General features: G+C 31.3%; 1 protein-coding gene and 1 non-coding gene across 2 annotated transcripts; both read left to right on the plus strand.

The window, feature by feature from the left end:
* The first annotated feature begins 20984 nt into the window (after positions 1–20984).
* Positions 20985–239957, plus strand: LOC124367440 (guanylate cyclase 32E). The gene is made up of 22 exons (XM_046824252.1): positions 20985–21186; positions 167580–167937; positions 176848–176970; positions 184050–184239; positions 194908–194985; positions 195968–196212; positions 197073–197218; positions 200651–200786; positions 201954–202047; positions 216093–216277; positions 218039–218218; positions 219458–219562; positions 220642–220713; positions 221967–222168; positions 224695–224899; positions 229113–229247; positions 229923–230035; positions 233906–234057; positions 234373–234471; positions 235556–235700; positions 235904–236002; positions 236725–239957. Exons 2-22 carry the CDS (start codon positions 167584–167586, stop codon positions 237453–237455), a joined length of 3789 nt encoding a protein of 1262 aa, XP_046680208.1. The 5' UTR covers positions 20985–21186; positions 167580–167583; the 3' UTR covers positions 237456–239957.
* Positions 164133–164206, plus strand: Trnan-guu. The gene has a single exon. It is a non-coding gene; the product is annotated as a tRNA-Asn (tRNA).
* Positions 239958–288358: the final 48401 nt, after the last annotated feature.

Here is a 288358-nt window from a genome sequence, read left to right on the forward strand (position 1 = left end):
ATTATATTGCAAAACTATCAGATTAAAGATTACTAATAAGCCACTTCTGCAGTGAACGTGAGTTGAAGAAAAATATTTCATTTTTTATTTACTATCCGGAATTATATTATAACATTTTATATGTATAACATCATACACGATACGGTTATATTATTTGTATAAAGAGATTATACAAAACCATAAATACAAATTTGTTATTTACAATGTAAGAACACTAGAAAGTCACTTAGAAACACTTTCGTTCTATAGTAAAAACTATATCATCCACGGTTTCTTGATGTAGAAATAAAAATTATACACATAAGATGGTTTAGTTGTACCATTTATAAGAACGGCTGTACCGATTATAATGATATCTTATTTGCTCGAATAATCTCCGCTTCGAATAGCAGAATAACTGTTAAGATTTCACGAAAAAGTAAGGTAAGTAGAAAAAAAGGGTAGGTTACGATAAGCGGATCCGGTTTATTATATCGAAGAATGTAGTCAATAATAATTAATACTCGCATCTCAAATCCTAGACTATCAATTTATATAAAATTACCTATAGTCCTCAATAACAGTCATATGTTTTAAATTAACATATGAATTTAATATTTACAGTGATAAAACAAATTATTATAACCAAAATTAGGAAAACTGAAGAGACCATATTTGCTCCTCTCACAGGGACAGTTGTTTCTTTCCCACAAATTTCACATTATGGGGTTTTCGGTACGATTCCAACATGTTAAATCCACGAAAAATACGTCTTATCAACTATCAAAGTAGTATCGTGTAGTTTTCCAAAATTGACTGCCATTTTTTATAATCAAAATTACTCATGTAAAATTGAAATATTACCCTACGTGTATTATTTTAAAGGGTTTACAGCTGTTGATATAGATTATTTCAGTTAATAGTTGAAAATAATTAATCAGTATCGATTGATTATATCGATGCTTATGAATAAGCAATATCGTTTGCCAATTTCGATATAAAAAACCAGGTCCGCTTATCGTACCCTAACCGAAAAAGATTTTATGCCATAGCATAGATTAAAAGATCCTGTGCAATGTAATCAAAACTTCTGTATAAACATGTTATATGGAGTACAGTCATATACTTAATTAATTTAACCACTATTTAAATGTTCTCACATATATAGTGTTGAAGGAATATAGTTATTTTGAAAGTAAGAACACTTCTTACTAAAACTTTTCCTTCAATTACTGTTTAGCACAGAGTTAAAATATTCAGATAAGAACCTTAAAGCTTCAGTAAAAATATACTTTTAAATGTACTTGAGTGTACATTATAGCAAATCATAATTATTATGCAATGCATGGTCAGTACCGTAATGGAAATATAAAAGACAAAGATGCTATCTAACATATGTTTTGAATCACCTCTTAGTTGTCTTTTGATACAAGTACAAAATGTGTATGTGTATTTATTTCCTTGATTGTGGAAGTAAGTCAAAATAAACTATGGTACAATATATATATATATGAATATCGGATTAAATTGTACGTATCATAAATGTAGATTTATTGACACATTTCCTGGATCGTGGCAACAAGGTAAACTCGAATTTGCATTGGAAATATCACTGAAACGCACTCAAACCACTGAAAGCTTAGAAAATCGCAAAACCAACGAGAACTTTGAGTTTTCAGTAGAGACGAGCTAAGGGGTGCATTTTTATTATGTGTTGTAACGAATTTTCTAAAGGAACGATCGGTTGACTCTTTTACATATACCGGGTGTCTTAAAAGCCTCACCCTTCCGCCATCAATTAACACTTCCTTATGAATAGAGATGGAGTGATTGACTGTGGGAGATGTTTATATGATCAAATGAGGATTTTTTAAAGTATAACACAGTAACTGGACTGAATGAATTAATGAATGAATATTTATTTCCTCATAGAAACACAGATCATACATATACAAATACAGGAAATGAGCCTCACATGGGTGTAGCCTGTGTGTGGAGAAAGAGACGCAATCATCAGCATGAACAAATACTAATAAAAATACTTTGTACAGTAAAACCTTCGCTAACGCTCAGCCATATCCAATCATTTATTCAGCGTTATATAACAAAAAGTTCTCTAAATGGGGATGATGCCTTATGCATTTCAAGTCTATAGGTCAGTTATCATTCAAAAAAATAGTGCAGGCAGAATGATACACAGAAAGAATTTTTTTCATTCTCGATTTATAGACTGCGCTATAACGTTCAGTAAAGGAATATATTAAATGTCGCAAGACAGTACAGAGTATAGAATAGAATATAGAATATACTTTATTCCAGAAAATATAATTAACACAAATTTACATAAGTACTGGTAGGAATTACTAGCCACTGTGTCCAGTAAGCGTGGCTAGCTCAACTGAAAGCTGTACTTAATTGTATAATTTTCAGTCGAATCTTAACAAGTAAACCATGCGGTTAATCCGCAGTGTACACACCCCACAATTAACAGTTATTTTAAACATAACATTTCTTAGATATAAATAAAAAAAAAACACTTTATTATTAAACTAAAATTTAAAAAGTTATAAATATTAATAAAATTTTAAAGCCAACTTTTCAATTTATTCTCAAACTTGTTTCTGTTTTTACAATTTTTTATTTGAAAAGGTAAAAGATTAAAAACATTTGACCCAAAATAGAAAAACTTGTTTTGAAAATTGACTTATTTACCTTCGGTCTTATGAACAGCCCCAGTATGTCACCTCTTATTCTTTGGGAAACTCTGTCTTTCCTGTTTCCACTTTTCTCATAGGAACTTTTAAATTCTTTGAATAAAAAGAAATATTTAATTTGTATTTAATAAATATTCTTATATATTTATAAATAGGTAATAATATTCTGGAAACTTGCACCGTTATTGAGTTTAGTGCTTCTTTAGACCTACTTTCTTCTTTTTACGTGTACTAGGAGAGATTTTTAAAAATTAACTTTTCACTTTGGAATGTCAAAGAAGGTAAATAATATTGCAAGTAATCAAATTTTTATACTGTTGTAGAATTGGAATCTTTGATGTGATAAATTTTTTTTCAGTATTTAAATTTCTATGAATAGTTTCCCACAAAGCGATATATATTCCCCATAATTATTGCAGTTGATTGTTATTAGAAACGGCTTAATATGCAGCAGTTGAAACTTATGAAAACTAAAGTTCACTTTGTTGATTTTGACCAATTGTGATGTTTAGGAAGTGGTTAAGGACCTTTTTTTTAATATGCTGTTTAAATTTGTATATTTTACTTCACAGAAAGTGCACGTAAAGAATAATCCTTTGTTTGAAATAAAAAAGCTCAAAGAACATAATTCCATTATGGCCAACACTCAATCAAAGTAAAATTTTAGTAAAACGTATTAATGGAATAAGGATTATAACTGAATGCGATTGAACGAACTACTAAAGATTATTGCGACAAAAATGGGTGAATTGTGACCTAACTGAAAACGTAATATTTCTTCTTTTAAATATTTGTTATTTCCTACTTTTTAAGGATTTTTAAAATCAATATAAATAACTATGTACATAAACCATGTATGTCTTGAAATAGTTGAAACCCAATATAAAAACTATAGCGACCACAACGACGTTCTAAAGGTACTTCTATACAATACTGGCAACGTCAAAACTGCAAATTACAAATGACATTCTGTACATTATTGTGGAATAATGTTTTTGTACTATATCTTCTTTTATACCAGACGCCTTCTAAAAAGCTTTTTAAACAATATAAACATCCACGTTTCCTCAACATTTTCATATTATCATAAAATGACAAGTGGACTTGCAGCCATAATAAGATAATGTGTTGAAAAACCCGTTTCCCAATTTAGGTAATACCTTGCTTACATGTACCCGGATTATAGCAGTGCAGAGTCTGGATAACAGTTCCATCGTGCATTTTGCAATACTATTGTGGTCAGTTACACTCTAGCGCGTCGGATAAACAATGCGCTTGTGGTTTAATAGTACGAATCCAATCAGTGCCTCTTGGATTTATGAATGAGGTCATTAAATTCGAGTGAGATTAATGAATTGGTGTTTCCGCCAAAACGTGTCATCTGATATTAAAGCTATCTCATTTATTACCCTTAATATATTTTATAATTAAAAGTGAAATTTATATGTGAATATAAATTTTACAATTATTTCAATTCATTACGTAGACTACAATAAAGGCACATAAGTTTTTACACAGAGTAAAATAGTAATACTTATTTTTAATAAATATAACTGTACTGATAACATTTTTAAATGTCTGCGCCAAATTTAATGAAACAAAAATTAAGTTCTTCTAAATTCAATAAATTTATACTTATAAACTGAACCATTTCATACATTTTTCCTTAAAGGCAAGCGAAATATTATGTCGGATTAATAAGGATTATTTAAAAGAAATATTTTATGAATTTATATTTTGTTCATATTTTAGATAGTCAATACTATGTCAGGTGTAGACGAGCCATTTTGTGAATAACCTAGACTCTAATGTTCCTTGAAACTCGATACAAATCAAATTAAATAACTAAAACTCTTCATTAATTTAATAAATTTAATTTTAGTAAAATGCATATTAAAATTATAAAATCCAAATATAATTATTAACAATTATAACACCCACAGTTGAAAACGATACTTTACATATAATTACCGTAAAATATATTTGTCCCAATATATTATATTAAATGTATATATAATAAACAATTTCGATTTAAATATTTTTACATATTCTGTTAACATCTAATAAAAACCATGACGAAGTAAGAAGAATTCTTACGAAACGCACAAAGCCCCATCTACCTTTTGTTAAACAATATCCTTTTTCAGGATCACTCATGCATCCTTTGTTCAGGTGATTGCCAGCTGCAGATTCATCGACGTGTATTGTTCTCATTACACTCTTTTATCAACCATTGTCTACTGAACAGAATAGGAAACTACTAGAAGCATTTTAGCCATTGTTACTCGTCCTATAGCTTTCAGTGTAGAATAGCTCATGCCGGTGGATTTTAGAATGAAGTAATGCCCATTGGGCGAACGATGGCACCCTCTTGAATTAGTTGAAGAGATGCGTTCCCGAGAGGGTTTCCAATGCCTGGAACGGTAGGTTTTTAGTGGGTGAAAGTCCCACACACCAGAGCGAACATCTGTCCCTGACGGTGCATAATGCATTTTCCTATCGTAAAAAAAATAAATAGCTTTCAGTGTATCACTAAATGCATATATGATTGAAATAATAATTTTACAGGTATTGTTTAAATCATGTTTTAATAACAAAATGATATGAGGCTTTTTATTTCTTTTACTTTAAAAAGTATAAAAAGTGGTTAATAAAATTAGTACTGTGCAGTAATTTCACTCTTTTATGCATTTTTGGGGAAATTTCTTCAAGGCGAGATCCAATTTTTATTCATATTTATCCAATATTTATTATCCATTTAAATTTCTCTCTGTTAAAATCAACAGGTGTATTTCTCACAAGAATCATTTTTAACTTCCATCACGAAAATTTTGTAGGGGTCTTAATGGAAAGGTGTAAACAAAGATAAAAAATAATTATACACGAAAATTAAATTACTCTTGGATTTACGCTCTTAAAATCGATAGACAAACACGTAAATAGAGATTGAATTAGCTTAATCTAGCCATGAACCTATTAACGAGTGCTAGAGAGAGGTTAGGTTAAGTTAAGCGTGTCTAGCTAAGGCAACATACTTGACTGTTCCTTTATCCTTTTAGCAAACTTCCTCCAACGATTTCAGAAAAAAATCAGATGGGTGTCTATACATCACAAATTAGCTCTGATCTCTGGGACTAGCCACTTAGACGATATGTAAAACTCAATTATCTTTAGATTATTCACGATTTCAATTTGTAATTTTTATATCCTCAATAAAAGTAAAACGACTAAGGACTCGTATTTGTAAAACAACTATTACAGTTTACACTATTTTGTTACTGATTACAGTGACGATAAGATATTGGAGATTCTATTTGCTGGAAGTAACCTTATCTCACAGGTTGACTAGTCTCAACTAATTAAAGTAAAGGAGACAATCACATGTGTGTTGATTATATAACAACGATACTTTGAAACGGATATTCCTGTGCTTATTTTTTATCTTTAACTGTATTATTATGTTGTGGTTTTTAGAAGATGAAACTAGATTCTTAGTAATCACAATAGGTAATCGTTACTGACAAAAAGCCCTATGTTTACAATTTAATTCTGTCGTTTTCATTCAAGCGTTTAAATTTAGGATCACGGAACGAAATTTAACTCTCTGTGCTTCCTCTTGCTGCTATTTAATGGATTGTATTTAATTACTGCAGCTTCTTCTTAATAAGATTTGATTGTTTGTTAGATTTTGAATAATTGTATTATGTTAGCATTGCAGAGCATGAGGAAGGAGGGTGAGGCGATTAATACATTTATTTGTGCAGACTACACATAAGTAATTATTTTACAGTTTTTATTTCATAAGTTAAATTTTTAGTTCAACTCTACTATTATAAAAACGTGACTGTATATAAGTGTTTGTTATCAGTCACGTAAAAACTACGGGACAATTGCAATGAAATTTTACATGTCCATTCTTAAGGTCCAGGTTAGCATATACGCCTACTCTTAATTTAAAAATACCTCCGGGCTACGCCCCAATGATCTTTAAATATCAGTAAAAAAACAAATATTATTATTTGAAACAGCTCGTTAATTTCAATCAACCGTTCTATGAAAATATTGTTTTCTTATTGGATAAAAATGTTTAGTTAATTTTAAAAATATTTTGAAATAATTGTACAGAATATTGTATTCCATATTATTTATGTTAATTTCAACTCGATCAAGATAAATCAAAGTAGGTCAGTGCACTCTTTAAAGAAGTTAAAATATAATATATATTATTTCCATATCCTGAATACTAAAATTAAAACCTTGTTTGAAATGTGTTGTTGACGATGGAAGGATTGTGAAGGAAACATGATTTTTTCCCAGACATTTGCCATCGTTTAGTGATAAAAACACAGTAACACTACGTTTTGAGATCTGCAATCTGATCTCTTCTTCAGGTACATAACTAACCTAATACATACTTAAAAAGTAGGCTAAAATAAAAGAAACCGTACCTGAGCGTTTTTACACGCATAAGTCGTTCATTAAAGTTCTTCTTCTTTTACTTCACATGTTACATTAAATTACTTGAATTACGAAGCTGTAATTAATAAATAATTGTTCTTAATGTCCTTATGCAGTACTTTATTTCACAATTACAAGTTTCACACAGCTATTAAAAATTAATCCACTGATCAATTAACAAGTAGACGTCATTGTTACATAAGTGGTTGTCTGTGAAAGCTAACGTTATTTAATCGCCAAAATCAGTAATCCAGAGGCGGGTAGAATATGGCAGCGAGCCACGAGATTATTTCTGGCAACGATGGTGTCAGCGGGACATCCAGGCCAATCGTCACCAGCTGTCACCAGTCATGTGACATGTGTCGGTGTGATATGTGACAGAATGGTTCGTAAGAGAGAAAATTGGGTTTATAGAGGAATACAACTAAATACGTAGGCCTATTACATTGCAAAGCCTTAAAGTATAATGTAATACTTAAAGTAATGTAATGTAAACAGGAATTAACTGTATCGCATTAGCTGGGGGACTGGGGAATATTCAGGTTCAAGGTCACTTTAATACCTGCCTCAAATAAATATAATTTCAGACGTTTATTTTCAAACTGAACTCAGGTTTATGTCGTACATTAAGATGTTCTTAAATATATTAAATATGGACGGCGCAACTTGTTTAGATAATAATATACTTAATATTGGTGACATTGCGCAATAATATATAAGCATTTAAGAGATCTCTTTTACTATGAAATATTAGAAACTGAAAAAGGTCATTTGGCTTGAAAGGATAACAGGCGAGTCACTTCCCGTTCTATGATTTAGTACTAGACCTTAATGTAAAGGACCTTTACCTTTCTCCTCCTGACTATCACCCTCGTGTCCCATTGTTTCAATGGTGCCGAAGAAATTTAGCATCACAAACCAAGAATACTATGTTTCAAGTTCCGTAATGTGATCTATTCATCAGGTGGATAACTAACATAAGATATAACTACAATCCAGGTAAAATAAACATATTTCGCCCTAACGTTGTGGCACGCTTGGCCAGAAATCGTAGCAAACGTTTTATGTGTCAATGTTTTGCACAGTATTTATAAAACATTCACCTAATATAGTATGAAATATATTAAGTACGTATACTTTGTTAAAAACTTTTAAGAAGGGAAAATATAGAATAATTATTAATACTAATCTAATAATAGCAATAGTTTCCGCTTTTCACATTTGGGTGCTCTTAAATATTTATAAATCCAGTGCAAACACATTGGGGTCGAGATTGGGTTTAAATCCTTACGAGACATATATTTTTACTTTTACAACTATCTGATGTCCTAAAAACAAGTAATGTGACGCACATTAATTTGCCTCGCTACTTAAATAGAGAGACAAAAGCTTTTTAATAAAGGTCCATATGGATTTCAAATAGGTTCCAGCCTCTTTATTTGTCTACAACTTCTGCATGTCCTTGAACGATGGAATATTTACACTACGGGTGTATTTACTTAGGTAAAAAACACATAAATTAACGTTAAAAACCCATGCATGTGCTTTTAGTTGTTAAAAAAGCGATTTTTATAATGAAAATGTCCGTAGTCAAAATGCGATGTACATTGAATTTATTTTTGACAAATTAATCAATCTGGACTTTATATTGGGTCTTCCATACTTTATGCACGCAAACTGAGAGATATAGCAAAGATTAAATGGACACAGACGTGCGTAATACTATGACCAAGAAATCAATGTGGTTAGTTTAATTCTATATAGCATCGTCCACTCGCTGCGCTAAATAAATTGTAGTTGGTCCAGATTTTCTCACCGCCACAGTTCTGTTATTAGTACCTATTATGGAACTTTTTCCAAGAAATCTGTTCTAGTTATCCAATATTACAATGGAACATTTTGCAAGATAATCAAAGTTGCAGGTGTTTGACTGAACTGTGATAAAAGCAACGAATTACTTTTTACTTAATATAATAAACTTTACTCACTAAAGCACAAATGTGTTATACTCTCCTTGTAGGTAAAAAAAGAAAAAAACAGTTTTTATTATACTACTTGGATGGTTAATAAATCTGACTAATGTTTAACTGCACTTACTGTTGGAATCAGTTAATTAGAGAAACATTATTTGACAAGTCCAGTTTAATGGCTGTTACCAACAATTTCGTGACTTGCGACTTTTGTGAATAGCCCAATGTTATTAATATTATGAAAAAAGAACAAAAAATATTTTACAATAAGAATCAAAAGTCATTTATTTCGGTAATAAGAATATGTTATAATAAAGATCACATACTAATGTAATATCAATCAGATAAGCTCACAAAGAACGCCTAATGCAATTTAGATATTGTTAAAATCTTACAGGGATTTTTCTATCTTATGGACCTTTTAAATTTTCCATTTCTTTATAAATTATCTTTGCTTCATTTTTTCCATAATTGTAATCCAAATTGCAATATTGGATAATGTCTTTTCAGAAGATCAATATTGTAAATTGTAAAGGTGGCAAGCACAGAAAGTGTTAAAGCCTTGAATATTTTCTTTTATTGAATTGTTAACTTTTAATTTAGCGATACAGTTGTATTAAGGAATTTTGGGCTACAGACCACGGCAAAATTCTGTTACGTCTCCAGTTCCAAAATAGTTTTCGAAAGGTAAATGCTCGACTGCATTTCCATATCACTATATTGTAGCAAAGGTTGGATTCTTATTATGGTTTAGTGATTGAGCACCCTCTACCGAACGATGGGTTATCTCGCTTTTATTATGATTATCGTTACCAAAAATTATATCATCCCCTAAAATCATTCCTTTTGATTAATTAAAAGTCGGAAACTTTTCTAAGATAAGGTCTAAAGGAAATGGGGTGGCAGTTTTTCTCCTGATTAAATTATTTATTTTAAAGTCAAAACTCTTTTAAGAGAACTTGACTCAGGGAAAATGTTTAATTATTGCAGTTTGCGTTGAAACTTTATATGATCTGAAAATACCCTAATGACAAATTAATTTTAATTGTACTGGTAGCTATGAAATATTTAGCAGTTAAGCTTTACGATTCCTAATATGAGACATAGGTACATTCGCATTCAAAATTTAAAGAGTGTAAAAAATGTATCATCGTGTTATAGATTAGTTATTGTAAAAGGTATAAAAACATAAAATTTTTAGTCCATAAAATTTTTTCATTAAATCCCTATATAAAATATTATTTGAAATCAAACTTTTGCACAACTAGAAACAGCCACCAGCTTTAAAAATCTTATTGGTTAGTTACCAAATAAGAAACTAATGCAAGCTATGTGTAAATTATGTATTTCTATGACATCTACATGAAACCTGATCGTAAATTGGGGATAAGTATAAATATTAGGGATATATGAAAATGGATTTTCCTATAATATCCCTTTCATTTATACGTATAACGAAGGAAAAAATTCACGATAAGTGAAAACATCGTAGTTAGAGTACCATATATTCTGTGACTTCTTATACAATTTTTATTCCCTGCAGTTTGTTATAAAATTATCGATTATATTCGGAAAAACTCAATTTTACAATTTCTCTGTCCCACAAGCCTACTAGGTTCTATATTTGGTTATTCCTTATTTCCTACTGTCTATTGAATGCTCTTCCCAATGCGATCAGAAATCTTAGCATGGGTTTTTTGTTTAAGGCCTGGGTCGAGGAGATGTTGCGTGGGCGGAGCGTGTGATACGGTATGAGTCACCAGTTGCATACTTTGGGGCTGAATGTGTCAATTACTTGAATGGATGACCTAATTAATTGTGTGTTTTAAGTTACGTTGTCAATAAGGTAAGTATACTTATGGCATTCTGTTGATTTATCATGTTCTTGTCAATTTTCTATGCAATAACTGAGGTTTAATAGAAGATAGAACTTTATAGTTCCAGCTACGCTTCTAATAAACTTGAGATTAATTTTTTATTTAATTCCGTAAACTTTATGGGTGAAACTGACCAGCGCTGTGAGTATCGTTCAATTGTATACATGATGTTTATTTAAATTGAAACCCTACAAAATTTCAATTTACCTGACTAAAAATTAAAACATGGTTGAATAACTATTGCGAAATCAGTGTTAGATGACAAACGAGGGGCAAATTATCGAAATGAAGGAAGCCCGAGAGTCACGTACACGCTAATGGGACTGATGCATCACGTTTCACAGTGGCACGTCCGGCATGTTATTCGAAAACTGTTGTAAATCAACAAGGCTGTACGCGTCGTCTGTCAAATCAAACCCAGTTTTTCATTCCCACCAGAGATAAAACACGCCTAGCAGCATTTTGTTAGCGCTCTACATTCTTTAGTTATTGTCTTCAATAACTTTCGCTTTTCGAGTATTAATGCCTAAAGTTTGTAAAGAAACTATCCTTCAAATTATTATGCTTATGTGTACATTAGATTAAAATATGTTATTGGATTCTGGGGGTCGTCTAGTGGAATCTTAAGAGTATTTATTTTACAAAAGAGGATTGCTCGAATTATGTCAGGATCTGCTAATCGTGCTCACTGTAAGAACTGTTTCATCAACTGAATCTTTTCACTCTTCCAAGTATTTACAGAGCAGCTTTCTTTAAAAATAACCCCTATCTTTTTACAGACTCTGCCTTTGATAATCATTACAATATCCGCCACAAGGGTCTGCCCGATCTCTAGATTGACACTTGTTGAAAAGGGTATGTACTATTTAAATCTGCGGCTCTATGACGCGCTGCTTCGACACCCGAAAAACCTATCCAACTAAAAAATTATAAAACGTTTAAATAATTTGCGTCTATCCTGTTTACTCAGTGTAAATGCGATTTCCCATTTCAATTCCATGATACGCGTGTGTTAATATCCCTCAGGCCTTCTTCCATTATAGTATTCTGCCGCATGCATTACAATATACACCTGCGGCTGCGTTGTTTTAATTGTTTAGCTTTAACAAGGAAAACACAGCAGCATCTCAGACAAAATACCATAGTTGTCTTTCAGTATGACCAAACACTTATAATATATAAATATATATTTATATTTATAAAGAGTTTAAATAATATGAATAGCTCTGTAAGCTCTTCTAAGCTCTGTAGAAACAACTGAACATTCATGAAATATTAACACAAGTACATGGGTACTTAAATATTCTGTAGGAAGGAACTGGACTACCACTTCCGTACACTTCACTTTGAAATATGTTTCCTTTGGACTTATTTAAAAGTAACAAAAATTAAGTGGTTATCAGTTTCAAATTAATAGTTAGTAATTAGATCTAATGGAGAATATACATCCAAAATTATGTTTAACTTTCGCATAGAACATAAGTGAAGTACGCTAACAGAAATAAACAAGTCACCGTTACAACTTTCATTATTTAAGAACACAACGAATATTTTAACAGATCCATAGAGGAATTTTTCATGATAAGCAACTTTTGTCAAGTGCGTAAGTATTCATGGGAGTTAGATTCTGTGCATGGGTTTAAATTCCAAAACAAAGAGTTTCTGATTGTCTTGTATCTCTCAGTTAACTCAATAAACCAACAGTCAGAAATGCAATTGATGAAAACTATATAGAAAGTATAAAAGTGTGAATTTAGGAGTTATTGGTTGACGTTGTTTAAATTATTACTTACATATCTGATGATTTTTGTGTATAAATCTCAAATACCAACTGTAAAAAATTAAAATTTTTCATAATTTAGTAACTTCACATTCCCACCCCAAGCAAATCTAGATTGCCTATCAACAACTCTTTTCTCATGGGAAATTATTCTATCGATTTGAAAAAAAAAAACTAGATTGTGTTTTTATACAATGCAATTTGACATCACTCCGATATTAGCGTATAACCTATTTCATTGCAACTGAATTTCATGGCGGTCTTGGATTCATATATCTAATTTTATTATTTTTGCCTTATCTCTGCAGTTTTAGTAAGATTGAATGGCATGTTTGGTACCTTTGGAGACCATTGTAATAAATTACATAAATCCGTAAGGTTATTGTAACTCGCGCAAAAATAGCACAATGAGATTTAAGGCAATGTTGCAGTATTGATGGTAACAACCGTATACGTTGTATGTAAAGTCTATAATATTGCAAAATGTATATAAATGGTATTTTCAAAAGCGTATCAAAAACTTCTGCTCATAGTAAACATCATTTAAAGCAAAACAATATCCTATAAATATAGGTCAAGAAATGTGTATATTAGCAGCTTGTAGCCATTTTGTATTTTTTTTTTTTTTTTTTTTTTTTTAATTAAACCTCTACAAATAGTACAGCTACAATACCAAATTTCGCAAATAGGTACTACTAATAAGTAAGAAAAATCTTTAAACACATATTGGTCTGATTTTCTTTAAGATTTACAAAATGGTGAGTGATGAAATTTTTAAAGTCAAATATCAAAACCTCGTACTGGTATAACAGATTTATAAGTTGGTAATTTGTACAACGGTACTTTTTCAATGAAATCCGTCAATGCATAAGAGACCATGATCGTTTTAAACGTATGATTCCACAAGACAGAAGGAATAAAAATTTTATCAGTTACAAGGTATAAGCTGTTTTGCATTAGTTACAAACATTTTAAACAGGCGAAATATTTTCAAACGATATTTATAACAGTACTTTTTACAATGAAATCTGTCAAGGCACAACCGAGCACAACCACTTGAATGGTACGCTTGCACAAGCATGGAGCAACAATCAGTTGATACCTTTCAACTGTAATTAATTTTTTGCTCCTGGCTGTATAAATGTTTTGTTTCGATAGTTGTAAAACAGGCAACAGTTTTGGGTGTGGGATGTAAAGCGGGTATTCATGCTTACCAACCACCATCGGAGTATTTTCGTGTGGGCAACTGTAGTTATTTTATTATCTACAGTCTTACTACTCAATCAGATCCGATGTTCCTCAATAGATACTCATATACAATATAAAAGCTCAAACAAACTTCTTAAATACCTCCAGCCAACAGAATAAAATACATTAAAGTCACTCGTATTCTGAAACAAATTGCAACTGTACAAAGTAAAAAGTGGGGTGACAGCTATTGGATAAAGGTGTGAGCTAGATGCGCTTTAATGTCAGTTACCATTTTGATGAAAGGAAACAAACTAAAACTCTTTGTTTTAAAGATGTGAAGTAACGACTAATAAATCATACTCTGCTCTAATCAAGTAATATAAAAATATATGCGTCATTTATTAAAACAGTGGTTATTACTGTTATTAACACTTTTTTAATTTAAGTTTACCTTTTGACTCTGTTCATAATGATGCAAATTATACAGGGATTTCGTATACCTGACTTATAACAATAACACGTTACGTACATTTGTAAAGTAATTCAAGAAATAATCATTATAAACAAAATATACCTATGCGTCAGAAAATTCAGAAAGATCCACAGCATGTAGAAGAAACTAAACTCAGTGGGTGAAACACCTACAGTCTGTATAAAATGCTGTTCGACCCAGTTTTTGCTCTAATTAATCTTTAATCTTTGGGCTCGGGAATTTCTAGTTTCCTGGAACTTTACATAGTCTCTGTGAACTGCTGATTTCTAAAAGTTGTACTTTTGACGCTAATTTGGAATACAAACATGAAGACAAATCTCCATTTTTGAGAATATTCTGTCTCATAAATCTCATGGTCTAAGTCAGTAATGTCTCAAAAGGCTTCTTATCCTCCAGTTAGGCCCTAGGAAATCCTGACCTTTGTATGATTTCTGACTATATGAGTATTTTGTACGTTGGTTTTGGAACCTCTTTTACCTTTATTATAATACAATCTTCAGAGTACAGCCTTTTCAGCTGGTCAATTATCCTACTACTGCCTCATGAAATATGAGAGTATTTGAACTATGAACAATCTCTACACTCAATAGGACCTAAGCGATAATTTCTTTTCTACTTTGGTCCTTTCCGGTTTCTGGAAGTCCCAGGCTTCGGCACATATTATCCTAATGGGTGACTGTAACTGGTATCTGTACTTTAGAGTTACTGAACCATCTGAATCCCAAAAGATTCTCCAATTTCGTATCATCTAAATTTCAAGACAATAATCAATCTGGAAATATAAGCCTCTGAATTATCAATCCATCCTTGGTACTGATTCCATCTCGTGAAAACAATTAACGTGTTTTATAATTTTTCTGCAGTCCTTGCCCACCAGAACAACTTGGTCAGCAAGGAGGAAAGATAATTACGAATATAGGAAGTACAAGCCCCTACGAGTTCCCATTTATTGGGCTTCATAGTTTATCCTGAGTTTATATATAATAAACAGATGAAGTTTTGGAACTGCTGAGGTTCAGAACTACCAAACTATTCGATATGTTGTACTTAATACAATATCAAGAATTAAATTCACATGCAGCCAGAAACACGACTGTAAGTTATATAACCATCCCCACTTCTCCCAGAACAGAGGCTGCATCAAAGCAATCATCCATGTGTCTCCGATAGTCTGAGACTGACATTAAATATATATTCTCCCTGGAGTAAGGCAAATATTTACCATGCCTATAATGTATACAGTCATTGAGGTGTGGGTACTTCTTTAGTCTTTTTTCTAATTTCATTTCTCATAATACGGTGGAACATAATTAGAAAATGTTATATAGATATTAAAAGTTATTAACTGTTTTTAAAAGGACATTTGCATAAAACTGCGGAGTTTTTATGTATACACGTTTGACTTGAGAATGTAAAATATCAGTTCAGAATTCATTAAAGAATTGTTCTTAAATTATTCTTTCTTTTTTTTCTAAATTAAATTAGTGGGACACGTTTCTTTAATTGAAGAAAAGTGTTATAAATGGAACATATAAAAGGAACTTTTAGTTTTAATTTTAATTAAATAAAAAGTATTTTCTCATTTGCATTATGTTTTATTACTGTTAGTTAATGAAAAGTGTAGTTTAAATAAATTTTGAAAATTTCATATGATAAGTTTTATATGATACATGAAAGTTTAAGGTTTAAAATCCCCGTATAAGATATAAAAAGTATTGGTAATTGTAAAAAATTTAAAATGTGCCATCAAAATATATTGATAGGATATATATTTGCAAAAGTTAAAGTTACACTTTTGGATGCCAAATTGGATTTCATGTTGACTTAATTTCCAAATCTACTTTATAGACGAAACGAACGAATAATTCACGCCAATCTGCCTATTGGAATAACAGTCAGCAGTATTCTAATCATAACAGTACCACTGAAGTTGAAATGGCTCTGTATCTGCCTTACCATATACAGATATGTCTTAAATTGCATTAAAATGAATTCTCCATTATTAAAAGTAACTATTGCTATAAGCTCGTAATAAAATTTAAGATAGGGAGCGTAAAGTTGTACAAATTGCCGTCCGTATTATTTTTTGGAGTGTTTTTTTTTCATATCTATTTTCACGAATTTCTTAACATTTGGCACAATCTAGTCTTGTGTCTTTGTGGGGTGTAAAGTAAATACTAACCAACCACTTTTTGGGGGTATTTCTTTGGTTTTAAAAGTATTTTACATGTACTTAAACTATGAAATCAACAGATTTAAACTATTTAGGTTTTCTAGGCTTGAAATATTCTAAAAAATTAATTATCGTTTATAGCCAGTAAAGGTAGGATGTTTTCTAACCTATAAAACTTTTAGGCGTTCCTTTTATTAGACTCAACATGAGCAACACAGTTAGGTTGATAACTAATTTTATTTTATTGCCATTTTATAGCTCGTCCTACATTATAGTCTAAAAGTTACATCATCAATACCAGTCATTCTTGTACATATATTACGTTATTTCATACAACATTTTAAAACTAAAGTGATCTAAAACCTATAAAATGCAAAACTAATATTACAAAATAATAGGGAAGAATTTCATTCTTTAAAAATGGATGCATGGGTTTAATTCATATTTATAAATGGAAAATACATTCAAGTTCTGGGAATCTGATGGTATTCACAAGGGCATAAAATAGCCGGAACTATGAAACTAGTTATTCCAGCTGAGTTAATGCTGCAGAGTATAAACACAGGTTGATTATTTAATAGTTGTCGAACCCTTTGTTTGGAACTGCTTGGAATTCTTTCGTTTTTTAGACGCTTTTATATAGCGGAGAGTTTGGAACAAAACATATTTTTTATTAAAAACTGACTGTGCATTTACAGAATTCAGTTAACAATTTTTACATTTTTAGTTAGTACGTATTAAATAGTATTTTCGAACAATATTAGCTACGTAGTCCAAGTATTACGTGCAATCAAACAATAAAAAATATTGTCGTATATAATAAAAACAATGAATATTTTTATTTAAGAACTAACTATTGTACGTTCATATTTAAATAAAAAAATCTGTTGCTCAATCTCTGGATTTTCTTACATATTTCTTCAATCTAAACACCTATGTATATTATATAGATTTACCATTAATATTACTAATTTATCTACAAACTGTCTATAACATATATTTAATAGGTTTTAAAATATATTATCTTGATAATATTATTGAGACTACTCAACTATTTAAATTTTTAGTTTCTTATGTTTGCAGCTGGCTTCATTGAAATGCTACGATTTAATTTACTGGAGTATATTTTGGAATTACTGTATAAAACCTTTAAAGATTCCTTAAATTTTTCTTTTATTTAATTTATATGTAAAATGTACTATAAATAAAAGAGAATAATACTATAATGGATGATGTTTTTTATATAAGTCCGCCTTGCAATGACTAATATCTATAATTTATAATGATTTGTTTAGTATTTTACATACGCAGTAAATGTTATCAAAGTAAACTTCATGTCAGAATTCGTATTCTTATGTCAATCCCTGGCTTGTAAAACCATCCACTAAAGATAAATCTGTTACAATTCTTTTAGAAAAGCATTTAAATAATGATGGAAACACTTTAAAGTTACACACTGGATGAACCAGACATGAAGTTATGAATGGTGTTGACGATGAGAGATTACTACATGCCTTTGACTCTGGCTCACGAAGCTTTTACAACGTTTATATTTTATCTTTAAAGCTTTTCCGCTCGTAATATATTGATAGTGATTTGCCATTTTCTTTGTCATAACTGCAGTAAAACTAAAATAGTGATCAATATCATAAAATAAATGTTTTTAGATTGAGTTGATTGAACCAGTGTATTCTGTAGAATTAAAAAGCTTTCAAGTACATATAGTTCATTGATAAATTGTATACTAGCCAATACACAATACCCCCTTAAAATGTAGATTTTAAAAGACATAATATTTGATTTAATATTTCTCAAACAATCTTTAAAAAAAAAACACTAATATAAACCTAGTGGTAGTTCCTTTTGTTACTGAAGTATTTCGTTGAAAGCAGATTCTAGAAGGAACGTGTCAAGTAAAGCTTTGGTTGTTCCTCAGAAGCTTACGATACTAGTATAAGTATTTTTATGTAATATTGCTAAGTAAAATCGTATTTTTTTATAAGTGCTAGTTTTCAATTGTTAGTCAGAGTGAAATCAAATACCCTTTTAAATTATTAAATATAAAATAATAATGTTTGTGATGAAACCTTAGCTCGATTTAGGACATCCTTTTACAGGGAGTAATTTATAATAGAGTGACTGTTAAGATTCAGTTAATTAGGACTGTAATGGAAAGGTTGCAAAAATCTTCAACATGGATTTCCTCGGGGTTCGATATTAGCTCCAATCTTTGTTTTGATATTGCGATAGTTCCTGACACACGCATATAATAACATCTATCTAGCCCAATGATAATGATATTGAAAACAAAAAGATACCCATGTAAAGTCTGCCTTCAAGTTTGTACCTACTGTAAAAAAACTCAATTTCTTTAAATAGAATCGCTATTTAATGTGATGGCCAAACAGATCAACTATAAATTTAACACATGATTTCTTTTAATTTTAATTTAGACACAATCGGATGAGTCTTTCCACCAGTCCAAAAACCGGAGATTTATATATATTTTTTTTTTCAAATATTTACTCCAAAACAATTTAAAATCAAACGTCGTTCTTCAGTAAAGAATACCTGGTATCTGATTTCTAGAACAACCAGTCAACTTTTTAAGTATTCTTTCATATTTTCGTCAAATCCTTTAAAAATCTTGAACTTTGCTTACATTTTAATATTTGTATAAAACTTATTGTGAACCATCTTCCTCTGGATTTTGATATCTATTATACAACGTTATATACGAATTTGGTACAATATAAATTTTGAAAGGTTATATTTCCCAACTTGAGCAAGGAAAAGAATATAAATCGTCTACAACAGGAACTTTACTGTAAATTTTAGAAACTGTAACCAGCATTAGTTATCTGTAGATGCTTAAAAAATGTAGATGTTCAAGTTTATTAACGATATAAGTTGCGTTATAAGTAATAGTTCAAAAAATATTGAACTGTTGCAGAACTCTATGAATGTTTTATATTTTATAAGATTGCGAATGTACGTATTCTCAATGTTTTATATATAATTTAGTTTTATTGGCTGAGTGGTAGCGAAGCATATCTCTCAAAAGTCTGGAAAACATTCAATTTATTTCTTTTTGTCTGCTTTGTCAATATCCTTGAAAACAAGTTGACATGTAGATTTGAAATTTTGCATAACATTAGTTTGCATATAGACATAGTGCATATAACGCCTTGGAATTTGGATGAGAATTAGTGTGGTATTATGGTTGCAACAAGAAAATCGCAGAATATCTACATTTTTAATAAATCAGTACATTCATTGGGCATTTTTATCGATGACAAAGTAACATCCGTAGTTACGGACTATGGAAATTTTGAATGCAACCTCATCGATGTATGTTATGCGACACATAGTATAGTGTACTCCTATCTTATGTTTAACCGAAAACCGGGAGAATTAAATTGAGAAAAAGAAATACTTGTCAGTGTGAATGTCCTTGCGTGTACATGTCTGTAGCAAGGCGATGATCGTATCTGGAGACGACTGCAACGGACACGCAAACTGATGTTATCAGAGAGCGAGAGCCAATTTGTGGTTTCCAAGAAGACAAGCTAATTTATTGTAAAATCCATAAGTCACTCTTAAAGAAGAAAGCTAGGTTACTAACGCTAGCTTTGGTCAAAATTGAGATGTGTAAGTAGTAAAACTTTTATAATTTCCAAATTTGAAATTAAACAACTTGACACAGTTTTGAGAAACTATTTAATCATTTTACATTGTTTTCCATTTATACTACCGAACAAAACCATTAGATATTACATTTTGATCATATATCCTACAAAACCGTGGTCAACCAATAAATCCTATGTCAATTTTATAAGAACATTCCTTAAAACTATTGTGGATGTGTACATGTGGTACACAAGTTTTTATAGTATTTAACAATGTTTTGTGAGTTATGTTATATACTTGTAATTTATAACTTTAAAGAGACTGTTATAAATGTCCAATCTTTTATTTGGGCATGTTGAGTATACGATATTAGAAAAAATTCAAATAATAAAATAATTTTACTGAAAACATTACACGAATGGACCACTCCTAAATAGGGAAAAAGAGCTGAGAACGTTAAATTACTAAGCTCGTCTGAGGCAGAAGAAAGTCCTATTGAAAAAGTGGCGGTCCTTTAGGGTTTGTTTGAGACAAACAAAGACCGAGCGTCTTATTCATTAGAAGTAAATAAATTCCGGGTAAGCCGATCCGGTCCAGGAAGACTCAGAAGGATTGGGGGGAGGGGGATTCATTAAAAACAGCCGATGCTGTAAATCAGGTGACGCGAGGAGGTTGTCTTGGCAACGTAGTGGAGCAGCTGTGATGAGTTGCCATGGCAACGCAACAATGTCTCCTGCCCGACAGCAGCGTCAGTGTGGGTCGCGCGACACCACGGAGCGGTCGGTCTTGTGTTGACCTCGAGCCTGCAGTGTACGCGATGTTCTGAGCCCACATGTTCGCATAACCTCATTACAGTCGGTCGGTGTCGAGCGTGTCCTGTGTTTTAGTGTTCGGTTCACTCCTACAGTACACTGCGTACCGGTGAGTTAACTGCTGGTAACATTTTCTCAAGTAACAGAAGTGGGTAAAGTTATGTGCCCAGAGGTGTACCTTTATGTTATATTATATCAATAGGTTACTTATTCTCAAAACACAGTCGTATTTATTGAGTTTCAACTTGCCTTTTTTATTTTTTTATTTGCAATTACAGATGCAAACATTAGTGATTACATTTTAGCAAGTACCTCGTACGAAAAGCAATTTCGAGTTTGTAAATTTTTCTCATATTGTTTCTTATTTGTCAATTATAACAGTACAAATGTTCTTGTTCATACTTCATCTTCCATTGTTGTTCTAAGACACATATTATTCGGACCATGAACGAATAAACTATTTAGTAGTTATTTACTTCACTATGACAAAACTGTAATTAAATGTAGTTATCCTCCTCACGCACCTAATGAATAAATGTTTGTAATTGCGACATTATTTTTGTTTTCAATGTTCATTGTCTTCATTACTGTCAAAGGTTTCAAATACCATAAATGTGTCACATTTCATTTATATGAAACATTTGTTTTACTTAAGGCTCGTTGAGTACAGTAAATGAAAATGCAATTGAATAAAAAATCTCTTTGATATTTAATCAATTATTTCAGTAATAATCATCTTATATAGTTCAGCGTAACAAAGAGAGTCGCTTTAAATCCAGAATTATAATTAAAAGTGTGCTGTGAGGAAAGATAAAACTAATTGGAAAAGAGAATTGTCGGAGATGTGCGATCTAGACGGCGTAGCTGCGTGAAATCTAAAACCTTTTCTTTAGTTTTTTAACTAAATTCTACTTTAATTTCCTCAAACTTAATTATGCAAACTTGTAATTGAAAAGCATTAAATGGGTTACTGTTTAAGATTGTGCGTTTCCTCAGTTTAGTGCGTTACCACGACACAAATAGAAATATGGCTCAATATGTTTGTTTTTCACGCGCGTACTAGATTTTCTTGTAAACAAGGAATTTTAATTTCATAATCTAATATTAAAAATAGTAATTAATTTCCTTTTATGTGAGAGACTTTGTTTTTCACAAAAAAAGAAAAGTTCACAATTATATATTGAGTACGTTACTTGGCCATACTGCGTTTTTGTAGGCTTTTACAAATAGTAAAAACATTATATTTACTAATAATAGATCTTATATGAAAATTGAAACAGTAAGTAATGAGTAAACCACGTTAAAATTCTTTCTTTGTTAGCCTTTTTTAAGAAAATAATTTATTTGTACTAAAAGTATATCTATGCAAGAGTAACTTAAGACTTATTAGGTTACAATGTTTATATTTACGGAATTATAGGACATATCACATTTCTTATTTATAAATAATTATTATTTATTATTAAATTTTATGCTACCAGAATTTAAAAAGAAACAAAATTCAAATATTCGTATGGCATGATACTGATAGTTGAATTTTTGACCAAAAACTTATCTCATCTTTAAGAAATTGTTATATAGGTGTAATTTATAATATTTTATGGATATTATACTAGGAAACTCTAAGTAAAAAGAATCTGTAATGGTTTAAAAACAAATTTGTTTTGTCAAAAATGTTGAATTTTGTTACAGACAAATCTGTAAACTTAAAAATCTATTTCATCTATACACAATGCACATGCCAAAATTTGAAAAATATTACAAACTAAATATAAAAGGCTACACATTTTACTTAAAAGAATCATAAACTTTATATCTTACTTATAACATTGTAATCTGCAGTACGTCTTAATTCAAGATAATTCAAGACTTAGGTTGGACTTAGTGTAAAATTATTAGGAACTATGTTATTTATTATTTCAGAACACTTATTATTTTAATTTGTATAAGGTAGGAAAGCTTTTAATTTTTATTCCAAAAATTCCATAGTCATTGTCTAGAGACTAGTACAGTACACAAACATGAATTGTCTCTTCGGTGTCGATAATAGTTTTCGATTTCTCGATAGCCGTCATTACATTAAAGTGGATATTAGAGAAGGAAACATAAATGTGTCATTATATTCAATGTTGGAATACATCAATAATCGACGAAGTCGTTGTACCGCAACTCGACAAGGAACGTGTGTATGAAATTTTTTCTCGTGTCAGTGTTTTGGCCATTTATATAATGGTGTTATTTTATAAACTCTGTCTTCAATTTAGTTACCAATTCAAATCTAAAATATCCTTTGTGACTTAGAAAATGTTCATCTACAATCTGCCTAGTGTGAACTTTTATCAATAGTTGTGTTTTATAAACCGTGATATTAGTAGCTATAAAAACTTTAATTTTATCGATTTGCAAAAAACAAATTCCAATTCTATTAAGTACTTCAAAACTTTTTTTGGGTATTTTCCAATTCATTACATGTGTTTCAGAGATAGTCTATGAATACATAAATTTTTATTTCATTTTTATGTCAATGTGCTCTAAATATAGAAATAATATTTCCGAACACTATAATTGTAATGTTTACAAATAAATGTCAATTTAAAGTAAACATAGAGCCTTTAAACTAAATTACTAATATAAAAACGTATCATTGCATTTATATAATACTAAGAAATAAAACAATGTCCTAATGAATTATAACTACAATATGGATGTTTAAACTGGTGGGAGTATAAATTTCTCTGCAATTGAAATACTTTGTTATAAATTAATACGCCTTTAGGAACGTTACAGTTGCATTTATGCTTTACGTACTACCTTCTTAACCACCATTATAATGATTTTTCTTTTAAATGTGCTGTAACAGCTTTGCTAATTCGGAAAAAAACAGCAAAGTACCAAAGGGTTAATGTTTTGGTTAAATTGTGGAGAACCCGATCTCAAAATTTTGTTATATGAAATTGGCCTTGAACATATTCACATACTCAAATACACACATACGTAGAGTATCAAAAGAGTTCACACATTCATAATTATTACGGAATAACTCTTGCCACAGAAATTGGAGGAATATGGTGTTAGTCCCAAGTTTTATCACGATCTAAACTTTCCATATACCGATGGAGCACGAAAAAACTATATGTTGATCCATGCTGCAAAACACCGGCTTTACACAATGCTGGTTGCACTATTTTCCGAAAACACTTAGTTATAAAATTCATTAGCTGCATCGATATGCTGCGTAAATAGTGCATATACGAATATTTTGCACGTTTTAAGCGATAAGGTTTGCTTTCGTTACTTTGATGCCAGTTGCACGTATCCACTGCCTTTCGATCAGTTTGGAGATAACTGCAGGAGCGATGATTGCGGCAATTGAATGTTGGCCTCATCAATTAATTAATTGAATCAGACCAATTATTGATACAGACTCCATATCTCTTTGTGTCTCTTGCTAATAATTTATACAGCACTGACTTCCTCAGGATATTCGTTTTAGATCTAGACTACACAGAGCATTCACAGTGGTTCCATAATATTATATACTTCTATCTTGTCAGAAGGGTTGGAAACTTTCCACCTTCCCACAATCCCACCGACTCTCCATGTATTGAATGGTAAGGGTAATCGGAATATTGAGATATCTGAACTTGAACTTGGAATTGAGGCTAATACTACTCCAAAACACAATATTGAAGACTGTAGGATCTTGTGGGCGTGCTGTCCTATAGTACGGAGTTTTCAACACAAAAAAATAAAAAGTAATTGCTACTGCTGTCAAAATCATTTGATCTAACCACTGATTTATTTAAATAAATTGTGAAAAACAAAATGTAATATTGTAAATACGTATTCATAACTCAAACTATCGTCAATAAAGAGATAAAACGTAACATACTTACTAAATATCAAATTGTAAATCCACCTTCTTTCTTTTCACAACAATATAAACAGGATTTTTGTATTGAGTTGATTAAAATTTGATTTTTTTATTATTGTATTGTTGCATTTAAGTACAGAACAATCTTTCTCAATAACACTGCTTTCGTAATAGATTGTCCGAATTAACTCAATTGACTCACTCACTTACGCTAGAATTATTAAAAAAGAGCTAATTGACGCTAGTACAGTTTTATCCCAAACACATTAAATCCAATAGTAATTTACATTACTTGAATTATCAGATATGCTTAGAAATTCTAAGGATACATCAGTATCGACTAAATGGATCTAATTTCACTGCAGTGCATCTAATTTCTGACAATGTATTCCGCATTTTATATGACGCATTTCAACTGTCACCTTATTAGTCTGATAGAACAAAGTTCGTTAATTTGTTAGCGAAGTAAGGGCTTCTTAATAAGGACATGTCCTCTTATCTATTTGTATGAGGCTACCGGACAGCAGGCATACTAGGGACAACCAGTTCCGATTATTATATCGGAAAAATGGGATTCGAACAAATTTAGTGGGCAAATTATCAAAGTTTCTTTACTTATAAATTTACTTTAAAAAATGTAAGCTTATTTCAACCGGGTAAGGAAATTATGTTATGTATATGTTTCAATATTGATGCAGCGAGATGGTTGAATTAATTCTTAGAGTTCATCCACTAATCAATCATCATCGATTCTGGAAAGGATAGGTTTCTGTTCTCTCTTACAAGCCCTAAAACCATGTTTTTGAGGCTCCAATCTTAGAGACGATACGGTACGCTATTTGAGATAGGATATCCCTAGCTACTAAAATATTACCCTGGGGTTTAATATATTTAACTATTCAGATAAAGATTTCTGAACTTACACGTTAGATAAACAAGTATGCCTTACCACAATACGAGCTTCGCTGAGATGGCATGCACGATTTAAAGTCTGTAGGTCATTTCGTTACGTTTTCAACGTACTGAGTTTATTCACTGATTTATTAATCCAGCATCTTTCTCACTTCCATCATGGTCATAAGTCCAATGTAAAAATGTTCGATAAAAATAGAAAAGTCACAGCCTAGATGTAAATAAATTTTCAAAAATATTTAGCTTATATACGATAGTTGTTTGCGACATAATTGTCAAAACTACACGTGCATGACAGACGTACATTTGGTTTTCAAACCTCTAGAGTGATAGGTGTCGATAACGCTTAGTCAATAAGTACGGTAAATTAAAGGTGGTATTTAAGCCATTTAAAGGTATCTAAAGCTCTCTTTGTAATTCAAAAAATATTTGTATACTTACCCAATGTATAACGTTCTCCATGCATAACATTTTTTAAAAATTACTAAATTTTTACGCGATGTAAAAGTAACATATATTCAACCAGTTTATTATTATTTGGTTACTCTAATATTACGGTATAATCATTATACGGTTTAATGTTTTAAATATGATTATAGTTGATGTTTTATTTAATATTTTGATACTGTTTGTAATAAATGTACAGACCACTGTGCAATGTGAATGTGAATAAAACAACATGTTCTGGCTTTGAAACTGAATATGACTTGCTAGGCTACAAAAAGAAAGAGATTGAAATTGTTTTAAAATTGAATTCTTTTCATATTTCTTCCTTTGTTCCTGAAGAGACATTTCCATCTACCCTTGTTAACAATGCCTGTGTTCTTTGCAATTTTATTTCATATTAAACACATTAAACATATAATTTAATAAGTATCACATATCTTCAGTTTCAGTATTAAAATAACTAACTATAGCATGTAACTAAAAATTACATAACAAATCTTTTATGAGCACTTAAGCGCAATAACCTAAGAAATAAATATTGAACTTATAATTATGAAAAACATTTATACCAGATTTATTATATTCATTCATAATGACTATTATTATACTCATAATGATGTACTAACAAATAATAATAAGGATTATTACACTCATAATGATCATTGTTGTACTCATAATAATTACAATTGTGCGTTTTAAAATTCAGATTTACAGATAATTAATTGCGGATTTAAAAAACGTGTTTAAGTAGAAACATGATGTCTACTATTAATAAAATATTTTAAAAAATAAATTGTTTAGACGTTCTGAAGAACTAATTTAAACAGTTTAATGTAACAAAGTACGCATAAAAACTATACCAGACTAGAACTATATTCAAATTCTAATTATTTATGTTGGTTATTTTACTGTTATTTTATTAATTTGAGTAAAATACTTTGTTTGTGATAATTAACAAAATTTACAATAATTATATCCATAATTCATTTGCTGCTAGACAAATTTATAATGAAACAATCACGTTCGCATAGTACTTTTTTATCCACACACAAGTATGATCACCATTATTAACGTAGGTATAACCAATTCTCATGGAAATCGGCACAGACGTTATACATATAAATGAGAAAGTCAAGTCAATTTACCTTGGTGTTAGTAGAATGGGATGTGTCGCATGTGTGCTTCCTCACAAATTGTACGTTAAAAGTTAATATGGATTACAAATTAAATTGACATGTGCTATGTTATACGTAGCAAAATTGCATCAAAGAAAGTTATATATGGCGTATAAAAGAAAAATAAACACAGCCTCAAGGTACTAAGATACCGCTATAAAACTAATACGGCATCTAACACCTAAGGATGTAAATATCATTTCTCACAACCGAGTGTCAGCTGGTAATTTAATATTTGTTTTGATATTTTTTGTTTTAATGGAAGAATTGTAAAGAAAACGTAAAATTGTCAGACCTTTGTCGTTGTACAGTATTCAACATTAGTTACACCATGTTTCAGGATCTGCAATCTGATCTCTTATTCCGATGAATAACTAAACCAAAATATAACTACAATACATGTTAAAAAAAACAAATCATTCCAGAATGTTGCGACATGCATGTAAGAAATCACATTAACAATGCCTCGAGTCAACTTCATGTACCTTAACTGTAAACTAAGCACTTAAAAATAATAATAAAACACTAATTATTAAAACTTAACTACAGAATACAGGTCATAAAAGGTCTGCACTTAACGACCAACCGCATAGAACTGTAAACGTATTGTTCAGTTATATGGAGGACTGGAGTTTTCAAATATTTATATAATAATGTTTAAGATAAATTGAGTGTTATTCTATTAAACAGTCTATAGAAGTATCATATGAAAAAAGAAGAACATTTTGATCTTTCATTAATTAGTTTCACAACTGCTAGTACGTATAAAATAAATGTTACCTTATTAATTTCAGCTGTTAATATAAGAAAACTATAATTTAAATGGTAAATGTTTTGGAGTGGAATTTTTTTATGTAAAAGAATAACTACTGTTATTAATTTTTGGGCTTAAAAATTGCTGGATCATTTAAATTCCCGTCATTTCTGTTCTGATGAGGTGTTTCGATGACTAAAACCTACCTTGAAACTACTTTACAAATTGAGAAATATTATATATTGATTTAAATTTAATTTTTTGATTTTGTTCAATTATTTAACGGTTAATATGGGTTTAAAACATTCTTTAAGAATAATAATGCAAGTAAAGTTAGTATTACGTCTAATAGTCATGATTCATTTCATACATGATTAATTAGTTCTAATAAAATTTTCAAAATTAAAGAAACCATTAATAAATCATTCATTATGAACACTAGTCCAACATTTTGGGAATAGTTTCACGGATATAAACCATCTGTAATAGTGCAATTAATAATTGCACTTATTAAGAGCGGACAGAGAAAGTAAGAACGAGTGAAGCTGAAAGAATGAACAATATATGGTTGGTAGCCGCGAGGTTGGAATTTTAATGACGCAATTGGACGACTCCCAGAAAGGCTCTGGAGTGTAGTGAGGCGAGGCCTAGAATCATAAACTTGATAGACAAACCTAACTGAGACTGACTCTACACGTAGAACGAACTACGTAAAAAATTGTGTAGACTAAATATTTACAAGTCTTGAACGTAGCTGGATTCGTATAGTCGTAGAGATTTTGACAGAGATGAGACTAAATTTCTATTATATGAAATACAACGTACTTTCCATTAAATATATACAAGAGCTGTTAATAGGTAGGAATAAATTATTATCCGGTCTAATCTTGATGATTATAAATTTCAGAATGGGGTATTATTAATTGTTGAGCGTTAGCGAAGCCCACGATTCGACGGGCGATAGAAGTATCATTTCTGTCTCTTTGTCTGTTTTCTCACAATAAACTACAGATATAAAGTTTAGCATGAGCCTTTATTTTATATATTTGAATCATCGAGTTTGTTAGTGGTGAATTTCACTCCACTGGATGTGGCTGAGCGCTAGGAAAGATTAGCATTCAGCCTCGACGATGTTTGTTTGTTACACTCATGTGAAGTACTCCTTAATACTTTGTAAATACCTAAAGTCTAACTTAATATTTTATGATTCTTTCTATTTACATTGACACAAATAATAATCAACCACGTGAATAACAATTAAATTAGCACCAGTGAATGTGATAAAGGAACCGAAAATATTTATTTTCAGCGTCTTTTATGGCTTAAGATAGTTGTTACATTTATTGGATTGTATGTAAAATTAATTGAGAGATTAAATAAAACTTTTCTCAGATCTGTAAGACCGCCCATTTTCAGGATATCTAACAAAATATGCAAAGTTCGGTATCGATAAACATGCTTTATTTAGATTTGAAGCACATTAACTTCATTAAATGGGCAATAACAATGCAAAATGTTTAAGCAAAAATTTAACCAATTAAATTCCGAAGAGAATAATTTAAAATAGGCCAATAATAAATAAACACAAAATTTAAAACGTAATGTTTAATTACATCAACACATACTACAAATTAGGACATAAAATGCACAATGTGTGTATTAAACGAACATTCTTCGTGAATAGACAAAGTTTTAATTGCTGATCATTTGCTAATCTTATATTCTAATGTCTGTACTTTATAAAATGGTGTTTAAATTGTTTCCTTAATAATTTATACACAATGTAGTGCGTTTTAAGAAACCACCTGTAGCTTTTCTGATAGCATCTCGGTCATTCTTTAGTAATCGAGAAGCGTATAAAATTCGGTTCAATTGTTCTTCAACTTCAAAATCTAAAAGTTTATGATTTGTATTTTAAGCTCTTTTGTTATCATCAGTGCAGATCGCCCTACCATAGATTTATTTCTTACCTACCGTCAAAGTCTTTCGGTACAGAAAGCGTACATTGCTTACACAATTAAATGTTAATATGTTGGCCTCGCTGTGCAGGACATACGAGTATTTATTTAACAGTTGCTTAGCTGCAGACATAACTAGTTATGATACCAGCTGCCTAAAAGTAATAACAAACATTCATTTCCTGTATAAACCCCTCGTTCAATTTCTCCCAGAAGTAGATTATGGGTTTACAACGCCTCCTGAATGAAATAAAGGAAGTTTGATACATTGTGTTTTATATATTATATACTATATATATATATATATATATATATATATATATATATATAAGTAGATAAGAATGTAAGGGTTCTAGACCACTTTTGGGACAGACAGAAAATCAAGGGAAAAATACTGTTTTAAAGGACAATAAACGAATCTGTAAAATCAAACAGTAAGGGGTTCCTAGACCACTTTTTGGGACAGTCAGAAAATCAATGGTAAAATACTGTCCATTGAACAATAAAAAAATCTAAGAAATCTAACAGGAAACCACGAATGTAAAATACTGTCCATTGAACCATAAACAAATTCTAAGAAATCTAACAGGAAACCACGAATGGAAAATAACCGAATCTATAGCTGTTTTACTGTTCATTGTAGGCTTCTACATTTATAAGCTGTTTTAATGAAAAAATCCAGAAATCTTCGAAATCTTTATTCCACGAAGTTAATTGTAACACAGTCTTTATCTTTAATAGTCTTCTTTCCAGTAACAACCAAGTGTAATTTTTCATTTTTGTTCAATTCTTTAATCTTTTTTTCATCCAAAACAGTCAAAAATCTGTTCGGTAAGTGTACTTTATAATCTTCCAACTCGGCAATTATTGTAAACCCGAATTTATCTTTCATTTTCTCCAGATTCAAAATTTTGTGTTTCTTATTTTCTTCTAATTCTATTAATCTCTTGTATTCTTTGAACTTTAAATCACCAACCTTATTCAACTCTTGTAACAGCGCCGTTTACATAGAAAAAAAATTAATACTTCTACACTTTTAATGGTGAAAAATCAAAACTATACTTCCAAAATACACAAAAAACCGGGTTTTGAACCTAAAAACACGGTTTTTTTAGGGTCAAAACCACAGCTCTTAAGGTGCATATACTAGAGTTTTTTGAAAAAATCCTGAAAATTCTACTGAATTTCTCTAATTATTGCGAATTTTTAGCTTTAAAGTTGATAATGTGAACGATATTTCTTGAAAATTCTGTTGTAAATATATTAAAATCTTAATGAAAAATCTTGGAAAAGTTAAAGAAAAAAATATTGAAAAAATAGTATTATAGAATTTAAATTACCCCCTACAAACCAATATAGTAAATAAAAAAAGTACTTTTATTTACTATAACTATACTATTTTTTCAATAATTTTTAAGTCTTAGTTTACAGATTTTTCTATAATAAATAGAAGAATCTACAGCTGTTTTACTACAATTTGTGCTGATTTGTGTAAAAATTCTAGTAAAATTCTCCACTTTTCAAAGTGTTAGTTAAACAAATTTTTCTTCTTTAAATAGAAGAATCAAAGGCTGTTTTAACCATAAATTGTGCTGATTTTTATCAAATTTTGATAAAAATCCTTAGAAATCTACTGAATTATTGCTATTTTTCAGCTTAATAAAAAGATATTTCACTAAATAGTAAAACTTGGCACATTCAAATTTCCCTATTTAAATGGAGAGGAAAAAGATATCCTGCCCGTACTGCAAAAAGATGTTTTCGAACATCATTTTAACCCGACATTATAAGTCAAAAAATCATCTAAAAAACAAAGAACTTTATTGAGAAAGAACTAAATTATTTGAGGAATTGGGCTAAAGAAAATCAAATTGTCGATCATGAAAAGATGTACAATATAGAAAAATTGCGTGAACTAAAGAAAAAATTTTAAGGAAAATTAAAAAAGATCTCAATCTATTTAAAGATGAAAAAATTCAATCAATCGCTGAGAAATTGTCCATTGAAACAAACGATAAAACTAAGTCTGAAATGATCGAAGAAATTGACAAAACTCTTAATGAGAAAACCCGAAAATATCATTGATGTAGAAGTTTTATTTCCTCAATACACGGTCTTTTCAAGCAATACATTTTAACAAACTTGAACGATAATTCCATGTCAATTTACAAATATCTTTCTATTTTGCGCCCAGAAATTAAAAAGTTTAATCGAAAAATTTCAAGAAAATGTTAAAAATAGTAAAGGATATCTCTCTTTGGAATGCGAATACGAAAGAACTTTAGTGAACGGTGAAACACAAACTTGTCCAATGTACTTTACTAATAAAAGCAGACGAAATCTTTGACATAAACGACTTTATTACTAAGCAATTTAATAAATTAACACATCGAGAACAAACGAATCATCCAAATAAAGGTTCTGGATGGACATTAAAACGCTGTAAACAACTGATTTTGAGCCTTAAATAAACACGAATTTATGAACGCAGGATCATATATCGATTTACCAAAGAAAATCAAAGATAAGAAAGCTTGTATAAATATCAAAAATAAAGATGATTATTGCTTTATTTATTCTATCCGATGTGCTATTGAAAAAACCAGAAAACTCATGTAGACAGAGCAAAAACAATATGAAAAATTTGTAAATGACGAGATATTTTCTGGGTTCGACTATCCTATGTCTTTAAAAGATATACAATTATTTGAAAAACGAAGCAGTAAAGCAAAGTATAATTATCCGAAAATGTCTGTAAATGTCTATAGTTTTGATGAAAAACTCAATATTGTTCCGTTGCAAATTTCAGAAATTTTATGATGCCGAGTTTAGAAAATCGATTTATTGTATGTTAAACAAGATGACAAATCTCATTATGTTTTGATAACAGATTTAAACAAACTTGTATTTTCTCAGTTATCTAAGTGTAAAAATAAAAAATTTCTTTGTAGAAGATGTTTAAGCCATTTCTACAAATCTGGAGATTTAACAGACCATTTAGAAATTTGTAAAAATCACGAAGTTTGTAAGCCAATTATGCCGTTTCCAGTCAAACAACAACATTTATTAATTATCAAAAGAAATTTTCTCATCCTTACGTTATTTATATGGATTTTGAAAGCATATTAGAGAAGATTCCCACATGCAAAAACAATCCGCAAAAAATCGATCACAACCAAGATTCAGAAGCACATTCCATATGGTTTTACTCTATACTTAGTGTCTAATGTGACCAATCGTATGTACAAGCCGATATGTTATCGAGCAAAAAATGAAGAAGATTTGCCAAATGTTCCTGCAAAATTGTTTGAAGAACTTAATAAATTATCGAAATTACATAGCTAAAAGTATAATTCTAAGAATAAAATACCTATGAAAATTAAACTGAAGAAGAAGAAATTTCGTATCAAAATTCCAGTCTTTGTCATATTTGTGAATTTGAGGGTTTTGATAATCAAACAAGAAAAAAAGTACGAGATCATTGTCATTTTAACAGGTAAATTTCGAGGTGCTGCTCATTTATCTTGTAACTTGAATCTCAAATTTCCTCAAAAATATTCCCGTTTTTCTGCCACAATATGTCATGTTACGATACTCATTTGTACATAAAAGAGTTGGCAAAACAGTATGGTAATGTTGATGATTTGATCGCAAACACAGATGAGAAAATATATAAATTATTCTGTAAATTCTGGATAATGGATATGAGTTTGAAGATGATAAACCAAGAAAGTTCATCAAGTTTTCTTTCGTAGATACGTTCAGATTTATGGCATCGTCTATAGAAAAGTTAGCTAAAAACCTCAAAAAAAGATGATTTCAAACATACAAATCATTTTATACAAGATGGTCTGAACGCAATTCTAGATAGACAACCAAATGACGAAGAATAAATCTTTAAAATTCTATCTGGAAAAGGCATATTTCCTTTACGAATTTATCGACAGTAATTGAAAAACTTGATTACACAGAAGAATTGAGAATTCAAGATTTCTATTCACTTTTGACAGACGAGAGCATATCTGAGAAGATTTTCAACACTACTTAAATGTATGGAACAAATTAAAAGTAAAAAATCTAGGAAATTAACTCCGATCTCTATAACATTCAAGATGTTCTATTGCTCGCTGATATCTTTGAAAATTTTAGGAATATTTGTTTGAAATTGCTATAAACTTGATCCAGCACACTATCTAACAGCTCCCAGTCTTGCATGGGATGCTAATGTTAAAATTAACGAATATAGAATTACAATTAATTAGTGATTATAATATGTATTTGATGATCGAAAAAGGTATTCGCGGAGGCATTTCTCAATGTATTAAACGATATGTGAAAGCAAATAACAAATATTTAAAAGATTTTGATAAGACAAAGCCCGAAAACTATTTTGTTGTACGTCGATGCAAATAACCTTTATGGGTATGGCCTAATGCAAAATTTACCATATAACGAAATCAAGTGGATGGATCCAAAAACTTACACAACTGCAGAATGGAAAGAAAACAATTTTGGAAACTCACTGGCGACGAAGATTATGGCTATATTCTCGAAGTCGATCTAGAATATCCGAAGAATTTACATGAAAATCATAAAGATTTGCCTCTTGCTCCAGAAACATTATAACAACAAACTTTGCACAACTCTACTGGATAAAAACTGAATATGTTGTTCATTTCGAGAAATTTTGAAATTCTATCTGGAACAAGGAATGGTGTTTAAAACATGTGAATAGAGTTATTTGCATTCGATCAGAAGCCTTTTATGAAAGATTACATTGATTTTAATACTAGTATGAGAACCAAAGCTACAAGCGACTTTGAGAGAAAGATTTTTACAAGCTGATGAACAACTCTGTTTTTGGAAAATCTATGGAAAATGTGAGAAACAGATGTGATATTTAGACTAGGAAATGAAGAATTTTCAATGAAACAAGCTAAGAAAACAAATTTTCAAATGCTTTTAACATCTTTGACGACAACTGTATAGCGAGTCACATGTACAAGCAGAAAGTTAAATTTAACAAGCCAATCTACATAGGTTTTTTCAGTTTCTTGACCTTTCAAAATTGTTAATGTACGAGTTTTATTACAACAAATTAAATCCAGAATTTGAATCTGTGTTACATGGACACAGACAGTTTACTTCCTAGAATTGAAACGTGATCCTTACAAAATTATTAAAGAAAATATAGATGAATTTCGATACGAGCGATTATCCAAAAGATCAACGAATGTTTCGCTACTAAAAACAAGAAGGTAATAGGGAAATTCAAAGACGAACTAAATGGGGAAATCTTAGAAGAATTTTGTGGCTTGAGGTCAAAGATGTACTCGTACAAATATCTAGACAAAAATCCAGTTAGGTGTAAAGGAATTAAGAGAAGCGTGTAAATAAAACAATAAATATCGAAAACTTGAAGAGATGTTTGTTTGAAGATAAAGAAGAATTTAGAGAGATGACAGTAATCAAAAGCTAATAAACATGATTTGTATACCATCACCATAAACAAGCTGGCACTGACCGCTAAAGATGATAAGAGAAATGTCCTAGAAATAAGATCGATACAGTACCGTATGGCTATAAAAATGAAGCAAAATCTGATATATTAGACGAATTAAATAAACTTGGAAACTTTGAAAATTGAGAAATAACCGGAAGTGTTTACGAATATGAATTGAGAAAGTCAAAGCTATAATTTTTTTATATATAAATGGAGTCTCAAAAGAAATGTACAATATGTCAAGAATTTAGACTTTTTGAAGAATTTTCTAAAAATAAGAATACCAAAGATGGATTATACTATTATTGTAAAGATTGTAATAAGAAATATAGGAAAAAGAATTATATGATAAAATGGAAAAATTAACTTTAGAAGAGAAAGAATGCACACGCTGTACAAATAGTTAAGAATATTTCTGAATTTAACAATTGGCATTATAGTAAAGATAAAAAAACAAGCAGAATTGTAAAGATTGTGCTAAACAAATCTTTGCTAGACCAGTTCTTTGCGTATGCGGAAGAGAAATATTCAACATTTCTATAGTCTTAAAAGACATTTACAAACAAACTATTATAATTCGAATGTTTAACATTTTCATCGTGTAATTTAGATATTCTATAAATCAGTCGAGATTCTGCCATAATTTGTAGTAAAAATGATTTCCGTTTGTATAAAATATTCAAAGATTCTTTCATTTGGTTATACAGATTGATAGAATTTTGGTTCGTCATCAATGAACAAAATCTCTAATTCAGGATAATTTATTTTTAGATGTTTAATCGGTTTTGGTATTTCTCGTTTCTGAGCTCTGATAACGTAATAAGGCCATTCCCACATGTGATTCTTCTTAATTAACACAAAAACATGGTGTTTTTTTCTTATCAAAAATCTTTACATACCATATCTCTCTTCATTAATTCCATTCGCAATTCTTGATTCTCTATTTTCAAGGATTTCATTTGACCTGAAAATTTGTAAACTGTTTTATTTCATCTTTTAACTGCTTATTTTCGTTTTTGAGTTTGTACTCACCATATTTTCTAATGGAAGGTAATACTTCTTTCGTAACCCAATTTTTAAACAATTTCGCTTCTGGTTTATGCGATCTCAAAATTAAAGAATAAAGTCCAGATTCATTAACGAAAACAGTGTTATTTTGGAAGTTTGAAGTAAGCTATTTATAGCCCCCCTTATATTTAGATTAAAATAGAAGTTTTTATCATCATTCGTCTTTTTAGGTTTTAAAAACACGAATTTACATGTAAAATCACGTTAAATTAAACGTAAAACACAAAAATTACGTTCATGTTACGTTCCACGTTCACGTTCACGTTCACGTTCACGTTCTACGTTCCCACGTTTCACGTTCCACGTTCACGTTCACGTTCACGTTCACGTTCCACATTCACGTTCCACGTTCTACGTTCACGTTCCACGTTCCAAATTTTTTTCTTGAATAAATGGATAGAGCACTAACATTATTACAAAGCGAAAAAGATAAAATCGAAGAAGAAAAAAATAATAAAATTTTAGAATTAATACAAAATGTCGAGACAGATTTTAAAAATTTAAGAGCAAGTTTTATACAATCTTCTAGATGAAAAATATAAAGCCAGAACTCGTAGAAATACAGTTTAAAATAGTAAAAGCTTTGTAAATATTTTAAACAATACAGAATCAGATTCTTTTAATTAGATACAGAAGACGAAGATAAAATATTAGAGATTATTAAAAAAGTTGTTAACAGCACAATTGATGTAGATTCTAACGATTTACAAAATGTTTCTGGAGGAAGACTCTATAAATACAGATTTAGAAGTTCTAAGTATGGTAGTGGATTAAGACAACATTTAAAAATTCTAAACACGTCTTTCTAGGGGGAACGAATCGTTCTTACCTTTAAACTTTCAAGAAAAGACTAGAAGATATACATTTTCAAGGGTATCGAATCGCGACTCTTACAAAAATTACATCCAGACACTATTTTCGACCTTTACACTCAAATAATAGCTTGGTTAAATTTTTTTTCTATCTAAATGGAGTCAGTTGTAGACCTACTCAATAATCAACTTAGATTTAAAAAGCAAACATATCTTTACGATTGTTGACGAAAACAATGTGATCTGGTTTAAGGCTAAAGACGTAGCAAAAATTCTAGAATATGAAAATACTATGCAAACGATCAGAATAAACGTTGACGAAGATGATAAAAACTTCTATTTTAATCTAAATATAAGGGGGGCTATAAATAGCTTACCTTCAAACTTTCAAAACAACACTATTTTTCATTAATGAATCTGGACTTTATTCTCGAAATAAAAATTACTAGTTAAATTTTTTTTCTATCTAAATGGAGTCAGTTGTAGACCTACTCAAATTCAATAATAAAGACATTGTAACGACTGTAGACGAAAACAATGTAAATCTGGTTTAAGGCTAAAGATGTTGCAGAGGTGTTAGAATATGAAAATACTAGACAAGCAATCATATTAAACGTTGATGATGATGACAAAATTCAATATTTTTACTTAAAAAAACAAGGGTCTATTCGAATGGCCCCCTTAACAATCTTCATCCCTGTACTGTTTTTATTAATGAACCAGGTCTCTCAAAATAAAAATTGCTTGTTAAATTTTTTCTATCTAAATGGAGTCGGTCATAGATCTAAGAAATAATCAACTAAAATTCAATAATAAAGAAATTTTAACAATTGTTTGACGAAAATAATGAAATTTTGGTTTAAGGCTAAAGATGTTGCAGAAATATTGGAATATAACAATACAGAAAAAGCGATTAGAAATAAATGTCGATGAAGGTGACAAATCTCAATACTTTTATCTAAAAGATAAGGTAGCCCTCGAGGGCCACCTCGCAAATATTCACAAAGATACTATTTTCATTAATGAATCAGGACTTTATTTCTTTAATACTAAGATCTAATAAATTAGAAGCAAAAAACCTTTCAAAAGTGGGTTACAAAAGAGGTTTTACCCCTCCATTAGAAAATTTGGTGAGTACAAACTTGAAAACAAGATTAAATATTTAGAGGACGAAGTTAAACACTTGCAAATTAAAGATGAAATGAAATCATTGAAAATAGAGAATCAAGAATTGCGAATGGAATTAATGAAGAGAGATATGGTATGTAAAGATTTTGATAAGAAAAAAATACCATGTTTTTGTGTTAATTAAGAAGAATCACATGTGGAATGGCCTTATTACGTTATCAGAGCTCAGAAACGAGAAATACCAAACCGATTAAAACATCTAAAAATAAATTATCCTGAATTAGAGATTTTGTTCATTGATGACGAACCAAATTCTATCAATCTGTATAACCAAATGAAAGAATCTTTGAATATTTTATACAACGGAAATCATTTTACTACAATATGGCAGAATCTCGACTGATTTATAGAATATCTAAATTACACGATGAAAATGTTAAACATTCGAATTATAATAGTTTGTTTGTAAATGTCTTTTAAGACTATAGAAATGTTGAATTTCTCTTCCGCATACGCAAAGAACTGGTCTAGCAAAGATTTGTTTAGCACAATCTTTACAATATGCTTGTTTTTTATCTTTACTATAATGCCAATTGTTAAATTCAGAAATATTCTTAACTATTTTACAGCGTGTGCATTCTTTCTCTTCTAAAGTTAATTTTTCCATTTTATCATATAATTCTTTTCTATATTTCTTATTACAATCTTTACAATAATAGTATAATCCATCTTTGGTATTCTATTTTTAGAAAATTCTTCAAAAAGTCTAAATTCTTGACATATTGTACATTTCTTTTGAGACTCCATTTATATAGAAAAAATTATAGCTTCGACTTTCTCAATTCATATTCGTAAACACTTCCGGTTATTTCTCAATTTTCAAAGTTTCCAAGTTTATTTAATTCGTCTAATATATCAGATTTTGCTTCATTTTTATAGCCATACGGTACTGTATCGATCTTATTTTCTAGGACATTTCTCTTATCATCTTTAGCGTTCAGTGCCAGCTTGTTTATGGTGATGGTATACAAATCATGGTTTATAGCTTTTGATTACTGTCATCTCTCTAAATTCTTCTTTTATCTTCAAACAAACATCTCTTCAAGTTTTCGATATTTATTGTTTTATTTACAACGCTTCTCTTAATTCCTTTACACCTAAACTGGATTTTTGTCTAGATATTTGTACGAGTACATCTTTGACCTCAAACCACAAAATTCTTCTAAGATTTCCCCATTTAGTTCGTCTTTTTGAATTTCCCTATTACCTTCTTGTTTTTAGTAAGCGAAACATTCGTGATCTTTTGGATAATCGCTCGTATCGAAATCATCTATATTTTTCTTTAATAATTTTGTAAGGATCACGTTTCAATTCTAGGAAGTAACTGTCTGTGTCCATGTAACACAGATTCAAATCTGGATCAAACTTCTTTAATTTGTTGTAATAAAAACTCGTACATTAACAATTTTGAAAGGTCAAGAACTGAAAAACCTATGTAGATTGGCTTGTTAAATTTAACTTTCTGCTTGTACATGTGACTCGCTATACAGTTTGTCGTCAAAGATGTTAAAAGCATTTGAAATTTGTTTTCTTAGCTTGTTTCATTGAAAATTCTTCATTTCCTAGTCTAATATCACATCTGTTTCTCACATTTTCCATAGATTTTCCAAAAACAGAGTTGTTCATCAGCTTGTAAAAATCTTTCTCAAAGTCGCTTGTAGCTTTGGTTCTCATACTAGTATTAAAATCAATGTAATCTTTCATAAAAGGCTTCTGATCGAATGCAATAACTCTATTCACATGTTTTAACACCATTCCTTGTTCCAGATAGAATTTCAAATTTCTCGAATGAACAACATATTCAGTTTTATCCAGTAGAGTTGTGCAAAGTTTGTTGTTATAATGTTCTGGAGCAAGAGGCAAATCTTTATGATTTTCATGTAAATTCTTCGGATATTCTAGATCGACTTCGAGAATATAGCCATAATCTTCGTCGCCAGTGAGTTCCAAAATTGTTTTCTTTTCCATTCTGCAGTTGTGTAAGTTTTTGGATCCATCCACTTGATTTCGTTATATGGTAAATTTTGCATTAGGCCATACCCATAAAGGTTATTTGCATCGACGTACAACAAATAGTTTTCGGGCTTTGTCTTATCAAAATCTTTTAAATATTTGTTATTTTGCTTTCACATATCGTTTAATACATTGAGAAATGCCATCCGCGAATACCTTTTTCGATCATCAAATACATATTATAATCACTAATTAATTGTAATTCTATATTCGTTAATTTAACATAGCATCCCATGCAAGACTGGGAGCTGTTAGATAGTGTGCTGGATCAAGTTTATAGCAATTCAAACAAATATTCCTAAAATTTTCAAAGATATCAGCGAGCAATAGAACATCTTGAATGTTATAGAGATCGGAGTAATTTCCTAGATTTTTTACTTTTAATTTGTTCCATACATTTAAGTAGTGTTGAAAATCTTCTCAGATATGCTCTCGTCTGTCAAAAGTGAATAGAAATCTTGAATTCTCAATTCTTCTGTGTAATCAAGTTTTTCAATACTGTCGATAAATTCGTAAGGAAATATGCCTTTTCCAGATAGAATTTTTAAAGATTTCTTCTTCGTCATTTGGTTTGTCTATCTAGAATTGCGTTCAGACCATCTTGTATAAAATGATTTGTATGTTTTGAAATCATCTTTTTTGAGGTTTTTAGCTAACTTTTCTATAGACGATGCCATAAATCTGAACGTATCTACGAAAGAAAACTTGATGAACTTTCTTGGTTTATCATCTTCAAACTCATATCCATATCCAGAATTTACAGAATAATTTATATATTTTCTCATCTGTGTTTGCGATCAAATCAACATTACCATACTGTTTTTGCCAACTCTTTTATGTACAAATGAGTATCGTAACATGACATATTGTGGCAGAAAACGGGAATATTTTGAGGAAATTTGAGATTCAAGTTACAAGATAAATGAGCAGCACCTCGAAATTTACCTGTTAAATGACAATGATCTCGTACTTTTTTTCTTGTTTGATTATCAAAACCCTCAAATTCACAAATATGACAAAGACTGGAATTTTGATACGAAATTTCTTCTTCTTCAGTTAATTTCATAGGTATTTTATTCTTAGAATTATACTTTTTAGCTATGTATTTTCGATAATTTATTAAGTTTCTTCAAACAATTTTGCAGGAACATTTGGCAAATCTTCTTCATTTTTTGCTCGATAACATATCGGCTTGTACATACGATTGGTCACATTAGGACACTAAGTATAGAGTAAAACCATATGGAATGTGCTTCTGAATCTTGGTTGTGATCGATTTTTGCGGATTGTTTTTGCATGTGGGAATCTTCTCTAATAATGCTTTCAAAATCCATATAAATAACGTAAGGATGAGAAAAATTTCTTTTGATAATTAATAAATGTTGTTGTTTGACCTGGAAACGGCATAATTGGCTTACAAACTTCGTGATTTTTACAAATTTCTAAATGGTCTGTTAAATCTCCAATTTGTAGAAATGGCTTAAACATCTTCTACAAAGAAATTTTTTATTTTTACACTTAGATAACTGAGAAAATACAAGTTTGTTTAAATCTGTTATCAAAACATAATGAGATTTGTCATCTTGTTTAACATACAATAAATCGATTTCTAACTCGGCATCATAAATTTCTGAAATTTGCAACGGAACAATATTGAGTTTTTCATCAAAACTATAGACATTTACAGACATTTTCGGATAATTTATACTTTGCTTTACTGCTTCGTTTTTTCAAATAATTGTATATCTTTTAAAGACATAGGATAGTCGAACCCAGAAATATCTCGTCATTTACAAATTTTTTCATATTGTTTTGCTCTGTCTACATGAGTTTCTGGTTTTTCAATAGCACATCGGATAGAATAAATAAAGCAATAATCATCTTTATTTTTGATATTTATACAAGCTTTCTTATCTTTGATTTTCTTTGGTAAATCGATATATGATCCTGCGTTCATAAATTCGTGTTTATTAAGGCTCAAAATCAGTTGTTTACAGCGTTTTAATGTCCATCCAGAACCTTTATTTGGATGATTCGTTTGTTCTCGATGTGTTAATTTATTAAATTGCTTAGTAATAAAGTCGTTTTATGTCAAAGATTTCGTCTGCTTTTATAGTAAAGTACATTGGACAAGTTTGTGTTTCACCGTTCACTAAAGTTCTTTCGTATATCGCATTCCAAAGAGAGATATCCTTTACTATTTTTAACATTTTCTTGAAATTTTTCGATTAAACTTTTAATTTCCGGGCGCAAAATAGAAAGATATTTGTAAATTGACATGGAATTATCGTTCAAGTTTGTTAAAATGTATTGCTTGAAAAGACCGTGTATTGAGGATAAAACTTCTACATCAATGATATTTTCGGGTTTCCTCATTAAGAGTTTTTGTCAATTTCTTCGATCATTTCAGACTTAGTTTTATCGTTTGTTTCAATGGACAATTTCTCAGCGATTGATTGAATTTTTTCATCTTTAAATAGATTGAGATCTTTTTTAATTTCCTTAAAATTTTTTTCTTTAGTTCACGCAATTATTTCTATATTGTACATCTTTTCATGATCGACAATTTGATTTTCTTAGCCCAATTCCTCAAATAATTTTAGTTCTTTCTCATAAAGTTCTTTGTTTTTTAGATGATTTTTTTGACTTATAATGTCGGGTAAAATGATGTTCGAAAACATCTTTTTTGCAGTACGGGCAGGATATCTTTTTCCTCTCCATTTAAATAGGGAAAATTTGAATGTGCCAAGTTTTTACTATTTAGTGAAATATCTTTTTATTAAGCTGAAAAATAGCAATAATTCAGTAGATTTCTAAGGATTTTTATCAAAATTTGATAAAAATCAGCACAATTTATGGTTAAACAGCCTTTGATTCTTCTATTTAAAGAAGAAAAATTTGTTTAACTAACACTTTGAAAAGTGGAGAATTTTACTAGAATTTTTACACAAATCAGCACAAATTGTAGTAAAACAGCTGTAGAATTCTTCTATTTATTATAGAAAAATCTGTAAACTAAGACTTAAAATTATTGAAAAAATAGTATAGTTATAGTAATAAAAGTACTTTTATTACTATATTGGTTTTGTAGGGGGGTAATTTAAATTCTATAATACTATTTTTTCAATATTTTTTTTCTTTAACTTTTCCAAGATTTTTCATTAAGATTTTAATATATTTACAACAGAATTTTCGAGAAATATCGTTCACATTATCAACTTTAAAGCTAAAAATTCGCAATAATTAGAGAAATTCAGTAGATTTTCAGGATTTTTCAAAAAACTCTAGTATATGCACCTTAAGAGCTGTGGTTTTGACCCTAAAAAACCGTGTTATTTAGGTTCAAAACCCCGGTTTTTGTGTATTTTGGAAGTATAGTTTTGATTTTTCACCTTAAAAGTGTAGAAGTATTAATTTTTTTTCTATGTAAATGGCGCTGTTACAAGAGTTGAATAAGGTTTGGTGATTTAAAGTTTCAAAGAATACAAGAGATTAATAGAATTAGAAGAAAATAAGAAATACAAAATTTTGAATCTGAAGAAAATGAAAGATAAATTCGGGTTTACAATAATTGCCGAGTTGGAAGATTATAAAGTACACTTACCGAACAGATTTTTGACTGTTTTGGATGAAAAAAAGATTAAAGAATTGAACAAAAATGAAAAATTACACTTGGTTGTTACTAGAAAGAAGACTATTAAAGATAAAGACTGTGTTACAATTAACTTCGTGGAATAAAGATTTCGAAGATTTCTGGATTTTTTCATTAAAACAGCTTATAAATGTAAAAGCCTACAATGAACAGTAAAACAGCTATAGATTCGGTTATTTTCCATTCGTGGTTTTCCTGTTAGATTTCTTAGATTTGTTTATGGTTCAATGGACAGTATTTTTAACATTCGTGGTTTTCCTGTTAGATTTCTTAGATTTTTTTATTGTTCAATGGACAGTATTTTACATTGATTTTCTGACTGTCCCAAAAGTGGTCTAGGAACCCCTTACTGTTTGATTTTACAGATTCGTTTTATTGTCCTTTAAACAGTATTTCCCTTGATTTTCTGTCTGTCCCAAAAGTGGTCTAGAACCCTTACATTCATATCTACTTATATATATATATATATATAATATATATTATATATATATATATATAAGGTGTAAAGCCATACCCAACTAGCACTTTTTTTATTGCGGTAAAGAAAGTTCATGGCAGATATATGTATAGAATATTTGTAATAACAAAGTGAGACAATCCTTTATTACATGAAAGTTAAAAAACATCTTTCGTACATCGTCTAGTTCAGCATTAGATTTATGCTTTCCTTTTTTTATCAATTTTCTATAAGAGTTTTATTTTAATTCGTAAAAATTCAGAACGAATTCTTAAGTGAATATTTTAATCAAATAGAAGTAGGGCTACATATATTTATATAATACGTGTGTTTAATTTCGTAAAGATGTAAGTGTTCGCTTTAAAAAAATTAAATTTTTATTATTTTTGGTGGTAAATTGAAAATGATTGAGATATACACCACGCACAGTAAAAAAATAATTACGAATTTTCTAATTTTTTAAAACCATACATAGTTTTACAATGTAGTATTAGAGTTTTGCTACATTAAATTTGTAGCAAATTCATTACAATGAGAAATCCTAAATAGGAGAGTAACAGTCGAAAAATAATGAGAGTCTTCGTTTGGAAATAATGGGATTTTTCGTTACAAACTCACCCATCATTAAGAGTCAAATAAACTTGTAAACGATAAAACTTTACTTATCTTTACTTTTGGTACTTTTTTACTATTCATCCTAACATAGAGTTATCAGGAAAATGCGAACATCTGCTCACTTCAGATTATTTATTCATAACTGACTGTCAATATTGTAATTAACTTAAATACATTATTGTTATTAAACTGCTTAGAATATCAGAGGTGCTGGATCACTAAATAAAAGTTATTTGGATAAAAGTTCCATAGTTGAATTATTTTGGTTTTACCTTTAACCCTATTCTAAGATTAAAAATGCGATATTTTGTATTATGCATTTATAATAATAATTGGATGATTTAAACACACACAAGAACTGACACACCCTATAACTGACGCACACCAACACCGACAACGTGAACACTACAAGGGGAGCACAAACACAGCACCGCGCGCCGGAGTTCCCGTACCTCCTCAGTCATGTTAAAGCGAGTAGCGGATTGAGTACCGCACTGTCCATTCTAGAAACGTATTGGAGTTTGACTGAGGGCAGGTTTCATTTGTTTATTTGTTTGGAGATAATGATATTTGGGAATTCCGGTAGCCGGCGATGTCAGATTTCCTTATGACAGTGTTGCCATTCGTCTTTGCTGATGGAAAAATGAATAGGGGTTTTTGGGACTCAAATATGTTTTTAATTTTAACTATTACTATTAAGTTTTATTTTTGAAAAATGGACGGTTTGTATCAATTAATTTACCACACATACCAAGATATCTAAGCTAGTGTTTATTCTACATACTTTTTATAGTGGACCTAACCGATAAGTTTTGTTGAACTTGGTGAGGCCAGGACTATGTAAAACAACTGTTTAATAAATAAAATAAAAAATAAAGATAAATACTTCAAGCTAAATCTGTGGATTTCACATGGAGCGTCGACAAAGCCTGTCACACAACACGTGGTGTGCTATACTCTTAACTTGTCATAACAAAAACTTTCAACCCTGTTTTTTTCAACAGTCACGTTATTGCAAACCATATCAGTAGGCAAATTTATCTTTAAAGTAAATAAGTACATTTTAGTTTTGTAAAGTATACTTAATACTTCATTATACTCAAAATTTAATTATGAGTTTCCACCTAATAATTCAACTCTCATGACTATTATAAAAAATAAATTTCAAACCAAATATTTTCTTTTGGTAAACGATTATAAATAATAATTTATAAAATTATTTGATCATTATATTCGATTTCAAAATTCTGCATTCCCACCGCACGAAGTGACTATAATTTTTTTGTATTAGTATATCAATGGCGTGGTATTTCATAAAAAGTTCTATTAAAATTCTTTTTTTTGTATTTATAGTTTCATATTTATCCTATGACAAAGAGTAAGTTTAAAATACTCAACATTTTTGAATAGGTTTACGATATCATTCTTACCATATTAGATTACTTTTCTGATAATATTTAAATTTACTATAATTGAAATACATAAAAAAACTTAAACACTGCGAAAATAGTTTATAGTCACCTTTGAAACTGAGAAAAAAATATAAATAATTCGATGTCTTAAGGGTATAAGTATGGAATTTAATTGATAAGAATATTACATGTATACTCCGTAGTGAATAAAGTTCTTGACTATTGTGAAAATTTTTTTACCAATTGTTTTTGAAACGATATTCACGTTGAATTGAGAGATAAAAGCAGGACTTAGTCTTTATTTAAATTATAAGTTGTACCTACATTATAGCTTCATGATAACACTTCAGTAAACACAATTTGCTACTCTACTTTGATGTTCCCTCAGCAGTGGCTTCAGTAAGTTGGATTAGTACAAATTCCATTGCACAAAATGTTTGCTATTGCCACTTACTTACTACCAGGTGTGATTCAACAAACTTGGGTCGTTATCAAAACACAAACAGGAACAAGGCGTAACCACTAACACTATCCAGAAATACACCAACAATACATAGTTTAACGCTCTACCTTTTCTTCAATAACGTTGTGAACTACTTTATTTTATATTTATGCAGGTGTAACTCAGTGTTTGTTAATCCTTTAACACTATATGTCAACGCTAGCTTTGATTGTTGAGCTTTTATTAATTTAGTATATAATTGTTTACTAAAACAGTAGGAATCTTTTTTTTTTATTCTTGTGTTACGCCACACACCACGCGTCGTGTAACAGAGTCACTGAAGATGCCTTTGCCGATTGTACATGTTGTAGTTTACATTATGCAGACCATCAATCAATGTCACAGAACAATACAAGATAGCAATGTAGGCCAACCGTCAACCGACAGAGGCATCCATTGTATACATTAGCTATATATCTACTTCCGGTGTAATCCTTCATAAGGGCCTATATCATTCTTTTCACAATACGATAACGAGGTGTTATACTTCTTTTCTAGACAGGAGTTTTGAAAAACTGGCTAGGCCAGTAGACCTGTAAGTTCAATGCTTATGTTACATAATTCCAACCGTCATGTATTATCAATTATATTTTTTATATAAACAATAATGACGAATAATTATGTTCCATAATTAATGTTTTCCATGACGTATATTTTATTATACGGTACTCGTGTTTAATTTAAATTGTAGTTATAGAATATAAACCGTGTTATTTGTATGGAATATACAAATTGAACGCATCTTACTATAGAGTTTAGGAGCAATGGTAGAAACATATTAATATCATTAATTGATTTAATATTTGAGATTTAATCTCTGATATTCGATATCACATAATTACTTCAGTTATGTATACAACAATATTTTTATAATAAAGAAACATAAATTATTTGGATTTTTGAAACATTTTATTAAGTAAGTTATGTCAATATTGTAAATACACTTTACATAAGCACGTATGCTCATTAAACTACTTAGATAGTTAGTTAAAACTAGTTCCCTTCATGATAAAAACAATAACTAGATAATCAGTATCGGAAAAATAAGGAAAATGTTAATCATCAAAACCGATCTACGATGAAAGCTTATAATTCAAGCATAAGCTCGAAACTTTATTATGTCTGCATTATTCACACGTGTTACCATAAAGAAATATTTAAAATTTTCTATTTATAACTAAAAAATATTAACTCGTCTCATTGTTGTACACTTTGGTCTTTAAGCAGAGATTCTTGATCAAATTCTGCTAGAGCTCACGAACTGATGTGACTAGTTCAGTAAAATAGAAACTGGATTCTCTCTTTTTAAAAATTCAAAAAATGAATTGGGGGTCACAGAATTATACAGTACATCATTAAGTTTGAGGTGTTACCCTAATAGTAACGTGCCTACGTCATATAAAAAATTAAAAACTACAACTAAACTCAATAGGAACGCAGAATTTTGTAATGAATAGATCAAACCTTTCAAGCGAATTGTTAGAAAATTGGGAAACTGATTGGATAAAAGCATTGCATAAGTGAAGAATCAGACAAACAAAAGAGTTTTCCCAACTACTTCTTCCCTAATACAATACTTATATGCAATTGCCTAAATAAAATTTGTCCTAATAGATTTTTCATTATTTGTTAAATTAGGTATTAGTCTCTACGTTATGAATTACAACAATGCTTAGTTCCACTTGTGGCTGCCATTTCGTGTGGAGTAAACTGATATACATGCTTTTAGTGTATTTTATTGACGTACCTAGACCTTTTAAAATAATATTTTACAAGACTATACGTGCAATCTGAAAATCTTGAGATACCCCCACCCCCTTTCCCGTGAGGGTCAACAATTTAAAAACTATCAATAATAGTGTAACCCTTTGCAGCTAATAAGAGTGCCGTAAACAGATTTCACATATCTAAAATAATGAACACGCTAAGGGAGGTGCAACTTACTTTTCAACATTCTACGTTTAATTCTATCGTTTCTTGTAGAGTGGGCCAAATTCAATTCTTTAAGCGTAATGGACAAACCAAAACCTTTAAAATGATATTTTACAAGACTATAAGTGCTATTTGATAATTAGTAGTTGCTCCCAACTATCCTGTCACAGAGGGTTACAAATGTGTAAACTATCATTATTAGTGTAGCCCTTTGTAGCTAGTAATATTGCAGCAAAGAGATTTTATATATGTAAAATAACAAAAAATTTAGGAGAGGGTTCAATTTACTTTTCAATAACCTTGTATATAAATATAAGTTAAATTGAATTCCCTAAGCAGACTTGTTCAGCTGCAGGCCGAGCAATAATGCTGATCAAAGAAAAACCAGATACGCTTAGAAAACATATTTCAAATAATAAGCCCTTGTTTCACAAAGTCTATTTCCATTCAGACCATTTCAAAAAGGTTGTAAAGAGCTGTATATAAAGAGAGAGGTGGCAGAATTTAAATAAATACATTCAAATTAAACTGTATCATTCATCATCTTATAAATGTGTTTCGTAACAACAAGCATGTTTTTACCTGTCCAATAGGTACATATAATCCTGCTAAAATCAGTTATTTGGACCCCATCAGTACACATTTACACTTTGACCAAATAACTAATAAAATTTAAGTTTCAAAACTCAGCAATCTCTAGGGCATCTGGCAAAGTCTATTAATCTTCAAGTTTATTTTCTATTTGACCGAGTTATTCGTCAAGTTTGAACTATTTCAATATGTTCCTGAATTATTAAAAAAGTTTCCATTGCTAGTTGAAATGCACAAATGTGACATCCCTTTATGACAGGGATGGGTTTCTTTGTCCAACAGCAGTCCAGCTTTTGCCTTCATCATTTTAATTTCTGTTGAAAAGTTTCTGATTGTTTGGCCACACTATACAATTCCAGTATGAAAACAGACATCTAAGCTAAAAAATTTATATTATTTATCCTTAGAAATTCAAACAATGATGTAATGATCGTAATATAATATAATAAGTTAGAGGTTTTTATACATTAAACATTTATTTTGTTTCAGTCATGTACGTATTTATAATACACACACAATTCATCAAGTATTATTTCTCTAAATACTTCATAATATAACTCGCTATACATACTACCTACCATAATATGTGGTTAAATTGTACTTCGTACCATGACATTTTTATTTTCATGCTTTTAGCTATTTCCCCATGATATAAATTTAACATATCTGGAAACTAAAAGCGTTCTTTTAATACATGTTAAAGCCTTATTAAGAAAATATTTATACATATTTAATTAAACAGGAATATAAGTTTAAGCCCATGATCTACAGAAAGAATATTGTACCTTCTTAAAGTACCAAGGTGATTCCATGAAGTTATGTTATAGCCGGGGACATCTCATTCAAACGACTGTCTGAAAATATTTTTATCAGTTACAGTTTTCCTATTGTTAAGCCTTTCCCCCCGAACTGTAATGTAATTTTTTTTTAGAGTATCACTTACAGAATTGTTGTATGAAGTTATCAATTTGAAACTGAAGACTTATTTACGAAGATGTTCTGTATGTAAAAAACTTTAATATAGCCTAGGCTCTATAACAGATCACACGAAGCAAAATAATGTGGAATATTTAATGCTACTAGTAATTAATCAAATTATCAGTATATCTTTGTTTTCTCCACTTGAGGCATTGAATATTTAAATATATTAAATTAGATATGCTCTAACCCTTCTATGTTGTATTGTCTTATTTCTCGTGGGCATTATTACCATAAGATGGTTTTTCACATCATATGAACAGATGGGAGATTCAAAATAAATTATAGATGTTATTATACGCTAACACTTTTCTGGGAGATTTCAATTCCAACAGGTATGATGCTTCAAATTGTAAATATACTGTTCACAGCAATACCTAGGGACAGTACATCACAAGTTAGAGCCCTTGTAAACATATTACATATAAATACTTATTGAAGTAGTTATATGTAATATATGTTACATGTGTACATATGTATAACTTCAACAATATTTATTAAACAATATCAGACTCAGTTATAATTTTCTAAGTTACTTACGTCAAATTGTTGTATTATTGTATAAACATGATGGCGTGGTAAAATTTCACGTCTAATATATGGTACCTGTAGTGACTGTCACACTGTGTTACGCCTCTGCAAGGTGTGAGAAGTCTGACGTTGATATTCGTACTGCTGCTTTTATACAGCCGCACGTCAATAACAGGTCACGTGATAAAATGTATTACGTGTTTAACGAGACATTTACACCAACCTCAAATACATTTATACTAGAATATATTCTCCTTTTAGTATATTTATAGGTTTTATCACAAGAATATTGTAAATTCCTTGATTGGAAAATAGTCTTTTAATCTATTTGAACTAAAACAGATTCTACTTCAAGTCCTAATTTAAATAGCCGATGTATTTTTTGAATTATATTGTCACATTGACCAATTTTAGTTATTACGCGAATTATGATTTCAAAATAATTAAAACCATGAAATTAATTTCACTATGAGAAATTTTTCATATCTAATCAAAATACACGACCCAAAATTATCGTAAATTTTGAATAACTACGTATTTTAAGCATCTAGCACGAGAAATTTATGAAACTAACGCAGTGTTCAAAATGTTTATAAATATTTTTGTCGTCTAGTATTAAAAAGTAGGTGGAACTTCCTATTTAACGATACGGCTGACATTAGATACAACGATAGGAATTAGAAGGCTTCGTTTATGCACGTTAAAATGTTTCGTTTCTGTAAAATGTCTCACCGGAAAATTTAACTACAACTGAGGGAAACTAAATTATATGTACATAAATGGAACCCATTTATCCAATGCACCAGTAAAATCTACCTCTAAGGGGACATGAGACGGAATCAAATTGCATTCAGTGTAATAGGTCGTTTAGTCCAAGGTGTCGATTTGTAGTCCCAGATGTAGTGAAGGGCAATAGTGCACGTGAAGTTTCACGTTATTGTTATACTTAGTTCTATTTAACTATAAAACAGGTCAGTATTCTATTGATAATATTGATCGGATTTTATAAATGAAACTAATCTAATTTCCACACAAATTATAAATGACTGGCAGCCTTTCACGTGGTAAAACAATAAATATTATTAGTAAAGTTAAGAAATACCCTGTTATCATTTTATTTCTATCAACGAATGCACTGTCATATTTAATTCTTAATTTACAAGAGTAAGGGTTCATAAAACAACTAGATCTAGAGTAAAACTAATAAAAATTTTATTTTATTAATTATATTACATTTTACATTCTTACATGTTCATATAAGCAAATATCAATCACGAGCGCTTTAGGAATTATTAATCAATAAATACTACATCGTACATCTTACATGGATAGATAAAGTTATTAATTATTACCATTAAATTCCCTGTAAGGCGTAAAATTCATACAAAAACTCGGGAGAGATAAGTTAAAGGATATGGAATTTAAGATTCATAGGAAATATAACTAGTTAAATTAATATGTTGAATGATTTGACATTTTATTTACCAATGGAGATAAATAATACAGATTAAATTATGAGTGTAACCTAAACCAATTATTAACTTTACTAATTTACTTTTTATCAACGATATTTCACGTAATCATTAATTTCAATATTGGTGATAAGTATTCGGTAACAGAATGTATACAGAAAGTAAAATCTCTACTAAATATTCATGCTTTATATATATATATATATATATATATATATATATATATATATATATATATAATATATATAATTTTATATGTTCTCTTTTGACATTGTTTGTAAAGATATTTAAAAATGCGACTGTTTTGGGTCTTAAAAGAATTTTTATAAGTGATCAAACAAAATAGTACAAGTTTTCGTGATGCCAGGACATATCTGGCCATTAGCTCTGAATTAGGGACTAATAAACTTGTTCGTCTTATTACAAATTCGGGTTATTAATAATACTGGCAGTGTGGACTTCTAAAACATTTATCTTATGACATATGTAGAAGCTCTTACAACTAGGAATTCAGCTGATCAATACTGGGCGAGCGGACCTCTAAAACATTAACCACTCTACGAGGAAATGTGCCGGAAAGAGTTAGCTGCTTTGCAAATGCATTTAAACCAGAGTCAAAAACTTAAAAACAGTTTCACTATAAATGTTCTCTGAAACTATATTCCTCATATGAACAGTATTCCGATATAAACGTAGAATTATAAACGATCTCCTGTTTCAATATAGTTGTACCATATATCAGTATTTAGCTTAAGCTAAATATATGTAATAAAAAATTTGTTTGTGCTCGAATTTAGGAAATTCACAGGACAATTTGATAACCGTATGACAGTTTAAGTAAAAAGAATCGAGCTCTGCACTTCAATATAGGACGTAAAATCAAAGTTTTTTAAGTTAAGCAAACACATTTAGTTAGTCTGCACATGAGATGTAGTTTATATATATAATGGAAGTGTAGCTAAAACTGTGAATATATCTCAAGACTTGCTACGTTCATTGCCTCATTTAGTACGTTCACGAGTTAGTTTTAGGTAAAAGTCGGCAGAAAGTTTGGCAGAGAATCTTATTTCTGTGAAACCGATGACTGTCCAGATTTTTTCATGAGGACAATAACATACATCTGCTGATGGCTTCATTTGGCCGTTGAGTTTTTTAATTTTTAACAACGAGTTTGAGAAATTCATGGTTGAATACAGGACCTTAAGATGAATAATTTCCCGAAATGCAATATAAGACCAGCAAAAGAAATAGTTTACTTGTAGTTTGAGTAGCTATCCTTCATATTAAAATTTAAATTAATATTAAAAAAGGCGTTCTTAAATCTTAAAATTAAATTAAATATTAACAATTTTGTTGTTTTTGTATTAAATTAAATATTAACAACAAATTATTAAAATATAGACAGTACATTGTTTTAGATTTGCTAGATTAATTTAGACTATTTCTAACAGATCATTTCTTATTTAATCCAAAAGGTAATTATGACTTGTGACTGGACAATCGGTTAAATTCAATTATTCAATGATCGTTACTACTCATATCTACAACTCATCTACGTTTCTGAATTTATTATCTTCACTATTTAAACTGACATTTAACAAGTCTTTACACTATAACACAGTACGTGAGCAAAAAATAATAATAATACCAAACATGCAGAATAAACGTGCGCTGAAGTACAAAACCAATATAAACAACCGGATCGAAGCGAGACATTTTTCGGGCATCTCATAGTAAGAATCACCTGATATGACAATGTGGCAACGCAGCCAATTGCGGAGGAGTGGAGTGTGGTAACTCCCCATAAGGCTTGCTATTGTCTACGTCGATATCAGATCGAAAATGTGATTTGTCTTGTTCAGTGGACCAAATTCCAGAACAATTTGAATCTATTATATCTTGTTGCCATGTCACTGCTGATTTACTAAGGACATCCTGTAATGCCTATAATTAAAATTAAGATTTGTAATGCCTACAGCAAAATATATTGGTTTAACTATAGGGATCACTCTTTCAGTAACAATAACTTTATTTGAATCGATCTTTGCAAGAATGGGTAGAATTGCTTGCTTTGCTAGAAAGTTCCTTTAATGAGTGCCTAGTACCTAGATAGTCAATTGACAAACAGGTCCTTCTATAGGATTCAAGGTTAAAGGTTTGACACAGACACAAGGGACGTAATTTTAGGAGGTGGGACTTCCCAATTATTATAATTAATTTTAAAGAAGATTAAGACTGTGTCCCGAATCCTCAAACAATTTTTTAAGTGAGTAATTTTAGATTTTAACGATAATTTGAGAGACAAAAAGTGCGAAGTGGTTAAGTGCAATTATTTAAACAAATCGGGGAGATACATTTATATTTACCTCAAGTGTCGGGAAACCCTTAATTGCAAATTACTGTCAGATCGGACAGGTGTGGCAGGCGGGATGACTGTGCAAACACCACGCGAAAAGTATGAACCACGGAGTGTAGTACGGTCCTATTTTTCAGCCTTAGTACATTTTATAATTGGTTATAATCGTGTTCATGATGAAGATTACTGACTTGAATTGCACGAATTTATTCAAGTGAACTACTCACAAGGATGCAGTACATCAATAGGTTTAATGTAGCCAAATTAAAGAGGGTAATTAGAAATAGTATTATTACAGTTTGAATACCTGATATAAGAAAGACCACCAAGGCATCCAGGATATATGGTAAAAGATGGCCCAAATAATCTTCAAAAAAATTCAGACTACAGAAGATTAGTTTGAATTTGAAAACAATTAATTAACGTATATAGGATTTGTTCGCCAAATTTAATATCATCTCTACTTAAAAAATGCATTAGCATATCACTCAAGTAAGAAAATTTTATTAAATATTTCTTTCAAACCACGAGCTTCAGTATTAATGTAGGGAGATGGTTGAATTAATTCATGAAATAAATCATTTACTAAACGATCATCACTGATTTTAGAATGAGTTATATTGCTGTAGTGAGCTCACTTATCCAATCTTAGAGACAATACGGTTCCTCTATTTGACATGAGATGTTATCAGTTACCAAAATATTATCCCAGGGTTAAATATATTTAACTATCCAGATGAGGGTTACTGAAACATACACGTTAGATACCCAAATTAATACTAGTTAGAATTACGCCTTACCACAATACGGGCTTCGCTGAGATGGCATGCACAATTTAAAGTTTGTAGGTCATTTCATTATGTTATGAACGTACTCAGTTTATTCATTGACTTTCTTATCCTCATTCCCATCATGATCATAAGACTAATGTAAAAATGATAGATAACGAGTACATAGAGTTACATCCACCAAAATCGAACTCAGGGTTGCTTAGATGGAAATAAAGCTTCAAACTAAATTTCGCTTATATATGATAGTTTTTTGCGACATATTGTGCGGATACACGTACATGACAGACGTACATTTGGTTTTTCCAACGTCTTGAGTGATAGGTTTCACTAACACTAAGCCAATTAGTAGGTGAAATTATCTGGAGGCGTCTAAATCTCTCTTTTAATGCAAAAAATATGTTTCTACTTACCCAATGTATAAGGTTCTCTATGCATCAAATATATAAATAAAATTACTAGATTTTTATGCGATGTAAAAATAAGATATATTCAACCATTTTATTATTATTTAGTTACTGTGGAGTTACGAGCATAAATATTATACGGTATAATGTTATAAATATGATTATAGCCAATGTTTTATTTAATTATTAAATGCTGTTTGTAATAAATTTACAAATCACAGTGCAATGTAAATGTGAATACAACATGTTCTGGCTTTGGAACTGAATATGACTTGCTAGGCTACAAAAAGAAAGAGATTGGAATTGTTTTAAAATTGAGTTCTTTTCATATTTCTTCCTTTGTTACTAAAGAGACATTTCCATTTACCCTTGTAAACAATGTATGTGTTCTTTACAATTTTATTTCATATGGCACACTTTAAACATATAATTTAATACGTATCATATATCTTCAGTTTTAGTATTAAAGTGACTAACTATAGCATTTAACTTAAAAATTACATGACAAATCTTGTATTAGCAATTTTAGCGCAATAACCTAAGAAATAAATATTGAACTTATGATTATAAAAAACATTTATACCAGATTTATTATATTAATAATGACTATTATTATACTCATAATGATGATTATTATACTCATAATGATGTACTAACAAACAATAATAAGGATTATTACACTCATAATAATCATTGTTATACTCATAATAATTACAATATTTTGCGTTTTAAAATTCTGATTTACGGATAATTTATTGCGCATTAAAAATTGTGTTTAAGTTGAAACATGACGTCAACTATTTAACTAAATTTTTTTTATTAATTTATTTAAACGCTCTCAAGAACTAGTTTTAAACCGTTTAATGTTAACAATTACGCACAAAAATATATATGACTAGAGCTATAGTTAAATTCTAATCAATTCTGTTGGTTAACTTGTTGTTGTTTTATTAATTTGAGTAAAATTCTTTGTTTGTGATACTTCACAAAATTTAAAATAATTATATCCATAATTCATTTGCTGCTAGACAAATTTATAATGAAACAATCACGTTCGCATAGTACTTTTTTATCCACGCACAAGTATGATCACCATTATTAACGTAGGTATAACCAATTCTCATGCAAATCGGCACAGACGTTATACATATAAATGAGAAAGTCAAGTCAATTTACCTTGGTGTTAGTAGAATGGGATGTGTCGCATGTGTGCTTCCTCACAAATTGTACGTTAAAAGTTAATATGGATTACAAATTAAATTGACATGTGCTATGTTATACGTAGCAAAATTGCATCAAAGAAAGTTATATATGGCGTATAAAAGAAAAATAAACACAGCCTCAAGGTACTAAGATACCGCTATAAAACTAATACGGCATCTAACACCTAAGGATGTAAATATCATTTCTCACAGACGAGTGTCAGCTGGTAAGTTAATATTTGTTTTAATATTTTTTGTTTTAATGGAAGAATTGTAAAGAAAACGTAAAATTTTCAGACCTTTGTCGTTGTACAGTATTCAAAATCAGTTACACCATGTTTCAGGATCTGCAATCTGATCTCTTATTCCGATGAATAACTACCCATAATATAACTACAATACATGTTAAAAAAAACAAATCATACCAGAATGTTGCGACATGCATGACTGTAAGAAATCACAATAACCATGCCTCGAGTCAATTTCATGTGTACTAACTGTAAACTATGCACTTAATAATAATAATAAAACACTAACTGTTAAAACTTAACTACAGAATACAGGTCACAAAAGGTCTCTACTTAACGACCAACCACATAGCACTGTAAAAGTATTGTTCAGTTATATGGAGAACTGGAGTTTTTAAATATGTATGTAATAATGTTTAAGATAAATTGAGTGTTATTCTATTAAACAGTCTATAGAAGTATCATACGAAAAAGGAAAAATATTTTGATCTTTCAGTTAGTTTCACAACTGCTAGTACGTATAAAATAAATGTTACTTTATTAAGTTCAGCTGTTAATATAAGAAAACTATAATTTAAATGGTAAATGTTTTGGAGTGGTATTTTTTGTTATGTAAAAGAATAATTACTTTTATAAATTTTTGGGCTTAAAAATTGCTGTATCATTTAAATGCCCGTCATTTTTGTTCTGATCAGGTGTTTCGATTTTAAAACCTACCTTGAAATTACTTTACAAATTGAGAAATATTATATATTGATTGATTTAAATTTTCTTAATAATTTTTCGATTTTTTTTCAATTAGTTAACGGTTAATATGGGTTTAAAACATTCTTGAAGAATAATAATGCAATTAAAGTTAGTATTAGGTCTAATAGTCATGATTCATTTCATACATGATTATTTAGTTCTAATAAATTTTTCAAAATAAAAGAAACCATTAAGTTAATTAAATCATTCATTATGAACACTAGTCCAACATTTTGGGAATAGTTTCACAGACATAAACCATCCGTAATAGTGCACTTAAGTATTGCACTTAATTAAGAGCGGACAGAGAAAGTAAGAACGAGTGAAGCTGAAAGAATGGACAATATATGGTTGGTAGCCGCGAGGTTGGAATTTTAATGACGCAATTGGACGACTCCCAGAAAGGCTCTGGAGTGTAGTGAGGCAAGGCACAGAATCATAAACTTGATAGACAAACCTAACTGAGACTGACTCTACACGTAGAACGAACTACCTACAAAATTGTGTAGACTAAATATTTACGAGTCTTGAATGTAGCAGGATTCGTATAGTCGTAGAGATTTTGACAGAGATGAGACTAAATTTCCATTATATGAAATACAACGTAGTTTCCATTAAATTGATACAGGAAATGTTAATAGGTAGGAATAAATTATTATCCGGTCTAATCTTGGTGATTATAAATTTCAGAATGGGGTATGATTAATTGTTGAGCGTTAGCGAAGCCCACTACTCGAGGTGCGATTAAGTATCATTTCTGTCTGTTTTCACACAATAAACTACAGATATAAAGTTTAGCATGAGCCTTTATTTTATATATGAGAATCTTCGAGTTTGTTAATGGTAAATTTCACTCCACTGGATGTGGCTGAGCGTTAGGAAAGATTAGCATTCAGCCTCGGCGATGTTTGTTACGCAACATTAATGTGAAGTACTCCTTAATACTTTGTAAATACCTAAAGTTTAACTTAACATTTTATGATTCTTTCTATTTACATTGACACAAATAATAATCAACCACGTGAATAACAATTAAATTAGCACCAGTCAATGTGATAAAGGAACCGAAAATATTTATTTTCAGCGTCTTTTATGGCTTAAGATAGTTGTTACATGTATTGGATTGTATGTAAAATTAATTGAGAAATTAAATAAAATTTTTCTATTTTACTTAATATAAAAAAAAGTAAAATACCGCCTGTAAGACCGCCCATTTTCCAGGATATCTAACAAAATATGCAAAGTTCGGTATCGATAAACATGCTTTATTTAGATTTGAAGCACATTAACTTCATTAAATGGGCAATAACAATGCAAAATGTTTAAGCAAAAATTTAACCAATTAAATTCCGAAGAGAATAATTTAAAATAGGCCAATAATAAATAAACACAAAATTTAAAAAGTAATGTTTAATTACATCAACACATACTACAAATTAGGACATAAAATGCACAATGTGTGTATTAAACGAACATTCTTCGTGAAGAGACAAAGTTTTAATTGCTGATCATTTGCTAATCTTATATTCTAATGTCTGTACTTTATAAAATGGTGTTTAAATTGTTTCCTTGATAATTTATACACAATGTAGTGCGTTTTAAGAAACCACGTGTAGCTTTTCTGATAGCATCTCAGTCATACTTTAGTAATCGAGAAGCGTTTAAAAATTCGGTTCAATTATTCTTCAACTTCAAAATCTAAAAGTTTATGATTTGTATTTTAAGCTCTTTTGTTATCATCAGTGCAGGTCGCCCTACCATAGATTTATTTCTTACCTACCGTCAAAGTCTTTCGGTACAGAGAGCGTACATTGCTTACACAATTAAATGTTAATATGTTGGCCTCGCTGTGCAGGACATACGAGTATTTATTTAACAGTTGCTTAGCTGCAGACATAACTAGTTATGATACCAGCCGCCTAAAAGTAATAACAAACATTCCTTTTCTTTATAAACCCCTCGTTCAATTTTCTCCCAGAAGTAGATTATGGGTTTACAACGCCTCCTGAATGAATTAAAGGAAGTTTGATACATTGTGTTTTATATATATATATAAGGTGTAAAGCCATACCCAACTAGCACGTTTTTTAGTGCGGTAAAGAAAGTTCATGGTGGATATATGTAATAGAATATTTGTAATAATAGAGTGAGACAATCCTTTATTACATGAAAGGTAACAATATGGTATATTCGTATAAGGTCTAGTTCACTACTAGATTTATGCTTTCCTTTTTTTTTATAAATTTTCTATGATAGTTTTTCTTTTAATTCGCAAAAATTCGGAACGAATTCTTAAGTGAATATTTTAATCAAATAGTAGTAGGGCTACATATATTTATATAATACGTGTGTTTAATTTCGTAAAAATTTAAGTGTTCGCTTTAAAAAAATTAAATTTTTATTATTTTTATGGTAACTCGAAAATGATTGAGACATACACTACGCACAGTAAAAAAAAATAATTATGAATGTTCTAATGTTTTAAAACCACACATAGTTTTACAATGTAGTATTAAGAATTTGGTACAGTAAATTTGTAGCAAACTCATTACAATGTGAAATTCTAAATAGGAGAGTAACAGTCGACAAATAATGAGAGTCTTCGTTTGGAAATAATGGGATTTTTCGCTACAAACTCACCCATCATTAAGAGTCAAACGATCTGAAATAAACTTGTAAACGAGAAAAACTTTACTTTCGGTACTTTATTAGTATATATTCTAACATAGAGTTATCAGGAAAATGCGATCATCTGCTCACTTCAAATTATTTATTCATAACTGACTGTTAATATTGTAATTAACTTAAATACATTATTATTATTAAACTGCTTACATTATCAGGGGTGTTAGATCACTAAAAGAAAGTTATTTGGATAAAAGTTCCATAGTTGAATTGTTTTGGTTTTAACTTTAACCCCATTCTAAGTTCTAAAATTTGTGATTTTTTGTCGTGTATTTATACATCAAGCTAAATTTGTAATTTCACTTCGTGTGTTGGGAATGCAGAATGTTGAAATGGAATATAATGATAAAATAGTTTTTATAACAGCAATATGTTTCATTTAAGTTGTTATCAAAAAAGAAAATGTTTGGTATGTTATTTTATTATTTATAATATTAAATATTATGATAATATATATTAAATATATATAATTATAATATATTATATATATTTTATCATATATATATATATATATTAATTTATATATATATATAGATACTAACATTATTTATTATCAATAGCGTTGTCGTATTTCATAAACATTTGTATAAAAAATTCATTTTTTAGTTATTTATATTTCAAAATCATCCTATGACAAACAGTTAGTTTAAAATACTCAACATTTTGAATAGGTTTACGATATCATTCTTACTATATTAGATTACTTTTCTGATAATAACTAAATTTACTATATTTGAAATATATAAAAAGTTAAACACTGCGCAAATAGTTTATAGTAACCTAAAATGAGAAAAACAATAAATAATTCGATGTCTTAAGGGTATGAGTATGGAATTTAATTGATAAGAATATTACAATCTATAAACAGCTATCTATAGTGAATAAAGTTCTTGACTATTTTCTAAGTATTCTAAAAGGTTTGACAACTTTTTTACCACTTCTTTTTGGAACGATATTAACGTTAAGTTGAGAGATAAAAGCAGGACTTAGTCTTTATTTAAATTATAAGTTGTACCTACATTATAGTTTCATAATAACTTTTCAGTAAACACAATTTGCTGCTCTGCTCTGATGTACTCTCAGAAGTGGCTTCAGTAAGTTGGATTAGTTCAAATTCCATTACACAAAATGTTTGCTATTGCCACTTACTTACTATTAGGTGTGATTCAACAAACTTGGGTCGTTATAGAAACACAAACAGGAACTTGGCGTAACCACTAACACTATCCAGAAATACACCAACAATACATAGTTTTAACGCTTTACCTTTTCTTCAATAACGTTGTAAACTAGTTTAGTTTATATTTATGGAGGTATAACTCGGTGTTTGTTAATTCTTCAACACTATATGTCCACACGCTAGCTCTGATTGTTGAGCTTTTATTAATTTAGTATATAATTGTTTACTAAAACAGTAGGAATCTTTATTGTTATTCTTTTGTTACGCCACACACTACGCGTCGTGTAACAGGAGTCACTGAAGATGCCTTTGCCGATTGTACATGTTGTAGTTCACATTATGCAGACCATCAATCAATGTCACAGAACAATACAGGATAGCAATGTAGGCCGACCGTCAACCGACAGAGGCATCCATTGTATACATTAGCATATATCTGACAGGAAGCTATATATCTACTTCCGGTGTAATCCTTCACAAGGGCCTATATCATTCCTTTCACTATACGATAACAAGGTGTTACGCTTCTTTTTCAGACACAAGTTCTGAAAAATGTTTCTATGCCAGTAGACCTGTAACTTTAATATTCTTTGTGTCATACTAACCAATCTATGTAATAATTTATCATTTATGCTTTTATGTAATCATTGATGACGAATAATATGTTCCATAATGAATATCCTCCATGATAGATGATAAATTCCATAAGTTATACGACTACTCGCATTTTATTATACAGCACTCGTGTTTAATATAAATTATAATTATAGAATACAAACCGTGTTTTTAGTATGGAATATACAAAATTAACTCCCCTGACTATAGAGCTTAGGAACCATGGTAAAAACCGGTAAACATTATTAATTGAGTTAATATCTGATATATACTCTCTGATAGTATAGATTACAATTATTTTAGTTCGCATTTAAAAGAAATATTAAGTACTTTAGTTATGAATACAATAATAATTTAATAAGTAAAAATCAAAAATGATTTGGTTTTTGAAACATTTTATTGAGTAGGTTATGTCAATATTGTACAGGCACTTTACAAGAGCATGATTGCTCGCTCTATACTCTACTTAGGCCTGTATAGTTAGTTACAACTAGTTTACTTCATGTTCAAAACGATTACTTGATAATGGACATCCGTAACATAGGAAAAGTGTTAACTACTAAAATCAATCTACCATGAAAGGTAATAATTCAAGTATAAGTTTGGAATTTTGTTACATCTGCATTATTCACACGTGTTTCCATACACAAATCTTTAACACTTTCCATAATTTTTGTTCCCCCAATTAATACTATACACTCTTGTTTAGAGAATGTTGACACTTGGGCTAAAAGTTCTTTTAATTTGAGTTAGAAGTTTTCAAATAAACACCCTGTATATATACATTAAACTATAAACTATAACTATCCAAAATGTTTTCTCATTTCAATCCATATATAGGAATAAATTTAAATTAACTCCCTAAGATGGCTTGTTAAGCTGCAGGCCGAGCAATAATACTGATTAGAGTCAGATCCGCTTACAACACCTATTTTAAATATTAAGCCCTTGATTTTCTAAAGTCCACTCCAATTCACGCCGTTAGAAAAGGGTTAAACTATAGACGTAAAGACGCAGGTGGCAGAATTTAAATAAATACATTTAAATTCAAATGTATCATTCATAATCCTATAAATGTATTTCATACAATAAGGGCAACAAACGTGTTTTATCTGTCCAATAGATACATAGTCCTGCCAAAACCAGTTATGTGGACCACACCAGTGCTCATTTCTACTAATAAAATGCAAGACCCCCATTGGTTTGCCAAAGTCTATTCCCATTCAGACCATTTCAAAGAGGTTGTAAAGAGCTGTATATAAAGAGAAAGGTGGCAGAATTTAAATAAATACATTTAAATTAAACTGTATCATTCATCATCTTATAAATGTGTTTCGTAAAATAAAAACAAAAAGCGTGTTTTTATCGGTCCAATAGGTGGATAATCGTGCTAAAATCAGTTATGTGGACCACACCAGTACACATTTAGACTAATAATTTTTTAGTTTCAGAAAATTCATAAGTCTCTAGAGCATCTCACAAAGTCTATTAATCTTCAAGTTTCTTTTCAATGTGACCGAGTTATTCGTCAACATTCAACTATTTTAATATGCTTCCTGAAATATTAAAAAAGTTTCAACTGCTAGTTGGACTGCACAAATGTGAACATCCATTTATGACAGGGATGGGTTTATTTGTCCACCAGCAGTCCAACTTTTGCCTTCATCATTATAATTTCCGTTGAAAAGTTTCTGATTGTTTGGACAGACAATACAATTCCAGTATGAAAACAGACAAACAGATATCCAGGCTAAAAAATTTATATTGTTTAAATCTGGGAATTCAAACAATGATGTAATGCTCGTAATATTATATAATAAGAAGGATGTTTTTATACATTAAACATTTATGTTGTTTTAGTCATATGCGTATTAATAATACTCACACAACTTCTTATGCATTATTTTCTTTAATAGTTCGTAAAATTAATCGTTACACTTGCAGTAAAAGTACTTTAACATTTTTATTCTTATGCCTTTAGTTGGTTGCAATGTATCAATTTTAAAATATCTTAAAACTAAACACTTTCCTTTCATGCATGCTAAAGGTTTATCTAAAAAATGTTTATACATGTTTAATTGAACACATTGTTAAGCGTATCCCCCTGTATTTTAACGCAATTTTCAAATTAAAGTATAACTTACAGAATTGCTGTGTTTAATTATCAATTTCAAATTGAAGGCTTACTTACGTAGATTCTGTGTTTTGTTAATAACAACTGTTATATCATTCTAGGGTTTATGACAAGATCCAAAAATACTGCAAATTATTTAACGCAACTAAAACTTAATCAATTGCTGTGTATATAGTTTTTTTATTGACTTGATGCACACACACACACACACACACACACACACACACACACACACACACACACACACACACACACACATATATATATATATATAAACAATAGAATAAAAAGACTTCATATTAATCCTTAATATTTCGACTTTTATGTCGTTTTCAAAAAGGTACAAAAAGTGTATATAATGTAAGAATTAAAAGTAAACATATGAAATTTTTATAATCAGCTGAAATATTCTATTCTGATTTATACTGTAATTTATAAATTCCTTGGTATATTATACTAAAAAGGGATTTATATTAAAATTAAAATTTAGATTAATAACATGAATATTATATATATATATATCTATATATATATATATAATATTTAAATATTTTACATCAGATATACTTTAATCTTTTCTTTTTTCTGTTTTTTTTATTTCTTATGTTTTGTTATACTTTTATTTATTCTTAGTTGGTTTGTTCACATCGAAAAAGTACTCGGATATTGAAAATAAAACCATAGGTTTTGTTCTACACTAACACTTTTCTAGGAGGTTTCACTTCCGGCAGGTATATTGCTTCAAGTTGAAACTATACTGTTCACAGCAATACCTAGAAACACTACATCACTAGTCGTAAATGTACAGATATTGGATTAGAAGGTTCTATTCTACTGCAGGGGATGACTGATAGAGTTGCTGAAGACAAGTGCTCAGGGCTGTTGCTAGGCTGGACTAAGAGATTGATAATACTGCCTGCTTTGCTTGATAGGCTGTTACAGAGCTACCCTCCCTTTTTTCCAAGGTCAAATTATTGAAATACCATGCCCGCTATATCTCCTCATGGACCTAAAGGATCCTGCTCCCGTTCCAACCTTCCCATCCTGATTGTCAATCCTAAAACAAGCACAGCATTTTTTTTAGGACAAAGCTAAATGACACGTTTTATGGATTCCTTGTACAGATCAATGGTATTAACAAACACTTGTAAAGAAATATAAAAACTAGTACCTTAAAATTTTTTCTTGTGGTTTTCTACAGTGAAATTTCCTCAAGTGGTGACAAATACTTTTTGTATATATGATTTTCATTGCGTGAAGAAGAGTTGTAGTTGATAGTCTTACGAAACAGATTATAATTATAAGTATTACATTTTATACTCAATGGCAAACTACAAGAAATCAACTCAATTTAAAACTATTGTGAACATACTTGGTAATAATATTAATGAACGAAAAGTCAAAGTTCTCCAATAATTTTATTTTTTTTTAACACAAGGCCTTCAGCATCAAAGAACATATTATCGTGAACATATTACATATAACTATATCAATATTAAAAAATCTCAGACTCAGTTATATTTTTCTAAGTTACTTATGGTGTGGTAAAAAGTCAGGTCTAATATATTTTACCTGTAGTGACTGTCACACTGTGTTACGCCTCTGCAAGGTGTAAGAAGTCTGACGTTGATATTCGTACTGCAGCTTTTATACAACCACACGTCAATAACAGGTTACGTGATAAAATGTATATTACGTGTTTAACCAGACATTTATACCAACCTTAAATACATTCCTACTAGAACATATTCTCCTTTTAGTATATTTATAAGTTTTATGAAAAGAATATTGTAAATTCCTTGATTGGAAAATAGTCTTATGAATATATTTGAACTAGAACAGATTCTATTTCAATTCCTATTGTAAATAGCCGATGTATTTTTTGAATTACATTGTCACGTTGACCAGGTTTAGTTATTACGCGAATTATGGTTTGAAAATTAATTAAAACCATGAAATTAATTTCACTAATAGAAATTTTTCATAACTAATTAAAATAAACGAGCCGAAATTATTGTAAATTTTTAATAAATACGTATTTTAGTTTCTAGAAGACATTTAAGAAATTAACTCAGTGTTCAAACTGTTTATAAATAGTTTCCGTCAAGTACAAAAAAGTAGATAGAACTTTCTATCTAACGATTCGGCTGCCATTAAATACAATGACTCTCATTATGCACGTTAAGAAGTTACGTTCCATTAAAATTTCTCATTGGAAATTGTCACTTCAACTGAGGAAAACTAAATTATTCGGACATAAATGGAACCCATTTATCAAATGCCCCAGTCAAATCTATCTCTGAGGGGACATGATGGGGGAATCAAATTGCATTAAGAAAAATAGGTCGTTTAGTCCAAGGTGTCGATTAGTCGTCCCAGTCCCAGAAGTAGAGCAGGGCGATAGTGTGCGTGACATTTCACCTTATCGCTCCGCTTAGTTCTATTTAACTATAAAACAGATCAGTATTCTGTTGATAATATTTATCCGGATTTATAAATGAAACTCGATATTTAATAAAATTGTACCTGGGATTCGTGGTTTTGTAATATCACTAGCTAAACGAAATATGTTGAGTGATTTGATATTTTATTTACCTATGGGGAGAAATAATCCAGATCTAATTACCAGAAACCTTAACAAATTATTAAATTTACTAATTTAAATATTTCTCAGCATTATTTCAATTAATCATTTATTTGAATGTTGGTTACAAATATTCGGTTACAGAAATTATACTGAGATTCAAAACTCTCTGAGCTATTTATTTATATGAATTCAATATTTTAAGGGGATTATTTTTTCACATTCTTTGTTAAGATAATAAAAAATGCGACTGTTTTGTATCATAAAAGAATCTATATAAATTATCAAACAAAATAGTAAAAGTTTTTGTGATGCCAGGATATATCTGTAAATTAACTAGTAAATAACTAATAAACTAGTTCGCCTTATTACAAATTCGGGTGATCAATAATACTAGCCAAGTGGACTTCTAAAACATTTATCTTATGACATATGTTAAAGCTCTTACAACTAGGAATTCAGCTGATCAATACTGGCCGAGCGGACCTCTAAAACATTAACCGTTCACAGTATCACAAGTACCAGGAAAAGTAAGCTGCTTTGCAAATAAATCCATTTAAACTACGGTGGAAAAACTTAAAAACAGTTTTACTATAAATGTTCTCTGAAACTCTATTCCTCTATATATGTGAACAGTATTCCGAGTATAAACGTAGATTAATAAACGATCTCCTGTTTCAGTATAGTAGTACCATATATCAATTATTGAACTTAAGCTAAATACTCGTATATGTAATAAACATTTTTTTTTGTACTCGAATTGAGGAAATTCTCAGGACAATTTTATAACTGTTTTACGGTTTAAGTAAAAATATGGAGCTCTGCACAGCAATATAGGACGTAAAATCAAAGTTTTTTTAAGTTAAGCCAACATATTTAGTTAGTGTGCACATGAAGAGTAGTTTATATATCTAATGGAAGTGAAGCTAAAACTGTGAATATATCTCAAGACTTGCTACGTTCATTGCCTCATTTAGTACGTTCGCGAGTTAGTTTTAGGTGAAAGTCGGCATAAAACATAGCAGATAGTCGTATTTTTGTAAAACAGATGACTGTGTTGAACACAGATATCTCACAACCTCTTTAAAAAAGAATTGCCGCAAGGTACATATTTAGATCCAATTTTATTTTTACTTTATACGGCAGAACTGACCAACTGTTTTCATGAGGACAATGACATGCATCTCCTGACCGCTTCATTCGGCCGATTAGTTTGTAGTGGTATCGAAATAGAAAAAAACGAATTTGAGAATTTTATAGTTGAATACAAAACACGACCTTAAGTTAAAGGTGAAAAAGTACCCGAAACTCAATATAAGACCAGCAACAATAATAGTTTACTTTTAGTTTGTGTAGCTATCCTTCATAATCCAAAGAATGAAACAACGAAAGTTATATTACGATACATCAATGGAAGTATGGGCTATGGCGCCATCTGCTTAATAAATTGTGACGGACAATCGGTTAAATTCAACTATTCAATGATCGTTACTACTCGTATTTACACCTCATCTACGTTCCTGAAATTTATTATCTTCACTATTTAAACTGACATTTAAATTAACAAGTCTTTACACTATAACACAGGACGTGAACAAAAAATAATAATAATACAAAACACAAACGCAGAATAAACGTGCGCTGAAGTACAAAACCGATATAAACAACCGGATCAAAGCGAGACATCGTTGCGTCATCGCATAGTAAGAATCAGCTGATATGACAATGTGGCAACGCTGCCAATTGCGGGGGAGTGGAGTGTGGTAACTCCCCATAACGCTTGCTATTGTCTACATCGATATCAGATCGAAAATGTGATTTGTCTTGTTCAGTAGACAAGTGGACATCTATTATATCTTGTCACTGCCGATTTAATAAGGATATCCTGTAATGCTCCTAATTAAAATAAGATTTGTAACGCCTACAGCAAAAGATATTGGTTTATTTATGGGGATCACACTCTCAGTAACCATCACTTTATTTGAATCGATCTTTGCAAGAAAGGGTAGAATTGCTTGCTTTGCTAGAAAGTGCCTTGAATGAGTGCCTAGTACCTAGATAATTAATTGACAAGCAGGTCCTTCTAGAGGATTCAAGGTTAAAGATTTGACACGGACACAAGGGGCGTAATTTTAGGAGGTGGTATTTACCAATTATCATAAATATTTTAAATAAGATTAAGAATGTGTCCCGAATATTCGCCAATCCGAGAAATACATTTATATTTACATCAAGTGTCGGGAAAACCTTACTTGCAAATTACTGTCAGATCGGACAGGTGTGGCAGGCGTGATGACGTTGATGCCAAACCGTGCAAACACCACGCGATGTATGAACCACGGAGTGTAGTACGGTCCTATTATTATTGGTACATTAGTATTGGTAGCATTAGTACATTTTATAAACTGGTTATAATCGTGTTCATGATGAAGATTAATAACTTGATTTGCACTATTTTATTCATGATTATTAGAAACAGTATTCTTACAGTTGGAATACCTGCTGTTTGAAAGACTACCAGAGCATCTAGAATATATGGTGAAAGGCGGGCCAAATAATCTTCAAGAAAATTATGTCTAATGTAGATTCATGTTGGTTTACCCAACTACACTTTGCCATATGAGCAGTGATTCCTCTATCACTCTATCTTTTACGAAACGAGCATCAGAGCCTGTTCTGGCGAGGCGGGAAACTATTTTCAACAGCACCTATCACTAAATTACTTAAGAGGACAAGCATGTTTGATTTTAAAGACAATTAATGGACATATATAGGTTTTGTTCGCCAAATGTAATATCAGATCTACTTTAAAAAATGCATTAGCATATCACTCAGGTAAGGAAATCCTGTTATCTATTTGTTTTAAACCACGAGTTTCGATATTGATGCAGAGAGATGGTTGAATAATTTCATAAAATAGTTCATTCACTAAACAATCATAACTGATTCTGGAATGAGTTATTCCTGTAGTGATCTCACGTACAAGGCGTACACCCTTTTTGAGGCTCCAATCTTAGAGACAATACGGTTAGGCTTTTTGAGATATTTACAGTTACAAAAAATATTATTATAAGTCAGTGTTAAATATATTTAGTTATCCAGATAAGGGTTTCTAAAAGATATTCGGAAAAGATACAAGTTAGATATCCAAGTTAATACTAGTTAGAAGTATGCCTTACCACAATACGGTCTTCGCTGAGATGTCGTGCACGTATTTAGTTCATTCACCTACTCATTTATTCTGGAATATTCTCATTTCCATCATGTTCATGAGACCAATGCAAAAATGTTCACTAATGATTAGAAAAATCATATGGAGTGACTTCCTCCAACATTGAACTCAGTACTGCCTAGATGGAAAGAAACGATAGTTATTTTCGACATGTCGTGAGGTCACAAGTGGCGTTAAGCCAATCGGAGGTGTCTCAGAGCTCTCTTTGTAAGGAAAAAATACAATAAATAATTTGTCCGTGCATAAAATTGTTACATAGGATTAATTAATCTTTTATGCGATGGAAAAGTAACATTTATTCAACCACTTTATTATTATTTGGTTACTCTGATGTTATGAGTATAATCATTATACGCTATAATTTTATAAATATAATTATAGCTGATGTTTCATTTAATATTTAGATACTGTTTGTAATAAATGTACAACCCACTTTGCAATGTGAATGTGAATAAAACAACATGTTCTGGCTTTGAAACTGAATATGACTTGCTAGGCTGCAAAAAGAAAGAGATTGGAATTGTTTTAAAATTGAGTTCTTTCATATTTCTTCCTTTGTTACTGAGAGACTTTTCCATATACCCTTGTAAACAAGTCTGTGTTCTATACAATTTTATTTCACATTAAATACATTAAACATATAATTTCATATTTATCGCATATATTCAGTTTGAATATTAAAATATCTAACTATAGAATTTAACTGAAAATTACATAAAAAATTTTTATTATACTCAGTATAATGATTATACCAGATTTATTATACCCATAAAGACAATTATTACACTCATAATGATGTATTAACACACAATAATAAAGAATATTACACTTATAATGATTATTGTTATACTCATAATGATTATTATTGTGCGTTTTAAAATTAGAATTTACAGATAACTTATTGGGGATTAAAGAAATGTGTTTAAGTAGAATCATGACGTTAACTATTTAACTTAATATCATATTAAAAAAATGTAATTATTTAAACTTTCTGAAGAAATCATTTAAGCCTGTTAATGTTAAAAATTAAACACAAAAACTATACCTGACTAGAGCTATAGTCAAATTCCAATTATTTATGTTGGTTATCTTACTGTTTGTGATACTTAACGAAATGTAAAAATGTTATATCCACAATTTTTTTGCTGCTAGACAAATTTATAATGAATCAATCACGCTCGCATAGTATTTTTTATCTATGTACAAGTATCATCACAATTATGTATATAGGTATAACCAATTCTCATGCAAATCGGCAAGGACGTTCTACATATAAATGAGAAAGTCAATTCAATTTACCTTGTTGTTAATAGAATGGGATGTGCCACATGTGAGCTTCCTCGCAAATTTTACGTTAAAAGTAATATGGATTTTAAATTCCATTGGCATCTGCTATGTTATACGTAGCAAACGTTCATCAATGGAAGTTCTTACAGGCGTATAAAACAAACATAAACAGAGCCTCAGGGTACTAAGGACCCGCCATAAAACTGCCACGGCATTCTACACCTCAGGATGTAAATTTAATTTGTAACTGCCGAGTGTCAACTGGTAAGTTATTATTTGTTAAAATATGTTTTGTGTTAAAGGAAGGATTGTGAAGAAAACTTAAAGTTTTCAGACCTTTGACGTTGTACAGTAATAAAATAATCAGTTACACTACGTTTCGAGATCTTCAAATCTGATCTCTTCTTCTGATAAATAACGAACCCAAGATAAAACAGCAATCTACGTTAAAAGAAATAAATCATTCCAGAGAGTTTTAAAATGCATGTAATAAAACGCAATAACCATATCTCGAGTCTATGCACTTAAATAGAATAATAAAACACTAATTATTAAAACTTAACTACAGAATACTGGTCACAAAAGGTCTGCACTAAACGACCAACCACATAGAACTGTATACCTATTGGTCAGTTATATGGAGGACTGGAATTTTTAAATATTTATTTAATAATGTTTAAGATAAATTGAGTGTTATTCTATTAAACAGTATGTAGAAGTATCATATGAAAAAGGAAGAAAATTTTGATCTTTCAATCGTTTCACACCAGCTAGTACGTATAAAATAAACGTTACTATATTCAGTTCAGAAGGTAATATAATTTAACTATAATTTAAATGGTAAATGTTTTGGAGTAGTATTTTTTGTTATGTTTTGTGATTAAAAATTACTGGATCATTTGAATTCCTGACCTTTCTGTTCTGATGAGGTGTTAAATCTGATTACAAAACCCCACCTTAAATTCCTTTACAAATTGAGAAATATTATATATATTGATTTAAATATTCTTATTAATTTTTGGATTTTTAAAATTATTTAATAGTTACTATGGGTTTAAAACATTCTTGAAGAATAATCATGCAAGTAAAGTTAGTATTAGGTCTAATAGTCATGATTCATTTCATGCATGATTATTTAGTTCTAACTAAATCTTCTAAATGAAAGAAAGCATTAAGTTAATTAAAATAATTCATTAAGAACACTAGTCCAACATTTTCGTAATAGTTCCACGGATATAAACCATCCGTAATAGTGCACTTAATTATTGTCCAAGAGCGGATAGAGAAAGTAACAACAAATGAAGCTGAAAGAATGGACAATGTATGGCTGGTAGCCGCGAGGTTGGAATTTTAATGTCGCAATTGGACTACTCCCAGTAAGGATGTCTGGAGTGTAGTGAGGCGAGGCCCAGAATCGTAAACTTGACAGACAAACCTAACTGAGACTTACTCTTCAACTACCTACAAAATTGTGTAGTTTAAATACTTACAAGTCTTAATGTAGCAGGATTCGTCTAGTCGTAAGGTTTGTCACAGATATGAGGCTAAAGTTTCGTTAAATGAAATGCAATTTTTTCCATGAAATCGACAAAGGAATTGTTAGTACGTAGGAATAGATCATTATTCGGACATTATCCCATTAATTGCTGAGCGTTAGCGAAGTCCACCACTCGGGGGGCGATAGAAGTATCAATTCCGTCTGTGTGTCTGTTTTCGCTCAATGTCTGAAAAAAAAAACTTAAGGCTATAAAGTCTTGTGCAGGTGGCTTCATATATATATATATATATATAAGAAGATCATCGAGTTAGGTAGTGGTGAATGTCAATCCACTAGATGGGGCTGAGCGTTAGCAAACGTTCGCATTCAGACTTGGCGAAGTTTGTTACGTAAAACGTAATGTAAAGTACTCCTTCCTCGTAAATAGCAAAAGTCAAACTTAACATTTTATGATTTTTTTCTATTTAAATTGACACAAATAACAATCAACCACTTGAATAACAATTAAATTAGTACCAAACAATCAAATATAGAACCGAAATTATTTATTTTCAGCGTCTTAACAATTATACAGGATGTCCTAAGAGTAACGTGAAAGAACTCTCAGGTGGTTTCCTCTTTAAAAAATAACTAAATATGTCTATATAAACATATGCCCGGAAACGTTTCGTTAGTAAGCTACGGCTAGCCTTCCAAGATTTCTCCCGATTTTCTAGGAAATGTTAGAAATAAGGCGAAACCTGATGTTTTATGGCGCACAACAGACATAAGTTTTAAATGTATTGGATTGTATGTAAAATTAACTGAGATATTAAGTAAAATTCTACTAAGACCTGTAAAGACCACCTATTTCCAGGATATTAGACAAAATATACGAAATTCGATTTGGAAAGACATACTTTATTTAGATTTGAAGTAAATTAACTTCATTTATTGGGCAATAAAAAAGTACACTTTTTAAACAAAACTTTTAAACTATTTAATTCCGAAGAAAATAATGTAAAATAGTCCAAAAATAAACAAACAAAGTTTAAAACTTTTCATTTATTGAAATAAACACATACAGAAAATAAAACAGAAAATGCTATATCTATTTATTAAAAGGACGTTCTTTGTAAAATAAAAGCATTTTAATTGCTGACCTTTACTAATCTTTTAGTCCGATTTCCCTACCTTATAAATGGTCTTCAAAATTATTTCCTTGATAATTTATACACAATGTGTTGCGTTTAACGAAACCACGTGTAGCTTGTCTGATAGCATCTCGGACGTTCCTTAGTAGTTCACAAGCGTTTAAAAATTCGGTCCAATAATTATTTGACTTTCATTGTAAAACTTTATGATTTGTAATTTTAATCTTCTTTGTTATCATACCTGCTGTTGTTATATAGCTCTACAATAGATTTCTTTCTTAATTACCGCCAAACTAATCCGGTTCAGACAGCGTCGAAACATTGCCTACACAATAACCTTGTAATATTACGGCCTCGCTGTGAAGGACATATTTAGTTTACATATGTTATGCCAAATTTTGTGACGTCATTACTTATGATACCAGCCGCCTAAACCTTATGACAATGATTCCTTTCCTGTAGAAACCCCTCGTTCAATTTAAGAAAAAGAGTGTTTACAACACCTCCTGAATATATTAAAGGAAGTTTGATACATTAAATTAGATATAAGGTGTAAACAGAAACTATACATAGTGAGACATACACAACTGGCAGGTTTTGTATTGCGGTAAAGAAAGTCATAAAGGATATATGTATAGAATATTTGTAATTAAAGTGTGTGACAATCCTTTACTACATGAAAGTTAACAACCACTTTCATATATCTTGTAGTTCAGCACTACTTGTATGCTTTCCAATATTCATCCCGTTTTCAAAAAGTGTTTTGTTTTAATTCTTGAAAAGTCAGAACGAATAGATGTAGAACTACGTATATGGATAGAATACTATGCGTTTAATTTCTGAAAAATTCAAGTTTTCACCTTTTGAAAATGTTTTTATAATAGTTGCAATAATAAATAAAATAAATTATTATTATTATTGTAATACAAAAATTACTGAGACATTTACCAAGCCCAACAAAAAAATCGAAGCAAATTTTTCACTGCAAAAACTTTAAACATAATTTTACAATGAAGTATTAGAATGTTATACATATACATTTTAAGCTAATTCATTACAATGAAAAAACCCCAATATAATAATTACAGTCGACAAATAATGAGAACCTTCGTTTAGAAATAATGGGATATTTCGTTACAAACTCACCCATCATTAAAAGTCAAATTAATCTGAAATAAACTTCTAAACGAGAAAACTTTTAATATCTGTGCTTTCGGTATTTGATCTACTATTTATTGTAACTTACAGCTATCAGGAAAATTCGAAGTTGTGCTTACTTCAACTAATTTATTCATAACTTACTGCTCAGTCAATAATGTTTTTGGTACGGTAAGTTTTTTCAATATACTAAAACTCATTATTAATATTAAACTTCTTAAATTCTCAGGGATTAGATCACTGAAAGTTATATGGATAAAAGTCCCATAATTGAAATGTTTTGGTTTTTACCTTTAACCCCCATTCTATGTACAAAAATTTGAGATTTTTTACTATGCATTTATACATGAAGTTAAATCTGTGAATTTTCAAATGCAGCGTTTAATTGAGACTTAAAATCAGCACTTAGTCTTTATTTAAATTATAAGTTGTACCTACAATATAGCTTCTTGATAACACTTCAGTAAACACAATTTGCTACTCTACTTTGATGTTCCCTCAGCAGTGGCTTCAGAAAGTTAGATTAGTTCAAATTCCATTGCACAAAATGTTTGCTATTGCCACTTACTTACTACCAGGTGTGATTCAACAAACTTGGGTCGTTATGTAAACACAAACAGGAACAAGGCGTAACCACTAACACTATCCAGAAATACACCAACAATACATAGTTTAACGCTCTACCTTTTCATCAATAACGTTGTAAACTAGTTTAGTTTATATTTATGCAGGTGTAACTCAGTGTTTGTTAATTCTTCAACACTATATGTCTACGCGCTAGCTCTGATTGTTGAGCTTTTATTAATTTAGAATATAATTGTTTACTAAAACAGTAGGAATCTTTATTGTTATTCTTGTTACGTCACACACTACGTGTCGTGTAACAGGATTCTTGTGTTACGCCACACACTACGCATCGTGTAACAGGATTCACTGAAGATTCCTTTGCCGATTGTACATGTTTTAGTTTACATTATGCAGACCATCAATCAATGTCACAGAACAATACAGGATAGCAATGTAGGCCAACCTTCAACCGACAGAGACATCCATTGTATACATTAGTATATATCTGACAGGAAGCTATATATCTACTTGTGTAATCCTTTACAAGGGTCTATATCGTTCCTTTCACTATACGATAACAAGTTGTTACACATATTTTTCAGACACGAGTTCTGAAAATATTTCTATGCCAGTAGACCTGTAACTTTAATATTCTTTGTGACATACTAACCAATCTTTATGTAATAATTTATCATTTATGCTTTTATGTAATCATTGATGACGAATAATGTGTTCCATAATGAAAATCCTCCATGACAGATGATAAATTTTTGTACTTGGGCTAAAGGACTTAATATGAGTTGAAGTTTTCAAATAAACACCCTGTATATGTAGTATTATATATATATATTTATATATATAATATATATATATATATATATATATATATTATATGTAGTAAATTACGTTTTTGGCTAAGTTATCTGATGTTGAGTCCATGTGGAATTTTGCTCTTTAAAACCAATTGGTGTGCTTGTTCTAATGTTCTGAGGTAAATTTGGTTTGAATTTGCATGTACTTGCCGAATAGGTTTGACTGAATATGTATTTTCAAAAGTTTCATTGTGATTTATACCATGAGTCACGACAGTTTTCTTTAAATCTTGGTGTTTATAATCAAATCGGTGTCCTGTCATTCTTGTCCTCAAGGTATTTGTTGTTTGAGCCAATATAAAATCTGCTGGACATTTTTTACATTGAATTTGGTAAATCACATTTTTTAGATTCACAAGACAAGTTGCCGATGATAGGATATGTCTTGCGTGTTTTGCTACTAGTGAATTTTCAAGAATTTGGTAACATTTTACAAATCAAACATCTTGGTTTATTACACGGATGTGATCCTTTTTGTTTTGGTATTGATTTTTCATTGGTGTTTTGTCATTGGTAATTTAGGTTTGACCAATATATCTTTAATTAATAGGAGGTCTTTTAAATGCTATTTTAAGAATATTATTAATTTTGTGAAGCCCTGGATGGTATTGAACTATTAATTTTGGATCACTGTTTTTCAAAATTTATAATGTAGTGTTTTCTTTTTTACATTAAGTTTATCTTTAAGTAATTTTCGTGGATAACCTCTTCTTAAGAATTGCGTTCATAATATCGTCAAATGTATTTTTTCCAAGTCATTTGTATTACTACAATAATTTTTGAGCTCTGCATGCTAAACTTTTTGGTATATTCCTCTTGATATGGATTGATGACAGCTGTCGTAGTTTAAATACTCCAAATTATTCGTTTGTTGTACGTTAATTTTGCTTGTTTAAATGTTCCATTTTCAATAAATACTTCCATATCTAAAAATTTGACTGATGTTGAAGACGTCTCAAATGTGAATTTTAATTTGCCTAAACATTGTTTAAATGTTCTAAAAAGTTGGTTCAATTATTCTTCCCATGTGTCCAAATAAAAGAAAATGTCATCAATAAAACGTTTCCAAAATATAGGCTTGTAATTTTGACTGTTGAGAAAATCTGTTTCTAGTTTTCCCATGAAAAGATTGGCATATGACGGAGCCATACGAGTTCCCATGGCTCTGCCTTTTTGTTGTAAATAAAATGTATCCTGAAAACGGAAGCAATTCATTGTAAGCACAAAATGGATTAATTTTGTAATAAATGAAGTACTAGGTTTTGTGGTCAATTTCTCTTTGATGAAGATAGTATGTTACAGCTTCAACTCCTTCATCGTGTTCTATATTTGTGTATAAAGAAGTGACATCAACAGTGACCAATATTGCATCGTTAGGAAGAGGTTGGGGTACATTTTTAAGTTTATCTAAAAAGTCACAGAATTTTTTATGAATGATGGTAGATTTTGGACAGTCCTGTAGCTGATGATCCACATATGCAGAAAATTTTTTCTGTAGGTGATGAACAAGAAGATACTATCGGACGTCCTGGTGGTGGCATAATTGTCTTGTGTAATTTGGGAAGAATATAAAAGACTGGTGTACTTGGATGTTGTGGTATCATTAAAGCTATTGAACTTTTGGACAGATTTTCATTTCACAATTTTCATTTAAATATTTTGAAATGTCGGAATAGAACTGTTCTGTTAAGTTTTTGTCCAGTTTCTTATATGTATCTTCATCACTTAATTGTTTGATTATTTCTGACACATAATCAACTGTATTCATTATTACTGTAGTATTTCCTTTATCTTCGGGAACAATAATTATGTTTTTGTTTTTTCGTAAAGATTGTATGGCTTTTATTTGTTTGTTATTAATATTAGTGGTTTTCGGAAGAAAATCAGGAAAATTAGGATCAGCTATATTAGATATAACAATATTGAGGAAATTGTTCAAGAGGATGATCCGAAACTTAGTTTGGGTGCTTCCCAACTAGATTTAGATTTAAACTTAATTAGTGACTCATCAATTCTGTTTTCAATGCATGGTAATTTGGTAGGATTGTTTGAAAAATAGTGTTTTGTCCTAACTTTATTAGCAAATTCCAATGTATCCGAAAACTAGTTTCATATGATCGAATATTGGCGTGGGGGGCAAAATTAAGTCCTTTTGATATCACATCTACTTCATCATCATTCAAGACATTTTGATAAATTCACAAAATTTGGTTTACTTTCGCTTTGGTATGAAAGCATATGTTTATCAAGGGAAGGATTAATGTTAGATTGTTCTAACAGTGTTTTGACATATATTAATTATCTCACATTTACCTTCTTCTTCGCAATTAATATCTGGATTCACATCCTTTTTTGCATAATCAATCTGAAGCTTTTTAATTTTATTAAGATGTTCACTGGCTTTAATAGACATGAAATGTGTTGTTTCTAGGTAATTTTATTTACTAAGTATATTTGATTTGGAAAACTTGATGTAAAACGTTTTGTAATATTCATTAATTCTTGACTGTGTATGGTTGCTTGATTTTTGTACATTTCATATACTGTTGAAGTCAAAGACGTGTTAGTGCTTCTTGCAATTTTATTTATTGAATCATGCATGTACTTTGGTATTCTGATAAAGGAAATGTTACTGTGAGGCCATTGGCGACAATGCCTAGATTTAAACAAGCACCTAAATATAGAATATGTAAATAACACTTTGCTAGTTTTGTTGTGTGATATTGGATCTGATTCAATAAGAAACGTTTTTTAATTCTTCATTGTCCGATGTCATGCTGGTTACGTGAAATACTTTTTGAGTTTAAAGTCAAACTATTTCAATATTAAAACTTTAAGCAACATAACTTTAAATCAGATTGTAATTAGAAAAAACGAATTAAGAAAGCACAGTAAAAAAGAGTCTCTAACAGTAATATTAACAGAAATATATGAAACACACAAAAGGTAACATCGAAATGAACAAAACAAGGCGTTAAAAAGGTGTATAAAAGTTGTCAATAGACTTACTTGCTTTTACTTTGAGAGTTGATGCCTAGAGGCTTTATATATTACTTGTAGTAAATTACTTTACAATTAAAACGAAGTGTTTTTAAAACATTGGCACTATATTTCGGTGAAAACCGTCTTCAGGTGCAAAAATTGTATAAAATATAAAAATATAAAAGAAAACAGTACAAACGAAAGTAAATAAACAGTGAATAAGTTTTATGTGAATATATATATATATATATATATTATGTAGAACTAATAATATATATATATATATATATATATATATATATATATATATATATATATAAACTACAACTATCCAAACTGTTTTTTCATTACAATGGATATATAGAATTAAATTTAAATGAATTCCCTAAGAAGGCTTGTTCAGCTGCAGGCCAAGCAATAATACTTATTAGAATCAGATCCACTAACAACGCCCATTTTAAATATTGGGCCCTTGATGTCCTAAAGTCCACTCCAATTCAGGCCGTTAGAAAAGGGTTAAACAATGGACGTAAAGAGGTAGGTGGGAGGATTTAAATAAGTAAATTTAAATGTATCATTGATCATCCTATAAATGTATTTCCTAAAATAAGGACAAAAACGTGTTTCTTATCTGTCCAATAGGTACGTAGTCCTGCCAAAATCAGTTATGCGGACCACAAAAGTACACATTTAGACTAATAAAATGCAATTTTCATAAAATTCAGAAGTCTCTAGAGCATCTCACAAAGTCTATTAATCTTAAAGTTTCTTTCTATGTGACCAAGTTATTCGTCAACATTGAAACTATTTTAATATGCTACTGAATTATTAAAAAAGTTTCAACTGCTAGTTGGACTGCACAAATGTGACCATTCCTTCATGGCAGGGATGGTTTTATTTGTGTAGCAGCAGTCCAAATTTTGCCATCATCATTTTGATATGCGTTGAAAATTTTCGGATTGTTTGGACAGACTATACAATTTCAGTATGGAAACAGACATCCAGGCTGAAACATTTATATTGTTTAGCTCTGGGAATTCAAACAATGATTCGTAATATAATGTAATAAGGAGGATGATTTTTATGCATTAAGTATTTATGTTGTTTCAGTCATATTTCAATATGGCTCACACAAATTCTTATGCTTTATTTTCTTTAATAGTTGTAAAATTACTCGTTACACTTGTAGTAAAAGTACTTCAAAATTTTTATTCTTATTTGTTTAGCTGGTTGCCCTGTATCAATTTTAAATACCTTAAAACTAAACAATTTCCTTTCATGCATGTTAAAGATTTATCTAGAAAATTTTTATACATGTTTAATTGAACACGTAATATAGGTTGAAGCCCGTTATCTACCGAAAGACTATTAAATTTTTTTCAGTACCAAAGTGATTCCACAAATTTATATTTACAGCCGAGGACAATCTAATTCAATGGAGTGTCTGAAAATATTTTAATCAGTAATTGTTTTCCGATTGTCAAGCGTTTCCCACTGTATTTTAACTCAATTTATAAATAAAATATAACTTACAGAATTGATGTGTTGAATTATCAGTTTCAAATTGAAGGCTTACTTAAAAAGATTCTGTGTTTTGTTACTAATTTTTTATCATTCTAGGGTTTATGACAAGATACAAAAATACTGCTTATTACTTAATGCAACTAAAACTTAATCAAGTGCTGTATATAATTTTTTTATCGACTTGAGACATATATATATATATATATATATATATATATATATATATATATATATATAATATTTAAATATATTACAATAAATATCCTTTAATCTTCTCTTATTCTGTTTTCTGATTTCTTGTGTTTTGTTGTAGGTTTATTTACTGTAAGTTGGTTTGTTCAGTTCAAAAAACTAATAGGATATTGAAAATAAATTATAAGTTTTGTTCTACACTAACACTTTCTCTAGCAGGTTTCACTTCCTGCAGGTATATTTCTTCAAGTAGAAATTATACTGTTCACAGCAATACCTAGAAAGACTGCATCACTAGTCGCAAATATACATATATTAGATTAGAAGGATATATTCTACTACAGAGTATGGCTGTTAGAGTTGCTGAAGCCAAATGCGTAGACTAAGGGATTAACAATACTTGCCCGCTTTGCTTGATGGACGGGTTACAGAGCTGGCCTCCCCTTCTTACAAGGTCAAATTATTGAAATATCATGCCTGCTATATCTCTTCATGGACCTATAGGAACCTGCTCACGTTCCGTCCTTCTCATCCTGATTGGCAATCCTAAAACAAGCACAGCCTTTTTTAGGTCAAAGCTAAATGAAACGTTTTTTAGGATTCTATGTGCAGATCAATGGCCCTAACACATATAAAGAATGATAAATACGAGCACCTTAAACTTTTTTTCTTGAGGTTTTCTACAGTAAAATTTCCTCAAGTAGCGACAAATACTTTTGGTATATATAGATTTAATTGCGTAAAGAAGAGTTGTAGTTGATAGTCTCACGAAACAGAATATGATTATAAGTATTACATTTTATACTCCATGGCAAACTACAATCAACACAATTTAAAAACGCTTGTGAACATATTACATATAAATATTTCAATATTAAAAAATCTCAGACTCAGTTATAATTTTCTAAGTTACGTAAAATTGCTGTATTATTGTTTCATCACGATGGTGTGGTAAAAACCACGTCTAATATATGGTACCTGAAGTGATTGTCACACTGTGTTACGCCTCTGCAAGGTGTGAGAAGTCTGACGTTGATATTCGTACTGCAGCTTGTATACAGCCACACGTCATTACCAAGTCACGTGATAAAATGTATTACGTGTTTAACCAGACATTTTATACCAACCTCAAAATATATTTATGCTAGAATATTTTCTGCCTATATTTATAGGTTTAATCAAAAATATATTTGTTAATTCGTTAATTGGAAAATATCTTATGTTAAATATATTTTAACTGGAAAAGATTCTATTCAAGTCTTATTTTAACTATCCTATGTATTTTTTAAACTACATTGGAACATTGGCTTTGTCTAGTGATTATGCGAATTCTGACTTTAAAATGTGAGAGGACCATGAAATTAACTACTGTAAGAGAAATTGTTTATATGATATTGAAGAAAATAGGTCGAAATTTTGGTCAATATTGAAGAACTACTCATGCTACTTTACATTACTAGCATGAGACATTTATGAAATTAACGCAGTATCCGAATTGGTTAAAAATAGTTTTGTCGTTAAGTGCGAAAAATTAGGTGGAACTTCCTATCTAACGATACGGTTGACATTAGATACAATGATAGGAATTAGAAGGCTTCGTTTACGCACGTTTAAATGTTTCGTTTCAGTAAAATGTCTCCCCGAAAAATGTCACTGCAACTGCGAAAACCTAGATTAAATGGACATAAATGGAACCCATTTATCCAATGCACCATTCAAATCTATCTCTGAAGGGACATGATGGACAATCAGATTGCATTCGGTGAAATAGCTCGTTTAGTCCAAGGTGTTGATGTGTCGTCCCAGTCCCACAGTCCCAGAAGTAGAGCATGGCGATAGTGTTCGTGACGTTTCACCTTATTGCTCCGCTTAGTTCTATTTAACTATAAAACAGGTCAGTATTCTATTGATAATATTGATCAGAATTTATAAATGAAAACTCAAGATCTAATTTCCACACAAATTAAAAATGACTGGCAGCCTTTCACGTTGTAAAACAATAAACTATTATTAGTAAAGTTAAGAAATATCCTGTTATCATTTTATTTCTATCAACGAATGCACTGTCATATTTAATTCTTAATTTTAAAAGAGTAAGAGTTCATAAAACAACTATGACTAGACTAAAACTAATAAATATGTTCTTATAGAAATTATATTACATTTTATATTCTTTCATGTTCATATAAGGAAATGTAAATCATGAGCGTTGTAGGAATGATTATTCAATAAATACTACATTGTACATCTTACATAGATAGGTAAAGTTATTAATTATTAAAACTAAATTCCCTGTAATGCGTAAAATTCGTACAAAACTTGGGACAGATAAGTGAAAGGATATGGAATTTAAGATTAATAGTTTGGAAATTATAATTAGTGAAATTAATATGTTGAATGATTTGACATTTGATTTACCTATGGGGTGATATAATCCAGATTAATTTACCTAAAACCTGAACCTATTATGAATTTTACTTATTTACATATTTACATATTTATCAAACGATATTCCACGTAATCATTAATTTGAATATTGGTGATAAGCACTCGGTAACAGAATTTATACAGAAACTCAAAACTCAACTAAATATTTATGCTTTATATATATATATATATATAATTATATGTTCTTCTTTGACATTGTTTTTAGAGATATTCAAAAACTCGAAGGTTTTGGGTCGTAAAAGAATTTTAAATAGTGATTAAGCAAAATAATAAATGTGTTCGTGATGCCAGCACATATCTGGCCATTAACTCTGAATTTGGGACTTATAAACGAGTTGGTCTCATTAGAAATTCGGGTGATCAATTCTGGTCGAGTGGACTTCTAAAACATTTATCTTATTACATTTATGTAGAAGCTCTTACAACTAGAAATTGAGCTGATCAATACTGACTGAGCGGACCTCTAAAAAATTTACCGCTCTACGATGAAATGTAACGGAAAGAGTAAGCTGCTTTGCGAATCCATTTAAACAAGGGTAAAATATTAAAAACATTTTCACTATAAATGTTCTCTGTAACTCTATTCCTCTATATATTAGGACGACATTCTGATTATAAAGCCCAGGATTAATAAACTATATTTTTTTCAATATAGTCGTACCGTGTGTATAAGTTATTTAACTTAAAAAAAATAAATGGATGTAATAATAAGATTGTGTGAATTACTCCAATTTCCAAGAACAATTTGATAAATAAGTTTCTGTTTAAGTAAATCAGCTCTGCACAATATAAGACGTCAAATCAACGATTTGTAAGCTAAGCAAACATATTCAGTCAGCGCATGAGAAGAAGATTATATATTTAGTACAATTGTTGATAACCATATTTAAGTACTTTTTTAAGTATAAACACCCAATACTATTTCCAGTAAATATATTGGACTATACGAGTATAGAACGGTATTTCGAAAATATCAGTTTTTACCGTTACGAATTAAGCAGTAACTACTTTCATACACAGAATTTAATAAAGCTTTGTTTATCGGAAATTAAAGCAATAATTTAATAAAATTTGATTGATTAACATATGTATTTTTGAAGACCGTAAAGTTGAATGATCGTGATTAAATATGAAGAAGTAATACTGTTTACAGTAAAACTAACACGGTGTGGTGTAAACAGTTAAAACTGAGGTAAAAGAAGAAGAACATATTTATTAAAAAAAACTAGGTGAACGCCTGATTCTTTTTTATTTAAGCTAAGATCTGCTTTTATTTATTCCTATATATATATTTATATCCTATATATATATATATATATATATATATATATATATATATATATATATAGAGTACACACATTTTAAATTTTAACTTTTTTTTAGAGTGTTATTAATTAATGTTTATTTTATTTGTTATTTTGTGTGATTAGAGATATCTAAATATCTTCAACAGTGTTTGTGGAGTTTTTGCGTATGAGTAAAAACTGTTTTAAACTTTTTATGAGACGAGAGAGAATTTTAAGGGCAAACCTATGACGTTACGTTAAAAAAAATGGATTATTTCGAAATAATAGAAGTTTAGATATTAAAATATTTAATAAAATATCGTATATAACATGTTTTAATATTTGATACAGTAACAGGTCACTCTATAATTTAAGCCAATTTATGTTTTCAAAACTCAATACGACCGCTATGTGGTCGGACAGTCTGTTAATGACGAAACATCGCCACAAGTTCCAGTTAACTACGTGGTACTCATACTCGTCTGTTACCGCTGTTGTATATATGAACCTGTTTACTCGGTCTAACCGCAGACACCGAGTTGTGGTCGGACAGTCTGTTAATGACAAACACGCCACACGTTCCAGTTAACTACGTGGTACTCATACTCGTCTGTTACCGCTGTTGTATATATGAACCTGTTTACTCGGTCTAACCGCAGACACCGAGTTGTGGTCGGACATTCTGTTAATGACGAAACATCGCCACATGTTCTAGTTAACCACGTAGTACTCATACTCGTCTGTTACCGCTGTTGTATATATGAACCTGTTTACTCGGTCTAACCGCAGACACTGAGTTGTGGTCGGACATTCTGTTAATGACAAACATCGCCACACGTTCAGTTAACTACGTGGTACTCATACTCGTCTGTTACCGCATGTTGTATATATGAACCTGTTTCCTCGGTCTAACCACAGACACCGAGTTGTGGTCGGTCAGTCTGTTAATGACAAACATCGCCACACGTTCCAGTTAACTACGTGGTACTCATTACTCGTCTGTTACCGCTGTTGTATATATGAACTGTTTCCTCGGTCTAACCACAGACACCGAGTTGTGGTCGGTCAGTCTGTTTATGACAAACATCGCCACACGTTCCAGTTAACTACGTGGTACTCATACTCGTCTGTTACCGCTGTTGTATATATGAACCTGTTTACTCAGGTCTAACCACAGACACCGAGTTTGTGGTCGGGACAGTCAGTTAATGAGAATACATCGCCACACGTTTCAGTTAACCACGTAGTACTCATACTCGTCTGTTACCGCTGTTGTATATATGAACTGTTTACTCGGTCTAACCGCAGACACCGAGTTGTGGTCGGACAGTCTGTTAATGACAAACATCGCCACACGTTCCAATTAACTACGTGGCACTGATACTCGTCTGTTACCGCTGTTGTATATATGAACCTGTTTACTCGGTCTAACCGCAGACACCGAGTTGTGGTCGGACAGTCTGTTAAATGACAAACATCGCCACACGTTCCAGTTAACTACGTGGTACTCATACTCGTCTGTTACCGCTGTTGTATATCTATGAACCTGTTTACTCGGTCTAACCGCAGACACGAGTTGTGGTCGGACAGTCTGTTAATGACAAACATCGCCACACGTTCCAGTTAACTACGTGGCACTCATACTCGTCTGTTACCGCTGTTGTATATATGAAACCTGTTTACTCGGTCTAACCACAGACACCGCGTTGTGGTCGGACAGTCTGTTAATGACAAACATCGCTATACGTTCCAGTTAACTACTTGGTACTCATACTCGTCTGTTACCGCTGTTGTATATATGAACCTGTTTACTCGATCTAAACCGAAGACACCGAGTTGTGGTCGGACATTCTGTTAATGACAAACATCGCTATACGTTCCAGTTAACCACGTGGTACTCATACTCGTCTGTTACCGCTGTTGTATATATGAACCTGTTTACTCGGTTTAACCGCAGATACCGAGTTGTGGTCGGACATTCTGTTAATGAAAAAACATCGCCACACGTTCCAGTTAACTACGTGGCACTCATACTCGTCTGTTACCGCTGTTGTATACATGTACCTGTTTACTCGGTCGGTCCTAACCGCAGACACCGAGTTGTGGTCGGACATTCTGTTAATGAAAAACATCGCCAAACGTTCCAGTTAACACGTGGTACTCATACTCGTCTGTTACCGCTGTTGTATATATGAACCTGTTTACTCGGTCTAAACCGCAGATACCGAGTTGTGGGTCGGACATTCTGTTAATGAAAAAAACATCGCCACACGTTCCAGTTAACTACGTGGCACTCATACTCGTCTGTTACCGCTGTTGTATACATGTACCTGTTTACTCGGTCTAACCGCAGACACCGAGTTGTGGTCGGACAGTCTGTTAATGACAAACATCGCTATACGTTCCAGTTAAATACTTAGTACTCATAACTCGTCTGTTACCGCTGTTGTATATATGAACCTGTTTACTCGGTCTAACCACAGACACCGAGTTGTGGTCGGACAGCCTGTTAATGACAAAAACTCGCCACACGTTTCAGTTAACCACGTAGTACTCATACTCGTCTGTTACCGCCTGTTGTATATATGAACCTGTTTCCTCCTAGGTCTAACCGCAGACACCGAGTTGTGGTCGGACAGTCTGTTAATGAAAAAACATCGCCACACGTTCCAGTTAACTACGTGGTACTCATACTCGTCTGTTTACCGCTGTTGTATATATGAACCTGTTTACTCGGTCTAACCGCAGACACCGAGTTGTGTTCGGACAGTCTGTTAATGACAAACATCGCCACACGTTCCAGTTAACTACGTGGCACTCATACTCGTCTGTTACCGCTGTTGTATACATGTACCTGTTTACTCGGTCTAACCACAGACACACCGCGTTGTGGTCGGACAGTCTGTTAATGACAAACATCGCTATACGTTCCAGTTAACCACGTTGTACTCATACTCGTCTGTTACCGCTGTTGTATATATGAACCTGTTTACTCGGTCTAACCGCAGATACCGAGTTGTGGTCGGACATTCTGTTAATGAAAAACATCGCCACCACGTTCCAGTTAACTACGTGGTACTCATACTCGTCTGTTACCGCTGTTGTATATATGAACCTGTTTACTCGGTCTAACCGCAGACACCGAGTTGTGGTCGGACAGTCTGTTAATGACAAACATCGCCACACGTTCAGGTTAAACTACGTGGCACTCATACTCGTCTGTTACCCATGTTGTATATATGAACCTGTTTACTCGATCTAACCGAAGACACCGAGTTGTGGTCGGACATTCTGTTAATGACAAACATCGCCACACGTTCCAGTTAACAACGTGGTACTCATACTCGTCTGTTACCGCTGTTGTATATATGAACCTGTTTACTCGGTCTAACCGCAGACACCGAGTTGTGGTCGGACAGTCTGTTAATGACAAACATCGCCACACTTTCCAGTTAACTACGTGGTATCATACTCGTATGTTATCGCTGTTGTATATATGAAACCTGTTTACTCGGTCTAACCGCAGACACGAGTTGTGGTCGGACAGTCTGTTAACGAAAAACATCGCCACACGTTCAGTTAACTACGTGGCACTCATACTCGTCTGTTACCGTGTTGTATATATGAACAGGACCGTTTAACCCACAGACCTCACGTTGTTTGGCAGTGGTTGTCATCGTCTACAAATGTTGATAATTATTCTGCTCCAGCTGTGACTTAAGTAGGTCAGTGTTAACTAGGACCAGCCATGAACATGAAGCTGCAAGACCAATTACTCACATCTTTACAACTACCCGTATTGTTCTTACTTTAAGAAACAAATGATTACTTTCTCAAAAAATATAAGTTTCTCATTTTTTAAAATTATGAAATTGCACTTGGACTGTTATGTTTGAACGAACCATATAATACTATAATATCCATATTATTCTATACTGGAAAGCCCATTTTTAAAGATTTTCAAGGCCTTCCTTAACGATTGTAGAATGCAAACGATTAATATTAAGGTGCAATATTCTAGATAGACTAGTTTATTAGAAACACATATTTTCGGGGTTGAAGACTATTAAATACATCACAGAAACTGAGAGGATACGGCCACTCAGTGAGAGTTGCTTTCCATAACAGCGTGAACCAAGAGGGACTCAATATGTGTTACTTACCGGTAATAAAGTTTGTTAGGAATATTAAAGAACCCATATATTGCATCATCAATGTACTTCCTGAGTAGTGTTTCCATTTATATCTCGTTATAAAAGAACAATCCGATTTGAAACACTATAAAAAATGTAACGTACTTTGTAAAATAATGCGTACATATTTTTAAATGACTGTGGATCGTTTTATTATTGGTCTATTTTAAATTACACTATTTGGTTAAATGTCTAAATTACACTATTTTAAAACATTATATGACGAAACAGTAATCTATATTAACTTTCCTCTGCTTTAATTTTTGGGTATCCGTTTTATTTCGATCTCCCATTAATATGTACCTAAATGATGGGGGCATTTAGCGATTATTCCTAATAACAGTTATATTGTTCGTTATGAACTTCATTCTGGCCCTACTCCGATGAGGCAGAAGGAAGCCTTATTTTAATGACAATACATCAGATTTCAGAGATATTTAATTATGTCTCAAGACTTCATTGTCTCATTTAGTACGTTCGCAAGTTTGTTTTAGGTGAAAGTTGGCAGAAAACACTCTGATAGTCTTATTTTTGTGAAACAGATGACTGTGTTTGTAAACAGCTATCTCACAATCCCTTAAAAAATTAAGTTTCACAAGGCACATAATTAGATCCAATTTTCATTTGTACAAAGCAGAACTGTCTAACTGTCTACAAAATTATCAACTGAAATTAATATGTCAATGAAGACTATGAACAAACCACATATACGTAACAATATGTATCTACATAAAAATATGTAAAAAACTGGTCAAACCTGTTTATGTCCCTAAATTTAATGAATTAACTTTATGTATTGACACATGTTTACAATAAAATTATATGGAATTAATAAACTGTTTCATGTGTTACTCATACTAAAAACCTTTATACAATCCTAGTAAGTATTACCGTATCAATATTTCAGGTGAGTAAATTAAGCTAGAGGAATAGTCGTAAATACAGATCAATATTTTTTTCATAGAGCCTTATTTTATTTCCAAAATGCTCTTTTACAATTTTCTCACCTCCCTGGAAATTTTTATATAAACATTTTCTTATCGGGATAATATATTTGTGAATTGTTACTTCAAAATTGTTAGGTCAAAACACATTTATAAATTTTAAATATAACCTTTAATTGTATATTATTTTACTAACACAAATCTGTTCATATTCCAATAGTGTAGGAACATAGATTACACAAACTTCTTCTAGACATACATCGTTTTGGAGAGCCATCTGCGTAGAAATGATATCTAATTTTAGTATTTGTTGTTGCTTTAGTTATTGGCAATCCAATATTCAGTTAAATATTAATTATATATTCCTATAATATAAATATTGCAATTCTATTATCAATATTTATGTAAATGTTTTTTAAGTTATACTTTAATTGTATTAGGAGTAAAATATTATAGTTTAAAAGTTTGATAAGGCAGATTCTTTAAAAGGTGCATTTTTATTTGTGTAAATCATCGATGAAATGAAGTTCATCCCGTAAATTCACTAAAGAAAGAAGAGCATAATTTCAATTCGCCATTGCTCTTTTGATTGTTTGCAGCAGTCTTACCGATAAAATACGTCTGTAATAGTGGAAATTATTGACCAAAAGAACTAGAGAAATTATAATAGGTGAAACTGAAAGAATATGGCGGGTAGCCTCAGGTAGCCATTTTAATGTCGAAGTTGGATGACTAGCAGTAAGTCTCTGGAGTGTAGTGAGGTGAGGCTCACAATCATAAACTTGACAGACAAAGCTAACTGAGACTGACACTTCACGTGTGTGGAACTTCTAACAATAAGTTACAAACAATTTGTCAGAACTTCAAGGTCCATGTCCGAAGTCGGTTCGTCTTGGGAGTTTCTTATATTACACTAAGAAACGAGATACTTTTTACATTGTTATAAAATTTTGATTCCGTGTGATCGAGAAATGAATTCATATTCAATCTAAAGGAATTCTTCTTCAGCTGGGATATTTTTACGAGTATCGGAAAGGCAATCTAAGGAGTGCGTTGGATACCAAAATATGTAATACTAATAGTACTAGTACATATGTATTTTTCATCTTAACTATTCAAATTACATTTCAATACTATTTAATTTACATCTGCCAAATACTTTATGATCATATTAAATTGTTATCGGACAATTATAGGTTAATTATCAAGTACGGTTTTAATTTCTCGTTTCAAGTGAGATAATTGAGCTGAAAAATATTGAACTGTGGCTTTTCATATATTATTGATACTTCACTACCGTATCTTTTCCACCACCATATAAATTACATCCCTCCACGATGGAACTGCTCTCTGATGTTTATTATTTTAATTCCCATATCAATTCTTATACCCGATCCATTCTTTAATTCCCTATAAGAATTCATTGAAAACCGTGATTTTTTGTCTTGTCCTGGTCTGTATTGTCCCTGTATCGTTAGTAGTAATCCAGTCAACATGGTAACTAAGAAGAACTTCTGATTTAGCAACTGAATATTCTTTATCTCTGAAGTATTTTGGTTTCTTCCTTTTGTTTACCATTCCCATAAATGTAAAAATGTATAGCATTTAAATCCATATTATATAAGTTAGTAAAGTTTCTCATTCTTCACACGTCCAAGAAATATGTTTAAATAACATTCAGTGGTAATCTTACAACAATTAAGTGCACCTGCTTCTTAGTAAAACAAATTTCTTAACAAGACGTGACCTATTTTGGCACGCTACGTGTAATATATTCGAAGGTAAAATCAATGTTACATCTAACTCGCATTATGCAAACCATGTAATCCATTTCTGTGAGAAAGACGTCTTTGAAATAAAGGTTATATTTTGAATTCATTATTTTCATCATCTCGAATGACATTATTGGATTATTTGAGTATTTACATATGTTGGTAATGCTTTTATTTTCAGTACATTACTCCGCAATATGATGAAACGAATGGACGAAACATGTGGGGTTGAATACCGCTAAGGTCGTAGCAATGAATAGTGGAATAGCAAAGTTTAGTTATATATTTACTGTGGCAAATAAATAAAAAGCACCGCTTCTAAATGTGAACAATTAATAATGTATTGCCACGTTGCTGCCAAAATATAATAAATGCTGATAATGAACTAAATGATATCAAGGGGGTGGGCATAATGGTTCCAATGTTCTTTGGGATTTTGCATACGAACTGCAACTTCAAAACTGACCTCCCTTCACTTTGATATCAACTCAAAAGCGTGGGCGTTAGCATCTAGGGACGTGGCAGCTGTAGTCCTAAAAAGTGGATATTACTAGACTAGAGTCTAAAACGTAAATTCTGGAAGCACTCGAAGTTGTACTTTTAGTTAAAATCACACTCAGTGACTCGAATTTAAGCTCGTCTAAAACAATATCAAGACGGCAGTTACCATTTATGGAAACAAATTAAGATTCATGACAACGCGGTCTCGTCAGAATGAAATCACCACACTATTATCCATATTGATCTGCCAAATAAAACATCAACGAAAGTAAGTTACTTTAATATTTAAAAATTTACTTTATAATGCAATCAAAATTAAATACCTCGCATGAAAAGGCTAAGTTATAATACGAAGATATAAATTTTATTTATGGACAAAGCGCGCGAGGTGTTGCCTTGCAATAGGAACGGCAATTACAAATGTCCCGAGAGAAAAAAATTAATACGCATGCCAATTAGATTATTAATACGCCAAGAATTTAGTTTCAATAGCATCGGATGTAACTTATATTAATAAGTAACGAGTAAAGAGTTGTGAAAACATGTATAATATAACATAACATAATACTAACGGTTCAATGAAACACAAATTATCCAAAATCATATTAATCATAATTTGTTTAGTTCATATCAAAGTTTTAATCTTGATTATTTATGCAACAAGAACTATTTGAAAAATTTCCTTCTGTCCTCTCCGCACGATATCTGGAGAAAAAAACTGACCTGTAGGTTTCTAATGTTGCAGGAGTTCATATATGTACAGGCAACGTCGATTTGGATGGAGGTGCATTGACTTTTAGTACAACTTTTAGCATAATTGAAGGCTATAACTAACCGGAGGGTACAACAGTTTCTTCAGCCTGATAGTCTGTCTCTCCGCAAGACATCTCAGGAATAAAAAAAGGAGTAAACTTTAAATATTCGATTGGATGCAACTTCAAGCAAAGCCTGTTACATTAGACGCAGTGTAGCGTACTCCTACATTGTTTACAAGGGAGTAAAAGAGTAAATTGTCTATGAAAACCAAAAGTAAAAATTGAAGAGGTATGGAGCCTTTGAAATAAATCTAATGAAATCGTAATATAATCGTAATATCGTAATACTGTAGAGCTAGCATTTGAAAGGGGGTATTGTAGGGCAGAAGATACCTATTAAAAACCTAGCTGTGTATTGACCTGTTACTTTACAAGTTCAATATTTCACCTATTCTTTTTTGTTTAAAAAATGGATGTTTCGTTGTTATCAGATGAATTTAGTATTAAAACCACCTATCTCAGCAAACACAAGTTTCTTGGCCTCATCACAATTTATACCTAGCGTATGGGTTATCATTGATTTAGTCACTGCCATTGAATAACCTTTTATGAATTATCATATGATTATAATGTAAAAAAAAAACATTATGTTATTACTTACTTACCTTTTTTCATTCCTTGAGATAATAAACTATATTCAACCAATCGATCAACATCAAATAACAGAAAAGATATACGTACGAGATTGCGGATTGTATTAACATCAAGACATGTGAGCAAGGACATCTTAATACGTTAATGTAAACTATTCTACTACTGGAATGAATAATGAGCTAGCTACGTTTATATTTCACGGGGTTACCATATTACACACATTACATAATGTTTATTTTCACTATTTTACTAAGCTATGGTTTTATATATATATATATATATATATATATATATATATGTCATGCTGTTATTCTTCAATACATCTTAACATATATTCTGTTTACACGATACACCAGAATATGAACAACAAGATGTGTGGTAAATTACAAATAATTTAACGTGGACAACACACGATATGCTTTGATTACTAACAATATCGTTAGTTAAAGGAAACGCTAAAACACAATAAACCTTTTATGCTACTTGATAGCCATTTGATAAACGGTTTAGCATTCGACAAAACGACGAAGCCAATATTTATCAAAGCAAACCTTTTATCATGCCCTTTTCATTGTTGGTGTAATCAGCTGTTTTAATCGATGTAAACGGAGGTTACTTCGAGTTGGTGCATCCAACTCTGCTTTTGCACCATTCTTCACTATTGTCTAAATATTTGAGAAGTAAACAATAGCGCGCGTATCAAGCCTTTGTAGTGCATATTAGCTTGTTTCCATTAAACATTAAAATGTTTGTTTCCAAAGTACAGTTAAAATATATTATTACCTAAAATTGTGGTAGTCACTTCATGATTATTTTGATTCAGAAACGCTTCGAGCTTCTACTTAGATATTTTGGAAAAACTCGTTAGAGCAGTGGCAGCGTTTAACACAATATTAGTTCAGCGCTATTTTAAAGGACTTTACCATGCATACTGTTGAAAGTTCATAACTGGATTAATACAAAATTTTCCACTGTATCAGATGGAAAATCGAGCAGCGAGGAATAGTTCAGGAGAAAGCAAACAAATGAATCCTGCCGTATATTTTATAATAATAATAAATTATTAATAAATGTTGCAGACGTTCAAATTGGGTTATTTTATTTGGATTGTTTATTTTGATACTTTCTTCATTGTTTGAATATTTCCGCCAATTTTCATACATTACATTATAATATTATCAAAGGAACATTTTCTGCATGTTTATAACAAATAATCGGATAATGTAATATATTTATTGAAGTATCCAATCTGTTAAATAAAAAGAATCCAAAAAGAGTGAAAAGTGGATAGCATACTTAATGATATTTAAATGTATGCAATAACATATAAATTTAAATTTTAACAATACTATAAGTATAGTAATTATTTAAAAGGAATTACACAACTGTACATAACCCTATCATTTGCTAATTCAATGAAAACTAAACAATACACATATGGAAACTCTTAGAGGTATAGTGATCTAGTTTGAGTTAAGCAGAGGGTTACAAAGTGTCTAAATATAAATACTGCACTACAGATTTATATGTTTATTGCAGAAAAGTGGGGCGTTGAACTCGGTATTGTTCTTGTATTTATAGATCGTGTTTGTGTTTCCGCCGTGTTCCTGTTTGTGTTACGATGATGACCCAGTTATGATTATTCACACCTGTTTGTACTTATAACTTAAAATATCAAAAAAGTTTAATAAAATTGATTTTGAACTAATCTAACTTTCTGCTGGAGAAAATTCAAAGGGGAATATAAAAAAACTGTTTTTTCCTGAAGGTTCATTACAATGTACAAATATAATGCAGCATAAAATTCCCAATTAGGTGTTTTGCATAGGGGATCGAAACCAGAATAATTTCTAGTTGAACATTCTGTTTATGAGTCTCTTGGTTGAATAGCGTATTTTCATCCGAACCTCCATTTCAAAGGATATCCAAATAATACCAAATTTTTAACAATTTTGCGATCCGTGAAAGTCCTATTATATCCGTAAAATTGATATATGTTACTGAAAACAGTTGATTATTGTGAAATGTGTTTCCTTAATTAAATTAAATTATAAATATCTGGTTGGAGCTGAAAGCCCTACTTTCCAATGGGTACTAAAAAACGAATAATTCAAAAATAGTTAAAAGGTTATAGAAATTAAAAGTTGTTGAAAACTATTATCAATTTATTGTTATTAACAATAATAATGTTCCCATATCTTAAAGATATCATATAAGGCACTTATTATCAACCTTATATTTGGACTAGATATGAAAATCTTGATTTTATTTGGAGAAATAAATATATTTCACATAATAGTTTATTTAATTGCTAATGAGAAACAAATGCAGTACGCGTATTGTCGTGTACCAAAAAAAGCACATGTGGGTGAGTATTGATATTTTAGATAGGATTAAGATTGGCTTTTACATTTGAACATGAAGTTTGTTCCAACGCCCTTTGTTAGAACTTTCGAATGCTTAAATCTGTAGTAAACATCTTAAATCTAAATCTAATTACTTAATTTTTTTTCAGGATTGTATGTATTGTGAATATAGCTTGAAGGAAATGATGCATTAGATGCATTCATTAGATGTTTTTAAAGAATTTTTGGATTTAAGTTTTTTGTTATATAGCTCCTTATACAACAGATCCAAAAGTTTTGAACTAATAAATATACTTTAAATCTGAAATTAAAAGTTTAACGTAAACACTGTAAGTCACACATTGTTTTATGATTTTCGTAATAAATGCATATAACATGTATGTAATAAACAGTAAAACGCTAATAAATTATTAGTTAAACTTGTGATAATCATGTCATGATTATTCAAATTCAGAAACCATTTCAAATATTACTTACATATTTCAGAGAAAAATACAAGTTTTGGTACAAAGATTTATTTAACAAAAATTTTTAACTAATATTGTTTTAATAGTAAACGTTATTTGTAATCTTAGTTAAAGTTGTTTATTGCATTATATTTGTTCCATTCATTAGAACCCTTACATGTTTTAAATACAAGCTGGACTCACAATGCACAACAACTTGCTCAATCATTGGACATATTGTGGTTAATATTATATACAGGATATCAATCAAGCTCAGCGAACATTATAGGATAGCAATATAGGCCAACTATTAACCGACATAGGATCCATTGTATACATTAGCATACATGTAACAGGAAGCGATATAACTACTTCCGGTATATATATATGTATATATATATATATATATATATATATATATATATATATATGCATACATCATACAAAACTCCTTTTAATTTATAGTTCAATATTACATATTACATTCTAACCCATCTCTTAGTATCACCCTATAAACTGTACTTTCACACAATATGTAAATTATGAATACATTTATTACCCTACTAAAGCAGTCATGATTATATTAATATATTATATTAATATTAGTATATTAATACGGTACAATAACAAAGACAAAATTGTTATCTTCAATCTCTAAAATCTACGTCACTGACTAAAAAAGGGTTAAAAAGCCTTTCGATTTATAATCTGTATACTGTAATATAAATGATGTCTGTAGAACTCTAATTAATGAAACTTTCTTCTCATAAGAAAAATAATTCATGATTACGGATATAATAAAGATTCTAGAAACTTTGAAATCATTTATTACTTAAACAATAACTCGTTGAACCTTAAAAGACTCGGTAACTTTATTTTTCTAGTATAAAAGTATACAAAGGTCCTTACAATTGCTCAATTTCTACTTGCATCGCCCCACTAACCTTTACATCATTAATTAATTAACTATTTAGAATTTTTTAAGGAACATAACATGATTCAATGTTTGTGATACATTAAAAAGTATAGTTTCACTTTCTGAAAATCAGTTTCTTGACCATATTATTACTATAATCTCACTACTTTTCATCACTACTCCTGAAGTACCACTCTCATTCAAAACACTGTTATGCATGTGCATCAAGTAAGGATTTTCCCGGGCATCCAACCATAGCTCATGAGTTAATGAGGCTGTTTCATTCATATATAGAGTACTCTCTAGAAACTGAGAATTCCACAAATGATTGTTAGAAGTCTCTGAAAACAATAAAATTAAGGTCCTATATTCATAACGCAAAAAACTGTGTAAAAATTGATTTCACACATTAATGGGTGCATTTATTGAAATGAAACAAATACATTAAGTGGATATTATTTGGAGCAATAAGCCTACAGAACCAGTTACAATTCAGATACGGGAAGGAAACCTCTGTGAAGAAATAATTTTTTTTTTATGCCAGATTTTACCTAACTCTGGACACTCGTTTATAAATAGACATTGAATGGTTCGAAAACCGTTCTGGAGATTTCAGTATTTCCTACCGTTACAATAATTTATCACAATACGTTTGTTTGAATATCGCTTCTGGCTAAGATGGAAGAAAGGTAAAATTTACGTCAGGTGGTCAACTTAAAGATGCAATATTAGTTTATGAACTTACCCGTTGGTTAAAAGTGATAGATGATACATTGGTATCAAAGGGTGAAACGTATAAATCAGCAACGGTCCCATTTTATTGTGATTATATCCAATAAAAACATAGGTTGCTTTCTGACATCATTTTACCTCCAGCAAATGCATTCTCTTGTAAAGGATTGTAATTCCAGTTAATATAATTATCTGGTAAACTCATCATTTGATAAACCACTCCATACGATCTACTTATTCTCGTAATTTACTGAAATCCAAAGAAAGAAGCAATTATTTTAACTCTCAGTAACATTAATCAATCTCGGAATATCTTTTATATGAAAATAAGCAACTGACCATTTTATTCGTCTGATAACGATTACAGTATTTGTTTCTTCAGGTATTCCAATCGCCATTATATTTAAACCTACTGTGGTACTAAATTAACTAGTGTATAGAAACTTAAACAAACTTCCTGGTGTGCTAGAAACTTAAAATCTGGCAAAATATTACCTTACAGCATATAACAAATTGAAAACGCCTGAAAGCTACCAATTTCTTCCTTTATAATACTACATTCGAGGATAACAGGATTTGTGTGTTTATAAGTGAAAACCTGAGACAGGATTTGTCAGGGTATTAAAAGTAAACCTTAGTTTTTACTAAAGATTTTAAAAAAGATTGGTCTTTGAAGGAGTTACGTGGATTACACTTTAAAAATGCAACAAAGCGTGACTCAAAAGTTTATGTAGTAAAAAATAAAACTCCTAAAACTTTAACTACTGGATAGATCTATAGAACCTCTGCTTGTATGGGACAGCAATTGTGCATTTTTGGCGGAATAGATGAAGCCGCCATTTTATAACTTACATTGCTTAAGACTTGCTAACGTAATAGTTATTTAAAATACTGTAAAGGCTTTAATTATTTATTCTGAGTAAATTAAGGAAAAACGTAGTTATCTTGTCAGAGTGATGAACGCACTAGTTAAGACTCTCTACACCCAATATCTGATAAGCATACGTGATATAAATAACAGGTTGGAACAAAAATAATTGGATATGACCCGAGAAACCTATAAGGCTTTTTTACGCTATAATGCACAATAACATATACACCAATAACGACTTATTTCTCTTTGTTTTCTAAACACCGAATTACCGCTGTCTTGAAACATTAAGAGATCTAAAAAAATAAATTAAAAGCTGTCTATATTTACGTATTATAATTAGTAAATGTTTCCTTTTTACGATATGTATTGTGAATTAATTTTTACCTAACATTTTTGCTCTAATAGGATGGCTGCCATCTCAAAGTTTTTCATCAGTTAAGACGAACTCGTAGAAGTGATCTAAAAGTACTCCCTTTCTACCAAGTTAAGCCTGTATATTATGAAAATTACGGCACTTTCTGTGTCCACAACCTCACGTTGTATTGTACTAGCTCTTACAGTACAAATTTATTGATTGTATTGGTTTTGATGTAATTAGATTTTGGATTCTGAGGATCATGATCGGAGAAATTAAAAAAAATATCTCGGAAATTCCATTATGAGGGTGATTGAAATTGGCAGAATTGTATGAAATTAACCTAAAACAGAGTTGGATAATGCGTAAATAGCGATAAGCATAAATTAAATTAAGTTACATAGCACAAGTTATCATTCTTAATTACAAATTAATATATACAATTTTTGCTTTATTACAAATGTCATCCTGCAAAGGCAGAAGAGAGGAATAGACCTTCATTCTCTTAGATATATAAAAATAAAGTTCGAAGACACTGTACAGCTAGGTACACTCGGCCCCAAAAAGCAAGAATATAAAGTTTCAAATTTGTTTTCCATTTGAGCGAGTTATTTGTTCAGTTAAAATATTTTAATATTCCCTTGAATGGTTATAAAAGTTTTAAATTTACAGTTCGCCTCCTAAAATGTAAACATTCATTATGACTTGGATGTGGTTATTTGCCCCCCGAAGTCCAACTTTTGTTTTTTTAATTTTAATTTTAGTTGAAAACTTAGTAATTGTTTGAGCAGAATCTATAAAAAAACATATAAAAAAGTGAAGTAATTATTTATTAATTACTGTAAGGAAGGTAAACATTAAGTTAAAGGTCGGCTAATATAATATAATACTATATTAAAACTAATTGGGTACCTACTTTAGTATAATTTGGAGGTCACTATTTTTGGAAAAATGTTTCTTACCTGGGACCAAAAAAACTAAATTATTATAAAGAATAGACTTTATTTAACTAACTGTGAAAATGTATTACTATAAATATGTCACTAGTAGTACCAAAGCTTAAGATAACTTTTACGAGTACTCATAAAAACCTAATCATGGATTTGAGTACTATCTCTACAGATGTTTTTCTTTTTTTTCTAGCGACATTTCCGATCGGTTCGTTCCCGACCTCAGATCACGTGCCAGATCATCCAACGTGATCTGACATTAGGAAAGTTGGACGATCTGGGACGAGCGGGCATCACCACCCCCAATTCTGGAGATATCCCTCGCGACAATACCCTAATTCAAGCATAAATCTTGTGAGCATTCATTAACTAGTTTATATTTATACTGCATACATATGTATATGTCTATTTATATAGATTGATAATAAATAGATCATAGATAGGGACGGAGTTGCCTCCTTCTCGTCGATATCCCTTCCTTTAGGGAGACAGAGTACATTAATGGATCGTTGTAATGACTGTTATTTCCAATAATGTAGTTTTAGGTTTCCGTTAATAAAATCTGTTACCAAAGAACTAATAATATTGATACGATTATGTACATTAAACATATTATTTTGAGTAAATAATTCAATAATATTTATAAAATTAATTTCTGGTTATGTCATGAAATAGTTCCTCGTTGACATTGTGTTGAACATATTAGCTTGAACATATCTCAGACCTACACATCTTTATACATCTTTTATTCAACATTAAATCCGTGTTAAGGACCGTAAAATACCGAAAACGGCAGTTATCCCTTGAATTACCACGCTTAGTTCACCTAGCTGTGCTAATATCAGGATATCTTATTCAAACGACTGTCGCGGCGGTTCTCAAAGAAACTTTTGAATCAGTGACAGTTAGCCCAGTGTATTATATAACTTTGTAACGTTTTGTATTGTAACATCTTGTGTTACAAAGTTATAACAAAAAGAAATATAACTGAAAGAACAACTGTGGTGAATCATACATCACAAATTGCAAAGTTTTATCCCGAGTATGTTCTATTTCTTACTACTTGTCACAGCATACTGGAGTTCATAACAGATCCTAACAGTTAATAAAGTATTACGAGTTGTTGACTGTTACAATAAATTAATTAAGTAATATTATGGCGTTTTCTTACTTTTAGACTGGTTTCATAGTTTTATAGTCAAATGCATGAAATAATTTTAGAGTGAAGATAGGTTTAATTTTTTTAATAATTTTTTACCGAACCTCACTCAGAACGAGTGTCACTTTTAGTTTAGTGCTGAGGTATTTTATAGTGAGATTTCCACTTATTATAAATTAATTTTGAATTTAATTATATAAATTTCTTTACTAGTGTACTACTATTCGTGTTTTTGTAATGTACTAGAAATATGCCAAAATAAACCGATGTCAGATAAATATTCAAAAGTACATTGAGATGTTGGAGTAAAATTGCTGAATTATGGTATGAATATGATGGTGTGGTATATAATCACATTTACTATGTTGTACCCGTTGTGATGTCACATTTCGATATTGCTTTGCTTGTTGTGAGAAGTCTGACACTGATATGTCTTCTCCAGCTGTCTGGAGATGCACGTCAGTGACAAGTCAAATTTCAGTGTGTTACATATTTAACGAGGCATCGACACCGACGTCAAAGTTAGTTTCTTCTATGATATTTTCTGTTTTTAGAACATATGTAGGTTGCACAACAAGTATACTGCGATTTGAAAATAGTCCTATTGTGTACATATTATAACTAGAACACCTTTTATTATTTAAACTCCCTTGTTACGTTGGTATTTTCTAGTAAATACCTAAACTTAACTTAAAATAAACCTTTGATACTAATAATATTTAGAGGGTGAATTCTAAAAAAAATACAGGGATCAAGATTTGAATCAATGTTAAAGAGGCTCCTTGACGTTTTTTATGTTTATACTTGGAGCATCAGACATTTAGAGATTTAATGCAGCGTTCTGACTTATAAATCATCTTTGATTATCAAGTATAACAAAGTAGTTTTCCCAATCCAACGCTTATGTTATGGCTGACAATTTTATCAGACGATTAGAGTTATAAGGGTCATACACGCACGTTACAGTTTTACGTTCTGTAAAATTTCTACCTGGAAAAGATATGAACCACTGAAGAAGAACTAAATTGTATGGATTGAAGTGGAGCCCGCATCATCAATGCACAAGTAATTTTATCTTTGTGGGGATATGAGAGGCATGGAACTGCATTCACTGAAGTGGGTCGTTGTGTCCACGTGTCGATGTGACGTCACAGAAGTAGGACAGAGCAGTGTACCAGGATGCATAGAGCACGTGGGCATTCTATCTCATTGTTCCGCTCCGTTCTATTGAACTATAGAAAATGCCAGAATCACTGAAAATACCGATCAGACATTATAGATAAATAAAGTGAAACACATAATTTTCACATACAATTTTTAACCTGCCTAATATTAAAACAATAAATAATATTAGTAAAGTAAAAAGTTCACATTGAATGTTTTCCATATACATAAGCAACACCCCCAACTTGAATTTGTAACAGTTTCACATTAAAACAATGCAAAGAATATAATTTTATTAAACCACTAGTAATAGCGGTTTCGATAAAGTTTAACAAATAACCAAAGTTAAAATAATGAATTTAACTATTAAACCGACTTTAATGATAAATTTATAAATGTGAGCATTCGCTATAAAAATTAGTTAACTAGATTGTCACAGTTTGGTAACGTTGTGATAAGTTTTATAACTATAAATGAGCCGCGCAGGCAAAATGATCAAACTTTGAAAACCGACTTAAACAGTTGTAACAACATTGTGTTTAAAAATTAGGGAAATAGGGCAAAAACACTATAAATAATACATTTTATAAAGTTTGTATCCAGTTTATTTATATATAGAATGTCAACAGCAAAACAATTCGTCATCAGACTTCAAAGCATACATTAGTAACTAACGATTTAGGTCTACAACTATCAAGTTTTAGCATTTTCAAACCACTACAATATACTTCAAAGTTTCCGTTAAAAAATTTCTATTCTACATCAGAATTCCAGATATCACTCCGGAAAGGTATCTTCGAAGGTATCTTTGAAATACGACTTAGATCAATTCGAAATAATGAAAGGCAGGGACTCATAATTCATTTAATTTCCATAAATTGTTCAACCGATGCTAGGAAACGTATATCTGTTCATCGTTATGTTTTTTATATGAACAGCATTTAAGATATTTAAAAAAATCCGTTCTTTAGCAACGGCACAAAATTAGAGAATTTTTGGCGGCTATAAACTAAAATAGTATGTTTTTTAAGTTTTGTACACACGATCTGTATACATTATTTATTCTTTTTCGCAAAGTGTTTTAAAGAGTAACATATTTATCGGTCAAATATTTTATTATAATATTACAATTTATTTTGGTTGTACAATCACCGCAAATAAATATATTCATGTAGAGTAGGGTTTTAGTTTATCCAAACACATAGATAAGATTAATTTCATATCGTGAAATAGTTTTAAAATAGAGAAGATACGTAAAGTTTTACAAGACATTTACAGTTAAATGATATGTATATTTGTATAAACGATGACCAAATAAAAAAGTCATGTAATGTAAATGCAAATAAATTAGAAGATATATAAAAATGCAGAACCATGTAAAGAAAACTGTACAAAAACATGATTGATTTAATTTCAAGTGCAGAGTCCTAAATGTATGAAATATGTTTTTAAATTTTACAATTACATATAAAATATATGGCACAAGTTTCAATATGCTTTCTAAAACCTTTAATATGCACTATAAACGCTTAATGTGCTCACCGTATTCAATACTAGTAAAACCATGACTTCAAGTGATCTCTCAGAGACAAAACGCTTTATTGCTTTGGGTTAGTTATTTGATAAACTGTTACGAGTTATTGAACCTAGCATACATAACAACACAGCCTTATGAAAATAAAATGTATAAACACGTAATTTCCATTGTTGCAACAATCAGATGTATTAATTCATGCAAACAGCAGTACCAACTGTTTATTTTGCATAATTCTTCAACTTCGCCTGCGTCTCTGCTTAGTACACAATGATACCAAAATAACCTTAATATAGATAAGGAGCAAAATTTATTGTACTTTCTCGTATCGATTATTTAAATTGAGAGCTTATAATTCGATATTTCAGAGAAATACACTAATTAAATTGTTTTGTTGATAACAATATTTCTACATCCGTATTTCAAAGGATTTCACATTTACCCAGCATAGGTTTACATGTTCATTATTGCATGGGAACGCAATAAGAACTTTCAGCTGCTAGAAGCGGAAACAAAATAAGATAAATAGAAAGCTAATACAATGGAAACACGCGTAATGAAATGAAACAAACAGAATAGTTCGCTATAGTAATTAAATATTAATCATTGTTGATTACAAAAAAACTGGGTCACCCATTGTCTACACAGCGCACTTTTCATATTTTCTCCAATGTATGGATAGCCTATATCCCATTAGTTCAATAAATACGCATTATGATATTTTGCCAGATTATACAAATATCTAATTTACTCAATAATACAAATAACAGTACTTTAAAAAATGAATGGGGTATTTTAAGTAAATTAATGTAATAATTAAAAATGTTACTCTTTATAACACCCATTTTTGTTAGTCTACGAATCGTTTATAGTCACTAGATTGTAGGAAGATTTAGTTCACAGTAACCATGATTATGAAAACCAATCAATTTCACTTTTATCTGTCTATATTTAGCTAATATAATTAAATACAATAAAATACCTGAAAACATTACCATAGTTTTACTTATAATTGAAGATGACTAATGTTTTAATTTGGAAATTATAATTACATTAGTAACTAACATTTTAAGACTAATAAGTGCTATTGTTAGGTTCTATTTGTCAACCTCCAAAAATAATAAAACGACAATAAAAAGTCAAATAGATTTTGAATAGATTTTTAGAGGTGTTTTATTGCTCTTATTAAAACATTATATACATTTATGGGCCTTTTAACAGTAGGTTAAATGAGAATCATGGATGGATAAATTTCATTACAGAACAAGAAACTATAAGAGCCTAATGAAGATTACACAATTATACTATCTGATAGTAAATCCAGACTTAGAGCATTCTAAAATAAACTACGCGGTGGGTTACATCTGGTCTAAATATAAATAACACTACAGTTTATAATGTTACTGGAGAAAAGGTGGAGCGTTGAACTTTGTATTGATGGTGTATTTCTGGATCGTGTTTGTGTTTACGCCGTGTTCTTGTTTGTGTTGCGATTATGACCCAGTTATGATTACTTCTGGGTATTTTTCAATATTGTACAATACTTTGTAAGTGCAACTTGAAACAATCCAACTTACTGGGGTTTTCCTTTTTTGTAATGAAATAGACTTAAAGTTATTAATTAAAATATTTTTTGACACAGTATATTAATTATTTGTCGAATTCAAATGTATATTACAAGTTGGACTAAAATCCGCGTGCTTACGAATATATATATATATATATATATATATATATATATATATATATATATATATATATGATGTTTATGGTTATGTGCTCATGAAAATATTTATAACTAATACAGTGTTAATCGTAAGTGATATTTATATCTAGTTCATATTCCAATTTTTTTACTACTTATGTTGGAACATTCAAGCCCTAACAATGACGCACAATGGTCGAACGACCTTCACTTATTGTACATGGTGTGTTACACATTATAGAGGACATCAATCACGCTGATATAAAAATACGATTGGTCATGATTCCATAAATAGTTTTGACGCAAGTGGCTTTAAGGCAGAGATTACAGAAATGGATATTTCACACATATTTATGTGTTAAATTAAAATGACCATTATCTGCAACAAGGAAATAGGAAACCATAATTTAAATCCACCATTAGAATCAAATATTCCATTGATTAAAATGTTTTAAATTTTTTGTCCAAAAAATTAAATTAAAGATGATCTGTATTTGTTAGTTAAATATGCATTAATATGGATACATGAAATAAATAAATCAAAAATAAATTATGAGACTGTATCATTAATAATACAGCTAGACACCCGTACAAGTCCCTCTTGTATGAAGTTGGTATTTACTCGTCAGTCAACGTAAAGTAATAAAAAGTAAAATAAATATGTAGACGTTGCAAAACTAAACGGGACAGCGAATAGAGGTGACGCGAGGTGAATTGATATTGAATTGAGGTTGGTTTGTTGGGAGTGGATTAATTTTCACGCGTCGTACAAACAACGTGACGTATATGTTACCGCTGCTAAGATCGTGTGCTTAAAAGAAAAACACACTCTGATACTTGACTACTATCAGGAGCAAGTAGCCACATAACAGTTTTACGCATAATTGTCCGACAAAGACCGTTGAGAGTTTTACAATCAGTAGAGTTCTTCTTATAATCATCAAAAGGAAACAGTTTCCCAACTTTCAGGTGCTTTGCCTTTTCTATCTAGATGTTTTGCAGAGACAGGCAGACGGAGAGACTTCTTGAACAAAGAGGAACCTATTTACCATGTGTTATGTCTCATGGAACTTTCTAACAAGTGTAACATTTGTAACAGACTAGGAGAATGACAGGCAGGCAGATAGACGGACGGACCATTGAACCTAAAAATTAATAAAACTTCCTGGAACGAAAATTGCACCACGTTTAAAATAGCACACTTATCATACAAATTAATTTTGTGCGAGTAAACATATAATAATGCACAATAAGAATTAAATATCGTTTTCAGAAATAAGTTATATTATTTTGAATTTTCAAAATTATTTCTATGACAGTTTATCATTATCGCACGGGCGTACAGACAGACATACAACGACGTTGTTCGTGCTAAGATGGCCCTGAAACGCCAAAACTTAAACAAAATAAAATACTAATCTTACTAAGAAACAAAATTTAGAGTAAGAAACAAGAATTTGAATAATTCAAAGATGAGGAATATGAAACAACGCACTCGAACATAAACAAGGAAACTTAATTTACAGGAAGCCATGATAGCCTACCTCTGAACCAGGTAAGGGCGGGTGGAGTTTAATACAGTTGAGTCTTAAGAATTATTATATTGGTCTTACAATTACAATATACGATGTTAGAAATTTGTGCACTGTCTATAGACCAGCCTGGGGAGTCCATGACTCCACTTTACTGATATATTACTATCTTTCCCATCAATTAGGTGGGCAATGTTAAAGAAATTAGTTTATAATAATTATAACTGCGTCAGTAGATCACTGCTTCGTCAGAAGATGTCGTCTGGGATTTACTGCCAATTAGGTTAAAAAAGTCCTCGGTCTATTTGCGATGTCCTACTTTACCCAGACTTGAGTGACAACTACTAAGTGTATGCGGTGTAATTCTGTGTAGAAATTTGTCGTGTTTTAAACTTTAGTATGGTGCCCAAACAAGTAAGAAAAAAAAACTTTTAAAATATTGTTTTGTATCCAAAATAGCAATGATAGCCTATATAAGGTTTTCCATCATTAATCCTAAAGTTGACCTGTACTTTAGAATATTTAAATTGAATTTTAATATATCCTCATATTCGTTTCAGGTTTCATAATAAATTAGGGTTAAACCCCCTCCTAATTTTTTACATTAGTCGTTAGTGAGATACCAACATTTACACAATTAAAATGGAACATTTGCAATACATTATGGTATACCCAACTAGTGTTAAGAATAGATATTTTCATAATTTGAAACTTTACCATTTGTGTATTGCTTATGATATCTATCTCATCATTAAACATAAATCGTTTGTTTTACGTGATTCATAAGTTGATATTTCCCTCAAGACTTAAAACTTAATCATTAAAACAGGTTTTAATGTCATTCCCCTTTTTATATTTTAAAATGGCATTTAAAAATAGTAGACTTTACGAAAAAAACTAAATCTAATAAAAACTGTTACTAAAAAATTTTTATGAATAATCACCAAATTTTATTTCCAAAAATATATTTCAAATTGTAATATATAATTCCAAAATTATATTATGTGGACGCCTGTGAAAAAACTGAAAATAACTTTGTCATGCTATATAGTAAACTAATGTTTTCGCTCTAAACCAGAATACACTTGTATGAACCAGTTTTAATGTTCTAGTTAGGACATATCATCTCGACCAATTAAACCACATTTGTTAGTGGTTTCAATAGTCCATAACCAATCACCAGAATTAAGTTAATTGGGTACATTATTAAGCCAAACATAATGCAAACTGTACGTAAGTCAATACCCAATATAACACGATATTCAATTAATACGCGGCGGCTAGTATCTAATATCAACTATGAACGATGTTGTTTTAATACATTATTGACGGCATCTCTTCATATAAAGGCAAAGCTCATGCTTACTCACTCATCACCAATTCTGCAACTTTACGATATCCCAGAAATTCAAATTCAGCACAGGTATCCCTCGTTCATAACATAGAAAACTTTAAATTTTATATAACAATCAAACATACATAGAAATTATTTCTTTGTTTGAAGTTTGGTTTTGACAAGGACAGGATCGTAAAAGAAACAAGACTTTTTCGGACATTTGCCATCGTTCAATGATACAATAAAATTGCATCGTTCAGTGATTGTATCATATCACTGAACGATGGAAATGTCCGGATAAATCGTGTTTCTTTCACATACATAAGCGTTGAAATGGGTTATCAACCCGTTGCAGACTTTCCCGATGGAATACTGGAATGAAATTTAAAAGACGTACCTCGTGCTCCCAATGTAAAAATGCTATTTTCATTCTGAATAACCCAATAATGAATTTTAATTTCTCGATGTATTATACAGTTTAAGTTTTACCAAAAAATAGCCACCGGCTACTATTAAATTCCAGAAGCCAAAAGATAGCCGTATAAAAATGACATGACCTAACTCTTATTCAACAGGAAAATGTTATTCAACAGTTAATCGTGCGCAAAGCAATGGGTGTAGATATTGATTTGCTGCTTTATAATTAAAAACCGATATGAATATTAAATAAACTTTCCGTGAAGATCGATATTTTACCTTTATGCGAATTTATCAAATTACCTTTAGGGCATTTTAAATGGATTTAATCTTCTGGCAGATAATCTCAAAGCTCAACATAGCGTTTATTAGTTTTGTAATTCAATTTAGAGAGATAGTTGATTTAAAATCATCCAGTAGAATAACCTTTATGAGATCGACAGCACTTCGAACGAATTGCTTAAGGATTTTTCAACTAATTACTCAGGGAAAAAGTGTGCAGTTTAATGGAGCATGTTATTATATTTTATCATTAATTTGCAGGCATAATCAACTCTGCAATGGCTGTAAATGCAATTAGTATTTCCAAATATTAGCAATAATTATAATAATATTTGGCCACAATCTTAAAATTAGGTAGTAACGAACATCTATTGCTACTTTTATAATTTACTTTTTCAAACGAAAAGCTAACTATATAAGTGTTTTCGGAGCTCTTAAAACTAAAATCTCAGCTAAATAACTAGTGAACAAGCAGACACAATAAACACAGTATAAATAACTGTTAACAACAATGCTATTTTTTAAATCTACTTCAATCTGCTCTGGTAACTACAATACCATTTGTTACATGAATTTTATACATTTTACCAATTTTACATATAATCCTCCTTCTGCTTTCATTATCGAGCACATGTCGAGAATGAAATGAACTTTTGACTTGAAATTTTACATGCAACCTGGGCAAACATGTGACTTGACATGTAATACTTCTAGCTTGGTTAAATACTGAGAAATTGTACGGTTTCAAAGAATAATGGAATACGTATTAATTAAATTTAAATCTAATTTAAACTATAATACCACGACTAAAATGTGTTCAAAGTTTCAATTGGTTTTATAGTGTAAAATTTAAGGTATTATCTATATCGCCAGCTCCAAACATCAGAAGTTTAGTGTTTTTGTATATTTAAACAGTTTATAAAATCTTTTTACAATAAATATCGATTAGTAATTATTTATCTTATAAAATAAGATTCTGACCAAGTCAGCCAATAATTTTTTTCAAGAAAGCGCACCCTGCATGTCCTTCTAAAGTCACTCCGTCAGACACTCATGATTTATCGTATAACTCGCCGTGATTCAAAATCTTTCGTAGATACACCGCACAGCCTAGTAATTTACGACAACTCACTCTCTGATGGCAAGCCTTAACGGTATCGAAAACTCACTGCCCGGCGGCATTGCGGGATACTGCTACTGATTTTAAATATTACACAAACTACATAAACTTGTAAAAATGCCATTTTACTATTTCTATACCGCCTAGCGTGTGCAAATTATAAAAGTACCATTGTTCAAGCAAAATTATCATTATCATCAGAAATTAAAGATATTCGGTTATCTGTATTATACCAGTTTTAATTTATACCACTACTTCATCCTAAATTTCAATAAACTGTTTTCCGCTATAACAATAAAATTGAAAACGTAGTGTTATTAAACAAAATTATTTATATTGTTTTATTTGTTACATTTCTTATATTCGTAAGCTAATTTTTTATTAATATGATTAGTTTGTAAAATAATTATCAATACCAGTGCATTTGATAACAATTTCAATGTTTTATCACACTGTACTATAAAGTCAAACTGCTTGAAATAATAGGTTTCGAGAGCATAAATGTATTTCTGTTGTTTACAGACCATACAACTTAGCTTTAAATATGAAGCAGAGGTCGGGCACTCCGCCCCGATTGTCTATAAAGGTTAATACCACATACCATTTACCGCACACGTTGCATATACAGTACATCCGGTAGCACATGTTGTGAATATGAACCTGCGTTTTCGGTATAACCACAGACCGCACGTGTTCGTCACCACTTGTCATCGTCTACGTGTACTAAAAAACATATTCTATAAACATCTTAACATAAAAATATAATTAAATAATTTCCCACCACCATTTTAACCACCAAATACTGTTCTTGATTTAATGAACTTAGCTGTATAAATAGTCCTACAGATACAGACATCACTTTCTATGAACGATAGTTACAACTATAAAGAATGACTTTGACACATAGCATTCTTAGCTCCATTGATAGTCATGGAGATACCGTCAGCACTTTATCTGAACGATAGTTACAACTATAAAGTATGCCTTTGGCACATAGCACTCTTAGCTCCATAGATTGTCATGGAGATACCGTCAGCACTTTATCTGAACGATAGTTACAACTATAAAGTATGCCTTTGGCACATAGCACTCTTAGCTCCATATATAGTCATGGAGATACCGTCAGCACTTTATCTGAAAGATAGTTACAACTATAAAGTATGCCTTTGGCACATAGCACTCTTATCTCCATGAATAGTCATGGAGATACCGTCAGCACTTTATCTGAAAGATAGTTTCAACTATAAAGAATGACTTTGGCACATAGCACTCTTAGCTCCATGAATAGTCATGGAGATACCGTCAGCACTTTATCTGAAAGATAGTTACAACTATAAAGTATGCCTTTGGCACATAGCACTCCTAGCTCCATAGATAGTCATGGAGATACCGTCAGGCCTTCCTCTGAACGGTAGTTACAACTTTAAAAATAGTATTGGCACATAGTAGTGTTGGTACCAAATAAAGAATTATATGTAGATTCAAATTGAGGCAAATATTGCACTTAGCTTCTTGACCACACCCTTCAACTTTTACCTACAGCCAAATAAGGTAAACCCACGACATGTTTACCTCAACAATGGCGTTGTAATTTACAATATTCAATAGTGCACATGATACAATAGTGTGTGTGTGTGTGTGTGTGTGTGTGTGTGTGTGTGTGTGTGTGTGTGTGTGTGTTTTTCATGTGATTGTGTAGGATAGATAATAGGATAGACTTTGATTCTTGTGAAACTGCAACTACTTAGACGACTCTGATGTATAAAGCCAATGACAAATAAACGAAAATATTTTACTTTTTCCTTTGCACTTGATGTTAAACCGTTTATAATAAGGCTCGAGTTGGTGAGACGACGTACTATTATATGAACGCAACCGCCGTGGGTAAAATATGCGCCGACATAACGGGAAGCTTTTAGCAGCAATATCTGCGCGTGTGCTTATAACATGTACATAAACTGCAATACTAAAATTTAATGGCTGTTATATACAACAACAAGTTATTTGTAGCACTTGCCAATTTACGACAGTAATCCGTTTTATATAAAGAAAATTATTGGTTGAATTGGTCTTATTTATATAACAGTATATTGAAGCAGATATTCCGTAAGAGCTGTAATTGTGGACTCCGTATTTGTAACGAAAATGTTATAAATTTATGCAATTAGTTAAAATATTGTGTTATATATATATTTGTTATTAAGAGATTTTCAATTAAATATTGTTTATTGATTACTTAGTAGTTTGCTGCAGTGTTTATTATGATATTTAGATCTGGCTCCTTCTTTCCAAAGATGGATAACAAATCAAACTTGTAAACATCGCTAAATATTTAAAATATATACCAATATGGTCCTAATTTACACTAAGAAAAAATTTAGAAGAAGGATTATGTTTAAAACCAACAACGCTAATTTTGAAATATAAATAATTCAGGATCCTCAATATTGAAAATATCAAGACCTTCAATTATGTAGCGTATTTAAACTATAATTAGTTCCAAATTAATTCAGAAGTAACTTTTTGACTTTTCGGATTAAGCCAAATCCATGCCACATATATTAAAACTGTATACCATTACTTAAATTACTTTTATATAGAACAAAGGCAAGCTAGATCAATAATGTTCAACATCAGTATGAATAAGATAATTTCCATGTGCACGGCTGCATTCCTAAACGTGAATCCTTTTAAATATGTATTGATCTTGATTCTATAATAATACGTATATTCCTTGCACGTTACAGATTTCTTTTAACAGACTATACCCACAAGTACTGAAATTCGTAAAGCTATATTGTTGCTTAGGTTTGGCTGTAAAATAAATTACAGAGAGCGATTGTAAAGTAAACCGAAATAGCTTTGTCCGATAAAATTTATTTCCAAACAGTTTAACGTTACTCAGTAAAAATAAAACAACACGTGCGTGAAACAGGTCACGTGACCGGCATATATTGATACTCCCCTCCAAGACTTCGGTTTGTAACTTATCTTATTTAATTTCATCATGTTATTTATCGACATAAATACAATTTTATTTCCTTCTTTGGTTTATGTTTTGTAATTCTTATTGATTCCGTGTTAACAAATTCATTTCGAAATTCATTATGACTTAATAGATATATTTAGTTAATAAGCGTAATAATTAATACTACTTTAAAATATAAAGGTAATTGAATAAATCTACACAATTCCTATTAGTTCACCTAAGTTACTATTATGTTTAAATGTATTAGTGTAGAAAGGGTAAATAAATATTACATTATCAACGTTGTATTTTTAAATATTCAATTTTAGTACAGATATACAATTAATGGTAGAACGGCCTTTAAAGAAACGGTTCACTTGACACATTGATTAAGTATACTAGATATTTAGTTCAAAAACGCTAATAGTCTCACTGTTGTAGCAAGTCTTGTGTTTTGTAAAAAGATTGTTGTTAAGAATTACCCTGCGGGACGCCCCACAGAGCGACCTGATGGTGTGTCAATGTACAGTCCTTACTGCACAGAGGGAGGCTCTTGTCAGTCAGTTAGCTAGTCAATGGAGAAAACTGTAATATGACAATGGATATATAATTTTTTTCGGGTATTTATCTTACTAACACTTTTCCGAACTGAATGTTACAAAATTCGTAATACAAGTTTATATCACCAAAAAATACATGTTTACTTTAAACCATTTTTACTTAAAATTTTCCAAAATTCCGGTTCTGCATGTATTTTTTTGCAGTGGAAAAATCTTATATCCGATTTTCATGTATTCATGGAAGTTGTATTAAAACGCTATGAATTTCATGGCAAACATATTTTGTATATCCGTTATTGACTTCACCATAATGTTTACACTAGGTATTGTGGATAAGCTTGTAAGCTCCTGTTAAAAGAATTAAAATATCCCCCTTGTAACTACAAAGTACGTGTTTGTATTACAACCGTTTATACAAATAACACTACTGTTTATAAAGTAATTTTTTCCTAAGAAATATATTGATTGTCAAATTCGATAGTTTCAGTCGTGTTCCACATGTTGGGCCATCACAAAGGGTAAAAATAAGAAAGTATAATTGAGCTCATATATTTCTTTGCTGACACGCTTAAAATCAACTGTCAAAAACAGAAATAAATGTTAAGGCAGTATAAACAATAAATAGACGATTATTTAGCTGAAAAAGAAGAAACCAGTCTCTTCATCCAACTGTCTTGAGAGTATATAGCTCACATTCCTCACATGTCCGACGGTTGGTTTTAGCCAAGCTAATAAATATATTACATAAAACTTTTTAATATGTTTTATTTTTAACCATTTAATGCACAGCCACTGTTTTCTTTATCAAAATTTGCCATCAAAACGAAGATAATTTTTTATCTTGTAAGAAAACCCTTCATCGAATTCAAGCTATCGATAAGTTTAGTTGTATGTTAATATTGCATATTAGCTCTCAGCTAAGAGAGCCAAACAAGTCACGTGACAAATAATTAATAATAATTTGCTATCATAACGAAGATAATTTTGTTCTTGAAAGAAAAACTTCTGTCGATATTAAGCAACGATAAGCTAGTTAGTGTGTTTATACAATACATATTAGCTCTCAGCTCTCAGACTAAAAGAGCTAATAAAGTCACGTCACGTGTCCACCCTCGCAAACGATTAGCAGTGAAGTATCCCTGACTAGACGACAACACCGATCGTCAGAAGATGTCGTCTGGGATTTACTGCCCATTAGGTTAAAAAGGTCCTCGTTCTATTTGCGATGTCCTACTTTAGCCAGACTTGAGTGACAACTGCTGAGTGTATGCTGTGTTTACTGTTTGTAAATGTGGACTTTTTCAAGTTTGGTATTTTTCCTAAAAGTGTAAGAAATAACCTTTTAAAATATTGTTTTGTATCTAAAATGGCAATAAATATAAGGTTTTACCTAAGGAATGCTAAGTTCATCTCAACTTTGGAACATGTAGGTTAAATTTTAATATCTTAATATTTATTTTAGTTCCCCCATTTGTGTACATTAGTCGTTAATGAGATACCAATGGTTCCACTGTTAAAATATAAAATGCGTAATATTTATTGGTAACCCAAACACTGTCAAGAATAATATTTTCTCTTTATAATTTTTAGAATCTTTAGCGTCATGTATATTGTTTATAACATTTGTCACAACATTAAACATAAATCGTTTATACGTGATTCATGACTTGCTAATTTCCCGTAAGACTCAAAACTTAATCATTCAAACTGGAATTTATGACATTCTCTCTTTTAATATTACAAAAGGTCATTTGAAAATGTACAATTTCAAAAAATCCGACTTGTAAACCCAAGGATATGCCACAGTTTTAGAAAACGAATGTTAATAAAACCCGATACGACAAAATGTTGAATAGCATGACCAAATTTGAATTACTAAATAAATATTTTTAACTGTAATATATAATCCAAAAATTATATTATGTAGACGCTTCCCTATTATGACAGTTCTTTTAAATGTTAAGAAAACTGACAATCACTTAGTCCTGCTATATAGTAAGCAAAAATACTCGCTCTAAACTAGTATACATTTATCTGAACCAGTTTTAATGATCTAGTTAGTACATATCATCTCAACCAATTAGACCATATATGTTACTGGCTTCAATAATACATTACGGTTCATCATAATTAAATTAATCATATACATTATTAGACCGAACATGTTGGAAACTGTACGTAAGTCAATATCGGTTGTAACACGAGATTTAATTAAAACGCAGCTACTAGTATCTAATATCAATTATGAACGACGTTGTTTTAATGCAGTATTGACGTCACCTCTTCATGTAATAGGCAAAGCACTCACTCACTTACTTATCACTAAATCTGAAACTTTACGATATCCGAGAAACGTATTCCTCTTTCATAACATCGAATAACTATTTTTTTTATATAAAAATCTAACAAGCATAGGAATTGATTATTTGTTTGATTATTTTGTTTAGACGTGATTTTAAAAGAAAAGAGGATTATTCCGGACATATGCCATCGTTCAGTGACACAATACAATCACGTCGTTTAGGAAAATTCATGTTTCTTTCACATACATCAGGGTTGCAATGGGGTATCAACCCGTAGCAGAAACATATTTTTGCTTTTTAATTTCCCAATGGCGTACAGCAAAGAAATTGTAAAAAGGTACCTCAAGCCCTCAACGTATAAAAAGTAATGTTTCTGGAGGTTAACCACTCAGAAGGGTTTAAATGGGATTGCTAGCACTAGAAGATATATATGTTTCTCAATTTCTTGGAAAAGTAAAATTAAAAAAAAATGCCTAGGGGCCATTATTTGCAGGAGCCATAGGGGAGCTATTTAAAAATGGTATGACATTATTCAACCGAAACCTGTTGTTCGAAAGGAAATTGTTATTCAACAGAAAACAGGTATTCGACAGGAACTTGTTATTTAACATGAAACTGTTAACAAACAGGAAACTGTTATTCAATATTAATCCTTTATTCAACAGGAAAATAATTTAAATCCGACCAAAATATTTAAAAAGCTTACCGTAAAGATTGATATTTTACCATCATGCGAATTTGATTATTAATTATAAATTTATTTTAGGGTTTTTCGAATGGATTAAACCTTTTAGCAGATAATCTCGAAACAAGAACAATCTCATTTCAAACTAAAATTTTTAATTATTTTTAAACTTCTTACTTAGTTTAAAAGGTGTAGAGTTGAATAGAGCATGTTATTATGCTTTATCATTATTATGCAGGCATTATCAACTCTGTGATAGCTGTAAATGCAATTATTAGGTCACAACATTAGCAATAATCTTAATAATTTCGGTCACAATCTTAAAAGTAGGGACTAAAGAACAGCTATCGTTACTTTTATAATTTACTTTTACAACGAAATGGTTACTTTATAATAAGTGGCCTTGGAGCTATTAAAACCATTGTGGAATAGCACCACAGATTTTTAAATATTAAACGAACTATATAACATTATGAATGTCTTATTTTACTATTTGTATACTGCCTAGCGTGTGCAAATTTTAACAATTACTGCAAACATTGTACAAGCAAAATTGTCATTATCACCAGAAACAAGAGATATTCAGATACCCTCATGTATACCAGTTTAACTACCTCCTCTCGAATTACAATAAATCATTCTTAGCTATAAAAATACAATTTGAAGATAGGCTATTTATACTTTGAAATTTTAAATTATTTTATTATTAACACTTTTTCATTTTGTAAGTAGATTTGCAAAATTAATATAATTACTTTGTAAAATTATTCTAAATACCAGTGCAACTGATAACAATTTGAATGTTTTATTACTGTGAACTAAAAATAAAAGTGCTTTGAATGATAGGTTCTCGAGAGCATAAATGTATTCGACTAGTTTTAGACGAGACAACTTAGCGTTGAATATGAACGGGGAGGTGAGGCACTCGGCCCCGATTGTCTATAAAGGTTACCAATAGATACGATTTACCATACGCGTTGCATGTACACCCGCTACCACATGTTGTGCATATGAACCTGTGTACTCGGTATAACCACAGACCGCACGTGTTCGTCACCACTTGTCATCATCTAGGTTTAATGAAACATATTTCACATACACATGCTAACATAAACATCCATTAAACTAATTAAACACAATATTTAAACCTCCCATCACTGTTTTAAATTTAATTACCTTAGCTTTATAAATAGTTCTGGAGATACAGTCATCCCTTTCTCTGCACGATAGTTATAACTATTAAGTATGTCTTTGGCACATTGCACTCTTACCTCCATAGATATTCCTGGGGATACTGTCAGCCCTTTCTGTGCAAGATATTTTCAAGTATTACGAATTTCAATAGCACATAGTCCTCTTAGCTCCATAGATATTCCTGGAGATACCATCAACCAACTGTTAAGAAGTTAGCACATAGAAAAACTATGGCACATAGTTGTTATTGGTAACAAAATATAGAATTAAAAGTAGACTCAAAGTGACGCAAATATGGCACTAGGCTTCTTTGGCACATAGCCCTCTTAGCTCCATAGATATTATAATATTAAAAGAAACAAATAAGCTGTTATCTTTATCTCATCAATTTCACTTTTAATAATTGTAAAGGCATTATATACTTCAAGATAAATTCCAGATGTATAGATGCAATGCAGATAATGCAAAAAAAAATCGATTTATCTCAAAAACTATAATTTTGTATTTTAAATAATTGAGGATCCTCAGAATTTAATATATCAAGAACTTCAATTATATAGGGTATTTTAATTCTGCCCAGTTTAAAATTAATTAAAAAACAAACATTTCACTTCTTGTTACTATTATATTTATGTTATTACCATCCATGCCACATATTTTTAAATCTGCTTATTACTTAAAATATGTTTATATAATAAACCAGAGAAAAGTTAGATAAATTATGTTCAACATCTGTACAAGTAAGATAATTTCCAAATGTGCCGCTGTATTCCTAAAGGTACATCATTTTAATAGATAGGTACCTGCATTGATCTTGATGCGGGGAAAATTCCGGGCATAATACAACAATAAAACAACACGTGCGTGAAACAGGTCACGTGACAGGCATATATTGATACTCCCCTCCAAGCCTTTCTTTCGCGTTGCCTCGGTTTGTAGCTTTTCTTATTTTACTTCTTCATTTTATTTATCAAAAATAAATACAATTTACATTCCTACTTTGGTTTACTTCTTGTAATTTTTATTTATTCTGGGTCATGAAGATCATTTCGAATTAGAGTATTATATTATAGATGGAACTTGCTTTAAAAGCGTATTGAAGATTGATTCAATAACTTTATATTTCAACTACTTATTTAATAACAACATTAAATTTATTAGTGTAGAAAAGGGTGACGAAACATTAAATAATTGGCGTTGTATTCATAAATATTATATTTTTGTAAAAATATATAAGAACTGGTATAACAGCGGTGAAAGAAATGTTTAACATGACACGTTGAAAACGTAGACTTGATATTTACTTAAGTAACGGTAATATTCTCAGTGTTCTAGTGATACGATTTTGCACGCGAACCTTGTGTTCTTTGTAAACAAAATTGTTGCCATGAGTTACCCTGCGGGACGCCACACAGAGCGAGCTGATGGTGTGTCGATGTATAGTGCTTACTACACAGAGGGAGAACGTTGTTGGTGGAGAAAACTGTAATATGACAACGAATATATAAATTTTCTCAATTACATCTTACGAACACTTTTCCGAACTGGATATCACATATACGTAATAAAAGTTGAAATATCCGAAATATCAATTTTTACTGTTAACCATTTTAACTTATAAAATTGCATAGATTCCTGACAGGCATATATTGATAGCCTACACCCCTCCAAGACTTTCTTTCGCGTTCCCTCGATTTGTAACTTTTCTTATTTAATTTCCTCATGTTATTTATCGACATAAATATAATTTTATTTCTTACTTTGGTTTTTGTCTTGTAATTCCTATCAATTCCGTGTTAACAAATTCATTTTGAAATACATTATTAGATCATAGATACATTTGGTTAAAAAGCGTAATAATTAATAATAACTGTAATAATAAGTGTTTTGAAGATTTATTTGATTATCTTTATACTTTAAACTACGTATTTAGTATTATATTTAAAGGTATTAGTGTAGAAAGGGTAAACAAATATATTATTACAGAATTTTCAAATATTCAATTTTAGTTCAGATATACAACTACTGGTAGAACAGCCTTTAAAGAAACGGTTCACTTGACACATTGATTAGGTATACTAGATATTTAGTTCAAAATCGGTAATAGTCTCACTGTTGTGTGACACGCTTTAGCACGCGAGTCTTGTGTTTTGTAAAAAGATTGTTGCCATGAATTACCCTGCGGGACGCCCCACAGGGCGAGCTGATGGTGTGTCGATGTACAGTGGTTTCTGCACAGAGGGAGGCTCTTGTCAGTTAGGTAGTCAATAAAACTGTAGTATGACAACGGATATATAATCTTTTTCGGGGATAAATCTTACTAACACTTTTCCGAACTGAATGTTACAGATTCGTAATACAAGTTTATATCACTAAAAAATGCATGTTTACTTTAAACCATTTTTACTTCGAAATTTTCCAAAATTCCGGCTCTGCCTGTATTTTTTTGTAGTGAAAAAAAAATCTTATAACCAATTTTCATGTATTCATGGAAGCCATATTAAAAAGCTGTGAATTTCATGACAAAAATATTTTACAAATCCGTCATTGACTTCACTATCTTGTTTACACTAGGAATTGTGGATAAGCTTGTAAGCTCCTGTTAAAAGAATTAAACTATCTCCGCCCCCCCCTTTGTAACTACGAAGTAGTTGTTTAATAACAATGTTTGATCTTTCCCCACTACTGTTTATACAGTAATTTTTCCTAAGAAATATATGGATTGTCAGATTCGATAGTTTCAGTCGTGTTCCAAATGTTGGGCCATCAGAAAGGGTAAAAATAAGAAAGTATAATTGAGCTGATATATTTCTTAGCTAAAACGCCTAAAACGAACTGTCAGAAACAGAAATAAATGTTAAGGCAGTACAAACAATAAATAGAAGATTATTTGGCTGAAAAAGAAGAACCCAGTCTCTTCATCCAAATGTCTTAAGAGCTATATAGCTCACATTCCTCACATGTACGACGGTTGGTTTTAGCCAAGAAATAAAAATATTACATAAAACTTTTTAATGTTTTCTTTACCATTTAAAGCACTGCCACTGTTTTCTTTATTAATATTTGCCATCAAAACGAAGATTATTTTTTATCTTGTAAGAAAAGCCTTTATCGATTTCAAGCTATCGATAAGTTTGGTTGTACGTATGTTTATATTGCATATTAGCTCTCAGCTAAGAGAGCCAAACAAGTCACGTGACTAATAAATTAATAATAATTTGCTATCATAACGAAGATAATTTTTTTCTTGAAAGAAGAACTTCTGTCGATATTAAGCAACGATAAGCTAGTTAGTGTGTTTATACAATACACATTAGCTCTCAGCTCTCAGACTAAAAGAGCTAATAAAGTCACGTCACCTGTCCGCCCTCGCAAACGATTAGCAGTGAAGTATTCCTGACTAGACGACATCACCGCTTCGTCAGAAGATGTCGTCTGGGATTTACTGCCCATTAGGTTAAAAAGGTCCTCGTTCTATTTGCGATGCCCTACTTTACCCAGACTAGATTGACAGCTGCTGAGTGCATGCAGTGTACTCTTTGTAAATTTAAACTTTTTAAACTTTGGTATTCTTCCTAAAAGTGTAAGAAATAACCTTTTAAAATATTGATTTGTATCTAAAATAGCGATAAATATAAGGTTTCCCATAAGGAATGCTAAGTTCATCTCAACTTTTGAACATGAAGGATTAATTTTTATATCTTAATATTTATGTTAGTTCCCCCATTTTTGTACATTAGTCGTTAACGAGATACCAATGGTTCCACTGTTAAAATAGAAAATGCGTAATATGCGTGATTCATGAGTTCTTTATTTCCCTAAAGACTCAAAACTTAATCATTAAAACTGGAATTGATGACATTATCTCTTTTAATATTACGAAAGGTCATTTGAAAATAGTACAATTTAAACAAATCCGATTTGTAAACTCAAGACTATGCATGCCATATTTATTACAAAAAATGTTAATACAACTCAATACGACAAATTGTTTAAAATCATAAATAAATTTGAATTTCTAAATAAAAATGTTCAACCGTAATATATAATCCTAAATTTATATTATTTAGACACTTCCCTATTATGACAGATCTTTTACATTTTAAGAAAACTGACAATCACTTAGTCCTTCTATATAGTAAGCAAATATATTCGCTCTTAACTAGACTACGTTTATCTGAACCAGTTTTAATGATCTAGTTAGTAAATATCATCTCGACCAATTAGGGCACATATGTTAGTGGTTTCAGTAATACATAACCATTCTTCATAACTAAATTAATCATGTAAATTATTAAACTGAACGTAGTGGAAACTGTACGTAAGTCAATATCCGTTGTAACACGAGATTTAATTAAAACGCAGCTACTAGTATCTAATATCAATTATGAACGACGTTGTTTTAATGCATTATTGACGTCATCTCTTCATGTAATAGGCAAAGCATTCACTCACTTACTTATCACTAAATCTGAAACTTTACGATATCCGAGAAACGTATTCCTCTTTCATAACATCGAAAACCAAATTTTTTATAAAAATCTAACAAGCATAGGAATTGATTCTTTGTTTGAAATTTTGTTTGGACGTGATGTTAAAGGAAAGAGTATTTATTCCGGACATATGCAATCATTCAGTGATGCAATACAATGACTTCGTTTAGAAACATTCATTTTTCCTTCACATAGATTGGGGTTGCAATGGGGTATCAACCCGTAGCAGAAACATATTTTTCTTTTAAATTTCCCCATAGCCTTCTGCAATGAAATTTGGAAAAGGTACCTCGAGCCCTCAACGTATAAAATGTTATTTCCGTGGAGATTAACCACTCATAATTGTTTAAATTGGATTGCTAGCACTAGAAGAAATATATTTTATTCAATTTCTCAATGTCCTTGAGAAGTGAAATAAAAAAATTCCCAGTGGCCATTATGTGCAGGGGCCATAGGAGAGCCATTTAAAAACCTAATATTCAAAAGGAAATTTTTATTCAACAGTAAACGGTTATTCGCAGGAACTTGTTACTTAACAGGAAGCTGTCATTCAACAGGAAACTGTTATTGGACAGCGGCCTGTTATTTAACATAAAACTATTACGAAACAGGAAACTTTTAATAAACCAGAAACTTTTAATAAACCGGAAACTGTTATTCAATATTAAACTGTTATTCAACAGGAAAGTAATTTAAATCCGACCTAAATATTTAAAAAGCTTACCGTGAATATTAATATTTTACCTTCATGTGAATATGATTATTAAATTTTAAATTAATTTAGGGCGTTTCTAATGGATTTAAACCTTTTAGCAGATAATCTCATAACTAGAACAATCTCACTTCGAACTAAAATGTTTAATTATTTTTCTACTACTTACTTAGGGAAAAAGGTGTAGGGTTGAATGGAGCTTGTTATTATACTGTATAATTATCATGCAGGCATAACGAACTCTGCGATGGCTGTACATTTATTTATTAGGTCGCAATATTAACAATTATTTCTGTCACAATCTTTAAAGTAGGGAATAACGAACAGCTATTGCTACTTTTATAATTTACTTTTACAACGAAAGGGTCACTATATAATAAGTAGCCTTGGAGCTCTTAAAACCATTGCGGAATAGCACCACATATTTTTAAATATTAAACGAACTATATAGACTTATAAAAGTCTTATTTTACTATTTCTGTACCGCCTATCGTGTGCAAATTTTAACAAGTACTGCAAACATTGTACAAGCAAAATGATCATTATCATCAGATACTAGAGATATTTGGTTACCCTCATGAATACCAGTTTTAACTACTTCATCTCGAGTTACAGTAAATTATTCCTACTTATGAAAATACAATTGAAAGATATTTAAAATTTGAACACTCCAATAATTTTATTACTTACACTTTTTTCTATTCGTAAGCAGATTTTTTATTATTATAATTAATTTATAATATTATTCTAAATACCAGTGAAACTGATAACAATTGGAATGTTTTATTACTGTGAACTAAAAAGAAAACTGCGTGGAATGATAGATTCTCGAGAGCATAAATGTATTCGACTTTCTTTTAGACGAGACAACTTAGCGTTGAATATGAACGGGGAGGTGAGGCACTCCGCCCTGATTGTCTATAAAGGTTACTACCACATACCATTTACAACACACGTTGCATATACATCCGCTACCACATGTTGTGCATATGAACCTGTGTACTCGGTATAACCACAGACCGCACGTTCTCGGCAGCACTTGTCATCATCTAGGTGTATTGAAACATATTTCAAATACACATGTTAACATAAACATCTTTTAAACTAATTAACCACCTCCCATTACTGTTTCAAATTTAATTACCTTAGCTTTATAAATAGTTCTGGAGATACAGTCATCCCTTTATATGAACGATGGTTATAGCTATTAAGAATGCCATTAGCACATAGCTCTCTTAGCTCCACATATAGTCCTGGTAATACCATCAGCCCTATCTCTGAACTATACTTAATAGTTACAACTATTAAGTATGTCTTTGGCACATAGCACTCTTTCCTCCATAGATATTCCTGGAGGTACCATCAACCAACTGTTAAGAAAGTTATAGGCACGTATTTTTATTGGTAACAAAATATAGAAATAAAAGTAGATTCATAGTGAGGCAAATATGGCACTAGGATTCTTTGGCACACCCTTTACGTTTTGCATACAGCTTAAACGAACTATATAGACTTATAAAAGTCTTATTTTACTATTTCTATACCGCCTATCGTGTGCAAATTTTAACAAGTACTGCAAACATTGTACAAGCAAAATGATCATTATCATCAGATACTAGAGATATTTGGTTACCCTCATGAATACCAGTTTTAACTACTTCATCTCGAGTTACAGTAAATTATTCCTACTTATAAAAATACAATTTAAAGATATTTAAAATTTGAACACTCCAATAATTTTATTACTTACACTTTTTTCTATTCGTAAGCAGATTTTTTATTATTATAATTAATTTATAATATTATTCTAAATACCAGTGAAACTGATAACAATTGGAATGTTTTATTACTGTGAACTAAAAAGAAAACTGCGTGGAATGATAGATTCTCGAGAGCATAAATGTATTCGACTTGCTTTTAGACGAGACAACTTAGCGTTGAATATGAACGGGGAGGTGAGGCACTCCGCCCTGATTGTCTATAAAGGTTACTACCACATACCATTTACAACACACGTTGCATATACACCCGCTACCACATGTTGTGCATATGAACCTGTGTACTCGGTATAACCACAGACCGCACGTTCTCGGCAGCACTTGTCATCATCTAGGTGTATTGAAACATATTTCAAATACACATGTTAACATAAACATCTTTTAAACTAATTAAACACTTCCCATTACTGTTTCAAATTTAATTACCTTAGCTTTATAAATAGTTCTGGAGATACAGTCATCCCTTTATATGAACGATGGTTATAGCTATTAAGAATGCCATTAGCACATAGCTCTCTTAGCTCCACATATAGTCCTGGTAATACCATCAGCCCTATCTCTGAACTATACTTAATAGTTACAACTATTAAGTATGTCTTTGGCACATAGCACTCTTTCCTCCATAGATATTCCTGGAGGTACCATCAACCAACTGTTAAGAAAGTTATAGGCACGTATTTTTATAACAAAATATAGAAATAAAAGTAGATTCATAGTGAGGCAAATATGGCACTAGGATTCTTTGGCATACCCTTTACGTTTTGCATACAGCTTAAAAAGATAAATCAACGATCTATTTAGCAAAACAATTAAGTTTAATTAACATATTCAATAGTGCATAATTAAGTATTAAAAAACAAATAAGCTGTTATCTTGATGTCATAAATTTGACTTTTAATAATTTTAAAGCAATGATAAATTACAGATTTATAGATGCAATGTAGATAATGCAAAGGAGAAAATTGTTTTAATCCAAAAACTTTAATTTAGTATTTTAAAAAATTCAGGATCCCCAGAATTGAATATATTAAGAACTTCAATTATATAGGGTATTTTAATTCTGCTCAGTTTCAAATTAAATAAAAATCAACTTTGTCACTTTTTGTTACTATTATATTTCTGTTACTATTATCCATTCCACATATTTTTAAATCTACTTATCATTACTTGAAATATTTTTATATAATAAACAAACAAGACAACAAACAAGTTAGATCAATTATGTTCACTATCTGTACAAGTAAGATAATTTCCACATGTGCGGCTGTATTCCTAAGCGTAAATCCTGTTAATAATTAAATACCTGCATTGATCTTGTTGCGGGGAAATAATACGTATATTTCGGGCACGATACGAGTTTTTGTAATAGCCCTTACTACTACAAGTACTGAAATTCGTAACGCTAAATTGTTACAGCTTTGGCTGTAAAATAAATTACAGAGAGCGATTGTAAAGTAACCGAAATAGGTTTGTCAGATAAAATTTATTTCTAAACAGTTTAACTTTCCTCAGTAAAAATAAAACAACACGTGCGTGAAACAGGTCACGTGACAGGCATATATTGATACTCCCCCCAAGCCTTTCTTTCACGTTGCCTCGGTTTGTAGCTTTTCTTATTTTATTTCTTCATTTTATTTATCAAAAATAAATAAAATTTCCATCCCTACTTTGGTTTATGTCTTGTAATTTGTATTGATTCTATGTTATGAAGATCATTTCGAATTAGAGTATTACGTTATAGATGTAACTTGCTTAAATAGTATATGATAATTTTATCTATAATTTTCAATTCTTCTTATTTTTATGTACGGAATCTACTTTACTTTAATTGTATATATTTTAACGTGTTCTTATATTTCTTAATGACACTTACTTTTTAAGTTTAGTTTATTTTGTTTGAAGTTTGGTAAATATGATTGTATTGTATGTTATTAGTTTATGTGCTATTAAGTATGCTTTTATATATGCCTGGTTTTGTTAGATAAGATTTTATATGTAAGGTTCTTAAACATATCTTTAGTAAGACATATACAGTATATGACGCTGCGTTCAATCCTTTTCACGAAATAGATTTTTAGATTGACAGAAGGCATTAAAAAAATGTATAATTTATTTTTAATGTTATTTTTGTCATACGATGCAATAATCGAAACTTTTTAATCGATGCCAAACGAATCTGTACAGTGTGTAATACAATTTAGCAAAGAAGAGAAATAAAAGTAGGAAAATACAATTGTGATCAGACATAAACGAGATAAACACATACAATACGCTATCGAAGTTAACTCGATCTAATACTTATCTCTACTGCAATAATTAAACAAAGTGCTGTTGTTCTGTACGTGTCCAGAGCACTTAGTTAATAAAGAATCCATTCTTATAAATTTAAATTCTGTTAGTGCACGTCATACAACTGTCAAGCTGGTTTTACAAAGGTAAGTATAATATTTTGAAAAGCTAAATATGTTTTTGGGAAATTCTAATATTAGACTTTATTGATACTTAATTATTTTATTTATATTTAGATTATATTATATGTTTATAATTTATATAAAAACGAATTCAATATTTTTTTTATTTTACTTTGTAGTAACTCTTGGAAGACTCAGAAATTCATAAGAAAAAATATAGAGTAAATAGCTAAGGTATATGGATATGTATTAATATAATACAGCTCATAGGTAGAGTATATATTTATAGAAGTATAAATTATATAACAATCACTGATACCAAAAAAAGAGGCCACAATTATTGCAAACAAGTATATTTATATAATGTCCCTTTAAGTTGAATTCATCCATTAGATCACTGCGAGGAATACAAAATTTCTTTCATCACCACTAAGTGAAAATATGTTTATTCATACAGTATTTAATATGTGGTAAAATCTTGCGGATGTTTTTATATTTTATTTAGGAGTTTGAAATACCAGCACATGTAAGAAATCTTTAAAAGGTTTAATATATTTTTCAATTCAGTTAGGCCTATCTATTAATTCATGTAAAATTTTGTACCGTAAATTAGTTAATTAAATTTCATACAATGTAAATTTCGCAACCTAATCAGCCAGTATAATATAATATTATTTTACATCCAATGTTCCGGAACTAAATTATTGGGCGGAGTGTAACTACCTAATTGGCACGCGTAATGAATTTTTTTTCTTCTAACCCTTTGTAGCAGCCCAACTACGTAACCGATCAGACCTCGCGCGCTTTGTCCGTAAGTAAAATTTATCTTTTCGTATTATTAAATTAGCCCTTTGATGCCAAACGTATAAAATGAATGTAACGTAAAGTAAAGATGTGAATAGTAAAGTAACTTACCCTTGAAGATCTTTTATTTGCTTGATTGAGATAGATAAAGGTTGTGGCGTCGTCCTTATGGCGACGAGCACGTTGTTATAAATAGTAATTTGTATCATTAAATGGCTAATACCGTCGCGAATTTGTTTTAGGCGAGTTTACGTAGCTGATGTATCTCACGTGTTGTTTGAATAGATGGCTACCACTTCCCAAACTCTACTCCTCTTCTAGAAATAACCGTTCTTAGACTACAGCTTCTATGTCTCGTGCCAAGACGCCGATACCCGGGTTGTGAGTCTACCTATTGCGAAGGGAAGTGAAATATTATTGTTTTGTAAAGTAAAAAACGTCGTACGCATAATTCAATAGAACATTGGATATTTTAGGCCCACCTAGAAGATATACTTTTTAGTTATTATATTCTAATTGGCAGCAAACGTGTGCATTACATAACTTTTCCTTTACCATCTAAAAGTGGTGCTTTTAAGTTTTCGTAATTAAACTGAACTTATAAGTAAACTTCGTATTTCTAGTATTTATTACTACGACCTCAGAAGTCACCACCCCCATTGTGTTATCGTCATACGGTACATAATTTTATTGCGCCAATCTGCTATTGATGTGCCTACTCTGCCATCAACTGGGTGAAACTGAGTGAAAACGCCACGATGCCTGCCATTAAAATAGAATATTTGTCTAAAGATGAGTTGGTATTTGAACTGATAATCTAGAGGTATTAAATTAAATAGTGACAGTACAGTAAATGAACTCAGAAAGTCCTTAAGACAGTGTTTGAGAAACAATATTTTACCTACTCCTAGTAGCCTATTAAAAATAGACCACAATCAGGAAGTAAAACTTCTCAGTGAAAAAGTTGATATTATTAGAACATGGGTGCAGTGAATTGAACAGTGCTAGTTCACCTTTAGAAATCACCAAATTCCAAGAAAGGTGTAAACATTTAATAAACCGTTTATTTTTAGACAACCAGCTAGAACTAAGTTCTGTACATAGTGAAACTTTATCAGCTTTAAAGTGTAGGCTAGTAAATGTTGAACAACAGTTAGCTAAAAACTTGCTACCTACAGTGAACCTAGAACAGCTTAAAGTGTTAGAAGCCAATTTAAAGGAATCATTAGAACAAGATGGGAGGCTATGGAACAGGCAGTGAAAGAACAAATAGGCCCTATTTCTGTACAACCACCAACAATATCACAGCCTACTGCCAGTACCCCCACTTTGCCTATAATGCCTATTTATAATGCAAACAATGATTGTATTAGTCAACCTATGTCTGGTTTAAATATGTTTAATAAGTTAAACAACCCTGTAGAATGTTATTTACAAAATTTTACAGTAACAGATGGCTTAGTAGTACCTGAGCTAATAAAACTTTTTGAAAACTTTGTTAAAACTAAAATGTGAAACTAGCCTATCAGAAAATGAAAATTTTAGCATTGTTACCATGTTATGCAAAAGGTCCACTTTTAGCCAAAATAATACAGTGTAAGTCTGTCATGCAAATGTCAACTATCACATTAATTAGTGCTTTTATCCCTGTTAGGCCTAATTGAAAGACTGAGACTAGATTTAGTTTATAGGCCACAAAGGTTTGATGAGCCACTGTATGAATACATCTATGACATCAAAGAGCTCAATCAAGTTTTATTGTGTAACATAAGTGAACAGGACTTGGTAACTTGTATAAAAGAAGTATTAAGCCTACAGATAGAAATAAGTTAATTTTTGAAAACAATCCCATTTGTTTTACAGATTTGGAAAAATGTGTGTATAGCTAGTAACAATATAACCTTTAATGATAACTTAAGGGACAATTTAAGTAAGACATATGTTAACAACATGTATCCACCACAATGTTGAACTTAGAAAAAGTAGGCCTACTGTCAAAAACCCAAAGTTATGTTTCAATTGTTAATAGGCCTGGTCACTTAGCAAAAATTGTTTTAGGAATCCAAAAAACTAGTCGATAGGGGAGTGGTATTACACACAACACCTAAAAATATCCCTCCCCGGTTTCATAAGTTTAAGAATAATACTTTTATAAATAGTAATACAGTAAGAAAAGAAAAACACTATTTTATGAGAGTCTATGGTAAGGTAATTAAAAATTGGAGTAAATTAAACTATAGAAAACCTAATTTAAGACTAAATGTTAGACAGTGTAACAATATGCCTTTAATTGAAGCTATAGTGGGTAAAAATGTAAAAACAAACTGCTTATTAGATACTGGTGCTACAAGAGATATAATGAGTAAAGAATTTTATGATAGCCTATTGTTGAATAAAAATGTTTCTAAATTAATGAAGTCAGATGATAGAATGTTTGCTGCAAATAACACTGAAATAAAATGTTTTGGTTACTGTTATGCTAAGATAAAAAATTTCTAAATTTTGTTGGAAAGTAAAAATTTATTGTATTGGATAATTTAAAATGGGACATTGTATTGGGAAACCCATTTATAACTAATAGCAAATTAATTTTAGATCTTGATGGAGATTCATGTTATTTTTAAATTCAGTTTGCAATGAGAAAATAACTATTGTCAGACAACAGCTTTTGAAACATGAAGTAAACAGCATTGATGTAAAAATAGGGTGCACTAGAGCTGAGGCTGAGATACAAAACCTTATAGGGGATTTTCCAAATGTTTTTAATCCAAAATTAGGAGAGGCTCTAGATTTGGAAGTGAGATTAGTTCTAAATGACCCCACACCTGTAAATATTAGGCCTTATTTTATGAGCCTCCTACTGTAAATAAGATGAAAACAATAATACAGGATTGGTTGGACCAAGGAATAATTGAACCCAGTACTTCAGCCTACTCCAGTCCAGCCTTTTTAACCAAAAAGGACACACTTGTAGTCAATTATACCGAATTAAATAAAAAGTTACAGAAAATTGATTTTCCCATTGGTTGATTTAAATAATTATTATCAACATCTTAGTGGAGCCAAATATTTTTCAATAATAGATTTAAGAAAAAGTTTTTTGCAATGTCCATTATCACCTGATAGTCAAGATCTTACCTCATTTAGCACTATATTTGGTAAATATAAATTTAAACGAGTACCCTTTGGTTTACATGTTGGTAGTGCTATATTGTCCGCCTATCTGGACAAAGTCCTGGACAATATAAAATTTAAATATGTGATAAATTTTTGTGATGATATCTTAGTGTACAGTAAAGACCTTGATTCGCATTTAGTACATGTCAGAGAGATTGTAAATAGACTAAGCAAACATGGCTTAACGGCAAACCTAGAGAAAGCAAAGTTTTGTTTTGAGGAAATCTCCTTTTTGGGGAACTTAATAAAAAATAATACAGTAAACTATAGATCCCGAGCGAACAAGGAGTATAAGAGAATTTATGCCGCCTAAGAACGCCAAACAAATTTCACAGTTTTTAGGTATGACCAATTTCTTTTCAAAATTTATAAATAATTATGCCGAATTATGTAATCCTTTAAATCGTTTAAGAAGGAAAAAACGCTAAATTTGTTTGGACAAGTGAATGTCAAGATTCGTTTTGTAAAGTTAAAAGAAGCTATTAATGAATCCTCCTGTACTCCAGTTAGCCGATTTTTCAAAGCAATTTATAGTAATGACAGATGCTAGTGGGAATAGCCGCAGGTGGTTGTTTGTTACAGGAAAAGGACCAAAATGAATTAATGCCAATAGCCTATTACTCTAGGAAATTTACTGATGCCGAATTAAAATATACTGTTTATGAAAAAGAAGCTTTGAGTGCACTAATTTGCATAGAAAATGGCACGAATTTTTAGAAGTAAGAACCTTTAAATTAATAACTGATAACCAAGCTTTATTCCTATGTCCTCAATCACAAAAGGAAGGTAGGAAGACTTGCCCGGTGGATCGAGAGGATTTTGAATTTGCCATTTGAGAGTGGAATTTAAAAGTTCCACCGATAATGCGCTGGCAGACGCCCTTTCACGTATGTTTGAGGGCGAGTCGACGGGAACAGCTGATCCGAGCCCCAGTGACTGCCGGACCGTTCCAGACCAGGATAAAAATAGATTATCGATTTCCTTCTGCCATTCAAACTCCTCCCGAAGGCAAACATGTAAATGAACATCTAATGTAAAGCCTAAAATGCAGATAAATAATAAGTGCATAACAAGGATAATTTGTGGTTGTTAATTAATGATTTGCCATTAGCGTTTAAAGATTTAGAAAAAATATCAACTTCAAGATAAAGAAACTCAGCGAATCATTCAATCTGTAAAAAGCAATTAGTAACAACTTATGTTATTTTATAAAAAAACAATTTACTGATGTACAAAAGGAATGTAAAAAGTAAGAGTAAGATATTTTTGCCTGTACAGTTAATTTGATTTAGTATATGAATTCTTCCACAGTTCTTTAATAGGAGGTCATTTAGGCATTGCTAGAACGCAAAGAAAAATTAATCAGTATTTTTATAGACCTGATTTAGACGAAATTATAAAGGCAAAAGTGAAAGCATGTAATGTTTGTAAAATGAGTAAAGTGTGCCAAAGAAAATATGAAGGCGAATTAGTATCTGTGCCATTTAAGAATAATATGGATTGTTTATTCATAGATCTTTTAGGTCCCTTAGTGAGGAACTAGAAACAGCAATGTATATTTACTTGTAGTTGTAGATGCCGCCAGTAAATTTCTATGGCTAATCCCTTTGAGGGAATGTAAGAGTGCTGAAATATGTAATAAATTAGACCGCATAATTTTTAACAACTTTTCTGTACCTAGAATAATAGTGTCAGACAATGCCGCATATTTTACATCACTATATTTTAAGAAGTTCTTATTTAAGAATTTTATTGAACACCGTAGACTAGCGCCTTACAGGGCTAATGGAAATCTATCAAAAAGGCATATTAGAAACATATCTACATTATTACGTAGTTTCTATCACAACTGTCATAGTAATTGGGATAATGACCTAGGCTATATACAATTAAGTTTAAACACCGCCCCATAATGAAAGCACAGGTTTTGCTGCCTTTGATTTAATGTTTAATCATTCCTGTAATAATGCTTTATCTAATTTATGGAAGCTAAATGATCTAATTGGTGAGAATTTGTCCAAGGAAAACTGTTGTAAACAATTTAAAGAGAGCTGTGGTGAATGTAAAAAGGAGTATAGCACATAACAGTAATAGACAAAAGTACTCAGAGCAAAATGTAAAACATCCCTTTAAGTTGCATTCCTTAGTATGGATTAGAACCCACTATTTAAGCAATAAGGTAGAAAAGTTTTGTGCAAAATTAGTACCAAAATATGTAGGAAATTTATAGAATTTTATATTTTTTAAGCCCTGTAACTTGTATTGTACAACATACTGAAAATGTTTTGAATGTAAAAAAAAGGTTCATATTGTAGATTTAAAATTAAATTAAGACCTGTTCTGTATAAAAAAAAAAAAAAAAAAACTTTGTAGCATCCCTAGCTTAAGGAACCACTTGCTGCCAAATTTAAAAGATAAGATAAAATCCAGGAAGTTAACTGTTTGGTGAATTCTTAACGAATGTGTCAATGGAAATAAAAGATAGAAAAAGAATTTGTAAATAGACTTAGTATAAAGAAATGAGACAAAGTTGATCCTGACTGTTTGTAATGAGGGAATCAAATATGAAAAATTGTCTGTGTTTTTTATGTATGCCGAAATGTTGAATTTTGAATTTTGTAGATATATTTGAAGTGTTAAAATTCATGTAGATGTAAGATGTATAGGATGTTGTATGTAAATATATATTAAGAGTGATGCAGTATTAATAAGAAATGTGAGACTTAGCTTCTCGTGAGGGGACGTTTCATTCCAAAGTATTCGATCCATATTGGTAACTTGTCCGCAAGTCTCAGGGTATTTAATGGCACAACACTATACACAAAACACTGGTATGAATGCAAAAAAGAAGTAATGAATGTGGCGGCCTATATTAACAAAACACTACACTACACTTGTTTACGATTTAATCGCCTTAAATGCCCTTATTCTTGCAACGACCCGCAAATTCTAAAAACGCTGCAACGTGCACTGCATGAAAATAGTTTGCCTAAATTGATTTTCTATTTTTGGTCCCTAAGCGAGCAGTCATAGAACTGCATTGGCATGCGATCTAGCGGATTTCATAGGAAACATTTTGAAACCCCGCGCTATCGTATTGTTATGGTTGAATTTGAATTTATGTAATGAATAAAAGGTTGAATTAAGTTTGTTATTTAGAATATGTTTAAAGTAAAGCGACTAATTAGGTTGCGAAATCAAAACAGGGGGGATATTCTGTACCGTAAATTAGTTAATTAAATTTCATACAATGTAAATTTCGCAACCTAATCAGCCAGTATAATATAATATTATTTTACATCCAATGTTCCGAAACTAAATATTGGGCGGAGTAAACTACCTAATTGGCACGCATATGAATTTTTTTCTTCTAACCCATGTAGCAGCCCAACTACGTAACCAATCAGACCTCGCGCGCTTTTGTCCGTAAGTAAAATTTATCTTTTCGTATTATTAAATTAGCCCTTTGATGCCAAACGTATAAAATGAATGTAACGTAAAGTAAAGATGTGAATAGTAAAGTAACTTACCCCTTGAAGATCTTTTATTTGCTTGATTGAGATAGATAAAGGTTGTGGCGTCGTCCTTATGGCGACGAGCACGTTGTTATAAATAGTAATTTGTATCATTAAATGGCTAATACCGTCGCGAATTTGTTTTAGGCGAGTTTACGTAGCTGATGTATCTCACGTGTTGTTTGAATAGATGGCTACCACTTCCCAACTCTACTCCTCTTCTAGAAATAACCGTTCTTAGACTACAGCTTCTATGTCTCGTGCCAAGACGCCGATACCCGGGTTGTGAGTCTACCTATTGCGAAGGGAAGTGAAATATTATTGTTTTGTAAAGTAAAAAACGTCGTACGCATAATTCAATAGAACATTGGATATTTTAGGCCCACCTAGAAGATATACTTTTTAGTTATTATATTCTAATTGGCAGCAACGTGGCATTACATAACTTTTCCTTTACCATCTAAAAGTGGTGCTTTTAAGTTTTCGTAATTAAACTGAACTTATAAGTAAACTTCGTATTTCTAGTATTTATTACTACGACCTCAGAAGTCACCACCCCCATGTGTTATCGTCATACGGTACAATTTAAATGTCTTACAATATTAAAAATTTGGGAATCCTAGGGACTAAGCATAGGCTATAGTTGTCTTATAAATATCATTGCAATGTTTGGGATGTATACAGCTAAATATTGTTTAGATAACTGTTGTATACATCTTCCGCTCACTATAGAGTTCCATATGTATTCTATATATCACACCTAAACTGTCAATCAATCTTTTTGTTTGTACAGCTGAGTTAAAGAGAGCAGAGGTGTCACGTCGTTGAGTACTTATCAATTAATCTTGGTCTTGTCTAATAAGTTACCATCACATTACTGCTGCTATTATATTTATCTTTTTTTTCTCTGTTGTATTTCTATTGTACTTGATTATTTTTGTTATTTATTTGTAGTATTTAGTATGCCTCTTTGTTGCATATTTCATTATTTACATATTGAATAGTATTGATTTGTTAGAACGTATTTGACTTTTGGATCGTTGGAATAAATCAATAAACAATGAAAACATTTTTTCAACAACAGTCTGGTTATCTCGGACACAATATCAATAGTGGCATTCTGTTTGTTTGTCAACAACACTGCTTTGATTGTAGCTCCTAGTTAGCTCATATATGTTTGTCCCAGTTCTTCTAAACGGAGCTGTTTGCTTTGTTAAATAGACTAAACGTTTCACGAATAAGTTTATTTGTAGAACACATGATTTCATTTTTTATGTGGTACATATTTTTGACTCACTAATTGTACACACAAATAAATTTACCCATTTCTAAACATTGAGAGAAAGTTTTATTAAATAACTTACATCGTTTAAATTTCATTCATAGCCCCTTACAAGTTCTTCGCGATTTTAAATATCCCAGTCACCTCGTCTATTTTTTTAACTTATTAAATTCTAAATTATAGTAGAAATTACGCAAAATGACTTATAATCTCTACTAACATTAACTTTACTGAATCTCGATGCCTAAATCGAATTCCTAAAATTTGGATTTCGTAAAAAGGCACTTCATATTTATCTGTGAATAATATGTTTATGAGTATAGATAAATATTTTGTAAAGGTGGGAATAGCTTAAGAATGGACTTATTAGTTATAATAGTTTATGCACACCTAAACAAAAGAATTTGTTTACATTACACAGTGATACACCAGAAAATTAGTTTTGAAAAGAAAATAGTATCATTGTTCTAGTGACATAGTTTTGCATTAACACTTCTGCTTTGTAAATAAAAGATTGTTGCCATGAATTACCCTGCGGAATGCCACACAGAGCGAGCTGATGGTGTGTCGATGTATAGTGCTTAGAGGGCCGGTCCGTCAGATTAGTTAGGATTATACTGTCAGTGCGGTAAACATATTACATACTACATGATATTGTTAAGAAAGCATCAGTTTATATTATTAATAAAAAACTTCACACACTTATAACGTGTATTGTATGAAATGTAAGGGAAAATGGCGTTTATTTAGAATAGTTTTAACAAATACATAAAAACTATTGTATGGCTTTTAGTTGAAATGTTTGAACAAATTGATATGATGTGAGTAAATTTAATTACCATTATAATTACGTATATATAGCTAAACAATAATATGTATTTTAGTAAAATGTGTCATTACCATATTTGTTTACAAAATTATACCATGCTTACAATATATCATATTTATACTATCATATTTTATATTATTATATGACATTAATTTTGTGACGTACGTTTTAAATGTCTATTGCCCTTTTGCAAACTTGCTGTTAACTGCACACCATCTGAAACTGAAATTTTCATTCTTCTTTGATGTTTTCAAACTTATGAATGAGCACAAAACTGACCATTTCATTTCGCAAACAATTTAAACATTTCTGTCTTGAACTTGCTTCCGTACATTTGCTTGAACCACCCAATTCTATATGACTAAATAGTTCCAGACAATCTGCAGTCAAAATTGTTTCTAAGTTTTTAAGCTGGTTAGAAATTCGGCAATAAAATTAAAATTTATAATGCAACCTAATTGAAGTTGAACTCATTGAAAATTATTTTATGATCGTCTTTCATGGCATATTTTGTATGTTTATTTATCTATTTCATATACACGTTTTTGTTTGCTAACACGCCAACATACTGATGATATGCATGGTATGTTCCATTGCCTGATCAATTCAATAGTTATAAAAACTGTAATCTTAAAGTTTAGGATATATATTTAGTTTTAATTTTACAATAATTAACTCATATTGGAGTATTTCTATATAGAATGCTAAAATACAAATCAGTTTTTCATACTTTAATTTACACCTCATCACCCCTTAAAAAGGCGTATAAAATTCAAAGGAATTGTTTGAAAAATAATTTTAAACTGATTATCTTTTACATAGAATTATATATATATATATATATATATATATATATATATATTTATTTATATTACTATCATTATAACAATATTAAAAATAGTTGAGATTCTTTGTACAATCATGTGCTCTTGATATAGTATCATATTTAAAATTATACTATGTGATAATACTCTTAAAAGTCCTTTATAAAATAGTTTACTCGTCTAAAAATGTTAGAATATAAAATAAAGTTATAAATTAAACTTTGTAAAAGTTGTGTAAATAAATTTCAGCGTAATGGCATTAAGAGAAATGGCATTAACGTGCTACCAAAAGAGGAAAGTCAGTTGAAAAGTTAAATGTAGACAAGTTTACCAATAAATGTTGAAACGGATAAGGGGATTTAAAGAAATAGTTTGATATAAACTGTTTATACGAAGACATTTATTTAAAACCATTTATATAAACTCTATTATAAAAAAGGTTTTTAATTTCATTCTGATTTAAATACAAACGAGGCAAATCTATTGAAGTTTCCACAATATAAAAAAAGAACATTATAGGAACTTTAAAATGTTTATATAAATATATCGAAGTTCAATTTTTTATAACAAGAAATTTGTTTATTAAAATTTTAAATTTCATTATGTTTGGATGACAGTTTGACATAGACATAGAAAAAAACATAAACATGGTTAGTGTCGTAAAGTATTTTATAATTTTGAAAAAAAAAAACTATAGTCAATAATGTTGAAAACGTTTAATGAATATTTGAGAGATAAAGAAAATCACACTCCTAACTCTGTGTACGTCCGGTGCGGTAGAAACAGATAGATAATGAATGTTTAAGAGATAAAGAAAATTACACTCCTAACTAATTAAAGCCCCCACTCCTGCTTAATTTGGCTGCTGACAATGGCGCAGTGTAGCGGGTACAGCGGTTATCGTAAGATCAAGCAACGTCGAGTGTGGCTGCTGCTTGGATGGATGACCGCCGAGTGATACTGTCCTTGCAAGCAGCTCGCCTACCCGGCCATTGGTGGTGGTTCGGAAGTTACCTTTAAGCCGTTGGCCCTCAGGTTAAGTGTTAGAGAGGGCTTATAACTTCGCCTGGTAAAATAAGACATTTTTACTTTACTTTAACTCTGCCTACGTCCGGTGCAGTAGTAATAGATCAATATTTTTGGACCGCTACACAAGATTTTGTCCAATAAAGAAGTCATTATAGTGGCTGTGAATGAGTACTTGATAATCCCTGGTTGATTTAACACCGGATAATTAGTTTAAGTAAAGTTTTACAGTAATTAGAGAACATTATATTTAAAAACTTTTGACGGTGTGCCATGGTTTACACGATTTTTTGACTTTTATTATATTAAAAAAAAACTGTATTGAGTTATTTTTAAAATGGTGGCTAACTGGAATTTAAGTATTTTAATTCAAATATATTCACTACATATTTGATATCTTGTAGTATTAAATATATTTTAACTAATCTTTAACTAATTATTAAAACTATAAACTTTATTTGAACAATACTTACAACAACACGAGTCTCTTGAAAACTTCCGTTAATTATTTACTGATTACCAAATTTTCTTAACTCCCTTTTGTATAAAAAAAACAATAATCCGTACAATCCCTCGCAGACTTGTTCAATAAATTATTAGAGATAAGAACCGAGAAATCAGTAACAATTAAATCTGTAAAACATTCAAAGAACGCCGAGATGCGCGTGTTGGAGGTTTTTATACCGACCCTTCACCAACCTATTAACTTTTCCTTCAACGCCCTTGATTGACCTCTGACTATCGAATCACAAGGCTAAAGAAATTAATTGCCAACTGACAAACCCTTATTGTATCTCGTTATCAAAGTCGACTTCCAGATAAACCGCTGTCCTACACTCGCTAACCTATTCTTGAGAAATTATATTATTAATTTGAAGTACAGGTATATTTTGACAAGACAATGTTAACTCTAAAATATTGTCATATATACTTTGTCCCATAACAATTTGGTAATAGAATTTTAATTTACTATGTAAAAACGTTACACATTGTGTGAAAGGAATATTTCAAATTCACCCATAATGATGCTTTTAAGTTATAGGCTAAGAATATGATAGCCATAGTGGAAAACTTACAAGTCTGGTAGATCTGCACTTTTTCACCTAATATTGGATACTAACCAACCACTTTCAAAACTTGACGATTAACTTTAATTGCATTTCATAAAAATGTATTTTGCGCTGTCCACATTGTAGAAACATGCACAAGGCTTAGGTTAGGCAAATTAGGCAATTAAATATAACATAGTAGGGTTTCTCGAATAGTTAAAATAAATTAACCAACGATATGACTCGACGATGTTTATTAGTCCAGTATATGTCTCGAACAAGAGCAAAATTATTGCATAAGTTCATTCATTTTTCATGTTGCGGTCTTTCAAAACTGTTTACAAAGTCTTGAGATGGTAAGACGAAGTATTTAGTACTTAAGCGCAACCACCGTGGATGAAATATGCGCAGAAATAACGGGAAAGCTTTTAGTCGAGTTACTAGCTCGTGGAGACACCGTGCTTAGCATGTTTGCGAACTGTGATACTAGAGTTTCTGTCATAAATAACACGTTATGTGTCACACGCGTTCATTATTAAGTGTCTTGTGTCATTGAGAACACTATAGATCTAGCAGTGCAGACTTAGGTTCCTTAGAAATGTTATTAATAATTGTTACTGGGTCTCAGGTCATGCCTTGGAACAACTGTCTCTTTAGTCAATAGATCTGTTATACTACCACAAAGAACAAAGAACTGATCACTTTATATGATAAGTAACAGTGAAGGAAATCACTCGAAGGGCTCAAATACATTTATTTATGTCTTTCCCCACGATATATAGACAATGAATTGAGCTATCGACTTGAAATTGTTGTATACGTAACATCGAATTTGATGATTGTGCAAGTTATTCCATGGGATTTAGCTGAGCGTTAGTGAACAGTCTTACACGGCTCTTTTAAGTAACTATAATGGCAGCTGCAAAATAACAGATTAAATTACTTTTTTAACAAATTGAGCACTATCATATAAGGATTAACATGTTGCATAGAAACACATGTATACTAATGAAATTATTTACAAACTCATCTCTCTTTATTAATAATAATTAAATAGTAAAAATCTGACTAAACTGAATACTAAACTACCATATTATAGTAGCCAAATATAAATAAGAAGGAAAGCGTTTGAAGTCAATAAACATAATATTACTCATTTTATAGTCATTGTACTCAAATATAATATTTCTATACAACATATTTGTAATTAAGTAGTTCAAAGTTACTATATTATTGTCTGAGCGTTAGCAATTTCTATCACTTTAGGGGCTGGTAAAATTAATTTTTGCCTGCCTTTTAACTGCATGAACTTCATTTCTATATATACAACATTGAGTCCGAGGAACATGCTACTTTACGGGTTTATACAGAACGTTAGCATATATTCGTACATTAATAGGTATTATGGGTAACCATGATGGCAACGAGAATGTCAGAATAAATAAATCTGTAAATAACTGAGAACAAGCGTACGAGATTTTTAAATATGAAATTTTTACACATATAGCCTAACTTCGACACGTACAACATCATCTTTTATTTACTTGGCGTGTAGACGTGTATTATTAAACACTGCTACATGTGAAACCAACATTGAGCAAATATTTCAGTGTATCTTGTGGTAAAATATTTTGAGAAATATTTCATAGTGTTTACATGTTTTGTACCGTTATTATAGTACATATATTATATTACTTTGGAGCTAATACTTTATAAATCAAAACAACTTTTCGGAAATACTTGATTTATTCCGAATTAAAGTTCACCCAAAAAATTAACAAAGTTTACAAACTTTAGATTTGATTTTCTTCAAAAACTTCTCACAATCGATCAAATCTAATTAAGAGTCTGATTAAAAAAAGAATTAAAATTAAAATGAAACTAAAAATGTATACTTCTCCAAAAATGGTTTAAATTAACAAATTAAAATAAAAAGTTCTCTTCTCAAAATATTAAAAAATCAATATAACACAAAACTTGATATTAACTTTACGACCAAAAGTTAATTCATAATACTTCAAAAATTTAATTAATTCTCAGACTCTGTAATATGGGAAACTTTAGAAATTTAATTACAACAGTATAAAAATAAGAGATATTAACTAAAAGAATTACTCTAGATCCAAACTATATGATTAGAGGAAGAACTACTGCTTCTCTAGTGGACGTCCGTACGCTGTCGTCAATACTCCAACACTGGTCCCCCTCTCTCCAGGAACCGGCTCGGAACGTATCACCGTAGTCATCTCGATCAGCTGATGTACCGGTCTAAGCAACAAACAATGTCAACGCACCGCGTCTAGTTAACAAAAGAGACTACTTCCTACCGCGATTCAGCATAAATAATTACAACTACGGTACAGTTTCATAAAATTGACATTTATACATAGACAAATAAGGTTTAACTTGGTGCATGTTCAACCATGGAATGTGGCTTAGCTTCATTGATGCTCACTGTTTACTCGTTAGTGTGGGACAACTCTACATGTATGCTAGGGGACGTAGAAATATATTTTCTACATAACCGTTTGTCCGTCCGAAGGACATCTCAAAAATGAAATGAGCAATAGACTTTACATTTTGAGTGCAACATAAGCGAAGCCTGTTACGCGTCACTTGGTGTGGCATACTTATTTTTTATTATAGTTCTAAAATTCATAACAACTTGAATGACTATTAACTAATTTAAATACATCGGACCACCAATACCAAGCTAAAATCTTTACAGGTCGCCTTCATTCTAATACAGAATTAAGTATAGCTAACACTGATTATAGCTCGGCATTACTGTTTTAATAGACCCAGTGAAATATTTTATAATTTTCATACACTGTAGGCAATACGTACAGTATATATAGACCTAGCAGTTAATTGCTACTTCGCACGCAATTTTGAAGGTTTTGTACCTGTATGAGCAATTATATTTTGGTTCGATGGACTCATATATCCGACGACAATGTTGGATTTGCCTTCTTCCTATGGTCAAGAAAATATGTTAATACAGTGGTTTTTTTTTCGTTCCAAAACTGATTGGTCCTCTCTCCTGATAAAGAAAATAGATATACATACACAACTCTGAGAAGCCTACTTTTGTCAAAAGACTACTTAGATAAGTGTCCTAACAGTCTTTATATGTACATTAAAGTTAGACTACATTTTTTCTTATGCCTTCCTGCACTGCTAGCCGATACCCGCTGCTTTACACGCAATTTAATAGGCATTGCACGTTTATGACCACTGCTGGTTCAAGTGAGTTATATTTCTGACCATAATGTTTAGTTTTCTTTGTTGCCACGATCAAGAAAATTCGTCAATCATTTTATAGCTCTAGCCATTTTAATTTACTTCGTTCTTGGTATGTTTTGTTCCGTAGTTGATTTTGTTTTATTTCCCGATCAAGAAAATATATATCACAGATAAGAGAAGCCTACTTCTGTCAAAAGATAACTAAGATGATTATTTATATATATGGTCTTTATATTTTATGGTAAATTTATTTCTAATATATTATTACATTTAAAGTTGGAATCGGTACACTATTTCAAAAAGAACATTCCAGTAGAATTTCATCTAACATAGTTCTTTTGGACTACTTCAAAGGGTGTCTTCGGAATAAAACTCCGACCTTCCCATGTTCGGAACATTTTCTAAGGTGGGTTAGAAATTGCGTAATTGCTAAAGTCAAAAACAGTTAAAAAAATTAAAGTTAATCTTTATAATGTTTAATTACCTTAAATGTAAATCAATTTAAATTAATAAATAATAATCTTTACACAGAATAGTTGATTAAATTTGACATGCTCATTTAATTAATATTACCCATCCTTAGAGACGAAGTTAGGATTTTTTGTTACCTTAAAGACCAGTGGGGCGTAGCCCGGAAATATTTTAAAATACGAACAGGCCTATATTTATCTCAGGATCGTAAAATATCACCGCAATCGGTTCAGTAGTTTACGCCATAAAAAAAAACAAACTAAGACACTTTCACATTTATAATATTATTAGTATAATCATAAACCTGTCATGGAAACTTGAAATGGTCGGATAACTCGTATGATGTCGTCATATGCACTTGTTTACGACTGCAGGCTGTCAACTCTTCGTGAATAGAGGGCTGTGGTCACAGTGCGACACAACAACATCATTACGGTTTTATTTTCTGCTGCAGAATTGATGGGTTAGTTCATTTGGTAAGTGAGTTAATTATTTATATTACAGAGTTAATCCCGGTAACTATGCCAGAACTATTTAGACCTACGTTGTACGATTTTTTTCCGACATCGTTGTCAGGTAATCCTGTGGAAGAATCTTTAGTAAACTATATGATTATTGATTATGATTTAAATTAATCATACTTGCTTTAATTAGTTAGTACAAATACATACAAATAGGTATAAATTCGACTTAATTAGATCTCTTGTTTGCATTCATAATGCAGTGGGAATGACTTGCTAATGCATATATATTACACGTTTATTATTGGTAATGCTTTGAGTAATATAGCATCAAATAATTTGTATATGAAATTAAAATAATCTATTTGAAATTAAAATATAGACAACATTGCTATACGTATCGTCTCTTAGAGATAGATATTCCAATTACTGGATTTCAAACAGTCCAATTATTCCTGTACCCTGTTTATTATCTAAAGGCATGATACTATTACGCATTTTATTGCGAGTAAATGTTATTTTAAATGCTGCTTGGTTTATACTGTAAACTGTAGCCCGTAGAATAAGTTGACTATAGGAGTACAGGATGCCACGGCATAATTCTTTAATATGAAGTGATATCCAAAATGTTTCTATATCTTCATATTTCCTGGCTTTCTTAACACAATTTCGTAACTTTAATACAAAATTTCAGCAATATCATATGGTGTTCAGACGTATAAAGACTCGGCAATATTCATTAATGAGAAAAATTGGTCAAATGATTAAGCTACACGCTGTTTTTAATAATAATAAACAATCTTAAAACTGTGTTACGTTTCTGACCAACAAATTACTTATGAATGTTATCGCTTATTTGATTTGTGTTTTAATACGATTGAGTGTGTCTAATAAATACAAATTACCATTTTAATCGTTTGAACTACGTTAAGAATATTGACATCGTATTCCCATTAATTATGCAATTAAACTTATGCACACTAGTATTAAAGTTAATAAATTATTTTAATTATCTTTTCTGTTCTAACATAGAGGACCCTAGTTGCGACCTACTTGCTTCTGCAAAGCTTCGAAGGGATCTCATAAAAGAATTTTCCAGGTGAAAGAAGTCAATAGCTTTTGTCAGGTGACAGGTCAGTGTCGTCGGTCTGGTAGTTTGCCAAGTTATCCGTCGTTAAACTCTAGTTTTTCTATTCCTCATCCATCAATAAAACCTTAACGATTCTAAGAGACAATAACAGAAATGATAATAAAAAACAATGGGACACCCGTCGTTAATGCAGGCATATATTTTATCAGCACAAGAAATTTGTGTACTCATAATTTTTGGATGGTGTATAGTAAAATAATGAATCGATATTCTATGTCCAGGAACTATAGGTTGTATCTTATTGGAAATGTGATAAAAACTTTTATATCTCATTGTGTAATGCGTAAGACATTGTAAACTATAAACAATAGGCTAGCTTGATCTGGTGGTAATGTTTCGCCCCTAACATGTAGTATTTAGCCTTTCTTTGATCAAATGTTTCTTTTTTAATAATATTTTATTCCTTATATTTTTTAGGAAGATACATTGGACTTTAGGTATATATATATGTACATACATTAAATTTGTTTAAATGGCAATAGCCATATTTAATTTCAATAAGCATTTAATTACCAAAATTACTAAGTGGATTTATATATCTGTGTGTGTGTGTGTGTTTGTGTGTGTGTGTGTGTTTGTGTGTGTGTGTGTGTGTGTGTGTGTGTGTGTGTGTGTGTGTCCTTTTTGAACCCTTATAACTCAATCTAAATGTTAACAACTCATATAAATAGGTAGTATTCAATCAGTTTTTAAAAGTAATCAGTTGAATAAATTTCTGTCTGTATAGTGAATACTGGTTTTAACCTCACTTTTACGTTACCGGTTGGCTTGATTGTACAATCTTTTTGTGTTAACCGTGAGTAAATAAACATGGCTGTACGTGTAATTACCAATCACGGAAAATGGCAAGAGAAAGAGTTAAAGACGAATTTTTGGCTAAGACGCTTTCCTGAGACTTACTGCTCGGCATTTTCCCGCCACCCTCCCTGCTACAGATAAGAAGGACAAGCCTAAGGGAGCTTGCCACGTGTGCAGATAAGATAGACCAGCGGCGGGACACGATGTGCTGGGATTGCGACGTTCCATTTTGTGTTTCCGACTGTTTTCGCACATTTCATACTCTCAAAGATTTCTGAGGAGACTTTTGTACTGTTACTAACTTGTACCTAAGTATGTTTTTGAGAAAATGCTGAATATTTTGTCAATATAATAACTTTTGTTCAAAATTATATTAGTTTATGTTTAAATACTATATGTATAAATAACGTCAAAAACGATTAATTAAGTGTTTTTCATAAGAAACCTACTGCAGTAAATCGAAGTAACAAAAAAAAACCAAGTAGAAAATTAAAAAACTATTTTTAGGGCATTTTTACTGAGAAAAAAAACCACCAGTCAAAGGGTTAGTACTGATGGGCTTTCCTAATGTTTCATATAATATTTGACAAATGTTTTTTTTTCACTGTACCACTGCTATAAATATTATGCTTAGCGCTTGTTGACCAATTATATTTGAGGCTTACCCAATAAAAGTTTGAAGCTCATGTCATTAGGTTTGAGAGTATTCTAACTAAATTTTACAGTTTTGAATTTTTTTTTATTGTGGGATCCCAAATTTACTTTCAGGTGCATTGTGTAATAGCTTAAAAGTATACCTATAGGAATATTCATTATGTTATTGCTAAGGAAAGTTTCTACATCATTTCTACATCCATGACGTGGCTTATATGAACTATAACTGTTCCTAAAAAAGGTGAAACTTTACTTAATGTACTTAAACTTACGTACCACGTGGAGTTATATATAAACAGAGAACTAAAACCTAAAACAATTATATGTGTTGCTATTAAGCTGATTTACATTAATTGATCCGATTACTACTCTAAGCTCCTTGAAAACTTCAAAGGAAATAGTACTCAATCCATGCTTCTGTACTTTCTTTATATTAAAATGGAAATATATCTCAAGTAAACCTCATTCTACTTCTTACTACGGCTACATACTACTTGTAAGAAATTGCAATATGTCTTTATATTTTATCCTTAATACAACATATTACAACATCCAAAATACATGATAAAGCTAAACGCGATCAGTCATTTTATTTTAATCTAACTTACTATAACCAATAGCTCCTCCTCTCCGTTCTACATAAGTAGCCTACTAATACTAAACACATGGTATAGGTTATTCCTACAAATAAAAGCATAATATTTAATTTCACCTTACCACAAGATCTCATTCAAAAGCTTTCACAGTTTTAATTATCCCTTTCAATGATTATTATGCAGCACTTGAATATTCCTCCCACAAACTTCGTTATTCGTTTGTTGTGCTAATATAAAGTTGGCAGTAAACAGCCAAAAACAGCGAATAAGCAGGAACGTCATTCTTAGTTTATTGTTAAAATATTTCGCATACCTGTAGTAATTACCACCCATTTCTGACATATGAGACACAATATGCAAAATTCATTATCGAGAAACAGGTTTCGTTTAAATTTGAAGTAATAGGTAATAAACAGTTTCAGCCAAAACTTGTACAGAATTTAACTATAAATAATGTAAAATATAACAATATACTAAATGTTAATATACAAAATTTTTTTGTTTTTATTATGATGACCCTAAATAGTCTCGAACTCATAAGATTTAAGTAGATACTGGTGGAAATTAAAACTGCACCTTTTTAGAAATATTCAGGTTTATTAAATCAATTCAAAGTCAATTGTTAACCTTGTATTCCACCAATGAAATGTTTTGCACAATAGTTTAAAATTACTACTTCCTTAGGCAAGGCACTTTCGATTTAACATGGACTCACTGTCCTCTAAATACGTGTGTATAAAATATAAAAATAAAATAATAATCTTGAATAAATTTGTATGAAATAAAATAAATGGGCTTCTTCTCAAAACAAATAAAATAAAAATTATAAACTTCTTTAAAATAAAATACTCAAACAAAACTAAACAGTTCTCAACAGGAATTTTTCACAAGTTCCTACAGGATATGGTGCAGCACCTGCAGCTCTTAATTTTAACTAGAATCCCTATAATTTCAATTAAATTTTTACGTTTGACTTTAAATAAATTACTCCTTTACAATTTAGATATATATTAGTCCACACTCAACAGAATTTGATCGTTAATTTCAAATTTCAATTCCAATTTCAAATTAATTCACTTCTTAAATTTTCAAATTTCAAATTTAGAAAAATTTAATAATTCAGTAAAAAGTACTTAGCTCTTTAGTCGTGAAGGTCTGGGAGTTCGGTATTAAAATAATCTATACCGACGGATCCTACGCCCGACACTACTTTTAAACTCGCACTCAAGACTTTACTCTATCGCTTCTCAACTCGGAATGGTAGCAGAGCGTGTTTTCTCGGCCTGCACCGACTACGCTCCTGTTCCTGCAGGCCTGTTTGAATCTCTCTCAACGCAGGTTCGCCGCCTAACAAAAGATTGAGTCCACTGTAGACTATTGTTTAGCATTCACTGCCATCAAGTCAGGTCTAGACCAGATTCCAAGCGCGTTGTGCCTGCCGCTGGATTACAATATAAATTTACTTTTTTATTCCCTATCCATTTACAATTCTAAAATAAAATTTTATTTATTAAATTTTTATTTTTATTTAAAGTATACCATGTAATTGGTATACACACCCCCCCTTAAAGCGCTTGGTATCTGCCAAGTTTAATACTTAAATCTAAGAAATTTATCTCACATCCTTTAGAAATTGTATTTCCACCTAGCCTTAACATGCATCATCAAATCTACAAAACCTTTTTTTTTATTTATAATATTTGTTTTAATTTATTTTTGATAAATAGTTGTAAGAAGTGGCAGCATACTAGTTGTCAAGTTATTTTAACCAAGCGTTAATTATTATAAATTCATTTTTAAAAGAGTCCATACATTATCAGATTGTTTTTAAAAACTTAACAATTAAATTCCCCAATAGAAACCTTGACCTAAACTATGGCAAATATTAAGAGTCCAATTGCCACCTACCCTTTTACAATTCTAAGTCCTACCATAAAGATAGTCCATCCAGATAATCCTTCACAATGGGTAGAACGAGGTAGTCGGTGGTTGTTGTTGTGGGATGTTTATTGCAGGTCCGGTCCGTTATTAGTTGGGTCGTCCTTGGAACCTTTGCCCTGCACGGCTGTGTGTGTTGGCTCGCCCATTCACTGGTTGTCGCAGCTTCATATAGAATTAAAACATATCCCCAGACGGGGGTGTCAGTTCTTATTTTATTATTTTTACCTATACCGTTGTTTATCATAGAAATAACAGTCTTTTTTCTTCTGTTCCCCTCTTCCTTGGCATAAATTTTATCCAACTAACAAGTTTAAATTAATATTCCAACATTCGTGTTAGTTATTAATTTACATACAAACATAAATAACACATGTTAATAACATTAATTACGGACCATGAGTTTCGGATTTGTGCATTATTCAGAAAATAAATACTGAATTGTTTTAATACACTCCTCCTCTCCCAAACCATGTAGTTATCGCAACTGTTTACTTCACCTGTGCCGATAAGCATAATGACCAGGTCTATTACATTTATAACAAGTTATTGTTTCTTGCCTCGCCCTGATGCTGTTAACCGGTACATTATACTTCCTATTCACATTAAAATTATTCCCTGTTTTCCTCACGTTGTCAGCATAACCTACATTATTCGCCCTTATACACATCTCATCCAGTTCGGAATATGTGCTCGGATTTCCCATAAACACTAGTTTATTTCTGGTTTCAGGATTAATTCCCACCTTAATTAATTCCACAACATCCCTTTCATTTATATTACAACAAAGTACTTCTACTGATTCCTTAATGTCTATAATGTAGTTGGATAAGCTTTCATTATATCTTTGGGGACGGTGCACCTTTTCAAATTTCAAAAGTTCACGCTGATGATATGGCACGAAATAATTCAATAATATTTCAAGCATTAATTTGACCGTGACATTGTCCTGTTTTATTTCTAATAGTTTCGACAAAAGAGCTCCCTGACTATGTGAAATCGCAATCTCCATAATATCCTCTTCCGTACATCTAGTTTCCTTTTTAAGTTTCAAGATTATTTTAAAGAATTCTAATAATTCTTGAACATTTAATCCATCGCAGATTTTTAACTCTTTCAAATAACGCTCAATGGGGTTCGGTAGTTTATTATAACTTAAATGTGTGGCTGTCCCGAAACAAACACCTCATCTCTCATATTTAGACCAGACTTATCTTTCACTTCCGGTTTACTAGCCTCTTCCAGCTCACCTTCTATTTCCAGATTGGAATCAGATAACTTACGCACCAAGTTATCAGATGTTTCCTTGTCAATTTTTAAGTTTTTTATTTTTAAACAACAATTCACTTAATATACTATTCCGGTTTTCAACATGTTTAGCTATATCCTTTTCTTCGATTTTAAACAATTTACTTAAGTTAGTTAGTCGGCGCTGCCAATGATTTATTTTTGTTTCACACCTAACTATGTCCAATGTTAGTCCCTGTTCAATGGATTCCTCCAGTCTACTTCCTAATACTTGGGTTTCTAACTTAATTTTATCCCATTCCTCCTTGAAAGCGACCTTTCCACTCAGGTTCAAATAATTACTATTTACATCAAGACTTATTAACTGCCGTAACTTTTTCCTTAAATCTATCACTTTAAGACTAGGAGACACTTCCACACCTCTTAACCTAATTTCATAGTCCAATTCCTCCTTGGTTAACAAGTCCACCTTAAGTGCCATTTTAAAAGTTTAATATTAAACACTTTATAAATTTCCCAGTATCCAAGCCACTTATTAATGAACAACCACTAAGTTCAATTTTATTAAGGTTCACCAGAATATAGCAGAGTGGCGCACTTATTTGTATACTAAATGTTAATATACACAAATCTTTTTGTTTTTATTATGATGACCCTAAATAGTCTCGAACTCATAAGATTTAAGTAGATACTGGTGGAAATTAAAACTGCACCTTTTTAGAAATATTCAGTTTATTAAATCAATTCAAAGTCAATTGTTAACCTTGTATTCCACCAATGAAATGTTTTTGCACAATAGTTTAAAATTACTACTTCTTAGGCAAGGCACTTTCGATTTAACATGGACTCACTGTCCTCTAAATACGTGTGTATAAAATATAAAAATAAAATAATAATCTTGAATAAATTTGTATGAAATAAAATAAATGGGCTTCTTCTCAAAACAAATAAAATAAAAATTATAAACTTCTTTAAAATAAAATACTCAAACAAAACTAAACAGTTCTCAACAGGAATTTTTTCACAAGTTCCTACAGGATATGGTGCAGCACCTGCAGCTCTTAATTTTAAACTAGAAATCCCTATAATTTCAATTAAATTTTTACGTTTGACTTTAAATAAATTACTCCTTTACAATTTAGATATATATTAGTCCACACTCAACAGAATTTGATCGTTAATTTTCAAATTTCAATTCCAATTTCAAATTAATTCACTTCTTAAATTTTCAAATTTCAAATTTAGAAAAAATTTAATAATTCAGTAAAAAGTACTTAGCATCTTTAGTCGTGAAGGTCTGGGAGTTCGGTATTAAAATAATCTATACCGACGGATCCTACGCCCGACACTACTTTTAAACTCGCACTCAAGACTTTACTCTATCGCTTCTCAACTCGGAATGGTAGCAGAGCGTGTTTTCTCGGCCTGCACCGACTACGCTCCTGTTCCTGCAGGCCTGTTTGAATCTCTCTCAACGCAGGTTCGCCGCCTAACAAAAGATTTGAGTCCACTGTAGACTATTGTTTAGCATTCACTGCCATCAAGTCAGGTCTAGACCAGATTCCAAGCGCGTTGTGCCTGCCGCTGGATTACAATATAAATTTACTTTTTTATTCCCTATCCATTTACAATTCTAAAATAAAATTTTATTTATTAAATTTTTTATTTTTATTTAAAGTATACCATGTAATTGGTATACACACCCCCCCCTTAATAGCGCTTGGTATCTGCCAAGTTTAATACTTAAATCTAAGAAATTTATCTCACATCCTTTAGAAATTGTATTTCCACCTAGCCTTAACATGCATCATCAAATCTACAAAACCTTTTTTTTTTATTTATAATATTTGTTTTAATTTATTTTTGATAAATAGTTGTAAGAAGTGGCAGCATACTAGTTGTCAAGTTATTTTAAACCAAGCGTTAATTATTATAAATTCATTTTTAAAAGAGTCCATACATTATCAGATTGTTTTTAAAAACTTAACAATTAAATTCCCCAATAGAAACCTTGACCTAAACTATGGGCAAATATTAAGAGTCCAATTGCCACCTACCCTTTTACAATTCTAAGTCCTACCATAAAGATAGTCCATCCAGATAATCCTTCACAATGGGTAGAACGAGGTAGTCGGTGGTTGTTGTTGTGGGATGTTTATTTGCAGGTCCGGTCCGTTATTAGTTGGGTCGTCCTTGGAACCTTTGCCCTGCACGGCTGTGTGTGTTGGCTCGCCCATTCACTGGTTGTCGCAGCTTCATATAGAATTAAAACATATCCCCAGACGGGGGTGTCAGTTCTTATTTTATTATTTTTACCTATACCGTTGTTTATCATAGAAATAACAGTCTTTTTCTTCTGTTCCCCTCTTCCTTGGCATAAATTTTATCCAACTAACAAGTTTAAATTAATATTCCAACATTCGTGTTAGTTATTAATTTACATACAAACATAAATAACACATGTTAATAACATTAATTACGGACCATGAGTTTTCGGATTTGTGCATTATTCAGAAAATAAATACTGAATTGTTTTAATACACTCCTCCTCTCTCCCAAACCATGTAGTTATCGCAACTGTTTTACTTCACCTGTGCGATAAGCATAATGACCAGGTCTATTACATTTATAACAAGTTATTGTTTCTTGCCTCGCCCTGATGCTGTTAACCGGTACATTATACTTCCTATTCACATTAAAATTATTCCCTGTTTTCCTCACGTTGTCAGCATAACCTACATTATTCGCCCTTATACACATCTCATCCAGTTCGGAATATGTGCTCGGATTTCCCCATAAACACTAGTTTATTTCTGGTTTCAGGATTAATTCCCACCTTAATTAATTCCACAACATCCCTTTCATTTATATTACAACAAAGTACTTCTACTGATTCCTTAATGTCTATAATGTAGTTGGATAAGCTTTCATTATATCTTTGGGGACGGTGCACCTTTTCAAATTTCAAAAGTTCACGCTGATGATATGGCACGAAATAATTCAAATAATATTTCAAGCATTAATTTGACCGTGACATTGTCCTGTTTTATTTCTAATAGTTTTCGACAAAAGAGCTCCCTGACTATGTGAAATCGCAATCTCCATAATATCCTCTTCCGTACATCTAGTTTCCTTTTTAAGTTTCAAGATTATTTTAAAGAATTCTAATAATTCTTGAACATTTAATCCATCGCAGATTTTTAACTCTTTCAAATAACGCTCAATGGGGTTCGGTAGTTTATTATAACTTAAATGTGGCTGTCCCGAAACAAACACCTCATCTCTCATATTTAGACCAGACTTATCTTTCACTTCCGGTTTACTAGCCTCTTCCAGCTCACCTTCTATTTCCAGATTGGAATCAGATAACTTACGCACCAAGTTATCAGATGTTTCCTTGTCAATTTTTAAGTTTTTTTATTTTTAACAACAATTCACTTAATATACTATTCCGGTTTTTCAACATGTTTAGCTATAAATCCTTTTCTCGATTTTAAACAATTTACTTAAGTTAGTTAGTCGGCGCTGCCAATGATTTATTTTTTGTTTCACAAACCTAACTATGTCCAATGTTAGTCCCTGTTCAATGGATTCCTCCAGTCTACTTCCTAATACTTGGGTTTCTAACTTAATTTTTATCCCATTCCTCCTTGAAAGCGACCTTTCCACTCAGGTTCAAATAATTACTATTTACATCAAGACTTATTAACTGCCGTAACTTTTTTCCTTAAATCTATCCCACTTTAAGACTAGGAGACACTTCCACACCTCTTAACCTAATTTCATAGTCCAATTCCTCCTTGGTTAACAAGTCCACCTTAAGTGCCATTTTAAAAGTTTAATATTAAACACTTTATAAATTTCCAGTATCCAAGCCACTTATTAATGAACAACCACTAAGTTCAATTTTATTAAGGTTCACCAGAATATAGCAGAGTGGCGGCACTTATTTGTATACTAAATGTTAATATACAAAATCTTTTTGTTTTTATTATGATGACCCTAAATAGTCTCGAACTCATAAGATTTAAGTAGATACTGGTGGAAATTAAAACTGCACCTTTTTAGAAATATTCAGGTTTATTAAATCAATTCAAAGTCAATTGTTAACCTTGTATTCCACCAATGAAATGTTTTGCACAATAGTTTAAAATTACTACTTCCTTAGGCAAGGCACTTTCGATTTAACATGGACTCACTGTCCTCTAAATACGTGTGTATAAAATATAAAAATAAAATAATAATCTTGAATAAATTTGTATGAAATAAAATAAATGGGCTTCTTCTCAAAACAAATAAAATAAAAATTATAAACTTCTTTAAAATAAAATACTCAAACAAAACTAAACAGTTCTCAACAGGAATTTTTCACAAGTTCCTACAGGATATGGTGCAGCACCTGCAGCTCTTAATTTTAACTAGAATCCCTATAATTTCAATTAAATTTTTACGTTTGACTTTAAATAAATTACTCCTTTACAATTTAGATATATATTAGTCCACACTCAACAGAATTTGATCGTTAATTTCAAATTTCAATTCCAATTTCAAATTAATTCACTTCTTAAATTTTCAAATTTCAAATTTAGAAAAATTTAATAATTCAGTAAAAAGTACTTAGCTCTTTAGTCGTGAAGGTCTGGGAGTTCGGTATTAAAATAATCTATACCGACGGATCCTACGCCCGACACTACTTTTAAACTCGCACTCAAGACTTTACTCTATCGCTTCTCAACTCGGAATGGTAGCAGAGCGTGTTTTCTCGGCCTGCACCGACTACGCTCCTGTTCCTGCAGGCCTGTTTGAATCTCTCTCAACGCAGGTTCGCCGCCTAACAAAAGATTGAGTCCACTGTAGACTATTGTTTAGCATTCACTGCCATCAAGTCAGGTCTAGACCAGATTCCAAGCGCGTTGTGCCTGCCGCTGGATTACAATATAAATTTACTTTTTTATTCCCTATCCATTTACAATTCTAAAATAAAATTTTATTTATTAAATTTTTATTTTTATTTAAAGTATACCATGTAATTGGTATAAACAATAATAAGGAAACACAGAGTAAAAATTAATGTTTGATTAAATCAATACATTCGAAAAATAAAACAGAAAATGCAACATCTGTTTATTAAATGAACGTTCCTCTTAATAAAGAAATATTTAATAATTTTAACTATAGTAAGTAGTTACAAAACATTTGCAGAATAAACATTGCAGTTTGAGAAACAATATTTTAAAAACACAGCGTCAATTGAAATGCTTTTAGTTTATTGAAAATGGAGAGTTGACAACAATGCTGCAACAATACCTGAATACAAGGTATTATTGTACAGCTGACCAACAATTCAGTCCATTTGTTTTTTAAACTCACCTTACTGGTCTTGTATACAAAGACTTTTTAGAGAATCAACTGCCAGTGTTACTAGAATATGTACCAGGTGAAAGAAGATATCAAATTTAATGATATTCCAACATGATGGCGTACCGGCACAATATTAAAAAAATGTTAAGGCACTTGCAGATTTAGATGTTCAGGCAGACTGATTGGTCAAGGTAGACCTATTAATTGGCCTCCTAGGTCCCCTGATTGAAATCCCTTTTATTATTACATTTGGTGTAATTTAAAGCAACTTGTATACGCAGAACCAGTTAATTCCAAAGAATATTAAACAGAATTTTAAACGCTTTTGAACCACTTATTAACGACCGAGATGCTATCAGTAAAAGTTTCGTTTAACGCACTAGACTGTGCATAAATGACCAAGGAAATCATTTTGAACACCTGAACACCATTTACATATATATATATATATATATATATATATATATATATATATATATATATATATATATATATCTTCAATAAGAATAGAAAAGAATAGAAGAAAAGAACATAAAAATTCTCTATATTTCGTCTTAAGACATTTTCAAGAGATATACAGTAGGTAAATAAGCAAATATATCAACAAAAAACAATAAACAAAAGAAACATCATATGTTAATAAAACTAATTTTGAATTACGTACAAAGAGTAAATAATTTTGCTTATTACAAGGAATATAAAGTTATAAATTAAAATTGTAGGTAATGTTATAAATTAAAATTGTAACGTGTAATTTATACATACTGCTATCCGTATCTCAAATTTAGACTATCCGGATGTTTAGTTTGTAGCACCCTCTGATGAGCTATTTCCAAATAATTTATTTTAAGTTTATGGGGGTTCTGAATTTTGTTAATACTTTTTAGAGAAAAGCATTCATCGAATTTTTTGTTATGCTCCATTGCGTGGGCCGAAATAGGATTTGATTTAATTTCAAGATTTGTATCGCTGCGATTTTTGTTCATTCTAATGTGCAATGGAGTTATGGTCTGACCAATGTAGTCCTTCGGACAGTCTTTACATGACAATTGGTAAATAACATTGCTGGATTCACAAGTCATTTTACCAATTATCGGATAATTCCTTTTCGTTGTGCTGCTACAGAAATGTTTTTAACTTATTATTAAATTACATGTTTTGCAGCGAGGCTTAAAACAAGGTTCACAGCCAAAAGGGTTGTTTAAATTTTGAGTTAGCTCATCAGAGGGTAATTTTGGTCTTACTAATATGTTTTTCAAATTTTGAGGCTTTTGAAAAATTACTTTAGGTGGATTAGTGAATATATTCTTGGTTACAGGTGAAGCCTGTAGAATATTGTGTGCAGTTTTTATTATACCATTAATTTTGTATAGCCCTGGATGATAGGTGGTAATAAATTTTCCTTGGTTTTTATAATTCCTAGGAGTAGAGTTTTTTAATTTTTGCATGTTATCATTTACAATTTTGTTAGGATATCCTCTATTTCTAAAAACATTTTTTAATTTTTCAGTGTGACAATAATAATCATGTTTATTAGAGCAGAGTCTGTTTGCTCTAATAGTTAGACTTTTCGGAATAGATTTTTTAACGTAACCAGGATGGCAGCTTGAGTAGTGTAAATATTGCATTGGATTTGTATCTGTGACATGGATTTTCGTTTTTAGGTGTCCCTGGTCTAAAAACACATCGACATCTAAAAACGTAACAAGATTTTTAGAAATATTGAAAGTGAATTTTAAAACTGAAAATGAATTTAATTGTTGAATAAAATGTGTTAAACTATCCATGCCATGTTGCCAAATAATAAAAATGTCGTCAATAAATCGGAACCAAACTAACGTTTTTAAATTTTGAGATGTTAAAAAATTTTGTTCAAGAAGTCCCAAAAATAAATTTGCATATGAAGGTGCCATTCTGGTTCCCATTGCAGTTCCTTTCATTTGTAAGTAATTTTTGTTTTTAACTCTAAAATTATTCATGGTAAGTATAAAGGTTACTAGGGCAGATAAAAAAGAAGTAGAAGGTTTTGAATTCCTAGGTCTTAAATTTAAAAAATGTTCTACAGTTCTTATTCCATCGTCATGAGGAATATTTGTGTACAATGATTCCACGTCAACTGTAGCCAAAATTAGTTCACCGTCCAGGGGCTGGGGTATTTCAGAAAGTCTGTCAATGAAGTGATTGGTGTCCTTTATGTGTGACTGTAACGATTTGGCCAAAGGTTGCAGATGAGCGTCAACGAAGCTTGAAATTCTTTCTGTTGGTGAATCGTAGCTGGAAACAATGGGTCGTCCAGGCGGAGGGCGAATCGGTTTATGTATTTTAGGTAGCGTGTAGAAAACTGGAGTTCTAGGTGATTTTGGTGTTAATAGATTGATTTCTTGGTCGGACAAATTTTGAGTTGGGCCTTTCATTTTCAAAAATTCAGAAATTTCAGTGTTAAATTGTTCAGTTGGATCTTTTGACAATAATTTGTATGTGGTAGTATCACTGAGTTGCCTTTCAGCCTCTAACGTATATTCAGTGATATTTTGAATAACAATCGAGTTGTTTTTGTCTGCAGGTAAAATTACTATGTTTTTATTATGTTTTAATGAAGTGATTGCTTTTCTTTCATTACAACTCAGGTTTAGTTTTTTTGGAAGTGAATCATCAAATGTGGGATTTGCTATATTTGATATTATGGTGTTAATATACTGTTCCACAGGATGATCAGGCGGTAGGTTAGGAGGTTCCTACTTATATATATATATATATATATATATATATATATATATATATATATATCATACCTTGTAAATGGTGTTCAGGTGTTCAAAATGATTTCATTGGTAATTTATGCACAGTCTAGTGCGTTAAACGAAACTTTTTTTACTTATATATAACCTTATTCACTTATATATATATATATATATATATATATATATATATATATATATATATATATATATATATATATATAAGAGTGAATAAGGTTATTGCAAGAGTTAGTATGAACTCAGTAACTTGTTTCAACAAGGTGGAAATTACTGAGAATGACCTAGATGCACAGGAGTGTACAAGACAGCTACGATCACTTCGTTGTTAGAACGAACAGATGTTATCGTTCTTAGAACAGCTGAGATGTAATCAAGTATAGAGTATTGACTTGGCGGTAGCTTCCCTGCAACCACTGCTGTTCTGGTTTGCTAATGACTTTGCATGTTAGGATAGAACAACTTTTGTAGGATTAAAACCGATCACATGTTATTTTATGTTTTAATAAATTTTCCCATAGCAAAATATAGTAATAGACGTTAATAAAGTAATATTCAATAATACATAAGATGAAAGTAACTCCAAAAAATATTTATATATTTTGATGATTAAGTTTAGCAATGTTTGTGATTTATAACTAAATTTAATAAGTAATTGACAAGTAAGTTTTAAGAGATTAATTTTGTTTATGAAAGAATTACGGTATGATAGATGTAGGAGGTGATGTTTCCTAAACGCCCACCTTGCAAATTGTCTATTGCAATAGTTTATTATTATGAGAAGTATATTTTAAAACCTTTCATTTTAATATTCATAGCGATTTATGTTGAGTTATTTTTGGGTGCTACGTCCATGTATTGGAATTTTAGAAAAAGTTTCTTCAGTTTTGTTTCGCAAACAAGGTTGAAGTAATTTATGTCTTGTTTGACATTATCAAAGATGCTTTGAAGTAGGCCTTATAAATATATCATTCTATTTATTATGAATTAATTTCTCCGTGACATTGTTTCTTTGATATAAACGTTTGATATATTGCAATTACTAAAGCCAATCATTTAAACAGTAGTAATATGTCATACTAAAAATAAATTTGATTTAAAATTAGTGCTACTATAAAATGACCCGTTAAAAGATTGTATCTGTGAAACAATTCTTTTTTAGGACAGAAAGCTTAGAAATTGCATATAGCTCTTAAAGGGCCTTTCCGCGCTTCCAGATTGAGAGGACATTTTGTATGTGTAAGATTAGGTTTAAGAGACGCCTCCTGTTAAGATCGACTGGGAAAATAATTTAGGGTATTAATATCAGTCATGTCTCCTGGAAAGATGGGAAGAAAGCTATAAACTAGACTACAGTCAAAGCAGGCATTAGGTAGTACGCCCTTATGTCCGGGCTATCAAGAACCTTTCACACTTAAGGAGCCCAACCATATATTGCAGTAGACTAAACCTATCGATGTACCCTTGCTACCCAGAATTTCGACATTAGGGTTTAGAGATGTGTCGCTTCTGGAAGAAAATGGATTTCATAAAACTGCATGAGAAGATATCTCAGTATTATAAAGACAATTTTGTACATTTTGACACCAACGGTTAATTAAAACAGAAATATCTAAAAAATAAACTATGATTAGCAAGTTTTCATTGAAATAGCATAGGAAATAATTAAGAACTAAATAATTTATGATTTTCTTCAAATAAACTATTACGATATCATACGAGTAGATGAAATATTAATAGCTTTTCCCAAGGACACCTGTGTGTACTTATTCTTATAAAGTACGTCTAATAGGGTTCCTCAGGGATAAGCCCTTGTTCCGGTGATGTTTCTTCTTCGTGTATGCAGTCTAAGTCTACCATCATGAAAATGTGGCTCAGTACGCAGATGATTCAACTCTCTTAGGTGGAACTAAATCTGACGAATAACTGGAAAATAAATGTTTAAAATAAAATTCATTAATCCCTTAATAGAAAGATCATCACAACTATGTGCCGAAATATTGACAGAAATCATAGACTCCTAGAATTGTTTTACATGTTATAAATTTGAGCAGTTATACGCTGACAATGTACAGGGTGTTTTATCCTGGATTGATAGATCTGTAAACGTTTGTAGAGACTGAAAATAGTATCAATTTCAACAATATATAAAACTGCATCATATTAGTGTACGACATTTTGTTGACAATTGGCAGAACTATTCAGAATAACACAAATAAACATGTTTCATGTGGCCAACAACCACAAAATGCATATGGATTCGAAACACGGATAGAATATCCGATAGTTTCATATGTACGTATTTTGTCCTGTGGTAAAGATCAAAGGTGGTTGCTTGGTAAATTAATTGGTTCATATAAACGCCTGTATAATATAAATAAAACAGTTACGTTACAAATTTGTATATCATACCATAAAATTAAATGCTATCCTAGATTATAATATTTTTTTTTTATTTAGTAATTCTTAAAATATAACTATGACATACATTAATATACTTAATATACATCATGGATTTAATTTAATAAAGTTAAATTAGAAAACTTATAATCTATAAGATATTTTTCAGTAGTATTAACCCCTTGTACATTTAATAGTTTTGACTTACTATCTTTTTCAAGAATTAGAATGTACTTTCCGTTGCCAAACTTTAATCATGATCAAATGCTGTATGTTTATCTTTAATTAAAATCAATAACGCCTCAAACGTGCAATTACTTCAGGTCCGTAATCAAACACTTATTAATATGTTTATAGCTACGTATATTTTACAACTTTGGAAGGTATGTCTTCTAGAATGAATATACTCTGTTAACAAGCTGTCAATTTCCATTAAAAATGTAGTCCACTTTCCAATGCATCACTGATTTCAGAAGCTATTTACAGCTTACACGAATTTTGCAACATTTTTGGGAGACCGTATGAATTCATGAATGACACTGTGGCAAGCGTGGGAAAAATATGTTATGAATAGAAACTGGACTAAATGAAAATTGGTATGTATGAAGAAGATCCTTATGTTGTTCACAGTTGAAAAAATTTACATTTTTCTTTACTTATCGGTTGTAATGATTATATATATTTATAAGCCTTAACACGTTTTAATGTAACTATGATTTATTACAGTCTTAAAAAATGGTTTAACATAAGATATCTATTCCTTTATCATATAATACCAAATTGTATAGGTAAAAGCGATAAATGTTCGCCAATAGCACATAGTAAACAACGTGTTTGATTGGATGTGTCACACTTGACACCTGCTATATTGCTTGACCTAGAATGTGAACAGGGTTGCACGAGTGAAAGAAACGTCCAGGTAATTAACTGCAGTGCAAAGTGCTACAGACGCCACCTTGTTGACTCACACTTAATGGTCTTTTTTATCTCTCAAATTCGGTTGATACTCATGAATATTCCTTTATTACTTTTTTCCATTTTGCATTAAACCAAACGATTCTTTTAATTAATTACTATATCACTTCCAAAGTAGTTTTACATGTTTCGAATTTTCACAAAAGTTATGAGTATGAAGCAGTAATAACGTGACGCTATTTATTAAAACTTAAATGATGTTATTTTGCACGCAGTAAACAATACAACTTTTCTACATAAACATGAATTTTTAATCATTTAGGTTGTGACAATTGGTGTAATTGATAAACAGACTCAAAGTTATACTGAGCCTTTTTATCAGCAATTTTACATGTTAGTATCCGTGAACCAGCTGATGAAATATTTATGGTTTGTTATTGCCTTAAAAACAATGGTGGAAGTATAATAAAGATGTTTTCAATATCGTTAATTAGGACGAAATTGTCCGCAAATTTCGCCTGATTTTGCAATCTTGTAACGACAGATTTGAACCAGAGAAATTGGCCAAATTGTTTCCATATTTGGTCAACCTTTATAAACCATGTATCATAACAGTTTCCTAAAATAACGATTTTTGATGAGATTAATCCTTTGTAAGTTAATTCTCTACTCATATTCTTAAATGTCACCATTGTGATTTTGAAGACATCAACATCAGTAATTTTCTTTAACTTTCTTCCTGGTATAATAAAATTTCTAATTTAATTTCAGCAGCCTCCGTGGCGCAATTGGCTAGCGCGTTCGGCTGTTAACCGAAAGGTTGGTGGTTCGAGCCCACCCGGGGGCGTATGATTTTGCAACTTTTAAAGTCTTACAGTCAATAATCAATAGAAGATCTTTATTCAATGTTTTATATTGGACCCTTTTTATATACATATACAACTTTTCTAAGTCTACATTACTTTAATTATGATTTTATTATGTATATTGTTCCATTTCAAAATTTCATCAAAGTGTTTTTTTAATCTATCTCAAACCAGTTTTGATACTTGATATTTTTCAAAGTTGGTCACATGCCACTTTTTAAATTTTAAAAATGTTTAACTTTTACGTAAAACATGGTAACATCTTTGAAAAAAAAAAATTTCCATATAGATGATGATTTACCACTTTGGTACTTTTAATTCGTAGGTTTAGAATACACTACTATTGCATGTTATTATACTAAAATGTAAAATTACTAAAACATTTATTTTTTCCAAAAATTTTAGTTGAAAATGAAACATCATCATCAAGGGAGAACAATATTATTTGTACATCTGGCCTCGGGAACGATTAGTCTATATGCAATATTTAGCGCTTTTGGTTGCCAGTAGGTTTGTTTTCTTACTATCTTTATTTTTCCCTGATAAAATTGAAAATGATTTAAAACGTTTCTAAACTATTGTATTTTCTGGGCGTACTACCAGAATCAATTGTGTTTAACGCGAGAATTATATTAAATAAACACTATCACAACTCCTAGTGACGTCAGTTCAATTCTGCTTAATTATTTCTATTGATTTAATTACTCAGAACTAGTGAACATATGTTTCAGTTGCTTTAATATTACGTGTAATTATTACTATCTATATATTTAAATAAAATGTATTGTTTTTATTTTCGAAACAATGTGTCTAACATATTCATTTAGCTAATCTTGTGCGGCCCCAAAGACAGATCAGATGTTCGTATGATTTTTCTTACTAATATAAAACTGTCACAAGTTAGAATCACATTATGGATGCAGCCATGTTTTCTTCACTTTTTAATTTAACGTCATATGAGTTTTTAATGACCTAAGTCTATGAGTTTTTTTTGGACATTTTAAGACATTTCTTTTCAAAAATATTCACACTATCAATGCCACAAACATTTGCGTAAAAGCATATATAATGTTATTGGTGGAAATACGCATGCATTTTTATATTTAGTTTAAATAGTAATTAATTAAAAGCTAGTGAAGAGAATACGTTTATAAATAGACTTCTAAGTTAAAATCGGTTTTCAGGAATATAACTTTTAATAATTTAATTATTAACATTTAATACCCAAATGTTTACACGATCACTTGTGTTTTTCTAAAACAAAACGTTTTCTTCTTTCAAAGAAGAAAAATGTATACCTATAACTGATGGTACAGATTGAAAACTAGTACTGTAATTTAATTATACTTTACAAGAAAATATTTACTAATAATTTGATTTCTTGATATACTAAAATAATTGTTAATGTTGTATACTAAATCTCTATTGCAAATAACTTCTAAATAATGTTAAAATTGAGAATTTTACTTGAACTTTCGTTTATTATTTAGTAATTTCCAATTCTTAATTCTCCTTTTGTCTCATTATAATATAATAATTCCTGTAAAAGAAAGGTAAAATTGGTTAAAAACAAAATTTCCTGGATAAAAGTCATCATGCGACTATAAGAGATATACGCACGTAAAAGAATTCTCGCAAAGAAATTAAGACCCAAAGATCACCAACAAAGTATATCAGAAGATGCTAAGATGCACGTGTTGGAGGTTTTAATACAGACCCCTTCACCAAACTACTAATTTCTAATTAGATGCCCTTCATTAGCCTCCGACTATCCAAGTACAAGCCTAGAGAAATTACTTATCAACTGAATAACGCCTATTGTAATCCCGTTATCAAAGTCGACTTTTAGATAAACCACTGCCTTCTTGTACAATACCTACATTCGCGGACCCTTTCTTGAGAAATTACATTATTATTTTACCTGTATGTTATGAAAACTACTTAAAGTCTAAAACATCTTCGTACCTACTTAGTCCAAGACATATTAAATTAAATACGTACATATTAATACAGTAATTAAATGTACATTTGTCAATGTAGTGAATGCTACAGAAACAACAATTCCCTATTAACTAGAAGTAGACTTAGCGTGATACGGTGGAAACCGTTACAGTTACTTAAGTGAATGCATCGCTTTAAACACTTGCACAGAAATGAGTATTAGTTAAGTATTCTGGCTTATGCATTATTTAATTTAAACGTAACATTGTTACATGCTCCTAAAATTACCGCATATGTTATTATTTACCACTTTGTTGTTCAAGTTAGTGTCATTAACAGAGAAAACTATAATTTTGGGATTGTTTGCGTTTAGTACAGTCAATTGTAATCAGACCGTTTTCAAATATTAGCTATATTGAAATTTATATCGTTAACTGTTTACTCTGATCACCAACATTACATACTTGAATATTGGCACGAAATAAGTTTCAAGAACGTACAGTACTATTTATAAAATTAAATGAAAGTAGGAAACGTCTAAGAAAGAAGCCTGGGAGCGCACCAAACATTACCCATTTAAAAATCAGGCCAACAGGTTATTTTCATAATTATAATTTTTTAAGAACACATTCTGCTTTTTTATGTATGTTTTTTCAGAAGGTGGCTCTCTAAGTGATGCAAAAATATATCAAGGTTTAATTTCGATAGTAATAAATGTGTTTTGTACTGAAAAAATTATAACCAGAGAAACACAATGATACATAACTTGTATGTTATAATATATGAAAATTATAAAAGTGTGTAACTTTTTATCCATTATAAAACTTAATTAAAAAATTACATGCATTTATTTGGTAGGCAATAAAGAATTGCTAACTAAGTCAAAGCCTTTAGATGGATTAGAAATTACAAAATCATGCTTTTTATTAATGTAAAATAGAATATTATTTGTTAAGCTTTGGAGTTTCCCGATTCTTTTAGGCAGACGATACGTAAGATTACACCTACCAAAACCGTAATCCTGGAAACGATCATATTCCGTTTTAAGTGCTAATTTACTGCGAGAACATGAAGATACTTTTTTGAATACTACAATTGTAAGGCATGAATAATTTTATCGATTGAAAATCTCATCATTATGATCTCTAGTGTTTTACATTCCAATTTGTGTGTGTAGGTACAAATAAAATCCAGACTTTTCTCTTATAGGAGAGGGTTAGATCCAAGGGTAGATAATGTATACCGTTTTGCAACCGGCCCTCAATTATATGATGGTATACATCATGAAATGTTGATGATCTACCAATATGGTAAACACAGGTACCATCCCGTCTCTAGTACAACATACAAAACTATGTATGTCATACTGCTCTATATGTTATGTCAAGTTAATATACTCAAATACTGTTACAGATCCATGCTCGCCATACTGCTCCTGGTATTGACACGGGTTGTGCTGAGTGACCGGCTGCTCCTCGGTTACCTCACAGGCTCCCAGAGGAGGCCGGGTGACCACGAGTACCAGCGGCCTGGCCTGACCATCTCGGGGGCCATCAGCCTAGCTGTGGCCGAGGTGAACGCTGGTCCACTTGCCACTCGAGGCCACTCCCTGGAGTTCGTGGTGGCCGAGACCTACGGTGAGGAGACCACCTCTATCCGGCAGATCGCGGCTCTCTGGACTCGTAACGTCTCGGCGTACATCGGCCCTCAGGAGACCTGCGTGCACGAGGGCCGTATGGCCGCTGCTTTCAACCTCGCCATGATATCCTATGTGAGTATCAAATTATAAAACTACAGTAAAGAGTTACTTAGTTAATAAGTATCCTATTTATGATTATTAGCATGACAGGACGTGGCCCCTTCCCCCAAATCTTACCTATCCATAATATTCCGTCACTCTAGAAGCAGGGCAAAGGTCCTTTGAGGTCCTAAGTGCAATTTTCAGCTTCTTGTCCTAATAGAACAAAATAACAATTCAAACTCTATCGAACATTTTCCATCTTGCTGGAACATAAAACAGTAAGTAAGATACATTTCAATATATGAAATCCGATTCCTTTCTTAGCTTAATACACCAAAGCTATTTAAGAAAAAGTATATATGTAATGTTGTGTTCCAACTCTATTTATACTATTTCTGATACATACGCTTATTTATAAAAGCTCCAATTTTTACAAACGCAATAAAGATTCATGACACAAAGGGCTGAACTCAATAATCAACCACTGAGAACTGACCAGTCCAATTGAAAACAGGGGTTGCTTTAAAAACAAGATGGAGCCTAAATAGGAAACAATATTGGGGTCTGTTCTTGGTTAATTTGAACGATACTGTGACTCCGCATTTTTTTGTTAGAAATCTCCAATATGTTTTTTTCAATTAATTTAGTCAATATTAGCAATTAAAAAATCCCATTTAAACTTACACCGCTTTTTTGCCAGAACTTAGTTTGAAATGTGTATAGCTTTATTTATCCACCGGAAAAACAAAATCAGGACACTGACCTTGAAATGTATTTGATTGATTATTCGTATAGCCGAACGGTTATAGTATTGGGAACTGTTCGAAAAGTCATGTTACCAATTCTTCCACCGTCATAACCTGTCAAATTTAAATCAAGAAAAGACAGCTCTTGATTTATAATTTGCGAACTTGGAATCGATTTTTTGCAGGAAATCATATAGAACTGAAAGTATACTTCACCATAATAGTAAATAAGTAATCACTATGATCAGTATCTATGGTCACAGAATCAATAACGATAAAACTATTGTTATATTTTACCCTAGCTTACGTCTATATCTATGATATTACTGATTTGAGTATCCAAATTGGAATTAACCACTTTTAAAATTTAATACTTGAGGATTAAATTTGGACATTAAGTTGTACCAGAAAGTCTCTCGAGAGAAGAGAAGTTAGGTCAGCAAGGACGACCATAAGTCACAACTTCCACATTACGATTCCAGATTCTATGTCAGAGTGAACCTCTTAGTGAAACAATCGCGAGAAAGCTTCTTTGTATGAAAAGATCACGCAATGTACTGTCCCTAGTCTCATTGTCTGAGTGTTTAGAGAAACCTCTCCCGTCAATTTCTAATGAATGAAATCCGATTCCTGTACGTTTGTAAGTACGATAAGTGCCTAATGGGTTGACATTTTTTAAAATTGTTTTTTAAAAGGAGAGGCCGATCCCCTTTTAAGCCTTATTCTGTCCGTCTTCATGGGCCAATGACTTGTGCGAGGATCTTATCAAACAGAATAAGGGGGGAGGGTCGATACAGTACGAGGTTGATGGTACTGATAAAAAGTGCCACGGTCACAGACAGGATTTAAACCTGCCCTACCTTTAACTCAGTCTTAAAGTCCAACGACTTAGACCGCTCGGCCATCGGCACTCCCAAAAATTTGTTGTAAAACTATAAATCTACTATCTCTTTATTGCTATTAGAAATGGTTAACATCGTTTTTTTTTTTTTTTTGAGGTATGATTTATGTCACTAGAAAAGTGGCTTTATTTACATTTATCTTCTTATCATCCTGGCAAATTCAAACATAAATAAGAAAGACAATTTGTAAACAGTAAGTTTACAATATAAATATTATTATTATTATACTTCAAGGTAATTTGTTAACTCATAGTACGAAATTACATTTTGGATTAGTTGATTTAATACAAATATTGATATTTTAAGTTACTCTGTAATGTCACTTGCTAAATGGTAAACGACCCGTTTCACTGTGTCATGTTGACTCCTATTACTGATTAGAAATCGGATGGACGAAGCTTAGATGTAATTTATGGCAGTTAAAAGTTTCTAATAATATACTTTTTTGACAAATGCTTAGTGGCAATATTTATCAAATTCTAACCTCCTTGGAGGAGACCTAAACAGTGCAATACAATTTACATTTTTGCAAAGGATACTTTTAAGAGTGTTGTACTTTCCTCAGATAGCGCATTTAAGTGTCTTTTGAAAAATATCAACAGATTTTACACTACGCTAGTGTCTACACTTCAGTTTGTGTCAAGCTATGCCTAAAATATGTACGAGGAAATATTATAAATGTGTTCATCGTAAAACTCTAGCGTTGTCGCCCTAAAAAGTATTTATAATCTCGCAAATAATATTAACCAACAATTGTACGGACGTTTATCCCTCCAGTTGATCGTAAAACAGATATTTGTGATTCTCTATGTACGTCGGTATATAAGTCACTTTTCAGATGAGTTAATTTTAAAGGTTGAAATTTATTTTCACACTTCACCTGCATACCAAAATTTTAAAATTGTAAATGTCTATCAATTGGCAGTCTCTTTGCGAGCCGAGATGTCGTACGCTGTGTCCGGGGTACAAAGTATTTTTTAATACTTTAACACTTAGAGCTACAGCGCACCACCAAACTAAGTCATGGAGTAATCTCCAGAGGATTCACTTCTGGCAGGTTTATACTTTCTTGTTGAAACCACACTGGATGCAGCAAAAACAGATGTGTCAAATATGGGGAACCTTATGAATGTCTATGAGCAGCAAATGTCGAGATTCTGAGGCGCAAGAGTAATTTGATAGGTGTAGTCTAATGCGGAAAACGACTGTTGGAGTTGTTAGGGGTCGTTACCTAAGGGTCAAATGTTCTTACTAGCCTAGACATAAGGGTGTGTCTACCTGCTTTGACTGGAGAGGCTGGTTCAGAGCTGGCTTTCCCATCTTCCGAGGGGACATGACGTGGGATTAGTGCCCTAAAGTTTTCCTTGTCATAAACCCTAAAGTCGGGAGCAATGCCGCAAAATTTTGACCACTTACAGATTTGCGATGCATAGATAATGCCAGAAAAAACACATTCCTCTACAAAACGAGGATGTCTCACCCGTTAACTATATTTTCCTTAACTATCTTATATTATAAAACGGAATAAAACGTTTCTTAAAAATGTTTATGTGCGAGGGAATAACAAATTAAATATTTTGTAAAGGCTGATCCATACATTGAAGCTGCTAATGGACAACTATTGAGAGTAAAGGAGAGGTTATGGTATGGATTAGATAGATAAGGTGAGATTTATTGCGCTATGGCGAGCATCGTCAAAGTCAACAATTTCGCAAAATTGTTGTACAGAACGTCATACCCCACATTCTTGAAAATATTCCTCCGGTAAAACACGTAATCAAACTTTCCAATTTGTATGTACTATATAAAAGGAAAAAAATATATATATATATAAATTTATTCAAATATTAAAATGCACAGAGGTTAATATAATAAATGTAAATAAGGTTTTGTGTATTCATAAAAGATCAATTCCCATTTAAATAAACATATATAAATTTATAGAATGTCTTTTCATCTTATTATTAAAGATATTTCGATGGGATTTACGGTGTTCGCTCTTAATTTATACAAATACTTTAAATCTACCGTTTATAATGTTTTTAAACAAGTTTCTACATTTTCAGTTGAAATGTTTTAATTGCTGACTTATTGAAAAATTGAAACAATAAAATTAATATTTCTATTTTCAATAAATTACAATGTTTGTTAACTATAACCCTATTTCTGTAAAGCCAGAATAAAACCTAACTTTTAATTCCCATATAAAACTTATACATAATGAAAAAACACATAACATTTCATAGATAAATATTAGAGTTCACCCACGTCAATCTAAATTGTTTTACACTGTATATGTACAAATTATATCTAGTGAAGATTCTTAGTTAATCAAGCAAATTTTTGATGTCGATTTAGATGACAATTTCAAAATATTAAATCTCAACTAAGTTGTTTGGGATTAATTTATTCTATTAAAACAATAAATTACGTAGTATTTCTAATGTATACAAACAGGAACATATAAGAACTAAAGCTAATTATTTAATGATGAACATTCAAATCTTTAGTCATATAGCAACAATGTATAGTAAAATGTGTGATTAAGATGTGATTACAGATTAGGAAGCGTTAAATTTATAAATAGAAAATTGGCCATTTTTACACAAAAAGTATAGTTTTCAGAGACTTGATATTTGTAAAACACAATAAACCTTACAAGATTCTTGAAGTATTTGAAGAAGGAATGGAAAATCTCACACTTCAGAACTGGAAGCAAAACAAACCACAACTGTAAATAGAACCGACCATTGTGGCATCGGGCAGTGAACTGCTGGTAAACACTTGGTCTCCACAAACAAGGCTTTAGAAGCTCCCGGTCATTATTCTCCAGGCATTTGGCCTGGATTCATGCCTGCACATCGCGGCACTGTGAACCGATGGTAAACACTCGGTCTCCACAAACAAGGCTTTTGAAGCTTCCGGTCACTGTTCTCCAGGCGTTTGGCCTAGATTCATGCCTGCACATCGGCGGAGTGAACCTCTGATAAACTCTCTCAGAATTAGACTTCTCACACATTTTTATGTTTATATTTTCCCATTTCTCCAATTTCCCTTTTTTAACACTCATAGTGGCGTCATCCCCTCTTCTCTCTCCCTAAGCAAGGTTTTTAACTTATAATTATTTTTTGGCGATAAACATAGTTTTTTATTGACTTAGAACTACTCTTAAACGAAATTTCCTACTACCTATTTCTATAGAAACGTTTCTTTTATCGTAACTGTCAACATCAACAACAATACGATTGAATAAATAACAGCGAACGTTTGCTGAAGATGCATCATTATTAAGGTCGACCGCTCTTTCTGCAATTTACTGCTCCCTGAGGCTGGAAGCCACGGTTATTTCTGGTGCAGCTAGTGACTGCATCTACATGTAGCTGCTTTCAGTTTTTTTTTTTTTAATTTATGGATACAGATTATGTATTTTAAACTTGGTTTGTTGCATATAACACAGTATATTACTTGTTGCCAATACTGTTATTTCCGTTTACCTACACTTCAAATATTGTTATTTCTAATTATTTAAATAATTACAACTAATAACTAATGGTGCTCTAGAAATGACAGCTGTTTTCGTCTCGTTTCGCTTAACCGAATCTTATCCTATCTCAATGTTATTGACAGTGACTTTAGATCTCCTTTTAAAGTTTAATGAAGTTTCAACTCGGAAAGTGGGTTATTCCTAGGTGTATAAAAATATATTATTCAATGAATGTAGCCCTCTTCGCCTTAAAAGCACGTATTATTAAAAATGTATATGCTCTTGACGCCGATGTTAGGTCGCTTAAAAATGCTGTGCTTTTTTATATTATGTTCTCGCTAGCATGAGACTGTGCCTTGGAGTGAATATTTCTTAACAGTTAATAAAAAAAACATGTGAAGAAATCCAAACATCTGGAAGTAAGAATTGACATAACTATGATAAATGTTCATTTTTAATTTGTCCGAGAGCTAATAATATTCACATAAAGTAATATTAGTCTAATTTCTAAACTGCTATAAAGAATTTGCGTTTAGACATACAGACCTGTGTATGTATATATGTTCTTGATCAGAGCATTACAGCAAACTTAATTGAGGCACTGGAAATATCTTAGACTGGAAGTACATTAAAATGGCTGAAAATAGACGCTTTATCATTATTATTGACTACTAAAGTAGTCTTCTCAAACCTGTGTGTAAAATGTTTTCTTGGTCGGAAAAACAAGATAATCGACATTATTAAGCCTGCAATAAATTTCTTATGCTTTTAAATAAAAATATTTTGGCTATTTTGTAGGGCAAACTCAATTGCATCGGAATTATAATTAGTTTATATCAGAATTATTTGTTTATATGCTGGTCTGCAAATTTTGCTTGTGCAGTTTTGAGTAAATGGTATTAATATATAAAAATATCAATAAGACTAGTCAATACTCGCACTCGCTGAAATCGAGGATGAAGTGTGGGTTTATTTTGGCGGGAGATATTAGTGTTGTGACTGAGGCCAGGAATATAGCTACAGATGAAATGTGGAAGAGACACGGATGTTTACATTAATGGCCGAGAACACGCGCTCACACGCCCGCAGGCGGCAAGGAAGCACTTACTACGTTACTACGTTAATATCAATAAGACTATTCAATACTCGCACTCGCTGAAATCGAGGATGAAGTGTGGGTTTATTTTGGCGGGAGATATTAGTGTTGTGACTGAGGCCAGGAATATAGCTACAGCTGAAATGTGGAAGAGACACGGTGTTTACATTAATGGCCCCAGAACACACGCACGCACGCACACCCGCAGGCGGCAAGGAAGCACTTACTACGTTACTACGTTAATATCAATAAGACTATTCAATACTCGCACTCGCTGAAATCGAGGATGAAGTGTGGGTTTATTTTGGCGGGAGATATTAGTGTTGTGACTGAGGCCAGGAATATAGCTACAGCTGAAATGTGGAAGAGAGACACGGTGTTTACATTAATGGCCCAGAACACACGCACGCACGCACACCCGCAGGCGGCAAGAAGCACTTACTACGTTACTACGTTAATATTCAATAAGACTATTCAATACTCGCACTCGCTGAAATCGAGGATGAAGTGTGGGTTTATTTTGGCGGGAGATATTAGTGTTGTGACTGAGGCCAGGAATAGAGCTACAGCTGAAATGTGGAAGAGACACGGTGTTTACATTAATGGCCGAGAACACACGCACGTACGCACACACTCCCGCAGGCGGCAAGAAACACTTACTACGTCAATATAGTTTGCGGTGGCATTTAGTCTTTCGATACCATTTTACTAGAGGAATTTGCTTATTTCGTTTAATAATTTTACAGTATTCTTGAAGGTTAAAACAATTCAACGTTATTGAACCACTAATTTAAGTAACGATATATGATTTCAAAACATGATTTTCTAATCTCAGAAAGGGTAGATTTGCAAAATCTTAAAATTACGCTAATCCCATAAGCCGTGAAAATTACATTGGATGTACGTAGTTTTCATTAGTAAATTTGTAAAATAACATCTAGTTAAAATGAATTAATATAAATATGTACCGTCTTTAAACATTTAAATATCTTTAATATTTATAAGAATTCTGTACAAGTAGTTTCTAAAAGTGTGAACTGCATTTGATTACAAATTAGTTCGAATATATGTTTAATACATGTATTCACTTATACTGCTACAATGGTATAAAAATTGGATTGGAACCGATAGTATAACACATAATTTATCAAAAGTGTTAGGAACCTGAGTTTTTGCGAATTTTAAAATTAGTTTTCTTTACGACACGTATTCCCTCAGATTTAGATTTTCTTTTTGAACGACTAGATACATTAAGGTGTATACGAATGAGTAAGTAAATCATACAATGATAAAATATTTTACATGCCAGTTCTTCATAGAAGATTTGCTTTCCTTAATAATTCGTAATATCCATGTTTCATCTTGCATAGTAATATTAAGAGGACTATGGCTCCTCTGGAGGATTTTTGTCCCTGGAATCCATTTTAATTTGTTATAACATTAGTGCTAGGCTAGCAATTGCATTCCTTTACTTCACAAGTGTCGTTCTTCATTGTGAGAAATTCAGATTTTCTTTTTCATTATAACAGATCCTCCAGGACATTCTCACAAGATTGGCGAGAGGTTTGGTAGTGTTTTAAGCTTAAGGTTGTTATCAATATGGCTTACTGCTATTACTAAGATGTATGCTTACTATAACAATATTGCCTGACTAGTTTAATATTTAAAAACACTAGGAGCTAGACCAGGAGCTGAAAGTCAATTGCATTGCATTAGCACACAACCTAGTTTTTCTAGAAATCAATAAAGAAATGTATATAAGAAATAAATTTATTTAATTGTTTGTGGAGGTAACAATGGGTGGTTACCCAAAAGGTAACATGTATGGAATAATGAACTTCAGATAATATATTTTGTAGTTTACACACTTAAAAACTAACATCAGACGCTTTAAGAAGTGTAAAATCAGGGTCAGCCGATCGTATACAGGCCCTTAATGTGGTAGTTTCGGTCACCCTTTCTTGGAGTGATAGTGGTGTACCGAGTTTTACTTGTTTTATGTTAAATTTTTTAAGCTATGACATATATAATTATATAATTTTTGAAAAATATATCGTACCATATTAAACAGGTTGTCTTTTATATATCGTAAATTGGCTCTCAACTTCTAGACTATAACAGCAGTTTTCGTGTTGAATGATAAAGGACGCCTATCATATTATTGTGAAGTAACTCTTTATCGATTGATGGCCTCTGCTGCTAAAGTATAAGAAACCACTGGAGGGCTCACCTCTCATTGGTTTATACCTTCAATAAGTGGAACCGAGATTACAGTAAGTGAAGCAAAAACGATGAGCGAATAGGCAACCTTATAGATGTCCAGGAGAGGCACGTTACAAACGAAAATGTAGCGGATATTAATTGTGGTAGATCAATATATCTAATTGACTGCGAGTGATGACCATTGGAGTTGGTGAGGCTACCTGTGTGTTAAGGGGTGTTGATATCGTAAACATAGGGGCGTTCCATCCCCTGAATTTTTTACTGGAGAGGCTGGTAAAGAGCTACCTTCCCTTCTTCTAAGGAGACATGAGATATAATGTTTCCTTGATAGGAGGTGGCCCTTGTCCCAAACCTTACTATACGACCTATCTTGTCTCTCAGAAATAACGCGAAGATCCTTTTTGAATTGTGTGCAACTTCAAAGTTTCTTGTCCTTAGAGAATAAAATAAGGTATAAGAAAGTCTAATCTGTCCAAGCGTGTGTTGCAGTATTGCACCGATTACGAGACCACTGACAAGCGCAACTTTCCCACCTTCGCTCGCACCAGACCTCCGGACAATCAGATCTCCAAGAGTGTAGCCGCGGTGCTGCTAGCTTTCAACTGGACCCAGGTGAGTATCCTTTGGGAAACCACTTTAACTGACAAACATCAAACTAATCTATACTCAAGTCTATTGTATTCCAACAAGTTTGGAAATAGATTGTTTGGAAGTTCCGTTGCAGTTGTCAAAGTGACTTACGTAACGCCTTAGGTTTAGATAACCGTTATATTTAGGCAAGCCCTCATACTGGAAACTTATACGTCAACAATCTAACAGTTTCATAAGTTACGTAATGTCACTATTTGACTACATTATCTAACCTTAATTAGAATCGATTTCAAATATCGATACGATCGAATACGACAATTGACCTATAAATATTCATAATTAACCATTGCCAGCTTTCTTTATTTAGACTAGTGACGTCATTACCAGCTGTTGTTATGTCGTTTATGCAGGAGAAGGCAAGTGGCAACGACAAGAACAATGGCGATGAATATGCAGATATTGGCTCAAATGTTTTTATAAACACTGAGCAATGTTCTAAAATGGTTACAAGATAATGACCTTGCTCCTTTAAACCCGAATTTTCCATTTTGTGCTGAAGAGATAAAAACTAGAATTAAAGGTGAAAGTCAAATAGGGTTTCCCAGCAAGAAAAGTAAGAATAAACACGACGTATCTAAAAATGATTACGAGAAGAAATTTTTGGACATTAAAAATTTGCTATTATGAATATAATGAACAATCGTGTACTATTTTAATTTAAATCAACTAAACCATGACTTTTTAATTAATAATATACTTTTTACGGCATGAGTACCTGCAGAAATATCATTTCAAATTGGCTAAAGTAATCGTAAGTACTACGCCGCTGAAATGTCTGAAATGCTAAAAAATGAGATAAAGTTTACTTATTTTTTATAATCTGAAATAAATACATTTATTTTACATATAAAAGTATAGCCTCACTATAACACAATTTCAAAAACATAAAACTATTCAGTTAAACATTACCGCTGAAAATAGTTCAAAGTAAATTCGTGTTTGTACATAAAATAAAAATTAAAATCATGTGTTTCGTTATTGATTAATGGTGGGAAGAATAGTAGAGTACGTGTCTTTCTTTGTTTCACAAGCAATCACGTTTATCCTTGAAACTACGTAAGGGAAGTAAATGTTATTGATTTATTGTAATTTTATTATATATTATATTATAATTTGTAACTTATATTATTACTTATACATATCACTACTTTATAACATCAAAGTCATCGTATTCATAAGAAGTCGACATGTTATTTATTTATTTCAATGGGAGAAAATAAATACATTAAAAAAATACAACGAGAAATTTACAAGTGGTGGCTAACATACATAAACTGATGAGTGACTAGGAGCTACGTATTACTTACAAACAAGCACATAATTAATTTATATCAAAACAAACATCCGTAAGTTACCAGTCAACAACAAAAGAAAAGAAAATATTCAAAAGAAAAAAATATGTTGTTTGATGTTGTTTACGCAATTATCTTCTTGAATATTTCGGCCTCACTAAGGAGTCAACTGTTATCAAACCGAAACTGCCTGCAATAAACATTCGTCTGTATCAATGAGTTTAAGGGGCGGGGCTTTCTTGTGATTGGCTGAGGCCTTAAGTATCGATCCAATGAGCAGTTGTGATCAATATCGTTACCAACTTTCAGTCAATTTCATGCTTTCTCCTTGTTGAAGTTATTTTCGGTCATGATTATTTATAATGTTTTTATTATTAGACTTTGATGAAAGTCAATAATTTTTGCAAGTACTTTTTTATTGCCTAATTTTTCATTATTGGTCTCGAAACAGTGTTCTGCTATGACCGTATCTTGTGTCTAATGCCTTCAATCACTCTTGTGGATAATAAACGTTTTGTATTCCCAATGTAGACTGAGCCACAGCTACACAGGATGTAGCTGTCAAACGACTTCCGGGGTACACAATGGAATCTTGTCCTTCACTGGTCTCGAAAAATCCTTCCACGGTTGCCTGATTTTAATACAGTTCTGACATTGTACATCGTTTGTGCTGCCAGCTTTATCATATATTTGAATATGTCATGTGGTGAGACATGCTGTTGAATATTTAATAAATTTAACGTGAAAAATGATTTCTTAAAGAATGAGTACTATGGTTGATACATACTTATTTTTTTATGAATGCTTATCTGTCTGTTTGTCCTGAGTACATATAGGATATTAATTTAATTGTACATTTGAAAACTTTGCATGCAACATCAGCAAATCTTGTTACAACAAGTAGTGTTGCGAACTGCTATCTTTCTTGTAATATGAGTTGCCCTTTGGGAACAAAACTGCAATGACCACTCACAGCCTGTTCACAATAAGATTATCAAATGGAAGTTGGTACTTACATGTGTCCTATGTCCCGTGACGTCACACATATGGTCCACACTCTGATGCTATGGTGTGTTGTGATGTGTCCTATTTCGATTTATTTATTTTTATTTATTTATTTATTTATTTCAACGGTAAACCATTTTGTACAACATAACTTATAACAAAGGTGGCAGCTATCCATAACCAAGCATTTTACTTAATATTAATCAAAACACAATCAGAGAAAAATAACAATAATAACATAAAGGATTATGGTGAGTTAAAATAAGGTTTATAATGAGTGTAACATGGAATCTGCTAACAGTAGTGTAACATGGATAATAAGGTTTATCCATGGAATCTGAACAACAATAATTATTGCAAGTTAACAACAATAATAATACGTAAAGAGTCTGGGCGAGATAATAATAAAAGTAGCAGCTAAATAACAAAAATTATACATAACAATAATACACGTATAGAATCTAAACACAACAATAATAACAACGCAAACAGCTAACAACAAAAGTTGTATAATAATAATGGCGAGTTACATTATGGTCTATAGTGAGATGATATTTATATAATCTGAACAACAGTAATAACACGTATAAATCTGAACACAATAATAATAACACAGCTCAACAACAAAAATTATATAATAAAAATAATAATGGTGGGTTACTTTAGGGTCAATAGTGTTATGATATATATATATAGGAATCTGGACAACAATAATAACACGTATATAATATGTACACAATAATAATACAACAATAATATGTAACAGTAAACAGCTAAACAGCTAAACAACAACAAATTAGGAACTAACACAGTTGCCCGTCATAGTAGCTTCCCCAAGCACGATCGAAATGACTGATAAGAGGATCCAAAAAATTCCACACCACCTTAAACCTCATTACCTTCTCTCATAAGTCTGGGAATACAGCTGTGGTAGCTGTAAAAAGAAGGAAGTGCCCTCTTGAAAAAGATGTCCCCGGAACGAGTGGATGTCGGAATTTGAAACTCGAGATGAGAGAGAAGACGAGGGCAGTCTAGAGCACCGTTAACCATCTTATGAAGAATCAAGATGTCCGCCATCCTTCTTCTAGTCGCCAAATGTGGAAGGCCAAGGGAGATCCTCAAACAGTCAACAGGCGTCTCCAGGAACTGATAGCCAAGACGCAGTCCGATAAGCCTCAAGAATCTGATCTGCACCCGCTCAAGAGTATCAATGTGCCCTGTCAGGTAGGGACACCAAACAACAGATGAAAATTCTAGGATCGGAGGCACTAAGGTTTTGAACAGTCTTGTCAATGTAGTTGGGGATTGAAAGTCTTTCAATGTTCTGCATAGGAATCCCATTAGTGAATAGGCCTTGCTGCATATGCGTGAGATATGATTCCACGGACTGAGATCATGAGACATGACGACCTCCAGGTCCTTAAAACTGCAGACTTTATTTAGTGAGGAGCCGAAGAGAGTGTAGTTAAATACAGTGGGTGAGTCCAGCCGGGAGTACGTGAGTACAGCACTTTTATCAGCATTCAGGTCCATCCCATTACGCTGACACCAGGCTACGATATGATCTAAAGTATCCTGTAGTCGCTGACAGTCCTCAGAAGAGTTCACTTCGACAGATATCTTGATGTCATCAGCGAACATGAGACAACCCGTAGAGATAACTTCGCAAATATCATTAATGAAAAGACTGAAAAGGAGAGGAGCCAAATGCGAGCCTTGCGGAACACCAGACGGGGCTGGAAACATTTCAGAGTAAGAGCCGGCAAACTTCACAATCATTCCCCGATTAGTCAGGTAACTTGACAGCCACTCCAGTAGAGATCCCGTTATACCATAGCCTCTCAGTTTAGAAATGAGAAGATTGTGGTTGACTCTATCAAACGCCTTTGAGAAGTCGAGCAGTATGCAATCGACCTGCCTCCGCCTGGAAAATGCAGATGTGACATAGTTATGTAGCACCAGGAGATTGGTAGAGGTCGATCGACCACTCCTAAAGCCATGTTGTTCCTCAGCGATTACATCCTTGAGATCAAATACAAGTTTATCCACCACAAGGCTCTCAAAAACCTTTGCAAGCACCGACTGAATGGATATCGGCCTATAATTGGTTACATTGGATCGCTCACCAGATTTGAAAATAGGGGTGATAAAACTAATCTTCAGATTTGCAGGGAAGGTGCCACTGGCGATCAGTGTGTTGAAAAAAATTGAGAGATGTGGGGCCAAAACTGGACTGCAGTACTTGATCACCGCAGGAGGTAGAGAGTCCGGACCCATTCCCTTATAGGGATCAAGGGCTTTAAGTTTTGATTCCACTTGTTGAGCAGTTAAAACGAGGCTATGTAGGTTGACAGAGGTTCTAAAGTCAAAGTCAGATGATGGGAGTGACATGTTGGTATAGACTGACGAAAAGTAATCAGCAAATAGCTCGCATTGGCCGCTAGGTTCATCCACTTCAACATCATTATACACCAGGTTCGATGTGATGTTTGCTTTCTTCAGATTGTTGATGTGTGCCCAAAAAACCTTAATGTTATTAGGAATGGCGGACTCCACATAGTTTGTATAGTCACGATAGCACTCACCGGCTAACTGCCTGCACCGATTTCTAAGTTTTCTAAAAGAATCGTATAAGGAGAGATCACCAGTCTCTTTGAAACGCCTATGGACAGTTTTCTTCTCAATCACCAGGCGCCTGAGCTCAGCAGTAAACCACTTGGGAAAGGTTGATCTTTTGGAGTTCCTAATGGGAGAGTTAAGCTTGATAACATCGGCAAGGTTCCTACAGAATATAGTGAAGTGTTCTTCAGCTTTAGTGGAATCAACCGTTGGGTAAGACAATCCCTGGATCCAGGCAAAGACGGCATCCAAGTTGCATCGTCTGAAGTTGTGACTTGAGCAAGGGTTCGAATTGGTCTTCGCACAATTGAGGTTGATTGAAAAATTTAGTGGTGGGTGATTTAATTCCTCGGGGATTATCACATCATCAGCTGGGCTTACTATCGTGTCAGTAAAAGGAGTAAAAATTAGGTCGAGAATAACACCTCGGTGATTTACAATCCTGTTGTGCTGATAAAGCTGAAGCAGTTCTGCCAAGCCGACAAGACTTTGAGAGGCGCTGCTGAGCGAACAGGAAGACGTATCTTTCCAGTTTGTGTCAGGTTGATTGAAGTCACCAAGAATAACAAAGTTATCGATTGCAGGATTGGATGAGGCCACATCTATTACGGCATCACAAAAGCGTTCATATTTGGAAATAGGCATGTTAGGGGGAATATAGGCTGCACACAGAATGAGAGGCAATGCCTTAGTAATAACCTTCACGAAGACGTACTCAACATCAGTCACAGAAGTAGTTAGTTGGGCGCAAAGAAGAGAAGAACCAACAGCAATGAGGACACCACCACCACTGTCCTTATCGCTATTACTTATGGATCTATCACACCTGAATGTGGAAAAGTTGTGGAGTCCCAATTCTGAGTCATGAATTCCAATTGTAAGGTTGGTCTCGACAAAATTAGTACATCATAAACACACGTAGCCGTGGCTTGTTTTAAAAGAGAGAACTTAGATCTAAGTCGATTGACATTTTGGAAATATACATTGGAAATATACATTGATTGATTTTTGGCCTGACAACACTTAAAATGAACGTGACACTAAAATATTCTACTAAAGTAAAATAATTTAGTTTTCTCATACATTTGTAATACAATTTTAGGTTTCCGGGTAATTAAAATTAGACTATTATTATGGACGCTATTTATAACACTTTTATTAGTCTATAAAATTGTGCAAACTAAGAAAGATAGGACAGAATTCTTGTTATTAATTTTACATAAGTTCCCAAATGCCGATGATAAATAGGCTAAATATATTTAGGATACATGTATTTTAGCTTATGTATTTAAAAATTCGACATTTACACAACGTTTTTCTTCATTTAATTTAAATAGATTATTTAATCTTTTGTGCAGCAATTCACCATTTTACACTTTCATTGCATTTATTGTTAACTGATGACACAAAAATCAATACTAATAACAGATGGAAAAAAGGTATAGCGATAGTATTGACGGTTAATTATGAATAAAATCCATAACAAGTAGTAATATTAAGTGTGATCGTGAAATAAATCTCTTTAGAAATCATATTTTTTACTTATTCAAAGTTTAAAATTTGTATTCACAAGGTGGAATGGAAATTTTTAAATTTATGGCTCATTTCATTCTCGAGAGATCCTGTGGATAGAGTAGATAACGGAAAATCATAAGGAAATGTTTATAACCCCTCCGGCATGCAAAAGAGAAACTGTGTCAGCTTATTGAGTCATAGTCTGTAATGACGCTCAGCCAAATTCCATCGCTGGCCATGCGCTATCATAGAAATTATTCATGCCTACGTAGAGTGAAGTTACAAGAAAACTTTTATTTTAACTGAGAAAGATTTCTCGAGATACCTTCCCACATAATTCTTTCTCATTTCCGTTAATTATACTATCTTTCATAGGAGGATTAAGATAATAAAACCTCATGTGGCTAGAGGGTACTGCAAAGCAACAGTGCGCTAAAATGAAATCTTGTCACCAATTTTTAAAATTTACTTTCCACATTTTTCTTTTTGTTCTTTTTATAAGAACCTTTTATGTATAAAAGGTTACATGTTTAAATCTAAATTTATCAGACTTAGTTTCTTTATAAACTTGTTTTATCCTGTTGGTAACTGGAGGTTTAATTGTTGCAGGTGACGTTTTTCTACTTTAACTCAGAGGACAACGAGTTGAGCAAGATCGCGTCAACTATCCTGTCGGTCCTGGAGGGGGCGGGGGTGACGGTTCTGTTCACTAGAACTTGGGGTCCTTTCCCTTACCACCACGGTTACAGTGACAACCCCTTCCACAGTCTCGTCCAGCAGACCTACCTGGACTCCAGGAGTAAGTGGGGTGTGATACATGTGCATGTGTGTCACCTTCTTATCCGATAATCTATCACATCAAACAATTCCAGTCATAATTTATAGGTTAATTGTATCGGGCCTTGGATACAGCCACAATAATGTTCAATTCAACATTGCATTAAAAAAATTCGTTGAAATCAAACAATACAAGAAATATTCTAAAGCTACATGATCTCATATGACTTAATTTATATTTAGCTCTTGTTAGCATAGCGTGGTACATTGCTGTCTAGTGATTATTATGTGCATTAAGCTACCGACGGAAGTTAAATTAAAATTGTTACTTAATTTTTGGAAAATCTTAAATAAATCTGCTTTCATGAGTTAGATATTAATGTCAGTGTTTATAAATGTTACCCATGTTCATAAAACGTGTAAGAATCAGATTGAAGTATATAGGATACTTAAAGATTTTAAAATTTCCCCCCTTTTCAGAAAGAAAAATTTTCCCACATTTTCAGGCTTACTGGACTACGCCTTTTTGTCTGAAATAATTACAACTACAACACTGTATTTTCTCTCGCTTGATTTGTTGGGTAAACAGCACTTAGCAGATCTGATGAGGCACTTCAAAACACGAAGGCTATCGAGAGCAAGAAAGGGGATAATATAAACTCTGAACATGGAACAGATTAATAGTATTCCCCTGTCAATTGTTAATCTATAAAGCTAAATGTTAATGCAAAATTTAAATTCAGTAAAAAAACTCATGGATCATGATCATGGATTATCCATGGAGTCATGGATTTGACAGACAGACAGAAATGAAATTTTTCCAGTTCCAAAATTAGCTCAGCTAATAACAAAAAATGAGTAAAATTTGATGATAATTTATTTTGCTTTTTCCTGTCTTACAAGCCAACAGGAGCTAAGAATTAAGATGAGCTCTCGTTTTTGCCTGTAGGAGCGCTGGATAGTTATTGATTTTCAACAGTAGGATAGTAAAGGAATTGTCTCAGCTAAACACAAAGAGTGCTTTACAATAAAGCAACAGGGCGCCTGCAGCTTCAATTGTCTGGTGCGTGTGCTTTGTCCTGTACCTCACTATCGGCGACAGGCAGAACAATCCAGAATGTTCAATCGTGTAAGGAAACTCTTGTTATTGGTTACATTTTATGATGGTTCTACAATTTTATTCTTTTAAGAAGGAATTCAATAGCATTTTCCATTATTGAAATTCAATGCATCAGTGTCACATTTTTTGTAAAGAAACGCAAGGAAAAAGATATAATTTACAATTTTATTTTATTTTCACTGAAATTTTAAATCTACAATAATACTAAACTTTTCACAAGTAATTACACTTATCAGCATTTAATACGTTGCATTATCGTGTATTACCACCAGTAATACAATACATTTGTTGAAAAAAATTCTAAAAAATTTTAGACCATGGCACTATGAAAAAATTAAAACTTTTGTCCACTATGTACTTACGGAAATTTATATTATTCCTTCATAAGGGGAGTTCCCTGGAACTCATATTAATGTGGATTTTTAGCAGTACTCACGAGATATACGTCGTGTATATTTTATAATGTTTTCTATTTTGTTAGTTATTTTTTATTTCTAGTATTTATTATTCTCTTACGCAAAGTCAAGTAAAACTAAATTTCTTACAGTGTGTGATAAAGCATCTCCATAAATTACCTTGTGCTAATTATTATCCATCAACGTACCAAAGGGATATGAATTTAAATTTTATAAATATGTATATATATATATATATATATATATATATATATATATATTTATTTATAATTCCTTTACTACCTGATTATTCTATATCAACCGAAAATACATTTTGGGATGATGTGCTATGTAATTATTGGGAGTATTGACCTTCATCTGTAGTGTTTCATTTTATATGTGTCTGTGAATTTTGTTACATATGTTAAGGACATGAATTTTTATCGCACTAATAGATAAGTTCAAATTAATTAATATACAAGCAAATGAAAATCAAAATATTCCACTTCATACGCAGTGTTCTTTATATTTATCCATATATGGCTATCCACAGGGATCATTAAACGTTATAAAGAGTTTTTTATTTACTCTCAATAAAATATTTGCCCTTGTAACATTAAGCTGTCCTCTTTTCTACGGTTTATAATTTTGAAGTGCTTCATAGTTTCTTAGTATTTACTAATTTTCAAATATATTCAATAAAAGCAGCCTAATAAAACTTTTTAAACTATGTCGAGTTACAAAATGTTATGAATTTGTCACACTTGGTTCTGTAGGCATCCTTTTATATTTATATTTACACCTTGGCTATTATACGGTAAACACTGTATTATATTGAATTACTTATATTTGTTTAATATATCCTTCCTTTTCTAAAGGTTTGGACAAATTTGTTAGATATATTTTTAGTATATTCGAAAGCACACATTTCCTAATACAATTTAGAAAGACTGATAGTCATAATTTATAGAAACATTTTAATATTTATTAAAAGGGCACTTGTAGTTACTTTTATACTTTTGTTACCGTGTTATCCGATTACAATAAAGGAAATAAAAAATATATTCTCTTCTACCGATTTAAATTCCTCAGCCCAACTCGGATATGTGGGAATAATCTTTATCTCCTGGTGACAGCTGCGTCATTCACATTCACATAGTATCACCGAGTATATGTCTTGAGGTTCAGTTTCTCTGTACCCCATAAACTTTTGACATAATTTTATCTATCATTCTGTAAAGTATTATTTTATTCAGATAAAATAATTCGTAGTGATTTTATTTTAAATAATTGTAATGAAGTCTGGACCCACTTCAATAAGATCTCTATAAGAGTAGCGCAAAGATACTAAATGCAAACCTCATCTACTTGTTCTAAGTGAACAAAGACAATAACTTGGAAATATTTTGAAATTGTTTATCCTAAATAATATAATACTAATTCAGAAAAATGTTGTACATGATTTTTTTGGGAAAATTTAACCTATGTACAACCTATTATCGTCTATAAGATTCCACAACAACCAGTAAGCCGTTTTACGTACGCCCCTGATGGCTGATAAGATGTCCATGACTGTTTCTCAAGTCATTATTAGAAAATTACAAAACATACTTTCGACAGCTAAGTTGGACAAATCATGACCTAGTAATATTCATATATTATATTGTATAATTAGATCTACTATACTTATAATTTGAACAGAACTTGACCGTCAACTCTGTATTATGAAACATAGGACATTTTGAATCACGCATAATCATTAAATAGTTTATGCAATAGTATGACAATATTAAGATATTGAGCAATCACAGGAACTACTTTAACTTTCACTCATACAAGACTAAATTCTGTTCATTATATGAACTGTAATAGGCTTAGCATTACCGAAGCCTACCACTTTAGGTGCAGGATAACTTAGACTTCTGTAAATATGTCTGCCTACCCGTAAAATATCTCAGCAACGACTATCCTGTACACTTGAAATTTGAAGGAAAGCTTCATTTTTATTCAGAAAAAATTTGATGGGACATGTTTAATTAAAAAAAAATATAATTAATACAAATAAAAATATTGCTGTTTTAGGTTTTTGTAAAATCTATATATTTTATTTTGTCACGGTATATTACAACAAAGTTTGAGTTTTTTCATAGATACCCTGCAAAAATATCGAGAAATACAAACCGATTAGATGCGTAGTAATTCTATCATTAAAATGAGATACATCCCTAATTGTACTAATAACAATAAGTCAGTAAAGGTGAATGAGGTTCAACTTTGTTCTTATGGGTCTATAATCAAGATAGGTGTCAGAACCGCCCTTAAATACCATCTGGCGTCGGGCTATTTTTTGCGGTTAATTATAGTGAGATATACACAACAAATCAATTTTGAATGTAATTTATAAACAATACAAAAACTGTCATCTTGACCTTTTAATTACAAAAAGCATTACATATTATCTGTTTGTAGAAGGTACACAAACATTGCACACCGACAAACAGTTCAACATAATAAGTTTGCTTACATAAACACTAGAAGTGTTAATTCTAGTGACTCCGCGAACAGTAACAACGATCACACTGTCTAGAGTCATGAGACTGCAACATGTGTTACCCAGTTTCTTGTTGGAGTATGAAGACAAAGCGGTGGTGTAACTGGCGCTGTAATATAATTGTAACGTTTCTTGGTAGTGGGACAAACTAATAAAAATTTACTTTAAAACAGTTCGGTAGGACAGAAACTTTATTAAGGTTGAACTCTACAGTATTGGTTTGTTTTCCCATACGTCTTGTGCCTTTCACAAACTTTACACAAGTAATATATAACATTGGATCCTCGACTACAAAGGTTTGAATATATATTGAGACCGTAACGTTTGCTCGAAAATGTTTAGTGTGTTTGTTTTGATATGCAAACAGGGTGAGGATTACCTAATACCATTTGTTTTTTTACATCAATAACAATTTAAGCTAATTTCAAAAGTTGAGGTCGCCGGACTACTCCAAGTATTTTGTTTCTGTTACCCTCGAATTGGAGAGGTGCCTAAAAGACGATAAAGATGATAATTATTTCATATTTATCCATCATTTTAAAATTTTACATTTTGAGGATTATTTAGACCCAGACAACTACGTTGCGTGTTTCATCGTTAGCTGATAATGTATTTGATTTTCAACCATATCTTGAACCATAGAATAAAAGAACATGGCAAATCTAAATTGCACTAACATTCTAACCAAAATGGGATCCATTCCATCAATTTCACTTCATACATACATATGGTGTATAACATATAAAGTGTGGAATATTATTTAATATTTGTTTCATAAAATATAAATTACAATTTAAAGCCTGTTATAAAGGTTTTCAGAAACGTTTACACTGTTTATAAGGAAAAAATAACGGAAAATAAATTGTAAATACCACCCTCTATTTAATATTTGTTTAATAAAATATAAATTACAATTTAAAGCCTGTTATAAAGGTTTTCAGAAACGTTTACACTGTTTATAAGGAAAAAATAACGGAAATAAATTGTAAATATCACCCTCTATTTAATAATTTTCTTTTTCTAAAATTATTTTTAATGTGTTAATAGTCATTTTATATTTCTTAAACATTTCATTGAAACTTTTTTATATTCTTTCAACTTTAAAACAAACCTTATAGATGTTGTGTAATACAAGCTATACTATGAAGATGGACAATCTAATTTGCATAAGATCAAAGAATTTCTAATAGTTATCTTACTGAATTATACTAACAAAAATCTTCTTGTTTTTCGATTACACTATGCAAAATAACTATTAGTTAAAAAAAAAATGGTAGTGTTCAAATTGAGAATCTCCTTAAAGAACGAAATACTACGTTAGTAGGAAGTGAATAATTAGGAATAAAACGCTCAATGTTATGCTATCTCAAACTTTAATATTTTAAAATTATATTAAAGTGTAGGTAAGATTAAACATATATTTTAGTATTGAGGGGGGAAATGTCATGTCTAATTTATTTGCTAATCACTTTAGTTTTACAACAGAACTAGTACAATTACTAAATCACTACTATTTACTTGCTTATTACTAAAATATTAGTACTTGAGCTCATATAATTTAAAGTTTATTAATATCCCTTTACACGTGACTTCACTCTTTGAAGAACAGATCCTGCTTTACTGAATACCTTTCCATCATCAAACATCCTCTGGTATACTCCTCGCCTATGCCATCAGAGCCACCGTACGTTTACTGATTGTCTATACAATTTACCAATACGCTTAGTCAAATAAAAAGATATGTCTATGGTTAGCTTTGGAATATAGGTTAAAAATGTCTAATAATTCCGTGATGCTTTAGAAAGACCTATACTGGGTATTTGACTAAGATTAGACTCTGGGAAACCTTAGAGTACGTAATGAAATATATTTAATACCTACGGAAAGTGTGTGATCAATATATCGGGTGACTCGTGAGAGGTCTAGGTATGGTTTTATAGACCGTGTTGGTTTATAGACTATATAACGAAGAGTTTTACTCAGTAAAAATTTGAGATATGGATTAAGCGAATGTATTACACCCATAAAAGAGAGAAACCCCTTTATATTGCTATTGGCTGAAACGAAACTTTTTTATGGTCACTTTTTTTTTGCTCTGACAGATCTGTAATATAACTGTTGTTTCCAAACCTTGCGTTATTACCAACGTTATTCCATCAAGTATTTTTTATAGTAATAATATAGTTTAGTCCAGTCGTATTACCTGATTGAAAAAATAAATGTTTTCTTACAGCAAACTAATGGCACAACTTAGTCAAATACATCATAAATAAATAAAAAAAACCATTCCGAACCAAAATCGTCTATTAGGGGGTATAGGAGGGGTGGTTTTTATGGGTGAAAATGGTTTTTTTTTTGCAATTTGTGAGTAAACAATGCATCCTATTGAAAAAAGTCAAATGTAAAAGTTGTTGGAAATAAAAAAAATCTACAACTTATGTAGTAATCATTTTTGCCCTAACCTCAAAAATGTCCCAAAAAATTCAAAAACCCGTTTTTTTGGTTTTTAATTTGTTTCTTTTACAAAAATGGTTCGATTGAGCTGAAATTTTGATCAAACATGCTTTGTGCTATTCTAAAAATACTGTATTTTTTCATTAAGAAATATTTAGCCGTTACAATAAAATTTCACTTTAAAAAAATATTTTGATAATTTTCAATCACCATTTTGAAACATTTTTTTTTAATAAAAAAAGGTTCTCTGACGGCTCATTATTTTCGTTTTTTGTCTATTTTGAAGAAATGAAATAAAAAATATGTAGTTTAATTGAAAAAACTGCAGAAAAATTGAAAATAAACAAAATATTGACATTTTTCATTATACATTGTATTATTTACGTAGAAAAATTTATATTATTTATTTAAATAATTATAATTTTTTTTATACCAGTGCTATTTGTAAGCATTAGTCAAAATAATAATGAATCATGCATATTTAACAATTACGTGGAAATTTTTAAATAAATCAAAAAACAGAATTCGAGTCTTAGTAATTTTTTTAAATTTGTATTTTTCATCATATATTTTTTATTTCTTTAAAATATTTTTTACAATTCTTATTGAAATTGAATCAAGAAACCATTATTTCTTTCCAAAAGTTTTTTTTATATTTATGTTTTTTTTTCAGTGAACTTAAAAATATAAATATATTTTTTCATATTCTACGTCATCTGATCGTGATTCATACCATATTCTACTCAATTTTTTCCCTGATTTTTTTAAATGTAATGATTGTATCTCTTTTCATTGAAGGAAACACAAGATCGTTATCAAAACTATCACTCATTAAAAAAAATGTATTTAATGTTGGGATATTACCATCAAAATCTTCTTTAATTTCGTTAAGGGAAAATTGACACTCGGATGAATTTTTTAAAGTAATACACGCAGTAACTTATGAAATCTTTAGAATCTACACTCGATGTATGTCTACAAGGTGTTGAGCTTGTCCCATCATAAAAAGATGACATGCACCTATTATGATAATAAGCTTGAACTTCATCTGATTCTTTGAGAAAATTCAGTCTAACTAACAGACTTTTATTAAATGATTCTGAAACACCTCTTCCCTTTATAGTTAATAAAATTTTTCATTAGTCAACCTTCTGCATGCCGCGAAATGCTCTATTTTGGTTAAAAGGTTCTTCACAAAAAACACAATGATGCTCAAAATCGAAATCACATGCTTCTTTCATAATCTTCTTCCCAATAGATTTTTTTTCTTATTTGTTCTTTGGAAGCTGTAACAATTGATCGAGGCCTATTGTATGCCGATCGACAACCATCACGAATGTGTGCTTCAGTCAATTTCTGAAATGTTTTGTACCGCTGATCATTGCTTTGTTTACTTGACGAAATAAGAGTATCTATCCCTCGACTTTTTATTTTTACCAAATCTCCATCTCGGTTTTTACAAATGATACAAGAAGGTACCTTTTCCACCATTTACATGAATCTATAAAATGCAGAAAGCACGATACAATTAGTATACTGAAAATACGTAAAAATTACTAGATAAATAGCATGCGTAAAATTTTATGCACAGAGACAAAGATTTATTATCTGTATTATTTTTAATAATTTTTATTAAATAATTTGTATAAAATTTTGTTTCGCAAAAGTTTTACTTACGATTTGTATTTTATATGGACAAAAATCTTGTAAATTGCTAATCACGAGGCTTATTTCACTACTCTACTCCAATATAACTTGACTGACGACAAAGCAGCTGCTTATTGAATGCTTAGAAACATACTGAGACCCGTATAATAGAAGAATAGGATTGACCCCGCGCTTTTACTTCAAGGACACTATTATATACTTGTACTATATATACCTGTAATCCAACTTTCACATTCAACAATGTTTCTAAACTTTTCAAAATATTCGAAAATTTTTCAACATTAAAAAAAATTATAATTTAATAAATAATAACAATTTTTCCACGTAAATAATACAATGTATAATGAAGAATATCAATATTTGGTTTATTTTCAATTTTTATGCAGTTTTTTCAATTAAACTACGTATTTTTTATTTCATTTCTTCAAAATAGACAAAAAAAAACGAAAATAATGAGCCGTCAGAGAACCTTTTTTGATTAAAAAAAATGTTTCAAAATGATGATTGAAAATTGTCAAAATATTTTTTAAAGTGAAATTGTATTATAACGGCTGAATATTTCTTAATGAAAAAAATGTAGTATTTTTAAAATAGCACAAAGTATATTTGATCAAACTTTCAGCTCAATCGAACCATTTTTTTAAAAGAAAAAAATTAAAAACAAAAAAACTGTTTTTTGATTTTTTTTTGGGAAATTTTTGAGGTTAGGGCAAAAATGATTACTACATAAGTTGTAGATTTTTTTATTTCCAACAACTTTTACATTTAACTTTTTTCAATAGGATGCATTGTTTACTCAAAAATTGCAAAAAACCTTTTTCACCCCTAAAAACCACCTCTCCTATACCCCCTAATAGACGATTTTGGTTCGGAATGGTTTTTTTTTATTTATTTATGATGTATTTGACTAAGTTGTGCCATTAGTTTGCTGTAAGAAAACATTTATTTATTTGACCATTTTTAACTGCTATTTCTCCTGGACTAGTTTTAAAATGGTTACTATTAAAAAATGAACATATTTATGTAATTAAAAAAAGTTTTATTTCTAATATCCTAAAAGGCATAAACACATTTTTTATATAATCTGTTGCAAACAAATTCAGTTTAAATTTATCTCATTTTCCTTGACGCGACGTGATAAGAAGTTTTCAATTTGAAATATTGATATTTTTCTTTTTACCAAAGAAGTAAAAGAGATAATTTAATAATATAGCATGACTAGTTTTGACAGATTCATTTCCTGATATTGGCTCTATGAATAATTTAAAAGACAGTGGAAAATATTTACAAACATTATGGTAATTTTCTATAGAAACATCGCGCTTATGGAAATTATCGAGTATTTTAAGAATTGCGGTCTCGGAGTTGTTGTTTTCAAGAAGCTGACTTTGCACAAATCGAGTACCCTCAATGTTTACGATGTAACTAGCATTTCTTATGAACGTAGTTATTTTTCTTCTTGTTAAAACATTTACCTAGGGGAATTATTTTATTACTAAGGAGGTATTTGTTATCGTTAAGTAAACGTTTTTTAACTAATATTACCAGATTATTGAATAAAAATCAACTCGAATATACTGTGAAAAAGCAAATAACCTTTAGAGCTAATAAAACATTGTATTCTACAATCATTTAAGATATAATTTAATATCAGACATTATACATTTACGTTTAGTTATTTATGTTCGCATGTTCCGTTTAACCTCTACTTATGTTAGACAAACTAGACAGTATAACGAATTGAAAATGATATTACTATAGCAGATCGCGCGAAAAGAGTATATTGGTGTCTGTTGCGTTCCCCTCCACACCGCGCCTAACACTGTTGACAATTTTACAAGTCAAGAGAAACTGTATAAGTGCTTGTATAAGCACACAATTTGGGTTTTCTTGAAAAATACGTATTTGCTGCCCCAAATATAAATCCTCATTAATTTTAGAGGAGGTCGAAGTTGGAGTAAATAAAAAAACTTTAAACTTTACTTTCTCTCATATATGAATTTATCGTGACACGTATTATACCAACCGCCAAAAATAAGTATACATTAGAGTTAGCTAACTATATACAGATACTATAATTTTTTAATTTCAGTGTGTTTACTAATTGCCTGATAACTATTACTTGTGTGTTCGATTGTCGGTTTAAAAATATTTCAATGTATTTTGATTAGTGCGTCTGTTGATGAATTTCTGGCCTGAGAATAAATTCTATATAGCTTTAGATAAAAACCAGTCGGTGTAGAAAATTACAGATCTGTCCCAACAAAATCGTATGAAAAATAACATCAGCTGCTACTTTATTTCATTCATCTGTATTTCAGATATAATGTAAATCACGCTTACAGACTATGACCGTACCGTACCCAGGTCGTAGCGGGAAAAAATCAAGGTCAGCAGCAATATGGCATCACTGCCTCAAATTGGACTACTTTCGTGCGAGTTATAATATGACTCAAAATTGAACTAGAAAGGTACAAATAAAAGTTGTATTTTGTGTTCCAGTTTACCTCATCCTTGGCCACACTTACGAGCATCTTGGCCTCATCATTGCTATGGAAGACATGAAACTGTTTGACAATGGTAACTGGTAATTAAATAAATACATTTTCTAATATTCTTATTCAGTTTTAGTAATGTTATTAAACTTTTCTGATTCAAATCCAAATTGAGTATACTTTTAAATAAGTTTTCTTATAACTCCCTCGGATCAATTACCCGTCAGAAAAAATTTTTCCTGGAAGACATGATTAAACTCCTTAGCGGCAACGGCAATTTAGTATTTTTTTATTGTCTTTTACACTTTTACCGCTAGGATTACTGAATACATTCAAATTTCTAAGCTTTAATTTACAACATAATTAACATACAATATTTTTTTGTAGATAAAGCAATAATAATTCTTTTCAAAGTTAAAATTAACATGATAGTCTTAAAAGGGACAAGTATTTCGTATATCTTACAAAAAGTATAAAACAATGTTTCGAGGTAAAGTCTACCCTTTTTGGCAGGTGAGAATAAAACTAATGCTCGAAATAAAAGTTAGAACAGGAGGCATTGTACTACTGAATAAACAAAAAGAAGAATTAAAATCCATTCTTTTTTATGACAGTTCATTACCGCTCGTTCGGCTTTTTGTACTAATAATTATTGTCATCTTACCTGACGAAGAGGGACGATTTCAATCCTCGAAACGTTTTATTAATTGTGTAATGTATGCCAAAGGCAGAATTCCGAAAAATCTTTATACGTTATTATGCTACGTTGTTTTATACGATTTCCGGTTTAACCGACTTTCAGGTTATCCGATCCAAGGCCAGTCCCGTCATGGGCGGTTGAGAGGGTTTAGCCCGTCATGGGCTAATGTATCGGTTTAATTTTAATGACTGTTTAACACAACTGTTGCAATTGAAATTTGGTTTTTCCCAGCTTGAAACCATAATTATCATTATTATTCGTAATTAGGTTTAATTGATTTTATTTCTTAAATCCCATGCGTTAACTTACACAGAAAAGGGTTTTTATTTATCGTACCAATAAACCATTCGAATTATCACGCTCCTAGGTGAGTACTGGGTGGTGGGGGCGGACATCGACCAATACGACGCCGAGGCGCCAGAGAAGTACATCCGAGGGTTGTTGCGGGACGAGGCTGATCCAAGGGCTACCAGAGGTTACCGCTCCTACCTGGGGGTAGTACCCACGCCTCCCCGGGGTTTCCAGAACTTCAGCCTGCAGGTGAATGCGCTCATGGAGAGGCCACCTTTCAACTACCCCAACCCCGTGGACATCGTGGGTGGCGTCAAGAGGGTGAGACCTAGCTTCCTTATGGCAGATGTGAGTCGGTATTCATGTAGGGTGCGTCGGGCTAGCTTGGTTGGTTCGCGGGCTGCAACATCTCACACTCTCTTCATCCTCTGCAGAAGTGGACTTTGATTCTCTTTCTGCATTCCTAGAGTTGAAAACCGTACAAAACGGTAAATCATATCTATCTCTCTTCGTGCCTCTCTATTCTCTCAATATTTGTAACTTCTCCATCCCCCCACCGTGTCCAATTCCCTCTTTCTCTCCAGCTCTTCCCATAATGTTCACACATGCGAGCTGTGAACGTGATTGTAATATAATTACCAGTGAGTATGCTTTTCTAAATAGTATTCTATCAAACGGACTTAGGCTACTTCTCATTTCTCTTTCCTGCCTTTTTGCTTATTAGCCGTATTTAGATGTAAAATTTTAAGGCCATTATATCTGATACGTATATCTATCCAAAATGGTTACATATTGTGAATCAAACATCTACTAAATTTCTTTTAGCATAAAACTTTTTGCCACCATCTGATTCTAAAGTTATATAGTAAATATTTCAGTCAACTAGGGTTTCTTTTTTGCTGAAAATACAAAACGTTACCCTGACATTTTGTTGTTGTTATAGGGCTATTTTTCCATTTTAGACCTATCCTTCCTATGGAATTTTACCTTTATGTAAATTTTTAAAACATTACTTATATTTTGTCACAAAAAATGAAATAAAAGTCTTTACTGCAGATGTTTTTTTTCTTTTTATCAGTAACAGGGTATTAGGAGAATTAAATTTATCTGTGTTGTTGGTAGCGAATAATAAAACCAAATTAACACTCATTCGATTATTTTTACCGACAACTCTTTTCCAGATCACGGCTGAAGCTGCATACCTGTACGACGCTGTGCTTCTGTACGCTCGAGCTGTCCTGGAGATCCTAGACGAGGGTGGGGATCCTCGCAACGGCTCTGACGTCATAAGACACGTTAAAGGTCGTCACTACCACAGCGCCATGGGGTACGTATATGTTACTTACCACATGATGATATAGTTTTTTTCTGTTATAAAAGAATTTACGTTTATTTTAACCCTCTGTAACCCATGTGTTCATACTCTATAAAAAATAAATCGATAAAATCGATCAATAATAAACGCTAAAAGGTTTTTAAATATGGCTATTGTGATTAACTTCTTTCTTAGTACATTCCATATTTGAGTATCCCTATCAATAAAATATATATCACAGATCAGATAAACCTTTTTCTGTAAAAAAAGAACTAGGTTTTATTTCAGAATTTAAATTTACTATCAAAGTTTTGTAATAACTTTCAACATTTATAGCTGGAATTGGTTCATTAGTTCGAACAAATAGTGCTGTGAAATTTTATCAAGCATACTCTTGTCGACCTCTACAAAGGGAGTCTTTTGGGCGTACAACTCTGACCTTCTTATGTTTTAGGTCATTTTCTAAGGTAAATTAGTACTAACGTAATCGTTGAACTCACTGAATAAATTATGGTTATACTTTACTGGATATAAATTTAAATTTGAAAATAATAAACAGCGTTTACACAGAGCAGTTCATTACATTTGACAGGCTCATTTAATTAATACGACACAACTTTAGAGACCGAGATGGCATTTTCCGCTATTTTAAAGATCAGTGGGGCGTAGCCCGGAGGAATTTTCATAATACAAATAGGCCTATAATTATTTAAGAAGCCTTCGGAATGTTTATGTAAGATTTCGGAACATTCAGTTTAGTGATTTACATGTGAAAAAAAATAAAGGCACTTTAAAATTTATAATATTATTGGGATATTTTGATAATAAACTCTCGTAGAGGAAATTTACATAGACATGATTGTTTTATTACTAAGTGAGTGTGTTGCTATATGTGTTACTATGTTACGATAACCTATGATTGTTACCATATGATCAACGTGAAAATGTTTGGTAGCGCTCTGCCAATCTCAATGGAGTGCTATGCATTGTCATGGAACTTGATCCTGCTTATGTAGAAATAAAGCTTCATGCTAAGTTTCAACCTTATGCATCAATTCACTCTCGACAAAGCGTGCTGGAAGACAGACGGCCAGACAGACAGGAATTTAACTTTTAACACCCAGAATAATAAGCTTCGCAAACGCTCACCTTACAAAGAAGCCGCATCTGTCTAGTGCATGTACTTTCATTCATTAAAGGAATATAAATGCTTTTCACAACAAGTGAAAAGTGTATGAAGTCAGGCAAATTAATAATGGGTGATAAATGACTAGGAACACGTGTAAGGCTCAGGTGCATTACAGACGTCTATCATCTTAATCTGTGGCAACATTTGTTACAGTAAATCTCTCGCCAGATGTGAGTTGGCTCACTCTCACATATCGGTGTAGTGTCCAATTTTATGAGAGCCTCTTCCTCTGCAATGATCTACGGACGCAACCTTGTTTGCTGGAAATAGACGGGAGTAGTTACATCTAGTCCTTACTAACAGCTTATATTACGAGAATAAGTGAATCTACCTCATATTGGTAATCCAGCCTTAAATATCACTTTGTTACATATGAAGTTTTGGAAATCCAGTATAGTTTTGAACATTTCATTATGGGGCTGTACTTAATAATTTAACACGCTGTATTTTAAGTGAAACTTTTAGAATTACTTAAAGTATATAAGTTTTTGCTGAGCTCGAACGCTTTGAAAAACATAATGTGTAATGATTTTAGTAACTTTTAGTGTTAAAATGACAAATTTGGAATTGGACACTGATCTACCGTTCCAAATCAATTAAGAACGAACGCCTATTTGATTAGGATAATGCGTAGAATTATTTGTTGTGCATGCCACACATAAATGTAATATTCATTTGCTAAGTGGTATCGAATTCTATTACTCAGGGTTGGTATAGTTTTCCGTAGGATATCGGCGATGATGGTGTTGGAGATTTCGATGACCTTTTACTCGTGCCTATTAGGACTTACTGGAGAATAATTTTGCCAATAGACTTGAATTGTTTCATTAAAATTCATGTTTTATACAAGCAAGATCAATCTCTATGATAGTACATCGACATACTCAAACATAATCAATTGAGATTTGATGAGCGTTATGGAACACTCTCTGAGGCAAAATTTATTTTCTGCCTTTTTTCTGTATATTTGCTTGATATATCAAGAAGTAATTATTAAGCTGTAGGTTTAATGAAGTTCTACCAGAAACATTACTTCTATATAAACAATACCCATTCCAATGATAGTGCATGTCTTTCTTTTTCCCTTAGTTAAGTCTAATACACGATTTTTGCGTCGGCTTATTTCTACTTTAATAATGGCACTTATTTGAAAACTGAAAGTTCTTTCAAACAAGTAGTGCTAAATGAATTGTCAAGGTGATTATCGCATCTGATATGATTCCATAAACCTTTTATTAAACAATGTTTCTTGAAAATCTGGGCGTAGTCCTATAGTAGATCGAGTACTAGAATTCTAAACTGATCTAATTGATTTTCATAACCGATTGATGAATCAAACAGGGTTTTCTAAATGTCCATCACGACTCTGACATATATGACTGGATTTAGTGCACTGGCGTTTGATTTTAGTGGCACATCCAAACTTAGAGACAAAGCTATAGGTACATGATTCACAAAGTGGCGGGGCTCAAACACACGCTACAGGAGTGTTGTGGAGGGGTTACAATATCCTGTCTGTAACATAATGTGACACGCCTGACATTGCAGTTTTAGTTGGTGGAGTGCTAATCATCACTTTTAGTACAGATACAAAATACCTTATTGAATTATTTAATATGTTTATCTCAACTTTTAATATAAAAGGATATTTTTTATATATCAAACATATTTAATATTGATGTCATATATTTGTACTGAATCATTCCTAATATTAACAAAGATAAGTTTCAAATGGAAATTAAAGTTTGGATTAATTTAGCATCCTAACTCTTTTTAAATGATGCGGCTACTATTATATTCAGGTTATTTTCTGTATTTTCAACCCTTTTGATAAATTAGTATAAATTATAAATATTTATTCGGTTTTATTAGGATTTATTTAAATCTCTCTATCATTTAACAAATATTTCCACAAGTTTATAAGATAATTTCATTTCATATATAAATGTAAATTTAAAATAGGCTACTGGTTTTCCAGCATACAAAAACTGAATTAATGTTGCGTTGCATCTACATGGTACAACAAAAGTCATGGAAGCACCACTGTAAAAGTTGGAAGATTCAAGAAATTTTAATTGTGTTTGATGTGGGCTGCAAACACATTTAGAGCTATAACGACGGATGCGGAAAAGTTGAAATTCGCCATCAAAAATTTAATCACACACAAACATAAAGTGTATAAATTCTAACGAGAGGATCATAAAAATTAGTAGCTTTAAAATAGCACAGTAATTGACACAACTTTGATGTTGAAGGTTCATGGTGTACATGGATGAGAATGGGGATGCCGAGGGTAACTACACTCTGCTGGGGAGAAGACCACATCATCTAATAGCCAATGACTATGGACTCTACCCAGTGGGACTGTTTACCCTTGGAGAAAGGCTTCCGGTTAGTGCGGTAATTAGTTTATTGTACTAGAGATTAATGTTTAAATAAAGAAATTGCGCGAGAATGGCAATGCCGAGGGTAACTATACTCTGCTGGGGAGAAGGCCGCATCATCTAATAGCCTATGGACTATGGACTCTACCCAGTGGGACTGTTTACTCTTGAAGACAGGCTTCCGGTTAGTGCGGTAATTAGTTTGTAACTGACCTTCACCGTATCGTAGGGATAATCCTGTGGTTCTCTAACTGAAGGGCACGCGTTCGATTATCAGATATATCAAATAAAGTTTGCCAAGCTCTTTCGAGCGTTATACCTCAGGGACGTTAGAATAACTTAAAATATCACTCAAGTATTGAGAACAGCCTAAAAGATTATTTAATACATATACATCTCAAAATAAAATAAATACGTACTGTAATTTAAAACAGTATAATATGAGTGTTGAATTTAGCTATAGTTCTCCTTCGTCTTAGTGCAGCAGCGTAAATATGACGCTGTCACATCCATTCATATTCTTGGAGTATGTATGTATGTCGTCTGGAGAGATCCTAAAAAAACTTAAAATCTTTACATCATTTGTACATTACAGATACCTATACCAAAAAATATAGTGTCCTTATAAATTATGGCATAGGTAATTAAGATGGTTTATAAAACGTTACACAACGTTTAAGTACGATTTTTTTGTTTGTTTTTGGTACATGAAAATACTTGTAGAAGTTGGTTGATAGTTTTGGTAAACTCTGTACTAAATTTTCTGATGAAATCACTTAAATTAAAAGTAAATTTTGGCATACAGAATTACTGTCACTGAAAAGCTGCTATATAATTCAAATTTAGAGATACTTTGATATATTAGGGTTGGAATAAATTTCTACCCATAAATAAATTACAAAAGTATGTTGTAGCCCAGAGGTAAACTTTTAATGTCCAGTGGAGTTGATGTGTTTTATTCTTTAGATTCAAATACTACCATACTATTCAAACTACAAGTTCATTATCCTTAGATGAGTTTCGTCAATTAGTATTTCATATTATTCATTGTTGTATTATTTCGATTTATACACTACCATACTTTGCATATTATTAGTTTATGATCCTTATATGAGTTTCTCCAGTTAACATTTCACCTTATATTTTTTAAATATTTGTAACTGCTATTTTGCAGGAGCTGAGACTGACTGAAGAGATCGACTGGGGAGAGAAAGGATGTCCGCCGATCGCCGAGCCTCCCTGCGGCTTCCGCGGAGAGAAATGCATTAGTGAGTCCATTACAAACTTGTTCGGTCTCAGTGTTCTCTGTTGTTCGGTTTGAAAACTTTTTCTTTGTCATACTCAATTGTGCTCCAATAACTGCAAACTTTTTAATTTAGAAACTCGATGTTTGGATTTGTTTTGCATAATGGCAATGCGTACAGTCAAAAAAAAATTCTGCATTTCGGTAAAACCATTTTTAATTATTAGGGCCCTTACTTTTATTTCGACAGTCACGTTGTTTTATTTTTAAAGCCTAGCTCACTTATTTTCTTTGGAATATGACTAATATAGTTCTTCAACTAATATAAGCGTTGCTGATTAAACAATTAAAACGATCTAAAATTGTGTCCATTTGTTACTAAATATTTAATTTAATTTCATAATTATACACTAAACCAACGTTAATTTATTCGAGCCGTCATTTTGTAATTACACTTCGATAGTTACTAAGTCAATAAATAAAACCTTCAAATCCTAAGGTAACCATTACCAAATCAAAATAGGTGACATTTTAAACATGCCTGATAAAGGAACTATATCGTGAAACTCCCTAATTAAAACATTGAAAAGTATTTTGTAAAGTTTTGTTATTAAGAGATATCTTTATATGTGCAACAGAAAACAGTTTCTAATACCCTAAACTGTTAATGCATTTACAATCTCATATTTTACGTGTTACGGGTAATTTTTGGGTTCCAACCGCATTGAAACAATGTTAAATAATATGAGAACTACTTTTATTTTATAACATTACGGATATATAATTTATATGTTTCACAATATTCATTAAAAACAAATGTAATCTACGTTTAATACTCCTAGGTTTAATTATTTGATAGAAAAGAGCACTTAAATATAATATGTAGCTTATTACTTCTATACAAGTTTCATGTAAGGTCCACTCTTTGGTAGAACTATAAAATTATAAAACATAATTATCCGTCTAAATATATAATTTATATTTAAGTCTATGTACTTATGGGTCACAGTAAGGAAACTATATGCATTAGATAAGAATATTTTTAAATAAATATAGAAAACTTTCAATTATATTCTAACTTTACTCCTTAGCACCAGTCTTTATTCAGACCAAACCAAAAATATCTTTAGTGTATAAATCTTTATTTTTATTTTGGAATACGCCGTTATATTACCAAGGGAGCGCGCTTTGCTTAAAACCGCTCTAGAGTTTCAGGGATAGACTCGGCTGCGAATACTAGGCGCTATCCTCATGTTAAATGTAAAAATGATAATATAAAATATATCTCTCACACAAACTATAAGTAGCCTTCTAAATTTCATCTATTTTTCTTTATTGTACATTTTATGGTTACACAATTATGGTTATCCACTTTGAGTATTATCCTTAAGGTTACCTAAGTATTACAATATTATTAGAAAGTTCAGGAGTTAAAATGTTTACTCACCACAATGCTTCGTATTTGTAGTAAAATGATAATAAATTTTAGTAATTTGATCCGTTGAGTTTGTTTGGTTTATTATTAAATATTTTGGAGTTCGTACTGAATAAGTTTATAAATAGTAGAAGTAGGCCACACCATGTGTCATGTAACACTCTTCGGTAAGTTTTCGTGCAAAATTTCAAATAAGTAGCTGATTTTATTACGATGCCTGTTTTACTCAAAAATGTACAAAGTTCTTACAGTTTCTCTTTTATTAAATTTTCAAAATTCAAAACTTTCACACTCTAATCTGATCTGGCAATTCTTTACTTTAATTTATCCTCAAAATTCAATTTATACTACTAATTATTCTAATTTTCTAATTTTCTTTACTTTACTTGAAGTACTACTTCTTTTCAGTGTTAGAATTTTATAAAATTGTTCAGCGTTAGAGAAGTAAAATTGCCGAAAGCATCTGTAATAACCACAAAACACTTTTAGTATTTTTACATAAAATTTTATATACATGTGCTCACTGCACCACTGCACAGATCAAAAGGACAAGTTCCTAAATTCCCATTAAATTTAATTTTTACGATATTTCTTTCCCCAAAATTATTCAAAATAATTAAGAATGAATATTGACTGGACTCCAGTTAAAAAGTTCACCCGCAGGCTCGACGACGATTAGCATAAATAACTCTAGGCACTTTAAAAGACTATACTCGTTACTACAACTTCCGATCAACTGAGACGGGAGGTACGGCACGTCTGCCTCATCCCACCTCGCAATTTCGTTATCAAACACTCCCATCTGCGATGCCCGCCTCGCTGATAGAAGCTTCTTTTGTACTCTCCAGTCCTTATCATTCTTCTGGGCCTACTCCTTCCACCGGTAATCCAGTTACCCCAGAATTATTATTTAATACAATCGATACACAAACATATACCATGAAGATGACAAATAATAAAGTTTCAGCTAATAACAACAAACGGCAGTAATCACGGCACGGGTGTATTTGCTATTTTCCTGAATCTACAAAGGATTCTGGGGTCTAAAACCTTATTTGTGATTCTGGTTTTTTTAATACCATTATCTCTTTACTACTCTTGGCAAAAACAAAAAAACATTTTACATCATCCATATAGTTTATTGGCATTTCTCCTTTGATTTCCTGCTTGCCAATATGGTTAAAAAACGTAAGACCAGTGCAATAATGTTCGCTAACTCCCACCTATTGATCTCACTGTTCTTTATATAGAAATGAAGCTTCAGGAGAGATATAAAGACAAACACAGGAACAGAAATGAACTTTTTCCAACCCCTAAAGTGATAGGTTTTCTAACGCTTAGCCAGTTGCTTAACGTTCTTAACTCCCAACAATAATACGCTTGATAGAATAGAGGTTATATTTCGGTGATCAAAGCACTTGGTCATGTAATCCTAGAGCGTGACACTACCCAATTCCCATTAAACTGATGGATGAAAGCAAGTGACATAATTGGCCAGCTTTGGTTATGCGACACTAAACCTAGTAGTTAGTCCGTCGCTAACTAGATTGCTACATAAGAGTAATTACTTGATCATTGTGAGGGACTGTGAATTAAGGAAGACTCTTAGTGGGGATTTTCTCACCGATGAGATCACCATTAATCGATATAGTCTCTAATAAACACCCACAGAAACTGGCAATGAATTAAATTCATTTTATAAAAGAAATTTTCTTTGCTACGTAAAGTTATTAATATGATAGTTTTACATAAAGATTTAGAAATCATTAAAAAATAGTAGAGATGGCACCGTCGATTTCACCACATTTACGCTTTTATTAGTACGGCAAGGAATTGGCAGTCTGTCCGTTTAGCCTTAGGAATCTCTTAAAACTTAACTTTCATCAGTGGTAACGTGTGTTGCATTAATCATATCTCACACAACAAGGAAATATCAATTAATAGCTAAGTGTAGTTAAACGGCTTTAAAGTTTCCCATAAGATTCTCAAACAAATTTAAGCCTTAATTTTAGATGCAGAATTATGGTAATTATCTCTTTTAAGATATAACTCCTACGAATCCAAACGTTTTGTTATTTCCGATACTTTTATGGTTTATTCAGAAAGAAAAGTCTGAGCATGTTTTCTATTTTGTGGTTTAAATATGACAAATTTACGCTTAAAATACCGAGTGGGTGCGTACTCATTATATATTTTTAATGAGACAACTGCCATAAAGCTACGATAAAAATAATAAGGGCATTTTAACTTCATGAACTTTAAAACTGGTCTTATGACGAAAACGTCAACGTCAATTTATTACCGCCCTTCAGTCGTTTGAGGAGACCCTTAACACACACAAAACTATACACGTTTTATTCTGCACACCAGAAGTAACATTGGCTTAATCCCAGCTGTTGTTAAGACCTGCATATTTAAAGGTCTCGGAGGTGGCAGAACCTGCTCAATAATTTTACCAGCACTTACTACTCGAATGGAGTAGACCTTCTGTTAAAATTGCACGATAACTTCAGTAAAAGTAGGCCACGTTTACCACAAATGTTTTCGACAGTTTATAAATATTCAATTTACATCCAGATTCCACATCTGAAAGCGTCTCTCACCTGTTAATACTACTACTTCATAACCTCATTTAGTGGAAAAGAAAATCTTCTGAAATAAATAAAGTTCAAACTAAAATAAAACTTCTTCTTGAAAATAATTACTAGATTTAAAATTAAAATAAAAACTTCTTCATGACTTTTAAATTCAAACTTTTAATATATTCGTCACTCAAAAATGTACAAAGTTCTTACAGTTTCTCTTTTATTAAATTTTCAAAATTCAAAACTTTCACACTCTAATCTGATCTGGCAATTCTTTACTTTAATTTATCTTCAAAATTCAATTTATACTACTAATTATTCTAATTTACTAATTTTCTTTACTTTACTTGAAGTACTACTTCTTTTCAGTGTTAGAATTTTATAAAAATGTTCAGCGTTAGAGAAGTAAAATTGCCGAAAGCATCTGTAATAACCACAAAACACTTTTAGTATTTTTACATAAAATTTTATATACATGTGCTCACTGCACCTCTGCACAGATCAAAAGGACAAGTTCCTAAATTCCCATTAAATTTAATTTTTACAATATTTCTTTCCCAAAAATTATTCAAAATAATTAAGAATGAATATTGACTGGACTCCAGTTAAAAAGTTCACCCGCAGGCTCGACGACGATTAGCATAAATAACTCTAGGCACTTTAAAAGACTATACTCGTTACTACAACTTCCGATCAACTGAGACGGGAGGTACGGCACGTCTGCCTCACCCCACCTCGCAATTTCGTTATCAAACACTCCCATCTGCGATGCCCGCCTCGCTGATAGAAGCTTCTTTTGTACTCTCCAGTCCTTATCATTCTTCTGGGCCTACTCCTTCCACCGGTAATCCAGTTACCCCAGAATTATTATTTAATACAATCGATACACAAACATATACCATGAAGATGACAAATAATAAAGTTTCAGCTAATAACAACAAACGGCAGTAATCACGGCACGGGTGTATTTGCTATTTTCCTGAATCTACAAAGGATTCTGGGGTCTAAAACCTTATTTGTGATTCTGGTTTTTTTTAATACCATTATCTCTTTACTACTCTTGGCAAAAACAAAAAAACATTTTACATCATCCATATAGTTTATTGGCATTTCTCCTTTTGATTTACCTGCTTGCCATATTATGGTTAAAAAACGTAAGGACCAGTGCAATAATGTTCGCTAAACTCCCAAACCTAATTGCTATCTCACTGTTCTTTTATATAAGTAAATGAAGATTCAGGAGAGTTATAAAGACAAACACAGGAAACAGTAAATGAACTTTTTCCCAACCCTAAAGTGATAGGTTTTCTAACGCTTAGCCAGTTTGCTTAACGTTCTTAACTCCCAACAATAATACGCTTCGATAGAATAGAGGGTTAAATTTTCGGTGATCAAAGCACTTTGGTCATGTAATCCTAGAGCGTGACATATACCCAATTCCCATTTAAACTGATGGATTTGAAAGCAAAGTGATAATAATTGGCCTGTTTGGTTATGCGACACTTATCCTTTGTTGTTAGTCCGTCGCTAACTAGTTTGCTACATAAGGTAGTAATTACTTGATCAGTGTGAGGGACTGTGAATTAAGGAAGAACTCTTATGTGGGGATTTTACATCACCGAATGAGATCACGCCATTAATCGATAATAGCTCCTTCTAATTAAGAAACCCACAGAAACTGTCAATGAATATAAATTCATTTTATAATAGAAAATTTTCCTTGCTAAGTAAAGTTTATTAATATGATGAGTTTTACATAAAGTAGTTTAGAAATCATTTAAAAAAATAGTAGAGTTGGGGGGGGGGGGGAGGGGACACCGTCGTTTCACCACATATTACGCTTTTTTAGTACGTGCAAGAGGAATTGGCAGTCGTCCGTTTAAGCCTTAGGAATCTCTTACAAACTTAAACTTTCATCAGTGGGTAACGTGTGTTGCAATTAAGTCATCATCTCACAACACAACAAGGAAATATCAATTAATAGCTAAGTGTAGTTAAACGGCTTTAAAGTTTTACCCATAAGTTTCTCAAACAAATTTAAGCCTTAAGTTTAGATGCAGAATTATCGGTAATTATCTCTTTTAAGATAATAACTCCTACGAATCCAAATCCAAACGTTTTGTTATTTCCGATACTTTTAATGGTGTTATTTCCAGAAAGAAAAGGTCTGAGCCATGTTTTCTATTTTGTGGTTTAAATATGACAAATTTACGCTTAAAATACCGAGTGGGTGCTTTCTCATATATAATATTTTTAATGATGACACTGCCATAAAGCTACGATAAAATAATAAGGGCATTGTAACTTCATGAATCTTAAAACTGGTCTATATGACGAAAACGTCATCGTCAATTTATTACCGCCCTTCAGATCGTTTTGAGGAGACCCTTAACACAATGTACACAAAACTTATACACGTTTTATTCTGCACACCAGAAGTTAACATTGGCTTAATACCAGCTGTTGTTAAGACCTGCATATTTATAAGGTCTCGGAAGGTTGGCTGAACCTGCTCAATAATTTTTAACCCAGCACTTACTAACTCGAATGGAGTAGACCTTCTTGTTAAAAATTGCACGATAACTTCAGTAAAAGTAGGCCACGTTTACCACAAATTGTTTTTCGACAGTTTATAAATATTCAATTTTACATCCAGATTCCACATCTGAAAGCGTCTCTCACCTGTTGAATACTACCTAACTTCATAACCTCCATTTAGTGGAAAAAGATAATCTTCTGAAATAAATAAACGTTCAAACCTAAAATAAAACTTTCTTCTTGAAAATTAATTACTTAGATTTAAAATTAAAATAAAAAACTTCTTTCATGACTTTTAAATTCAAACTTTTAATATATATTCGTCACTCAAAAAATGTACAAAGTTCTGACAGTTTTCTCTTTTATTAAATTTTTCCAAAATTCAATAACACTTTCACACACTCTAATCTGATCTGGCAATTTCTTTACTTTAATTTGATTCTTCAAAATTCAAATTTGATACTACTAATTATTCTAATTATTACTAATTTTCCTTTACTTTATCCATGAAGTACTACTTCGCGCTTTTCAGTGTTAGAATTTTTATAAAATAATGTTCAGCGTTAGAGAAGGTAAAATTGCCGGAAAGCATCTGTCAATAACCACAAAACACTTTTAGATATTTTTACATAAAATGTTATATATACATGAGCTCCACTGCACCCCAATGCACAGCATCAAAAGGACAAGTTCCTAAATTCGCCATTAAATTTAATTTTTACAATATTTCTTTCCCCCAAAAATTATTCAAAATAAATTATGAATGAATATTGACTGGAATCAGTTAAAAAACGTTCACGAGCCGCAGGGCTCGACGGACCGATTAGACATAAATAACTCTTAGGCACTTTAAAAAAGACTTTTAATCGTTATACAACTTACCTTCCGATCAACTGTGACGGGACGGTTACGGCACGTCCCTGCACTCACCCCACCTCGCAATTTCGTTAATCAAACACCTCCCATCATGCGATGCCCGCCTCGCTGATAGAAGCTTCTTTTGTACTCTCCAGTCCTTATCAATTCTTCTGGGCCCTACTCCTTCCACCGGTTAATTCCAGTTACCCCAGAATTATTAATTTAATACAATCGATACAGCAAACATATAACCATGAAGACTGACAAATAATAAACGTTTCAGCTAATAACAACAAACGGCAGTAATCACGGCTAACGGGTGTATTTGCTATTTTCCTGAATCTACAAACGGATTCCTGGGTGTTCTTGACAACCTTATTTGTGATTCTGGATTTTTTTTTAACTACCATTATCTCTTTGACTAATCTGGCAAAAAACAAAAAAACATTTTAACATCATCCATATAGTTTAAATGTGGCATTCTCTTCCTTTGATTATCCCTGCTTGCCAATATGGTTTAAAAAACGTATAGACCAGTGCAATAATGTTCGCTAACTCCACCTATTGATCTCACTTGTTCTTTTCATATAGAAATGAAGCTTCAGGAGTGATATAAAGACAAACACACGGAATCAGAAATGAACTTTTTTCCAAAACCCTAAAGTGATAGGTTTTTCATAACGCTTAGCCAAGTTGATTCATTAACGCTTTATTAACTCCCAACCAATAATACGCTTGAATAGAATAGAGGGTTAATTTATTTCGGTGATCAAAGCACTCGATTGTAATCCTAGAGCGTGGACACTACCCAATTCCCCATTAACCTGTTGGATGAAAGCAAGTGACTTAATTGGCCAGCTTTTGGGTTATTTGCGACACTAAACCTGAGTAGTTAGTCGTCGACTCTAACTAGATTGCTACATAAGAGTAAATTACTTTGATCATTGTGAGGGATTGTGAATTATGGGGAGACTATTAGTGGGGATTTTTCTCACCGAATGAGATCACCATTTAATCGATATTAGTCTCTCAATAAACACCCACAGAAACTGGGCAATGAATTAAATTCATTTTATAAAAGAAATTTTTATTTTGCTACGTACAAGTTAGTTAATATGAATTAGTTTTTACATAAAGATTTAGAAATCATTTAAAAAATAGTAGTAGATTGGCAACCGTCGATGTTACCACATTATACGCTTTTATTAGTACGGGCAAGGCAATTTTGGCCAGTCTGTCCGTTCTTAGCCTTAGGAAATCTCTTAAAACTTAACTTTCATCAGTGGGGTAACGTGTGTTTGCCATTAATCATATCTCACACAACAAGGATATATCAATTAATAGCTAAGTGTAGTTAAACGGCTTTTAAAGTTTTCCCCATAAGATTCTCAAACAAATTTAAGCCTCTTAATTTTAGATGCAGAATTATGGTAAATTATCTCTTTTAAGAGTATAACTCTTCGAAATCCAAACGTTTTGTTATTTCCGATACTTTTATGGTTTATTCAGAAGAAAGCAAAAACTCTGAGCATGTTTTTCTATTTTAGGTTGGTTTTAAATATAATTTACCGCTTAAAATACCGATGGGTGCTGCGTACTCATAGATATATTTTTAAGAGGACAACTAGCCATTAAAAGCTACGATAAAAAATAAATAAGGGCTTATTGTAAAACTTCATGAACTGTTAAAACTGGTCTTATGACAACGACAAAAACGTTTTTTTTTTTTCCAACGTCAATTGTATTTACCGCACTTCCAGCTCCGTTTTAGGAGACCCCTTAACCACACACAAAAACTATACACGTTTTATTATGCACACCTGAAGTAACATTGGGCTTACTCCCAGCTGTTTGTTTTAAGACCTGCATTATTTTAAAAGGTCTCGGAGGTGGCAGAACCTGTCAATAATTGTTACCATCACTTACTACTCGAATGGAGTAGACCTTCTGTTAAAATTGGCATGCATAACTTCAGTAAAAGTAGGCCACGTTTACACACAAATGTTTTCGCGACAGTTTATAAATATTCAATTTACATCCAGATTTTACCACATCTGAAAGCGTCCCTCTCACCTGTTAATACTACTTACTTCATAAACCCTCATATTAGTGGAAAGAAAGATCTTCATGAAATAATACAAGTTCAAACTAAAAATAAAAACTTCTTCTTGAAAAATAATTACGTAGATTTAAAATTAAAATAAAAACTAAAAACTTTCTTCATAGACTTTTAAATTCAAACTTCTTAATATTATTCGACACTCAAAAATGATACAAAGTTCTTACAGTTTCTCTTTTTATTAAATTTTTCAAAATTCAAAACTTTCACACTCTAATCTGATCTGGCAATTCTTTACTTTAATTTATCTTCAAAATTCAATTTATACTACTAATTATTCTAATTTACTAATTTTCTTTACTTTACTTGAAGTACTACTTCTTTTCAGTGTTAGAATTTTATAAAAATGTTCAGCGTTAGAGAAGTAAAATTGCCGAAAGCATCTGTAATAACCACAAAACACTTTTAGTATTTTTACATAAAATTTTATATACATGTGCTCACTGCACCACTGCACAGATCAAAAGGACAAGTTCCTAAATTCCCATTAAATTTAATTTTTACAATATTTCTTTCCCCAAAATTATTCAAAATAATTAAGAATGAATATTGACTGGACTCCAGTTAAAAAGTTCACCCGCAGGCTCGACGACGATTAGCATAAATAACTCTAGGCACTTTAAAAGACTATACTCGTTACTACAACTTCCGATCAACTGAGACGGGAGGTACGGCACGTCTGCCTCACCCCACCTCGCAATTTCGTTATCAAACACTCCCATCTGCGATGCCCGCCTCGCTGATAGAAGCTTCTTTTGTACTCTCCAGTCCTTATCATTCTTCTGGGCCTACTCCTTCCACCGGTAATCCAGTTACCCCAGAATTATTATTTAATACAATCGATACACAAACATATACCATGAAGATGACAAATAATAAAGTTTCAGCTAATAACAACAAACGGCAGTAATCACGGCACGGGTGTATTTGCTATTTTCCTGAATCTACAAAGGATTCTGGGGTCTAAAACCTTATTTGTGATTCTGGTTTTTTTTAATACCATTATCTCTTTACTACTCTTGGCAAAAACAAAAAAACATTTTACATCATCCATATAGTTTATTGGCATTTCTCCTTTGATTTCCTGCTTGCCAATATGGTTAAAAAACGTAAGACCAGTGCAATAATGTTCGCTAACTCCCACCTATTGATCTCACTGTTCTTTATATAGAAATGAAGCTTCAGGAGAGATATAAAGACAAACACAGGAACAGAAATGAACTTTTTCCAACCCCTAAAGTGATAGGTTTTCTAACGCTTAGCCAGTTGCTTAACGTTCTTAACTCCCAACAATAATACGCTTGATAGAATAGAGGTTATATTTCGGTGATCAAAGCACTTGGTCATGTAATCCTAGAGCGTGACACTACCCAATTCCCATTAAACTGATGGATGAAAGCAAGTGACATAATTGGCCAGCTTTGGTTATGCGACACTAAACCTAGTAGTTAGTCCGTCGCTAACTAGATTGCTACATAAGAGTAATTACTTGATCATTGTGAGGGACTGTGAATTAAGGAAGACTCTTAGTGGGGATTTTCTCACCGATGAGATCACCATTAATCGATATAGTCTCTAATAAACACCCACAGAAACTGGCAATGAATTAAATTCATTTTATAAAAGAAATTTTCTTTGCTACGTAAAGTTATTAATATGATAGTTTTACATAAAGATTTAGAAATCATTAAAAAATAGTAGAGATGGCACCGTCGATTTCACCACATTTACGCTTTTATTAGTACGGCAAGGAATTGGCAGTCTGTCCGTTTAGCCTTAGGAATCTCTTAAAACTTAACTTTCATCAGTGGTAACGTGTGTTGCATTAATCATATCTCACACAACAAGGAAATATCAATTAATAGCTAAGTGTAGTTAAACGGCTTTAAAGTTTCCCATAAGATTCTCAAACAAATTTAAGCCTTAATTTTAGATGCAGAATTATGGTAATTATCTCTTTTAAGATATAACTCCTACGAATCCAAACGTTTTGTTATTTCCGATACTTTTATGGTTTATTCAGAAAGAAAAGTCTGAGCATGTTTTCTATTTTGTGGTTTAAATATGACAAATTTACGCTTAAAATACCGAGTGGGTGCGTACTCATTATATATTTTTAATGAGACAACTGCCATAAAGCTACGATAAAAATAATAAGGGCATTTTAACTTCATGAACTTTAAAACTGGTCTTATGACGAAAACGTCAACGTCAATTTATTACCGCCCTTCAGTCGTTTGAGGAGACCCTTAACACACACAAAACTATACACGTTTTATTCTGCACACCAGAAGTAACATTGGCTTAATCCCAGCTGTTGTTAAGACCTGCATATTTAAAGGTCTCGGAGGTGGCAGAACCTGCTCAATAATTTTACCAGCACTTACTACTCGAATGGAGTAGACCTTCTGTTAAAATTGCACGATAACTTCAGTAAAAGTAGGCCACGTTTACCACAAATGTTTTCGACAGTTTATAAATATTCAATTTACATCCAGATTCCACATCTGAAAGCGTCTCTCACCTGTTAATACTACTACTTCATAACCTCATTTAGTGGAAAAGAAAATCTTCTGAAATAAATAAAGTTCAAACTAAAATAAAACTTCTTCTTGAAAATAATTACTAGATTTAAAATTAAAATAAAAACTTCTTCATGACTTTTAAATTCAAACTTTTAATATATTCGTCACTCAAAAATGTACAAAGTTCTTACAGTTTCTCTTTTATTAAATTTTCAAAATTCAAAACTTTCACACTCTAATCTGATCTGGCAATTCTTTACTTTAATTTATCTTCAAAATTCAATTTATACTACTAATTATTCTAATTTACTAATTTTCTTTACTTTACTTGAAGTACTACTTCTTTTCAGTGTTAGAATTTTATAAAAATGTTCAGCGTTAGAGAAGTAAAATTGCCGAAAGCATCTGTAATAACCACAAAACTCTTTTAGTATTTTTACATAAAATTTTATATACATGTGCTCACTGCACCACTGCACAGATCAAAAGGACATGTTCCTAAATTCCCATTAAATTTAATTTTTACGATATTTCTTTCCCCAAAATTATTCAAAATAATTAAGAATGAATATTGACTGGACTCCAGTTAAAAAGTTCACCCGCAGGCTCGACGACGATTAGCATAAATAACTCTAGGCACTTTAAAAGACTATACTCGTTACTACTACTTCCGATCAACTGAGACAGGAGGTACGGCACGTCTACCTCACCCCACCTCGCAAATTTCGTTATCAAACACTCCCATCTGCGATGCCCGCCTCGCTGATAGAAGCTTCTTTTGTACTCTCCAGTCCTTATAATTCTTCTGGGCCTACTCCTTCCACCGGTAATCCAGTTACCCCAGAATTATTATTTAATACAATCGATACACAAACATATACCATAAAGATGACAAATAATAAAGTTTCAGCTAATAACAACAAACGGCAGTAATCACGGCACGGGTGTATTTGCTATTTTCCTGAATCTACAAAGGATTCTGGGGTCTAAAATCTTATTTGTGCTTCTGGTTTTTTTTAATACCATTATCTCTTTACTGCTCTTGGCAAAAAAAAAACCTTTTCATCATCTATATAGTTTATTGGCATTTTAGAGTATTATAATTCTGCACAAAATTCTATTAATATTTATTATTTTAAATTTAAGTGTCACTAGAATGGTTAACAATCAATATTAATCACAAATATTACATTTTACGTTCAAGACAATAAAATTATTTATTAAATTAGAAACGAACAACAAATAAATATTATTGAAAACAACATTGACCATTTAAACAGTTGTTGGTAAATAATAAAAATATTAAATTGCTTGTTCAGTTATTGTAGTATAACTTCTATAGGTGTTTAGAAGAAAATCTGTCGACGAGTTTTTGTTGACAAGCGTCGAAAAGCGACTTGACGCGGTCAGATTCCGGCCGGTCCGGTTTGCAACAGTGCGGAAAACCGAAGTTTGGCCCGCGTCACGGGCAAGAGGACACTGTTCCCAGTCTGAATTGTATGTTGGTAAATTTTTCTAAAAAATCAAACTTCAGAGAAGATTTCAGAGTCCGAGGTGCATATTGGTTTGGAAAACAAATTAATACCGATAAAATAACAAATGTGGAGTGTGTGCGGGCATCGGTTGAGCATATTAGGCCTCTTGGAGTTTATCTGTAAAAAGTCAAAGTTTACGGCCGGTCAAAGCGGAATCGACACCAAGGGGGGGACCCTTCTCGGAAGTGCATATCGGTTTCCTAAAAAAATTGTTTTTCTTGGAAACAGGTCGATAAAAGTTGATAAAACTCTGTACACGCCTAGAATGGAATCTCGTAGATCTTTAAAGGTGTTTAGAACCGGTTATTATTTTAGACATGTCCAATTAGAATAAAATTGTATTATGTTATTTTATTCTAATTAAGGATGTGCTTGTTATTTTGGCTAAATAGAGGTATTTAGACCTATCTGTCTATCAACTTTCATCATCATTGTTTTTAAGATTATCTAATCGTTCTGTGTCTCTCTTATCCAGCTCATACAATGGAGATTCTGGGCGGAGTTCTGGGAGGTACGTCAGCAGTGCTGATCCTTGTGCTGCTGCTGGTCTACCGGAACTGGCGCTACGAGCAGGAGCTCGACAGTCTGCTCTGGAAAGTGGACTTCAAGGACATTCAAATGAATGACAACGAACAAGCCTCTAGCAACAAGATCAATCGAGTATGTTCAAATATTTTCTTAAGCTCGAAGAAAACTTAAATATCTCAATTGCAGATTTCAGACTGGACTTTCATCAAATAATCACGATAACTGAAACATATCGCGGGAAGCAAAGTATATAAAACCTCATATCTTTGTAATTGTCTCTGGACAGTCTGGAAGGCTCATTGTTTTTTAAAATCAGCATAAAAAAATACTTCATAGTTACATCCTGATTAAGTTAGTCTTTTCTTAAACCTAATATCCACAAAATTTAAATAATATTAAGTGACATGCCTTAACTCAATTAAAAAAATGATATTTACTGAATATAGTATATTTGTAGCTACTAATATTTGATATAACAAGGAACTATAGCCTAGCTTTTATTTGAATTGAAACTGCTATTGTTTAAGTTGATTAGGAATCATTTCATTGCATATTTTTATGAAAGTCTTAACTAATTTTTATCGTAAAAAATTTCAAATAAAAGTTCACTAACTACATTTTTTATGACAATAAATTACTGTTCAAACTATTAAAATCTATTTGTGTGAAACAAGAAAAACTAAATTTGCCATACAGTATAAAGGAATTTATCGATTATGACCATAAAATGAATAATATTTACAAAATAAATATTTTTTTTAATAATTACAGAATATATATATATATATATATATATATATATATATATATATATATATATATTCTTATTTTTATTAACGATTTAGAATTACAATTGCTTACAAATTTAAGTGGTTATAAATTATGAATAAAACCAGTAAATACACTTATATATCTGAAAACATGTTTATGGATATACCATAAATTACATTGAACTATACAGTTTAGGACGCAATTCCTCTTACAATAGGGTGAACAAAACAAATTAAAATTCGAATATTTGTTCTCTTTTGCATAAAGCTGTAATTAATTCTGCCCTTATAACGTATAATATAACTGTTGAAAGTGGTGTTAAACTTAAGGGTATTTACATCCGGATTAATTATAGCCTGGAACTGCGTAATGCCTAGAAGTGGCATTAAAATTTATATAATCGTAAATTATAGAACCCAATTGGAATTGGTGTTTTTAATATTCATTTAATTAAATGATAATTTGCTAAAAGACAAGTAGTTAATTGATAAAATACAACAATTTTATTCACTAAATAATGTGTCAACTAGAATCTATTCCCATTATATTGTAAAATGTGATCTTTTTTATTATGCTATAAAACAGAGGCCAATTTATCTATATCAACTACTTTTTATTACATGATATAAGTAGGTAAATACATACGAACGTATTGTAAAGAGAAAAAGTTAAAGATAATCTTAACGAGAGCTCTTGTGTTTTGAACTTAGGGTACTACCTGAGGCGGTGTTTTACTTTTCCCGCCAGAAGCGGTATTGCGAGCCAAAGCCATCGCTGACGGCTAGGGGTATTTCTGATCGATAATTTTTCGGCGTCAGATAACGTGCAGATCGACCAATGTGATTCTGATCAGTAAGGAATTCGATAATATCTTCGACTCCACCCCGCAATCGTAGCGAGAAACATCCTTCGACACAGTACCCTAATTCAAGCATAGATCACGTGAGTGCCCGAAAAGGTTATCTTTAAGTTTGGTATTACTAGTACATACTTATGATAACCTATCCTAAACTTACTTATATATCGCGTAATATAAAGTAGTAGGTAGATACAAAGTGGTGTCTCAGTTTGTCACAGTACTGATGATGGCGTACGTTATTAACAACTTGATTTCATGTCCAGGCCACTCACCCCTTGATCCGGACGAGCCAGGTGTCTCTCAGTTCCAACCCCGACGCGGACTTCCGGTACTCCTCCATCTACACCCAGATCGGCATCTACCGGGGACGTGCACTCGCCATCAAAACCGTCGCTAAGAAAACAGTCGACATTACCCGCAACATGAAGAAAGAATTGAAAACGGTAAATTTACCTTCCTTTCAGTGGTGATTCTTTGCTATATTTTTACTATCTATCTATTTTAGTTGACTCTGTCAAAGCACCCACGGAAAATTTCTCCTTGTCTGTATCGATCCCGCAGAGCCCAAAACCACCCTCATTCCAAAGTGTATATGAATATGCTATATTGTGTAGCTTTTCAAAACATTAACTGTCCCAGAAAAAGTCCAATCAATTTGAAACTTTCTACCATATGTTAGTCTTATAAATATCTTAATCGTTTTATAACATTTGTCAATTTATGTGAAAATAGAGTTGACCGTATTAAATAAATTAATAAGTAAATAAACTTCAGCTATAACCATCATTATGTTGCTTGGTTAGACATTTTATTCCCATATAGTAGGCGTAAAAATGAAAGACGTAACTTTACAAATTTTTATGGACCTAGAGGAAAATTTGAAAAGTGTTTTTTGTTTTTTTTTTTAATTTCTATAACACTTCCTGTAAAAATATATTTTTTTTGTAAATATCCGACACAAAATCCAGCTTCACAGTACTTAGAATATTTGATGGTAATAATTACACAATATTACAATGACACACTTCTCCAAATGATGGTCAATGTATTTACAAAACGAGCACTGGATGGTATAAAAAAAAGGTTCAGTAATCAGTAAGTTTAGGAGAAATTCAACCAAGTACGTGCATGACTTGTGATGGGTTAGAAAATTAAAACATTTAAAAATATTTCTTTTTGTGTTTTGACGTATGTTTAGTGCCAAAATAAAGCCGTTTTCGTCCTCTAAAATGTGTCATGAAACCAATTTAATTTTTGGGAAATTATATATGGAATAATTGTACATATTCCAATATTCTTAAGAGGAAAGAGAAGATATTGGTATATAAAATTTCTGACACCTATATCTTCACGAATTTATGTGTCAATGCGAAATGCCTTATAATCTTAGCAAACCGGAGTTTTAGGTTAATCATGCTTACTTAGTATAGCCCTCAAATAATATTATAAACAAACATTTTCTAAAGGGTGTTAATGCAAACCATAAACATCACTGAACCAAAGATTTACCATTGGGTTACTCCAAAATGTTACTTTTTTCAGACGAAAGTATGAAGTTCACATAGAAGTAACAAAAGTGAGAAAGCTGTAGCACGCAAATAAAACTGTAATATTAGTCTGTTATTTATTTTTTTAATTTACTTAATAACATTTAATATTTTATGACGTGTGATTGTCCACAGCTTAGGGATTTACGACATGACAACCTGAACGCCTTCATTGGGGCATGTACGGACCCTCCCCACATCTGCATAGTTACCGAATATTGCACAAGAGGCAGCCTCAAGGTATGTCTAGCGGGCTATAAAGGTAGCCAGCTTGTCTTTACACTTTTCCTAGCCAATATAAGTAAAATTTTTATTTATATTAAAAAATTTTTAATAGCTGAAGTTGCAGAAGAATAAAGAAATACATTATTTTCTTGTACTCTAAAAAAGACGATCTACACTCGAGACAGCGTGTCTGTTTAAATATTTACATAATGAAATATTGCAGCCGTACATACACAGTATATGTATTATTTTAGTCTCTTTTTCGCATGAAAACAATACGTATGATGTTAAAAAGTACATTTAGTTTAGTAATTATTGAACAGACATCTTTCTCTAAAACCCTTTTTTACGAATAATGGATTCAATGCCTTATTTTCCTCATATATTAGTAAAATAGTCCCGAGTAAGCTAAAACTTACCATACACTTGTGTTTGTATTGAGTTCAGTTCTCTGTATTCCGCATTGCTCTTATATTTTGAAAGCGGAACATTACTGATGATATTATTACGGCTATGTTTTTTTCTGAAACAAAACCCTATAATATTAATAAAACTAGTAATTGTAATAACGATAACAAGTTGTAATAAAACTCGGTGACATTTTGCTTTATAATTAATCAGCTATTGAACGATGGGCTGTGTTATCTCCGTTAATTAAATGTCTAAATCCAATTACTAGAAAACAATATTTATATTGACGCAATCAACATAGATTGATTCATTTACTCTAGCAAAGTTTGCACGTGTACTAAATAGTTCTTGATTATAGATGCGCTTTAAAAAGCCGCTTTATCAAGTTAATATAGTCGTTCCGGGGCTTAACAATCAAACAGTCATTTAATATGACAGCGATATTTAGAATCGGAGATAAAGATTGATAAGTTGCACATTTGGGTATTCAAGGGTTAGCCTTCTGACATAGGTGTTTTTATCGGAATATTTCTACTTAAAATGTTGTGTAAGGTTTAAAATTATACATTAGGTTGATGGGAAAGATTTAAAGCGAAGTTAAAGGATTACAAGACCATTTCGTAGTCACTAATTTTGACACGCATGGATTATTTCGTTGATTTTTTTGGTTTTTTTGTTCTCAGGATATCTTGGAGAATGAAGATGTTAAGCTTGATAACATGTTCGTAGCTTCTCTCGTTGCAGACATTATAAGAGTAAGTCTTTATGAATAACTATTTAGTATTTCTTATAAAATAATTTAATCCTGGGTTTAGTTAATGTTTTCCCTTCTTAAAGAATACCTATAAACGGAACAACCGAGTCTATGCACATAATGGAGCTATAGTACGAAGGGTTAATTAAATTTAATGCTGAGTTAAGCTCCAGTTCACCTTTCACTTATCGCAGTGTCTTAAATCCGACGCTCTCATAGACTTGCCTTGTGGAGTCTGAAGTTATGCACGTCTAAAGAGCTCTAAGTAAAGCTGGAGATGTAGAAGTTGTGACATAAAGCTTGCTTTATCTGTGCACCTAATGAGACAATGAGAACACCTTTTTACCTAGATTACATTTGATTTTGTAGTCTAGGTGTCTCCGATGTCAAAACCATGTCAACTGTTTTGAGCTTTTCGTCGCCGTCTGTTTTAGATTTTTTCACACGGACTTCCAGATTCCAGGATTCACGTTTGTCACAGTGATAGATTTCATACTAAGCTGTACTAAGTAGAAGGTGAAAGGGAGCTGAAATTAGCATTTGTTTTCAATCAGCCCTTTCCACCATTGCCATATGCTATGTGTACACATCTCGGTTGCTTCACTATGGATTGGGATCGCATGAGATCACTGTAGTGCACTCAATTGTGCATCTTATGGGAAAATTATAAAACAGCTTCAACGGGATTACATTTTTTGTAGTCAAGATGTCTCTGAAGTTGAAACGATATAAAGAGTTCGTTTTGAGCTTCTTTATCGCTGTAAATTTTAGATATCTTCAGACGGATTTTTATCTCAGACCCCAGGATTGACGTCTGCCACAGCGTTAGATTTTAGACTAAGTGGCAGATTAAGCTATACTAAGAGAAATAACAAGGATAATAGCTGAACTTAACATTCGCATTGAATTATCCCTTCCCACCATTGCTATACGCTATGTGTACAAATCTAGGTTGCTGTACCATGAATTGAGATCATCCTAGTACAATCAACTGTCACCTGATGAGACAATGAGAACATAACTTCATCTGGATTATATTTGTTTGTAGTCTAGATGTTTCTGATGTCGAAACGATGTAAAGGGTTCGTTTTAGGCTTCTTCGTCATCGAATGTTTTTGGATCTCTTCAGATATAAAAGATTCCAGATTCCAGGATTTAAGCGTTATAGACGAACAGAAAAACTTTTTCAGGATTTTATGATTTTTTTGGATTTGTCTTATCTATCTCTGACTCGAACTTTGGTTTCTCATCCAGGGTCTCATCTACCTGCAGGACTCACCGCTACACTTCCATGGCAACCTAAAGGCCTCCAACTGTCTGGTGGACTCCCGCTGGGTAGTTAAACTCGCAGACTTCGGCCTCTCGGAGTTCAAGAGTGGGGAGGAGACCCACCACCACTACATGCAGCACACCTTCTTCATCCCCCAGGACGAGAGTTCATCCTGCAAGTGCGAAGGTGGGCTTAAATATGTTATTAATTTAATGGTTTGTAAGTTAATTTAATGGTAAGTATTAATTACTCAAGATCTTTTCAAATTCACTAGTTTTAAAAATGTACAATATCTGTGTACATTACATCATAAATGTACAGGTATAAAGAGTATCATTATTTCAAAAGTAAGACAGTACAAGCTACAAATTAATACAAATGTATTCAAATATTTATAGTGTGTTATTAAATCACTGATTCGTGTGATTGTCATAGAACAAATATCAAACGAAATTAGTTTTACAAATTCTTTATCACCACACATACTTGAGTTAATTTAAGAGAACGGATCTCAGGTTTAATTGCTTGAAAGGTATTTTAGGATTATTTTCTACTAGTAAATGTTTTTGTATAAACACAACAACAAAAACTGAAGATTTTTGCCTTCAATATGGAAAAGCGTTTACAAAAATTATTAGAAAAACAATTTACGATCTCAGTAAAGTTAATTGCTACTTATCATTGCAATGATTTTACAAACCACATATCAAAAACAATAGACTTGGAACTCTCATTCATAAAAGAGCCGTTACAAAAGTAGAAGGCGAACCATTTGATAACCTTGAAACAATGCCCAAAGGTGGTGCTCAGTTTTAATTCACAGTGATTCATTAAGACTGCCGTAAAGAATAGTTATGGAACTAATAAAATCTTGGCATTATAATAAGTATTGAAGGATCCTAGATTTTCTTTTTCATTACAATGAATAAGAAAACTTTAATGTCACAAATTTTCTTGGCTCAAAAATCATTTGACGGTGTTTTTGTGAGATTTTATTTCTATTTGCTTAGATGATTTTTGTCAGCTGTTGCAAAAGATTTTAATTACAACTCTTTACATTTTATATTTTTGGCTACACATGAGGTCGGAAGTATCTGTCACGATGCGTGATTCGGCCAGCTGGACCATGACGCTGGACTATCTACCCGGTCCATAAATTTTCATCAGACTAGCCCATTAAGTGTTCAACAGTAAATTATTTTTTATTACAATTATGAGTAAAAGTAAAGTTAAAATGGATGCTAATTTCATACCTATAGTAATAGATAATTTTAATGACACCCATGTACCGTAACAAAACGAGGTGAATTAATACCATGATAATGTGTTTTCTATACGTGGCGTAAGAGTATATGTAGTTACGGAATACATACTTTGTTCATACTGTATACTTAGCAAATTGTGATGAATTGTGATATTAAAAATAATCAAATGTTTAGTGACTGCTTTTACAATATTTCAACCAATTTGTTATTATTAAATTTCATACTAACTAAAATAAATGAATATTGTTAAGATGTACCTAATTCACAATAGTGAAACTCCGAGACTTAACGCTCGTTCGCTTAAATGACCCATTCATTGATGAACCTATCTGACCTGGTTTCAATACATGTTCGTCAATGCCTAGACTATTTATTACATTGGTATTTGGGTACAATAGTATAGCTAAGGGACGCCACGTTAATTTTGAACATGTATCATCACAGATTGTGGTTGCCATCAGATGTATTTACTGAGCGCAATCATTTTTCTCAGCCCTATTCCTTTTCGATTAAAGTCTCCCTTACTTAATAACCTTTATTAGGGGAATAACGGAGAATTCCTACTGGTAAATAAACTTAATCCCGTTAAGGTACGAGCAGATGTATAAGTTCCGTATCTTCTCTCTGCATTGGACTCTGCATTTATTCACTGAGTATATTAATAGTACTATACTGAAATCTGAGAATTGTTAATAATATTTTAGAATTTTTTTTAATTTATTAGAATGGATTATGTTTCAGTGAATAAATAGAACTATAGCAGACATCGATAGGTTATTTAGAAGTATGTCCTAAAAGTAGACCTAGCTGTTACCCACCTTTCTTATAAGTGTAAATTACATTAACAGTGTTTGTGTAATACTAACATTTTTAGTTTTCCTTTATTTGGTATGTACAGTTTATATATATATATATATATATATATATATATATATGTGTGTGTGTGTGTGTGTGTGTATGTATGTGTGTGTGTGTGTGTGTGTGTGTTTGTGTATATAATTATCACATAATTATACTAAGGTTTGCGAAATTTGTGAATCTTCAATAATTTTAGAGCTGTTTGTAACTATTACTTGCAAAGATTAATAATGCGATATTAATAATTTAATTTATTACAAATATAATACTGTCATAAATTTATTTGCTTTTTAAAGCATGTTTTTTACTTTTCCATACTTTTCCACTACTTCTCTCTTGCTTGCAAACATTGCTATTTACTGCATTCACAACTAAAATTCCTTACTTTCCATATTGTTACTAAACCAAACTTGGGCTCATCACTTTAGGTACAAAGTAAGTAAAAAATGTATTGAGGAGTTATCAATTAGTCAGAGATTATTCCAGTCCGTATTTGCTTTCAATATAGATGATTGCTGTAATAATTAAAATAAGGTTTATCTGTTTATAATCCTTTTATTACATAATATATCAACCCCGAATTTGTCAGGGTTGTTGTACAGAGCACCAGAATCTCTCAGAATAACGACTTCCTATCCTGGAGCAGGCTCCCAAAAGGGGGACGTGTATTCCTTCGGGATCATCCTTTACGAGCTTCACAGCCGCAAGGGACCCTTCGGTGACAGCACGGGACTCTCCACGGCGGAGATCTTGAGAAGAGTCATCCACTACTGTGGCCACGAACCTCCCTTCAGGTGAGCTTCAACATTTTTCTTTGAGTTTAAAATTAATTTTATTTTTTTTATTAGAAAAAATTGCTTTGCATTTATTAGCAGTTCTATATAAATAAGGTTGTTACTTTTGACGTTATGAACTTTTATTCCATTAATATTTTTTAATGAAAAGAAACATTCATTCTACAATAGGTAAGGATAGTATGGTCACAACCCAATAATTTAAACTTTACATCAGCTGAATAAAGCTGTTAAGTATAGAATAGCCAATTTTTTAAGAGCAATACAGCTTTTTATATTTAAATTTTAAATTAATTATCTCTCTTATTTAAACAGATTGCCTTAAACTTTATATCATTGGATTTGTAATTAAATCATCCAAATTCATCATAAACATTTCAGTTTTAGTTTATGCTGTTTTGAAGTAATCCATATTAGAATATCTAAGAAGCCACCTTTTTGAAAATAAAGCTTGGAAATCCTTTTTGTAACTATATACTTCAGTCAAATACACACACCCGAAATAACAGTTACAAGGATAACCAACTATTTTTGAAATTCTGAATATTATTTTTTGTCTTTGCTTCAGGGACAATACGTGATAGGGTTGGTACAGTGATCTATACTCGATGTAACTAGCCAATGTATGACGACAAACGACGTGAAAGTCACCTTACAAATACTCATTCTGGATTGCCTTCTAAAGTTGAATAGTGTCTTCGATTTTACGTTAACGTTTAAATAATGTGAAAAGCAACACATCTTTATCGCTATGATTTTCATTAGGATTCTTATTTACGAATTTTTAAATACTAGTAATTATATCAAACACGAAATCGCTTTGAAAAGTTCCCTGTTTATTTTGCAAAACAGTTAAACCATTGAATATAGGTAGTTTTATTTATTATTAGGATTGAAATTTCAGAATACCTCCTTTTTAAATTCACCTTGGCTCTAAACATACAAATCTAATTACTGTAACGTCACATTTCACAAACACACTTCTCACTGGTTTTTTCATCAGCGTTAACACTTAAACCAAGCAGAGTTAGTAAAAGAGACTTGGTCTCAGACTTCACTTTAATCCGATAACAACAACTTAATTAAGTTGTTTGCTGAGTGTCAACTAGCTGAAGTCCTGCAACTGCCAGCCTAACGGAAACCTTACTCTTCAAAGTAATCTTAATTAAGTAATTTCCTAAATCTATTCTTGTCATCCTTTAATTGCTCATGTATAGATAAGGGAGGTCTTATTTAAACAGGGACTTCCTATAGATATGTTTCATTCAATATAAAAATAAATAATAAATTACTGGATGTTTCGGAACAGAGCTGACCTTTCCTTTTTTCCAATGTGACGTGATTGAGATATATCTCCCAATCTCTTCTCATGGGATTTCGATAAGATGCGGCCCCTACAACTAAATTCACCTATTCTGAATATCCTGCCACTCAGGAATCAAGTGTATGGGTCCTTTTAATAGTAAGGGCAATCAAGGTTTCTCAGCTTCTTGACCTATATGAGCGAGACTGAAATTTCGAAATGGGCATTACGGTTTTAAGGATAATTATGAAATGTAAAAATTCTATATTAAGACTTAAGAGTTTGGGAAAACTCTTCTTCGGGATTGTGTCCACGACTGACTGAATGTCACGCAACAATGATACAAGTATCAACTAGAGTAGAAATAAAGAAATGGCATTTAGTTAAAGAGTCTTATTCTTAAATGAAAAAATGAAATGAAAGATGTATTTATTGAAAACAAAGAAAAACGTATTCAATTGGCAAGGTTAGGACTATTAAGATATTTCTTACACCTAACCATACATTTATAAACGACACTTTATGTTTAAAACAGAGTCATAATCTAGTCTACATTATTTTGTACATTCAGAAATGATAATCTAAATATAAAATAGTAAAACGAAAAAAGTTTGAAATAGATAAATGAATAAAATAAAGACTGGAAGGAAATTAAAAGAAATTTACCCATCACAATTCCTACAAAGCCTTTGTCCCATACCCAATTCAAAGAAATCTTCAAACCGACGAGGCCAGAAACAGATGGTCCGAAACCGACGTCCGAAACCGTTTCCAATATGAATATATGATATTATCCTGGACATAATTCCAGAATCTACACGAAGAGACTGTGAATAATTTACTGTAACTATGAACAAGAATAGGCAGCAAAGAGGCTTCACGTCGAGTATTCAAATTACTTGTTTCAGAAATAAAAGAAAGCCGAAACCGACAAATAAGAAGGGGAATAATCGTGCTAAGAATAAAATGCGTGCTAAGAAACCACTGATCTCATGGAGTAGATTCAATTTTAACAGATTTAACTGATTAATGAAGGGTGTTATATATTTTAATCATCTCAGGTTGAAGATAAAGTGAACACAAGAATTTTGAGCATGTTTTATATCTTCAAAAGCTCAACCGTCATGTCCTTTATAACTAAGGTACAGTAATTGAAATGGCAGAAATTCAGGGTCATCACTAGCATTCCTTTCAAATTTAAGGGTTAATTAATAGCAAATTGTTTAAGACTGTGAGTACCAGCAAATGCCCTGCCATAGTCTTAGTAACATTATCGGCCCAACTAAGATTTTTTTTAAACATTCAGTCCAAGATTTTTGATATTGTCACTATATGAAAGAGAATGACTGTTTAAAGTAAGTTTTGGAGAGTTGTCCAAGTCGCTCCTGCTCAGAAGTCTGGAAGTTTCAATGAGAATAGTTTGATTCTTGCTTTCATCGAGTTTCAGTCCGTGACGTTGTTCTGGTGTCACGTTGCTGGACATTCACAAGTGTTACAGGACTGCCATAGGACATATAATCATAGAGATGGTTGCGTGTAACACGATGCTTAAAGCTTGTCGAATGTTGGCTGGACCGTAACACAAGAGCAGTTGTCCTATACTAGTGGAGTAATAAACTTGGTTACGATCCATAAAATTAGCGATGGGCTGTTTATTATTAGCAGTTCAGTGATATGTCGAGTAATTATGCAGAGTGGAAACACAACGCAGAATTTGAGTTTTTAACCAGCTAGTTTACTTGGACCCCTTATTAATGATTCTACTAGTTTAAAAAGCGTAGTATTCTGAGGTAATTTCCTCTTCTTCTCATTCCATTTCACTGTTTGCAGATGTTAGATATGGGGCTGCAGAGCCATACAAGTTTACATTAAAAATATCTTCGGCATCTTATAGATGCATTCATGTTAGCTAAAGCTAAAATTTAAAAACAATGTATGGTATAAATTTGGCCTTTTGAGAAAAACTGGACAGTCCAGAAGTTTTAACAAGGAAAAGCCGCATGAACGATTAAGCGTCTATTTGTATTTTTTATTAAAACGAGCAGATTTGTACAAAAATTTTTATTCCTTAGCCTAGGAAACTTCGTTTGAATATCCTTGAGTTTGTTCCGAACATTCTGAGTTGTACGTTTCCACCACAAATAGGAAAAATAAGTGTAATAATTGAGATAACACAAATAATATAATTTTCCATTTATACCGTTCTTTAAGAGTACTTTAAAATATTTTCTTCCTACCTTTAAACATATTGTGGTTTTCGTGCTATAAAAAATGAGAAAATGTCTACTCGATTCTTATTTACAATGTCGTATACTTCTAGTCACCCCTCAAATGTTGATAAAGTTTACCATAATACGCTGTAGCTTCAGACGATCAAATCCCAATATAGAAGTGTAGCGGATACGGCGGTTAGTACGAGATAACTGAGTCAAGCGTTACAGCTGCTTGGGTAGGAGACCGTTGAGCGATCCTATCCTTGGTAGCAGATCGCCTGCCCAAGCACTGGTGGTGGTTTTCAAGTAACCTTTAAGCCATTTGTGTTTAGGTTGCCTAGTAAAATAAGACTTTCTTTTTATTTGCTTTTTCTTTTTCCTTTTACTTTTACAATCATTAACATCTTACCTCCTAGTAGGAGTAGTGTTGAACATACAAGCCTCATTCCAGGCTAATCTTCCTATCTTAAGAGAACAAGATTCTTTACCAAAACTAGGGTATACTGGGTTACTCAAATTAGGGTATTCATATTTTGAAAATCCAAAATAACAATATTTTAGAAACACACCATATGTTTATAGGTAAACGATATATAACATACTCATCAATGTGGAATTGAGTTTCATTGAGTACACTCATGTAAGTCTGTATACTGCTAACCTGTGTTATTTAACTTCACTGAGTGTTGAAATCTAGGCCACCATTGGAACTTCTGGAGAACAGTTTCGACTTTGTGCGTGATTGTCTGAAAGAATGTTGGCAAGAGAATCCGGACGACAGACCGGACATCAAGACAGTGCGGACACGGCTGAGACCTATGAGAAAGGGAATGTAAGTAACATATATATTTAGACGGTGAAATGAGCTATAAATGCCACGTTAGTTTTATATTTTTTCTAAGAATTCAATTCCAATTTTTTGGTATTTATTTAATAAAAATGGCAGTTATGGTAATTATATCCCATATTTCTAGTTATTAAACGTAAAAGAGTAATTTAAAATATTTTCATTCTTGATTTTATAATCATAGAGTTTCCTCAAATATTCCCTTCTACCCTGATGAAAATTAATGTATGAGATTTTTGAATAAGCAAAGTAATTCCATGTCACAACTGTGGTCTACCTAAGTTTAATGATATATAATAATTTTTATGACGTATGATATGAACAAAACAACGGCCGACAGAAGTTAAAATAAAAGAAAAATTTTGCTATTCATTTTAACGTTTAGTCTCCAAAAAAATGCAAATAAAGTGCCTGTTGGATTAATTTGGTTATTTATACAAATAAAAATATGTTTTTATACTTTTTAAATTTTAAATCTGTCGAATGGTTTTACACATAAAACACACGTTTTAAACGTAAAAATTCCTATTTCTCATTATTTGCGTTGTAACAGCATTACATGTTTCTAGATGTCTAAGTACTAATCAGATAGATTTTAAACTATAGAGGCGCAATGAAAGTTATGCTGTAACAAATTATCATAATTTACCAATATTCCAGGAAGCCGAACATATTCGACAACATGATAGCGATGATGGAAAAGTACGCTAACAATCTCGAGGTTCTCGTCGATGAGAGGACCGATCAGTTGGTGGAAGAGAAGAAAAAAACTGGTAAGTTGAAGAAAACACAATTATTGCAATGCAGTATAATAAAATATTCAAAAAACATTCCAAGAAAAATCATATATGGATCCATATATTGTTTGGTTTACACAGTATACTCTGTCATTGTAAAAACTTGATAATGCACACAATAGGCATTCAAAAAATCCATCTTGTCAATTTCATTGTATCATTGTTAAGCTTTACCGGTTACTGTATTTCAAAAATTTAATCGCAGCACTCGAGACACTGGCTCCTTCGGCAACAGCAACAATAGCATTCTTACTAATGCATATTGCTCCTTCAAGGCGAGTTTGGGGATACATACGACGCTCTTCTTGTATTCTAATGTTGATAGTGGTAACATACGGCAAAGTTGATTGTTTATTTTTATCACTGGCTAGGCTGTATTTGAAATACACCGATTTCGTCAGTAAATTTATATCACGAGCCAAAGAGCTAGCAAATTATCAATGATTAACATGAATTGAGACAGGAAAGCTGTCTAGATTAGGCTATGGTAATTCTACCGTATAAATAAAATATGACCTAGGAAGGGACCTGCATAATTATAGGGTAATGAGATGGGCAAAGAAGGCTTCCATCAGATCTAAGGAGGGAGGACGACGTGACAAGTGCCTCTACAAACACAGGTAGTCTTCGGGCACCATTCAACTGATAGCCGGGGGATAGTTTGTAGATGCACTCAAAATCGTGAAAATTGGCATGGACTGTAGTGGATAGAAATAGAAGACTACAAATTTCATCTCCCGTCAACCCAAAAAAGTCAAAGGACGTCAGACGATGAGAGACAAATCTGGGAAGAACCCTTAATTACTTCTACTGCTAAGTAACTGTAAAGAAAAATCGCATCAAAATGAATATGAACCGCCCACCAATACAAGAGAATCCCGAGGAGCACAATGCTTACATCTTCAGGCTTCAAAAAATCCCAAGAATGTTAGGTTGGCCAAGATCTATTGATTCACCATTCCATATAAGTGGTTATCGTCTGATTTCAATATTACTGCACACTTAACATGTCTAGATAATGAAATAAAAATAATAAAATCTATATAGGGCAGGGTTGATTCAGAATGTTGACTTTGCATGGTTCCCTTTCATCATAGTGCAGCTTCTGGAGTGTAGCGCTGTCATGAACTGGACTCCTGAAATCTGGAGAAATATTCGTCTGAGGAGATCCAAAATAATTCTGCGACGAAGCTGAAAAAGAACTGTCTACATAGTGTTAACTTCAAAGACAACTAGACTACAGAGTATAGAAAAAACTATTTAAATGTATGTATTCTCATTGTCTCATCAGGTGCACAATTGAGTGCACTACGATGTTTTAGACACGATATCTAAGCACGGTGGAGCAACCGAGTTATCTGTCTGATGCTTAAGTCAATAACAGGATCAGATGCCAGACGCTGCACTAAGAGGCAATTGAACTAAAGCCAAACTCATCATAGACTCAATGTAATATTTTTAATATTATACACAAGATTTAATTGTACATCTTTAATAAATGATCTATGCTGTATACACTATCTAAAATATATATTGCTAAACTATATGCTATGTAATAATGAATCGTTTTTATTTTCTAAATTTCGCATATGTAAATATTTGAATAGTATTGGTACGTAGGTGAAATATCGATAAATTCATAATTTATTACTAGGTTTGTAAAGATTCTTAAAAATGTTTTATAGCTTAAAAAGAATATCAAACAAAATGTTGTTACGCTCATAATATATCAATCTTTTTTTTGTAAATACTACAAAATTACAAGTAATGAAAGAATAGTCAGATTTAAACAAAATATTTTTGTTTGATGGTTCTTATTATTCTGCTAGACATACGAAATCCCGTTTTTCTGATTCTAGTAAATAGCAGGATAATGTGGAATATATACACATAATTTATTATGAGAATATTTTTTAATCTACTTGCATTTATTTAAAGGTTAATAAGTTTAAGGTTAATAAGACGTTTCAAATTTGCAATTAATGTAGATTATCCTCATACTATATAAGAAATCTCGTTATCGTGTGATAACTATCATAAGTCACACTAGTCTTAATACCTACAGGAAGATGTAAGTTAATTATAATTTAATAGATTATACACCTATTTTTCTACCATCACTTTTTAACCCCATTCTCAAAATGTTTTAACAAATTATAAATAATCGAAGATCATTAAAAAATATGCTTTTACTAAGATGAAAACAGTTTTTTAACCTAATTATTAATAACAAATACAATAAAACTTATTCTAATTATATTTAATGAATAAAAAAATTATATAAAGTACATTTTAATGTTTTATAATAAATATATTATTTTCTTACAATTAATAATAATTTTATTTCAGAAATTATCCATTATCCAACAAAAATTACCTCGAAAACTGCACCTGACAACTGCTAATTTGCTAATAAAGCTTATTTTAGAAGGAAACGCCATGTCGCTTGTTTACAGGTTGACCAACTGTGTACTTGGTCCCTCGCAGCTTTCAACGTTTAAAAATATATTTCAAATATGTGTTGCTATTTTGGAACGGCATGTCTAAATTGATGTACACATATTAATAATCTTATCTAATTCTGTACATGGTTCAACTCAGAAAGAGTAGACCATATGCTTTGTTCATACAATCTATCCGCATTTAGCACTAGCCGAGGTTAGAGGCTCAACTTATGTTATCATTTCATTATCCTGCATTTTACGGAATAACGTAATTCCTATGTTCTAATCTACTCTTCTTTTTGTTCTACATACACAAAGCTATAAACCATCCAATATACGTCAATACTACCCTTATTGTAATGTGTCACTATTCTTCCCACTAATATTACCTCTCCTTACTATTTCATATGTTTGACTCGTAACATACCTCATGTTGGGTTGTACGTTTAACAGCACATGTGAAAAAAATGTTAATTTTCTTTAGCAACCTGGGATGTCATATTTTTAGACATCATACTAACAGTAACCCTTGAACTAAGTCGTAATTATATTTTATTTTTGGCCTCTTGATTGACTAACTACTTGTAAAGAAACAATGAAAATTTCCTTACATACCTATAAATGCAGTTTAGTTTCCGAAGTTTTGTAATGGAAATTAACTTTTGAATTTAATTTATTCTGTTCTGTACAGTTTTTAATTCGATGGGGTGGAAGACCCTTCCCCTTACCATTAGAATGATAAGGCTAAGGGTAGTTGTACATTTTCAATGGTAAATTGTACAGTAGTAGAACTTAGACAGCAGTATTATTTAAGTTTAGTGAAGGTTTGTATCACAAGAGTGGCAATAAAACACTTTAGACCGTCATTTTAAAATAAATAATCACATTTTTGTTATATATTTTGGATTCAAAACACTGTTCAATTATGTACAACATGAACCTTGTTAGCATTTGAATTGATTTTTTTAAGAGTTAAATATAGGACCCGTTTTATTAAATACACAGTTTTTACAGAGATGAATTGATTAAAACACATTCTTTAGGGTCGATTTAATGGAGAATTTCCTTCAACTTTACGTCTATATTTAGTTGTTTGACAGCTAGGGTTGTCTGAAACAAACTGTATTACTTAACCCCATAATACGAATTTCTTCCAGAATCCGAAAAAATGCTCGTCGATGTTTAGTTTTCATAGTGATTTCTCCTATACTACTGTTAAATTGGAGAATGTAAATCAGTAGTAGTTTATTCACTCCTATAAGATTCACTTCTGGAATACAAATTAAAGGGTGAGCTACGTTATCACTACATGTTAAAATAAGTAATTTTAGTTATCAATCAAGAATGACTTTGGACACTGTACTGTATACCACCGTGACTAATCTCCCGCCCTTGTCCCCAGAGGCCCTGCTATACGAAATGCTGCCCAGGTACGTCGCAGAGCAGCTCAAGCGCGGACACAAGGTCCAGGCGGAGAGTTTCGACTGTGTCACAATATACTTTAGCGACATCGTCGGCTTTACACAGATGTCCGCTGAAAGCACACCTCTACAGGTATACCTATCTGGGTTTTCACTTGATATGCCTAAACATTCTATCAATATTGGTAGTAATAAGATTAAATGTTAATACCAATGGCCTGGTGTAGCGGGAGCGGCGGTTAACTCAAGATAACCGACTTAAGCAATGACGAGCGTGGCTGCAGCTTGGATGGTGACTGCGGAGCGATCATGTCCTTACAAGCAGCCCGCCTTTGTGGTTGTTCTGAAATCATCGTTGGTCCCACGGTTGTGTCAGAGAGTGCTTCTTAATCATAGCTTCGCCTGGTTAAATTACATACTTTTACTATTTTAAACACATACTTTGCAGGTAGTCGACTTCTTGAACGACCTGTATACGTGTTTTGACTCAACTATAGAGAACTACGACGTCTACAAAGTTGAGACGATAGGAGACGCTTACATGGTGGTAAGTCTTTACAACACATCTCATAATACATGTTTAGAGTACACTTTTAAATATGCATGCTAAATTAAAATATTCAGAGTATATTTGATAACGTAGTAACCTACATATGGTACGAATACCCCTACTGATGTTTTATTTGAGAGAAAGATAATGACTAGCCAATTTACCTCTAGGAATGATCATCGGAGACATAACAGGACCAAGTGCTTGCGGATGTTTTATGGTTATCTTATACCCGAGTTATTATGTTGAAGTGTACGCCTAGAATATTGGACTTCTAACACTTTTAATACAGTTTAATTATTTGTTGGGAATGCTTGTTATTGAAGAATATAAAACATATACCACTTGCAGTGCTGGAGAATTTTAAGTACAAAGCGATTGCTGGAGACTTCAGTATTAGGGCTTCTGACTGGGTTTTTTATGTTTTATATTTTCTTTCTATCTTGCCAAGAATGTATTTTTTATTTTTATATCTAGTAAATTTGCTTCTTATATCAAAAACATACAATTACGTGTTTCCTGAGAGATATATGTGCTACACTGTTTTAAATAATTTCTTTTCTTGCCTTTCTTTTGCAAAAACTTTAGTCTTTTTATTTGTGCATTTGAATACGTTTCCAATTTAAAAGAATCGACTTATTGACTAATTACGTCTACTTCTCTTCATATGATCAAGATTAAAATAATATCTTAAACAGTTAGATTAATTAGTTATGATTTCTTCCCTCTCAATTGTAGGAAGGAACTGGATTGCTCCATTTGAGGAAAATGTAATTTCATACTCATTAAACAATCACTAAAGTGTATTTTATACTAGCACCAATCCAAAATTACAAAGAAGAGAAGGACTTTTAGTACACTTAGTACTATATCCTACTAGCCATTTACATAGTAGTCAACATTACAACGTTTTTAACATCTAATTGCAGCATCTTAATAGATTTTGAGAGATGATCTAGTAATCATCTGTAAAATGACACGCACATTAAAAAAGCGTTATCAAGCCCACTAACTAATGACTGTTAGTGTGTATGTTGCTCTTTCACTAGAGCCATATTTACAATATTCTACTTCATGTCAGGTGAGTGGTCTGCCAGTGCGCAATGGAGACCAACATGCCGGGGAGATCGCGTCTCTGTCTCTGCAGCTGTTGGAGGCCGTGAGGAGGTTTCACATCAGACACCGCCCCAGTGACAACCTCAACCTCAGGATTGGCATACACTCCGGTACTTACTCTTTCTGTTCACATTAGTCAAGAATCTCAAACTTTAACCCAAAACTCAGAGATAAACGTATTTTAATCAGAGCTTGTACTGTTCAAGTAGATTTTAAGAAAGAAAAAACTTTACTTTATGACGATCAGGATTAGAATCTTAAGGTTAAAGCAATTTTATTTCAGTGTTCATAATGAGTAGGTATATCTTTGTAGGTCCGGTTTGTGCGGGAGTGGTTGGTCTTAAGATGCCCAGGTATTGTCTGTTTGGAGATACGGTGAACACCGCCAGCAGGATGGAATCTACAGGAGAAGGTCTGGACAAAGAATTTATAATAAGTGATATGGAACATACTACCTCTATTGTAAAAATAATAATATCTTGTACCGTAGTGCTAAAGTTTTGGAAGTATCTTGTATCGTGAAAATGTTTCACAATCTTATGTTTTGAATACACGTGAATATTTTATACTTGACTAAATAAAACTTTAAAGGACTTCAATTTTTCCAAGATTTTCAAATTACATACTGTAACACTACGTTTTGAATTTACCACATAAAAATATACCTGTAATTTCATGCTGTAAAAATACAGATTGTCTCCCCAGTCTGTTGTAGTATCTGTTGCGTGTGACATGTGGTTGAATAGTGACTTGATTCTTTGTAAAAGTTTTTGAATTCTCTGTCCCAGTTTTTACTGAACGATTTTTTATGAACAATTTAGACGCTTTCGTTGTCAATTTCTGTGCTGGTGGGATGACACTTTTATGAACGTTTAAATCTTAGTGTATAGGTAAAAATATTAGGTTATTGCAGCATGTTTTTTAATTGAGGAAGAGAATGGATTTCAAACCCTGAAACATCTTTCGTATTCTCATTTCTGTAAAATTAATTGATGGTAATTTTCCTCAATTCTATTAAAATTTCTAATAATCCAAAATAAAAAAAAATCTTTAATGAAAAAAATAAAACTGTATAAAACAGTTAAAAATAATGATTATAAGGTAACTTTGTAAACTCGTCTTTAATTTTTTCAGCTCTGAAGATCCATTGCAGTCAGGCTTGCAAACATCTCTTGGACCGGCTGGGTGGGTACAAGCTCGTGGAACGGGGGATAGTGGGGATGAAGGGGAAGGGAGACGTGCTGACCTACTGGTTGGTGGGAGAGGAACACGAGTTTCAGCTCAGGAGAACAGAAGAGCGGGAGAAGAGACGTGTGGAGCTGAGCAGTCGGCATTCCACAAAGAGAGGAAAGTCTCAGCAGGACTCGAACGGCTGCATGGGTGGAGCTCCGAGGAGTTCACTGAAGAACCGTAACTTGGCTTTGACTCCGAGCCCGAGAAGTCATCTATCAAGATGCGCCAGTTTAGAATCGCCCAAGAAACTAAGATTCGCGAGCAACCACGCATTGGAATTCTCCAAACCCTACCAAAGGTGCAGCAAAGATCCACTACTGGAGGTTATAAAAGATAACAGCCCCAGCAAAAGAAATCTTTGCGGTGTGAATGAATCGACGGAGACTTTCTGTGTGAACCACTTGAGCGCTTCCTGTCCTTGTATAGAGAACTACTCCCCTCCGATAGACAAACCTCCCTGCCTCCCACTCCTGGAATTAGGGTCCAACAGTGAACCTGCTCTGTGTGCCTCTGCCCCGGTCTCCCCTCACGAGTGCTGCATGCTGGAGTCACCCTTGTTGGTACCTCCTGATGAGGCTACCGCTCCCCTGCTTTCTCGCCAAGAGTCTTCGATCATGGTCAGAACTCACTGACTGTACATATGTGATTATATCTATTAAGTTACCTCTTACTTACCATAAGTGAAATGTACGTGGATTAAACTCTTCAACAAAGGTTATTTCAAATTGTCAATTTTGGAACAATCATTAACTTTTCGAATGTTATATCATGGTTTACCAGGCTACCTTTTCCGTATAAATGCAAATTTAATATTTTCCTAATTAATAATTATAATACAGCATCAATTATTACGCTGCTTGATTTCCGAAATTATGTATTATAACTTTCTAAAGAAATGTCAATTTGATCTGTATGAACAGAAATTATTTACTACTTTCCTCAGGATAAAATTCATAGAAATTTATTTTTAAGTAAACATGCCCGTCAAACATATTTTAAAGAGTTAGTCATTGTGTCTGTTGAATGTTCTAGCAAATCTTGGTTTTTTTAGATATTCTTTGTTCAGTCATAAGGAAATTTTGTATAAAATTAAAGATTGTGATATATTAGATAATTAAAACAGTGTAAGTCTAAGAAAGAATTTTTGTCTAAATTTGACTAAATCTTATTCTATATCATTACAAAATATATTTTATGAAGTATGCTTTAAACATTAGTTTATATCAAACACAAAAGTTTAATGATATATTTTACAACGACGGTACAGTTTCATATATAGAGTAGCCATATTACTAGCAAGATAAGTTATTTTATTAGTTTGTATGACATTATTAAACGGCACACTTTGGTTATGGTGGCACACATTGTTTGGATCTCGAAATATTGAACATTTAGTGTTTTAATTGCATTTTCTGTGTATTTAACTGTACGTATTAAACCATCATGACCTATCCAACTTTTCCTACTTGAAACATTGATTATAAAATCTGAAATAATTCTCAGAAGTATGATTAGGTCATAAAATATCTTCAAAGATATTACTAATATTGAAAATGAATTCCACTAAGTATAACTCACAAAGTGTAATAAACTATGTGTCTAAACTATGAGTATGAGAACTATGTCAGACACATCCACTCTTAAAAACTAATACTCAAGGATACTCAAGGAACTTGTTTGATTAAAAGGACATTACCTCATAGACCAGATATGATACATTTTTGCTGTACAAAAACGAGTTCCAAATATTAAAATGAAATAGAAATAATTACAATTGTATTGAAGTGCTGAGATGACGAATTAGAACAACATGCTTAACTAAATTTTATCTTAAATTTGTAACTTAAATTTTCACCAAATATATTTTAATTACACCTGTTCATTTGTAAATCAACATTATCAAAAATATTGAAAATATTACAACATTTATAGTAACGTCCATGGAAAAATATAGTTAATTGATTCTTTTGAAAGTATTTCTGTGAGAAAATGGTGTGTTTTTATCTCGGTGGAATGAATTTAGCTACTAGCAGTGTCTACCAAAGTACTATCTGTCTCTATAACAATAATAAATTAAAGTACATAGTGTATTAATCTGGGATTATTTAGTTCCAATCTAGAAACTAACTCATACGAGGAGGGGCTCTATATTAAATTTCTGAGTATTTTTTTAAGTGGTTTTGCCTCTCAAAGTACCCGGATTGTCGGTCATCCCACCAGAAATAATGTTCTATACAGACCACTTACTAATCTCTAATTAAATTCTGTGTACAATCCTAGGACTTTACTTCAAGGGTTTCCTGTAATATCCGTCATAACATCAAAATTCAGCAGTTATGCATAATTTAACCACCCAAAAGCAGTTACTACAATTTTACCACTTTTAATCACTTTACGTTTGAAACATTTATTTTACGTTTCTATGAGTATTCTTAAACTTAAAAAAACTGTTGAGTTGCAACGGAAAACCAGGAACATCTATTGAGTTGCATGAATAATGAATGATTAGGTTTTTATAACAATGATAAAAGTAACATCTCTAAATGTTCCTATTTTTATTACACACTACAATTAAAACTATAGAAAACTCACTCCTTATTAAAAAAAGAAAATATAGTTTAATCAACTTTCGTTAAACGTATTCAATTTCATATTAAATTATAAAATACTAAGTAATAAAAGTATGTAAATTGGGTGAAACTTTGTATGATAGCTTTATATGATATTCCTCAAAACATTACTACAACTAAAAATTAAACAAACTAATTGAAGCTGAATTTTTTTTAAAATTATATTATCTAATATTACTTAGAAACGACTTATATACTGCCTTAATATTGTATCTACGTATAGGCTACTTTAATTTTATGAATGCAGAAAACCGAACTGAATGTAAGAAAATGTATTATAGATAATGTTTATATTGTTGTCACTATACTAACTTTACTGAATAGTTTAAGTTCTAATGTGCATTTTCTATGATACCATAATATCTAGTCCATATGGTGATAAAACTAAATAATAGGAAATGTAGTATTAACATGTTATGTGATTGATATATTTTCACTATCATAGTTCACTAAGTTATTTTGTAAACATAACATTTCGTGTATAATAAATTGTTGTAAATACCAAAGAAATCAAATAAATTTATTATTTCTTCTGTCCCTACTCTTCTAAAGTGCCTAATTATTTGTACCATCGTTATACACATAATGTAGACATGGTATCACTACATCCACGAAAATTTACGTTTTGCAATATTTGATACGTTTCCTTGCAAAAAGTTTGATTAAGTAACAATGAAACGTTGCAATAGAAACTAAATGCAAAGCACAAGTGCACCAAACTTCTTGTCGCGTGACAGGATTCGTTGAATGACTATCTTAGCTCAATTTATTATATGGATATTCAGCAAAAAAGACTCACAGACAGAGATAGAAATTGAATAATGCCAGAACTGTTGCTAAGCAAAATATACAAACATTCATGGCCTAGATATCATCATATGTGTTAGGCTTTGTCAAAAATCATCCAAATCCCATGAAGGAACATTGGCCATCATAGAGCTTTATTTTGTTATAAATAAACTAATACTATAATAAAATATCATATTGAAAGATTCAATAGAGTGTAACGAAGGTTTGTCTTACAAATTGATTAAATATCGTATTATAAAACGTTATGTGACAGTAGTCAAGTCTGTTTAATTTGTTTACTATCGTTTCTTCTCGTTGCCATCACGGTTACCCTCAAGACTAATGCAACTATTTTCGTCACCTCACCCAATTCCCATGGAGGGTAGACCATGAAGCTGCCTATATTTAAATGAAGCTCCATGCAAAACTTGAAGTTTGCAGATAATTTCGTTCTCTACATATCGTGCGGAATGGTTCACAAAGTGACAGACAGAATAAGTTAAGCGTTCACTTACCACAAGTGAAAGGATTCACCCACACTTAGCCAGTAACATTGTTTTAAAATATGAAAAGTGAAATCAATAGCCTATATAAAATGTCCAAGCAAATTACATCCTTGAAGGTAACCTATAATTTACAGTAAGTGGATGATAGTCTGATATCTTGAGCTCGAAATCATGTGCACACCAAAGTCTGCAAGAAGAAAAGAGCAAAGATCAGGTTATTAGAGTATGTATATTTATTCTATTTAAATAGAGTCCAAAATCACATTCTATACGAAAGTAATGGTAAATTACTTGGAATGTAACCCAAACAGTCTGATAACGGCTAGTTGTCTAGATACAATATTCGTATATGCACGTACGTATTATCCACGTGGATTATCCTAACCTGGATGGTCCACTTGTATTGAAATGTTTCCCTGTTGAGCTAATCTGTTAGGAGTATCGTTACAGTCACCCAATCAGTTAAGCTACAATCAATTTTAAATCAATAGTTCGTAAATTACCTTTCCAGGCAAAGTTAAAATCAAAGCCTTGAATTTTCACTTATATTCTAAAATTCATAGTATATTGCACGAGTTTGCGTTTGAACTTATAAAAAAGTATTGAATTTTTGTAACAGGTCGAAGCCTTATAAGTGAACCGCTTCAAAAAAGCGGTGCTTTATCGTACTGCATTCATCAATTTAGGTAAGTCTAACGCATTCAACGATATCTCGTGCTGGGTTGTCAGCCAAAGTGCAGCTTAAAAGTTCAACATGCTCTTCTCCTAAATGGATCGTTCTAGAGTTCTTGTCACTAATCATGACGTCTCTCGAATTTTAAGAAAAAAAAACCAACGGCACAGATCACACATGCATGCGACTAACGTTAATAGATCATCCATCCACATACTGTATTTCTAACCTACGACCAAAATGCTTAACTTTTATCTACAACTTTTCTTAATTTATAATTCGTAACGTTGATTTCAGTTTTCGAAAGGAAAACTCGGTGAATAAATACCATCAATTTAAATTATTGCTTCTTTTTAGTGGTTCTGATTCACTATATAAGCACTCCATAATCTTGGAGCAAATAATATTCATTTGCCATGTAATCGGTATTTTATTTGACCAAGAATTTCAACAAGAGATACGTTAGTATCTCGTGTTCATATGACTTTCGAATCGTTTTAAAGTAACAGAGACGTTTCAAAAGAATTTAAATTTATTAATCATGATATTTTAATTTATAATACATGTATATATATATATAACAAAGGATAACATGTACCCATTTGTAGAACACAGATAGAGTAAATTTGCAATTATCCACTAAAACCATGAATCCATTCTTAGCCCTTTTATTTTGCATATACGTGAATGAAGATAGCTAAAACACGGAAAAACCAGTGAGGTACATGGATGCCACCATACTCCTACAAGCGACCTGTACATAATGTTTGAAAGTGCATACATTCAAGGAACTCAGCAGTGAATTCCAGCTGACATTTCACTCAAGTCAATCTGTACCAAATACAACTAACTTTAAATTTCTTCGCTTTTATATTCACTCTAAAAAGAAAGAGTTTAATATAATTATTCCGTTTACTATCTCTGAGGTAGTCTACTTGTAATGGTGCCAAAAGTACTTGTTTAAGGTATTAATGAAATAAGTATGGCCCTAATAAAACTGTCGTAATTCTGTTTAATTCTGTCCTTATTCATACTCATCTCTGGCACACAATAATGTTACAGTAAGGTTGCACATGCATTCAATTTTTTATATCACTCGATCTGCAAAGTAAGAAGTGGGAATCATTCCACTTTAAAGCCCAAATTTAACTTTTACACTTTTAATTATAATCCAATTAGAGCTTTGATGTCTCTGTGCCTCTACATACTATAGACTGCACAGTTTTTTTCACAATGTTTTCAGACTATCGCTTTAGGCCAAGATGTACACAATTACTGTGCAAAACACTTTTGAATGGAGTACTACTGTACAAGTAAAGTCAAGCGAACGTGCAAATAGATTGGAAGAGATACGTATAGCATTGAGGAGGGAAGGAGTAACTATTACTGGTATGTTACTATTCTGCCTGGTGCTATTAACGACGCGCCACCATTCACTCATGAGTCAATGCTTTTGGTACGGCAAGTAGCGATCTGGTCTTTCCGAACATCTGGCGGAGACTGAGGTGAGAGGCCGAGCTCCTGCCTGACCGCGCATGCGCACTATACCCCTTAGCTGCCACACACAAAGCCATGAATACCTTATAAATATGTAAACCTATATTTATATTATTCGTAACCATATAGTGTGCTCCCAAGTTACGTCACACTTGTAACTAATTACAGCTGTCTATTATTCATTCTAGGTATATGAAATATGTCAATTAAAAGTTATTTATAGATTTGCTTTAATTTACCTCCTATATGTGGCTGATGTTTTTACTAAAACAGCCATATTAGCGAAAACGTCTTAGTGTAATCTGTGGCTAGCAAAATTTTACACGGTGATATAAGTGCCGCGTGAGTATCGTCGATAGTTTTATAAAAATTCCTCTGAGAGACGCGGAATTTATTGATGGGATATGACGTGTATTATTATAGGCAGCTTATTCAGCAAAACTCACTATAAGAAGATCAAATCGTCGAAAACTTTGTATAAGTTAAAAAATTACTGAACGGCAACGCAGAGGTGAGGTGAATATCCCTAACTACACATTTGACAAAATTTGAAAGAAATACTAAATTTAGTGGTTATAAACCTTAAATATTGCATGCTTTGAAGCCAGACAAACGACAAGAAAATGGTTGACAAATTAAAGAGGTTGAGATTGTTGTGCTGTATGAAAGTGGAAGGGATATACATTTAATAAACCGAATTGTTTTTATTGTTGAGGCTAATTTGAACTTCCTTGGAATCGTATATTGAACACATAAAGAAACGAATCAGAGCTGCGATTGAATCAGTTACCACAGAAGTTCTTATCATGATGTAGAAGGAGAAGCAAGTTCGCTTGGACGTATACAGGGTAATTTATGGTGCTCATATTGAGTTCAAAAGCGCTGAAATAAAACTGTTTAATCATATGTTTTCGTTCTCGTGCTGTTCCTACTTTTGTAAATAAAGTCATATAATATAGTGACGTGATTTTGTGAACACACTGTATTTTTGTTGCATTATTTAAGCCAATTCTCAATAAGTTTCTTAATTTAATAGGTAATTTCATTAGCACATTCACGCATTGAAATTCAATTTACGGAATGACTTTACATCCAGCACTTTCAATTATCCCAGTGGCTCATCATAAAATTATCTAGAGATGAAGAAACTCATTACACACTAAACAACTATTAGTACGAAATTGATTTTGGGTATCGTAATTTTGTATACTTTCAGGAAGCTAATGTATTAGTCTAACAAATTTTTGCGGGATGTGTTATGATCAATTCAGGCTATGACGTGAAGTTGTACAATCGTCCGTGGATAGAAGTGCATCTAAATATAGAGTAGACTGACGCCTCATTAATGCAATATAAATTAAGCAATCCTAAATAATGAAAGCTTCCCCACGAGACGACTTTCCATAATTAATTTTGTCGAAAATTATGGCCCTTTTTGATTTTGAAGATCGCACAATTTTGCTATCACAAACTTCCCAAACACTTAACCAATAAGCAAAATTTTAATAGATAAGTCATGATAGATCATGTTAAAATTCCAATGGAACACAACATTGCTAGGATGTATTTCGCAGAAATAGATACCTGAGGTGACAATTAATATACATATCAACATGCTCACTTCAGGTAAGCTCTCAGTATAATTCCCAGAATCTGTTTGGAATTAGTATCTTCTATGAGTAAATCATCAATAAATTTGGCCCCATGACACATCTACCAACATAGATCGGGAAGGGAAAGGGCTCTATCTATTCGGCAGTACAGTCTTTTGGCTAAGATTAAAATATATTCTCACAGGTTCTGGTTTTTTTTATAAGTGCCTTCTCTATGAGATAATTTAAACTTGGTTTAAAGTGTTATATGTCCCATCTACCTGAAGTATACTATTACTATGATTACTAAAGACAGTAAATGCATTATAAATACCATATTATGTTTTAGTACGATAGTGTGGGTTACAATGTCACCATACACTATTTCGATGATTTCCAGTTATTCAGGGCCCGATTAAAACTTTATATATTAGTAGCTTTTTTAATTTAAAGTGATATTGTTGACGCTTATGCAGCTTTGTTAAAAAAAAAAAAAACAAAGATATTACTCTGTTTAATGTTTTGAATGAATTTAGCATAAAACCAACAATATTCTACTCAATGAATTAATGATTAACTATTTCTCGAACATTACTTTGCATTGAAATACTGGATTACCACATATTCGCTAAGTGGATGCCAGAAGATCAAGGATTGCTTGAAGCCTTCAATTGCGGCATTCCATAGGAAGTATTGGAAGTTTTCAAAGTGCTGGATTTATTGGCACTTAATGGCGCTCTTCTATCAGAACTCCATATTTATTTTCTTTTGATATAAGCACATTTTTAGTTTACTACATTTTCTTCAACCACGTTTCAATGTACTTTATGATAACTATTTAGTGTTGATAAAATTAAAGTAGGCTAACCATTATATATTAGGTACGCGCGGGGGAAATGATTAAACTGAGAGATTATTAACAAAATAATTATCTATTGGTGGTTCTAGTTTTAAAATATTTGTATTAATGATTTATGGAATACAGAAGAATAACGTATAAAACCAGAGAGTCGTATAAAAATAATCTTTAATTGATTTAAAGTCACTGAGTACTACAATTTGCTCACTATCTTTTAATTAAACTGTAGAGGTTTTTATTACGAGCAATTAAACTGTATTCTTCACTTAAAAAAATTTAAATATCTATTAAAAATTAATGGTTTTAAAGAAGAACATTTATTTGATTTATGTTATTTTATGTTATTTTAAATTTTTTTACATTTTACATAGGTTATTTTGGCGAAAGATTGGGTAATACTTTACCTAGATGAAAAATATATGTATGAATGTATTAAGATGAAAGGTATATGAGCTTTTTAGTAACAAGAGAATGTTTCAAAAATCAATTAGTATATGATTTATTTATGATGATACACTATACAAAATATGTTGAAATCTATAATAGAATAACCATTATTAATTATATATTTAAATACAATAAGAATAAACTGGAAGTACCCTCTTAATTATACTCAGGAAAGTTTATATACGAGGATAAATCTCAAATTTTTGTTCTGTCTTATTCACTTACTAAATAAAAATCATTGTATGTAATTACAATCTATTGTGAAGCAAATTTGTCTGTACAAACAATTTTTTATTTTATGTTGATTCTCAGAATAAAAACTGAGTTTTACGCCATATTAATAATTATGAAAGCTACTCACGTCAATTCGTGGAGATACGTGTACGACAGTAGTGTATACAAATCTACTGTAGTGTAATAAAGAACAAGAGAATATAATTTCAGTCCGGTCCGACAAAAGCAGGAAAATAATTAAATTTTCCTATTAAGCAATAAAATAAAAATATAAAATTATTGTTTCCATATCTCTTTCATTACTAATTGCTTCCTTATGAAGCTGCCCATATATTTTTGGCTGCATTTCTAAATTATTTTTATCAGTCTTAGTAATTTGAGATTAGGTTACCTTTCTCTCCAGGTGCAGTGTTTCATAAGTTATTAAATATGTTGTTAAAGCAGTTCATTCTAAAAAGTATACTTTTACTAAAACTTGTTTGGCAGTATCACCGACCACCATACTTTATGTATTGATAGCGTACGAAAATCATTTTAAGGAGTGAATGGACGACTTTATCTGTAAAGAATAGGACATAAATTAAATAGAAATGTTGTGACACAAATTATTATTTATAGGTTAACTTGATAACCCCCTTCCACTCTTCATCTTCTAGGAAAGTTTCTCCGAAGTCGTTGGCTTGAAACAGCTCGTAAACGATAGATTTAAATTGCAAACTACCTTTATTTTCAAAGTCCTTATAAAAGAGGTTTGTTAGTCTATGCAATTCTTCCACTATAGTACATTTAAAAATGTTCACACTGCTGCACACGATGAAATATAAATTCTTTATTTTAATAGCAATAATATCCACAAATTTGTATATCTATAAACTGAGTAATTGAAAACCTCTCCTAAAATTAATTTAGGAATTTGAACTAGAGATAACAAACTGTACCAACTTCTGACTCGTATAGTGTATAAATTGATAATATTTAATACTGTGATAGCAAAAAGCCTGCGAGGTTTCGTTATTTACAACTAATGTATTAAAAGAAGTTAAAGATAATAAGGTTAGTTGACTAATTTATTCATTCGATATAAATTCTAAAAAGATACATTCGTCTAAAAGATTACCGAATATCCCAATAAATATTAAAATATTCAAACGGCATTCCCAATACAAGAGGAATGCGTGTTCAATGCGTGTGTGTGTTCGTGATGTGGGGGAGTACACCCTCCCAATATAAGCCTCTCCGTCCAACGCGGCTTACTGTAGCGGTCATCGTCTCGAAAAATTGAGCAAAGCTCCCAAGATTCATGCCAACAGTCCAACAACCAGAATTCTTCTGGGAGCTACAAGACTGAAGATGACCTTGATGGAAGCAGATAGTTCTGAATAGTTACTTCTAGGAAGTATTTATACTTTGATGTTCAGGAAAACAATCTGCCTGTCCAGGAGACCTTCCAAGTTGTGCGATATGTTAGTGGTTGATGTAGACTTCCGGTTTTGGACTCCGATAAGGAAGATTCCTGTGAACACTTATTTTTCTCGTCTACAACTTTATAAGAGTCCTCTCTCTTTACAACACTCCTTGTTTGGTACTTACGCTCTTCAACAAAAAGACACAGGAAACGAAGAAAGGGTTGTTCGATGAGTCTTTAAGGGTTTTTCTTAACTTTCTCTATATGTTTCCTTTCAAATTAGGGATAACCGGAATAGAATGCAAAAGAACGTCTACAAAGAGCTTAAATATTTGAAAAGGATAACTTGTGTTCTTGGAGATAAACAATTATAGAAATTTTGACTTTCTTTTAAGGTTTCCATGGATAATTAAATAATTATTACTATTATATTTTTACGTACAAATAAAAACGGTGTTGGCCATATCGTCGATTTATCTTGAAACAAACAATTCTCGTCACTCATGAAAAGTGTATTTGTTTCATTCTATTTTATCTTTAAATAACGATATTTTTTATCGTAAAATCAAAGAAATGTGTACAAATATTATTTTTTTGAATGGATTGGTCAAATAACATATGAATGAGGTTGTTTTCTAGAGAATTGAAATTTTTATTTTTTATTTATCAGAATATATTAACTACTAAGGGGATTCCACTTTCTTATAATTTATATGTATAAAATGTTAAAAGGTACAAGTTTGGAGGAATTTCAACTTTGTTCACTTCCTATCTCAATCATTTTAATTTTGTAAGAGTGGTTTATATAAAATAAATAAAATAGTTATAAATCTAAATCATTTACTCATTTTAAAATTGAATTCAAGCAAATATTACAATTACTTGTAGTACAGATTTAATATTTAGTTATTATAATTGTCTTGTATATTATGCTAATTAATTTTGAGTTCAGTAACAAATATGTCAGAGCAACCTTATCTGACTTCCCGTTGTAAATAACTAATAACAATTGAAAGTTGAGAAATGTAAGAGATTACATTTAGGATGATTCGTTTACTAATTTAAATACAATGAGAATGATATTGATGCTTGCATATAAGTCCATGCACGAAGACATCTCAAATGCTTTATTGGCTTTCTTTTAACCCTCCAAGTGTTGTTCGACAAAGTTTTGTCGGTCAAACATTCCCTTGCATAATCACTTATTACAATATATTCCGGCAACGTATCGATTCGATTCATGCACCATTGGATTCGGGATGAAAAACCTAAGGAATACTATAGTTTTATTCCTCTTTTTATTGTAGTTGCAACGTACGAAGTTCGTAGTTTGGAACGTAAAAGAAAACGATGCAGTTTATTGTGACCGCCATGTTGTCGCTGCCGTTCTGATTTGTTTCTGTGGCGAGTCGTGTTTATTAGTAAGTTTTATTTGTGTTTTAGTGTTGTGTTTAGTGTGTGGTGAGTTGTTAGATATTGCAGTAGTGCAAATAAATATATTTTTGGATAAATAAATTTCTTTTTACTGAAATATGTTTGATGAATTATCGAATCTGTGTAGGCTATGGCAAAATGACTTGGCTAAAATTCATTTCACGTAATTTTTTATTGTTTTTCACTCACTAAACGTTATTTTAGGCACTCTTTTAGTTCTGAAATAACAATTTTCACAACCAAATATATATTTACCGTAATTTCTTTGGTTATGTATGATAACTGTTTGGACCATTCCAGGGTCATTGTTAGTCGCGCGTAGGCTATATACTGTTATTTTAGTAATGCATGTAGTTGTGGAATCAAAATATATGTAATATATTTAGACACAGTTTATGGTTTTCTAAAACTACATAACATTTCCCATCAGATGTAAACCATAGATTTATAAATTTGGATATAATACAAGCTTTGAAAAACATTTTATACTTTGCTCTTTGAAAATTTTTCGCAAAAGTTTTGAGTAATGACAAAATGAAACTTTTTTCGACTTTTCAAAAAAAGTTGTGGAATTTATTTTACTGCTGCTGTACAGTTTACTTCATTCTGAGTAATAAAATATGAAATATAACATGTATTAAAGTAAAACTGTATTAGTAAAACTTTTATTAGCAAACTCTTACATATACACCCTTTTTTCACAATGTCGCTGCTTTTTGTTATATAGCGTTATTATAGTTTCAAAAATTTGTATAATGCTTATGTTTTTCTGATACTAGAATAAATTTGACACAAAATGGCTATCTCACTTTTATAGTTTTCTTACTATAACTTGGTTTGCTAGGTATGGTCCCCCCCAAATTAAAAAAAATGTAAATTTTGAATTTCATGGAAAACAAATTTTAGTAACAATTTTTTCAAGGCCAATTTTAAATGCTAATATTATTATATGTTTAATTTTGAACACAAAAATATATACTTCTATATATATTACTTTTAATATATATTTGTAATATTTTTTTTTTTTACCCTTGCACGAGGCTCTAAAACATGCTGCCACTACAGGAAAAAATGACCGCCACTTGGAGGGTTAAACCAGACTGTCGTGTCGTCAGCATACTGAACTAGATTCCCATCCTGTATTACGAAGTTCAAACTAACAACATGTATCAGAAACGGAAGGGACTCAAGACAAGTGGCTTCTGTTATGTACGCTATTTTTAACTGATATCATACAATATTTTAACTCGGATCATACACTATTTTAACTCTGCCTGAATAGTAAATATTACTATGATGACTAAAAACATTTGATACACCGTATCCTGCCTATATACCAGTAGCACAATGTGCATTACACTGCCGCCTTACACTATATTAATGAGGTCCAGGTACTCATGGCTCATTAAATATTTAATTAGTTCCTGTGGCCTTTAGTATGATGCAGTCGTGCAAATTTTGATTGGATGTATACATCAGGACTAAACACTTTATTGGCTGAGGTTTAACGGAACCTATCACTTGTGGGAAAATTTAAATTTTTTTATCTTTCTGTCCGTACTCAAATCTTGAAAACATACTGATCCATAAATTTTCATTTGTACATGGAGCTACAAAGTTTTATTTTCCATTGCGCTGAAACTAAAAATTATGTAACTTCCATTGGTTTTATGGAATTTAAAACTTGAGTGATGATGAACAAACAAGTATAGAGTTCATGTGTTGCACTGCTAAAAGTAATAAAACCACTTAAGTTATTGCAAATTAGAACCAAATTCAAGTTAAGTTACAGTACTATAAAATGTGCTATGAACATAAACTAAATAAATAAAATCAATATAAATTGTCACATACTATTATTAATTAATAGCCTATATTTCTTCCCAAATATTTTGTAAAATTAAATTATTTCAAGTTACCTGCCATGACACAGGGATCCCGGAAAGTAGAAACTATGTGTAATTATTATATAAAGACACAAATATTATTTCGAAGGGATTTCGAAGTTACATATATTTTCCACATTTACTTGATTCATCTTGTTTTAGCGTATCCTGTTCTAACATCCTTTGGAAAATTTTGGGAAAAACAAATGTACCTTAACATTGTATGTTGATTTTTTTCATTCGCTTACTATTAACCTGACGTAGTTGGAATGCGGTATATAGGACCCTTGGGTGGCTTTATCCTCTTCATGTGTACTTGCACCTTAATAAAAGTTTTAGTAGTTTAGTATATACTTCAGTAACACTATTTCTTATAACAGTGATGGATCCCCCCTTCCCGTAGTGTTAAATTTCGGCCTGAAACAATAGTAATATGTTGCAGGCGATAGCTGCTGTTGTTCTGATGGCAAACAAACAAATTAAATATTAATGGTTATTACATCTTTAATTTTATATTGCAACTAAAAACTGAACTAGTAATTACTATTTATATAACAAGTGCAATATGTATAATTAGAACTCAAAATTAATATTAGCTGGTATGTTAGATTATTACACATTTCCAAATCCTCTTTTTTCAAAACCCCACATAACAGCCCAATTACCATTACAATTGGCAGCGTGTAAGTGAAGCCTGGCACTCGACTTACCGGAAACGCTTCCTTCTTCTTGTATCTATTCTCACGATATTGCAAAAAACCAAACAGACGTGTAAGCTTGAAATTCTGAAAAAATATCCAACAAAAACCATTGAAATTTGATAAAAATAAGAAACGCGGTGCATTAAATAATTTTTTGTCTTTAATAAAAATAGTTAAATAATAAATATGGTTTATTTATTTTAGTTTGTTGTTTAGTTTGTATATAAAGAACATAAGGTTCAACAATAGTGTAGGTCACCATTGGATTTGGCTAAGCGTTAGTGAAAACTTCACATTGGTCTTAGGGGTAACTATGACGACAATGAGAAAATCATGGAGTAAATACATTACAGGCATTCAATGCACAGCAGTTGCGAATGTACTACCGACTCTCTATAGACTTTTGAAGAGAAGAATCCGCCACCAATATAAATAGAAACAACATTTCTTCCACATAACTCTTCGTTATATGCTGAGCAGAGTTTAAAGGTTGTGGAAATAAATCAGCCACGTTGACATTCAGTTTAAATCATTAAATCCGAATTGTGTTCCCATCCTAATGGAACATCTATATAGCTAACCGAATTGCATTCCCGTCTAAATTTAGGAGCAATATAGACTGCCCAATAGCATTTCCTTCCTACTGGAACATCTATATAGCTCACTGAATTGCATTTCCGTCCTAATGGAGGAGCAATATAGCCTGCTGAATTCATTCCCGTCTTAATGGAGGAGCAATTAGCCTGCCCAATTCATTCCCGTCTTAATGGAGGAGCAATATAGCCTGCTGAAAATTCATTCCCGTCTTAATGGAGGAGCAATTAGTCTGCCGAATTGCATTTCCGTCCTAATGGAGGAGCAATATATCCCACCGAATTGCATTCCCGTTCAAATAGAACAATTAATGTTTCCCGCATAATAGCATTCCCACTCTAATGGAACAGCTAATATAGCCTGCAGAATTCCAATCCCAGCCTAATGGAACATTTGTATAGCCCTCTATCAACAGGAATCAGAAGTGGGCTTTGTAATTAATAGAGAAACATTCCCAATGCATTCCGAACTATCAGCATATCAATATATTTGGTTGTTGTTGATTGATAGTTATTGATTGCTTTGCTTCAGCATACATTAGTAATAGTTCATGACTCTGGCATTTTTTAACTTTCTTACTCAAAACTACTCTTATTTATACGAGTAAGTGCTTCAATTTCACTTTTAAGTAAAGGTTTGAATTATAAATTACTGTTAAGTAACGCCGAACAATTCAACTATCAAAATGTAGTCAATACTTTGAAAACAACTAATTAATTTAGGATTGCTATTTCTTACAGTATGTATAATAAATCAATATCTTATTGATTTAAAGAAATAATCAAGAAAATATTTTGTACCGATATAGTTAACGTGATGTATAGGACTTTGTAAGAAACATCGAAAGTACATACGCTGATAAATTTATAATCACAGGAAATTATATAATGCTACGTAGTGCAACGCAATGTGTGTAAAAGATCGGTAATTAAAAATGTTTTTAATAACTGCTTCTAACACTCATACATTTTATCTATATTCATTTGAAAATAATGTAAGTTAAAAAATATTAAATTATTTAAAATATAATTGAAACATGCTTACGTTGCAGGTTCCCCATAGTTTTTGTTATTTTCTGTTTTTAAGAAGGGATAATAAATGGCTAAGCAAGCTATATTACAGTTTATTTATTCCTGTAAAATAACAAGTTTTAGTTGTTCTAGGAGTTTTTTGTTTCTTCAATTCAAAATAACGTAAAATAATTTGCAAGTCAGAGCTAGATTTCAAAATGTGTACAATAAACAAGCAGTGAAGTCAGCGGTGTTTTATTGATGATGTGGCTCAAACATTGGCAGTGGCATACATTACATCACCAACAACTTCCTCCCTACTCACCAGCAATATGTGTCACTCAATTATTTTCTCCCTATAATATCCTGAGCATTAGCAATGAATTTATTGGGTGTACGTGTACCCACACGATATCTTAAAAACAGTCTAGCCTATAGACTGGAAGTTTAGCATGAAACTTCATTTCTATATAAGTAGTACGAGATTTTATGAATTTGTATGCTACTTCAAGGGATTCAGCTGGCTCAGAAAAAAGTGTGCTACGATAATATCGTAGAATAAATATATTTGTAAACAAAGCGTATAATAAAATTGTTAATTTAGCAAAATTGTCGTATTATGAGTAAAAAGAAAATACAAAATACTAGAGTCGATATTAAAAGTATATGAACATTTTTGAATTCATCGCACTCGTGCTTTGCAGTACCATTTATAGTTTTCCGTAACTTTTATAATTTTACACGGCTAGAAAATGTAACTTTATGAAAAAAATGTATGTATCATGTTGCTGGATACCTCGAGCATATTTCCTCTGTCCACTTTGATTCTGCATGAAACTTCATTTCTATATGAAAAAGTAGTTCTATGTTGCATTCCAAATCATGGAATCTAGCGTCATGGAAGCCTATCAATCGGTAGGCTGTCTCAATTTCTATTTTATGTGCTGAGAGAATAATAACTTATTTTCTGTATGATTTTACGAGTATGTATGTCTGTCTGTCATCAAGATAACTATGGAATAAATTGAGCTATGTAGATTTGAAAAATGTACCTATCTGTCATTTGGCTTACCTTTAACGAATTCTATAATTGGAGGGACTAGAACAATTTTATTCTGTTTGTACTGTTTGTCAGCGCAATATGAAATATATACGATAAAGCGAGCTCTGAGCTACAAACTTGAAATTTGGAATAAGGTTCATTTCTATATAAGAAACATCTGGTTCAAGGATTTTGCATGTAGGTTCATATAATTTAGTAGAAATTTAGTGATACTTTTGTATATGGTTAATGAGTAAATATGGTGGCACGATAAACATATTTAAAAATAATGTTTTACTAGAGATTAATCAAATAATATTTTTAACTATGATATTAGTTGGTAAATCAGTATCAAGACTTTACTTACACATAATCGGATCCTTTAATAGCCTATTAGATCAGTTATTTTTTATATAGACAATATAGAGGTCGATTATATTAAATCTACCTTGATGGAATATGGCTGTGTTAGCAAAATATAAGAGTGATATCTGAAGGATGGATTCAGAAAATATTTTAAATATTGTGTATTTTGCTTACACATTCCTAAGGGTTCCTAAAAATGTGTCTTCTGTTGTTCTGTCTTATTATTAGTCTACCTGCTTGTGTCTTTTTTCCGCTGGATTTCTTAAGAATAATCAAAGGTAAGGATTTAAAGTTAATGTTGAGCATATGGCTTAGCCTTTATGTAGCATAATTATCTGCAGAATATCTTGAGAAAGGATTTATATGCTTTAAATTTTGTATCAAGCTTAATTTATAGATGGACAAGATTACGTTTTATGATGTGCATGTTTGACTTGCATGATTAGTGCATAGGGTAAAGTACATATTGTAAAATATAATTCATTTACATTTTTAATCTTGGATCACACCATTTGAGAAGGAAGTTTCCTATTTTAAAATGGAAGAGCGTAATAAGGCCTGAAGTTCAGTTTCTTTATTCCGTCTGCTGACGCTCATGTAGACTTTATTTACGTTCTGATTAGTCTGTGTTTTTTTATGAAAAAAATATCATTTGCTAGTTCCTTCATTTTCAACTTATTGCTAGTAAATTTCTTTCTAAATGAAAATCCTCTACCTATGTTAAAAAACACACCGCTGTCGTCAAACAATGCATACCTTCTATTTTCTTTAGGACTAACCTTTGATATATGTTGTTAATTGTGAAAAAGCATAATGCTCATATAGATATATAATCAAACTCGTCGTTTTGAATTTATAAATATATGTTGTAACTTGTCTTTTTGTATTTATAAAGTGTAAAAAATCTGATAATTTTAATCAAATCAATGTGGAAAAAAATCACGTATTCTCTCTATCAAAACTATTTCCCTTCCCATTCTTATTTTACTTATAGTTTTTCCCCTTGACTCAGATTTCAAGTGTTATTAGACTTTTTCTTGCGTAGGTTTTAGGAAATGTAGCGGCAAAACCTGCTATTTAGTCGATTGAAAAAAGTCAAAAATGTCTTTATTATCTTTCGACTCATTTATCCACCAATTAAGTACCGCAATAAGGGATTAAGATTATTAAGATGTATATAATAGTTTTTCAGACATATAGGCTATTGAATAATTCTGCAAATGAAAATACTTATGTACGGAGAGATATAAAGAAAGTGTACTCAAACAATTTTCAATCTCATTATAAAATTCTTGACGTGATGCAAATTTATGTAAAATGTCATGATTTTATCGTGAAGAGGATAGGGCGATAATTTATTTAAATCCTGGTCTAATGGGCTGCACCTCGTTGCACTTAAGGTTGAATGGAAGCAAATGTTACGATTTACGGGCTATTATAGACACAACAATGTGGCATTTAACTCTTGTTATGAACTTTGGTTAATCGAGTATCTGAATATACTTCGTTTAGTAATATAAATTTGTTATTTTCTATTGTGTGGTTATACGTTTATATTTTCTGCTATTTTAAAGATATTTTATGTAATAAATATGTGTAAATAAAATAGGCTTACAGTAAAATATTCCATCAAAAATGTGAATGAACAAATTATAATTATCTTTAGTTAAAACATTAAAACATTGTAATAACAGTCGATGTAAAACTATATAAGGGTTACTATTTACAATTTTATAAATTAAAAATATTGTAATCAAGTAGAAAATGACAATAATTGTATTGGTGTTACAACATTATTATGTACTTAGAGACAAAGCTATTATAAAATAGTTTTGAAATATTCAGGTATTTTATACATATCTTAGTATTTTAAAATTAGTAAAATTAAGAACAAAGTTGGAAATATTCCAATAGATTTATAATTTTTAAGATGTTAATATACAATTTTGAATTTAATTATATATACAATATTATGGTTCAGTAAAAATTAAGTTTTAGGTTCATTTCAGTAATAAGGTATTTATAATTATATAAAGTTTTGTATAGTTGTATATTAGTTTTGTCTTAATACATTTCCTGCTTTTGGAGAAAGACTTATAAATAAACTTTGTCTGTGTAGTATGAGGTCTGGGAATCAAATTTCACCTTGTATTATGATAATTAGAATCTCAAATGATTTTAATATACATTTTGAAGGCAACGTTGTTTCTGAAATAATAAATAAATAATACGCACTAATATGTTTTTACCGATTATTATATTACATATTAAAATAATTGTACTTCAAAAACATAAGAATAAGAAATTTTAAACTAACATATGTGTTTAAATTAATTTTAAATTATAATGTGTAAAAAGTCCACTACTAAAGATAAATTGGTTGGTAAAACTTTGAAGGAAAATCATACTACAAAATACTTCACACAAATAAACAGAAACTGTCACAGATCGTGATTACGTATTTAATGGTACAATGTCCAAGAAGCTTATAGACAGTCAATCCCAATCCCCCTATTTAACATAAGCCTCGTAAGGTAAACTGCTCTATTATATCAATGGAGTTTCTTTTATAAAAATAACTAATGGAAAATGTGTTTTTTATAATTCCATTGATGTTTTCGAGTTAGTGAGCAGTCAGCGTATTATACTAAGTAACGGCTTATAACCTTCAATAGTTAATTAATTACGTTACCACCACAAGAAGGCACCAAACAAGTTTGGATCTAGTCTAATCAGAGTGCCATCGATTTTGAAATAATACGCAATATTGAAAAATATCCAGCATTTCCACAGTCTATCTAGGTAAAACAAACAGTTCAGATATTTATACAGAAGCCTCGGTAAAGTTGATACTTCAAGTCCAGGTCCAAGTGCACTTTATATATACCGGGCGACTTAATACATCCACCTCCCCCCATCTATAAACTGTTTTATAAATAGAGATGGAATTATTTACTTTGGGGGATGTTAATATGACCAACTGAGGAGGTTTTTGATGTAAGACGTAACTTTTGACTCCCCCTTAAAATGGGGTATTTTAAGGATAATTCACTATTTATAAATAGGAACCCTTAGACAGTGACAACATATTTTAAAGTATTATAAAAATAAGAAGAATGGCATAAACTAGAGTTCCCTAATAATACTGTATAAAATTTTGAGGCCAATTAAAGTTTAAACCTTTTATTAAAACCCCCACAGTTTAGATTACATTTAAAGTTTATTGTAAGGCACATAAAACATTTAATGAGGAATTATTAACAAGACATTACAAGGTTCAAAAAAACATAAAAAAACCCATGATTAACATAGCATTTACTAGGTTTTGTTTTGGTGTGATTGCGTTGTATGTTATTCTAGTCGGTATTCACTTAGTATTCAAGTTATTTGTTAAGGCTTTAGCGAATTTTAAGAAGTTACATACAATTTGCAATTCCACAATTTCTTTATTCTTTCAAAATTTTGTTTAGAACGGATTCATTAAATACCAGTTCTAAACTTTACTATCAGTTCTCACGAAAAGCATTATACAAAAAAAACAAACGAGGTTTTCTTTAAATCAAACTTTAATGTAATTTTTAAATTAATTTAAACACTTTATTCTATTGCAAATACAAAAAATAACTCGAATTAGGACAACAAAATTTGTTTCAAAGTCACTATTAATCTGAAAACATCACTACTTTGTACTATAAGTAAGAAATTATTTCTCTAGATTCACAGTATATAAGTCGTTTCTAAGTCTATCTCATTCATTAAATATACATTTATTATACTATGTACTAAAAAAATTAAAATATTCACAAGTTTCAAATCTATAAACTCTGTTTGATTTAAATTTATATGATATTCACTGTTAATATCCTATTAGAAGATTCAAAATGATATAAAACTTATGAATGAAAGTTGTTCGTTAAAAGTATGTAGTGGTCTTGAGTTTTCAAGCTATTCCTGTCTATTTACTTGTATTTCCCATAACAGCGAAGACTAATGTAGCACCTCCCACCACTTTAATGGTTTAAATTACCGTAATGTTTCAATAGCCTGTGCCTATTTTGTTATTTTACAAAAAGAACCTTTATCGCCTCATCCATTTACATTTTGATTTAGATTCAGACTTGAGTAAAAGACGAAACAAAGCAAAACGTCAAGCTTCAAAAAAGATGGCTAGAATTAATGAAATTTTGAATAATACCATAATGATTCAGTTGTTTTGGGAACTTGAAATCGTCAAATTTGCGCTGTATGGGTACGATGAGGGTATTCTTTATTACAGATCAAGGTGTGCTATGAACTGTAGCTGGGATTTTTAGCAAACATAAACAAAATGACCTTGAAACCAAAAGCAAATACTAAGATTACCTAATCATCAATCTTTCTCGAATTTTTAGCATCGTATAAATTAAACAAGGTCCTTGAAATATTAAAAATACTAATAACCTAAATCAATTCCATGCTTGGTTCAAAAGACTCTTCTCGTATTATACTTTCTGCTCTGTTGACGAGTTCATTTTAAATATACTATTTGATAAATACATGGAAAAATGCTGGTGGTCGTATTTATTAATTAGTAAGTGAATCACTCCCTCAAGGCAACTTAGCCCTAACGAAAAAGGGAAATAGACTTTACATCTATTCCTTAGCGATGAATAATATAAAAGATAGCTTTTGTAAAATTTAGCTATAATTTTTAATCAAAATCACAGTACTAATATTACTTAAAAGTCTAGTGAATATTTTGTAAAAAGGTGTAAACTGTGTATTAATCCCATACTGCACCGATTCATATGAAAATTTGGATTTAGGTTCTACTTACCCTCTATTTCAGATCCTACCCTGTGCCGAGATTTGCTCTTTTCTAGGTGTAAAAACCACCAATATTCGAAAAATAATTAAAATTAGAGCAAATAATCAATTGAAATCTTGTTTTTACACGGTAGGGTGAATATAAACGGTCAAATTTTAATATACCTTATGAATTATTAATCAGTCTCAGCCCTTAAAAGCTACCCCTTCCGCCATTAGTTATAAAAACATAATAACAAACATGTTATTAAGCAGTTATGTAACTGATTAAACAGTATTGATTTGCACAGAAACTTGGATTTAGGGTCTATTTACCTTTTACTTCAGAGTTAACTCTTTAACGGGGTTTTATTTTTATTTATTAGCGGTAAAACCTACCCCATACGAAAAATTCGTAATTACTAGTTTGGAGCATTCTATCCTCTGCAAATACGTTAAACTAACGTCGATAGATAATTAGATGTATTAAAGAGTTTGGTCCCTTAAAAGTTTGTTTTTTTATATTATTAGTCTATTTTACTCCATTCTATTCAGAATTAAATTATCTTCAAATTTTGGTCAATTAGTTTACCCATTTATTGGACTTAATGTACTTCAAATCTAAACAAAGCAGATTTTTCGAGACTGAATTTTGCAAATTTTGTCTGATATGCCAGATATAGATGTTCTTAAAGGTCTGGTTCGAATTTTATTCCATTTTTAATTTTGTTCAACATAAAATCTAATCTTCCGCCATAAAAATATCAGTTTCACTTTACTTCCGTTCTTTCCCATAAAATCGGACAAAATCACTACAAAAATATGTTTATATAAACTTGTTTCATTATTTTTATAAGGAGTAACCACTGATAGCCGGGTTACGCGTAGGACACCCTATATAAAAGTGACAGTTCAACTAAGTGTAAAATATTGCCAATATGTGTATTTATCAATATACATGTTGTAATTTCTACAAAATGTTATTTGGGGTTTTCCTTGTAACTCGCTTAGTTTTAAAGCATTCAGGTCCTTCAAATAAATATTTTGTAGACGTTTTTGAGAGCTATAAGCTTGTCTAAATATTCTGTTTCTCAGATCTTATTTCTAACATTCATGCTAGAATGTCTCAAAAAGGTACTCTACACGAAAATTTGCAAACTTTAAACTGCCATATCTTCCTGAAAATAATAAAAAACCAATTGGATCTGCATACTCAAACTCAAATATCTTTATTGCCATAAAAACCTACAAATGCATAGCAAACCCCAATGAACATATTTTATATACAATGGTATTGTACAAACTTTGCAACTAAAATGTCTTATCTTTTATAAAATCGCCAACACATTAATACTCTTTGTTTATTAAAATTTCCTTTAAAATATTTTTAAACTCATCTAGGCTTGCTTCCGATTTTAGGTTTGAAGGAAGTTTATTAAAGAAGATGGTGTGGTTATATATGGGATGCTTTTGGAAAAAGGCTGTTCTGTGAGAAGGAATGGCTAGGCAGTCATTGTTTCTAAGGATTCTGAGAGTTGAAGGCCTAGGAAAAGAGGCATATATCATAAACACACGATTCTATATAGGCTATAATTGTACTCTAACAGATGATTCAACTAAATGAATACCTTTCCAGTTATTCGCGAAAAATCATCCGAAAAATTAGTTTTTTGTCTAAAAATTTCACTCGCCAATAGTTTGAAAAAACTTTTCAGAAAACACTTTATAGAGCAAAAATTGCTTAGCATTAGTCAATTTATCGATTCCCACCACAAAGGAAAAAGCAACATCCGGTACAGAATAGACTTTTAAGTATAGGAGAAGTAGAACCTAAATCCAAATGTTTATGAAAATCAGTGCTGTATGGAATTAATACACGGGAAAATGGTCAATGGCTGTATTTTAAAATTATAGTCTAAAACCTTATTTATTGATCAATAAATTTGATATTACTGGTTTGTTCTTAAAACATGGATTATTAGGATTTGGAATTACAAGTTTAATACTCAACAAAACTGTATAAAGAGGTATTTTATTTCATTTCCATTGATCCAATTCATTCATCCGTTTATAAATAGTTTATAATTAGAGTTTTGTGCAATAAATGAAAAGGCGCAATTGTTTTAAATCAGTGCCTTGAGAAATCATAAAGAGTTCTCCAGCTGAAACAAAGCCTGGAGAAACGAAAGAGAAATTTATTGTTGCGTCAGGTGGCTTGTTGGGTAGCATTTAACACGTTTGTAATTTTCCGTGAATCTCGGATCATTGTTATTTCCCTCTACTTCTAGAAATACTGAGATAGGATAATTAATTTTTCTGCTGAGCGTGAAATATAACGAAATGTATTACTTAGTGCAGAACACAATTATTTTGTTATTTCTGTCTGTCCGTTCACGCGATATCTCAAAAGCGAACTGACCTATAGACTTGAAAGTTTGCATGAACCTTCATTACTATATAGTCAATATTAAGTTCGATCTTGGTTCATGTCAATTCAAGAGGTTTGGCTGAGCATTATCGAACACTTTTACATCTTTACATCTTAGCATATGGTGATAGTGTCACACTCTCGCCCTCCCCTAAGTGATTGCCGCCATATCGCAGCCCCAGTTCTACCAACTTTGGCAATGCTATATAGTGCGTGGTCAATTGTTATAAAACTCTACAATCTGTTACAACCTGAACCGTACAGATAGCGCTCTACTTAGCGACATACGAAACTAGAGAGAGAGAGAGAGAGAGAGAGAGAGAGAGAGAGAGAGAGAGAGAGAGAGAGAGAGAGAGAGAGAGAGAGAGAGAGATACCCTACCCTGGTTTAAACCAATCATCCACTCTTCCACCAGGGCAGGCTTGGTCATTTATACAAATGTTTTGTAAATACAATATTCCGTTGTGGCCTAAAGACTATTTTACAGAAATCATGTTTACATTTACACAATTACTAATAACTACTACATTCATTCCAGATATCGTCATTAAACATCTATAAACTACTATGTTCCATATTACGTTATTTATCTTTACAATTTGTTTTACATGCTTTTAGAACGTTTAAGCAAATTTACTTCCAAATTCAAATTACGCTTTCTTCTTTAGCTTATATTTACTACTGCAATACAATTTGAAGTTATACATCATTAAACTATAAAAATTAAACAAAAATCTAATACAATCGAATCTAAAATAACAATAAAAACATTTTCTTACACTCGTACACAATCTTCTCATTAAATATAACAATAAAAACCCAAACTATAAACAATTTGCAAAAGCAAAAAAAAACAACTCTACTACTATCTTTTTAACAAATCAGGTTTAACTTTTTTTTAAATATATTTACACTTGATGCATGTTTTTTTGTTTTATAAACGCCATATAACAATCTATTTACATGTAATGATTTATTATATATAAAAGTTCTATGTAGTGGAAATTGTAAGGTCACATTACCAAATCTTATTTCCTTTGATATATTGATTAAATAGGTAATCGGTTTGTCCAAAAATAACTTTGTGCACTTGTAATAAAATGTAACATTCCATTCTTTCATATTTTTTTGCTAAAGCACAAGCATATTCTTTCAAAATACAAACATATTTTGCTAATCCAGCATTGACTCTATCATCTTGTTTACACTCGGTATTTTAGATAAGCTTGTAAGCTGCTGTAAAATAACTACACTATTTCCGCCTCCCCTTGTAACTACGTAATACTTTTTTAGTAATAATCTCTCCTCTTTCCTTGTTGATAGAGCAATTTTCTCTTACAAATATATTGATTGACAAAGGATTTGGTTTTTGTGTACTCGAAATATTAGGGCATCACCACTTCGTCAGAAGATGTCGTCTGGGATTAAAAAGGTCCCATTAGGTTAAAAAGGTCCTCGTTCTATTTGCGATGCCCTACTTTACTTAAACTTGAGTAACAGCTATTGAGTGTATGCAGTGTAATACTGTGTTTAATTTTTTTAAACTTTAGTATCCTGCCTAAACGAGTTAGAAATAAAAACCATTTAAAACATTGTTTTGTATCCAAAAGAACAATAAAATACAATAGTAAATCATGTTTTGTAGCATGTAAATAAAATAAAATAAGTCTTCGGTTACATAAGAATATATAATTGGTTTTAGAACTGTTAATATTGAGATTGTGCATGTTAAAATATTTTATGCCTATTCAGCCATTCCAAATTTATGATTTACAGATTCGACATGTTATTCCATTTGTTACAAATACTTATATCATCATAAAACTTTAGGTTTAAATTAAATGGGTAGCTCCAGAATAATTATAATTGATTTTTATGTTCTGGTTGTCATATAAAAGTAAAATTTGTCATAAAAATTTTTTATTCAACAGGAAATCGTGCGCAAAGCTGTGGGTGTGCTATGTGCTGCTTTATAATTTAAAGCCAATTTAATATTAAATAAACTTTCCGTGAATATTGATATTTTACCTTCATGGGAATTTAATTATTAAATATTGAATTACCTTCAGGGCGTTTTAATGGATTTCAATCTCCTGGCAGATAATCTCAAAGCTCAACATAGGGTTTATTGGTTTTGTAATTCAATTTAGCGAGATATATTAGATAACTTTTAATCATCCAGTATTATAACCTTTATAAGTTCGACAGCACTTTGAACCAAATGTTTTAGCATTCTAAAACTACTTACTTAGGGGAAAAGGTGGGCAGTTTAATGAGTAATTTTATTATACTATATTATTAATATGCAAGCATTATCAAATCTGCAATTGCTGTGAATGCAATTATTAGGTGCATATTAATAATACTTGAATACTGCATCTTTTACCAGACTAGCTAGATAGATTGCGACATTTTACTTAAAATTAATAAATAATATTTAAAATAAAATTCTAGGCAAGATGGCGGTACTACAAGGGATTTGAGTCCATGCCTCCACCTAAACAGCAAAACACTCACCAAGAGAGTGAAATGATTTTGGAGAGTAACCATAATTTAATTTTTACTTCAAATGGAAAATCATAATAATATTCGGTTACAATCTTAACAGTACTGACTAACGAGCAGCTATCGATACTTTTATAATTAACTTTTACAAACGAAAAGATAACTTTATAATAAGTAGCCTTGGAGCTCTTGAAACTACAGATTCAGCTAAATAGCTATTGACCAATCAGAAACAATAAACGCTGTTTAACAAACTTTTGACAAAAATTCTTTTTTATAAACCTACTTCAATGTGATCTGGTACTACAATACCATTTGTTACGTGAACTTTATACACAACAAATCCTTCTTCTGCTTTCATTGTTAAGGTCACGTGGAGAACGAAATGAGCTAATGACTTGTTGCACGACTTGTAGTACTTCTACCATGGTTAAATACTAAAAAACTATAAGTTTTTTTTTAATAATGGAAATGCTTTATTAATTGGATTGAAATAAAATTTAAACTATACACCTACAACTAAAATGCGTTTATTGTTTAAATTGGTGTTATGGTGTAGTATTTAGTGTATTATTTTTTGTTTTAAATTTATTTTTGTCGATGCAGGGATTGTGAAGGAAACAGGATTTTTCCGGACATTTGCCATCGTTCAATAAAACAAAAAAAATAGTTACGGTACGGTTCGAGATCTGCAATATAAACTCTTCTTCAGGTAAATAACTAACCTAATACATAATTACAAAATTAGGTTAAAATAAATAAACCAGCTTTTTGGTATAATTCGTTTATTTTAACCTAGTTTGTAAGTATGTATTAGGTTAGTTATTTACCTGAAGAAGAGATCAGATTGCAGATCTCGAAACGTAGTGTTAGTGTATTATCTACATCGCCAGCTCTTAAGAAGATAAATGTATTGTTTTTGTGACAATCCGCTGTGGCAACCGCAAAACCATTTGTTACACGAATGTTATTCACGACAAATTCTTCTTTAGCTTTCATCGTAGAGGATATTCCGGGAATGAAATGAGCAATTGCCTTGAAATTGTGCACGCAACCTGGTCGAAACCTTTATAACTTGATTAAATACTCAGTAATTGTACTCTTTGAAAAGTCATGCAAAAGCATATGAATGCGTATAATTTAAATCTAAATGAGATTTTACCCATACTCCTACAAATAAAATATGTTGAAAGTATAAATTGGTGTTATTGTATAATATTTAAGGTATTATCTATACCGCCAGATCTTAAGAACGTAAATGTAGCGTTTTGTAAATTAAAACAACTTATAAAATCGTATTACTATAAATGTAGATCGGTAATTATTTTTCACTAAAAATAATATACTGAACAGTTTACCTAATACTTTTGTCACCAGAAAGTACACGCTGCATATCCTTGTGGAGACATTCCCAAGGACACTCACAACTTATCGTGTAATTCGCCGTGTTCCAAAATCCTCACAGCTATACCAAACAGCCGTGTAATTTACGTGCACTCACTGTCCAGTACATTGCGGAATAGTACCATGGATTTTTAAATACTAAACTAACTACATACACTTATAAACGTCTTATATTACTATTTCTATACCGCCTAGAGTGTGCAAATTTTAACTAGTACTGCGACCATTGTACAAACATAATTATCATCTTCATCAGAAACTAGAGATGTTCGGTTACCATCATGTATGCCAGTTTAAACTACTTTACCTGTAATTACAATGAATAATTTTTTCCTAAAAATATGCAATTTTGAGCCGGGGCTCAGTTTGGACATTTTTTTCTATTATTTTTCCCACCTCGGCCACTTTTGTCAGTCGGTGGGGGAATGACCGTATTGATTATTTTCTGCCTGGATGGACTGATTGGTCGAGGTCAGGTGGTTGACCTTGACTGATTACTGACCAGCTGTTTACCGGCAGCGGCTACTGCTCGGGAGCGGTCGGACACGTTCGGCAGAGGCGACGTGAATCTCGTGCTGTCTACTGGTCGTCCTGATGCCCATGGCTGGATAATTATCCGACTTTTGGCAGGTAATTGTTTTTTATTTTTCTCTCTCTTAACTTAGTTGGTGGTTTTTCTCTCCCACGCAGACATATATTTTCGTTGATCAGTTAAAAGTACTTTATTTATTATTTGTAAATTGTGTTCCTTGTGTACGTTTTTCTTGTCGCAAATTGTTCTATCCAGTCTTTCGTAACGTTCTAAATTGTTAATTTATTTATCTATGCCAGTTAAATATTATATTTTGCGTCATGCTTTCTATTTGTTCCGTTCGGCGAACGGAAATTATTTATTTTAGTAGTCACCTTGTATTTATTTAGTGTAAGCGAGACGGTACAGACTTCCAAATTTTGTTACCTCGTGTTTGGTGTTGCGTGCAAAAATTGGGTGGCAACATTCATGATTTCTATTTTATTGTTTAATTAATTACTTGCCTTATAGTAGCGTGAACGGATTATAATTTAATTATTGTTATTTAGGAAATAATGTACTGTTATTATTTGTAAGTTACATAATTATTACTAGGCCTACCTTACAATGAATATTATAGAATGATTAAAATACAGTGAATTATTTTTACAAGTAAATGTTACCAAGCTGAATAATTTAGTATGGCTGTTCTTAGCCTATAAGTAAATGTTTAAATATTTGAAAATTTGTTTTGTTTGTTATATTTAATATTGTCACCAAGTAGTGTATCTTATATAATACTTGGTGTCATGAGTTTATTTTCGGGAAAAACAGTTTTTCAATACTTAAAAGGTACTGTTAGTTACAGTTTGTTATTTTTTAATTGTTATATGTAAATTATTTTATATTTACTTTGTGGCAAACATAAATTATATAACATAAACATAAACTCTCTTCTGAATATCTACTGTTATTTTGGCATTCAATAGGGTCCCCGTGAATGCCGTCAACAGACTGGTGCGGCGAGTCTGCTCAATGGTAACAACACTGGTAAACCAACATTGAATACCCCGCGCCCTGCCAGCGCTACTGTAACGTCCTCCAAAACTGTACTGTCTGTGCTTCAATTTCTTCTTGAACAAGGTTGGAGCTAAAATGTTTTTCCTTCTTCTTGTACTGGACTTGAGAGGATCGGGTTTTATGGAGTGCTGCCCAGATATTATATCTGGAGGAGGGCCAGTGTTAATATTAACTAGTTGTCTATTTATTTAGTTTAGTGACATGATTGAAGGGGAGGATTTCATCTTTAATTCGGATTCTTGGAGGCAACTAAGCCCCCGCCTCCTTCGAAAATCGGCTTTAAATATTTTTTTTAATTTTTCCGCTACAAACTACAAACCAAATTACTTTTTAAAAATAGTGGGCCTAGACATTCTACAACCTTTTCCCTCCCTCAATTCATAATAATTACCAGTTAAAAAATTTTTCCTACATGCTGTAGCTGAAATTATGTTATTTATATACCAAATTTCTATTTATTATGTTATTTATATACCAAATTTCTATTTATTATGTTATTTATATACCAAATTTCTATTTATTATGTTATTTATATACCAAAATTTCTATTTATTATGTTATTTATATACCAAAATTTTCTATTTATTATGTTATTGTCAATTTGGAATTCTATCTATTTTTGTTATCTAGTTTGTAAGTTACGCGGTGCACTGTGGTGCTGCAGTTAATTGTAAATTGTATGAAAATGTTTGCCATCTAATTCATTATATCATTGTACTGGAAATTTTGTCTTTCTTTGTCTCTCTTCCCACTAGTGGCATGTGGTTGTTTTTTTTTATGCTTTGCTCCGAGTTTGGGGAGGGACGCGCTTCCGACACCTCCAGTATATTTTCACTACCTCGGGACAATTTAAACATATTCAAATAATAAAACATATCAATTATTTTATTTCTTACATTTCCCTTATTAATATGCAGATTTGCAATTAATATAATTACTTTGTAACATTATTCTAAATACCAGAGAAATTGTTAACAATTTGAATGTATATTATAGTGTACTATAAAGCCAAACTGCTTGGAATGAATTTAAGAGCATACATGTATTTTACTTGCTTTAAAGGTCATATCGTAGCGTTGAATATGAATGGGGAGGTTGGGCACTCTGCCCAGGTTGACTATAAAGGTTACTACCACATACCATTTACCACACACGTTCCATATACATCCGCTACCACATGTTGTGCATATGAACCCGTGTACTCGGTATAACCACAGACCGCACGTGTTCGTCATTACTTGTCATCATATAAGTGTATTGGAAAATATTTACCATACAAATTTTAACATTAACATCTATTTCATAACTTACTCACACTATTTAACCTCCTAATAATGTTTTGTAACTTAGATAACCTAGGTTTATAAATAGTCCGGGAGATACAGTCAGTCCTTTGACTGAACGATAATTAGAACTATTATGAATGCAATTGGCACTTAGCACACTTAGCCCTATTCATAGTCCTGGAGATACAGTCGGCCCTTTCTCTGGACGATAGTTACAACAATTAAGAAGGCTATTGGCAGATACCACACTTAGCCCCTGTCATAGTCCTGGAGATACAGTCGGCCCTTTCTCTGAACGATAGTTACAACAATTAAGAATGCTATTGGAAGATACCACAATTAGCCCTATTCATAGTCCTGGAGATACAGTCGGCCCTTTCTCTTAACGATAGGTACAACAATTAGGAATGCTATTGGCAGATACCTCACTTAGACCTATTCACTGTCCTGGAGATACAGTCGGCCCTTTCTCTTAACGAAAGCTGTAACAGAGGTGACGTCAGAGAAAGGCTTGTAAGAATGCTTCAATATACACGCATTGTTGTTGCAATATACACCCTGTATTCTAGACACGTGACCCCTTTCTCGAACGTGTTTTATTCTTCCACTGATTATGAAGCAGTTTAAAAATAACCCTATTGTTATAATCTATTTTTTGTTTCTTACACTATCAATATCCGTCCCGTATTTTACAACCAATGTTAAACAGCAATGTAACATTATACAAGTTTAGTATCCATATGATTCCTCTGTTAAACATCGATGAATGTGCAAGGATTATATCCATTGTTTCTGTAACACACTTGTATAAAATATTAAGCGGTTATATAAATAAAACGCCTGGACGGAAATTCTTTTAATGAGCGCAGTCCTTCATAAGAACGTATATTTTTGGCTGTGCATTAGCAAAGCCTGTTACTCCAGGGACTTCAAAATCTCATTTCTATATAATCTGTTTCTAAGCACGATATATCGAGAATTAAATTATCTATAGACTTTAAATTTTACAGGAAGCTTAACTGTTATCTATACTTTGAGTTCCATGATGGCGCATATCAGTCCACGGTATTTGGCTGAGCATTATATTTTTATGTCACAGTTAACCATCATGATTGCTACGAGGATACAGAAAAGTATATAAATTTCCAAACGAACTCAGTACAATAACGCTAAATTTTAATATGTGATATATATAGTAATAAATATAGGGTACTAAAAGAAGCAATAGACTTTAAATTTAGCATGAAATTTATTTTTAATTTCTTTTCATGTGAGTAATGAGTAAACTACCTACACTTAAAGATATTGATGTATTTTAAATTTACATTCCTATATATTTTTATTTAAAAATTCTGGTTATTGGCTTGGAACACATTCACTGTTATTTATTTTTTGCTACTGTATCACAATAGTTTAGTACTTTAGTCTAACTGTTACGTATTAAATATTTAATAGATAGAGAGGAGATTATAAATAATTTCATTATAATACATGTGTTTCAATGCATCGTTTCAATGTGTTTATAAGATTGTGCTTTGTTTGTTTAAAAAATTATTCATTTTGTGATGTTTTAGCTGCCATTATAGTTACGTAAAAGATTTGTGTAAAACTGTTCACTAACTTTCAGTCAAATCTCTTGGAACAACTTGCATAATCGTCAAATCCGATGGTACTTATACAACAATTTCAAGTCCATAGCTGAGTTCATTGTCGATATATCGTGGGGAAAGACATAGATAAATGTATTTCAGCCCTTTGAGTGATTTTCTTTACTGATACTTAATCAGTGATCAGTATCACTTTATATGTTATCACTTATCACTCATCTGTGATCTTTGTGGCAGTATAACATATCTATTGACTAAAGAGACAGTTGTTCTAAGGCATGACATCAGATCCAATAACAATTATTACTAATATGTCTAATGAACCTAATGGTTCAGCAATCTGCAGTGTTAGATCAAGAGTGTTGCAGTGACACGAGACACTTTAAAATCAACGCTTGTGCAACATAATCTTGTTATTTATGACAGCCACTCGAGTGTCACAGTTCATGTTCATGTTATAAGCATGTTGTCTACGCGGGGGGTAAACCCGGCTAAAAGCTTTCCCGTTATGTCGGCGCTTATTTCATCCACGGTGGTTGCGTTTAGGTACTAAATACTTCGTCTTACCATCTCAAGACATTGTAAACAGCTTTGAAAGAGCGCAACATGAAAAGTGAACTGGTTAAATTTATTCAATAGCTTTGCTATTAATCGATACATATACTAGACTAATAAATATCATCCAGTAATAAAGAAACGTCCTTGCTTTTCTAATTAGTTTTAGTTATTTGAGAAAATCTAATATTACCTTAAATTACCTAATTTTCTTTAGCTAAGCCTTGTGCATATTTCTACTATATTTACACCGAAAAAATTTAAAAATTAAGTTTATTTTTGAACAATTTATAAATGCGTTTTAAATTAATTGAAATTTAAATTAGTCTAGTGAACATCCAATATTAGGAGAAAAAGTGCAGCTCTACTAGAATTGGTATTTATACATACATATAGGCTACGTCAAAAATAACTTATATATATATATATATATATATATATATATATATATAATATATATATATATATATATATATATATACGTTTCCCGAAGAGGCTATCGTATTCCTAGCCTGTAACTAAACTTAAAAGTATCATTATGCGTGAACCTGAAATATTCATTTCACCTAATCTGTAGCATTTAGCATTTTTACATTGGCAAATTAAAATACAATTAATAAATCTGTATGGCAAAACGTATATACGAAAATATTTTAGAGATAAAATAGTTTCGTCAAAATACTTGTATTTTTCATACAAGTGTTGTAAGTTGGAGACTTACAATAATTTAACTATTTTCACTCTAAAATATTCACTCCAAATTTTATATCTTTTAGTATTATATTTGTTTTGGCTGTTGTATACTAAACTTCTTTGCTTGTAGTCTTAAGCTAATATTACAACTGTAAACTGTACTTGAACAATACTTGCATCAACATGGCTATCCTGAAAACTTACATTATTTACTTAACATTTTTAAATCTTCTTAAATCCCATTTTGTATTAAAGTAATGCAGTAATCCTCAATATACTTGTATTTTTTTGAATCATTTGTATGATTCGAGTAATCCACCCACTATTTATGCCGCCAATATTTCTTAAATATATTAACCTCTAAATACTGCAAAACATTAACTCTACTAATTGTTCATAGTGCAACAAACGGTGAATATCAAGTAGATATTCATAGCCCCTATGATGTCTTCCTTGTGAAAAGAAATCTTGTATAATGTTCCAACAATATCGATTCATGTCTACTTCAACGGACGTACGCCGAATTTTAAGTGCGAGTTTTCTTAACACTAAAAAATCCATTACATGTGTTTAAATTTGTTGATTATACGTATACGTTTATTCAAAATTGTTAAATACTTCACTACCTTAACCATGTTTATGTCCATCTCAAACTGTCATCCAAATATAAAGAAATTGTATGGTTTTTTATAGTGAAAATTTTAACTTGTTAAAACAAATTCCTTGATATAAGTAGTGTTACATCTATATATTTATAATCACTTTTAATTTTGTTTCCCATAATGTTCTTTAAAAAAACTGTTCATAATAAAAACATTTATAGCAATGGTTTCAAATATATCTCTTTACAGTTTTATATCAAAATATTTATAAAAATACATTTCAACATTTAATGATATTAAGATCTTATTATCCACATACAATTTATCAAGTATCGATCAAAAAGCAATAAATTACAATCAATAAACCAACTAATAAGTGTGACATAATTTCAAGAGTACATGACTATACTGAGAAACTCCAATATTTTTAATATAGTTTCAAAAATAATAATATATGTAAATTTAATGCGTATCATAATATTTAAAATTATATTTGAAAAAATAGAATTTAATGAAAGTCTTTTTAAGGGGTGATGGTGAGTAAACTAAACTATGACATACTGATTTGGTTTTCAGCCTTCTATATCCTAATACTACAAAATGAGCTGATTCTTCAGACATAAGAAATTTCGTGCTTCAAGCAAATGTACGGAGGCAAGTTCAAGATATAAGGTGTCAAATTGGCTGTGAAATTAGATGTTCAGTATTGTATTCATTCATAAGTGTGAAAACATCAATAAAGAGTAAAAATTCAGTTTTAGATGGTTTGCCGTTAACAGTGAGTGTGCAACAGGACAATATACGCCCCAAACGTAAGTCTCAAAAATTTTTTTTTAATATAATACTATTTGTCTGGCTAATGATGTGTAATTGTAATTTTAATTACATTTACTTACATCATGTCAATTGGTTCAAAACATTAAAAATAGTAATGATGCAATAGTTTTTTTTTTCTTTTGTTAAGACTATTCTCAATAAACGGCATTTTGTCTGGCGTTCACACGTTATAAATGTGTAAAGTATATTTTGTGAATAATTCAAACCCTTACCTTCCTAACAATATTATGTAGTATACAATATGTTTACCGCACTGACAGTATACAGGAAGCCCGTTATACAGTATACCTCTAAGCCTAGCGAATCTGATGGGGCCGCCCTCTATGTACTAAGCACTGTACATTGACACACCATCAGCTCGCTCTGTGGGGCGTCCCACAGGGTAATTCATGGCAACAATCTTTTTTGTAAAACTCAAGTGTTACATGTCAAACTAGAACAATAAACACTATTTTATTTTCAAAAAAATATTCTGGTCTATTTATTCACTGTGTCATGTAAATAACACAATGTTCTTAAGACAAATACTGCTATCGGTATTTTATTTAACAAATATTCATGAATTGATATTTACTGTAGTGCCCTTTTACTAAAACCTTATCGGATAAAATTTTAATATTTTCCGTATATTACAATACAACTGCAGGGATTAAGATATGCACTCGACGTTAAGACGGTTGATATCCCATAAACGAGTGTAAGCAACTTTAACCGCAGTGGATACACTAAAAATCGATAGAAAATCGAATTTGGCATGGATTTTTTGCAAAATAATGTTAGTAGGGATGATAAGGTATTTATCGTAATTTCTAGAACAATTTAAAATTGACTAAGTTTGTGAAAATACACTAGGCGACTGGGATATTTAACAATTTGTACGTGGAATGAACGGAGTTTAAATGCTGTTAATTGTTTATCAAATCAAAACTTTCTCTCGCTCTTTCAGAAAGTGGTAGATTTATTGGTGAGTACAACAATTATTCGGTCATAAAGATGTACCACACACCTAATCAAAAAATTAACATTGTGTATCTACAAATAAACTTATTAGTTAAACGTTTAGTCCATTTAACAAAGCAAACAGCTCCGTTAAAAAGAACTGGGACAAACATATATGAGCTAAACAGGAGCTATAATCAAAACAGTGTTGTTGACAAACAAACAGAATATCACTATTGTTACTGTGTCCGAGATAATCAAACTGTTGTTGACCTAAATGTTTTTATTGTTTATTCATTTACTCCAACGATCCAAAAAGACCAATACGTACTAACAAAACTATACAATGCAAGATGTAAATAACAAACTAAATAACAAAGACACATACTAATAACTATAAATACATAACTAAAAACAATCAAGTAGGCTACAATAACAACAGAGTAAAGGCAACTAATGATATATGTAATAACAACAGTGATGAGACGGTAACTTATTTGACAAGGCGGTGAAGCTTATTAGACGGTATATAGGTCAAAACAAGACGGTAGTTCTCTCTTGAAGGTATCACTGTTTTTGAATCACTTATAAACTTATAATGTAATATGAATATAAAGAAAATAATTAAGCACCAATAAAGTATTATATTGGAATGTCCCAAAAACATATTCCTAAATTATTGAATTAATGAATATTTGTTGTTTTATGGTAACAATTTGAGCAGTTATTTTCATTTACAAAATATTTTACTTACATGTTTAAACCACCTGGACAGTTGTATAACGTGCACAAACAAAATTTAAATTTATAAGAATGGATTCTTTATTAACTACGTGCTCTGGACATGGACAGAAAAACAGCACTTTGTTTAATTATTGCAGTAGAGTTAAGTATTAGGTCGAGTTCACTTGGACAGCGTATTGTATGTGTTTATCTCATTTATTCCTGATCACAGTTGTATTTGTTTACTTTTATTTCTCTTCTTTGCTAAATTGTATTACACACTGTACAGATTCGTTTAGCCTCGATTAAAAACGTTTTGATTATTCCATCATAAGATTGCAAAAATAACAGTTAAAAATCAATTACAAATTTTTATTTTTATTTTTATTTTTGAACCATTATACTTTTCTCTACGGTTTTCTAGTGAGGGCGTGTCAAGAGTAAAGTGAACTCAAAGTCCGATAATTTCCATGCATTTAAGGCGGATTTTTCGGACACGCTTCTATCTAACAATTAAATTAGATTTTTGTTTGTTTAAATATTACAAAAAAAGGTTTATGTTTTAATGTTTCAATACGTCCATTTAATATTTTTCTTAACTTTCTAATTTAGTTAATCAATTCCTATAATTTTTATAATTTATTTCAAGAATCTTCAAAAGGTTTTAAGAATTAAAAGAAACTAGAATAGAGTATAAATAAATATATTATACTGTACGGACTCCATTTATCAACAACATCTGTTTCAGTTGTGCCCATGTAAACAGAACTGTAATTTTAACGTAATTCATATCAAGGACCATAGTGACACTTAACCTATCTCTGTAATACGCATAAAATTTCCAAAAAGTAAATGCTCACAATATTGCATTCCTTTTAGTCCGAAATATACTAGTACTTTACTGGAACGATCCTGGTACAATTGGATACTTCAAATAGTGAGTTAAGATCAGTTTGATTTGTTATGCCAAAATGCTACTGTAGCAACTTCAGACCTCTTATGGTTTTTACAAAAAGACATAAATTATGTGAAATTGCATATACTTCAAGGAGAAGTAGCAGTTGTAGTTGGTTGGTCGGCGGATGCAGACCTATTGTGACCTGTATTCTGTAGTTCAGTTTTAATAGTTAGTGTTTTGTTTTTATTATTTGCATATTTAACATGACATAATGGTTGCGCTTCCTGACTTATACGTGTCCCGTTACTCTGATATGGTTTTTTTTATTTCAACGCAGATTTGTAATATGTGTTAGATTAGTTATTTACTGAAGAAGAGATCAGATTGCAGATCTCGAAACGTAGTGTTCCTGATTTTTTGTCTCACTGAACGATGGCTAATGTTTGGAAAATCATGTTTGATTTATAAACTCTGAAATATATAGAAGATTATGTTTCTTTATATATTTTTACCCGTTATTAATTAAACATATTCGTATGCTGGACTATCATTTGGAAAATTGAATTAGGCACTAATAATATTGCAATGGTATTAAATGTGTTATATTAATACGTCATTGTAATAAAAAAAATAATTAAATTGTAGACAATTTTAAATAAATAAATAATAATTGTAAATAGTTGCAGTAATAAATAAATTCGTGTTATTTATGTAAGCAAGATTTTTAAAGGACTATTTGTTTATCAAAGTTATTTTAATACATCAGGTCTCTGATATATTTTAGGTCTACGCCTAGAAGGGTTGTCAAGAGACTCCCCCTGTGTACTAAGCACTGTACATCAGTACTCCATCAGCTCGCTCTGTTGGGCGTCACAAGCTGTAATGTATGGCAGCAATGTTTGCTTACAAATCAAACGTGCCATTTACAGAACGTCACTTAAAGCTTTTATACTGCTATTATATAAGAGATACTGCTCGTAAAATTAGATTTATAAACTACCTTTGCGTTGAGTCTTACAAACCATCCATATATAGTTTTTATGCTCAAGCGCTAAATGCTGCTGGCCGTCATTTGCATCAATTTATTTTGTTATTCCAAAGCTTATGAACTATAAATGTATAGGTTTAACAAAATGAGGCTAAGATAACTAAATTAAGGTATAATATGCAGTTTAGGGAACGGCTGGAAAGTCTCATTGCCGAGCTTGGTTACGTTATCTGATTAATTCTCCCATTTATTCTAAGTTAATTCGTGAGTATAAATTGAAATCAATGTCCAATCAGGCTGAAACATAAAAAAAGTAGATCTCTAACCAAACTTCGGTGGCTTGGTTTTTCAGCACAAACCAATCTTGTGATTTTAATTTATTATGAGTGGTATTAATTATTTAAACATCTCATACTTAACATAGTTTAGCATTTGTTACATATGCAGATTAAAATGTTATTGCTAAATAATAATGGAAGAATATATACGAATATATTTTAGAATTTAAGTAGTTTTTTCAAAATATAGATAAAATAGATAAAGTAATTTCTCAAGAAAGGGTCCACAAATGTAGGATTGGTATAGTAACACAGTGTTTTTTCTGAAAACAGACCTTGATAACTGGATTATAATACGAGTTTTTCATCATCACTGTATTTCATTGCCGAACTTGGCCACATATTATACTACTGGACATTAATTAATTAATTATTTACTATTTATTAATTATGCCGGATATTTAAGTCTAATCATACGGTGTATATGGTTGTATTTATGGCCAAATAATTTTTTTAGCCTTGTTATCGAATATTAGGAGGCCAAACCAATGAGTTAGTTGTTTTGGGTGAAGAGGTCGGTATAAATATCTCACACATGTGCATATCGGCGTCTTTTGCGTGTTGTTTGCGGATTAAATTTTTTGTATAAATTTTTTCTACAAGCTTGCGAAGGAATTTGCGTAAGTATCTCTTTTAAAGTCAAATTATAATTTTCAAATGGAAAATTTTGTTGTCACATATGTTAGCTCACTTTTACAGGGATTATTCTCGTATACAAGGGGAATTGAAGTTGATTTGTAGTCATTAAATAATTTGCGAAAGTTTTTAGAAAATTAACAGGTTGCTTGCTATAGATATTTAGTAGACAACAAATTCAAATATCTTTATTGTTATCACACAAAATAAATTGCATCAGCAATCGTCATTGCAAACATTCTAAAAGCTAAACATATTACTTATCTAAATAATCCTTAATATTATAAAAAGTATTTTTAAGGAGAAAGTTTTTTACATTTCTTTTGAAAGTAATTGCATTACATTCTTGTTTCAGAGCGATCGGAAGGCTATTGAAGATTTTAATACAATACAACAGTGAAAACCAATTTTATTACATTTAGATACAGATTATTAGTAAATATTCATTGAGTAAAACCTAGTTAAATTACAGTTTTACCTTTGAATCTAAACCAACGTGTTCAAAAAATATTCATCAAGTTTTCAGTTTAGTTTTTTGTAAGCTTCTCTTAAGAAAAAAATACGTTTATTATGAATAAAATTAAAAATATATATTTATTTGTATAACATTTTTATTAATTTTATTTTTGTATGTTAACTTTATTTAAATTTATTTTACTTGAAAGAAGAAACATTTTTATCTAGAAAATCTTATCCAACACTAGTGGTCATGTAAGTATTTGGGTATTTAATACAAATTTAACAATTAATTAAACTTATTTTCTTGAAAGCCAGTTTTAACTTTGAAATTTATTAATTAATAAACTATTTGTAAAAGTAATCTGAGAAAGCATGATCATGGTTATCTTTCAGATTATTATACAATATATGTATATGCATATAAAACTAAGTAAATATAAATTAAATACATTTAAAATAATACAAAAATGAAGTAAAGAGAATGAGAGATTATGAAATTATTATTTGTGGATCTCTCTTCAAGTAATACAAAACATATATCAGGTTCCTTGCCTAATGCAATTCTACTATCAACAATTGTCTTATACTTTGGTTATGTTTTTAAACTAAGTAGTGTTATTTTTAATGCTTTATATTGTCTAAAGAGAATATACACAATAATAAAACAATACATAAATGTGGTTTAATTTATGTAGTCTACTCCAATAGCAAGCCTAGTGTAACTCTGTAGCTAGCAGTTGTTTCATTTTGAACTACACAGAGCCACCAATGTAGTGTAAAAATGTAATGTCATGGCTTCGTCAAAAGATGCAGTTGTTACAACATTGATTCTAACACTGGAATCTAAAAGTGGAACCCTCTTCATCAATAAATGTTTTAGCGTTGGCTCTATTCTTACTTTTAAACATCTATTACTTTTATATCTTCTTGAAAAGTATTGTTTTTACCACTTTTTACAACCAATTGTTTTTCCGTAAATACCAATAAATTACATATTTTCCAAAACTTTATTCAACCTTTGGATGTTTTATAATTATAAATTTTCAAACTTAAGTGCAGGTTTGCGTTGCATAATCCTTCCAGAATTTAAATTTCAAATTTAAGTTTCAAGTTATGGATAACTTCTGTTTTTGGAATGTTGAAATCATTTTTAAAGAATGTTATAAAAATGCCTTTAAAACAACCCGCCACTACCGAATTTGACTTCTATTTCCAGATAAATAGAAAATTACTGATTTGGTTTGAACCTCCTCGGAAGTTTAATGGCAAAGCTTTCCGACCAAGAGGGGACAGTTCATTATTTGGTGGCGCTAATAGCTTTATATTCTTTGATGTAAAGCTAAAAAAAGCTACTGCACTTCAATACCAGCATGGCTAAACGCCAAGACGTAAAATCATTAATCAAGTGCAAACTTGTTGCTATTGATCTACTGATATTATATGAGTTACCTACACGAAGCCCTTTAAAAAAAACCTCCTAATAAAAAATGCATTTTTTTTTGTTTTTATCAATATTTATTGGACAACATGGGTTACTCCATAGATCAGGACAGTTTTTCTGAGGACAATAATTTTTTGTGAATGTTCTTTCCACCAAACTAAAAACTAACCATGCTATCATTTCTAAAGAACGAAGCTTAAATTAATCTTGAAAGATAGTAATTAAAAATATAAAGTTACAACGTAAGAACAAAATGAATAATGTTTTCTTTTAGACTTTTACAATGACCTATACGAATACACTATTCACTTAAAATATTCTTCAACCATTGCTATAAAATGTAAAGCTTGTAAATGCTGCATATTCCGTGTGGTAAAAATATAATACTAATTTAAATATTATATTTACAGAAATATAAAAAAAGCAGTCTTAGCAAAGCCTTTGCATGGTGTGTCAGTTGATAACTTTTTATGAGCTCCTCTGACCATGCATTCTAAGAATCAAAAGCCTAATTGCACTTAACTTGAATTTGTGCAGCAACCTGGTTTTTTCTTCAAACCTTTATTAGAGTTATAGGAGCTATTTTTCTCTCAAGGACCTCTTCAGGAATAAAATCAAAGTTTTTAGCTTTTTATCCTTTTATAAATTTTTTTTTAAATTATCTCGCTAAATGACTAAAATATTTCACTTCAGATGTTTTAAGATTTATGCAAAATATATTTATACTTATTTAGTTGAACAGGGAATGTATAAAATAGTGAAAAATATTGCATTTCCTTAAAGCACCACGGTGGTTTCTACTTAGTTATGTTTATAGCCTGGAACCATCGGGATTCAAACGCCTCTTTGACAATTGTTTTAAATCATTTTGTTCGATCAATGGCAGTCTCCCCGTTGTCCCGAAATTTGTTTCGTCCTTATTGTAATGCCAAAATAAATATAAACTGAATTATCGATTTCAAATTGAAGGTTTATTACGACCATTACTGTATCTTACAACTATAAAATGTAATGATCTGTTATTCTTTGGTTATATAAACATCACAAGAGATGAAAAAACTGTGATTTTTGTAATACTACCATAATTTTATCAAGTCGTCAGTATATCTTTGTTTTCTAGACTTACACATTAGATATTGAAATATATTAAATTGGGCATACCTTATCTTTTTTATTCTTTTGTCTTATACCTTGTGTTTTTGCGGTCGGTAATAAACTTGTGTTGTTTTATTAACATGTTATGTACTAATTGGAGGTTTAAAATAAATTATAGTTTTTATTCTACACTAAAACTTTTCTTTGAGGTTTCTCTTGCGGCAGGTATGTTGCTTCTAGTTGAAACTATACAGTTTACAGCAATGCTTACGAACACTACATGACTAGTCATAAATGTAGAGATATTAGGAATAGAAGGTTGGAGTTGAAGGTTGGGAGTCTCTTAGAGGTGGTGAAACTACCTTAGTGTTTATTTTGGGAGCTCCATAAGACAGTAGCCAACCTAGACTTAAGTGGTTGTTTCCCTTTCCCGCTTTGCCTGGATAAGCTGTGTACAGACCTAGCCTTCAATTTTTTAGGTAACAGATGTGTAATATATAATGCCCGCTATTCTTTCTCACTTAAGGCTCGTCAGGAACCAAACTCCTATCCCGACCTTACCATCCTGAATGTCACTCTGAAAACAAGTAACAAAGTCCTTTCAGGACAAAGTTCAATGAAATATTTCTCAGCTCAATCTCCTAAGAGACTATAATAACCGTTGCCTAGACCGATAGAATTAATTTGTATAACCAAAAAATATATTCTAAACTTTTCCTTGGGTTTTCCTACAGGAAATTTTTTTCGAGGGGAGATAACTTATAAATACTTTTGTATTTAACATTTAATCTGCGTGATGGAGAAAGCTTGTTATTGATATTCCTACAAAACAGTGTATAATTATTGATATTTTAGTTTTATACTATGTGAAATACTAACAGAAATCAACGTAAGCGTTATAGTCAACTCATGTGAACTTACCTATAACTACATAACAGCTCAGAATACATTATATTACATTTATTATTGTCTAAAAATTGATGGTGTAGTACTCGTACATAATAAAATCTACTATGATGTACATGTATTAACTGTTATGCTTTGATACGACTTTGAGTGCTGGGAAAAGTCTGGCTTTGATATGCCTACTCCAGCTGTCTGCAGCCATAGTCAATAATAAGTCAAATGGCAAAGTGTATTACGTGTATATCCTGTCAATTATGCCAACCTGAAATATATTTTATCCTAGACTATTTTCTGGTTTTAGGATATTTTTAGGTTGTATCAAGAGTGCACTGTAAATTCTACAATTTTAAAATAGTTTTATGGTAAACTATTTTAACTAGAACTGGTTCTTGCTTTATTTCTATTTTAAGTAGACGATATATATTTTAATATAGCATTTGCCTGGTGTGATCATGACCAACATTCTGAATTTAAAACTATAGATAAGACTAGACTTAGAAGGCTCAATCGCACACGTTAAAATGTTACGTTCACATAAAATGTCTCTCCGGAAAATGTCACTTCAACTGGGGAAGAACTAAATTAGATGGACATAAAAGGAACCCATATATCCCACTCACCGAAGAAATATATCTCTGCGGAGACATGAGCGGTGTAAAATTTGCATTCAATGAAATAGGTCGTTTTGTTCAAGGTGTCGATGCGTCGCGTCCCAGAAGTAGAGCAAGGCAACAGCATCAATATGCATAGTACACGTGTCGTTCTACCATATTGCTCTGCTTAGTTGTATTGCACCATAAAACAGGTTAGTATTCCATAGGTAAAACTGATCTAGGATGAAACACTGAAATTTAATTTCAAATATTATAATAAAATGATAGATATTATTTGTAAAGCTAAGAAATATCATGTTATAATTTTATTTATACTCACGAAACCAATACATATTTAACCATGTTAAAAAATATGTAAAATAAATGAAATTAAAACAGTTATTTTGATATTTTATTAAATTCTACATTTTTCATGTTTATATATCAATGCATTACTCAAAACCGTCCAAAATAAGCGTAACTTTTTTATCGAAAAATATTTATAAAAATTTGGTCATGTTTGTTATAAATATACGTAAACGTGAGGCTCTAATCTAGAACTACATATCACGTTTCACTCGGATATATACTGATAATCATTGTAGAGCGTAGGAAAATTCCATTCCTACACCGAGATTCGAACTCGGATGCTTGACTTCTAAAATGAACACTAACCACTAACTATGAGGGATGCCATAATAACGAATTAAACGTTGTGTAGTGGCAACTTGAAAGCAATAAAGTTATTAAATAAAACATAAATATGTATTTTAATCTATATTTAATTTTAAATAAAATTATTTTGTTTCATCCTTACAAAACAAACTATTACACTGTTTCTATTGTAGAAACTTCTAAGACAACTGGAAAGTCTCCATGTAACACATGTTTACACTCCAAACCTGAATGCTGTAACTGTATACTTATGCCAATTCATTAACAATGTAACTAAATTAGCCTACTCGAGGAAACGTTTTTTATTATTTCAAATTTAATTTCCCGTGGAGTGTGTTGAAACTTACAGTACAGATAACTTAAAGTTAAATGTAGTTTATGTTCATCATTTGGAATATAACTATCTAAACTATATATGTTGAGTGGTTTCAAACTTCGTTTACATCTGAGTTAATTATCCAGATAAAATTCACAGAAACGCAAACTAATAATTAAATTATTAAAGTTATTAAGCACTTAATTGATTTCTATATTTCTCAATGGTATTTCGCGTATGATTAGTTCATTAAATGTTGTTGAGAAGTATTTCGGAAAAGAATTAATACTGAAACTCTACATCAGATATTTACGCTCTATTTAGATTTAGATGAAAACATTTATTACGGATAAGTTTCTCTACACATGTTATAGAGTCGCACAGAACTCATTAAACTCAAAGATCTTACTTGTGGTATACGTTACCCAATACGAAATTATATATGTCTTTAATTCTATTTGTCTTCAGAAAAAGCATAATTATACAAGCATAATAATAAATCTCACACATAATAAGTAGAAATTTAATAAATGGTGACATAAATGCGATTTTATATGTCGTAGAAGAATATTTAAAGGTTATGAAGCAAAACGATAGAAGTTTTTTTTATGCCAGCACTTTGTTCAACAAATATAAATTAGGAACTTTAGTAAAAAGTAATAAAATTTGAAAAACTTATGAACCTAGTTTTTAGTCACGTATTAGTTTAGGTATATACCTGAAGAAGAGGACAGATAGCAGATCTTGAAGCGCAGCGTTACTAACTGTATTGTATCACTGAGCGATGACAAATGTGCGGAAAAAATCCAGTTTCCTTCACTATCCTCCATCGTCAAAAACTACTTCAAACAAAGAATATTCAGATTGTCAGAGCATGAAGAATAGCTTATGTATTTAGTATAAATATTTATTATTATATATATATATGTATGTATTTGTGTGTTTGTAATACTTTTTTTATAAAACCATATTATATTTTTGTAAATATACTATATATTGACAATATCGGTACTGACCATTACGAACTTTGCCGTACATTACTTACATGCACAGAATTTATCTAAAAGTTATGTTTAGGAGAACAGTAGGTTATTGAAATTATTTAGTACAAAATAATTTTTTTCAATAAATCTGAATTTATGTAGCTCGTAAAATGCATTTATGGTATATAAATAGAGAGAAGCAATAATGGAACTTCCAGATAATACTGAATCAAAGAATAAGACAGATATTAGTAAATCTAGGTGAACGCCTACATGTGCTTTAATAAGGCACAGACTGGCTTTTTTAATTTTCCTGCATTAAAGAAATAATGTAATGGGGATTTTCTAAACATAGTACACACAGTTTTATAAAAAAAAAAATCGTTTACTGTCTCTACAGGTCTGTAGAATTAAATTTAAATTTTCTTAGTCCTTTTATGTTATTATAGATTTGTAAACAAGTTCAACAGTGTTTCTGTAAAGTTCATTAAAACTTCTGTTTATGCATAGAAATGTAGTTTTTATTAAATATCCAAATACAAAACTATGCTTTAATCCTTAATTGAGACTAGCGAAGTTTTCAAGGTAAAGCGTATGACGTCACGTGAACAAATATAAACTTTCGGAATAATAGAAGATTAACATTAGAATAAAATATTAAATGCAATATGTTACTATATGATAAAATACAATACCCTACGATTGAAACCAAGTTTAAATCTTCAGAAATCAATGGTGACCACGTTGTGGTCGGACATTCTGTTTATGATAAAACTTACCTCACGTTCCAGTTAACCATATGGTACTCATACTCGTCTGTTACCGCTGTTGTATATATGAACCTGTTTACTCGGTCTAACCACAGACCCTGCGTTGTTTGTCGGACATTCTGTTTATGATAACACTTACCTCACGTTCCAGTTAACCATATGGTACTCATACTCGTCTCTTACCGCTGTTGTATATATGAACCTGTTTACTCGGTCTAACCACAGACCCTGCGTTGTTTGTCAGTGGTCGTCATCGTGTACACATATTGTTAGTCATTCAGCTCCAACTGTCACATAAGTAGAACTGTGTTAATTAGGACCAGCTATGAAGATGAACCTCTACGGCAAATTACTTACATCGTATACAACTACCCTAATTATTATTTTATAAAACAAATTATTAACATTTTTAACTAGGAATCGTTTATATCTTAATATTTTGTCATTATATGTGAACTGTTATGTTATGATAAAATATTGTGTTATCCTCCAATATATTATATTATCTATCATCCATATCCTTCTATGCAGAACAGCCCATTTTGGCAGATTTTTAAGGTTTTATTAACGAATTTAAAATACACACTCTTAATACTATGGTGCAATTAATGTTTTGCCTTATTATGTAGAATTCTATATTTAAATAGATAAAATATTAGCACAGATAATATACCATGCTAAAACTAGTAGTTGTTTATTATCACCGTTATATTACTAATAGAGTGCCCCAGTGAGTACAAAAAGTTTTTTGGCAAAAAACCAAAATATATATATATATATATATATATAACTGTGTACAAATATTAGATGTACATATTGTAATAAAATATATAAAAAGTAGCAGATTGACTTAAAGTGCAATGGTATTTTATAAGTTATTATAAAACATGTATATTATATTATAATATTATGTAATCATACTCCCAAATAGTTATCTATTAGGTAAATAGTAATTTTAAACTCTTACAACAAGTACAAAACATTGGAAGTTTTTTTTGCGGTTATTTAAGTAGAGTATTTTTTTCAAAATTTAACTAACTATGTATTTTAGAATGTAAGTATTATATTTGAATTTAATATTAAATACAAATTCGCAATGTTCGGTGATGACGTTTACAGAAAATTCAAATCCTTATTCTGGATAGGATAATTCTTTAGAAACACGTAAATCCAATATTTTATGGGTTGACTATTACATGCGTCACAGAATGTGAGAGGACAAAGCGAATCAATCTGAGTTTCTATAACAACATGAATCAAGGGGAACTCAATATGGGTGTTCACCAGTTGGATGGTTTGTTAAGATAATGAAAATAACCCATAGATTTCAACAGATGGATTTCTACTTTCCGAGTAGTCTCTCCATTTATATCTTGATAATCATATTAAGAAATTGTTCTCGGAAAAATGTATTTTATGCTGATGGGTCAAAATTGATTAGGTCATGTCTTTGGTAACTATTACTAAATGCTAAATAAAATCTAAATAGTACTTGGAGTAATTATATTAGTACTGGTTGTTTGAAAGAAAACATTATTTTGTTAACTAATTTACTTTTTCATCCCTTCAGCGTAGAAATGTATCTTGCTCAAAGAAAACCTATTTTATTACATATATTAAAGAGGTTTTATTACCTATATTAAGGTTTATATTTTAGAGGGTTATTTTATGTAGTTTTATTTGCTTTACAGAGACATCACTATCAAACAATAAAAACACTAATGAGTGAGATACTTATTAGATGAACATCGGTACAAAGGACATAATGAGTTGAATACGTTAATTATTTATGTTTGTTTCACTGAACAAAGCATCGGTTTACTACGTTGTATAGTATTCTAATAAATGTCATAGCGTCATATTTCAATAAATCTTTACGCAATTAACTAAACTGAAATAGGTAATAGTTTTTTATGTAAACTACCAATATGCACAACAAAATACTATACTTTAAATACTAACTCGTATAAGCTCGGGGAAACGCTAAAGCACTACCTTTTCTTACTTTGTGGTGGCCATTTGATTAACAGTTTAGCGTTTGTTAACCAAGTAACGAAAAAGTAACCTTATGAAAACTAACTTTTTATCAAGCACTTTAAATTGTAGCAATAATCAGCTATTTTAATTCAAGCAAACATAGGTACCATTAACTCTTTGGTTTGCACCATTCTCCAACATCGTCTAATATTTGTAGAGTTAACAATGGTGCTCCTATCAAGCCTTTGTGGTACATTTAACATGTTTTGATGAATAACAAAGCATCTGTTTCTAAAGTACGTTATTAGCTAAAATTGTGATAGTGGCGGTATGATTATTCAGAATCAGTAACACTTAGCTTCTTCTTAGATATTTCAGAGAAATACACTGTTACAATGTCACTGTTATATTTGTTTACCGCTATTTCTGAAGGACTCAGTACATAGTTTGAAAGTTTATAGTTAAATAAATAAAAATTTTGCCTGTGCTGAAGATGGAACACATAGCAGTGAGAGATTTTTCAGGGGAAAAACAAACAAATAAAACCAACCGTAAATTTTAAAATATTCAGGAATTATCCATCATTGCTGAACACATTCAAACTGGTTCATTAATTATCTGGATAGTTTTGTTTTAAATTTTCTCTATTGTGGGAATATCTCCACAAATTTCCATATCGTATGTTATATTATAGTATCAACAGAACACTTACTAACTTTGTACGAAAAGAGGTAACAACCTCTCAGAGAATTGAATTTGAACTAATCTAACTTACTGAAGCCACTGATGAGAAAACTTCAAGTGGAGCATCAAATTGTGTTTACTAAAGAGTTATTACAACCCGGGAGCAACAAACGTGTCACAGTTGAGAGGCATAAGTTATTTGTTGTTCCCGTCTTCTGCAAGCGTACAAACGTACATATAATGTAATCGTGCTGGCTTATGCGTTGATATATTTCGTTGAGAACAATGCAGTTCAAATTGTTATAAATATTAAAAAACAACTTGTAAATTTGTTTAAGCTATAATGGTTTTTTGTCTTGTTTCACTTTTAAAATATTCTAACAGGGGTCATTTTTTACATTATTTTAAGCCAATCACGGGTATTTTTTTATTTTTCTTTTATTTATTACCAACTGTGTACAAAATTTTGTATCTGTCGTTTTACTATTTTTAAGGATAGTAATGTTCTATACAAAATACAAAATGGCGGCTAGCGAGTAAGCAACACATGTCTCAACCTGTATTTACAAAACATTGATTTTAGAATGATGAATACTACCAGTCACAGAAATGTTTACACCATTTTCTGGCACACACCCTGTATATGCACACTGGTAAATATCTTGTAGAATTTGAACAAGATACATACTTTCATAACTTGTTGGAGGATTTTATGGAACATTTACATGTTTCAAGTCCAAAAAGGACTCACAATGCTCTACGCACATTCACTGACTAGACATGGTGTTGTTCATATTACATAGAACATCAACCAACCTCAGAACAATACAGGATAGCAAAGTAGGCCAACAGTCAACTGACAGAGGAATCCATTGTAAAAATTAGCATACAGGAAAGGCATATATCTGCTTCTAGTGTAATCTTTCTTAGAGGAATTTATTATTCCTGTCACGATATGATAATAATATGTTGCATATATGTATTCATGTATATACATTCATCAAACTAGAACTCCAATATAAATTCCAGGACAGTATTCTCATAACTATTTATGTACCAGACTACTTACTGGAATAATTGCTTATCATTCCGAACTGTCTCATAAATTATAATTTTATACAGTACATAATTTTTAATATTTCTGTTATCCTAAAAC

The sequence above is a fragment of the Homalodisca vitripennis genome, chromosome 8, assembly GCF_021130785.1.
Source record: "Homalodisca vitripennis isolate AUS2020 chromosome 8, UT_GWSS_2.1, whole genome shotgun sequence".
Taxonomy (NCBI): Eukaryota; Metazoa; Arthropoda; class Insecta; order Hemiptera; family Cicadellidae; genus Homalodisca; species Homalodisca vitripennis.

What these genes read in the sequence shown, in the direction of transcription:
- LOC124367440 (XM_046824252.1), top strand. Translation starts at nt 167,584, where the DNA reads ATGCTCGCCATACTGCTCCTGGTATTGACACGGGTTGTGCTGAGTGAC. An exon ending in CTGAAAGCACACCTCTACAG is followed by an intron (nt 234,058 to 234,372) that starts GTATACCTATCT and finishes CATACTTTGCAG; the next exon opens with GTAGTCGACTTCTTGAACGA. An exon ending in TAGGAGACGCTTACATGGTG is followed by an intron (nt 234,472 to 235,555) that starts GTAAGTCTTTAC and finishes ACTTCATGTCAG; the next exon opens with GTGAGTGGTCTGCCAGTGCG.